Source organism: Mastigoproctus giganteus, chromosome 6 (assembly GCF_048544385.1).
Source record: "Mastigoproctus giganteus isolate SK-2022 chromosome 6, ASM4854438v1, whole genome shotgun sequence".
NCBI classification, from domain to species: Eukaryota; Metazoa; Arthropoda; class Arachnida; order Uropygi; family Thelyphonidae; genus Mastigoproctus; species Mastigoproctus giganteus.
This window is the reverse complement of record NC_143580.1, coordinates 206,181,069-206,385,786: the sequence shown is the minus strand read 5'-3', so window position 1 is coordinate 206,385,786 and position 204,718 is coordinate 206,181,069. Positions and strand designations below refer to the sequence as shown.

The following is a 204,718-nucleotide window of genomic DNA, read 5'->3' as shown; positions in this document are numbered from 1 at the left end:
CGGCCACCTTTCTCTCCTCACCAATCTTGTTGCTTTTCTCTGCAACCATTCCAACAGATCCACATCCTTCCTAAAATGAGGCTACCAGACCTGTATGCTATACTCAAGATGTGGCCTAACCACTGCCTCATACAATGGTATAATCACCTCCTTATCTCTAATATCAAAATATCTGTACATCATTGACAAAACCCCATGAGCTCTCCTGGCACCCTGGTTGCACTCTTCAGAGAACTTCATATCTGATTGCACAATTATTGCCTACATCTTTTTTTCATTCTCCAGTCCTAAGTGTAATATGTTAATCTGGAATTACTGCTACCCATATGCAGTACTTTGCATTTGTCAATATTAAACTTCAATTGCCACTGCTCAGCCCATCTACCTAATTTGACTAGATCTTGTTGCAGTAGCATAAACTGATTACTGTGATTAACTACCCTGCCAACCTTGTCATCTGCAAACATAGACATTAAACCTGATTTGCCTTCAATAAATACAGAAAATAATACTGGGCCCAGCACTAAAACCTGGGGCACTCTGCTAATAACATTAGTCCAAGAAGAGCAGTGCCGACTGATAACCACTCTGTCTTCTCCCACTCAACAATCTCCTTTTCAATAGCAGCAACTTATTCTTAATGCCACACTGCTCCAATCTGTACAGCAGTGTTTTATGTGCAACAATATTAAATGTTTTTCTGAAATCTAAGTATGCAATGACAAAATTATTTTCTGCATCTAGTTCCTTTGTTACTAGTCATAGTATCCAATCAGACTGGCCACACAAGGTTGACCCTTAATAAATCCATTCTGTGACTGCAGTATAACCACATTTCTGTTTAGATGATCCTGTATTACTTCTTTAACCAGTGACTCATTATTTTCCCCTGGAACAAGTCAGGCCAACAGGTCTGTAATTACTCGTCTCCCTTTAAATCCCCTTTGTGAATACATTTGCACATCTCCAGTCCATTGGGCCTTCCCTGAATCCACAAATGCTCTCATAATCATGGTTAAAGGTTTTCTAATCTCTTTTCCTGCTTCCTTTAATATTACTGGATAATTCCTATTCACCCAGGGTGCCTTTTTTATATGTAGTTTCAACAATTTATGTTCTACTTTCCTCTGTTATCACAAAATCATTCAGCTACCTGCCAGAATTTAACTCACTTTTAGTACCCTAATCCCTAAAGCAATTCCTTCTGCAAATGTAGATGCAAAATAACCCTTCAGTTTGTTATTGGCCTGAGCAGGATCATCAACAGTTAATCCATTCAGATCTAGCGGACCAATGTGATTCAATCCCTTACTTCTACTGTTTATTTAAAAAGTCCTTACATTCTTTGATGAGACTGCATGCCATCGGTGGTATCCATGATACTACAAAATACAATAATATTCTTATAAGGTTTATCTAGTAATCTCTTTTGACAATGTGTGAACATTCCAGAGCACAAACAGAAATATTTAAAAGAAGGAAAATTACATTCTCTAATCAGCAGTGGGAGAAGTGGATTGCAAAAAACTGTATGATGTTAAGCAACAAGCTTGGCTAAAATTACAATCTATATAATCTGTAACTGACTTCCTGTATAATAGGCTGGGGTTTCCAGTATTACTCATTCAAGAGCAATATATTGCCCCCAGTAAAAGTGTAAAATTTGCTGGATTGCCTGCCATACATGTACATTAAACTTGACACTTCTACCACAGTGATAAACATTTAAATAAAATTATTCATTCACATTAATATCAAAACTGTTCAACTTTGTCTAACTAATCATTCAAAAATATTTAAGTTGTTTATCACAGAACTATTTGCTAAATAAGCAAGGGCAACTTGAGTTTAATTGAAATTTGTTTTTGAATGTCAGATATAAAACTATTTGAAGATGCTGAGTTAAATACAATTGCAAACTAAAGATAATAGAAAGAAAACTTCCTGCCATCAGGGAAGTTTTCTTTCAGCCAGCCTCAGTATGCTTTAATTCAGCAAAATGTACGGTCTTTTTGGGGAACAGCAACCCCAAAATAACTTATACATTTGGCGGAGTTGAACTAAAGTTAGTAGTGAAAGAAAGGGACTTGGGAGTTACAATATGGTCAGACACTAAGTTCTCTGAGCATTGTAGACAGGTTGCAAGGAAGGTCCATGGTGCCCTATCGATGATTTATCGAACATTTGCTAGTAGAGATAAGGACATCATAATCCCATTATATAAGGCTATATAATACATAGGAGACTGCACCTAAAAAAAAGACACTGAGCGTCTTGAAAATGTCCAGAGATGGGTAACTCGCCTGGTAAGATTGGCAAAAGGGCATCCATATGAGGAAAGGCTTCGTATATGTGGCTTGCACAGCTTGGAAACTAGACACCTTAGAGGAGACTTGATTGATGTGTTTAAGGCTCTGAGAGGCAAAAGTAAAATGAATGAGGACAACTTTTCACGGTTATAAATTATTCTAGAACTAGGGGTCATAAATTCAAGTTATGGAGTGTGGGGGGACAGATGTTTACATCGGATTGCAGGAAGTTTTATTTCAGCCAGCGAGTTATAAATTACTAGAATAAGTTACCTGCATGGGTGGTTGAGGCTGACAGTTTGGGGAAATTGCAAGGTCAGCTGTATAGTTACTTATGGAAGGAGGGAAATGCATAGGTTGTCTATTTCCTTTTCTTTTATTATTTATTTTATTATTTTACTTTTTTTTGGCTGGTGCAGCATAAGCCTTAGGCTTCCTTGCACCATATGGCCATTACTAATACTAATTTCACCCTCATTCATTTTATTTTCACCACAGAGCCTTGTAAACACCAGAATCAAATGTCAAATCAAATCTCCTCCAAGTCTTCACACATTCAACATATTCAAAGTCTTTCAACGTATGGGTGTCCTTTTACTGATCTCACCAGGAGTATTATCCATCTTCAGATGCTTTCAAGAAGACAGATACCTCTTTTGTTTAGGTAGTGTCCATACCTGGATGTGGTATTTAAAGTGTGATCTCAACTGTCTTATACAGCAGTATTATAATCTCCCCATTTCTACAAGCAAATGGTCAGTAAATCATTGATAGGACATCACAGGCTTTCCTTGCTGCCTGTCTACCATGCTCAGATAACTTCACATCCAACTATATTATAACACCCATATCTCTTTCTTCCTCTGTTTTTAGTTCAACCCTCCACCAAGAATGTAACATATTATAGGTTTATAATCCCCAAGTGTAAGACCTTGCATTTTGCTGCATTAAAACTTAATTGCTACTTTACTGACCATCCCTGACATCTATTAAAGTCATTCTGAAGAAGCTGTGCTTGGCACTGATGTTAACTGCTCTATCAATCTTAACATCATTTGCAAATTTTGACATCACACCCCCTATCCCTTCATCAATGTCATTTAATAAATTCAAAAACAAGAGTGGTCCCAACAGTGATCCCTGTGAACCCTCCCACTTATCTACACTAGCCCAATCTGAAAAATAACTATTAATCGCAACCCTCTTCCTCCTGTCTTGCAGCCATTCTGCAGTTCAGCTAAGGATTTTCCATGTGATTCCAATGTTCCGGCTTATACAATACGCTCTCATGCAGAACTGGGTCAAATGCTTTGCTGAAATCTAAGTAAACAATGTTGAAATTATTTCCTACATCCAGCTCACGAATGACTGTCAAGCCAAGTTGGTTAAATGTGATTTTCCCTTTACAAAACCATGCTGTTTCGTTCAGAATTCCATTTCTATCTAAATTATCCTATAAAGCACTATAAATAGTGGGGATAGTGATAAATCACTACCCCCATGATTTTCCCTACCAGTGAAATCAGATTGACCAGTTAGTGGTTACTCGCTTCACTCTTAGAGCCATTATTGGTGACACATGGACACTTCTTCAGTTCAAGGGAAGAACACCTGAGTATCACCATCATCAGTAGTGATGATGTCATAATTAACTTCAATGGTCCAATGCACTCTCTTGCTGCCTCCCACAAAATTACTGGGTATGTGACATCAACTTCAGGAGCCTTACTTGCCTTTTAGGCTTGAAAGTTTTTTACTAAATAATCTTTTGAAATTTAAATATCACTAATTTCATGATTTCCAGCTTCACTCACAGTTTCTCTTCAACACAAAGAGTCTTTCTTCTGTAAACATTGGGTTATCAGTAGGGTTATCTATACCTTTCTCACATCTATTATGCAAGGGTCTGATCTGATTTGCTCTTTCCTTCTTAGTATTCATGTATGAGGAAAAACTCGTCGTCCCAGTTCTTTGCTCTTTTAACCAGCAATTTCTCATAAGCTGCCTTTGCCAGCCTAACCTTTTCTGTGGTATTGTTACAGATCAATTGGTATAAGCTTCAGTACTCAGTACTTTTTATTGCTCTGTAACTTTTCTATGCCATCTTTTTCTGCTCTATTAACCTGACTACTTCATTATGCATCCATCTCAGAATCCTCCTTATGCCATATTTTGTTAAAGTATACGTATGCTTGCAAGCCTTCTATGACTATAGCTTTGAAGCTATATCGTAATTATAATGTATTTGAACTGTTTTAGGTGTCTACCCAACTGATAGAAGCCATGTAGCACCTTCACTTGTCATAAAAGCCCCTTTCATGAAATTGAAAACTCTTCTTTTGCCTTTAACAACTGCTACCCTTCTCCTCAACACTCAACTCAGAAATCCACAATCACTCTCAGCTCAATAATGTTATCTGGTTCACAGGAGATGAAAATGTCTTATAACATTTTATGCCTACTACTTTCCCTAACATGCTGATACAAATAATAATCATTAGTTAAATTCTGTTCCCCAAGGTGGGTTTCCCTCTTACTCCAATCAATTAGAAGCAAATTGAAATCACTCATAATAAGACATCTACACTTGCCCTCCCATTCCATTTGCATGTAGAGGCTCTCATTACTCCACAAGGCTTTCTTTACTCTATCTTCACAAGATTTTCAGCATATAGTCCCTCTTGTCATGCCTAGGCAGAATTGCAGATACATACATATGCTAACCTAACTTGTGGATTTTTTCAACATAGTACTATATTTTCCCAACAAACTGTCAGATCATGTGTGCTTAATATCATTAATCCTCACATGAATAATAGAGATCTCTTCCCCCCCCCATAATATCTGACAAACTGTTAGTAATATTATTAATTGATGCTCCTGGCAGACACACCCTGGTTCGAGTCTACCTATTCTTATTACAAATATTTTTATCCATTTGGTTGACAATGGAATCTCCCATTACATAAGCAGTTAGTACTTGAATGATTATTTTGTACTGGGGATGAATCAGGAACACATAAATCTGCAGATTACCAGAACCTCGAGTTTCTGCTAAGCTCCCAATTACATTTTTCTCCAGGGCAAGCACCTGTTCCTTCACTGCTAAAATTTTTCTAGCAATGCACAAAGTTTTAATTTTAGATTGGTACACCCTTGTAATGGGAACAAAGAAAAGAATGATCAGTTGAGTAATGGTTAGCAACTAGACTGAGCCCTGAATACACACCACAGGCGATGCAGTTGTGACTTGAATTGCCTGTGGCCATTCCTGCCTAAGACGGTCTCTGACAAGTACTCAACATTCATTAAATTTAGAAAACATTGTAGAAAGTAACTTTTATAAAATATCACAGAAAATACCTTTATCAAACTTATATTTGCAATATATTGAAATTAAATAAAAGCAAATTTTAATTTAAATCAAAACTTAATCTAAACCCTTTAATCCACCTCTAGACAGAGCCTACACAGAAGCAACTGCTCTCTCAGCTCATTCTATATTTATTTTCTACATTTTAATAGTTCACTCTATTAAAATGGTCAATTAGCAGTTGGTTAAGACACACAGTTGTAATTATGGTTCTGTCCAGCAAATTGGTGACAAAACATATGCAACATGGCATACAATGTTAGAAAATGAACTTTAGCAGGTTCATTTGATTATACTTGATTATAATAGGAAGAAAAGTGATTTAAGTAATGATTAGGAAAAAAGCTTCAAAAGTTGATGACTCCAGCTGAGACCAAACAAGAATAATGATTATTCCTTATTCCTGAATAAAAAAACTGCAAGATGGGCAATCCTTATGAACCAAAAGAAGAAATGCACAATCAGTGAATAGTGAAAAATGGAAGCAGCTATGATGGAAAGTAAAAATAGTGCCATTCAAGTGCCACAAATGAGCAGTGTGGGGATAAACAGTTTCAACTATATGAACTGCTAAGATTTCATGCAAGCAGTAGCCGAAAAACAAACTTACAGCAAAAAAGTGTATTTGTCAATGCACTTGGTTCAGAAGGCCACAGAACAACAGTGAAATGACATACATATAAGCAATGCATAGTGAAGTACAAGAGTGATCACAAAACACAAACAAACTTGGCAGTATGATGAATTTATCACACAACATAGGTGATTCTGACACAAACTATGGAGGATGCCATCTACAAGTAATAAACTCAGTGTGAAAATATATGTAAAGAAATTCACAAAAAAAAAAAAAAAATTGAGAAGCACAGTTATGGCAGCTAGGGAATAGAGTGACAACCTACTGATGCAAATTAATGTCAGATATTGCAAGGGCATGCCTAACGTAAGATTATTCTGAGATTAACTTTTCTAAAAAGTTTGTTCAGAGCTAAGTGTCCCCAAAATCCCAGAAGTTATTTGGTAATCACTTTATTTTTTTTTGAAACACTTTACACTCTCATAAGCAGCTGTCCTAAGAAACAAGAATTGCCAGATTAGAGTATGCCAAAAGCTGTATCTTTCATGCATATATGGAAAATGTTCCATTTTTCATTCCCAGAGTAGCAGTCTTGGATTGTTACTCAAAGTGTTATACTAGTGCACAAATTAGAAAGTTTGCTGAAGTCTACAACATTTATATTTGTTTTATAATTTTCTTCACTGTTATGTACCAGTCTGAATTTCAACAAAACTTTTCATCCTATGATACCAATTACTGTGTCAGAGACTAAAATAAAATGAATTATGCAAATCAAATAAACCTGATTATAAGTATATTAGAGGTAAAAAAAAAAATGAGAGCTATTAGAATATCCATTATTCCAGTATTGTTTTTATAGTTAAAATTATTGTTTGTGACAGTTTTTAAATTCACCAAGCAATCAAAACAACAGCCTTTATTTGCCACTTGGTAATACACAACACTGAAAACATAAATAAGTCTTACTTTTACAAAATGATAAACTTGCTATTTGTAATAGCCTCTAAAGAATAATTGGTTCAAATTTATCAGATCTCTCCTCCAAAAACTATTACAAATAAGACAAGAAGTTGACTAGAAGCAGAATTAGATTGCTCAAATCTTCACTGCAGTTAGCTATCATTTCCCAAAGCAATAAAGCTAGTTTATCTCCCACAACAAAGCTAATAAAGCTACTATATTGAAACAGTTTTTATTAGAGTGTAACTAATTGTTTTCTAGCCTGATAAATAGTTTTCATAACTAGAAAACCATAAATCTTTGAAACTAATAATTTTACCACTTTATACCATCCACTGCTCGAGATGAGATGCACTCAATAAAGAATGAGAATGTTATTTCTGGCAATACATAACTCATATTTTTTAAACCCCATTAAAGTCTGCCAGAATTTTTCTATGTTACTCATTATAATGAAGACAACTGAATAATATTAGTTTCAATCATTTGTTTTGGTGTTTCTTCAATTTTTGAAGCTTTGTTTAGAGAGTCTCTGCAAAGAGAAAAAAAAAAAAGAGAAAAAAAATCAAAAACAGTGCTAAAATATTATTATTTATAAAGAGTGTGCTTGCTGAAATCGTTTTCCCAGTGCTATGATATTTTAATTTCTATTAATGTGCTGGAGAACACACACACACACACACACACACACACACACACACACACACACACACACACACACACACACACACACACACACACACCAAGAATATATAAAAAATTTCTTTAAAGAAAGCAGTACAGAATTAAATGAAATTTCACAAAATAATTTTAATAAAACTATTAATAATTCAAAATACTTAGAAATACAATAAAACGGTTAATTTGAAGTTTAGTGACCAAAGTAGATCTGTTTTCATTTAAATAAATGTATTTTGGTCCCTTGTGGCAGATCATACAAGGCTTGAAGTATCAGTAAAAGTTCAGTACAGAACACGTCAGTATTAATTAATAAAGATAAATTTTTAGCCAGCTACTCTAACATTGTGCGGAATTTTTTAAAATTTCATTTAAATTAATAACCTTTTAGTTTTGTTGTGGTATTCATTAGTGAATAGGTAGTAATGTGTTATTTTATACATTATGAAAACGATAACTAACAATTGTGCTGTGGAGAAATTCACTTCCTTGCACATATCATAAGATTGCAGTTTCATTTTTGCTGTCATTACTAATCTGACAATTTCATATATACACCTTTATGTTAATACTTTAAAATAAGTGTTATGTTGTTTATTACGTATAACTGTACATGAGAGAGAGAGTATTTATGTCTTAGGATATTATCTGCTGTTTAATACTTGTAATCTATCTATAAAAGATTGACATTTTTTTTGTTTGTATTATCACTCAGAAACTCCATACTAAGTGCAACCAGCTTGATATCACTTTAGACCAACTGAGTGTAGCAGACAGAAAATGCCCAGTATCTGAATATAGCTGAAAATACAGTAAGCTCTGTAAAATATGGCATAAGGGTGATATTTATCTTTTTATAAGATGTCTGCAGTACTATTTTGTTCTGCAAACATCTGGAAAAGCAGCTGCAAAGACTATCTGATTGTCTGATGTGAACCACTATATAGTATACGAAAGCAGAGCTTCATAGTTGTAATATAGCTAAAGCTACCTGTTTTATCTGAGTGTAGTCATCAGCTTTCTAATGAGAGGCCATAGCAGCATCTCATCTTTTAAACAAATAACAATTAATCTCTTGGAAAGGCCATCTATTTGAAGGTAATGCAATACTAGGGCAACTTGTGCAAAGGCAAGTTAATACTGTTGTGAGAATTAAGACAATTGCGTTATCTATGCAGGTTAAAGTTTAGGGGCTTAGAGGGGAACAGGTATCCTGTTCTAAGGGGCTTAGAGGGGAACAGGTATCCTGTGTGTTATCAGACACTCAGCCTAAAACACTGATGGATCCAATATCTCTCTATTACAGAAGATTTAGGAGAAGTCCGGTTGGCCTGCCTCCCTAAAATCCACTCATGCACACCTTCTCGATGGTAAGCCCTGTTACGTCACTTAGGTGGCAACGAACGTGTAGAGTGGTTCTCTTCAAGACGCCTGGTCAGCGTGAAGAGGAAAAGACCAAACCCTCCAGCAATGAGAGCACAACAATACAAATGGCCCTCAGTCCCCAGCAGCTTTCACTCTCCCTCTTACGGCAGCGAGAGGATCAGAGTGGAAGCAGAGGGTGCTAAGAATCTCTGGGTACGACCAGGCTGCCATGCACGGAAATTGAACTTGGCCTGTTATAACGTACGATCACTCATCGGTGAAGACAGGATATTAGAGCTGGAAAAGGAATTAGAAAATGTGAATTGGAATATCATCGGTTTGGCTGAAACAAGAAGAAGAAATGAATCACTTATAAGTTTATCAAGTGGAAATCTGCTGTACACCAATGGAAACAGTGAAAGGAGTGAAGGTGGAGTTGGGTTTCTGGTCCATAAAGATTTTAAAAACAACATTTTGGAATTCAAAAGTACATCACCAAGGGTGTCAAGACTAATACTCAAGATTTCTAAGAGGCACAAGCTAAAGATTATAATGATTTATGCACCAACATCGAGCCATGATGATGAAGAGGTTGAAGAAATGTACACTGAAATTGAGAGCCTTCTAGATGAGCAGAAAACCCACTACACTATTATTATGGGCGACTTCAATGCTAAGGTTGGAAAAAGGCAAAACAGTGCAGAAAGAGGAACTATAGGAAATTTTGGAATTGGTGAAAGAAATAAAAGAGGTGAAAGACTTGTGGAATTTGCAGAATCTCAAGGAATGTCAGTAATGAACACTTTTTTCAAGAAAAGGGTGAACAGAAAGTGGACATGGAAGAGTCCAAATGGATTAACAACTAATGAAATCGACTTCATCCTCACTAACAGAAGATATATTGTGAATGATGTTACCGTCCTGAATAAGGTAAATGTTGGAAGTGATCACAGAATGGTAAGATGTACACTTGATATAGATGTAGGAAAGGAAAGGAAAAAACTGACTCGAGTAAATAATACAAAGGTCTTTGAAATAACAGAGGAGGAGAAAAAGCAGTATGTACTGGAACTTAAGAACAAGTTTGAGCTTCTGCAGACTGCTCAGGACCAAGATATCGACGAGGAATATTACAACTTTCTGGAAGTGATAAAGCCCAAGAAACCTATAGGGAAACAGAAATCCAAAGAAGAAAAAATTAGTCAAGAAACACTTATCATGATGAACCAAAGACGACAAATGAAGAGCAAGAAAAACACTGCCAGGGAGAAAATTGAGTATACTGAGTTATGCAAAGCCATTAGAAAGAGACTCAGAGAGGACATAAGAAGATTTAACACAAGAAAAGTAGAACAAGCATTAAGGGAAAACAAAGGATTTAAATCAGCAGCCATGAGCAGTAATACAGAAAGACAAATGATACTGAAACTGAAGAATAGCGATGGTGTACTTATAAACAGCAGAGAAGGCATAATTCAAATAGCAGAAGACTACTATAGAGAATTATACAAGGAGCGAGGGAATGATACCAGCAGTGAGGAAGATGGATTGCAAAGTAGCAACACACACGACATACCCGATATTCTTCCTGATGAGGTAGAACATGCATTGAAGAAAATGAAGAATCGGAAAGCCCCGGGGGAAGATGAAGTTACTGTAGAGTTGTTAAAATTGGGAGGAAGAGACATAACACAAAAACTGGCAAGGCTCTTCACAAAGTGCATTAGAAAAGGTGTGATGCCTAAGCAGTGGAATAATGCAATCATAGTTCTGCTGCATAAGAAAGGGGATAAATCAGAAATTGGAAATTATAGACCAATTAGCTTGTTATCCCATATCTACAAGTTGTTCACAAGGGTCATTACTAGCAGATTAGAAAGAATACTTGATGAGAATCAACCGAAAGAGCAAGCTGGCTTTAGGACAGGATTCTCAACTATGGATCACCTTCACGTAATATCACAGCTAATGGAGAAAGCAAATGAATATAAAACACCATTATGCCTAGCATTTGTGGATTATGAAAAGGCATTTGACTCCATACAGCATAAGGCAATGTTTCGGGCACTGGAAAGACAAGGCATAGATACTCCATATATTATGATTTTGAAGAAAATATATGAGAGTGCTACATCCTTTGGCACTCACCAAAAGAATGGAAGAGAAGCTAAGAACTACACAGCGAAGAATGGAACGAATTATATTGGGAATCAGACTGTTAGATAAGAAGAGAAACACATGGATTAGGCAGCAAACTCAAGTAAAGGACATTCTTATCAAAACTAAAGAACTAAAATGGTCTTGGGCAGGACACATAGCTCGAAGACATGATGACAGATGGACTAAGAAAATAACAGAATGGTACCAAGAGGAGCTAGAAGAAAACCTGGAAGACAAAGGCGGAGGTGGATAGATGAAATTCATGAGTTTTTGAGTAGTAAATGGATGGCCAGTGCTCAAAACAGAAGGAACTGGAAAGTTGCTGGAGAGGCCTTCATCCTGCAGTGGATTGAAAATGGCTGATGATGATGATGCAGGTTAAATCCTGTTTGCTGTGAAAGCAGATGAAAGGATAATATAGTCCAGCAAACATCTTAATTTCTCTGATGCCAAAGTTATAGCTTTAGTTACACCATTCAATTTCTCTCTTTAGCACCATCTTTTATTCAGTATATTCCTTTACTTAGCACAAATTACTCTTGTAAATTATAATTATGTGGCTGGTCATGCAGTGCTTATATGATCAGCTTGTATGTATGATCTGGTGACCAATGTGTGTGTGTGAGGGGAGGAGGAGGAGAAGAGAGAGAAACAAATGCACAGATGTAATTCCACACAACCAAGGATTTTTCTGCCATTATAAATAGTTACATCCTTACAGCTCATCGGCTGCATCCCTAAAGCAGGATAAAAATAACAGTCGGCTTAAGGTCACTTAGCTCCTATTCTGTAGTAAAGCTATGAAAGAAAAGGCCTAGTTATAATGGCACAAAGATAAAACCTGGCAATCTTTTTTATTAGGTATAGGAAACTGATTGAACTACTCCACAGTACATAATAAAATGAAAATGTTATGTAAATTCACACAGATTGCACATACCTCATTATGTAATTTCTCCAGAAGAACTGACATTCTCTCTCTCTCTCTCTCTCTCTCTGCTAATGTATTAGGCATGCACTTAAAACTGACATTACAGTACATGACAACATTTGTCACTTGTCTGGACTTAACAAATTGAACCGATATTTATAATTTAACCGCTAGTACTATCATTATCATTAAAAATGTCTAATGATGTGAATAAGTTCAATTGTTAGTGCTTAATATTGACTGAAAGTGCTTTTCCAAAACTGCTCAACCACTAGGTACACCTCTTTTAAAATCTGTAAAATTTTAAAATTTAGAATCTCTCAATCCCAGAGGGTGCTATAAAGTCCTGCATGTTTGATTACAGCATTGTGAATTTCATCTTGCTTATATTTGATTAAATTTTTTTTTCATTTCTTTTATGTGCATGCATAAATAAGGAAGAAAAGATTAACTATGGAAGCAACATGAAAGGAAAATATCATGTGCAACTATATACTAAAATAAATAAAGTATAATAAAATAATAATTTTCAAGACATTAAAACTGTTCAGTATGAACATGGAGGTAAAATTTTTAGATTTTTTGGCTTCGCTCAGCAAGTACTGAAAATAAGAGAAAAACTCCCGAAGCAGCTTCCATGGTTAGTCACTTCTGTAAACAGTAGTTTAATTTACAAAAATAGACAAGGTAAAATTTCACAATTGTAATCAAATGTACATTTTTTTTCCCAGCTGTACTCACACACTAATCTACTAATCTCTCAGGTGCTTTAAAGCAGTGTGGTCACTGGTTCATAAAAGCACTATATGACTAGCTTATATAAAGCTGTAATCATTAAGAGCAGTTAGTGCTACATTATAAAGTTTAATGAATGAGTGGTAGTGCTAGACAGAAATGTCATTTTTTTTTTTTTTTTTAATAGACTACAAGCATTAAACAGCAAATGATATCCCAAAATATTCTCTCTCTCATGTATAATTATACATAATAAACAACACATCACTTATTTTAATGTACAGCTCATACACACTGAGTTGAATAAATACTGGGGAAGCAAAAATGAAACCCTGTGATCTTTATTATTGTGTTACATGAAATTGAAACAATTCATGTACCTCATTGTGAATTCTTTAAGAATAAATTTTTTAAAATCTGATACAAAAGTAACTTTTGCTCTTTTCTCTGAAGCACATTCTTGTGGTGACTTGAGATGTGCAGCACTTGCACTGGGAAACCACACATTTAGTACTGTTAGCAACTAACATATTTTTTTCAGCAGCGTAAACAAAATGGATTACATGTACACCTGAAACAATGTCTTACAGTTACATGAATTCTCCATGATGTGTTACAGCTACATGAATTCTCTCTGATTCCATATTCAGTTCTTAGGGAAATTAATAGAAATATAAAATTTAAAAGGTGATGTATATTATAATAATATTACACTGTCCAGTCTAAATATTATGACCACATACCTAATAGTGGTTATGTCTTCTTCTTGCTGCCAGTACCACCATTGCACAGCAAGGAATAGACTCTATAAGGCCTTTGAACATTGCAGAAGTTATGTTATATCATGTCACCAGATTTGTATCTCACAGATCTGCAACAGTCCATGGTGGAGGATCCAAATGCCAGATCTGTAAATTCATGATCATGTGTCGATTCATATCTGATGAATTTGACAGACAAGGTAGCACCTGGACATCACTTTCATGTCTGGGGAACCACTCTTGAACAATACTGGCAGGGTGCATTATCCTGCTGGAACACACCTGTGCCATCCAGGGAGATTCCTCACCACAAAGGGTGTACTTAATCAGCCACAATGGATGGACAGTTTTTAGCACTCAGAATGTGGTCTAGGGGTATGAGGGCTCTGAAAGATTCCCAGGAAAACATCCCCCATACCAAAACTCTGCCTGTTTCTGCTGTACCAGGACATCGGAGTGGTTCCTCTCTACAGTTTGCCATCATACCTTACATCTACGATCCACATGGCTCAGCAGGAAATGTGAATCATTGTGAATGTGAAAAAAGGCAGCTTTTTTCCAGTCATCAATAATCTAATGATGCTGTTCTGATGTAAACTTTAGGCATTGTTGGTGGTGGGTGGTTGTAAGCATGGGTACCTCGACTGGGTGCCTATCTCCAGATCCATATGGAGGAGGGTTGGTTGGATCATGGTTTTGGAAACACCCTGGTTGGTGCTTTCTGGTTAAAATCCATTGGCTTGCACAAGCCGGGACCAGCCTACATTCACTCCAGCCATCACCCCAGGTGTCTGCCACTGGTCTGGCAACTACAGCTTTGTCCATCATCCATCCACCTTGAAACACTTTCAACCAGTACCTCGTTAGCAGCCCACAAGATTCAGTTTCCATAACACTGTCACCTTTTAAACTGGTAAAAGGCACCTGACAATCATCTCCTTTCTAAGTCCATCAGATCACATCCCTCACCTATGTCCATTAAGTACTTCATATGGGCCACGTGCCATGAACCTGCAGCATCATATTTACCAGTTGTCACTGTGACACGTGCTACCAGGCAGGAAGGAACAGCTGATTATTTAAACACAGGGATGGTCATAATCTTTTGATTGGACAGTGTATATGTAGCAAAGTAGGAAATTTTCATTATAGCTCCTTTCAATTTTGTTAAGACATTCACCTGTAGTTGATGCAGTCTTTTTTGATTAGAAAAGCCAGGTTATCCAAAAAACAACTGGGACTGTGAATATTTCGAATAATAGATTTTAAATGTAATTTCTGGTACAAAAGGTAAGCAAGGGTAAAAAAAAAAAGTTACAGTAATTTGCATTTATTATTTACAACACATTTTGTAATTTACATGCTTATAGAGATTTAAAACAACACCAAGTTTTGTGTTTGAAAGATTTTAGTCTTTTTCAACTGAAAATGCTATAGTTATTTCAAAAACATTGATTCACATTTTTCTTTTTATGATTCCACCCATCTAGTAGCAATCTGAAGACCATTAAGGATTTCGGACTAAAGATAAATATGGTAAAAACAAAAGTAACGATGAACAAGTATGCCATGGGAAGGGATATAATCATTGAAGAAGCAGTAATTGAAATGGTGGATTCATATACTTATCTTGGCCAAGTCATTAGTTGTAATAATGATAAATGGCTGGAAGTCAAGAGAAGAATAAATTTTGGATGGATAGTATTCAGGAAATATAGCCACATACTGAGGAGCAATATCCCAATTTGTCTGAAACAAAATAATGAACCACTGCATACTCCCCACCATGAATTACGGAAGTGAAGCTTGGGCACTCACAAAAAGAATGGAAGAGAAGTTGAAAACTACACAGTGAAGAATGGAACAAATTATATTAAGAATCAGACTGTTGGATAAGAAGAGAAACACATGGATTAGGCAGCAAACTCAAGTTATCAAAAAACTAAAATGGACCCGGGCAGGACACATATCTCAACAAAATGATGAAAGATGGACTAAGTAAATAAACAGAATGGTGCCCAGGAGCTAAAATAAAACCTGGAAGACAACAGAGATGGACATATGAAATTCAAGAGTTCGTGAGCAGTAAATGTATGGCCATTACACAAAACAGAAGGAACTGAAAAGTCGCTGGAGAGGCCTTCATCCTGCAGTAGACTGAAAATAGATTATGATGATATTCAGAATAGCTTCCTTCATTTTCAATTTTGTGTTTAATGATGAAACTATTTAGTCATCTGCCAAAATGTGATAACTCGAATTGTCTCGAATTTGTTTAGTCATACAAGCTGACTATTAAATAATTTTTTTTTTTTTATTTGCAGTAATTTATGTAATGTTGATTTTGTAGGGTTTTTTTTTTTTTTGTTTTTGAGAAAACTTTTTATACGTATCACAGCACTGTTGATATTAAATAAGAAATGCTGTGGATGAAATTTACTCTTCTTTGCTTCTTTCATAATGCCTTATGAGTGTAATCATAGTTTTTTTCAAATTAATATGAATTTTGTTTCTTACAGTTAAATATTAAATGTATCAATTTCTTTGAGCGAAATTAGGGGAAAAAATTAAAGCAAAGAAATATTCAATTAATTATGATTTCAGATAACACTACAATGTAATGTTTTAGTGCTTTAACAATACAGGGTTACCAAACCAAAGAAAAAAAATAGGGAAAGTGAAGGAATTAAACATGTTAGTTCGGAAATATAATGTCCACAGAAATATCTGTAGAAAATGTATACAGAAGAAACTTGTATAGATGTGATTTATCCAGGTGATTTATCTTTTTTTTTTTTTTTTTTTCTTAACAGAGTAGCAACCAAATTTTTGAAGTTATGACTTTTGCACTAAGGCAACTAAGAAAATGAGCTACTGCTGTATTGTCTGTAAATTATAAGTATTCTGTAGTAACTTTGCTAAATGATAAACTCAAGTTTCCAAAAGTGAAAAAAAAAAACCCATAAATCTTTCACCAGATACTAACTAAATTGCCAGATACTATAAAAATTGCTTCTATCTAAAAGGGACTTTAATCTTCAGAGCTGCAAGGATGCACTTTTGGAAATACTAAAGCAGATATAATAACAGTATTCTGCAGTAATGTTATATTTTTATAATTGTACATAGAATTGTTAAACTATTTTAAGATAAAAAAAGAAAGCAACATGGTTAGCAGGGAAAAAAATTCTATACAAGTAGAGAAACTCAAGTATTACTGAAGTTTATCAAGTTAGCTTGCATTTATATGTCCCCAATGAAGAATGATTTGGAGATCGGCAGTTAGGGAGCTGATGGTATTGAGTAATTTTGTAGTTACAAGGTTTATCAAACAGGAAGGTGCAGTATAGTATTACTATCAACAGCAGAATGAATGGTCAATAATATATAAAAGAAAAAAGGAAGTGAGAGTATTTAGCGCTCCAACATTTGAGGTTTGAAATAATACACCCATATGCCAAAGGGTGGGATGAATTGGCCACTAGTCGTTATAAGGTAGGAGACACTAATAGCACAGGAGACAGTTTAGAAGGCCATTATATCAAACTCAATTAATGGGCTGTTGGTCATATGACTAATTTTGAATTCCCTCCCCCCTTTTTTTGCTCTAACTTGGACTCAAAAACAATTCTATTCACTGTGGAGTGACTCACTGCTTTTCAAGATAATTTTCGATACAATTTAATAAAAATCAGAGAAGTCACACTGAAAATTTCCATATTGCTTGATGCCCTGATTGAGATGAAATAATCATTTGGGGTTTACACACAACTGGAAGATGATTACTGTTATGTGGATCACTAATTACCGAACTTTCTATGCATGGATATAGAGTGAAGGAACAGATGGAAAGATCTATGGTTGAAGTGGTTCCCATGGTAAAATGCATATAGGTGTAGGAACTGGTATTTAAAAAGGTAAGGTTGTGCTTATCTAATGAAAATTCAATTGTTTGCTCTCTGTTATCCACATGAGAAGATCCCCATAGTGGATGACTGCTATTAAAATCTAATAAGCAGAAAGGAGTCAGCAACTGTAAAGAGAACATCAAGATCTTTAGAATATGTATCAAATTTAGAGAAAGATATATATATTGAGACAAGGGTTATTGAAATTCCTAGTGCAATTCTAACAGCTACAGCGTCCAGGGAGGTCTGCAAGGGGGATATGTCTAGAGGGAACTTTGTTATCTTCCAGAATGGCTGTACCTCCATGAGCAGAGGATGTAGTGTTTCTGTCTCATGTTTGTTTCTCGTAAACAAACGCTGCAGGTTCAAAACAAGTAATTAAGTCATATAATTCATCTTTGATAAATTTTTTAAATGAAGTTTGCTTAAGACAATCTGTTTTGTTTTTAGTTTTCCAGAAAAGGGAATGCCCAGTATCTAAGTCTTCTTCTACACGGATCTTTAGAAGTGGTTCTTCCTGGTTATTTGTGTCATCTGTATCCATATACAATGGTTGTGGTTTCCCAATAGGTTTCAAACCTTTCCGGTTAGTCATGATTTGAGTAGCAAAAGATGTACTAGGAGGAGTGGAAACACGGGGTATTATTAGTTTCATCAGCAATTTTTATTGTGTCACACATGAAAGAAGAGAAAGATCAGATCCATTCAGCTGGATTTAGTAGGATTGAATCACCTGTTTGGGTTGCTATTCAGTGATGTTTTTGAATAGTAATGACATATATGTTCTTTGGTTTTACTGGTATTATTTGTTTTCTAGCTTCTTCATAAGTAACTTCATATTCAAATTTATATTTTTGTATCTTCTAAGTTTCCAGTACTCATAAGTTTTAGAGTAGGCTGGATGATCACCTTTACCATTTGGGAGATTACTGTACAGACTGTTTGTATGTGACCTTTTGACTCGCATTCAGGAAAATTAGTCCCTTTGACTTAGTTTCATATCGGTGAATGACCAAACTTTTGGCACCGCATAGGATTAAGAATAAATGGATAAATATGACAGTTCTTGGCCTGTTATAACGTATGAACTTGGACTTGGCCTGTTATAACGTACGATCACTCATCGGTGAAGACAGGATATTAGAGCTGGAAAAGGAATTAGAAAATGTGAATTGGAATATCATCGGTTTGGCTGAAACAAGAAGAAGAAATGAATCACTTATACGTTTATCAAGTGGAAATCTGCTGTACACCAATGGAAACAGTGAAAGGAGTGAAGGTGGAGTTGGGTTTCTGGTCCATAAAGATTTTAAAAATAACATTTTGGAATTCAAAATGTACATCACCAAGGGTGTCAAGACTAATACTCAAGATTTCTAAGAGGTACAAGCTAAAGATTATAATGATTTATGCACCAACATCGAGCCATGATGATGAAGAGGTTGAAGAAATGTACACTGAAATTGAGAGTCTTCTAGATGAGCAGAAAACCCACTACACTATTATTATGGGGGACTTCAATGCTAAGGTTGGAAAAAGGCAAAACAGTGCAGAAAGAGGAACTATAGGAAATTTTGGAATTGGTGAAAGAAATAAAAGAGGTGAAAGACTTGTGGAATTTGCAGAATCTCAAGGAATGTCAGTAATGAACACTTTTTTCAAGAAAAGGGTGAACAGAAAGTGGACATGGAAGAGTCCAAATGGATTAACAACTAATGAAATTGACTTCATCCTCACTAACAGAAGATATATTGTGAATGATGTTACCGTCCTGAATAAGGTAAATGTTGGAAGTGATCACAGAATGGCAAGATGTACACTTGATATAGATGTAGGAAAGGAAAGGAAAAAACTGACTCGAGTAAATAATACAAAGGTCTTTGAAATAACAGAGGAGGAGAAAAAGCAGTATGTACTGGAAATTAAGAACAAGTTTGAGCTTCTGCAGACTGCTCAGGACCAAGATATCGACGAGGAATATTACAACTTTCTGAAAGTGATAAAGCCCAAGAAACCTATAGGGAAACAGAAATCCAAAGAAGAAAAAATTAGTCAAGAAACACTTGTCATGATGAACCAAAGACGACAAATGAAGAGCAAGAAAAACACTGCCAGGGAGAAAATTGAGTATACTGAGTTATGCAAAGCCATTAGAAAGAGACTCAGAGAGGACATAAGAAGATTTAACACAAGAAAAGTAGAACAAGCATTAAGGGAAAACAAAGGATTTAAATCAGCAGCCATGAGCAGTAATACAGAAAGACAAATGATACTGAAACTGAAGAATAGCGATGGTGTACTTATAAACAGCAGAGAAGGCATAATTCAAATAGCAGAAGACTACTATAGAGAATTATACAAGGAGCGAGGGAATGATACCAGCAGTGGGGAAGATGGATTGCAAAGTAGCAACACATACGACATACCCGATATTCTTCCTGATGAGGTAGAACATGCATTGAAGAAAATAAAGAATCGGAAAGCCCCGAGGGAAGATGAAGTTACTGTAGAGTTGTTAAAATTGGGAGGAAGAGACATAACACAAAAACTGGCAAGGCTCTTCACAAAGTGCATTAGAAAAGGTGTGATGCCTATGCAGTGGAATAATGCAATCATAGTTTTGCTGCATAAGAAAGGAGATAAATCAGAAATTGGAAATTATAGACCAATTAGCTTGTTATCCCATATCTACAAGTTGTTCACAAGGGTCATTACTAACAGATTAGAAAGAATACTTGATGAGAATCAACCGAAAGAGCAAGCTGGCTTTAGGACAGGATTCTCAACTATGGATCACCTTCACGTAATATCACAGCTAATGGAGAAAGCAAATGAATATAAAACACCATTATGCCTGGCATTTGTGGATTATGAAAAGGCATTTGACTCCATACAACATAAGGCAATGTTTCGGACACTGGAAAGACAAGGCATAGATACTCCATATATTATGATTTTGAAGAAAATATATGAGAGTGCTACATCCTTTATTAGACTAGACAAAGACAGTAGCAAATTTAAAATTGAGAAAGGAGTTCGACAAGGAGACACAATATCTCCGAAGTTGTTTACTGCTGCCCTTGAGGAAGCTTTCAGAAGATTAGACTGGTCGCAGAAAGGAGTCAATGTGAACGGAGAGTACCTAAACCATTTACGATTTGCAGATGACATTGTGGTCATAAGCCACGATCCCAAAGAATTAGAGGAAAATCTTAATCAGTTATGCACAGTTAGTAAGGATTTTGGACTAAAGATGAATATGGCTAAAACAAAAGTAATGATGAACAAGTATGCCATGGAAAGGGAAATAATGATTGAAGGAGCAGTAATTGAAAAGGTGGAGTCATATACTTATCTGGGACAAGTTATTAGCTGTAATAATGATAAATGGCTGGAAGTCAAGAGAAGAATAAATTTTGGATGGATAGCATTCAGGAAATATAGTCACATACTGAAGAGCAATATCCCAGTTTGTCTGAAACGTAAAATAATGAATCAATGTATACTCCCCACCATGACTTATGGAAGTGAAACTTGGGCACTCACCAAAAGAATCAAAGAGAAGCTGAGAACTACACAGCGAAGAATGGAACGAATTATATTGGGAATCAGACTGTTAGATAAGAAGAGAAACACATGGATTAGGCAGCAAACTCAAGTAAAGGACATTCTTATCAAAACTAAAGAACTAAAATGGTCTTGGGCAGGACACATAGCTCGAAGACATGATGACAGATGGACTAAGAAAATAACAGAATGGTACCCAAGAGGAGCTAGAAGAAAACCTGGAAGACAAAGGCGGAGATGGATAGATGAAATTCATGAGTTTTTTAGTAGTAAATGGATGGCCAGTGCTCAAAACAGAAGGAACTGGAAAGTTGCTGGAGAGGCCTTCATCCTGCAGTGGATTGAAAATGGCTGATGATGACAGTTCAAATAATCAGTTTTCACAGTACTAGCAAATTTAGGGTGTTGAAGGTAAGTACGACATTCTGAGTTGGGATAAGGTTTCCATCCTTTCAGATCAGTACAGTTGTGCCCCCATATCCGCTGATTCGGTATCTGCAGTTAACCACGGAAAAAAAAAAAAAGCAAAAACTTAACATGTACTACTTGTGTGTCCAATATGATATGATGCTTCCCTTTATTTTTTACAATGCCAGTTTTAAATTGAATAGCTTCCCTTTATTTTTCACAATGTTGTGTATGATTTGGTCACCAACATTATAATGTTTATTTAGATTTTTAATGGATGCACCATTTTCAAACTTTTGAATAATTTCAAGTTTTTGTTTAATTTGAAAGCACAACTCTTGCATTTGCCCATCATTTTCATGATTTCTAAAAAAAGAAAAAAAAAAATCGAAATAATAGGTACACTAATCTCCCAATGGCGAATTATAAGCCAGTTCTTGTCGCTTATTTACGACTTGCAAAATATCTGTTTATACCTATTCTAGTTATTACTTGAATTTTATGATTTCTGGTGTTTTTTTTTTTTTTTTTTTTAAATTTCGAGTCTTGAAGTGTCCCGGTTAATCCAATTCCAGTAAATCGAGTGTATAATTAAATTTTATTATACGTATGTATGTACAAGAAAATCACGTTTTATATATGGGGGTCAGCAAGTGTTCGCTTATATATCCGCGGTTTCAGCCATCCACAGTAGGTCTTGGAATCATCTCCCACGGATATGGGGGGGGGGGGGTCTTTACTGTATTCTTTTGCACATGTGACTTTCTGATCTTTGAGTTTTTATATTATGAACAGTTACATCCATTCTGCTAAGCAATTTTGAGAAGTGCTTAATATAAAGGTGTGGAGTGACTTTTACAAACTTCATCTGTGAGGAGGTTAGCTTTGACAAATAATTTGAATGGCTTGATTGCATGGTTTCCAAGAGTAATCTCTTTACCATTTTAGGAGATTAAGCAGCATTTTGCTTACAGGCTAATTCATCAGAGAATGTATTATAAGACAGGATAGAAAGTTTTGTTGTTTAATATCCTTTCTCATTCTCTTAGTTAGAGTAGTAGTGTCATCATCAGGTTAATGTTCCTCCAAGTGAGACAAGCTTGAGGGCTCTAAAGGAGGAAATTTCAAAGCACATGTTTACTCATTTTGTCCTGAGTGATCAGGAAGTACAAGTTTGTTGGGGAGGGGAGGAACAAAGTAGGCTTTCCTTTCAGGAACTCAGAGATAAGTCAAATCTATTTTTGAGTGAAAATAAAAACTTTTAAAATGAAACAATAATAAAAAAAAAAAAAAAGAAAAAAAAGTCACTCTCTAAATCACACAAAAAGTTGTTTGGCACCCAGGGCCAGACAATGCTTTGTACTGAGTAGTTGTCAATGTCATAGTTGTTTGGAAAGTTCCTGCATTTTAAGGTACAAACAACAGAAACCACATCATATATCATGATGTTCTGTAGCTGTTAGTGAAAGTGTCAATAAAAAGCTTCACAAACAGTTTCAGAATATATGTAGTGAAAAGAACAAACTCAGACTGTATGTACAAGATAAAGTATTAAACTTGTAAAATCCAAATATTGATCCCTGGAATTAACCACTTACATTATCAATATCACTGCTTCTTTCATATGTCATACTATCAAGGGACTCACGAGAACCACGTCGGCTACTATCTTTAGAGGAACACCCACGCCTTTTCTCTTTCGATATAGCTGTCAGTTCTGTACCTAAGTACTGTGTTGCTGATTTTCCCTGTCTCACCCCTTCCAAGACCTATATTTGTGATAAAAGAAAAAAATACAAAATTAAATTTTACATTTAATTCAACTAAATGTCCACTGAATTTAATTTTCACTTGCAAAATGCCACCAAAATTCAGAATATCATGGCAAGGACTGTTTTAATTTAACTTACAAATATTTATCCAAACTCTTTAAAATTTGATATACTTCTGTGCAATGACTTGGCTAAAGGAAAATTTTGGACATTACTGTACAATTATATCTTCTCAATTTAAATTTATGCTCTTTGTATGTCATGTGACTAAGTATAAATAAGCCCTTACTCTACACATTTTTTTTTTTTTAAGGCAAACACCTCAATTATGCCACTCCCCACAAATGCCTGGTTTCCAAACACTAACTTACAGAATGTATGATAAATACCTTTTATGACATTTATCATACAGTCTGTAAGTTAGTATGTATGATAAATACCCCTTTATGGCATTAATGAATAAAGTCACTTTTCTAATCCTCTCCAAGAATGATCACATATTTCCTAAAATAGGGTTTCCAAGCCTGTATGCAGTACCTAAGATGCAGTCTAAACACTGCTTTATACAATGGAATAATTGTCTCTTTCTCTACAGGCAAAATTTACACACAGAACCCCATGAGCTGTTAAAGGAGTAAATTGACACTGTTCAGAGAACTGTATAGTGATTCCAGGATCCTTTTTATACATTATGTAACAAATTTTCAAAAAAAAAAAAAGATTCTCTTTATCTGCATACTTTAGTGTTTTGTTATGAATTTGGATATTCCAATTCAGAATATAACCTAAGTTTTTGAAAACCACCAGTTATTTGCCTGGAAATCAAAGAAAAGTAAATATGTAATAATATTATTAACAATGTTTAACTTCTTCCGTACAGAAAAGAATATTAATTTTTATTACAATTAACAAGCTAAAAAAAATTGAAAAATTAAGAAAGCAAAATTTGAGGTTAATAAAAAAAAAAAAAAAAAAAAACTCTCTTATAAATACACATTTGAATATCTTTTGTGATTGGTCATTGTAATCATCCCACATCCTTGATACAGTTGTCTGTCACAGTTTCATCCCACCTTCTTTGGTACTTTTCAAACAGAATCTCTCCCTATTCTCTTTGCTAGTATTGTCCAGATTTGGTTTGAAATAATCTTGGTGGGAATGGAAGTAATAGAACTGGACTGACATTCTGCATCCCAATTTTTAGCAATTTTTAATAAAATCAACCAGTTCCTTGTAATTTCTCTTAAATGTTACCAAGAAAGCCATTCACTACAAGGCAAAATGATTGCCAAGCATTTTGCTTAGCATCCAATGTATGCTTAACTTGTGAACCAATAAATGTCACTTTTCACTTTTGCATTGGACAATTCTGGAAACATATTGTATATACGAGGTGCTACACAAAAGTTCCTGAAATGTATTTATAAAATGCATTACACTCACTCTGGGTTTTATTTGCCACCTTTGAAGTAGTCTCCTTGAGAGCTTAAACACCGATCCCATGATTTGAATGCGCCCCGAAAGTCCTTCTTTGCCATAGTGTTCAGCACCGGCTGGGATTTGGTTTGGATATCCTCTATGCTGTCAAAATCCTTCAGCTTGATTTTCATTCTTGGGAAGAGAGAAGACGTCACAAGGGACTAAGTCTGACAAGTAAGGGGGGTGGGGATGATTGTCACGTTGTTGGATGCCAAAAACTGCACCACAGCAAGAGGTGTGCAGGCCGGCACGTTGTCATGATGAAGGGCCCCAGTTCTTTGTGTGCCACTTCTCTGGACGTTTCCTCCTGTCAGCTTTCCTTAACTGCATCAGGAAATCGCAGTAGAACTTTGTGTTGACAGGCTGGCCAGGAGGGACGAGTTCCTTATAGATAATCCCATCAATTTCCAAAAAAACTGATCAGCATGGACTTTGCATTGCTCCTCATCTGTCGGGCTTTCTTCGGTTGGGGGTGAAGATGGGCTCTTCCACTGGGATGATTGTTGCTTGGTTTCTTGGTCATACCCATATACCCAACTCTCGTCACCAGTGACAACTGCAGAAAGGAAGTTTTGATCACTCCTGGCCCGCTCTTGAAGATCTCTGCCAACTTCCATGCGATGCCGCTTTTGGTCTTCACTCAGTAACCATGGTACAAACTTGGCCGCAATCCTTCATGTTCAACTCATCTGACAAAGTCTGCTGACACGTGCCGTATGATAGTCCTACACCTACAATGCCACAAATGTCGTGGATGGGTCACCTGTGGCCCTCACGCATCGGCGCTTGAAATTTTGTGACATTTTCCGGGGTGGTGCTCGATGATGGACGCCCAAAGCGATTGTTATCATTGACCGACATTCAACCGTTTTTAAAATGTTTGAACCAATAGTAGGTCTGCGTCTGGCCTAAAGCAATGTCACCAAAAGCTTGTTTCAATTTCTTATGGGTTTCTGGTGCTGTACTGTTAAGGAAATAAACCTTGATGCAAGCACATTGCTCTCTCACATAAGCCATCTCAACAATCACAAACTACGCAAAACACACTGCCAAAAAACTGTGCATAAATATTTTATTTTTTTTATTTTTATTAATAACAAGATACACAACAGGTAACCATTAATGATGTATTTGAGAGCAGAATAATGAACATAGTTGACAATAATAATAAGGAATCCAACGATAAGATAAACATTGATATAGATTCAAACATTCAAATCATATGTATAAAAGAGGTATCATTAAGTTAAGTTACTGGTAAAACAAATAATAAATAAATTAATCAGATAATAGGAAAATAATAAAACAAATAATAATAATAATAATAAACTACAATAATTAGATGAGAACTAGTCACTATGCAGTTCAAGAAGAAGAAAACTTGTGGATGGAGTTCATCAGTGATTGGGAGTTGTCAAAAAAGTTAATGAAAGAGTCATTTGCTGATTCTGTTCAGTGGACCGAACTTCTTAAAGTCAGTGGTAGCAGGGTCAAGGCAAAACAGCATAAGGTTCCTGACTTGTCTACAAGGAGCACTGAAGTTGATCTTACTAAAGATATCATATGCTTCATAAGTTCCAGTGATTACTTTGGATGGATGATTACTTAGAAGGATGATGTCAGCAATAACTCTTCTAGTGCACAGAGGCCTCAGATGAAAGTAATCACACAGTGATTCATAATACACTGAGTGATAAAATAGAGGATTACGGAACGTAAAGTAATGGACAAAGTTTCTTTGGACTGCTTTAATTTTGTTAATTAAAGTCTTTGTGTGAGGATTCCAGATGGGTGAGCTGAATTCAAGGATTGGCAGAACAATAATTTTATAAAGAATAACAATCTGTAGTTTTTGAACTTGTAGGTGTTCCGTTTGATAAATCCCAGTATTTTGAATGCTTTGCTTGCGATTTTAAGGGCATGGGCATCAAATTTAGCACTGCTGAGAAGAGAATTCCTAAGTCGTTAACTCGGTCACATTTTTCAATGATCACAGAGTTAATGGTGTATTCCATATTTATTAGTTGTGGAGATCTGCAGGATGAGAAAGAGGTTACTTTGCACTTCGAGGGGTTAGCAGACAAGCCATTCAGAGATAGCCAGAGAGAGAATTTATTGAGGGCACATTGAAGCTGTTGGGAATTGGTAATCTCCTTCACTGCTGAGTAGATCTTAAGATCATCTGCATAGAGAGCAACTTGAACATTGGAAGTGCTGATGAAAGAAGGAAGATTATTTATGAAAACAATGAAAAGTAGAGGACCTAATGGTTTTTTTTTTTTTTTTTTTTTATGAAAACCCCAAACACGAAAGGTATCAAAACCTATAGTACTTAGTACCGTGCATGGGTTGAAAGAGAAGTATGGGGGGAGGGGGATGCCGGAAACTTTGCTCTAGAGACTAAACATGGGTTTCACCACTTCAAGCCTCCAATAAGCAAAGTGGTGGTATTTCACCGGTTGATGAAAGTCATCTACCACCTTGGGGGGGGGGGAAGTCTTGAAGTACTCCACTTAGTGGTATAAAATGGTCTGAGTTCACTTGATTGATGATAACACTCAAGGAACGATGTGTAATATAGCTCCGTAGCCATGAGAGCAAAGGGTCACGGATACCATATAGCTTAAGTATTCAATGACTCTATCCAGCCCAATGCCACGTGGCACACTGATTCACAAAGGATGCATGCAGTGTTACCCAGTGCCACATGTACATACTAGACGTAGTTCCCACACAACATTCACATTTCGGGAACATTTGGGTAGCACCTCATACTTGAAGGTGTGACCTTGAGGAGAAAATGCTTAAATAAACTGTTTGACTAATCCCAGCTTGATATGTATGTATGTAGGTAGTGGTGGAAACAAGACTTTCTTGGAACTAAGGAAATTTCCAACATTGTGTGCGCCAGGCTGCAACTCAATTCTGGCAGACTATTCCTTCTGTAGTGCTGATTTTCTATACACTGCTATCACAGTGGTAGAAAAAGCAAGGGAATTTAGTGAAACCAACTTGCAAACCAAGAAGGAAACTCCATATTCCTCCCATTTATACTAGTCATACTTTATCTTCCTCTAACATATATGCTTCACATTCTACAGCCTTCTTTAATATGAACAGAATGTGCCACAGGAATTGATGGATGTATCTTCCCATCGTGAATCAACATAGCCTACAAATTTTTACTTGACCTGTCTATGAAAAGATGCCACTCCTCTGGATTGTGACTAATACCGTTTTTTTTTTTTTTTTTTTTTATAAAGACCAATCAAATCAAGAGTAGCACAGATATTCTGCAATGGTGTAAAAGTATAAATGACATGTCTTTTCATTCTGTATGTGGATGTTTTGAAGCTATGATCCAGCAGATTCCCCTCTATTAAATTAAATGTCACGAGCACTGCACTGGATTTAGTTAGACCCAACTCATCTCACTCAAAAAGTCATCCAATTCTTGATTAGAGAAATATGGTGCTTCATCTGATCAGGTTTCTAAGTTGTAATTCCAATTATCCTGTTCACCAGATTCACTACTGTCTGGTGAACATGATAATTCTGAACTCTTTTCTATACAGTGGATTGGCAGATCTTCATGTGGCACCAGAACAGTAGAGGATAGTATGTTCAGATATACTACAGCTTTTCAATCCACAGACTTTTTACAACTTGGTATATCCACCACACAGAAAGTATGCAGATGTCATGATGGGCTCTCCATCTTTGAGGTACAGCAGAAGCCACACACACACATACAACTACCACTGTCACTCTAATGTTGACCTGCAACTGCCATAGCAGACATGAGGTGCCCACAACTGATTTTATGCTTCACCTGCTTCAGATGTATATATCATTTCAAATGGAAGTTCTGAGAGAGGGCTATGCTATAACTGCTCAACTAACAAGTTTTTAATTGCCCAATGATTGAGCAATTACAAACTTGTCCTTTGAGGCAAATTACAAAATTGTCCTTGGAGCAACTGTTGTAAATAGAAGAATCTTTGTATCTCCAATCTATAGGAACTTTGCTTAAATCCATGGATGCTCTTTTATGACAGCTAAAGGCTTGTTTACCTCTTTTGATGCACCTTTCAATATAAGTTGATACACTCCATCAGCTCATGGCAACTAGTTCTCTTTTAATTGTGAATTTCATTCTTACTTCCTTTTCTGTTATCATAAAATCATCCAAATCCCAACTGGTATTATCTAAGCCACAGTTATAGAAATTTTATCATGAATGCTGATGAAAAACAGTTCAACTTCCTGGTAATCAGTTCAGAATAAACTGGCTATTGAACTGCATAAATCTGAAGATGGACCATAAGATGAAAGTTTATTTAGAAGAGGTTTATGCAAAAGATATTCAAAAGAGAGAGAATCTTTTATTGCACCACCTTCAATTGTAACAATTACATGATCGGATAGTGATGCAATGTCCCTTCACTGCCAAAAAGGCCAGGGGGTTGCCTCAGAAATATCAAATATAACTACCCGTGTTCCACTGAACTACTTTTTAATGGAATTTGTGTAATGATGAATAACATAAGCCAAAATATCAGCAGTGAATTGATACTGGCAGAATATATATTGGCTATCTATCATTAATCAGATGGAAAGTTTCAAGAGGGTTGGTAGTTGATAAATTCCCCATTACTTTGGAAAGAGTTGAAATACAGTAGGATGATAATTGGGTTGACTAATAATTCATCACTGCTTTTTTCGACATATGGTACAAAAACTTGGCATTGTGTTGGGGGGAGGGGGTGGCTGTCTGATAAATTGGGATTAGAGAGTAGCATCTTTCTTGTTGACACAAAAGGAACCCATTGCGAAAATTTGTCAGAAATCATAAAATCATTCTTGTAAACTTTATATCATTTCTAACTATATCGAGAAAGTTAAAAATATAGCATAAAATCTCTACATAAAATTCCTAAAATCAAAACTAAACAAGTTATCAGCTAATGCCCATTAAATGAGGCACCCAATATACTAAATCAAAGAGATATATTAAGCAGTTATATCCTATTCTTTTGTTGAATATGTTCTTAAATTTATTTATGTATTGTGTTCATTTATTTATGCTATTCCTTTATTGCTATCTATAGATGGTTAAATTTGTTGTAATTAACTGATCAATAGGAATTAACATCTCTTTTTTGAAAATTTAAATTTTTATTCAGGAAGGAGATTGTGGAAAGTCTCACCTCTTTCCTTGCTCTTAAAGCGCAATCTTCTAATGTCTCAGCAGCTTCATATTTTCCTTGCCTTCTATACAAAGCCCCAAGATTCTTGAGAGTTGTAGCTACTGTTGGACTACATTTAGATACAAATATTAAATAGAATGTAATATTCTTTCAGAAATAAAATTAAAACAAAAATTCTATGCATCTGTTCATTTTTATTTGAGAGACTTAAGTGACAGAAACTAACAATTTAAGATGTGATAGAGAAGTTTCCAGATTGTATTAAGGGAAAAAAAAAAAAAAAAAAAAGTTGCTGTCCAGGTATTGTACAGCCGGGTGGGTAAAGTGCCTGCCTGGCAACCCAAAGGTCGCAGGTTCAAATCCTACCTCGGGCTTGGATCAGAGTAGAAAATGCAAAAACATTGGGAGGTGCAATATAGCCACAGAAGCCAATGCACCAACAACTAACAAAAAAAAAAAAGGCATTTTACACTCTCATGGTATTCCAAAGTAGTTCCCTTGACACTTAATGCAGCAAGTCTCCAGCAATGTTACCATTGCTGTTGTCCCCAATTTTTGATCCCATACACTACTGCCCTATTAACTAAAGGTCATTTTTATGGATTTTTGAAATGTCGTGAAATCTCAGAGCTTTCAATGCCAATTTTTATTTTAAGAACAGGAAATCACAGGGACTAAATCTGAAAAATATGCAGAATGAAGGTTCACAGTTATCTCGCGCTTAGCTAGAAACTGTTTCACAGTTCAGTTTGGCATGTGCAAGCCTACAAGCCAAGAGCAAGTAGATAATGAATTTTGACACAGAAAGGACATAAAATGCTGTTTAATGACATATGTGGACTTTTTTCCCCCACACAGTTTGAGAGAGAGAGAGAGAGAGAAAAGTTATTTGGTCTTTAGGAGCATTAGCAACTAAGGCCATATTGCTCCGGGAATATGCGGTGGTAATTCCCTGACCTTTCCGCATCCTCCGTATTTGGTGGTCATGGGCTCGAACCCCGGTCTAATCAAGAAGAGTGTGCTATGCACTGCTGCTCCTTCCCACCTGGCTATGGAGGCGCCGAGAGAAAAGTAAAGTGTTTCAGGACAAAAAAGACTACGGTTCATATGGAGTTTACTGTAAGGCTAGAAGTTGACTAATTCATGTGAGTAAAGGTATTAGGAACTTATTGCATAAATTAATTCATTAATATTTATGTAATCAAAAAGGTTCCTGAAAATTTTAAACTTATGTGACAATATATGATTCAGTGGAAGAAGGAGAAAAAAAAGATTATCACTTGCCACTTAAAATTTCCAGTAGCATCACCTGCAGAATAATTACACCATCTGGAATACTCATCCAGTGCAGTGCAACATGAGAGAATCAGCTTATAGTGATCATGATTATTATGTAAAAATCATGATCACTATAGAAAACTTTCTTAGAAAACTTGTTTGCACACAACTGAGGAAAGTTTCGCGAATTTGTCCAAGTGGACAGAAGAGTGTTAAATTAATGATGGCACAATTGAATTATTAAAATTGATTTTAATAATCAAAGTAATCAATTATGCAAATAATTTGATTGCAAAATCAAAAACAGCAAAATTTAAACAAAAGAGGAAACGATAGTGGAAGGATCTGAACTGACATTACCAAAGCTAAAGCTTAAGTACTGCAATCTCATGCAGCTGTCAATCTCTGTGTGTGTGAGTGTGTTCCCTTCCCCCATACATCAGATTTCAGATTATGAGTTTCTATTCGATTATCAAAAATCGATAATTTATTATTCAATTATGATCTCTCAATTATGCCCACCACTAGTTCTAATGATCTTCCCACTTAAAAGGAGGTGTCTGGAGCACACTATTATACTATATTATGACATAAAGCAGTACATATTTATAAAGTCTCTTTCCAAAATTCAGCAATGAGTGGATTTTTATTTATTAATTTATTGAAGAATTTCTTTTCTGAAAATTTCATAGCTGTAATAATGATGATTGGTAATGCATTAATATTAGGAAAAGCATTTTATACTACTGAATAAAGTGAGGTGCCACAATGGATAAAGTGGAATACATATCAGTGATTCAGTTCCTCTTTCTGCAAGGAAAACACCCAACTCAACCACAAAGAACAGAACAGAACAGGAGAATGATGCACCAAAAAGGGCCTTGCAGTTATGTAAAATGATTGCATACAATGCTAAATTACTAAATAAGTAGGCGCCTCCGTAGCCAGGTGGGAAGGAGCAGCAGTGCGTAGCACATGCTTCTTGATTAGACTGGGTTCGAGCCCGTCACCACCAAATACGGAGGATGCGGAAAGGTCAGGGAATGACCACCGCATATCCCGGAGCAATATGGTCTTAGTTGCTAATGCTCCTAAAAACCAAATAACAAACAAACAAACAAACTAACTAAATAAGTAATTAAATTATTAATATCAGCTGTGTCCTGGAGAATTTAATGCCCTTGATCTCACAAGCAACACTAATATTTCAAAATAAAATTGTATTATACATGTATGTACAATACAGGTTAAATAATAAATTTTGAAATTATTTCATTCATGTTCATTATAGTTTCAAAAGATAAAGTACTGCAAAGTTTCCGAAGTTGGGTTTTGTAAACTGAATTTGTAGCTTCAAATTCTTGCTCATCAGACAGAATTTCATAAACGGAGTGATTACTATGCCATATATATCAATTGGTCTCACAATAAAAGAACTGGATATTTTGCTCTTTAACCTTACAGTTTTGATAGTACACCTGTGAGATGTAATTCAAAAATAAAGGGCCTGCATTTAATTGTTGGTTGAAAATAAAAATCTGTGATTTCCTGTACCATCCTAAATACAGACAAATTTTTACTTGGTATGGTTTTAGAATTTTTATTTATTGTTTTCCCAGAGTTATAGTGTCAGCACACCCAGCAGATACTGCACCAGAAACTGACTGCTACTGATGATACAAAACTTGGAATGTGTCAGTTTCTAGTTCAAGTTCTTTGTAAAACTTTCAAGTGATCTAACAATTATTAATGGTCCTAAACTTTGCAAACTGTGTATTATTTTCAAGATTTGTTATTATTTTTTTAAATACCAAACACAGAAACATGGAAAGCAATAATTGTTGCTTAGAATAGTTTGCAGCATGCATAATATTCAAATATTGTGAGCTTGAGCCTCAAGGCATGCTTAATTTGAAATAAATTTTGAAAAAATTTGAAAATGAAAGTGAACAATAGCATTTTACATATGTAAAATTTTTAAAAACTATTTATATATATAAATAATAATAAAAAATATATGCACGTGTGCTCATTTTAAATTTTGCACATTTAATGGTTTTCTAAAATGAAAAATGGAAAAGGCTAATAGTTCCAACTCTATATTTTATGCCTATGCTCATAACATTTTTTAAAAAATGCTCAATATAATTTTTTTTTTTTTTTTGAAAATAAAATGTATTAAAAAAACCCAGTATTTTAACTATTTAATCTTTTTTTATTAAAAAATTTAAAAATGCATACAATAAGTATTGCAATTCATTAAGGAATGATGAAATATTGGTATACTCCAAGCAGAATTCAAAAAACCTATAAACTTTTTCCGGAAAGGGAAGGGAAAAAAAAAAAAAAAAAAAAAATTGCCTGGCAGGTAGTGCCACCATGTTTTGTAATGATTATGGAGACCATCAGTAGGATTAAAAGAATATTCTGTGAAATGGCTGGAAAGTTCATGTACAGTTTGATATGTTATAGTTAATATATTTAGATATAGTTCTCCATTTCATAGCACAGCCACTGAGGGTGGTTCTAAAAAGATTTGTACTCACTCAGAAATAGTTGTGATAGAAAGGTGAATTTTTTTTTGTTTGATACCTTAAAATTTCAATAGCAACTACACAAATTTTGGTTTCAATCTGAAAATTTATTCCCCCCCCCCTTTTCATTTTTCTTTGCAGCGGCTGAATGAAGTGAGGTGACGTAATGGATAAAGTGGAATACAGATCAGTGATTCAGTTCCTCTTTCTGTAAGAAAAAACACCCAACTGAATTCACGAAGAAATAGTTGCACATTGCTAATATTGCTTCCTCTGCATCTAAAAAAACTGGAGTTTTCTCTTTCGCTCTGTGCATTACTTTTCTTCTAAACAGCTGTTCACTCTGTACAAATTGCAAATCCACCCTACCATGGGATATTGTTTCCACATCTGGGTCAGTGCCCCCAGAACCTTTCTGACGCTTCTAGATTCCATTCAAAAGAGGGCAATTAGGTTAAATAACAACTCATCTCTAACAGAGTCTCTCCACTCTGTGGCTCATAGACGTTCTGTTTCTGCTGCATGCCTTTTCTATAGATACTTCCATGGGCACTGTTCTTCTGAATTGGCTTCTATAATCCTCCCCCTTTTTCTTCTCTCTCTCTCTCTCTCTCTCTCTCTCTCTCTCTCTCTCTCTCTCTCTCTCTCTCTCTCTCTCTCCCAAAGCAGTTCGAACACTTGCTGCAACCAGTCAACATTCTTTTACTGTCAAGATTCAAACTCACAAAACCAACTTTTCTTCTTCTTCATTTATTCATTTAACTTCCATTTTCTGGAACAGCCTTCCTTCGTATGTATTTAGTGAAAATTATAATCTAGAGAAGTTAAAGTCAACAAGTATCTTCTTTCATCTTCTCAACCTTCAATCCACACATGGCACTAAGTTGTTGTTGTTATTTGGTTTTTAGGAGCATTAGCAACTAAGGCCATATTGCTCCGGGGATATGCGGTGGTCATTCCCTGACCTTTCTGCATCCTCCGTATTTGGTGGTCACGGGCTCGAACCCCGGTCTAATCAAGAAGTGTGTGCTACACACTGCTGCTCCTGTCCGCCTGGCTACGGAGGCGCCCATGGCACTAAGTACTATAGGTTCTAATAGCTCTTGTGCTTGGGGTTTTAATAAAAAAAAAAAAAAAAAACCACCTATTTTTTCATTTCTATTTGTGTGCTGCATAATGTTTTTATTATTATATGTTTGCAAATGTCTGATACAAGTTTCCAGCCACTTCAAATTTAGAAATCACACACATATGTTACACATAGGTTACACAAATCCACCCTACCTTTTTTAAGATTTCAGAATACATGAAAAACCTCGTCTACATCTCCTGAAATTTTACATCCTGTTTATATGGTATCTTACCGAAACACACATTGTTAACAAAAATTAGTAGAAATTTACAAAAGAAAAATCTAATTTTTGATGTAGTTTTATATTTTGTGAAAAGAAAAATATGGGGGGGGAACTGTCTTTGCAAAAAAGATGGGGGGGAAACCTCTGTCACCTGCTATATTACAATGGTGAGATGGGGAAGAGTTAAATTGGATTAAAAAAAAGTCTATTCTCCATCAAAAATCTGGACAGTTATTGGCAGCCATGTAGGTTTAGACAAACCATCAAAATCATTTGCTTATTATTTATCTAAATGAACAGTTGTTGATTTAAGTCTTTTAGTGGCAGAATAATATTTTTTATGCTTATATTCTTTGCATATTTGCTACAATAAATTGATGCTAGTGATCATAAATATTTCTATGCATTCTATGCAGTATGTATAGCTTGTCACTGAATAGTATATCATAACAATACTTTGTGGAAGTGTAACTTCATCATAAATGTAAAACTCTGGCAAAGATCAAACTAATTTACCTTGATATCACTATGTTAGTTATGGCAAAGGAGACAAATATAAGGTTAGTGTGCTGAGGCAGCCAAGCAAAACCATATATGTATGACTGCACCTCTCTAAAGGTCATTTTGATCCTATTCAAAGAGATCTCTCAAATTTTTAGTAGACATATTCTAGAAAAAAATTAAATTGTTAATGTGGCAAATTACACATGAGTGAACAGAAGTATTAAAGATCTAAAAATATGTTGGTCAAAATGACTCTTAAGTGCTTAAAGATGGTTAAAGCAGCTGATAGAATATCAGCTGTTTTTATTTAGAGAGACTGAAAATATAATTTTACAAACCATTTTTATTAGTTATTCTAATACACTGGGGAAAAATACACACATACACACACACACAATGCATCATGTTGAGAAAGAAATTCATTCTGACACTAACAAACTATACAAAATTTTATTGTTCCTGCTGCCCCATCCTTGCTTCCAACAATTTTCTACTCTTCTGACAGTTCAAATGCTAAACTGCTGCAAAGTTAGATTAAAATATATATAGTACTATCTTTTCTCAAACTATACATCGGGGCTGGCTATGATCCACTTGTAAGCACAATCACAAGCAAGGATATTACAGGTAGAGTCAGTGTGCTGTCATAAAAAATGCATGGCCCATTGCGACTGTGGCATTGAAAATCCAGCTGCCATTAATAATTCAGTATATATGTAGTCATAATGAATTTGTGAACTCTTCTGGCCTTGGCCATCTAGAGAATAAACAGAAATTTATTTATTATATATTAGATGTGTTCCTGAAAATCGCCAGGTAAATTAATATCTATCACATAAGAAATAATGGAAAAGACACTGCTACATACTGAGGCCAAGTTGATGTAAGGGCTGAACTTCCAAATGAGATGCAATTATATGTCATGTAGTATCAAAAATTTTTATATATTAAGCATTTTTAAAATGCAAATCAATTACACAAAGAATTAATGTAGATATACAGAACTGCTATACCCTAGCTGGCATGAGTTCTTCTATCTTTTGTTCTTTTCTTTTCCCCATTAAACCTAATGCAAAACCACACTAATAAAACAGTTTTATACAGTGTATTTATTGTTTATTTTAGAATTCAAAATTTATTTAGAATCACTGAACATGATATTAATTCCTGACTGGCCACAAACTAAGTGTTTAAATTTTAGAAGATGAGCTAAAGTTACCATTACTATTATATGAAACTTCATATGACTGCTGAAAGATCAACAACATAACATCAAGATGCACTCCACCAACCAATTTTTATCATTAGCAAAGAAAAAACAGGATGATAGAACATTAGATTTCTCGTATAGATTTTTTATTAATGGATTCAATGTGCATTCAACATCTTTTTCTGCACGAAGAACTTTTATGCATCTCATAACATTCATACATCTGATATTTTGATGTTAGATAATTCATTGGGGATGAATGCTGTCAACTTGGGAGGCTTACTATTAACTGGTCTATATATGTTATGAATGTAACCAATATTTATTTCATTCAGCTGACTGATATTGCTAATCATTAAAATTATTAATTAATATTTACAAGTTTCGAGATATTCTAAACCAAGCCAATTCTCATTAGAAGATATTATAATAAAAGAGTAATCATGTGTTTCGAATACCTGTCAACTTTAGCAGCTTTATGCCACCCTCCATATTCTCCATAAGGGGCATTTTCTTTATGCTTATTTTTATTCTCTTCTCGTTCTTCTGCAACTTGCCAAATTGGTTTGTTTTCATCTAAGATAAAAAAAAAAAAATGATTAGAAAATTATTTTTCATTACAATTTAAAATATTAAGCGGGTAGATTAAAAACACTACATTAAATGGTAATTATTAATTTAGAAATGTGTTACCTCGGTTTTATGTTGTTGTAACTTCTTTGATACTTTATTTAAAGTCAAAATAACTAAATTACACAGTTAAGAATAAGCAAAGCGGCAGGCAATCAAGAGCCCCTGCAGGTAGAAGGCATTTTATTCATTAATCTTAATCGAGCTCCTCTAAGGTGCCCAGTTTTCCATCTGTATTTCCACTTTATCAAAACCAGATGGTTCTACTGCCACTTCACCCAAAGATAAATCTGCCCTGCTAGCATACTACTTTTCTTTCAATTTGTGTATTGATGATCTTGGTAAACCACATCCTACCATTCCCAGTAGACTGCATACATTCCTGTATGCAGTTTGTAGAAAGATCACAGGAGGCATTCCTGTGATCTTCTGTCAAAAGGATATCAGAAGGATTTTGAACAATCTTGATGCTAAGAAAATTTCAGGCGGTGATGGAATTTCTCCACTTGTTCTCAAAATGCTCCTGAACTTACTACTGTTCAGTGTCACCTATTTCACTTTCTTATTCCAAAGATGGTTTCCCTTCTGCTTGGAAATTTGCTCATATCCAGCATGTTCATAAGAAAGTAAAAAAAATATGTGGTGGTCCTAAAGTCTCAAAACTTTATTAGATAGCTGGACAGGCAAGGACATCATCTCCCTTTATGCCAACAATTACTCCCCATGCAAGGATTTAGGACAAAAACTGGCTTTTTCCTTCGTCCTCCTTCCATATAATTGCAATTTCAACACCTGAATTACACCTCTCCCTGATTCAGCTGTCCCTGAAGAAAACCCCAGGTAAGAGTATTCTTCTGCCTTAAAATAAAATATACAATATTCATAAAATTAAATATTCCTTTAAAATTTCCAAAAATAGCCTATACTACCCATTTCAAAAAATCCACAAAGTTTATTTTAAACCCATAATGAGATCGCCGATCCTCTACAAGGAAAAATTACAATAAATTATTAGTATTTGTCCGATTTTACGAAAATTTGTGAGTCTCGACTAATCAAGTTGTCTGTCCAACTGTTCATAAGAAAGGTGACAAATCCATCCCATCCAATTATCATCCCAATGCACTTACTTCTACTCTTATTATTATTATAAGCCATATGGTGCAAGGAAGCCTGAGGCTTATGCTGAACCAGCCAAAAAAATATTCCCGAGTTACCCTGAGTGAGAGAGAGAGAAAGAAAACAAGAGTCAGAAGTAGAGGGGAATCACCAAAAATGAGAAGAATGATGATATCCAGCTCTGGGTGTGCCAAGTCCATACTCACCAGAAGTGAACCCCTGGGGTGACTGTCTAAAGTAATGGAGAAATCAATTAGCTGCCAACTCAAACTATCTGGAAACCTTCCATCAGATCAACGATCACCAGTATGGATGCCATCAGTGTTGAACCACTGGTGATATTCTTGATTATGTTATCCATATAGACAAATTCAATGGAAAAGTTTGGGTTCACATCTGGTGAATGGGTACTGCTTCACCCGTTTTATGGTGATAAAATCTGCGGAATGCTCTTTGAACCATGTTCTAGTCACCACAATTCTGTGGGGAGGTGCATTGTTCTGCTGGAAGAGTCCATTGCCCTGTGGGTGCAAGATGACAATGAAGGGATGCAGATGGTCTGCAAGGATGGACACATAACCTGGACCGATTATAGATGTCTAGATGTATTTCACTGCATTAAAAGGTTTCTGGCCTTGCGATGGGAAGGCAGAAGCAGTACCACTAGAGTGAATGAGCAGTTTAAGATTAGTTTGTTAATGCAAACTAACAAAAAAGCTTTCCTTTCTGGAAAACATGCTTACAGTTTGCAAGTCAAAATCTACTTGTTTAATAAAAACAGGAAAAAAAAAAAAAAAAAAAAAACTTGTAAACTAAATAAAAATGTAACTTTTGTTTTTAAAATTACTTTCAGATAGCACAAAAAGTCACTCTGACAATGGACTTATGTGGTTATGCACAACTATGCTACCACTGCACATCAACCATCAGCTATGGATCAGCCATCCATTGCTCCCTATGGATGATTAATGTAAAACAAACAAATGGCCTGAGTGGCCATTTGTTCACTGAGGCATCACCTACAATTTTCCATCCGTGAATAACATCCTCCACAGTGGATTTTGAATGTAGTTCCTGTATGTGAATATTAAGGTGATAAAAGTTCATCTTTGATAGAATGGCTATGTAGTATTTTGTATATAAAAAAAGGGGAATTAATGCATCTCTAACCACTTGCAAGAAAATGTGATGAAACTGGGTTTTCTGTCTAATATGTCTGGGTGCTCTGGTTAGAATGAATTCAATATTATTGACGTGTTCTTAGTTGTAACCAGTATGAGCAAGTGAATTAAAGGATAAAACAAAAGTTAGTTGTGAATGACAGTTTATATAAATTAGTATTATCAAAGATACCAAGTGTATTTCACAATAAAACCAAGCGATTCTTACTTAATATTGATGTGCATGTGAACACAGCCACAGTGAGTTCAACAATCATGGGCTTGAGTCTCTTCTAGATTGAGGAGGATATAGACTTTTTTTTTTTTGGACTTCTTCTCACTGTGGTGAATTAGTTGGTATCTGGTGAAGTTGCTTGATAAAAAAGATATCCAGTTTCATCCAGCAAATCAGAAAAAAATCATTTTTACAGTCAGATGATTTTTCATCAAGATGGACAAAAATACCCTGATGTATAGATGCATTAAGCAGGCGGTGAACACGTTAAAGAGCAATATATTATTATTAGCTACATGGTGCAAGGAAGCCTGAGGCTTATGCTGCACCAGTGAAAAAAAAAGAGGGAATCACCAAGAAAGAGAAGAATGATGATATCCAGCTCAGGACCCTGGGTGTGCCAAACCCATACTCACCAGATGTGAGCCCCTGGGGTTAAATACCAATCAACAGTTGATACATGTAATATACATTATAATAAACAATTTTTCTCACTATTTCTATATTGCAACATAATACATGTTGTAATAATAATCGTTTATATATAATCATTTATATCATAATCATATATATATTTGCTTTCTTCTTACTATTACTATATTGACCTGAATTCTCTGCTACACTTTAAAAAACACCTTAATCCTGGCTCATCTCACTAATTGTTCTGCTGCTGCACTATTTAAAAAACTGCTTTAATCCTGGCTGGCGTACACTAATCGTGGTTACACTATGAAAAAAAAAAAAAAAAAAAAAAACCTTTAATCCTGGCTGGCTCTGCCAATTGTGGTCGTCCGGCTTCTTTATATTTAATTCTGGCTGCCTATGCCAATATGTTAAATATGCTAGTTCACTGGCAAAGCTATTAGGCTGCCACTATGATCCACAGAACTCTCAACAGATACCAGACAGTGATTGCCACCCACTGGTATTGCACTACTTCTGGTTGGTGCAGGATTTGTGCATTACAGCACTTACAGAGAATAGTGGACCCTGACCTGGCTCCTTGTACCTAGGATGGGGCATTAGGAGCAGCTGCCCTGGTGTTGGCTGCACCCTGGGGGCAAAGTGGCCTGACACTAATATAACATGAAGGTCTGTGAAAATGAAAATAAAAACTGGCTATGTGGAAACAAAACTTACATGAAGATTTGCACAAATAGTAAATCAGGTAAATACAGTAATTAAATAAAGATGGCTGGAAGTTTCAGACAAGAATATTTCCCTTCCTCTGTGGTAAAACTAGACATTAATCCAAAATAACACTTATACAGGTAGTTCTCGACTTTGAGTTAATTCGTTCCTAGCACGTGCTTGTAAAGCGAAAACTCATAAAGCAGATATTTATTACCCATAGAGGATTTGCGCAGAGTAACAAGTTTAGGAAGCTTAATAAAAAAAGGGAATGAAAAGAAGATTCTGAAAATTTATTTATGTTTTTTATACGATTGAAGATTTCAGTAAATGGGGAAACACATTTCGCCATAACGTAAAAAACCGCACAATTGCAGTTATTGGTATTATTGCAAATGCAGTAACAGAAAAGCCCAATAAACCGGAAAGTGCAAATTGTTTTTATTGTTTTATGGTCGTGAATTCCAGAAGTGTGTTTTAGAAAAATATCACAAAGGCGTTTAAAATTGATTCTTATAACGTAACATATGATAATGATGAAAACGTAGTGCATTTTAATGATTTGAATTGGTAACTAATATAATTTACAAACCAAGCTCACAACCTTTTATATGGCCCTAAAGTCATGCTCGTGACCTTAAAAATGACATTTTAGAGAGATAAATAGCTTAGTTATACAGCGAAAATTTCAACTTCCAAGATTTTGAAACAAATTACCAAAAAAACAATGTGTTATTGGGTTCAGATTGTAAAGTGGGGTACACTGTATTGTATAGCTATGCACGTGGTTTGGAATGCGGTATTTATGAATGTTTAACATAAATTTTTTGCAATTAATGTTCATATTTTCGATTTTGTTGATAATTGATACTTGGGAAAAAAAAAAACTTGAAAACCCTGGAACTCGTAAAGCGAGAACTGCCTGTACACCCATTTCCAATTCAAACTAAGCAGGTCACATGCACTTAACTCTTTCCTGAGCATGGTCAGTGTGAAAATACCAAAAAAGGGGTGATGGTCACATTGCTTAGTGATTCCATGTTTGGTTTAAAAATATGATTATAGAAATTTAAAATTATAGAAGTATTATATAGATAATATAATATATAATTATGATATATTATATTATTATATATATAAAAATATATATAAAATATTAAACAAACAAAGGATAGAAGTCAGGGAGAAGCAGACCCAACTGATACAAAGCACAGTAGCCAGATGATCATTTCATTTCAAAAGAAAAGTCAAAGCATGAACTTTATTCATCCTTTATTCATTGTAGGGGAAAAGTTCATATATACAAAATCACGAAGAAGTGAAATTCAGCACAATTTCAGTAATTTTATCATGAAAAGTAGTAGAGAAATAAATACAATTAAGAATGAAATCACCAACAAGCATAAGATGGATGTCAGGACAGACTACAAATGAGTCACTTGAGGCTGTGTTAGACCAGATGCTGATGGCCACAACCACAGCAAAAATGAGTTTAAGCCTAAAATTTGGAACAATTAAATAGGGTAAAAAAAAAAAAAATCCCCGGGCTAATAAAAACTTGGGCCATGTTTGGATATTTGTTCTGAAAATGAACAAGAATTTTTAGAATTAAGAAACACCCACATGGCTGAAAAGCTAAATGTACCAAGGCTCCCAAGGTTAACTGAAATCAGACATTTAATGACTATAGTAAAGATGTTCACAGGAGTGATAAATGCCTCTAACATCTGGGATTTCTGCCAGTGGCACAACCCTCCACCATCCTTGAGGTTGGACACCCCACACCAATCTTCAAATACAACCATCTGAAAATTTGTAATTGTTTCTTACCTGCCCAGGCACTGCTGCGTTTTGGTATTAACCTGCAGAAAATGGCTCCCAATTACAAATACTGTTGCATTCTTCTAAAGTGGATCACATCAGAGATGCCTATCTCTGAGTTCACAGATGCATATAAGATAGTCTGTAACCAAGTCACAAAGGAGGTTAGGCAAGCAAAGGCAGATTATGAGAAATCTTGGGCAAAGGATGCAAAGAAAAACAGTAAAGACTTTTTTACTTATGTAAACTCTAGAAGAAATGGCATTAATCACATTGGTCCACTTGATATCATTGGTTTGATTGTTGATTCTGCTCAGGTAGCTGACAAACTGAACAAGTATTTTGCATCTACATTCACACAAGAGGAATTCTGTTTGGAAGTGGAGGCAAGAAGCTTATCAAACAGGGAGTTAAAAGATTTTGTAATAGCTTAGAGCAAAGTGGAGGAGAAATTGCTAAGTTAAACATAAGAAAGGCACTGGGGTGGATGGGATCTATCTAGTGATATTAAAGGAGGCAGCAAAGGAAGTAAGCAGGCTCTTAGCCATGATTATGAGAGTATCCTTGGACTCAAGGGAGGTCCCCATGGACTTGAGATGTGTAAATATATCCCCAATTCACACAGGGGAATCGAAAGTGACAAGTTTTTTTTTTTTTTTTTTTTTTTTTATGTGAACCCCAAACACGAGAGGTATTAGAACCTATAGTACTTAGTACCGTGCTTCGGTTGGAGGTTGAGAAGACAAAAGAAGATATTTGTTGACATTGGACTTGAACTTCTGTAGATTGTAATTTTCAGGAAATACGTATGAAGGAAGGTGGTTCCAGAAAACGGCAGTTGAATCAATAAACGAGGAAGATGAAAAGTTGGTTCTGTGAGTTTGAAGTTGGACAGTAAATGAATGTTGGCTGGTGGCAGCACGTGTTCCGACTGTTTTGAAAGAGAGAGAGCGGGAATTATAGAAGCCAATTCAGAAGAACAGTGCCCATGGAAGTATCTGTAGAAGAGGCATGCAGCAGAAACAGTGAGTCTATAAGAAAGCGAGTGGAGAGGCTCTGTTAGAGATGAATCATTAATTAACCTAACTGCCCTCTTCTGAATGGAATCAAGAAGCCTGAGAGAGGTTTTGGGGGCACCACCCCAGATGTGGGAACAATATTCCATGGCAGGGCGGATTTGCGATTTATACAGAGTGAGCAGCTGTTTGGAAGAAAAGTAACGCCGAGAGCGAAAGAGAAAACCAAGTTTTTTAGATGCAGAGGAAGCAATATTTGTAATGTGCTTGTGCCAAGAGAGAGATTAGAAGTCAGGGTAATCCCCAAAAGAGATATATCATTTTGCCTAGAAATCGGAGTGTCACTAAAGATAAGCATAGGAGTAGAAGAATCCTTTTTGCGAGGTATAAGACAAGACTGAGTTTTAGAAGGGTTGAAATCAACTAAGTTGTCTTTGCCTCACTGGAGAATTACCTGAAGATCGGCATTTAAGGAATTGGTAGCAGATTTTCGAGACCTTGAAGCTGATTGAGCAAGACAAGGTCTCAAAATGGAAAGTTGAATGCAATCTGCTATCATCGGCAAAACTATGGATAGGATTTCCAGTCAATGGAAGAAGGTCATTGATATACAAGAGGAAAAGAGTGGGGAAAAAAACTGAACCTTGGGGGACACCGGCATTAGTGGAGAGGTTAGAAGACAGAGAGCCATCTACCATCACCCTCAGTGAGCGATCAGAGAGAAAACTGGATAACCAATTACTAAAAACAGTTGGCAAACCATAAGATGGAAGCTTGTTTAGAAGACCTTTATGCCAAACACAATCAAAAGCCTTTGAGATGTCAAGAGCAACTACTTGTGTTTCACCGAACCTTTCCATTGAATTAGTCCATAAATGGGTAACATAAGCCAGAATATCACCAGTGGATCGACACTGACGGAATCTATACTGGCGATCGTTGATCAGATGGAAGGTTTCTAGGTAGTTTAAGTGTTGGCGGTTAATTGATTTCTCCATTACTTTAGAAAGAGTAGAAGTAATTGCAATGGGACGATAATTGGATGGGAGGGATTTGTCACCCTTTTTAGGAACTGGCTGGATATGAGCAAATTTCCAAGCAGAAGCAAAAACACATTTGGAATAAGAAAGTGAAAAAGGGCGGCAAAGAATAGGAGTAAGTTCACGAGCACAGGTTTTGAGAACAAGTGGAGAAATACCATCAGGACCTGGAGCTTTCTTAGCATCAAGATTCATCAAAATCCTTCTGATATCCTTTTGACGGAAGACCACAAGAGGCATTGAATGGAGCGTGTTGGGAATGGTGGGAGGTGTTTTACCAAGATCATTAATACAAATGGGATGGGATGCTAGCAGGTCAGCTTTATCCTTGGCTGTAGTGACAACAGAACCATCTGGTTTGGACAGAGGTGGGAGCAGAGATGGGCAAAAGTTGCGGCCAATAGCTTTGGCAAGAGACCAGAATGCTTGGCTACCATTAGGGCAAGAAGCAAGTTTTCTACTCTTAGCCTGTTCAAACTCTAGTTTGGACTGATTAATAACTGCTTTACAATTGTTGCGAGCTTTGGTGTAGGCAGAAAATGAAACTGAAGAATTAGAAACAAGCCAATTACGATATGCAACATTCTTCTCTTGGACAGCCTTAGCACATTTATTGGAACCACCAAGGTTTAGATAATGGACGAGATTTTAAAGTGGAGTGTGGGATAAAGGATTCCATTCCTGCAAGAATAATTTCACTGACACGATCTGCACAAACGTTGACATCTGAAGTTTTGAAACAGTAATCAGACCAAGGAAAAGAAGAAAAGACTTTCAGGTCATCCCATTTTGCATTCTTGTAATGCCAAACAATACGAGGTTGGGAATAGCCATGAGATAAAGGTTCCATTGGAGAAGAGACAATCACCAAGTTGTGATCTGAAGTGCCTAGATGACTTCTCACTTCGACCTTGTACTTAGAAGGGTTGTTTGTGAGAAAAAGATCAAGCGTATTGGCTGTATGATTAGGACTGGCCGGTATTCTTGTAGGTAAATGAACAATCTGTGCTAGGTCATTAGTAATTGCAAAAGCCTCAGCATCTCGACCAGCTGGGTCGGTGTGACTAGAAAACGGAAGCCAGCTGGAGTTGTGAACATTAAAATCACCAAGGAAAATTACCTCACTGTTGGGAAAGTTCGACTGGAGAAAGTCAAGTTGCAAAGAGAGGAAGTCAAAGAGCTCCAAGTGATCAGCGGAGTTGGGAGGACGGTAGAGACAACAGATGAATTTGACACAATGAGGTAGAGAGATTTTAAGCCAGAGAAGATTAAAGAGAGAAGATTCCAAATTGCCAAGTCTCTGACAGGGAATATCAGAACGGACATATGCACAAGTACCACCTTTGAGGCGAAAGGAATCATACAGCAAATAATTTGGACATCTGAGATGAGCAGTAGTTGAATCAACCGATAACTGAGATTCAGTCAGAAAAAGTACATGGGGTTTGGAAGACTGCAAGTGGAAATGGACATCGTTGAGATTAGAATTGAGACCACGTATATTTGTGAAATGAATTAGGAAGTCCTTGGGAGGTTTAGATCTTTTCGCAGATAAGCTTGCTCTATTATTTTGACAATTCATGGTGTATTCAATAGTAAGAAAAAGTGGGTGGGACATGCTGTATGAAGTAATGAAATTTTTGGATATGGCGTACATGTGGTAAGAATATAGCCAGATCCTTGACATAACGTGGCCTCGACAATGCTCCCCACATACACACTACCAGGACTCCCTCCAGTCACTATCTGGCAGAGTAGAGGTAGCAAGATTATACACTAGCTGATCCGGAAGCCTCCTAGAGAGTTACCAATAGGTTTGGTCCGGTGTACTAACTAGCGGCCGGCTGCGAACACCGTTTTAAGTAATTACAGACGCTTGAAGCTGATATATCAGCTTCAAGGTTTCACGAGAAAAGTCACAAGACAAGTGATCACAAAGAGAACTAATAAAAGTCACAAGAGAAGCGATCACAAAGAGAACTAATAAAAGGCACAACAAACAAGCACATGATAAAAAAAAGCAAAGGATGCAAAAGCAAACAAGAATATACGTAGAGTGACGAAGAGTAAGCACCTCCTCTTAGACAACACAAACAGCAAACCATGTAGTTTCGCATTTAGTCATCAGACTCTGCGCTTTTCAGCATTTTGTCCAAATCAAGTCAGAAGCCTACTACCACAAATTGCAGACCATCAACTGCTGTTCATCTTTTGTTGGATTCTAGCATGTTGCAGATTAGAGAATGAACTAATCAACAAAGCAGCAAAAAATTTAACCAATATTCCCGTTCCGGCTTCAGCCCAATCATTTATACAGGGTGTTTCAAAAGTGATAGTCAATAATTTAAAGTTGAACTGTACAGACCACAATATGCAAAAAAAGCCTAGTAAACATGGGTCCTTAAGTGAATCATTTTCGAGATATTGCATTTTTCTAGTTGGGATCCACCACTGGCAAGGTGAACTGTAACAGAGTTGGGATCCACAGACTTACTTGTTTTTTTAGGTTAGGTTATGCTCATTCTCTCCATTTCTTTTCTCTCAATGCTCTGAGACATACCAGGCATACTAGTACTTGTCAAAGGATAGTCAACATGGAAAGAGGTTACAGCAATGAAGAGTATGCGGACATGCACTTCGTGTATGGTAAAGCCAACGCTAGTGCACTTGAGACTGCATGTTTGTACCAAGAAGCATTTCCCGCCGAAGGCAGTGGCGAAACCCATGTTTAATCTCTAGAGCAAGGTTTCCGGCATCCCCCTCCCCCCATACTTCTCCTTCAACCCATGCACGGTACTATGTACTATAGGTTTTGATACCTTTTGTGTTTGGGGTTTTCATAAAAAAAAAAAAAAAAAACAGGCACACATTCATCAGGGTATATCAACACCTTAGAGAACATGGGTGCTTCGCACATGGAGTATGAGCATATAGTCCCAGAAACATAACACCTGATGTTGAGGAAAGGGTGTTAGAAAGAACATCCTGTAACATGTAACATCTGTAAAATCCTGTGGTGTTGAAACCAAAAATTAAAAATATATTATCTTATGTCGCCATTTATATTATCATTTGGCACCCTTAGCAAAGGATTCACAGCTTTTTGCTAAACTAGTGCTCCCATAGTCAGTGGTGGATCTTAACAGAAAATGTGCATTATCTCGAAAACAGTTCATTTGCTACCTGATGTTCACTGGGACTTTTTCGCTTATTATAGTTTGTACTTGTCACCTTTAAATTATTGACCATCACTTTTGAAACACCCTGTATAGCATGTCCTTGCACAATGTAAAGCAATATGACGCTCACAAATTAATAATATACTCTTTCAGTTTAAACTGGATCTGATAATTTGCCACTTACAGCATCTGCGCATTATGATGAGAAGTAGTCCTTGCCAGGGAAAGAATAGGAAATACCTATCTGGCTCACCTCCATCTACTCACGGGAAACAATCCACCTAGCACATCATTACTGACTGCTCCATTACCAACAATACAAACTCTGCTATCCATGTTAATCTTTGTGAACTGATGATACTGAGGCAAACATTACTAAATTTTTCAACTTTCTGTAACAATACTCCAATTTGTTGGAGTACTGCAACAAATACTCTGCTGAAATATTCCAACAAATTGGAGTATTTCATCAATTCTGATTCAGATTTTGCTAAATTAAAATGGTATTAAGAGAATTTAATAATTCGTTTTCTATCAAAAATGAACAGGCACATTATAGCCAAGCAACTCATGTGCCATTAAATCCCCAAAACACACACACACAAAGTTTTCTATCTCTATTAGTTGTCATCTAACTAAAGTTAAAAAAAAAATAAGTATTATAACATGTCTCCCTCCTAAGTGCAATGAAAGCACACAGTGAGTAACTTAAAACAATATTCCTCTCTGATTCATTACTCTTCAGGCAATGATCATGCAAATTAAATTAGAAGACTTAAGGTCAAGCTGGGATTTCTTCAAATTATGAAAACTTGACAATTTGCTACTTTCACCAGGATTTTTAATACTTACCATCTATCCTCCCAAATTCTCTTTCATGCGCTCTAGTGAGAACTTGTTTATACAGAATCTCTGCCTCTTTATATTTGCCCTGCTTCAAATATGCTGATGCCTTAAATCAAAGTAAACAAAAATTAGTAAAAAAAAAAAAAATTTCATATATTAAATGTTGCTGCTTTAAAAAAACTAATTTTGAATGTAAATTAATTTGCCAAGCTTGTTTTGGATCCAAATATGGTATCCTAATTTTCACAAAACAGTGTTTGGGAAACAAGTTATCTGCTTAGCAAACTGAGCACTTGAGATTTCAGTTAAAATCACAAATAACAAACATCTCTTCCTCTGTACCTTTCTTTGTTCAGAAGCAAATTAATCAGTCAAGACATTAGAACTGTGATTCTGAAATTCTCTTCTAAATCTTGTGTTACCATATAATGCCTACAATATATATACACTGATGAGCCAAAACATTATGATCAGCTAGTCTTTATGTAAATCGAAGCAACTGCAGGTGAACTATGGCACGAGCACGGGTCGGGACATGGTATAAAAAAATCACCTGATACTAAGCTCTTTTAATCAGTGTTACTCTTATTCTTCAGATGGGAAAATCAGCAGACTTAAGTGAGTTTGACAAAGGCCAAATTGTAATGGCCAGCCGACTGGGTCAGAGCATATCCGAAACGGCACAGTTGGTGAGGTGCTTATGGTCAGCTGTGGTTAGTACCTACAGAAAGTGGTCCAAGGAGGGGAAACCCACGAACTGCCAGCAAGGTATTGGATGACCACAGCTCATCGATGCTTGAGGTGAGTGAAGGCTCTCCTGAATAGTAGGTGGCAACAGAAGGGCGACTGTGGCACAACTCACTGGTAATTGGAGCTGGTGATGGGAGTAATGTGTCACAACAGGCACTTTATACTGGCACTTAATAATGCCACCTGGCTGGCAAAATGTTTTGGGGAGAACACTGATATATATTCAATGTGTAGTGAAGAGATAATAGAAGCATTATGTACCAAAAAAAATGATAAATCAATTTCATTGCATACTTTTATTTCTCAACTCGGTATGTCCATTATAAGATTCAAAATTATTTTGTTGATATGTGAGAAAAACATGAATGACTCGGGTACAAGCAGATAACAGTTAATAAGTGAGATACTTCACTGCATTGATATACTGTTTAATTTTGAAGAATCCAAAGTTATAAATATTTCACAAGCTTTGTTCCTCTTCCTAAGTGACTAAAATACAGGCAATTCCTGCTTTATGAGTTTTTTTTTAATGTCCATATTTTCGAACATTAATTCATTAAATTAATGAATTAATTCATTATGAACATATGAACATTAATTGCAAAAAATGTGAATATATGAATATATTCACATTATATGAACATTGTATTCAAAATATGAACATTATGAACATTAATTGCAAAAAATGAATGTTAAACATTCATAAATACCGCATTTCAAACCACATGCGTAGCTATACAATACAAGTGCACCTTGCTTTATGATATTCCGTCCGAGAGACACCATCGTATTGTGAAAATATCGTAATGTGAACCTAATAACACATTGTTTTTTAGTTATTCATGCCAAGACCTCGGAAGTTGAAAATTTTGCTATATAACTAAGCTATTTATCTCTCTAAAAGGTCATATTTATAATGGAAATTGCACTGCTCTTTCATCGTTCTCATATATTCCATTACTGTATAAGAATCAATTTTGAATGCCTTTGTGATATTTTTATAAAGTACGTTTCTGGAGGTCACTACCATAAAACAATAAAAACAATTTGCACTTTCAAGTTTATTGGGCTTTTCTGTTAGTGCAATCAATTATAAATGTGTAGTAAACTCGATCTTATTATATTTGCAAAAATACCAATAGCTGTAATTGTGTGGGTTTTTACGTTATTAGGGTGAAATGTGTTTCCCCTTCACTGCAATCTTCAATCATATAAAAAACAAATAAATTTTCAGAATCCTTCCTTCATTCCTTTTTTTTAAGCTTCATAAACTTGTTACTCCGCGTGAATCATGTTAGTTTCAATCTCATTTGCACGTGTCATTAGTTACAATTTGTGCGTGAAAAATGCTTATGCATGCTATCGTGAAATTTATAAAGAAAAGAGAAGAGATTATCTTGGAAACAAACACCTCTTGAAGCATTTCTGAAGAAGGCGACTCCTTGTGCAACAAACCAATAACGAGTGCCAACCCAGCAATGAGTAATCAATGAGTGTGCATTTAGTCATCAATGATGATGAAGAATAAACATTCTTTAACATTTGTAAGTCATAAATAATTTCTTTATTATTATAATGTGCTTGATTTTACAGGCTGTTTTCATTTCTTTGGATAAATCAATCATTGTTCAAACAAACTAATTAGACTAAAAATGAATAGCAAGTGCTTAAAAAACGGTACTCACCTTGTATAAATCTTCAATAAATTTATTGGTAGATGGTGACTAAATTTAGGTTGGAAGATGCATTAAAAAGAACTAAGGTGGAGAATGGGGTGAAAATATTTTAAACAGATTTTAAAATGAGCACAAGGAAGTAGAAGTGCAGATCTCCAATCCTTGGTTGTCATAAAGAGGTTAAAGGACGCAAATGGGAAAAAAGACCGGTGGTTTAATTTTTTTCATTTGCATCCTTTAACCTCTTTATGACAACCAAGGATTGGAGATCTGCATTTCTACTTCCTTGCGCTCATTTTAAAATCTGTTTAAAATATTTTCACCCCATTCTCCACCTTAGTTCTTTTTAATGCATCTTCCAACCTAAATTTAGTCACCATCTACCAATAAATTTATTGAAGATTTATACAAGGCGAGTACCGTTTTTTAAGCACTTGCTATTCATTTTTTAGTCAGATTTATCACGGTATTATAAGATTACTATAATTTCACTATTGACAAACTAATTAGCTAACTAATTTCACTGTTGAGAACGTAACCAGTTTTTAAAATTATGTCTATGGGAAATAAATTCCCGCTTTACGAGCACACGCTAGGAATGAATTAACTCATAAGTCGGGAACTACCTGTACTATATTTTCAAAATGGGCTCTTGTTATATTCTTTGGACTTGCATACATAAACCTGGAATTGCAAATTACGAATGATGATAACTGTCAAAGTATTCTAAACTATAAGTATCAAATGAATTTGTTACTGACTGTTCAATGATAGCCATATATCAAGAGCTTTACTATTGAACTTATTGAAAGTAGGAAATCACTGCTGATCATGAAATTAAATTGGAGTTTCTTGGCAGCAATCCTTGTGGAACTTATCTTTATGACAAAACATTATTGGTAACACTATGCTGGCCTACTGACAGCAGATATATTAAATGGGAGTTATGGGGATAATCCAGAGTGCACAGTATCATATTCCTAAAGAGAGTTAATCACAGGGGGAGATAAGTCTACTTCTATTAATTCAATGAATATTTCTATCAGTGGTTTAAACAGTGAAAATTAATATCACAATGAGATACAGTCTCATTGCTGTAATGACTGCTGTTCATGGAGCCTTCAACAAAAAAGGAAAAGAAAGTGGAAGGGGGAACATGGGTTCACACATCAAACTCAAATTTTTGAGAATATAATGGCACTGCATTAAATTGAGATTCTCCACAAAAGAACAAGTAGCTGTTTTGTGCATTAATGTACCCTAACATATGAAACCATGGTTCAAAAGGGAAGTGGGGGGGGGGGGCACAAGAATCAGGATAGCAGCATTACTGGCAGTTCTGTTTGTTGTTTGTTATTTGGTTTTTAGGAGCATTAGCAACTAAGGCCATATTGCTCCAGGGATATGTGGTGGTCATTCCCTGACCTTTCTGCATCCTCCATATTTGGTGGTCACGGGCTCGAACCCCGGTCTAATCAAGAAGCGTGTGTTATGCACTGCCGTTCCTGCCCACCTGGCTAAGGAGGTACCCCACATATAAGAAATGTTGTAAATGGTAAAAAATAATGCTAGAGAGGTGCTAACTGCAACCTACACACAAGTATAAAATGTTAAATTAAACTACATAATGGAAGAAAACAAAAAAAAATAATAATATAAAAATACAAGAGTCCGAAAGCAAGAAACAGTACTCACTCAGGAAGAACAGCATGGAACCTGTAAAAAGCACAACTGCTGACCAAAATAATGCACGGAAATTCCTGCACATCATCCATGAATATAAATACCTACTAGAAGGAAAATAACACAAAAGAAAGATGGACTAAGCATGGGCAATCCCCTCTCTCCCCCTCCTGGCAGAAATCTTCACAAGAGCATTTGAAGACAAGGTCTTAGACAACGTCCCTCTAAAACCCATATAGTGGGGTAATTGTGTTGACAATATTCTAACCATTTGGCCACATGGGCTGGCAGTATAGTGCAAGTGTACCACCTTTGGATTTCGAAGTAATACACAATTTTTAATATTTTCATTAATTTATTGAAACATAAGACATTGCATATACAAGTAGTTCCCGACTTTACAAGTTATTTTGTTCCTAGTGCGAGCTCATAATGCAGAAATTTTCCCTCATAGACAATGTTAAAAATGGGGGTTGCATTCTCTTTTTTTTTTTTTTTTTTTTTGTAGTTGTTGGCACATCGGCTTCTGTGGCCATAATGCACCTCCCAAGGTTTTTGCAATATTTTGATCCAAGCCCGAGGCGGGATTTGAACCCGCGACCTTTGGGTTGCCAGGCAGGCACTTTACCCACCCGGCTAGCCTGGTCAGCGTTGCATTCTCAACAATGAAATTTTACCATAGTAATGTTAAGTAAAGGTAAACAAAACAATAGTTTATGCTTAAACAATGATTTATTTATCCAAAGAAATGAAAACATAGCCTTCAAAATCAAGCAAATTATAATAATAAAGAAATTTGTCAGCTCGGCACTTGTTGGTTTGTTGGAAGCAGAAGGGGTTGTTTTCTTCTTCGGAAATGCTTGAAGTGTTTCCAAGCGAGTCTTCTCTATTCTTTAGAAATTTCTTGATAGCATGTGTAAGCATTTTTTAAAATCAGTAGCAACTTTACTATTGTGCTTGAAATTTGAATCTTGTGACTCTAAAATCTCTATTGCTTTTTCTGTGTTGAAAAGCTTCGTCAAGTCGCTTGAGAGTAAAGGAACGAACAGGTGTTTCATCTGTTAAATTTTCTTTTCCTCAGCTTCACATTTTGCCATTTCAAGGAGGTCTTGAGGTGCAAGTTCTCCATTGTGTGTTTGAAGCAGATCAGTGATGTTAGTTGTAGAAACCTCAAGTTGCAATAGGTTAGGTTAGTGACCGCTTCTATTTCATTTTATATGATCTCTGCTGGTTCTTGAAATCCTTCAAAATTACAATAAAATGATGACAGAGTTTCTTCCAAACACTATGTTCTTCTCTGTAATTCTGTCCCAGGCTCGTTTTATTATTTTGATTACATCTAAAATATGGAATTTTTTCCAAAATTCTTTAAGAGTTGAACCTCCCTCTTTATTTCTGCCTGAACAAATAAACGCACACACACACACACAGTAATAATGTACTGTATAGCTATGTGCATGGTTTGAAATACCATATTTATTAATGTTCAGCATTTATTTATTGCGATTAATGTTCATATTTTTGATTCTGTTGATACTTGAAATTTGAAAAAAAGAACTCTTAAAGCGAAAACTCAAACATAAAAGTAGACATTCTTAAAAGTTTTATTCTTAGAGTTTAAAGACTAGTAAAGATTAAGCACTCAATAGAGAAATCAACAGAATTTTCTAAATATTTAGCAAAAATGGGTACCCACAAAAACTCATATTGAAAACAAAACAACAAAAGAGAAATCTCAACCCACAGGCATTTAACAAAGAACAGGAAAAGATAAAAGTAAAGAATACATTATCATCCATTGGTAATGTACTCTTTTACTATGTCCCCCAAATTAGCAAACAGATTAAAAACAGCAAAAATTATCGGCTGTAACCAAGTTTACAAGAACTAACACTATTAAAATATCTTCAAACAGGCCTCTGGGGTTGGAAAAATTCATATTCTCAAAACTTTTTACTGAAATAAATAACATTGCTCAAATAATTACTTTTAATTTACTTTTATACTGTAAAATATACAGGCATACCTCGGTTAACGTTACATCTGATAATGAAGCCTCGATATAACGAAGTCCGCAATTTCAAGCCCCATTTAACATAAAAAAAATATTCCAATTTAAGACCAACGCCCGACAATCATTCGATTGGTGACTGATGGCGACTCGTTACGTATTCCCGAGCTGCGGGCGTGTCTGTTATAACAGTTTTGCGCGTCAATCGCATAATTTAGTTGTTGTTTACATGATTGACGTTGTTTCAGTGTGGCGCATTGCAATAATCGACGTAGGTTCTTTGTAGCATTACATAACGTAGATTTTGTAAATTTTAATAGAAATATTTTTGTTTTAGTTAATTAAAATGTCAGAATCAAAGAAAAGAAAAGCAATTTCTTTGGAAACTAAACTAAATATCGTACGACGTGTTGAAAGCGGCGAAAGAAAATCCGATGTGGCACATTCTTTAGGATTAGCGCAATCAACTTTAACAACCATACTAAGTCAATCAGAAAAAATAAAACAGTCTGCTCAGAATTGTACAGATGTTACAGCGGCAAAATTAACTCGCTTAAGGAATCCAATTTTAGAAAAAATGGAGAAAATGTTAAGTTTGTGGATAGATGATATGTCACAACGTCATATGCCTTTAAGTCAAATGGTGATTCAAGAAAAAGCATTATTTTTGTTTAATCACCTGAAATCTAAACAAACTGAAGAAATTACGGAAACCTTTAGGGCTTCTCGTGGTTGGTTCGAGAAATTTAAAAAAACGGGCCAGGATTCATAGTGTAAAATTAACAGGAGAAGCTGCAAATAAGTTTCCAGAAAAACTAAAGGAAATAATTGAACGTGAAAAATTTCCACCAAATTTGGTGTTCAATGTTGACGAAAGCGGTTTGTTCTGGAAACGGCTACCAACAAAAAGCTTCATTTCTATTGAAGAAAAATCAGCTGCTGGGTTCAAAGCAGCCAAAGACCGTTTAACGTTACTCTTTGGATCAAATGCCTCTGGCGATTATAAATTAAAATTGTTATTAGTTTACCATTCAGAAAATCCGAGGGCGTTAAAAGGTAACATAAAAATGAATTTACCTGTAATATGGAAAGCAAATAGAAAAGCTTGGGTTACCAAGAGTTATTTACTGATTGGTTTGTTAACCACTTTTGTCCTGAAGTAAAACGGTATTGTCAAAAAAACAACTTTGAAGAAAAAGCTCTTTTGTTGTTAGACAATGCTCCGGGACATCCTACTGATCTTAACACGTTGGACACATGCATTCCTGTCAAAGTTGCGTTTCTTCCAGCAAACACAACTTTCCTGATTCAACCACTGGATCAGGGAGTAATAGCATCATTTAAAGCTTATTATCTGCGTCGAATTTTAAGCAATTTACCTGAACTAGAGGATAAAGAGGAAATGACAGTTAAAACTTTTTGGAAAAAGTACACCATTAAAAACGCAATTGAAAACATTGATAGTTCTTGGAAAGAAGTCACTAAGAAATGCTTACATGCAGTTTGGCGCAAAATATGGCCAGAAGTTGTACTAGAAGAAGAAAATAACATCCAAGAAATTAGAAATGAAGTTATCCAGATGGCTCAATCAATAGGTTTCGAAAATGTCGATGAAGAGGATGTTAGAAATTTATTGAATGCAGAAGATGATGGTTTTTCAGTGGAAGATTTAGAAAACCTTGTTAGCAACGAAGACAAAGATAATGAAGGCGAAGTTAAAGAAGTTCCTGCCGAAAAAGTGTTAACAACCAAAGATTTAAAAAGGTGCTTAAATGACATTGAAAACGTTTTAAATTTTTTTAGTGAAAATGATCCTGATTTAGGAAGAAGTGTTATAGTTAAGCGATCAGTGTTAAATGCAATAACTCCGTATAGGCAATTGTTAAATGAAAGAGAAAAAAAGCAGAAACAATCAACTTTAACCTCATATTTTAAAATGTGATTTCACTTTGTATGTAAGTTGACTGTTTATTTAATAAAACTTTTCTTTGTTCGAAAAAAAGCTTTTCATTTTCTTTACGTAGGAACGTATCCCTATTCTGGCCATAGTATTTTTACCTCTGAAAACGAAGTTTCGCTTAACGAAGTAATTTCGTGGAACGCATCCTATTCGTTAATCGAGGTATGCCTGTATATATAAAACTAATGAAATAACAAAACTTTTCTTTAAATTAATGTAGAATAAAAAATCTATTTACAATAAATTTAGCATATATATAAAATATATAACAATTTTATGAGAAAATAAAAGCGATAAAATAATTTTTTTTTTTTTTTTATGTGAACCCCAAACACGAGAGGTATTAGAACCTATAGTACTTAGTACCGTGCTTGGGTTGGAGGTTGAGAAGACGAAAGAAGATATTTGTTGACATTGGACTTGAACTTCTGTAGATTGTAATTTTCAGGAAATACATATGAAGGAAGGTTGTTCCAGAAAACGGCAGTTGAATGAATAAATAAGGAAGATGAAAAGTTGGTTCTGTGGGTTTGAAGTTGGACAGTAAATGGATGTTGGCTGGTGGCGGCACGTGTTCGGACTGTTTTGAAAGAGAGAGCAGGAATTATAGAAGCCAATTCAGAAGAACAGTGCCCATGGAAGTATCTGTAGAAGAGGCATGCAGCAGAAACAGTACGTCTATGAGAAAGCGAGTGGAGAGACTCTGTTAGAGATGAATCATTAATTAACCTAACTGCCCTCTTCTGAATGGAATCAAGAAGCTTGAGAGAGGTTTTGGGGGCACTACCCCAGATGTGGGAACAATATTCCATGGCAGAGCGGATTTGCGATTTTTACAGAGTGAGCAGCTGTTTGGAAGAAAAGTAACGCCGAGAGCGAAAGAGAAAACCAAGTTTTTTAGATGCAGAGGAAGCAATGTTTGTAATGTGCTTGTGCCAAGAGAGATTAGAAGTCAGGGTAATCCCCAAAAGAGATATATCATTTTGCCTAGAAATCGGAGTGTCACTAAAGATAAGCATAGGAGCAGAAGAATCCTTTTTGCGAGATATAAGACAAGACTGAGTTTTAGAAGGGTTGAAATCATCTAAGTTGTCTTTGCCCCACTGGAGAATTACCTGAAGATCGGCATTTAAGGAATTGGTAGCAGATTTTCGAGAAGTTGAAGCTTATTGAGCAGGACAAGGTTTCTCAAAATGGAAAGTGGAATGCAATGTGCTATCATCGGCAAAACTATGGATAGGATTTCCAGTCAATGGAAGAAGGTCATTAATATACAAGAGGAAAAGAGTGGGGGAAAGAACTGAACCTTGGGGGACACTGGCATTAGTGGAGAAGTTAGAAGACAGAGAGCCATCTACCATCACCCTCAGTGAGCGATCAGAGAGAAAAGTGGATAACCAATTACTAAAAACAGTTGGCAAACCATAAGATGGAAGCTTGTTTAGAAGACCTTTATGCCAAACACGATCAAAAGCCTTTGAGATGTCAAGAGCAACTACCTGTGTTTCAACGAACCTTCCCATTGAATTAGTCCATAAATGGGTAACATAAGCCAGAATATCACCAGTGGATCGACACTGACGGAATCCATACTGGCGATCGTTGATCAGACGGAAGGTTTCTAGGTAGTTTAAGAGTTGGCGGTTAATTGATTTCTCCATTATTTTAGAAAGAGTAGAAGTAATTGCAATGGGAAGATAACTGGATGGGAGGGATTTGTCACCCTTTTTAGGAACTGCTGGATATGAGCAAATTTCCAAGCAGAAGGAAAGAAAGTGAAAAAAGGCAGCAAAGAATAGGAGTAAGTTCAGGAGCACAGGTTTTGAGAACAAGTGGAGAAATACCATCAGGACCTGGAGCTTTCTTAGCATCAAGATTCATCAAAATCCTTCTGATATCCTTTTGACGGAAGACCACAAGAGGCATTGAATGGAGCGTGTTGGGAATGGTGGGAGGTGTTTTACCAAGATCATTAATACAAATGGGATAGGATGCTAGCAGGTCAGCTTTATCCTTGGCTGAAGTGACAACAGAACCATCTGGTTTGGACAGAGGTGGGAGCAGAGATGGGCAAAAGTTGCAGCCAATAGCTTTGGCAAGAGACCAGAATGCTCGGCTACCATTAGGGCAAGAAGCAAGTTTTCTACTCTTAGCCTGTTCAAACTCTAGTTTGGACTGATTAATAACTGCTTTGCAATTATTGCGAGCTTTGGTGTAGCAGAAAATGAAACTGAAGAATTAGAAACAAGCCAATTATGATATGCAACATTCTTCTCTTGAACAGCCTTAGCACATTTATTGGAAAACCAAGGTTTAGATAAAGGACGAGATTTTAAAGTGGAGTGTGGGATAAAGGATTCCATTCCTGCAAGAATAATTTCACTGACACAATCTGAACAATGATAAAATAATGAAAATAAAACCACTAAAATACCGATAAAACAATGAAACTAAAACCGCTAAAATCCCGAAGCTTTCAGAGCCATCCGCCTCCTTTCTCAACAGTAAGATTTTTATGGTACAACACATCCTTAAATAACAGCAGGCTCACGGCTCTCAGCACGTGGTTCCACAGGAGCACGGGCAGTATTCTCTTTATGCGCACTGGAACTGGAAATGGCTTGGGAGCGTGCCAGGCGGAACCGATCATCCTGTCCAAGAATCACCGCCTCAAACAGGGGATGAATATGAATTCCCCTGTCTCTGTTAATGGTATTGTTCTCAGAAGATCAAATCCGCACGCTCTCACTTGCGGATTTGGGACCGCAAGTATTAGCCACTTGCGGTCCCAAAACCTATGTGCACGGTCGATGATGACAGATTCGTCCGGGGAGATCTGATGATGCTTCTCTCAAAAATGTTCCGCTACGGAGGACTTCCCATAATGCGCAGATTTTATAGCTTATTCCACATGGATTTCGCATCAAGATGCCACTTGAAGACCATCGTTTGTTAAAGACTACTAAATAGTATCAGAAGAAGATGTTGACAATTTGGATTGGCAAATTACATGATAACTTGAGACATATTGGGCGACAAAAAGGTTTGTTTTTGAGAAATATAGTTAGCAATTTGAACTCGGTAAATTTTCCACTTATAATGAGAGTAGTGTTGGACAAAGCAACTAGAATTTCAGATACCTATAGGCAAAGACAAATATGCAAGTTCAACAGGCTAATGGAGGAAGCTGAACGCAATAGTGATAATGGTGCTACTAACTTTGTACACAACTTGAGTAGTAAAAAATTAACCAAGGAACAGGAAGGGGGTATTAAATTTAGGTACTAAATTTGCTATGATTCCTCCCAAACCACCAATTGCTGAAGTTGCCATGGGTATTGAAAGAGCAATTAGTAAATTACCTGGAACCCTGGCCAATGAAATACGTGCAAGAACCTGAGTTGTTCTTAGTCAGGTTAAGACTGCCCCCACTAACCTTAGTATTAGCCAGAAGAAAGCATTAAAAGAACTTAGACAGGATGACAGTATCGTAGTCTTGCCGGCAGATAAAGGCAGATCAACTGTAACATTAGATAAAGATGAATATTATAAAAAAGCCGTGGAACTTTTAAATGATAGTGCCACATACAAGGTTACCCGTAGAAATCCAATGGTGGGTTTAGAACGACAAGTCAACAAGATTTTACAACTTTGGCTGAAGGCAGGAAAGATTTCTAAGGAGGTGTTTTGGACATTACATGCAACGGGATGCCAATTACCCTGATTTTATGGCCTTTCAAAGACCCATAAGGCGGGGGTGCCGCTCAGACCTATTATGTCTTTTATAGGTAGTCCTATGCATGCTCTTTCCAGGTTTTTAGCCAAGTTGATCTCACCCAAAGTTGGATGTTCCACTTTCGCCATTAGGAACAGTAGGGAATTTGTGAGATTCGTAAGGGATCAAAACATAGAGGAAGGTGAGACTATGATATCTTTTGATGTGCTGTCCCTGTTCATGTGCATTCCCATTGAACATGGGGTACGATGTGCACGTATGGCTTTGGAAAAGGATAACACGTTAAGTAATAGGACTCCTTTAAGTGTAGGGGATATTTGTAAGGGAGCTGAGTTTTGTCTTTCAAGCACCACTATGGTGTACCAAGATACAATGTACAAGCAGGTTCATGGTGCGGCAATGGGGGTGGGGGGTCTCCAATCAGTGCCATCATAGCAAATTTAGCTATGGAGGAGCCGGAAACCAGGGTTTTTGATAGATTAAATTCTCCCATGCTCATGTGGAAAAGATATGTTGATGATACGTTCACAATTATTCGGAGAGGGAGAGATGAGGTTCTTATTTTTTTAAATAGCTTCTCCCTGTTCATTCAATTTACCTCAGAGGTGGAAGCAGGGGGTACCCTCCCTTTCCTTGATGTGTTTGTTTATAGGGAAGGTCTCAGGCTAAAAACTAGAGTACACAGGAAGCCCACATGCCGAGGCCAATATACACACTATAACACGGCCCAAACCAACCATCATAAGAACAGTGTCGTTAAGGCATTGTTGGATAGGGTTGGGTCCCAACAGTAAGATTCGAACCCCGGTTTAATCAAGAAGCGTGTGCTACGCACTGCTGCTCATTCCCAATTGGCTACAGAGGCACCGGCAGCAGACCTCAAGAAATATGGTTACCCCAGAGGATCTTGGACAAATTTATTAGAGGAGTGGAGTTTGAGTAAAGAGAGCCGTTCACACCTGTTGTCACTGCATACATTCCTTATAATTCAGGCCTAACGGAACGTATAGCACGTGCACTACGTGACTGTCAGACACGCTGTGTGCAGCTTCCGGGACGGAAGTTGCACACAGTTGTGTCTCAGGTTAAGGCTCCCATACCAAGGGATGTTAGTAGTGGGGTTGTTTATGAGATTAGATGCCTGGATTGTGGGGAGTGTTATGTTGGTGAAACGAGGCGGCGGTTTAAAGATTGTCTGGGGGAACACATGAATGCTATAAAATCTGAGATTATGGGAAGTCCGCCATAGCAGAACATTTTTGGGAGAAGCATCATCAGATCTCCCTGGACGAAGCTGTCATCGTCGACCATGCACATAGGTTTTGGGACTGCAAGTGGCTTGAGAGCGTGTGGATTTGTTCTTCTGAGAACAATACCATTAACAAAGACATCTCCTAGAAGCAAACATATCCTCTTTTAATCATTGGGAGAGCCCAGAAACCTCGATGCTTTAAAGGTTTGAAGACATTACCGACTATGTATTGATCAGTAACCACCTGTCCATCTTTGTATCATTAGCAAACTTACACATTAAACTTGAAATACATCAATATTATTATTTTTAGAAAGAGTAAAGGGGCACCGATCCTGAATAACCTAACTCACAGCATTAATTCATGAAGAGCAGTAGCCATTTTTAAGAAATGACTCCCCTACTACTTAGCCATCATTTCATCATTAGTAGCAAGTTGCATATAGTGCCACACTGCTCTTATTCATATAACCTTCAGGTGGGACTGTATCGAAATTAATTGAAATAAAGTAAACGAAAATTATTCTTTGCATCCAATGCTTCAACTTTACTGGATTACGATTATCACCAATTCTAAGCTTTAGGAGGATATCAAATTTATAAGGCTACTAAGATGTTCCAGTTTTTATATGCTGTGTGGTGTACACCAGGTTTACAAGAACTAAGACATTATTAGTATTAGCAAATGATGCAAGAAAGCAAGCTTATAGGGTATCAACCAAAAAAACACAACATACTTCACCAATTCATGCCCTCAAAGAATTTGTCTAGTTCTTCCTTGAATTTATTCAAACCCCCACAACAACAGTGGAAGTTTGTACCAACAATCAACCACTCACTGACTAAAGGCAAACTTCTGCATATCTATCCTGCAACCATCCATCCTCAACTTGAATTTATGTTCCCTTGTGCGTGTAGTTTCAGAAAGAGGAAAAATGCCATCAACATTTAGCTTACTTGATGCCTTAAACACTTCAATTAGATCACCCAACAGGTGCCTAGTCTCCAGATGCTGCAATTTGCAGAATTAAAACCTTTCTTGATGAGAGCATCCCTTTGTTCTCCCAACCAATCTTCTTACTCTTTGCTGTACTAATTGCAGATCTAAATCCTTCCAAAAATGAGGCCTCCAGACCTGTATACAGTACTCAAGGTGTGACCTAACTATGGCCTGTACAAGGAGATAATCACTACCTTATACCTGCTAGCAAAGTACTGTGCAAAGGTACTCGGGGTCCCCCAATCGAGGGAGCCATCAAAGTCTCAACATAAATAAAAGAGGCTCCTTAATCCTTTTGCATCTGGGGGCCCCGAGTACCTTTGCACAGTACTTGGGGTCCATTGCTACTCATATTGTCATACCCTGCATTTGTCAATGTTAAAATTCAACTGTCATTTCTCAGCCCATTGACCCAATTTTCCTAATTTTGTTACAGTAGCTCATTCTGATTGCTGTCACTAACCACCCTCCAACCTTTGTATCATCTGCAAACTTACACAATAAGCCCGATATACCTTCATCAATAGCACTGGTGTCCCTTACCCTTGACAATAGTTGTCTTTAATTAAATCTGACATCAGTATACTGTGATTACTACCACCCAGTCTGTCTTTTGTCTGCAGAATCTTAATGCACAATGAATTGCTGCTGATAATCAGATCAAGAGTATTGCTTCCTCTTTTTGCCTCTCGAACATGCTGCTGTGGAAAACAGTCAACTAATAAATCTGTAAGTCTTGCTAGTGTGTGAGTGACCAACCCATAAATTCCAGTCAACATCTAATTTCTTGATTCAGGTTATTTATCACAGTGAAACACACACAAGCAAGTATCACAAATTGGCCCTAGGGGCTCACGTCTGGTATGGGCTTGGCACACCCAGGGTCCTGAGTTGGATATCATCATTCTTCTCTTTCTTGGTGATTCTCTTTTATTTTTGACTCTCCCCTGAAAAATATGTGATTGACTGAGATAATGAATAATGGCTGCCTTTAAATAAAGTTATTGCCTCCAGAGAGTCATGAATTCTTTCCTTTTCTTTTCTTTTATTTTTTTTTTAAAAGAAGTTTTAAATTATCAATTACTTTAATAAAAATGACTAATATTTGCCTAGCTTATCTTAGGCTTGCATGAAGTAGGCTAGCCATGAGGTTTGAATGATTTTTTTTTTTTTGTGGGTTTTTTTCTTCTAAAACCTCCAAAAGGAACATTAGAATTGATGTTGAACTTGGGTGTTCTGAATATAGATTTAGCAAACCAAGAAGAAATGTTTTAAGATTTGCCTAAATGTCTCGTTAAACCAAAAAATTCATACTTATATTTATGTTATATTTAAGTTGTATGTTATATTTAAATTCATGTTATATTTAAGTTGTTATAGCCAAGTTAAGTTTTAAAATTTAATGTACTATTTTTTTTTTAACAGAATGTTTTATTGTGTCAAGTTATTTTTTTCAATGACTGAATGGTTTCATAGGTCATCAAATTAGAACATCAAAAAAAAAAAAAAAAAAAAAAAAGAGAAAGTTAACAGCCAGTGTGTGTTGGGAGTCAGTACAAGTTGACCTAACTTTCCCCAAGCAACACTAAGTAACTAGTCAAAACTACCCAATATTCCCCCCCATCCTCCCTCCCTCCCCCTCTCTCTCTCTCTCTCTCTCTCTCTCTCTCTCTCTCTCTCTCTCTCTCTCTCTCTCTCTCTCTCTCTCTCTCTCTCTCTCATGTTATGGATAAAATGACAGGTGCAAAAACATTACCTGTCATTTTATTGATAACAAAAATTACATCTTTTTGCCCATCTGAAGCAGTACTCTGAAAAACATAATTGACTGAGATAATGAAGAATGTTAATACTAAATAATATCACATGATTGCTAACTTACCAGGTTGTTCTTTGTTTTAGCAACATTGGGATCATCTGGTCCAAGGGTTTTTTCATAAATTTCTAAAGCACGTTGATAATACTGTTCAACTTCTTCATACTTTCCCTGATTCTGACACAACAGAGCTAAATTGTTGAGCTGTTTGGCTACATCTGGATGGTTCTTTCCAAGTACCTACAGCAATTATTTTATCATATACAACAAAAGATGACACATAATATAAAATAATGCAATAAATGAAAATTCAGAATGAATGTATGAATAATTCACCCATTCAGATTTTAAATACAATTTACTTTAAATAGTGATTTAAAGCATGAAAAGTTCTTGCTGTGTACAATAAATTTTTACCATACATAAGTTAGTTGTTCTGGGAATGAAGAAGAACCACCAATTTTCCCAGGAAACATAAAAAGACTTCAGCTATACTGGTGAAAGAAGAACATCTATATCTGAATGAGAACTAATATTCATCAATTTGATATATTCAGATATACAGGATGTCCAGCAACCAAAGCAGCAAAATGCAAGGTCTTACACTTGGGGAACAGCAAACCAAAAATAATTTAAAAACTTGGTGGGGTTGAACTAAAAACAGTACAGGAAGAAAGAGATTTGGAAATAACAGTATGGTCGGGGAAGGTCTCCAAGCAGCATAGACAGGCAACAAGGAGGGCCCATGGTGCCCTATCTATGATTTATCAAATTTTAAACAAATAGAAAGTTTGATAAATATATGGTTGTCTTATATCACTGTATAAGGCAACTGTGAGACCACACTTGAAATACTGCATCCATGTATGAAGACTGCACCTAAAAAAAAAGACTAAGCTTCTTAAAAGGATCCAAAGACAGGCAATACACCTGATGCAATCAGCAAAAGGACAACCACATAAGGAAAGACTTCAAATGTGTGTGCTGCAGAGGAGGAAATTGAGGTGTATAAGTCTCTGAGAGGAAAGTAAAATTAATAAGGAAAAGATTTTCACTGTTATGGTTCCAAAACTAAGAGGTCATAAATTCAAATTAGGAGGGAGGGGGCACTGTTGGATAGATACTTAGAGTGAGAACAGAGTCAAATATGTGGTTTATTGTTATTTTTTTTTTTGGTCACAGCAGCAGAGGCCCAGGACTTTCTTGCATCACATGGCTAATACTAATAATAAAACTAACTCTGTATATTCATTTTAACTACAAAAGTAGAGCATATACAGAAAGAGTTTGTGCATTGGTTTGTAGAATATTTAATGAAATTACGTTCACAATGTTTTTCTATTTCCATTGCATCCATAACAGATACATAATCCAGATTTTTGCATAAAGATAGCCGAAATGTTTTCCAAAACAGTTTGATTTTTTTTCTTCCAGTACAAGTACTTGGAGAGATTTTGTAAACCGTTTCTTTGGCACAACCCCATATGAAAAAGCTACAAAGTGTTAAATATGGGCTCTTGGCACAGCCCATTCATTGATTCACAATATCATAGCTACCTTCAAACAAAAAAAAATTGTAGAGCTAAGCACTAATGATCAGTGCAAAATGTGGAGGAGCACCATCCTGCATTAATAGTTTACCATTGTGAAACTGTTCACTACATCACCTTCAAGCACATGCAAGTAGAATCCACTGTTTACAGTGTCTTGTAACGATAAAGGCCAACAAAATGTTGCAGCAGTCATTGCAAAGCAAACACAGAATGCAGCAGAGATTTTCTCTGGAAGAAAAATAGTACTGGCCTTTGTGGTATCTTCATTTATGATCTTTTGTAATGGCTCTAAATCTTGTAGACTGCTCTTGTTTAGGTTTCTTCTTCCAATAGATGATTGCTTTTGAGGACTTTCTTCATACATATTTTTTTTAATGAATTTAACTTAAAAACTTCAAAATGGAAAATATTTCTTTCCTTTAGAACCTTTCCCAGATCAATTTTTTTTTTTCTATCCTTATTTTCCTTTTAAAAGAGTGAGAGGAACTTTGCCACTCATTATGTGAATATATTGGATTCCTGTGATTACGTGTGAATATTTAGATCAATATTTATCTGATTATATGGATCAAAGTAATACTGCACTCACCTCATGAATTCTTGTTTGTTTCCACAACAGCCAATGAAGATAAGTTGTTCTGAGGGTAGCAAATGAGAGGGAAGATATAGCTGGAATACAAACCTAAATAACTTCAAGGGGCATGTCGGTAGTAAACTATAGAAGATTACTTAGTCTCAACTGTGTCTACAGTAATGTCAGGAGTATTACCAATAATATGGCTGAATTTGAACTCCTGGTTAAGACAACAATTGCTAATATAATAGGGCTAATATTGCTAATATTGTTTTATTGTTTTTCTAACCTTTGAGCATAAAGGCAAGTAAGACTCCCAGAGTTGATGGCATATACCTTGTAGTTTTGAGGGAGAGTGCAATGGAGTGTACTGAACCATTGATGTTAATTATGAAGGCATCTTTATACTCAGGGGAAGTTCCTTTGGATTGGAGAAGTGCCAATGTATTGTCAATACATCGGCACTTCTCCAATTTTATGTCAATACATAAAAGCAGTTTTAGGAGCGAAGTTGTTAACTAAAGACCAGTTAGTCTGACTTCAGCAGTAGGAAAAATCTTAGAGGTAATGATTAAGAGTGAAATCTAGGGCCATTTAGATAGATATAGCATTCTGAAGGACACATACAATGTGGCTTTGTTAAGGTAAAGCATGCTTAACTAACTTATTAAGCTGCTTTGACACAGTTATTCATGAGCTGGATTTAGGGGTAATTTCAATATAGTTTATTTGGATTTTAGAAAATCATCTGACTCAGTTCCTCATAAAAGGTTACTGCATAAGTTCGAACAGGTTAGGATTACTATTAAGATTCTAAGATGGATTACTGGGTGGCTGCAAAGCAGAAGGCAGAGGGTTGTGATTAATGGATATTCTGCAGATTGGTGTAATATCGGGAGTGAAGTCCCTCAAGGATTGGTTCTTGGACCACTGTTGTTTCTCATTTTCATAAATTACATCGACAAAGGGATGGAAGAAGTGATGTCAAAATTTGCAGATGACATAAAAACTGGCAGAGTTGTTAATGATCAGTGCCAAGCAGCACTCCTTCAGGATGACTTGAGCAGACTTCAAGTCTGTTCAAGATGGTCAGAGAAGTGGCATCTATGTTTTAATGCTGCTAAATGGGTCTTACACTTGGGGAATAGCAACCCACAAATAAATTATACACTTGGTGGGATTGAATTAAAAACAGTGGAGGAAGAAAGGGATGGGATCGGGGAGTTAAAATATGGGCAGATATGAAGTTTTCTGAGCAGTGTAAAGAGGTAGTCAGGAAAGCCCATGGTGTTCTATTAATGATTTATCGAATGCTATCCTGTAGAGATAGGGAGGTCATAATCTTGAATACAGTATTTCAAATGTGGTCAAAATTGTAAGACCACATTTGGAATACTGTATTCAAGTATGGAGACCTCATCTGAAAAAACAAGACTGACACAATTCTCAACAATATCATATCCAAGGACAGGTAACTTGAATGGCGAGATCAGCAGAAGGACAACCATATGAGGAAAGACTCCATATTATGTGGGCTATAGAGCTTGCAACTAGGCACCTCAGAGATGATCTGATTGAGGTTTATAAGGCTCTGAGGGGGATTAGAAAAATGAATGGAAGTGGAATTCTTACTGTTCTAAAGAATTCCAGAACAAGGGGTCATAAACAAATTACGGGGATTGAGGTTTAGACTAGATTGTAGAAAGTTTTCTTTTAGCCAGCAAGTCGTTGATAGCTGGAACAAGTTGCCCTCGTAGGTAGTCAAGGCTGACAGTTTGAATAAATTGAAAGGTCAACTGGATACTTATCTGTGTGAGGAGAGAAGAGCATATAATGTGTTTTCTTATCTACTTAGTTGGATGTTTTTTTTTTTTTTTTTTTTTTTTTGCTAGTGCAGCAAAAGCATGTGACTTCCTTGCACTATATGGCAAATACTATTACTTTTCACATTGCTCATCCTCAAGGATGGTTCCAGGTCTTCATTTGGTGCTCTTTTTGACATCCTAGGCTAAATATTGTGTACCTTGCTGGTGTAAGACTGACTTTTTTAAATCTTGAAAGTTTCTCTTCAAAATAGTTTCTCAACAATATCATATCCAAATTAATGGTACATGAGCCATTCTACAAAACTGATAACTATAACTATGGCAAACCAAATCTATGGTTTGCCACAATGGCACAAATAAGGAAAGAACCAATGGCACAAACAAGGAAAATAGCTGGCACACAGCTATCATAAATAAATTTATCCAGAAATAAGAAAAAATTTTTATTTTATGAAAACTTCATTTTATGGCCTGTCAGCCACAACTAGCAGAGGAAACCATAAGCTGAACTGTGAGGAAAATTATGCAAAGTTTCATTTCGGACTTTATAATGCCAATAAAGACAAGCAGAAATTTTTAATCTATCTTGTCTAGTAGTGAGTGAAATCCCTTCTGTCCTGTCTGTTCTTTCTCTACACATTGTACCCCTCCCCAATATTCAAATTCCGAATCCCTTATATCTGAGTAACACCATGTCTTCAATATCCTCACAATGTTTGCATTTGATAACTTGGCCAATACTTCAATTCCAAATTTATTTACGATGCTCCTAGCATTGGTGCGAATGTGTTTTCACTCTTAGTTACTCTAACACAGCCCATGTATTTGCTTATTCCATGAAGACCCCCAGCAGGCCTCGAAATCCACGGCACCTTGCTTTCCAGGCTGCTGCACATTCCAATAGAAACAGTGCAAGAATAACCTGCATCTCTGCCTACAGCTACTGTTAATCTATTAGTGAGTGTGTCCCCCCACTAGCAGTTTCTGATCCACCTAACACTGCCCTGATAAATCAGCAAATATTCTTGCACTTCTATTTAAGTGTATTCTACCGCTATAAAAAGTCTCTCCTGTTAACAAGCACAGACTACGCTGAGAAAAATTCTACCCCATGAGCTTTGCGCAGTCACTTAAGGGCCAAATTAATTGACGAGGCTCTCATCATAATGTACCTGTCATGTCCGAAGAGAATTGCAGACACTTCCAATTTCAATCCTAACTGACAACTTTTTTTAACACTGCACTGCATTTGTTAATTAAATCTTCAGATCCCATACTCTTAATATCATTAGTACCAATTTGCACAAGAATATCACCTTTTCTGCCCTTAAAAGATGATAGCTGCTCTACAACATCATCAAACTTAGCCCCCACCCCTCCAGTAGACATATTGTGGTCCTATTCCATCTGTCCTTTTTTTGGTGCAATATATTTCCCCATTTCCCTGGCGATCAAATCAGAAACTCTAGTTACTTTTCTGCTGTGGAGGATGTCACTGTCTCGTGCTGAAGATGTATAAACCCATAATGCTGATTTTGTACTTTACTTCCTCATGATCTTTGCAATGAATACACAAAGGTATTCCCTATGGCTGTATCACATCCTGCTAAAGGTAGCTACACAAAGAGAGCACATAATATAATCCTGATTCATAGAACTGCCCTTTTTTATCAAAATCCAATGAGTTGCTAAATGACATTGTGATAACTGAAATCAAAGTGGAGGAGAAATTGTTGAGGATGGACATAAAAAAAGGCAACTGGGGCAGATGGAATCTATCCAATTATATTAAGGGAGGCAGCAACGGAGGTAAGCAAAGCCTTAGACATACTTATGAGGGCATTCTTGAATTCAGGAGAGGTCCCTATGGACTGTAGAAGTACAAAAAGGTAAAGGTAAACTGCAGCCATCATCAACCCACTGCAGGATGGAAGCCTCCTCAACAATTCGTGTTGAGGGAATTGAACCCTAATCTGCCATGCTGGTCCAGCACGGGTTGGCAGATTGACCGTGTTTAGCAGTCAGGGGCTTAAACCCTGGTCAAAGAGCATGTGCTACTACACTCAACTTCTGACCACTTGGCTACAGAGAAGTGCAAATATATCCCCAGTTCATAGAGGGGGGATCAAAAGGCGACATGAGTAATTACAGACTTGTTAGCTTAACATCTGTTCCAGGGAAAATAATGGAATCACTGGTTATTGAAATAATGCAGGACCATTTGGACATGCATGCAATTATACCACAATCACACAGTGGATTTGTCAAGAGGCGGTCTTGTCTAACCAATCTGATAGGTTACTATGATGTAGTGACCAAGGAACTGGATGCAAAAAATAATTTTGACATCATATACTTAGATTTCAGGAAGGCTTTTGATACAGTTGCACATAAAAGACTGCTGTACAAACTAGAGCAATGTGGCATCAAGGGCAAGTTACTGCTATGGATAAAGTAATGGTTATCAATGGGCACTGCTCTTCATGGACTAATGTTCTTAGTGGAGTTCCCCAGAGCTCAATGCTGGGTCCATTGTTGTTTTCATTATTTATCAATGATATTGATGAAGTTTTTTGGGATTAATGTCTAAGTTTGCAGATGACACAAAGGTTGGAAGGGTGGTTAATGACAGTCATCAGGGTGACCTATTGCAACAAGATCAAGGAAAACTGGGTTGATGGGCTGAGAAATGGTGGTCGAAGTTTAATATTTAGAAATTCAGAGTACTGCCATGGCTAGCAGTAACCCCCAGAGTAACTTATCAACTGTGTTTTACTACACTTAGAGTCTGGGGGTAATTGTGCAGTCAGACAGGAAATTCTCGGAGCAGTGCAGACATGCTGCTAGGACAGCTCATGGAGTTTTGTCAATGATATACAGAAACTTTGCTAGCAGGGATAAGGAGGTGATTATCCCTTTGTATAAGGCCATGGTTAGGATGCACCTTGAGTACTGTATACAGGTCTGGAGGCCTCATTTTAGGAAGGATGTAGATCTGCTGGAATGGATGCAAAGAAGGGCAACCAGATTGGTGAAGGGGAAAAGAGGGTGCTCTTAACTAGAAAGAATTCAATTTTGCAAATTAGGCACCACGAGACCAGGCACCTGTAAGGGTAAGGGGGGGGGATCTGACTGAGGTGTTTAAAGCCTTGATTGGATCGGGTAAGCTGAATGTTAATGGCATTCTTCCACTTGCTGAGACTACACACGAAGGGGCATAAATTCATGTTGAGGAAGGATAGTTGCAGGACAGATGTGTGGAAGTTTGCCTTCAGCCAGCAGGTGGTTGATTGTTGGAAATGGGCTTCCATCTGTTGTGGAAATGGATGGGTTGAATAACCCATCCATTAATGTGCATGGGTTGAAGGAGATGGGTGAACTGGTTCACACATCTGTACCCTACAATTTATATTATTTATATAATAATAGATAAAGGAAGGTTTTAAATAATCATCTTAAGCCAGTATTTACCAATAAAAGCAAACAAACACATTGGCTTAGATAGTTGAGATGATGGAAGGTGGTAATAGAGATTTTACACAGTGGGTGTAGTGCTGGAGTGACATCTGCAGGGTTGATATCAGGGCAGGTAACATGGGAGTTGTCCTCATCAAATAGCTCTAGTGGTGGCAGGACATGGCTGGAGGTCCAAGAGAGAGACAGAGAGAGAGGTAGTGCATGGAGAGTCTAAGAGAGGCAGTTGAAATGGGAACAGAGGAGGAAAGCATTAGGAACTGCATCTAATTGTTGTCTTGCTTTTCACTAATTTTAAGCACACAAATCTCCTTGTGGGCTGCAAAAAATTGTCTGATCCAAGATGAAACTGCAGGCTTCTGTCCAAACTTATGTTCATGTCCATTGCTTCCTATGCAAGTTTTCCAGCAGTAGAAAAAAAAAAAAAAAAAAAAAAGTTGCCATCCTCTTCATTGACCTACCTTTGATTTCTTGGGCAATTTCCTATTTGTACAACCCACTGTTGCTGAAAATGGAGCCTCCCTTAAAGTTTCAAGCAATATTTTCACAAGAATTTTCAAGTACACTTCATGGCAGACAACCATCCCATGCTGCCACAATGTTAATAGTATCTTTGTGTAATGGTTCCACCACTCATGAATGGATGGTTGGTTTGAGCACCTGCCATGATGGCCAACAATTCAGACGTCACAAAATAGGCATGTGCAAAAATGCATCCCCAAAGTTAAGGTTCCCCTGTCAATCAATAAGTGTTATGTGACAGATAAGCTTTCAAGTGACAACTTATGTATACCAAACCACCACTAAATTCCACCAATTATTCAAGTGACAACTATATGGCCATAAATAGCAGACTAAAGTTAATTATAAACTTGAGTTAAACTGAAATAATCTTGACAGCAGTTCCTAGTCCTTGTGCAAAACAGCTTGTCTCAGATTTGATTTTTCCCTAAGGAATACTCTTATTGTAAAAATTAATGAGGAAAGATTAAAGTCTGATTTGTGCTGCTAGCTCACCTTATAAATGGAAAGTTCATGCAATTTTATTGTTTTCATGGGAATTTGTGTAAAGCTACTTATGCTGAATGTTAATGAACTGCTGTTAATGGTACAATGAGATGAGAATGTAGCCTTCTTCCTGTTTCTGAATTTGTAGTCTTAATAGATGACATGAAGAATGCTGAGATAACTGCAGGTAGTTTCTTCTTCTTTTTTATTTTTTTTATGAAAACCCCAAACACAAAAGGTATCAAAACCTACAGTACACATGCACGAGTTGAGGGAGATAGGGAAAGGGAAACTTTGCTATGGACACAAAACATGAGTTTCACCACTTCAGGTCTCCAATAAGCAAAGTGATGGCATTACAAGGTTGATGAGACTCAGCTACCACCCAGTTGTTAGTATTTGTAAATATTAGTATTATATTATTATTATTATTATATGATAGTATTATATTATAGTGTTATATGACAGTATTATATGATATTAGTAGTAATGTGCATGGGTTGAAGGAGATGGGGTGGAGAAAGTGGATGCCGGAAACTTTGCTCTGACGGCTAAACACTAATTTCGTGTTTAGTCTCCAGAGCAAAGCCTCTAATAAGTGAAGTGGTGGTATTGTGCTGGTTAATGAGAGTCATCTACCACCTAGTGTTAGTACTAGTACTAATATCAGCTTATTTTAAACTATGTAGCTGAGACTTGAATAAGAATCAAAGTGATCAAAATTAGAATTTTCATAAGCAGAAATATATGCACCTGTGTAATTTTGAAATTTAGTTCTTAAGAATTTTGTCAACTTGAAAACAGAAATAACAAATAATTAATGTTTATACTTTATATTTAGAGTTTTTTTTTTTTAAATTTTCAGTAGAATTAATAAAAGCGTCTGCATATTTCTGCTTCTATATGCAAGACAGAAGTAGAAATGTGGGTGTGAAATTTAATTTCTCAATTCCATACCCTTATAAATTTTATACTGGAAAATGAAAATAACTAATACCCTCATGCTTATATTTTAGGTTTGTGAGGTTTTATCATCTGATTTTGAGAACTAACAAACAATTTAAATGAAAATGACATCGGTCAAAAAATAATATTTATAAATTTAAAATTTTAAATTAAAAGTAAAAAGTTAACAATGCACTCAAAATAATAACCAATACATTCAAAATATGTCAAATATTGGTATACTGCAACTAGAATTTTAAAAAATCAAAATGATTTTCGAGAATAAGACCTAGTTGGAGGCCTGTCAGGTGCCACGTGCCATTTTATGTTACTATTCAGAGTGAACCTGCTGCCTAATTAATGATTAAAATCTTAAACATTTTCTACCTTCCTAAATGTACACACACTTCTACTTAAATGTGTTTTTGAAGTAAAGTGTACAGTATTTTTTTTTTTTTTTTTTTTTTTATCAAAACCCCAAACACGAGGGGTATTAGAACCTATATTACTTAGTACCGTGCTTGGGTTGGAGGTTGAGAAGACGAAAGATATTTGTTGACATTAGACTTGAACTTCTGTAGACTAATTTTCAGGAAATACGTATGAAGGAAGGTTGTTCCAGAAAACAGCAGTTTAATGAATAAACAAGGAAGATGAAAAGTTGGTTCTGTGAATTTGAAGTTGGAAGTTAGTAAATGGATGTTGGCTGGTGGCAGCACGTGTTCGGACTGTTTTGAAAGAGAGATGGGAATTATAAAAGCCAATTCCCATGGAACAGTGCCCATGGAAGTATCTGCAGAAAAGGCATGCAGCAGAAACAGTACATCTATGAGACAGCGAGTGCAGAGACAGCGAGTGCAGAGACAGCGAGTGCAGAGTGCAGAGTCTCTGCACTCGCTGTCTCACAGTACATCTATGAGACAGCAAGTGCAGAGACTCTGTTAGATGGGAGTCATTAATTAACCTAACCCTCTTCCGAATGGAATCTAGAAGCCCGAGAGAGGTTTTGGAAGCACTGCCCCAGATGTGGGAACAATATTCCTTGGTAGAGCAGATTTGTGATTTGTACAGAGTGAACAGTTGTTTGGAAGAAAAGTAAGGCCGAGAGCGAAAGAGAAAACCAAGTTTTTTACATGCAGAGGAAGCAATATTTGTAATGTGCATGTGCCAAGAGAGATTAGAAGTCAAGGTAATCCCCAAAAAAGATATCATTTTGCCTAGAGATAGGAGTGTCACCAAAGTTAAGTATAGGTGCAGAAGAATCCTTTTTGCAAGATATAAGACAAGACTGAATTTTAGGAGGACTGAAATCAACTAAATTGTTTTTGCCCCACTGGAGAATTACCTGGAGATCGACATTTAAGGAATTGGTAGTGGATATTCGAGAAATTCAAAATGACTGAGCAGGGCAAGGTTTCTCAAAATGGAAAGTGGAATGCAATGTGCTATCATCGGCAAAAATATGAATAGGATTTCCAGTCAATGGAAGAAGGTCATTAATATACAAGAGGAAAAGAGTGGGGGAAAGAACTGAACCGTAGGGGACACCAGCATTAGTGGAGAAGTTAGAAGACAGGGAGATCTACCATCACCCTCTGTGAGCGATCCGAGAGAAAACTGGATAACCAATTACAAAAAACAGTTGGCAAACCATAAGATGGAAGCTTGTTTAGAAGACCTTTATGCCAAACACGATCAAAAGCCTTTGAGATGTCAAGAGCAACTGCTTGTATTTCATCGAACTTTTCCATTGAATTTGTCCATAAATGGGTAACATAAGCCAGAATATCACCAGTGGAACGATACCGACGGAATCCATACTACCTAGAAACCTTCTGTCTGATCAACGATCAGACAGAAGGTTTCTGGGTAGTTTAAGTGTTGACGGTTAATTGATTTCTCCATTACTTTAGATAGAGTAGAAGTAATTGCAATGGGATGATAATTGGACGGGAGGGATTTGTCATCCTTTTTAGGAACTCGCTGGATATGAGCAAATTTTCAAGCAGAAGGAAAAACACCTTTGGAATAAGAATGTAAAAAAAAGGCGGCAAAGAACAGAAGTAAGTTCAGGAGCACAGGTTTTGAGAACAAGTGGAAAAATACCATCAGGACCTGGAGCTTTCTTAGCATCAAGATTGGTCAAAATTCTTCTGACATCCTTTTGACGGAAGACCACAGGAGGCATTGAATGGAGTGTGTTGGGAATGGTGGAGGTGTTTTACCAAGATCATTAATACACGAGTTGGAAGGAAAATGGGATGCTAGCAGGTCAGCTTTATCCTTGGCTGAAGTGACAACAGAACCATCTGGTTTTGACAGAGGTGGGAGCAGAGATGGGCAAGAGTTGCGGCCAATAGCTTTGGCAAGAGACCAGAATGCTTGGCTACCACTTGGGCAAGAAGCAAGTTTTCTACTCTTAGCCTGTTCAAAATCTAGTTTGGACTGATTAATAACTGCTTTACTGTTGTAAGCTTTGGTGTAGGCAGAAAATGATACTGAAGAATTGGAAACAAGCCAATTACGATATGCAACATTCTTCTCTTGAACAGCCTTAGCACATTTATTTGAAAACTAAGGTTTAGATAAAGGACGAGATTTTAAAGTGGAGTGTGGGATAAAGGATTCTATTCCTATTGGAAACTACAGAATCTATTGAAAGAAATGAAAAAAATTTAAATTTCAGTTCTTGATACCATCCAACTTCATGAGCGAAGCATGGGATAAGGTCACATCATAGACCATCAAAAACTGTTTTAATAAGGCAGGACCAAAGCCCATGGAAGTCGACGAAGACAGTGAAGAAAATGATGATAGCATTCTTTTAATTCTTACGGTTGAAGGAACATAACTTGGATACTGGGTCGGCATGTATGGACATTTACAAGATGAGACCATGAACAACAACCTCATGATTGCCAAAACGGCGACAGATGAGGACATTCTCAAAGCTGTTAGAGTAAAAGAGGCTTTCAAAGACAACAGGGAAGAAGATGGTTTTGAGTGTCCAGCTAATGTAGTGTTGAGCGCAAAAGTACAAACTGCTTTAAAAACTCTTTGTTCGTTTCATGAAACCAATGACATCGATCCCAAATTTTGGGATCAATGTCAATAAAATGAAAGACATTGCTCATAAATTTCATCTTAAAAGAAATTTGAAACAATGACACTGAAAGACTTTTTAATAATGAAATTATTTTCTTATGGATTATTTATATAGTGCATAAATATATCAAATAAATTGTTAATAATGTAATCACAAGAGCTATGGTTATTCATTGTTGTTTTTATCCCTTTTTCATAAGTACAATATATATATATATCTGTGCACATGTGTGATAAATGTAGTGAGTAAGAGCATCGTACAGCTCCAACAAGTAATATATGATATGGGATATAACAAGTAATGGTAATAATGAGCAATATTCTTCAGTCCTTTGAATCTCTTTATAACTGAGTTTGAATGTACTTTACTGCATATGTGCATACAGCCATTGTCTATTAATGAGCAGTACCATTTGATAAATAATGCTTCCATGAATGTTTTTTCTGTAAAATGGGAGTTAGTGAATAGTATAATAACTTTAAGAGTACCACACGTGAAATGTTTTCCCTTAATAACCTTACCATAAAATGACAACAGACCTTTTCTTAAGCATATCTTAAGGTGTAAACTTCTATTCAGTATCCATTCAGTTCTATATCTATTAGACACTTTTCACAAATTCAAAATGAAAGAATTATGAATTTTCATTCACTGTTTTGCCACTATTACTTTGAGGTACCAAACAATATGACCATACTATGTCTGCAATTTGCTTAATTTTATACCCCGTGTACAGTGTATATAAAAAAAAAAAAAAAAAAAAAAAAAAAAAAAAAAAAATTCCCTTCATAAATTTTTTTTTTTTTTTTAAATTATACATATATAATTAAAAGAACGTCAAAGTTCACTTGAGTAAATTTAAATAGTATCAAAGAACAAAGATTCATTTGGAAATGTCACTCACTTTTTCTCTTATTTCTAAAGCTCTTTTGCAAAGAGGTTCTGCTTCCTTATATTTTCCTCTTTTACCATAAAGCACCGCCAAATTATTCAAAGTGGCTGCCACCTAAAGGAAGTGTAATAAAGCTATAATAGAGAACTTACATAAAATAACAATCTTTCATTTAAACAAAATATTCATCTGAATTTTTTATTTGAACATTATAAATTCCTTAAATGCCAAGCTTACAACACAGTCAGCCTCACATACCAGGCATGTGAGGCTGAAGGTATCACAAGGACAGCATTACAGGAGTTCACTGAAGTGGCACAGGAAGTACCACAAAACATCTGAGAAAATCTATAATTATTTAAGAAATTAAAGGCAGATTACACTCCACACAGGCTTAAGTGCTCACTATTTCACCAATTTCCTAGTTCTTGATATACCTGCACACGTGCCACTAAAAGAATATTTACATATTTTTAAAATAAATATACAATGGTTAAAGGGCGAACTATTAAGCAAGCATTCTTATTTTAATGATAATTTTACGATATAACAGCACTAACATTCAATTCTTACGGAATATTTCTACAGAAATTTGAATAAAGCAATGGTGCAAGCATTTTCTACTCCTTAAGGATACATGTTTTCTGTCTGTTTTGCATCTCAACAAGTTGGAAAGATGAATTATTTTCTCTTGACCTGCACACTTCAAAATTAAGATCTAAAATTACAAGTGCTGGGCTATCTATGAATACTGATTGTATTATGCCAGATTTAAGTGCACTCTCAAATAAGTTTTACTTAAAATGATTTGCCATAAGTTGTTTACTAGCGACAATAAATGTATTTTAACTTAAGCCGGTAGCTATCATTCTTTTGTTTATTTCACCTACTAAAATTTAATGCTGATTGCTATGTATAATGTGTAACTTTTTATTATGTACAAATTTTATTTCTGAGAAAATATACCAACTATTTTTTCTTTTCTAAGCATTTGTGTTTATTTCTATGAAACAAGCAACATTTAATAAAAAGTCAAACAAGAGATTAACTTAGGTATCTTAGCCTCTTTGGTAAAATAAGGGAACCCAAACTGGCCATATACAAGCTAGAAAAATAAATATATTTTACATTTTCTTTATCAAAAGTTGAAAGGTTTGTTGCTACAATTGTGAAGTGCATTGTTTAGTTCTTGGTATTTTTTTAAATTAAAAAAAATTTTTTTTTGACTGAAAATAAAAATGGACTGCTTAGGACTTTTCTTTGATAAGCAAAACCAGAACACACTAAAAAAAAAAACCAGTGCACTTAAAATTTTGAAATTGTCAATTCTTATAACAATCCCATGATTCTGAATACCTGTCTATGATTGAATTCTGTCAGTGATGTACTGTGAAGCTGTAGATGCAATGGCTATTGACCAGATGGACCCAAGGCACAGTGATGAACAGGAGACTTGTGCACAAGTCAAAAGCAGAGGAGCAAACAAAAGTGACAAGCAGGTAACCACGAGGCCATACTCTTCAGAGACAACTCCCTCTGATAAACTGGTGTGTATGTCTTTGTGACAAAGAAGTATATACTCCTGATGCTCTTGGAATATGGAATCCTGTGATCATTCCACAACTACAAGATGCAAGTGTATGAACATCACAAGATAAAACCAGCTTCCATAACAATATGAAAAAACACCTTAACTGTGTAACTTTCTGAAACTCATAGTGTGTCAGTATTGATTGCTTTGTGGAAACAACTGGGAAACAACTGATACAATGAGATACTCTTGAAAGTGAATATGAAGCCACTGCAGATATTTATCAGCCATCTGACAAAAAAAAGAATATGGCCAATCAACAAGCATGAATTCCCAGTCAGACTACCTAAGCAAATTCTAAGTGGGAAGCATTCAAGGAACTAATCGTGGAAGCTACTAGGCTTTTCATAGATTAAGAAATATTGTTCAAGGTTTAGGCCTAAATGGATGTCAGATGAACTAATGAGACTCGTGGCAGAGAAGAAAAATGCATGGGATGCATATAAATTATCAGGTGACACAAAAGCCTATTGCAGATATAAGCTAGTTTGTAATCAAGTCACAAAGGAGATTAGGCAAGCAAATGCAGATTACGAGAAATCGTTGGCAAAGAATGCTAAGAAAAACAGAAAGGACTTCTTTACTTATATAAACTCTAGAAGGAAGGGGATGAATCAGATTGGTCCACTTGATATCGATGGTTCGACTGTTGATGATCCTGCTCAGATAGCTGATAATCTGAATGAGTATTTTGCATCTGCATCTACATTCACACATGAGGAGTTATTAAGGGAGGAAAATGCCAGAAGTTTATCAAACTAAAAGATTTTGTAATAACTGAGAGCAAAGTGGAGATGAAATTGTTGAAGTTAAACATAAGAAAGACACATGGGGTGGATGGGATCTATTCAGTTATATTAAAGGAGGCAGCAAATGAAGAATGCAAACCTTAGCCATAATTATGAGATCATCCTTGGACTCAGGGGAAGTCCCCACAGACTGGAGATGTGCAAATGTATCTCCAATTCACAAAGGGGGAATCTAAGGGTGATACGAGTAATTACAGACCAGTTAGTTTAACTTCTGTTCCAAGGAAAATAATGGAGTCACTGGTTAAAGATGCATTGCAGGATCATCTAGACAAGACCGCAGTAATAATTCAGACACAGCATGGGTTTGTTAAAGAAAAGTCTTATCTGGTAAATTTGATTGGATACTATGATGTGGTTACAAAGGAACTGGATGCAAAAAATAATTTTGATATCAGATACTTGGATTTCAGGAAAGCTTTTGACACGGTTACACATGGAAGATTACTGTACAAATTTGAGCAGTATGGTATTAAGGGTAAGTTGCTACAATGGATAAAAGAGTGGTGGAGTGGGAGAAGACAAACGGTGGTAATCAGTGGACGCTGCTCTTCGTGGACTAATGTTACTAGTAGTCCTCCAGTATTCGGTGTCGGGCCCACTGTTGTTTTGTATATTTATCAACGATATTGATGAAGGTATATCAGGCTTAATGTCGAAGTTTGCAGATGATACAAAGATTGACAGGGTTGTTAATGACAGTAATAGCAGTGTAATACTGCAACAGGATCTACAAAATTTGGGCAGATGGGCTGAGAAGTGACAACTGAAGTTTAACATTGACAAATGCAAAATACTGCATTTGTCAATGTTAAACCGCTAGATGTAACCGCAGAGAAACGTATCAACTGTGTGGTACTACACTTAGGGTGGTAGAAAATGAAAAAGATCTGGGAGTAATTGTGCAGTCAAATATGAAGTATTCTGAGCAATGCAGCCAGGCTGCCAGAGCAGGTCATGGGCTATTGTCAATAATATACAGGAATTTTGCTAGAAGGGAAAAGGAGGTGATTATTCCTTTGTATAAGACAATGGTCAGGCACATGCCTTGAGTAATGCGTACAGGTCTGGAGGCCTCATTTTAGGAAGGATGTAGAGTTGCTTGAGAGTGTACAGAGAAGGGCAACAAGAGTAGGGCGGGGAACGAACGGGTCCTCTTACCAAGAAATGTTTAAGTTCTGCAAATTGCAGCAGCTGGAGACTAGGTACCTGCAAGGTGATCTGATTGAGATGTATAATGCCTTGAATGGGTTGAGCACGCTGAATTCTGAATTTTGATGGAAATTTGCCTTTAGCCAGCGGGTGGTTAATTGCTGGAACAAACTTCCATCTGTTGTTGCGGAAGTTGATAGCTTAAATAAATTCAAGGAGGAACTGGACAAACTCTTAGAGGGAATGGTTGTTTGAAATTTTTTTTTTTTGTTTTTTTGGCTGGTGCTGCATAAGCTCATATACTTGCTTTCTTGCATCACTTGCCTCCATTACTACTACTACCTGCCAAGAAAAGGTCTAAAAGATCTGTTTCCTGTTTCATTTGAGAGCTGTACAATTCTGGTGGAACAAAGGACACAAGTGTTAAGAGTTTGTCCATGAAGAAAGAAAGACCCCCCTCACTTTAAATCATAATGTGGCTGATTCAAAGATCTAAGAATGTACGAGTCCCCCCCCAACTCCTTGGGTTTCTCCATACTAGCTGTCTGAAAGGGTATCGCACTCATTATAGTGGAGAAAAAAATCTCCACTATAATGACTATAAAAAAATCTGACATCACATCATAAATGTGATGTCAGATATGGAGTTCTCGGATCAGTGCAGACAGGCTGCCAGGGAAGCTCATGGGATTTTGTCAATAATATACAGGAATTTTGCCAGCAGGAATAAGGAAATGATTATTCCGCTGCAAAAAGAAATGGTTAGGCCATATCTTGAATACTGCATACAGGTCTGGAAGCTTCATTTTAGAAAGGGTGTGGATCTGTTGGAATGAGTGCAGAAAAGAGAAATGAGATTAATCAGGGGAACAAGGTGGTCTTACATAGAAAGAAAATTTCAGTCTGGAGACCAGACATCTGTGAGGAGATCGGATTGAAGTCCTGAGCAGGATATAAACATTCTTCTCTTTTTTTGGTGATTCCCTCCTACTTTTTCTTTCTCTCTCTCTCTCTCTCTCTCTCTCTCTCTCTCTCTCTCTCTCTCTCTTTCTCTCTCTCTCAGGGTACTCAAAGTTTTTTTGGCTGGTGCCACATAAGCCTCAGGTTTCCTTGCACCATATGGCTAATAATAATAATAATAAGCTGAATGCTGATGGAATCCTTTCTCTTGCTCAGACTACATATGAGGAGGCATAAATTTAAATTGAGGAAGGATGGTTGTAAGATAGCAGTGTGGAAATTTGCCTTCAGCCAGCAGGAAGTTGATTGTTAATAAAAACTTCCATCACATGTTGTGGAAGTGGCTAGTTTGAATAGATTCAAAGAAGAACTAAACAAACTGTTGGAGGGGATGGATGGTAATATGGGAGGTGGTTTCCCGCTCCCCCCTTTTGATGCACCACCACCACCACCACCACCAGCAGAAATTCAAAAATCTTGCCTCCCCCAGAACAATTGCAGTTGTCACTGGCAGTGAAAATTTTTCATTGAAGTATTTCTTGACACGATCTGGAAATATGAAAAATTTCATGTGTTTCAATGCTTATGGCTTCCTTGTTAGTAAATTTCAAAAAGACAAAATGTTAACTCTATACTGGTTTCCATCAGCTTGCCAATCTGTGAGCTGATGAAAACAAATGTAGAGCCATGAATTACATTTTTTTTTTTTTAACGAGGAAAGAACTCTTTAGCCGATTTTAATATCCAATAATTACATGTTGCACGTGTTCAGAATTACACACAGTTCTCTCAAATCTACACTGCGAGTTCAAAATCTGGTATGTAAGTTAGAATTCAATTGGAAGATAAAATTATATAGTAGCATCAGCCTTTCCTAATGCTACTATATCAACCTATGTATATCAGTTTCGCCATGTAGCTCCACAATGAAATTAGCACAAAGATTTAGTCCATGCTCCTGATTCTTCCAAAAGTGTAATTTTAATTGACTCTAAGTGCAATTAATGCATGAAAATGAATTCTGTAGTAAGCATTCTATCCTGAATCAAGATTCCAGGAACAAATTCAAGAAAGCCAGTCTATAATTTTTTGTCGATGATTATTCACTGAATAATCATTGTTCTGGGATTGCTCTGAGATTTTCAGGAAATAAACATGCTGATCAGGTTGCTATAAACCTAAGAAATACTGACTTGATATCTTTCATTTCCACTCACTAGCTGCAGATCCTCCATACGAAGAACAAATATGATAAAATCATACAAAAAACAAACTCATAACAGATAAAACATGACTTGCATTTTTAGGACTCTAGCTCCCACTCAAAGATGGGAGCTAGAGTTCACACAGAAGGCAAAGAAGGCCCATGGTGTCCTTTCAATGATCTATCGAACATTTGCTAGTAAAGATAAGGACATCATAATCCCATTATATAAGACTATTGTTAGACCATGCTTGGAATACTGTGTTCAAGTATGGAGATGGCACCTAAAGAAAGACATTGTGCTTCTTGAAATGGTCCAAAGATGGGTAACTCGCCTGGTGAGTTCCGCAAAAGGGCGTCCATATGAGGAAAGACTTTGAATATGTGGGTTGCACAGCTTGGAAACTAGGCACCTTAGAGGATACTTCATTGAGGTGTTTAAGGCTCTGAGAGGCAAAAGTAAAATGAAGAGGACAAACTTTTCATGGTTATAAATGATTCTAGAACTAGGGGCCATAAATTCAAGTTACGGGGGGGGGGAGATGTTTAGACTGGATTGCAGGAAGTTTTATTTCAGCCAGCGAGTTATCAATTACTAGAATAAGTTACCTGCATGGGTGGCTGAGGCATACAGTTTGGGGAAATTCAAAGGTCAGCTGGATAGTTACTTATGGGAGGAGGGAAATGCATAGGTTGTCTATTTCCTTTTCTTTTATTATTTATTGATTATTTATTTTATTTAATTACTAATACTCACTGGAAATTACCCTCTCAATGTACTTACAGTTAAAACAGTACTTACTGACTCTCAGTAAGACAGAAGCTTAACCTGCTTATTTCTTTCAAATTTTATAGGAATTGATGAAAAGTCAGCAAAACATTGAATTCTGTCCTTATCTAAAAAAGTATCTATCAATTCACTCATTTCTGACATTCTATCAAACTCATTAAAAAATCCAATCTGACAGGTAACTGGGATCTAAAATAATGATTACACAGGCTGTTATGACCACACAAGTGTAATATGATCATAGTCCTTGTGCCACTAAACCTCCATAATGAAAACAAAATAAAATAATAAACATTAAATAGAGATATGACTGGAGCCAAAATTTATTCAACAAACAAAATTTTTTTCTTTTCACAGTATAATTTCAGAATTTTAATCTAAATCAGTGTCAAGTAGGTTTTTGGGTAGCAAGATCTGCTTTAATTTTTGTCAGAATATCAAGGGGTCCAATTATTTCCACTTAATTTGTGTATTGTACTGCCAATCTCAAAACTGCTATCAACAGATTATTTGATTAACTTGGTACTTATGTGAAATATCATTAATGTTTCTGTATGGTGACTACATGTAACTAATAAACAGGTGAAACAAATAAGACAGATTTCGCTGTGTTAAATTGACAAAATATGATTAAGTGCACTGTGTAAACAAAAGTATTCGGACACCCACAGATAGGTGCAAAAATGGGCTTTTAATTCAAAATCCTAATGAAGGACCTTTAGCCTGCATGACAGCCAACCCCTACCCTCCAATAATTTCTCTCAACTTCTGAAAAGTTGTTGGCAGGGAATGAGCCTCCATTCCTCCTGCAGGCAGCTCCCAGAGGTAGTTTGGAAGAGGGCTGTTTTGGCCACAGCCTAGTCTGATGCACCAGATTCATTCCACAAGTGTTCGGTACAGTTGAGTACTACGCAGTATAACTTTTCAAAATCACTATCCACAATCCAGTGCTCTATGAAGCTTGCAGAAGCTACCATTGTCATACTGATACTCACAGGGTCCATTTCTGTAGTATTGCCATAGTGTACATAAGGAAAATTCAAGAAAGGTAGGTCAATCCAAAACATCCAGTAGGCTGTGAACTTAATGAAATTGGGTACTAAACTAACAAAGTTTGAAACAATCCAATACATTACACGCTGTCAAAGCAAAACTCCATTGGTCGAGATGATACACTCCACCAGGAAGCATTCTCCATATGCGGACATGCCTATCAGAACAAAACATCATGTAGCAAGATTTGTTGCTCCATAGCACATTCTGCTATCTAAAGGTGCCTGCCTCCAAGCTGACAATGCTCCTGTTCATAAGGCTACTCTCAGTATTTTAGAGACCAAGGAACAACAACTTCAAGTGTGATTTTTCATCGGTGATAGTAATATTGAGCTTATACATAGTATTAATAATGGCCATATTAGCATTAGCATTAGTAGAGGCATTTGATGCAAGAAAGCAAGCTTATGCAGCATCAGCCAAAAAAAAAAAAAAAAAAAACCCACTTCCACTTCACCCCTCTGTTCGTTCAAAATACCTGTCCAGCTGAGCCTTAAACTTATTTAGGCTATCAACTTCCACGACAAGGGATGGAAGTCTGTTCCACCAACCAACCACCTGCTGGCTACAGGCAAATTTCCGCACGTCTATCCTACATCTGTTTTTCCTCAATTTGAATTTATGCCCTCTCAGGTGATTATTCTGAGCGAGAGGAAGAATCCCATCAGCATTGAGCATGCTCAAACCATTCAAGGCTTTATACACCTCTATCAGATCACCTCGCTGGTGCCTAGTCTCCAGACACTGTAATTTGTAAAACTTAAGCCTTTCTTCGTAAGAGCACCCCTTTGTTCCATTCACTAATCTTGTTGCCCTTCTCTGTACTCGTTCCAGCAGATCTACATCCTTCTTGAAATGAGGCTTCCAGACCTGTATACAGTACTCTAGGTGTGGCCTGACCATTGCCTTATACAAGGGAATAATCACCTCCTTATCCCTGCTGGAAAAATTCCTGTATATCATTGACAATACTTCATGAGCTACTCTTGCAGCCCGTCTGCACTGCTCAGAGAACTTCATATCTGCCTGCACAACCACCCCCAAGTCCCTTTCATTCTCTACCACTGTCAGTGTAGTACCACAGAGTTGATACGTTGCTCTGGGGTTGCTGTTTCCCATGTGTAGTACTTTACATTTGTCAATGTTAAACTTCATTTGCCACCTCTCAGCCCATCTGCTCAACCTTTCCAGATCCTGTTGTAGCAGCATAGTGTCAGTAGTGTCCTTGACAACCCTGGCAACCTTTGTATCATCTGCAAACTTGGACATTAAGCTTGATATACCATCATCAATATCATTTATAAATACAGAAAACAATAATGGACCCAACACTGAGCCCTGAGGGACTCCACTAATAACATTAGTCCACGATGAGCAGTGTCCATTGATTACCACTCTCTGTCTTCTCCCCCTCAACCACCCCTTTATCCATAGCAGCAATTTCCCTCCAATGTCACACTGCTCCAATTTGTGCAGCAGTCTTCCATGTGCAAGAGTATCAAAAGCCTTTCTAAGATCCAAGTATATAATATCAAAGTTATTCCCTGCATCCAGTTCCTTTGTGACTGCATCATAGTATCCAATCAAATTGGTCAGGCAAGACTTCCCCTTAACAAACCATGCTGTGTCTGAGCTTTAACTGAAGTCTTGTCTAAATGATCCTGCAGTCCTTCTTTAACTAGTGCCTCCATTAATTTTCCTGGAACAGAAGTTAAACTCAGGTCTATAATTACTTGTGTCAGCCTTTGATCCTCCTTTGTGAATTGGGGTCACATTTGCACATCTCCCGTCTGTGGGTACCTCCCCTGAGTCCAAGGAAGCTCTCATAATTATGGCTAAGGGTTTGCTTACTTCCTTTGCTGCCTCCTTTAATACACCTGGATAGATCCCGTCCACCCCAGGGTGCCTTTCTTGTGTTTATCTTCAACAATTTCTCCTCCACTTTACTCTCAGTTATTACAAGATTCTCTAGCTTACTGCTAGAGTTGAATACACCTCTGGCTTTCCCCTCGCTAAATAACTCCTCATGTGTGAATGTCGATGCAAAATATTCATTTAGTTTGTTAGCTACCTCAGCAGGATCATCAACAGTTGACCCATCGATATCAAGTGGACCAATCTGATTCATATCCTTCCTTCTAGAGTTTACATAAGTAAAGAACTCTTTGCTGTTTTTCTTTGCATCCCTTGCCAAATATTTCTCGTAATCTGCCTTCGCCTGCCTAACCTCCTTTGTAACTTGGTGCAAGGAAGCCTAAGTCTTCTGCTGCACCAGCAAAAAATAAAAAATAAATAAAATAAAATAAATAATTAATAAATGAAACGGAAATAGTTGTCATAAGGAAACAGTTGTACAATAGTTGGGCAGAAATTTTCTTTTAGCCAGTGGGTAGTTGATTGCTGGAACAAACTTCCATCTGTTGTTGTGGAAGTTGATAGCTTAAATAAATTCAAGGAGGAACCGAACTAACTTTTAGAAGGAATGGATGTGTGAAATGTTTTTTTTTTTTTTTTTGGTTGATATTAGATAAGCTTGCTTCCTTGCATCACATGCCTATTCTACTACTACTACTATATCACTGAACCTAAGGTTATGCAGTTCCCTTGGACCTAATTCATGTTTTCCCACATATCTGTGAGGCAAGAACTACCTCTTTAAAAGGGACAGTCAATAAATATTTACTCTTACCTAGAAATATTTGAGTTAAGGATGTGATATTGTGTACCCAAAGGTGTCTGTCTCCTAGCTGAAAATGCTCCTGTGCACAAGGCTGCTCTCACACAATATTTGAGTTAAGGATCTGATATTGTGTGCGCGTGCATGTGCATGCACACTCTACTAAGTCTCAAAGTTTTTCTAGATCACTAGTCAATACAGCTTCTCCAACATGCTGGAGTAGGCTGAGGCCTGAATAATAAAATTTCTTCATTTGCAAGGCAAAGCAGCATAACAAATCTGTGAGGAGATGAAAGCTGTATATAGGGAGGAGCACCCATCACATGAGACTGAAAAAGACAGTTCAGATGTAGGTAGAGCAGTACGCATGATGATCGAAGAGAAGGAAGACTTATCTCAGCCACAGATCCTTCCATTGTGGCTAAAGTGGAAATTTTATAGAAAATGACGTACAGAGTTAAGAAACTCAAGCATTATGTTTGCACCATGATGCAAGAGTTCCTCCCTACATATGTCTAAAATGGCAGCTTGAGGCTTCTGAGAGATTATTGACACCTCTTCAAAAAGCTTCACAGGAAAGAGTGTTTTATACAATTGTTCGAGTTTTGTAGAGAGAGAGAGAGAGAGAGAGAGAGAATGTTGATGATTTTGACTGAATTATGACAACAGATAAATATCTGGTCATCACTATGACAGAGACTATCAGGTTGAAGAGATGCAGGAAGCTATCCAAAGGTGTCTACCACCTAGCTGATAATGTTCCTGCTCACACAGTGAATTTTGCAATCATGCTAAAAATCTGTAGCATCCATCTTAAAATAATGGAGTCACTGGTTAAAGAAGCATTGCAGAATCATCTAGACAAGACTGTAGAAATAATTCAGACACAGAATGGGTTTGTTAAGAGGAAGTCTTGTCTGACCAATTTGATTGGATACTATGATGTGGTCACAAATGAACTGGATGCAAAAAATAATTTTGATATCATATACTTGGATGGCAGAGTTGTTAATAACAGTATGCTGCAACAGGATCTGCCCAGACACAATAGTTGGAAAAGTTGGGTAGATGGGCTGAGAAGTGGCAACTCAAGTTTAACATTGACAAATGCAAAGTACTGCATATGGGTAATACTAACCCCAGAGAAATGTACCAACTGGGCTGGGTGGTGTTACACTCAGGGTAGTGGAGAATGAAAGATACCTGGGGGTAATTGTGCAGTCAGATATGAAGTTTTCTGAGCAGTGCAGACAGGCTGCCAGAGTAGGTCATGGGGTCTTATCAATGATATTATGGAATTTTGCTAGCAGGTATAAGGTAGTAATTATCCCATTGTACAAGATATTGGTCAGGCCACACCTTGGGTACTGTGTATAGGTGTGGAAGCCTCATTTTAGGAAGGATATAGAGTTGCTAGAATGAGTACAGAGAAATGGGAACAAGACTGGTTAGGGGAACAAAGGCTGAAGTTCTGGAGACTATGCACCTGCAATCTGGTTGACGTGTATAAGGGCTTGAATGGATTGAGCAGGCTCAATACTGATGGGATTCTTCCTCTCACCGAGATTACAAAACCTGAGGGGACATAAACTGAAATTGAAGAAAGACTGTTGTCGAACAGATGTGAAATTTGCCTCTAGCTAGTGGGTAGTTGATTGCTGAAACAAACTTCCATCTGTCGCTGTGGAAGTTGATAGCTTAAATAAATTCAATGAAGAAGTGGGCAAACTTTTGGAGCAAATGGATGTGTGAAATGGGAAGGGTTTTTTTTTGGCTAATGCTGTATAAACTTGCTTTCTTGCATCATATGCCTTCACTAATGCTAATGGTAATCACATAACTCAAGGGATACCTTTGGGGGGGGGGTAATGTAATCACAGGGAGAAGTGCACCTCTACTATTATGTAAAAAATAGTGGACAAATGAGCACCACTTGCACAATGGCCTCAATAAAAATCTATGCTATATGCCTTTGTTACCTTAATTTTTATCACAGAAATACAAATAAACAACAAAACAGAAAACATCCTAAACTAATTTAAATTAATATTCTCATTCTGAGAATCAATATCACATACAGCTATTAATTTAATTAATTAATCATAAGTTAATTAATGTATCATAAAATAAATTAATCATCATTTATCCAAATTTAAATTTATTGTAATTTCTCTTAACTATAATATTTATTGAATTTTTCTTTTACTTTACTCAATTTTTCTAAGGTGATTAAATCACTCCTAAAACAAATTCAGTAAAACACTTAGTTGCAATTTGATTTTGTCTAATTCACTTTTTTTAAACTTACAGCAGGATGATATTCTCCTAGTGTATTTTCCCTGATGGCCAAGGCATCATTCAAGAGATTTGCAGCTTCTTTATATTTATTCTGATCCCTAAAAACATGACAAAACACAAAAAAACCTATTTAAAACAAAGATTCCCACCAAAAGATATTTTGAAACTTATCCTGAAATATTAATTAGCTAGAAATTTCAATTAGCTGTAAAATTCAAATTTTTAATCACTAATACATAACAAAGCAAAATTTAAACTTTTTTTTTAATAAATGCTTTTTTCACAATTCAACTTTAAATAAGGAATTTTTACAATCTAGAAAAAAAGAAAAGAGTAATAATATAAATGAAATTATTAAATTTTATCACAATGAGCATTGTGTATAATAATAAAAAATAAGAATGTATAATTATTATGCCTGTTAAAGGAAATATAAAAAACTTATAAAAGAAAGAATACTGATGTGAAATAAATATTAATCATCATTTATCCAAACTTTATTGGGCATACTGTTGACAATATGTTGGTAATTTGGGTCCTTATTATTCCTAAAAATTTATTAAGTTCACAAATCTTAAATTTGTTATATTTAATAATTGCAGTAGTTATTTTTCAAAAAATACATTTATTTGATTTCACACTTTTCTTTTTTTTGATTTGAAGCTGGTTTTAGTAATTTTATAATGGAGCCTCTAATGAAAAATTTTGCTTGAAATATTGTTATTAAGTCAAATATATATAAAAGAAAGATTTCGTAACAATACAACTTAAAAAAAAAAAAAACCCATTATGAGTAATGTTTTTTTTTTTTTGTAAACTTGTTTTCTTCTTTGCACAGAAGGCAGGATTGACTGCAAAGTATTTTCAACACCAGTTTTCAAAGGTTTATAAAATAGCTATTGATAAAAATATTTTCTTAAAATTTTGTTAGAAGATACATCCAGGAAAAGCACTGTACTGACATGATATCCTTTCTAAAAACAATAATAATAACAACCTTTTTTTTTTGTTTATCCAATGCACCAAGGGTGTTCCTATTATTCAAGGGTGAAAGGGGGATGCACTCTGCTCATATATTGTGTTTTGGGGGGGAAAAATTATATTTTCTTCCTTCAGTGTATATTCTATCTACTAACAAAAATTTAAGGTAATTTATCTACTAGAAACTGCAGTATAAATTTCAAATGCTAGTGTTTGAAATTCCTTGAATGCAAATAAGCACAGCCCTTTTTAACTGACCAAATGTTCTATCCTTGCACAGATGTTTTATTCTGGAAAGTTCCTCGCAAATAGAATATAACTCTTTCTGCAATCCCAAACAAAAAATGCAGACCCACAATCGTAGCAACATTTGGCACTTGGTTGTGAATTTTTCTGGCTCGTGTGATAATTAATAAAGAACTTCTCACTGAAATTTTGTGATTCCATAAAATTCATATAAAGGAAATACTGAAATACAAAGAAAGACTGAAGTGAAGTTTGGCACCAGTTTTCAAAAGTTTATAATATAGCTACCACCAGAGCTATTTTCTTAAAATTTTGTAAGAAGATCAAATATACATCCAGAAAAAATATACATCCAAATATACATCCAAAAAAAATTATTATGATGCTTACTTCTTTTTTATCGCATATGCAATGTGGTATTATCAATTTGATACCAGTTCTTCCAGTTTCCAGTGTAGTTTCCAACAGATGAATTTCCTAATTTTTGTTAGCATGCAATACAACATTAAAGGAAAAAAATAAAATAAAATATAGTCATTTTATCCCCCCCCCAAATACAGTAGCTCTTTCATCAGCAAGGGCATTTTATCCTTTAGGAATAGTTAAAAAGGGTTTATTAGCATTTCATAGTTGATCCTACATTTTTGCCATTTGTGTCATAATTAACGGAGAATGCTGAAATTTTAAATGGGAAAAATCAAAGAAAACACTTCTTGTTTATATTCCGGCATGACCATCAGGTCAGAGGATTTTATAATAAATCAATCAATACAAATGTTAATCGTATTTAGCAGTCACGGGCTTGAACCCCGGTGCACTCAAAGAGTGTGCTACTCCACTCGGGCTCCTGACCACACGGCTATGTCAGGCTGTTGACAGAGCAGAAATCACAGAGTGTTTGAAATTTGCTCTGGGTCAACTAGTAACCCCTCCTACCATCCTTAATGACATCCACAACTTTAATATTATTTATTTTGATTGTTATTATTTTTTGTCATTCACAAAGGCAAATTATACGAAAAATTATTCTAATTTATATTGGGGTTACTGAAAATTAGATTTTGGGAAAGCTTCCTGTTATGTAAAATTAAACTTTCTGTTTATAATCTGGGATGATCACATGGTCAGGTCAAGTTATAGAGAATACAAGAAACAGCATCATACTTATTTATTATGTATTTCAGATAGTTGTAATAATATTGTTTGTTTTTGTAAATTGCCATTACTCCTGTATATTACTTTTATTTGTTTTATAAAAATATAAAATATAAAATAATAATAAAATAATATATAAATATTATTTTATTATTATTTTATAAAATATATAAAAAATAATAATAACTTGGAGAGCACTTACATGGAACTCCAGAAAGCAGCAATACTGAACACCTGCAGGACAGTGAGAAAGTTCCTCGACCAACAATAATAACGTCAACCAGGCACAATCAACTATCCCATGCAATTGGTATCAGTACCCATCATGGGGCAGAAAAAAATCCCATAAAGGAGAAAAAGTTTATAATGATAATAACCTATTTAAAGTCAATTTCCTTATCTAAGGACTCATAAAAATGAAGCTGTCTCAAAGAGCACAGAATTCACAATATAAATATTTGAAAATTTGTCTAAGGTTTTTATGAACTGCATCATCAAGTCATGTTTTATATGAAGTGGAAATAACAGGACTTTTCTAGTGTAAGTTCAAATAAACTTTCACATTCAAAGTTTTTGGTGCTTACCATCACCAGGTTCTCTCTCTCCCTCTCTCTCTCTCTCTCTCTCTCTCTCTGCATGACCACTGCTTAGTCCAACATTCACCTTGTGTACTGCTGTCCCATTTGTACAAAAAAACATGGGAACTATGATGGGAACTCTGGATTGTTGGCACAGAAAAATCAGATACCTTGTGCAGTGGATTTATGACAAGGAATTTAAGGTCAAGATGTCTTTAAATTTGTTTAACTATTTAAGGATTGGAACTGTAAGTTAACCATAACAGATCATCAAGATATACACTATTCACACATACATTTTGTACACCACTATAAATAATTTTAATAAACAAGCACTACTTTACAAACCCTTTCTTGTTTACATGCTTAATGAGTCAGAACAAGTATTATAAATCGGTCTTTCTTTAACTGCTGACATCATATTATATGAGCAGTCTCTAATCCAGCCTCTTGTTTCCTGGCACCTCCCCGCCATGCTTCATTAGTCCCTATTTAATTTAATTGTTGAAAAGGCCATTCCACAATACCCCTATATTTCTTTCTTTGTTTCTATTTAAAGGAAGGTACAGAAGATAAAGGACGGTGAGAAAGATGTAGTAATGGTGAATTTGCACTAAACAATATCATAATATCTATGACCTTACAAACCTTTCACATAACTGATATTACAATCCTTATGTTTTTGAATAAATTGTATCGGAAAAAAAAAAATTCATAAACAACCATATAAATATGTTAAAGAATACCTGAATATGAACAATAAAATGATTGTGTGTGTGTGTGTGTGTGTGTTGCTTTTCAATAATGATTAAAAAATGTTATTCGCATTCAAAACACTGTATCACCTAATGCTGCATAAGCCAGAACATGTCACAAGGCACTTTGAACATCACATACTACAACATGACTTCACTCATGTTTATAGTGTAGCCAAGTTTCCATTGTTGTACATAAAACATTGCCAAGCATGATACACAGAAATATGTATTTCTATTTAGCTTCTATATAATGGTATTCATTCCAGTTTGGAATGTCATTTGGCATATACTTCTAGTTATAAAAGGGAGAGGAGAGGGATAATTCCTCAGTTTGAAGAAGTATCACAGAATAAACCATATGTAATTCTTTATCACCGAGCAGTTAGTAACACTACGGTAACAAATACAACTGTTCTCACTGAATCTTTTTTTTTATTTAGTTAAACAAATTAGGTCAAAATGTATGTCTGCAATTCTTAAATATTCTTTTAGCAGTGAATTTGCACTAAACAATATCATAATATCAAGAACTGAAAACGGGTGAAATAATGAGTACTTCAACCTGCATGGAGTGGGTATATATATATATATATTACACTAAAAAAAAAAAAAAAAATATATATATATATATATTTTTTTTTATGAAAACCCCAAACATGAGAAGTATTAGAACCTATAGTACATGATACCTTGCATTTCCTGGAGGTTGAGATAAACAAAAGAAGATATTTGTTGACATTAGATTTATACTTCTGTAGACTGAAATTTTCAGGAAATACACATGAAGGAAGGTTGTTCCAGAAAACAGCAGTTCAATAATTAAATGAGGAAGATGAAAAGTTGGTTCTGTGAGTTTGAAGATGGTTAGCAAACGGATATTGGCTGGTGGTGGCACACGTTCAGACTGTTTTGAAAGAGAGAGCGGGAATTATAGAAGCTAATTCAGAAGAACAGTGCCCATGGAAGTATCTATAGAAAAGGCATGCAGCAGAAACAGTACATCTTTGAGACAGCGAGTGGAGAGACTCTGTTAGACGGGAGTCATTAATTAACCTAACTGCCCTCTTCTGAATGGAATCTAGAAACCTGAGAGAAGTGTAGGAGCACCATATGTGTAGGAGCACCGTCCCATATATGGGAACAATATTCCTGGTAGGGCGGATTTGTGATTTGTACAGAATAAACAGCTATCTGAAAGAAAAGTAACACTGAGAGCGAAAGAGAAAACCAATTTTTTAGATGCAGAGGAAGCAATATTTGTAATATGCTTGTGCCAAGAGAGAGAGATTAGAAGTCAGGGTAATCCCCAAAAGAGATATATCATCTTGCCTATAAATCGGAGTGTCACCAAAGATAAGCATAGGAGCAGAAGAATCCTTTTTGAGAAATATAAGACAGGACTGAGTTTAGAAGGATTGAAATCAACCAAGTTGCCTTTGCCCCACTGGACAATTACCTGGAGATTGACATTTAAGGAATTGGTAGCGGATATACGAGACGTTAAAGCTGATTGACCGGGGCAAGGTTTCTCAAAATGGAAAGTGGAATGCAATGTGCTATCATCGGCAAACTATGGTTAGGATTTCCAGTCAGTGTAAGAGGTCATTAATATACAAGAGGAAAAGAGTGGGAGAAAGAAGTGAACCTTGGGGGACACCAGCAATAGTGGAGAAGTTAGAAGACAGAGAGCCATATACCATTACCCTCAGTGAGCAGTCAGAGAGAAAACTGGATAACCAATCACAAAAAACAGCTGGCAACCCATAAGATGGAAGCTTGTTTAGAAGACCTTTATGTCAAACACGATGAAAGCCTTTGAGATGTCTAGAGCAACTGCTTGTGTTTCATCAAACTTCTCCATTGATTTTGTCCATAAATGGGTAACATAAGCCAGAATATCACCAGTGGATCGACACTGATGGAATCCATACTGGTGATCATTGATCAGACAGAAGGTTTCTAGATAGTTTAAAAGTTGCAGTTAATTGATTTCTCCATTACTTTAGAAAGAGTAGAAGTAATTGCAAGTGGGACGATAATTGGATGGGAGGGATTTGTCACCCTCTTTAGGAATTGACTGGATATGAGCAAATTTCCAAGCAGAAGGAAAAACCTTTGGAATAAGAAAGTGAAAAAAGGCGGCAAAGAACAGGAGTAAGTTCAGGAGTGCAGGTTTTGAGAACAAGTGGAGAAATACCATCAGGACCTGGAACTTTCTTAGCATCAAGATTTGTCAAAATCCTTCTGACAACCTTTTGACAGAAGACCATGGGAGACATTGAATGGGGTAATCATGCTGGTAATAGTGGGAGGTGTTTTATCAAGATCATTAATACATTAATACCAAGAGCATCCCATTTTTATTCCATGAGTTGGAATAAAAATGGGATGCTAGCAGGTCAGTGTTATCCTTGGCTGAAGTGACAATAGAGCCACCTGGTTTTGATAGAGGTGAGAGCAGAGATGGGCAAAAGTTGCGAGCAAATAGCTTTGGCAAGAGACCAGAATTTTTGGCTACCATTAGAGCAAGAAGAAGTTTTCTACTCTTAGCCTGTTCAAAATCTAGTTTGGACTGATTAATAACTGTTTTACAATTGTTGCGAGCTTTGGTGTAGACAAAAAGTGAAACTGAAGAATTGGAAACAAGCCAATTACAATATGCAAAATTTTTCTCTTGAACAGCCTTAGCACATTTATTGGAAAACCAAGGTTTAGATTTACACCGAAATTGAGAGTCTTCTAGATGAACAGAAAACTCACTACACTATCATTATGGGGGACTTCAATGCTAAGGTTGGAAAGGGACAAAACAGAGCAGAAAGGGGAACTATAGGAAATTTTGGAATTGGTGAAAGAAATGAAAGAGGTGAAAGACTTGTGGAATTTGAAGAATCTCAAGGAATGTCAGTAATGAACACTTTTTTCAAGAAAAGGGTGAACAGAAAGTGGACATGGAAGAGCCCAAATGGATTAACAACTAATGAAATCGACTTCATTCTCACTAACAGAAGTTATATTGTGAATGATGTTACTGTCCTGAACAAGGTAATTGTTGGAAGTGATCACAGAATGGCAAGATGCACACTTGATATAGAATGTAAGAAAAGAAAGGAAAAAACTGACTCGAGTAAATAATACGAAGGTCTTTGAGATAACAGAAGAGGAGAAAAAGCAGTATGTACTGGAACTTAAGAACAAGTTTGAGCTTCTGCAGACTGTTCAGGACCAAGATATCGACGAGGAATATTACAACTTTCTGAAAGTGATAAAGCCCAAGAAACCTATAGGTAAAAAGAAATCTAAAGAAGGAAAAAATCAGTCAAGAAACACTTCTCATGATGAACCAAATACAACAATTGAAGAGCAAGAAAAACACTGACAGGGAGAAAATTTGAGTATACTGAGTTATGCAAAGCCATTAGAAAGAGACTCAGAGAGGACATAAGAAGATTTAACACAAGAAAAGTAGAACAAGCATTAAGGGAAAACAAAGGATTTAAATCAGCAGCCATGAGCAGTAACACAGAAAGACAAAGGATACTGAAACTGAAGAATAGCGATGGTGTACTTGTGAATAGCAAGAGAAGGAATAATTCAAATAGTAGAAGACTACTATAAAGAGTTATACAAGGAGCGAGGGAATGATGCCAGCAGTGGGGAAGATGGATCGCAAATTAGTAACACACAACATACCTGATATCCTTCCTGATGAGGTAGAACACACATTGAATAAAATGAAGAATCAGAAAGCTCTGGGGGATGAAGTTACTGTAGACTTGTTAAAATGATGAAAGATGAAGTTACTGTAGACTTGTTAAAATTGGGAGGAAGAGACATGACACAAAAACTGGCAAGACTTCACAAAATACATTAGAAAAGGTGTGGAATAATGCAATCATAGTTTTGCTACATAAGAAAGGAGATAAATCAGAAACTGGAAATTATAGAACAATTAGCTTGTTATCCCACATCTACAAGTTGTTCACAAGGGTCATTACTAACAGATTAGAAAGAAAGAGGTAGAGAGATTTTAAGCCAGAGTAGATCGAAAAGAGGAGATTCCAAATTACCAAGTCTCTGACAGGGAATATCAGAATGGACATATGCACAAGTACAACCTTTGAGGCGAAAGGAATCGTACAGCGAATAATTTGGGCAACTGAGATGAGCAGTGGTTGAATCAATCGATAACTGAGATTCTGTCAGAAAAAGTATATGGGGTTTGGCAGAGACTGTAAGTGGAAATGGACATCACAGATTAGAACTGAGACCACGTATATTTGTGAAATGAACTAGGAAGTGTTTGGAAGGTTTAGATCTTTTCGCAGATAAGTTTGCTCTATTAGTTTGACAATTCGTGGTGTATTCAATAGTAAGAAAAGGTGGGGGGGGGCATGCTGTATGAAGTAATGAAATTTTTGCACATGGTAAGAATCTACCCAGATCTTTGATGTGGGTAGATTCTTATAATGTGCAAAAATACAAGGCCAAACATGGCCTCGACAATGCTCCACGCATACACACTACTCAGACTCCCTCCAGTCACTATCTGGCAAAATAGAAGCAGCAATATGATACAGTAGCTTATATGGAAGCCTCCTAAAGAGTTACCAATAGGTTCGGTCCAGTGTACTAACTAGCGGCCAGCCTGCAAACACCATTTTAGAGCTGCACCCTTGAAATGTAAGGAAGTTTGGACCTCACCATGGTGTTCATCATAACCTCAAAAGACATCAATCATACTGCATAATGGAAGATATGGGTGAGGGTTGACCAGAACTTAGGTCTGGAGACTAAACATGAGTTCCACCACCTCAAGCTTCCAATAAGCAAAGTGGTGGTATTGCACTGGTTGATGAGAGTCATCTACCATCTGGTATTACCTGGTAACACAGAGGGGAACATTCCTCCATGTGGTGTGGGTGCCACACCTCGACCCCTGCTTACATTTGTTCACACCTGGGTGGTCACCTATGTCTTTTATTTCTTAAAGTAACCATCATATTCTTTAATTTCTTAAAAATCTGCAGTTCTTTAAGAAATTAAAGATAAATTACACTCCATGCAAGTTAAATGCTCATTATTTCACTAATTTCCAGTCTGCAATTTGGCCCAGGCACAACAGAAGGGACTAAATACTGAAAGCTATGTGGATTAATTCAAGACAATATAAAGTTGCTGTTGGGGGGAGGATACATGTGTTTATCTGATGTTATGGGTCAAAGTTACACTTGTGCACATTAAGAATTCTTGTATGAGGCCTCAAAAGCCAAAGAGAGGACAAATACAAAGAACTACAGAAAATCTTTAAAGTGGTCACAGAAGTCCCAAATGTATATATTTGGAAAATGTGCAAAGGGCAACGATGTTATAAATGAACAGGATGTTAATATGGGGGAAATAAACATACATAATTTCAAAGGATATGTCACAGTAGTAAACAACATAAGACCACTTGTGTACAGAAACATTAGGAGTATTGTCAATAAAACGGGCAAGTTTGAACCCCTAGTTTGGTTAAATAACACTGACATAACAGGGCTAATAGAAACTTGGTGTAACCCAGAAAGAGAACAATAACTTTCACTATGGCATGTATAACATATTTAGCAAAGAAAGGCAAATAGGAAGGTTAGATGGTAGTAGTGGTGAGGGAGGATATTGTGCTTCTTATCAAAACAGCTTGGGTGCAACAAAAGAATTCCAGGCTCTGAACTTAGGCACATTAACATAGTCTATATGGTGTCAGATAAACTGGAAGAAAAGGGAAAAGAGTATGGATATGATATAAAATTAGAATTTTGAAAAGGTATTACAAGAGCCTCCATATGCAGACAAAATGGGTAAACATGTGAGTGGCTTCTTATGGGAGATTACCAGTATCTATAAAGATCATTTATTTATTTCAATTTGCCCCTCACTGATTAGAGCAAGTGGGAGGGGAACTCACGATGGAGGACAATTTTTAAATAATTTACACAACTGTTAATTTATATCAAGATTTTGAGGAAAGAACTAGAGAAAGAAAAATCTAGATCTAGTAATCACACATTATCTGCACAGCATCACAGGACTGGAGAACAGGAGCCCTTAAATGGGTGATGAAGAAAGACAATGCAGTTGTTAAAGGTAAAGAAACAGGTTTTGATTTCAGGAAAAGGGACAATGATAGTAGGACAAATAAAGGGAATTGTGGAATACCTTTAAAGAAGTACTTGGAGAAGTCACAAATGCACAGTAAGAAAATATAGCAAAAGGAGGATCCCTATGTGGTTGAATATGGAAATGGCCAATTTAATAGAACAGATAAAGATGGCCCAGATGAATTATAGGGAAATGAAAATTACTGATAACTGTATAATAGCTATAAGTTAATCTGTAACAGTACTGCAAAAAGGGTTATGCTAGCAAAGACTAATTATGAGAAATCACTGGAGAGTAAAAAACAGGGATAAGGTGTTTCATGCATATGAATACAAAGAAAAAAAGAACAAATCAGATTGGACCACAATGTAATGGATAAAGAAAAATCATAAATAACTCAGCTGATGTTACTGATGAATTTAACAGGTAATTTGCATCAATCTTTACAGATGAAGGAATCTTTGCAAAGAAGAGAATCTGTACAAAGAGATAAAAAACTTTTGAAATCTAAAAGTAAGTAAGGTTCCCAGTGTTGATGGAAATATATCCCATAATTTTAACAGAGATGACATCATATTATTAAGATTAATTATGATGGCAACACTAGATTCAGGGGTAAGTACCTTTGGATTGAAGAAGTGCAAATGATTAACCAATCCATAAAGGCAGTTCTAAGAGCAAAGCTGGTAACTATGGACAAGTCAGTTTAATTCCAGCAGTATGAAAAATCATGGAAACAATGATTAAAAATGCAATACACTGGAATATAGATAGATGTGGTATTCTGAAGGAAAACAGAATAGTTCTGTAAAGAGAAAATCTTGTTTAACTAATATGATTAGCTATTTTGAAAGAGCCACTCATGAGTTGAACACAGGAAGTAGTTTTGACACTGTTTTTTTGGACTTTAGCAAAGCATTTAATTATTATTTATTATTTGGGGTTTTTTTAGGAGCTTTTTTATTTTTTTAGAGCCAAGTCTTGTTTCTATATTTTATTTAAAAAGTGAACTTAATGAATGAAAAATAAAAAATGAATAAAAAGTCACTTCAGCGTAAGCTAACATATGTTGTTGTTTTGGTTTTTAGGAGCATTAGCAACTAAGGCCATATTGCTCCGGGGATATGCGATGGTCATTCCCCATCCTTTCCACATCCGCCGTATTTTGTGGTCACGGGCTCAAACCCCGGTCTAATCAAGAAGCGTGTGCTATGCACTGCTGCTCCTGCCCACCTGGCTACAGAGGCACCAAGCATTTAATTGTCCCACAGGAGACAATTTTTACTGCTGTCTAATAACCAACAATGTTACTGTATCAACTGTAACATTATTGGTTATTAGAAAGATATCAAGGGAAAGAACCTTGGAAGATTCAAAGGACAGGTGAAGAACAGGAGGCAGAGGATTGCAATTAATGGTAACTCTTCAGGTGGAGCTAGTGTTAAAGGTGAAGTCCTTCAAGTGTCAGTGCTGGGACTGTTGTTATCTCTGATTTTCTTAATGATATTGATGTGAATACATATAACACTGGAGGGATGTCAAAATTTGAAGACAAGATCAAGAGAGTGGTTAATGACCAGCAAATCCTTCAGAATGACTTGGATAGGTTTTAAGAATGGTCACAAAAGTGGCAGTTATACTTTAATGCTGCCAAAATGCAAGGTTTTTAGACTTTGGAAAAAAAATATTTCATTAGGAGTTGAGCTAGAGAGAGAGAGAGAGAGAGTAAATGAGGAGAGATATCAGGGAGTAGTGATCCATGCAGAAAAGCAGCTCTCCATGCAGAAGACAGGTGGCAAGCAGGACCCATGTTATTCTTTTGAAGATTTATTAAAAATTTATCAGTCATGGAGAGAGGGAATTTCACTGTACAAGACAATTGTAAGACCACACTTGGAATATTATGCCCAAGTAAAAAAATAAAATAAAAAACATCAAGCTTCTTGAAAAGGTTAAAACACAGGCATCATGCTTGGTGAAATCAGCAAGGGATGCCAATAATTGGAAAGACTTTGCATATGCAGGCTACACAGCTTGGAAACTGTATAAGACAATCTCTTTTGAACACTCACACACACACACACACACACTCTCTCTCTCTCTCTCTCTCTCTCTCTCTCTCTCTCTCTCTCTCTCTCTCTCTCTCTCTCTCTCTCCACCAAGAAGGTGATTATAATTATCCATCCAAAGAGGATTTATATGGCAAATGGGAGGATCAGGATATTCTGAACAAGCATCAAGCACACAAGAAACAGCAGCACCAGCAAATAAATCAGAACAGCACCAGCAAATAAATCAGAACAGCACCAGCAAATAAATCAGGAGGAGCTGACCAAACAGAGCACTGCTGTTAACGGTAAAGAAGGTGCTGGAGAAGGAGAAACAGAAGAGGCAAAAGAAAAAAAAAGAAAGGACCTAACATGTGCAAGCGTCAGCTTTTCATTTCTGATGATAATGTTATGGTTGCCTTGCTGGAAGTTTAATGTAGCAGTATATATACCCTGTATTTTCACCTTCATTCAATTTACTCTCCCGTCTCAGAGCCTCTTCCAAGGTGGCTCTGAGATGGGAAAGTAAACTGAATGAGGGTGGAAATTTCAGTTATAAATGATACCAGAACTGGGGAACAAATTAAAATTATGGGAAAAGAAGTGCAGGGAGTTTTATTTTAGCCAGCAAGCTGTATTGGAATAAATTAGCCCCACTGTTAGTTAAGGCTGACAAGTTGGAAAAATTCAAAGCTCAGCTGGATCTGCACCCATATGGAGTGAAAAATGCTCCCTTGCACCTAATTTTCTTTTTTGGCTGATACAAAAGCCCAAGGCTTCCTTGAATTGTATAACATGGGTAAGGAACTTGACCTGATGAACTTCAAAAAAAGGGATGATTATCAGGTACCAGTTGAAGAGTGGCAGTATTACAGACACTGTGAATCTTGTGGATTGTACACAGAATATTGTAGTTAAGGTGTTCCAAGAGTGACATACAGTAGATTGAGCAGAAGCAGTCATTGGCCTAACAGCAAAAGCCTATGCAAGGCAACAAATGGAAAACAGTGGACAGCAGACCATGGACCTTAGCCAGACAGGGTTGCATTAAGGTTTTCATAGGCCCTGGGCACTCTTGTATTCAACTCCCCACCTTGGCCCAATGTACCACTAGGACAGACAGGCAGATATTTCAAAAACTGTCCTATTGACCTCTATGGACCTCAAAACGTGCATATCCATTAAAAACCGAAAGTCAAACATTTCCGATTCCTTAGTTCTTACGCGTCTTTTCCTCCTCATATTTTAATATGGGAAGTGGTAAGATGGGGAATAACGCAAAACAAAAAAAGAATAATTAGCATTAGTAAAGGCATAGGATGCAAGAAAGCAAGATTAAGCAGCATCAGCCAAAAAAAAAAAAAAAAAAACCTCCACTTCACCCCTCCGTTCATTCGAAATACCTGTCCACCTGAGCCTTAAATATATTTAGGCTATCAACTTCCACAAAAAGGGATGGAAGTTTGTTCCACCAACCAACTATCCGCTGGCTAAAGGCAAATTTCTGCACATCTATCCTATATCTGTCTTTCTTCAATTTGAATTTATGCCCTCTCAGGTGATTATTCTGAGCAAGAGGAAGAATCCCATCAGCATTGAGCATGCTCAAACCATTCAAGGCTTTACACCTCTATCAGATCACCTCGCCAATGCCTAGTCTCCAGACACTGTTATTTACAAAACTTAAGCCTTTCTTCGTAAGAGCAACCCTTTGTTCCATTCACTAATCTTGTTGCCCTTCTCTGTACTAATTCCAGCAGCTCTACATCCTTCTTGAAATGAGGCCTCCAGACCTGTATACAGTACTCAAGGTGTGGCCTGACCATTGCCTTTTACAAGGGAATAATCACCTCCTTATCCCTGCTAGAAAAATTCCTGTATATTATTGACAAGACACCATGAGCTACTCTTGCAGCCCGTCTACACTGCTCAGAGAACTTCATATCTGCCTGCACAATTACCCCCAGGTCCTTTTCATTCTCTACCACTGTCAGTGCAGTACATTGATACATTGCTCTGGGATTGCTGTTTCCCATATGTAGTACTTTACATTTGTCAATGTTAAACTTCATTTGCCACCTCTCAGCCCATTGGCTCAACCTTTCCAGATCCTGTTGCAGCAGCATAGCATCAGTAGTGTCCTTAACAACCCTGCCAACCTTTGTATCGTCTGCCAACTAGGACATTAAACTTGATATACCATCATCAATATTATTTATAAATACAGAAAACAATAATGGACCCAACACTTAACCCTGAGGGACTCCACTAATAACATTAGTCCACGATGAGCAGTGTTTATTGATTACCACTATCTGTCTTCTACCCCTCAACCACCCCTTTATCCATAGCAGCATTTTTGCCTCCAATGCCACACTGCTCCAATTTGTGCAGCAGTCTTCCATGTGCAACAGTATCAAAAGCCTTTCTAAGATCCAAGTATACAATATCAAAGTTATTCCCTGCATCCAGTTCTTTTGTGACTGCATCATAGTATCCAATCAAATTGGTCAGGCAAGACTTCACCTTAACAAAACCATGCTGTGTCCGAGCTATAACTGAAGTCTTGTCTAGATGATCCCGCAGTGCTTCTTTAACCAGTGCCTCCATTAAAGAAGCACTACAGGATCATCTAGACAAGACTTCAGTGCTTCTTTAACCAGTGCCTCCATTAATTTTCCTGGAATAGAAGTTAAACTCACAGGTCTACAATTACTTGTGTCAGCCTTTGATCCTCCTTTGTGAATTGGGGTCACATTTGCACATCTCCAGTCTATGGGTACCTCCCCTGAGTCCAAGGAAGCTCTCATAATTATGGCTAAGGATATGCTTACTTCCTTTGCTGCCTCCTTTAATACACCTGGATAGATCCCGTCCACCACCGGGTGCCTTTCTTGTGTTTATCTTCAACAATCTCTCCTCCACTTTACTCTCAGTTATTACAAGATTATCTAGCTTACTGCCAGAGTTGAATACACCTCTGGCATTCCCCTCGCTGAATAATTCCTCATGTATGAATGTCGATGCAAAATATTCATTTTGTTTGTTAGCTACCTGAGCAGGATCATCAACAGTTGAACCATCGATATCAAGTGGACCAATCTGATTCATCCCCTTCCTTCTAGAGTTCACATAAGTAAAGAATTCTTTGCTGTTTTTCTTTGCATCCCTTGCCAATGATTTCTCGTAATCTGCCTTCATCTGCCTAACCTCCTGTGTAACTTGGTTACAGATCAACTTATATCTATCATAGGCTTCTGTGTCACGTGTTAATTTATGTATCCTATGCATTTTTCATCTCTGCCATATGTCTGATTAGTTCATCAGACATCCATTTAGGCCTAAACCTTGAACAATATTTCTTAGTTGGTATGTAAAACCTAGTAGCTTCCAAGATAAGTTCTTTGAATGTTTACCATTTTGAATTTGCTGTTGTAACATCATCAGTTGGTCCCACTGTATAGAGTTTAAATACTGTCTCAGACCATCATAGTCGCCTTTACGAAAGCAATAACCTTTCCCTTTACCCCTGATGGTAGTTACCTCTTTGAGTAAATCCCACTTCAACATACTGTGATCACTGCCACCTAATGGTTCCTGTATCTGCAGATTCTTAATACATGAAGAATCACTACTGATAATCAAATCCAGAGTATTACTCTCTCTAGTTGCCTCCTGAACATGCTGATGTAGAAAACAATCATCCAATACATCCACAAAAGCCTTGCTAGTGTGCGAGTGACCAACCCACAATTCCAGTCAATATCTGGGAAATTAAAATTTCCCCATTATAAGACTCTCTGATTTACTGGTCCACTCTATTTTCCTGTACAGTTTCTTATTATACTCATCAGAGTCATTAGGCCTAGAGCGCACTCCTACTCTCAATTTTGATCTCCCAATGCTTATGTCACACCAAACTGACTCGACACTGCACTGTCCAGCGATGTCGACTGGCTTCACTTCCTTGGGTTTTATGTGTTTCTTAACTAATAGCATAACCCCTCCTCCCTTCCTATCCTGTCTATCTTTTCTGTAGATGTTGTACTCCCCAAATTCCAGTTCTGCATTCCTTATATCTGTGTGACACCACGTCTCTGATATCCAAACAATATCCGCCTTTGATGCTTTGAACAATACCTCAAATTCATCAAATTTATTTACCAAACTCCTAGCATTGGTGTACACGCAAGTATACATGCACCTGTTTCTATTCTTAGCTACCCAAACACAACCCATGAATAATGTGTTGTAGATGAGAAAATTGCACGATTTAAAAAAATTCATGCTTGAAATTATTAATGTAATTTAATTATGTATGCTGGTGATTTTTGAATTTTTGAAAAATTGGCGAGCACACCACGCCGATCTGAATTGGCACGGACCTGAACCGATTGGATCATCCGACCGCTTCGGGTCGGATGTACTGTGTGGCGCATTATGGCATTGGCTGTGTTCTGGGATTATAATCAAAGGGATCAACTGTAGCCGGACAACAATTAAAAGTCAATCACATTATTATACGTTACCAAAACTTGATAAAATATGTTGTTGTTATTTGGTTTTTAGGAGCATTAGCAACTAAGGCCATATTGCTCCGGGGATATGCGGTAGTCATTCCCTGACCTTTCTGCATCCTCCGTATTTGGTGGTCACGGGCTTGAACCCTGGTCTAATCAAGAAGCGTGTGCTACGCACTGCAGCCTGATAAAAAAGGTAAGTAACTAAGTAAAGTAGTAACGCTGAATGCAGTAGTACAATAACTTATTTTATATATTAATATAAATGCCATTAAATTGGAATAATGAATATACTTGCCAGTTATGGTTTACCTCTTCTTTTATTATCACAGAATCTTTAGTATACAGCACAAGTCTAATCAAATGTCAAAGAAAAATACTGTGTGTATAGAGCTACTCATCCTTAACATGAATCTGCTTGTAGTTTTCCATTTTCAAGAAGTGAATTATTAAATATTTATATGACCATTACAAACTGTTGGCAATTGTTCATAACGGTGCGATCAGTAGTAGGCCTCCGTAGCCGAGTGGTCAGAGCGGGAGTAGCACCTGGCACCCGGTCTACTCAAAGAGCATGTGCTACTGCACATGCTCTTTGAGTAGACCGGGGTTCAAGCCCCTGACTGCTGAATATGGTCGATCTGCCAACCCGCACTGGACCAACGTGGCAGATTATGGTCCATTTCCCTCAGCATGAATTGTTGAGGTGTCCATCCTGCAGTGGGTTGATAATGGCTGCAGTTTACCTTTTTTTACCTTCATCAATATCATTAACAAATACAGAAAGCAACAATGGTCCAAGCACTGAAGCCTTGGGGACTCTAATAATAGCATTAGTCCAAGAAGGGCAGTGTCCATTAATAACCACTCTCTGGCTTATCCCACTGAACTATCCCTTTATCCAGATCAGTAGCTTGCCCTTAATGTCATATTGCTCTTAATATCAAACATGATTCCTTGTACAGATCTCTAAAATATGAATTTGTAGCTACAACACTGAGGATAAGATAGTGGACGAATGCACACATTCAAGAACATTTTTGAGAATGTACATATGATTAAAAAAATAAAATTTTTTTTAATATTTTTGTAGTCCTAGGAGCGTAGAGTCGGTGAAGCAGTATTCACTGCTTATTTTGATCATTGTCTTGTTTATACAGAGCCAAGGATGTCTACGGAAAGTTGAACAGATCCACTGCAGATATAATAACAGTCTGCTAATGTAAGATGGATCTTAGTATATAGAAAGATGGATCTTAGTATATAGAAAGCTGTCTATTTACTTCTGGATGAATCCCTAATAATGCTGATTCTAAGCAATTCATAATTCAAGCTGTATCAAAAAACAGTATCACAAATTCAAATCAACTTTATAATCAACTGATCCACTGCAGATATAATAACAGTCTGCTAATGTAAGATGGATCTTAGTATACAGAAAGCTGTCTATTTACTTCTGGATGAATCCCTAATAATGCTGATTCTAAGCAATTCATAATTCAAGCTGTATCAAAAAACAGTATCACAAATTCAAATCAACTTTATAATCAACTGATCCACTGCAGATATAATAACAGTCTGCTAATGTAAGATGGATCTTAGTATACAGAAAGCTGTCTATTTACTTCTGGATGAATCCCTAATAATGCTGATTCTAAGCAATTCATAATTCAAGCTGTATCAAAAAACAGTATCACAAATTCAAATCAACTTTATAATCAATTAAAATAAATTAAAACAGACAATCTGCTTGCTTAAGTTACACAACAAATAACAAAATTACAGTAAACATAAATTTAGTAAACCTACCTATAAACAAGAGCCAAGATGTTCAACATAGTTGCAACATCAGGATGATCACGACCACTGGTTTTCTCTAAGTCCTCCAGCGCTTGCTTACACAATGGAACTGCTACTTCATATCTCCCTTGTGATGCATACTGAATTACTAAGTTATGCAAAGTTCTTAATCTAGCAGGAATTTCATAACCAGCATTTGCTGCTGCTGCCATTTGTCCTGGTGGGGTTGGGGAAAAAGCTGTAAAGAATTTTTTTTTTTCTTTTTTTTTTACATAAAGGACATTTGTAAGCCAATCACTTTACTATCACTGCCATTTAATAATAAAATATCATAACATTTATCTTTCTAAGTATCAAACTAATTTTGAACAGCTGAAAGCAACTTTTGAAAATGCAAAATGTTTAAACCGATGCCAGTATTGTTTCATTATTATTATTTTATTTTTTTTTTTAAATAGAGGCATGGTAAATAATACAGAAATTTTTATTTTATTTAACAAAATATACAGGCACTTTAAATTAATTTTAAATTTACTATTTCAAATTCAGACAAAACATGGAACAATTCTTTATACTTGTTTTGTCTGTGTGTTGTCACTAGAGACCACTGCTATCTGATGAGGGAACAGTTAGTTCTGAAACAGGCTGTCACAGCAGTCTCATTTTTTAAACAAATAGCTGATTAATCTTTGGGGAGGCAATCTCTTTGAAAGTAGTGCAATACCAGGGAAACTTGTTACAAAAGCAAGCTTGTTCTGCTGTAAGAATTAAGATCATTGTGTTATCTATGCAGTTTAAATCCTACTGATCACAAACACAGATTAAAGGATAAGACAGTCCTGCAAGCATCTTGTAAAGACAGAAGTGTCACCTTTTTTTTGCATGGATTCTTAAAAATAAATGTGATCAGTGATATGAGTGCTGGCTTTCTTTCTTAACACTTCCAGATTGCAACATGTGCCAGATTTTAAAGAGTTTACTGTAAGAGGATGTTATTTGCACTCCATTACAGTTTTCAATGTCTAACTGTAATGCAATGGCAACAGCACTACATTAGCACTTTATTTCTTGATTGATTTGACTGCTAAATTTAATGAATACAGAAGGATGTTATTAGCAATATATGTTAATTTTTATGTTATGTTAATCTGCATTTTTAAACTAGAGAAAAAAGGTTAGTCCATCTCATATTTCTGTCCAATATTTAGGCAATATCAGCCAAAACCCTGTACTCTTGTTTCCAATAAATTGGAGAGAATTTTCTTTAGTCACTGGCCGTTTTTATGAAATTGCAATCTTGCTTCCAATTTTAAAGATTAATAAACAACTGCATGTTGTGCACTTGCTTGCCTCATAATGAAAGTGGCAGATTATTTATTAAAAAAATCAACAATAAAAATGCCAATTCTTACACTTAATGGTGAATAACAAAATTCAAGTTTACTTTCTTTTTTATGACTGAAATTTTGACTAATTACTTCACCTTTATATGAAGAACTTTTCACTTTCTTTAATAAGAAAGTGAAAAACTATGTTTTATATAAAATAATATAATATAGAATTCTTCATATTCTCTATATGAAATTTTTTATATAATATTGGTGTGTAGATACACCATAGACAACTCTTAAGAAACTACAAAGTAGTTGTTGTAGGCATCATTTGCTCTTTCTCATATTGTGCTCTGCCTTCACGACGAGTTGCCATGATATTGCACTACCTCGAATAAGTAACGCTTCACTAATAGAGAAGACTATTGTTACTTATTCTCAGTGAGTACCACCACCCAGACATATTTCAAGGCTATTGGCCTATCATCAGTGGGTGGGCGGGTACCCTGGTATTGCAGACATGACGACCCAGTTGTGAAGATAATCACACAATATGAGGGATGCCAAAAGGTGTATATGACAATATTTAAAATAACTAAATGCACAAGGCATAATACATTAAGAGTTTAATATCTATATAATATCGGTGTGTAGATACACCATAGACAACTCTTAAGAAACTACAAAGTAGTTGTTGTAGGCATCATTTGCTATTTTGCATATTGTGCTCTGCCTTCACGACGAGTTGCCATGATATTGCACTACCTCGAATAAGTAATGCTTCACTAATAGAGAAGACTATTGTTACTTATTCTCAGTGAGTACCACCACCACCCAGACATGTTTCAAGGCTATTGGCCTACTGATGATAGGCCAATAGCCTTGAAACATGTATGCTTTGACCCAGTCCGCCTCTGTGTATCGATATTGCTTTTCTTTTTCTCTCTGAATCTGTAGTGTCCTCACCAGGACACTTCCTTTTCACACCTTAAGTATTTTACTCATTTTTAGGGAATAAAGCACAATTACAAAATGAGGAGGCACGCTTGATACACAAACAAAGCTGCACGCGTGTAGCAACTGAATAAACAACTGTAAATGCAGAGATACACTATGAACACCTCACTAGCTCACATTTTACTAAAGCACATTTCTGGGGGTTGCTAGCATAAAACAAAAACAATTTCCAGTTGCGTTCCTGCTAGTGGAATCTGTTATAAACTGGTAGTAAACGCGATCTAATTGCATTTGCGATAATACCGATAGCTGGAATTGTGTGGGTTTTTACGTTATTATGGTGAAATGTGTTTCCCCTTCACTGATATAAAAAACATAAATACATTTTCAGAATCTTCTCTTCATTCCTATCGTGTTGTGTTCAGTTGGGGTGATTCCGCGTTCGACTGCCATTTCTTGTAAACACAAAGGCAAATCGTGCATAAGCGAATTCAGTTCGTGTTATATACGATATTGTTCCCCTTTTTATAAATCGTGTATGATCGAATTCATGTAGTGTAAACACGTGTTATACGAGGACTGACTGTATTACGCTATCAAGTTTACATTATACGTATTACGCTATCAAGTTTACATTATGTGCATTACATTTTACAGTCAGTTCTGCTATAATATGCATTTTAGTAATGCAAATTTGCTCCAGCACAACTGATATATTAGGGAACAATGTGAGTATAATACGATTTTCACGTGGGCTCATGTGCGATTTCATCTGCAAATAACACCAAGATGAACACAAAACCCAGCACCAAGCTGAATTTAGGAACCCGCACAGCAATACATACAAGTTTACGGAGCATAAAAAATGTCAAATGTGTGAGAGCTATATTTCCCATTTACTGTAGTTGTACTGGTTGGAGACACACTGTTGTCATTTGCTGTATTCACAAGATAACAGATGATATTGTAGGCTGACTCATGTTTTCAGGAGATAACATTTTTCTGTTTGAAGAGAAATTTCATGAGGTGTGATAGCATGAGCAGAGGAGCACATTCCTGGAGGTCACTACCATAAAATAATAAAAACAATTTGCAGTTCCCAGTTTATTGGGTTTTTTTCTGTTATGCAATCTATCATCAACTAGCTGTTTTTGTTGTTTTGGTTTTTAGGAGCATTAGCAACTAAGGCCATATTGCTGCGGGAATATGCGGTGGTCATTCCCTGACCTTTCCGCATCCTCCGTATTTGGTGGTGACGGGCTCGAACCCCGGTCTAATCAAGAAGCGTGTGCTATGCACTGTTGCTCCTTCCCACCTGGCTACGGAGGCACCTCAACAGGCAGCAAACACGATCTTATCGCATTTGCGATAATACAGATAGCTGGAATTCTGTGGGTTTTTACGTTATTATGGTGAAATGTGTTTCCCCTTCCATGAAATCTTCAATCATATAAAAAAACTTAAATAAATTTTCAGAATCTTCTCTTTCATTCCTATTTTTTAAGCTTCGTAAACTTGTTACTCTATGTCTCACTTGTGCAATTTGTGCGTGCCATATTCATCGTTATTGATTGCTTATCTTTTTTACTGTTTTAAATTTTATAATAAAAAAAAATAATAAAAAAAAAGTCAGCGAACAGAAATATCAATTAGTATGCATATATTACAGTATTAATTAAGCCATGTATGTAAATGTACATAGTCTCCGACCAATACAAGGTACCATGTCAAGGTAAAGTGCTATATTTACTGCAATATTGATTAATTTATTAGAAATTTAAGATGTTTAAACCTGTGTTAGCAATTTTAGCACTCTGCCCCATCCCTATTTTTTCCATAAGCCCTGTTGTTTTTAATGATGTGCGAAATACCATAACGCAGAGATTTTTAGGAACACTCGTACCATGTTATAGCAGAACTGATTGTACCATTATGTTTGTAAAGCTATAAGTTAATTATAATAGATAATAAAATTATCCAACTAATGCCAACCTATGTGATTCGAACTTTTAAATCACGTATTTACCACAGTTAGCACAATTAAAACAATTAAAAACACCAGAATTTCCTACTGCACTAAGTATAAAGTTACGAGATACGATATTCACACCAAATCACCAATACAAAGTTCTATGTGTATTAAGTCGTAACTTACAAAATCTCCAGCTAAATTTAAAAATAAGCTAACAAATGTGACTAAGACTATTAAACTATTTATATTGCAGACAATTTAATGTAAGTCAAAAAGATGACAATATTTTCCAAAAAGCTTATTCCCAGGAGCACAAAATTCTTTGTATGCACAGTTCGTAACCTTGAATCAGACTCTATAAAAGCTGACTTAAAATGACATTGCAAGAGGACCATATGCGTGGAGTAAAATGCCATCCATCATTATGTGAAAAATTCTTACAACATGCTTATTTTCCTGACAGAATGTACTTGAATGCAGTGGCTTCCATGTTAGCAATGCTAACTGCTGGTTTTTTTTTTCTTTTGCCAAACAGCATTCCAACAAAGAATGAAAATAAACTGTTATGTTATATCTACCTTACCATATAGTAAACCATCATCGTTTTTTTATATCTGCAGATTTTACTAATAATTTGGTTCTCTGCCAGCTTGAAAATGACTATAAAAATTTTTATAGAATGGACAAACACAACAACTTTAAATGAATAATACCAATTTACACAGGAACAGGTGCACAACATAATTTTTACACAAGCACGACTGAAAAGAAATTAATTCTTTATGGCACCACGATTTTTTAATTCTTTAGTTAGAAATTAATTAGTGATGATGTGCGGAAGGTTATTCTAAAGTATTCCAACGGTATGGTTATTCACTTCTGAACAACTACACCTAAGGAATATTAAAATTCACACTAATATAATTCTAATGAGAATGATAGTTTTAAATTATCATTCAGTTAACCATCTAGACACCCTGGTGTATCCCGGACATCAGGTTGCCAGGTGCAAAATTAATTGAAAATGATAATTTTAGACAATGATAGAAATAATAATCACTACCTTCATGATGAGAACTATCGTCGTCTTCATCTGGGAAGCCAAGATCAAGTGGCTGTTCAGATTCTGGTTTCTTTTCAACAACTGGTTCCTCTACTGCCTAAAAATAGTTGTTTAAAAAAAACAAAATAATTCAATGGATTTTCAATGGTTTTACAGATCAAGTATACTAGAAAATACCATATAAAAATATCAAATAATTGAAACTGTTTTTTTTTTTTTTTTAGCCCAAAACTGTTATAGGCATAGGAACACCTTATAATGAATTTAATATGATTAAAAAAAAAAAAAAAAAAAAACTGTTTCTAATAATTAAAAAAAAAAATCATCTAACTTTAAGCAAAAGGGAAAAAAATTTCTTTTCTCATCTCCAATATCTATGGATTCTTCAACCTGAAGTTTACCTAGTATTTGAGATTGTGAAAATCATTCATAAACATGCCACTGACCTGCAGCTCTCTCTCTCAGAAACAGACTGGAAAAATTCATACTTGAATATTTTAAGAGGAAATGAAAAAAATTCAAACTCTCAAGTAGCAACCAAATATCTCATTATTTTAATACCAGTTTAGTGTTCTTCAACTTTTACCAAAAATAAATATACACATAGTTTCCAACTTTGAGTTAATTTGTTCCTAGCATGCGCTCGTAAAGCGGGAATATTTTCCCATATTACGTCTATATACTATAAACATAGAAGTAATATTAAAAACAGGGGTTATGTTCTCAACAATGAAATATGACCACAGTAATGTTAAATAAAGGTCAACAAAACAATTGTTTATGCTTAAACAATGATTTAATTATCCAAAGAAATGAAAACATAGCCTTTAAAATCAAGAAAGTATAATAATAAAGAAATTTATGTCACATAAACGTTAAAGAATGTTTATTCTTCATCATCATTTACTAAATGCACACTCGTAGATGGTACTTCACTTATTGTTGGCTCAGCACTTGTTGGTTTGTTGGAAGCACAAGGTGTCGTCGTCTTCTTTGTAAATGCTTCAAGAGTCATTTGTTTTTAAGACAGTTTTCTCTTTTCTTTATAAATTTCATATAATATCATGCATAAGCATTTTTTAAAATCTGTAGCAACTTTTCTAGTACGCTTGAAATTTGAATCTTGTGACTCAAAATTCTCAGTTGCTTTTTCTGTGTTGAAAAGCTTCTTCAAGCCCCTTGAAAGTGAAGGAACAAACAAGAGTTTCGCTGTTAAATCTTCTTCTTCCTCAGCTTCTTCACATTTTGCAATTTCAAGGTCTTCATTTGTGAGCTCTCCATTGTATGTTTGAAGCAGATCAGTGGCATCAGTTGTAGAAACCTCAAGCTGTAATTAGTTAGCAATATTAATGATCGCTTCTGTTTCATTTTGTACAATCTCTGCTGGTTGTTGAAATCATTCAAAATTATCAATAAACTGATGACATGGTTTATTCCAAACACCCTTCATGTTCTCTATAATTCTGTCCCAGGCTCATTTTATTATTTTGATTGCATCTAAAATATGGAATTCTTTCCAAAATTCTTTAAGAGTTGGATCTCCCTCCTTATCTCTGCCTGAAAAAACAAATGTATGCACAGTAATAATTTACTGTACAGCTACGAGCGTGGTTTGAAATACTGTATTTATTGCAATTAATGTTCATATTTTTGATTCTGTTGACACTTGATATTTGAAAAAAAGAACACTTAAATCCAAGAACTTGTAAAGAAGAATTGCCTGTGTGTGTGTGTGTGTGTATATATATATATATATACACACAGGGTGATTCACTACCAGTGCAACAACTTGCAGGAGCACAAAGATGAATCGGAATCAAATAGCATTGCAGGGTCCGAAATGCCTTCATCATGCGGTAGAGGACGTTGAATGGGAGGTCGCGTGAACAGCAATCCCACTGGAAGTCAGCATTTGCGAATCGGTTCCTGAGGCAGTAGGATGGACAAGTATTCAAACATTGAACTGGCCGACATGCACCTTGCGTATAGAACTGCGGACTGTAGCGGACAGGCCGCTCTGCGCTTGTACCAGGAACGTTTCCCGTACAGGCGTGCTCCTCATCATACAATTTTCGCACGTGCACACAAAAGGTTACGTGAGACTGATTGTTTCACGAGAGGTACCATGAATCGAGAGCGAACAACGAGGACGCCGGACAATGAGGAGAATGTCCTACATCTTGCAGAAGGCAATCCAAGTACGAGTACTCGAGCGATAGGCCAACGATTGGGTATTTCCCAATCCACTGTATGGAGGATACTGAAAACAAACCAACTGAGTTCATACCATCTGCAACGCGTCCAATCATTTGAGCCCGTGGATTATCCACTCCGGAGGACTTTTGTTACTTGGCTTCTTCAACAGAAACGGTTCGCAAATGCTGACTTCCAGCGGGATCGCTGTTCACGCGACCTCCCATTCAACGTCCTCTACCGCATGATGAAGGCATTTCGGAACTTGCAATGCTATGTGATTATGATTCGTCTTTGTGCCCCCTATACCTCCTGCAAGTTTGTCGCACTGGTAGTGAATCACCCTGTGTGTGTGTGTGCAATGTGGTTATTACGTTTAGATGTGTATTCTTTTAGATTTGCGAGTTCTTCTGTGCTGCGTTAATGCCATTGTATTTTTGCCATAGGCCAATTGTACATTATATGCGCCAGTATATATTCATTTAATTGTAGATTGTTACCGATTATTGGTGTTTTTCATATAAGTATTAGTGTTCATACAAATTTGTAATCAAGTTAACCTAGTTTGGTTATCTTCATTCCATATGGCCTATTCATTTTGAGTTAAGATAAAAAGTATAATGCTAAATGATAATGATTTTTCATAACATTTTACTAATGAAAACATTTTATCTGTAGCAAGATAATTATTAAATCTTAATTTCTGTATAAATTTATATAATAATACTAAATCTTAAAGACTGTACAAATTTATATAATAATATTGCATTACACAAACACATTAACAAATAGAAGGCGGGAAAAACCCCCCCTTTTTACTCAACGGCCTCCACTGGAGTACAACACTATGTAAGTAGTAGTATTACAATTAACCCCAGGGGCTCACATCTGGTGAGTATGGGCTTGGCACACCCAGGGTCCTGAGCTGGATATTATCATTCTTCTCTTTCTTGGTGATTCCCTCTCTCTCTCTCTCTCTCTCTCTCTCTCTCTCTCTCTCTCTCTCTCTCTCTCTCTCTCTCTCTCTCTCTCTCTCTCTCTCGGGGTGGTTCAGAAAATTTTTTTTGGCTGGTGCAGCATAAGCCTCAGGCTTCCTTGTACCATATGGCTAATAATAATAATAATATAGAATACTTACTCGTTGGGCTTTGTGTACCCTATCACAGTTTGCTGAAGAGATCGATAAAAAATAAACTAATAATATTTAAATAAATAAAAATTAAGTATTAATTAAAAAATTTAAGAAAATTAACCTAAAAATAGAAGAAATTAGGAAAATAAATAATATTTAATTTTAAAAAAAAAAATTAAGAAAATGAACCTGAAAATATAAACTAAAATAGCAAAACTGGTATAGGTACAGACAGAAATGAGTAAGTATGAGGCATTACGTCGAAAAGGGCTGTCAATCCACTCAAAGCCCCCCATTGAAGTAGGGGATTGACGGCCACGTGGTGTAATGCAATACGTTATATTATTATATAAATTTGTACAGTCTTTAAGATTTAATATTATTATATAAATTTATACAGAAATTAAGATTTAATAATTATCTTGCTACAGATAAAATGTTTTCATTAGTAAAATTTTATGAAAAATCATTATCATTTAGCATTATACTTTTTATCTTAACTCAAAATGTATAGACCATATGGAATGAAGATAACCAAACTAGGTTAACTTGATTACAAATTTGTATGAACACTAATACTTATATGAAAAACACCAATAATCGGTAACAAGCTACAATTAAATGAATGTATATATATATATATATATATATATATATATATACACAGTAATATATAACAGTTAAGAAGCAAAATAAGCACATTATTTATAAACCACACGTTATTTATATATACAGGCATACCTCGGTTAACGTTACCTCTGATAACGAAGCCTCGATATAACGAAGTCGGCAATTTCAAGCCCCATTTAACATAAAAAAATATTCCAATTTAAGACCAACGCCCGACAATCATTCGATTGGTGACTGACGGCGACTCGTTACGTATTCCCGAGCTGCGGGCGTGTCTGTTATAACAGTTTTGCGCGTCAATCGCATAATTTAGTTGTTGTTTACATGATTTGACGTTGTTTCAGTGTGGCGCATTGCAATAATCGACGTAGGTTCTTTGTAGCATTACATAACGTAGATTTTGTAAATTTTAATAGAAATATTTTTGTTTTTGTTTTTCGAAATATTTCGAAATGTCAGAATCAAAGAAAAGAAAAGCAATTTCTTTGGAAACTAAACTAAATATCGTACGACGTGTTGAAAGCGGCGAAAGAAAATCCGATGTGGCACATTCTTTAGGATTAGCGCAATCAACTTTAATAACCATACTAAGTCAATCAGAAAAAATAAAACAGTCTGCTCAGAATTGTACAGATGTTACAGCGGCAAAATTAACTCGCTTAAGGAATCCAATTTTAGAAAAAACGAGAAAATGTTAAGTTTGTGGATAGATAATATGTCACATAAATCACAACGTCATATGCCTTTAAATCAAATCACAACGTCATATGCCTTTAAATCAAATGGTGATTCAAGAAAAAGCATTATTTTTGTTTAATCACCTGAAATCTAAACAAACTGAAGAAATTACGGAAACCTTTAGGGCTTCTCGTGGTTGGTTCGAGAAATTTAAAAAAACAGGCCAGAAAAATTTATAGTGTAAAATTATAGTGTAATATTCATAGTGTAAAATTAACAGGAGAAGCTGCAAATAAGTTTCCAGAAAAACTAAAGGAAATAATTGAACGTGAAAATATTCCACCAAATTTGGTGTTCAATGTTGACGAAAGCGGTTTGTTCTGGAAACGGCTACCAACAAAAAGCTTCATTTCTATTGAAGAAAAATCAGCTGCTGGGTTCAAAGCAGCCAAAGACCGTTTAACGTTACTCTTTGGATCAAATGCCTCTGGCGATTATAAATTAAAATTATTATTAGTTTACCATTCATAAAATCCGAGGGCGTTAAAAGGTAACATAAAAATGAATTTACCTGTAATATGGAAAGCAAATAGAAAAGCGTGGGTTACCAAGGAGTTATTTACTGATTGGTTTGTTAACCACTTTTGTCCTGGAGTAAAACGGTATTGTCAAAAAAAAACAACTTTGAAGAAAAAGCTCTTTTGTTGTTAGACAATGCTCCGGGACATCCTACTGATCTTAACACGTTGGACACATGCATTCCTGTCAAAGTTGTGTTTCTTCCAGCAAACACAACTTTCCTGATTCAACCATTGGATCAGGGAGTAATAGCATCATTTAAAGCTTATTATCTGCGTTGAATTTTAAGCAATTTACCTGAACTAGAGGATAAAGAGGAAATGACAGTTAAAACTTTTTGGAAAAACTACACCATTAAAAACGCAATTGAAAACATTGATAGTTCTTGGAAAGAAGTCACTAAGAAATGTTTAAATGGAGTTTGGCGCAAAATATGGCCAGAAGTTGTACTAGAAGAAGAAAATAACATCCAAGAAATTAGAAATGAAGTTATCCAGATGGCTCAATCAATAGGTTTCGAAAATGTCGATGAAGAGGATGTTAGAAATTTATTGAATGCAGAAGATGATGGTTTTTCAGTGGAAGATTTAGAAAACCTTGTTAGCAACGAAGACAAAGATAATGAAGGCGAAGTTAAAGAAGTTCCTGCCGAAAAAGTGTTAACAACCAAAGATTTAAAAAGGTGCTTAAATGACATTGAAAACGTTTTAAATTTGTTTAGTGAAAATGATCCTGATTTAGGAAGAAGTGTTATAGTTAAGCGATCAGTGTTAAATGCAATAACTCCGTATAGGCAATTGTTAAATGAAAGAGAAAAAAAGCATAAACAATCAACTTTAACCTCATATTTTAAAATGTGATTTCACTTTGTATGTAAGTTGACTGTTTATTTAATAAAACTTTTCTTTGTTCGAAAAAAAGCTTTTCATTTTCTTTAAGTAGGAACGTATCCCTATTCTGGCCATAGTATTTTTACCTCTGAAAACGAAGTTTCGCTTAACGAAGTAATTTCGTGGAACGCATCCTATTCGTTAATCGAGGTATGCCTGTATATAGACAAATGTTTATATCCAGTGTATAGGGAAGAGATGCTGACCTATCAACTGTAATTACCATGGAAAAATTGAGAAGGCCTGTAAGGTGAAGGAGATAACTTGAAATAAATTGATTAACATAAAAATAATAAAAAATAATAACGATGTTACCTAAAGTAGTGGGTCCTAGGGCTTTAACTACTCCCTCAAAGGATCAGCAGCCAAAACTGTAGGAGCCACCACAATAAGCAGGTCTCTGTTTCTGTTATGATGTATACGATCAAAATGTATAAATCACAGCCGACCCGACAGAGACCAAAAAGAAAGGAATAAAATTTAAACTTTGAAAATAAATAAAAAAATAATAATAATGCCAATAAAACTTTATTCAAGCAAAAACAAGAAAAAGAATAAAATGTTTTTGAAAATTTTTATTCTTTTTTTGCTTTAATTTTATTTTTATTATTTTTATGTTAATTTATTTCAGGTTATCTCCTTCACCTTACAGGTCTTCTCAATTTTTCCATGGTAATTACAATTGATAGGTCATATAACTAGTAGTAACCAGGATCCATGACACAGTTTAATAATTTTGTTTTAATACTTTGCTTGCTTGCTTTCTTGTTTTGTCATTCAATAACCTGATTATTTTTATCAATATTATATATATATATATATATATATATAGTGTTTATTTAATATTTAAAGTTTATAATGATAGAATTGTATGGTATGGTTTTTGTCATGTGTGCAACGTTAGTGCTATTGCACATAGGGCAATTAGACATTATATGTGCATGATTTAATACAGGTCGATTAGTTCAATTAAGTGGTATTTTTATACATGCATAATTTAGACATTATAGGTATTAGTGTGTATATGGATCAGGTAATCAGGCTAGCATATATAGCATTAGCATTAGTAGAGGCATTTGATGCAAGAAAGCAAGCTTATGCAGCATCAGCCAAAAAAAAAAAATAAATTTAAAAAAATAACCACTTCCACTTCACCCCTCTGTTCGTTCGAAATACCTGTCCAGCTGAGCCTTAAACTTATTTAGGCTATCAACTTCCACGACAGATGGAAGTCTGTTCCACCAACCAACCACCCGCTGGCTAAAGGCAAATTTCCTCACGTCTATCCTACATCTGTCCTTCCTCAATTTGAATTTATGCCCTCTCAGGTGATTAGCATTAGCATTAGCATTAGTAGAGGCATTTGATGCAAGAAAGCATATATATATATATTCTGATTATTCTGAGCAAGAGGAAGAATCCCATCAGCATTGAGCATGCTCAAACCATTCAAGGCTTTATACACCTCTATCAGATCACCTCGCTGGTGTCTAGTCTCCAGACAGTGTCTGGAGACTAGGATGGCTTACTCCCCCCATCCACCCCATTGAAAAGTTCAATACATAATTTGTTAAGCAGACCATCAAGGGTTATTATACGATGAGATATTTTTCAATTCAAATGGGAAAAAAATAAAAAATACTCTTACTACTTCATTACTGTCATATTTCTTGAGGGTATTCATGAATTCTAAGTGTTTTTTTTCCTCCTCCAGTTGAGCAACCATTTGTTCAGAGGCTTGCAGCTTTTGTTGGGTATTAGCTAATTCATCTCTTAACCATGCATTTTCTTGGCAAAGTCTTCTGACTTGAGCTCTTAATTTCTGCTTCTCTGCTTCAACCATTTGTAGGTGACCAGCAAGGGCCATCATTACCTGTAAAGTATAGGCATTCAATTAGAGTATATATACATATTACTAAGCCCACAATGTTTAAATATTTTTAAACAATTTTTAAGCAATAAATCATGAAACTATTTAACATAACTTGCTAACAATATTCAATTGGCCATTTTGTTCTGTTTCCTTAAAGAGAGGAGAGGGGAGAGAATTAAATAAAAGACGAACAATATTGCTTTCATCACATGAACCACAGGGAATGCACGTTTAAATTACACAAATTTAAAATAACGCGTGACAACCATATTTACGGAAAGTATCACAAGATGGGGAGTACAGATCCAAACAGATATTCAACCTTGACGAAACAGGTTTATATTAGAAAAAATGCCTGATTGCACTTATATTTCATTTGCTGAAAAGACTGCGCCTAGCTTTAAGGTGGAGAAAACTCAGCTATGAATAGTCACCACTACTATTCATAGCTGTCATGAATGATGTGCAATGTAGAGTGGTGGAACAACTTGGACAGGACCAGATGAAAGTCATGCTCTTCGCAGATGACATCTGCATATGTGAAGAGAGCAGGGAACAAGTGCAACGGCAAGTTGATATATGGGCTAGTATGGCCAATGAATTTGGACTGGTTTTCAGTCAGGAGAAGAGTGAAGTAATGGTTCTAAAGAGGAGTGGCAAGCTTGACGGATACATTACAGTGGAAGGGAAAGAGCTAAAAATGGTTAACAACTTCAACTATCTAGAAAGCATCATTACAGAGACTGGAGTGATAGATGAAGAAATAAGTAGAAGGATACAAGCCAGCGGGAACTTCTATAGGTCTGATCTGGAACAGGAACAAACCACTGAAGTGTAAGAAGGCTATATATCAGGCCTATTACCTAACAATTCTGACATATGCATCTGAAACTTGGACTATGAGGAAAAGATGAGAGCAAAATTCAGGAGGCAGAAATGAGATTTGTGAGGAGCATAGGTGAAAAGACAAGACAAAATCAGGAATGATGTGATTAGGGAGAGAATTCAGATTGAAAAACTCCAGAATAGGGTTGAAAGATCCCATTTGAAATGATTTGGACATGTCAAGAGGATGAACAAGAGGCATTTGCCAAGAAGAATGTTTGATTTACAATTAAGGGAAAAAGACCAAAGGGGAGACCAAGAATGAGATGGCAAGGCATGATAAAGACCGATGTCATTAAGAGAGGAGGAAATTGGAATGAAGTCAACGATGGAGAGAAGTACACAGACAAGGCATGATGGCGAAGCTTCATACGTCGACCCATGGAATAGCAGAACGATGACAGATGATAATTCAATATAAAGGTATAATCTTATGAGGACCAGTATGAAAGTAATGCCTCCTAATTTTCTGCTTTCAAATGTGGCACCATAGATCATTTTGCATGTCACTGAGTGGTCACAGGAGGTCTGTACTTTCACCAAACTGAGTGGTGCTGTGATTGGTCTTGTGAGTGCAGCACAGAGATAGTTCAAAATGGTGGATGTTACAGATATACATATTAAGCCAAGAGTGGAGTTGGAATTTCTTACCAAGGAAGTAGTTATGCCTATCGAAATCCATATGAGTCTGAAAAATGTTTATGGTGACAATACTGTAGATGTGAGTACAATTTGACATCGGGTAAGACACTTTTAAGAATGGAGAAAGTGACAATGTGGACATGTTTTTGTAATGGAATGTCAGTTCATCTCTGCCTCATATCTCTGTGAAGAACAGTACCACTGTAAAAGGGCCAGAAATTAGTAGTGTAGATTTGTGTACATTATGTGAGGGTTCTATTGTTATGTTCTGGCCTTTGGCTACCCAAAAGCGTCAGTGACGTGGACAGATAATTCTGGGTAGGTAGGCCAGTCCCAATGGGGCTTGCACTGTCGCAATTCAAGACTCTGACCCATCTGATGTTGCAAAAGATGGGCCAGGTTCCTCTAGGGATCCACTCCAGAGGAGGAAGGGGAAAAAAAAGTGAAAATTGTTGACATGCCTCGAAGTGGCCGACCAGTAACGTCAATGACAACAGACAACAAAAGCCAGATCAACACACTGATCAAAGAGGACTGCCGCATCACAACATGCGAACTGTGCAATTCACTAGGTACAGGGAAACCTGCTGTGATAATCATCATAAAGGAACCAGGCTACAACAGGTTTTCACCTGGTGGGTCTTGAAAATGCTGACACAAGCACAAAGAAGCCTGAACATCATCTGAACATGTAAAGGAGAATTTTAAAGTTTTCTTACAACATGATGACGGATACTTAGATAAAATAAATCCAAGCCATTACTTCCACCCAACAATAGAACATGTTCTGCCATTGGCCAGACCCAACAGGCATATAGCAGCCAGGGTGCACCAGACACCAAGCCTAGCGCCCCCTAACCCCCATCCCTAGCTGTGTGGAGGCATTCCAGGTTCAACTATCGATGACTCTTTGCTGGGATCCCAGTCCCAAGTAATAAGTGAAAGGAGTTGGTGATAGTGGGAGAAGTATGGAATGTTTGGGTGGGGGGGTAAGAGGATAGTAAGTTGGAAATGGGAGAAGGCATTCCCTAGAAAACTAAATGATGAGAGTAGTAAAAGTAGTAAAAGAATACAGATTGTGGTGATAGACAGTGAGTAAATCCCACCCCGGAAAGGGGTTAGCAAGTCCACCTAGTGGTGGGTCCCCTGAGGGGTTGATATCCAACCCTCTGAGGGTTAGCGAGTGGTTCTCTGGTAAGGACTACTAGGCCGAGGCCTGTTCCCCCACTCAGTTTCCCACTTAGCTGTCATGGTCTGGGTGTCTTACAAGTTTGGTAGTCATTGTCAGTAGGTTCCTCTTGTTGGGAATTTTGCTAGGATATGGTGGAACTCACAGGCTGGTCATGTCTGGGCAGGATCCTAGTGCCCAGACAGGATCCTAGTGCCAATGCTGCAAAGTTTTCCTTTGTTTGTATGAGTAGAGGTGCCTGTTCTGGTGCATATGTCTCCATGAGAGTTTGAAGAGGCATTCAGCAGGTCTTGGTAAATCGGACAGGTGAAGGTAATGTAATGTGGTGGGCTGTCTCTGGCATTCCACAGGTGCAGGCAGGGTTTTGTACCAGGTCCAATGTATGAAGTTTTGCATTGCGGCTTCCATGTCCAGTTAGTAGAAAAGTCGTGTGTAAGCTTGGTATGAACTATTTGGGGTGCTCCTGCACTGTTGGCATGTAATTATGGGTGGTTCTTCCAAGTGGGTTGGTGGCACAGGAATTATGCCAGATGGCAGGAATTAGATGTTCACATCTAATTCCTGCCAGAGGCAGTTCACATCTAATTCTTTTCTTCTCTTCTTGGATGGTGTTGTTCAGATCCAATACAATGTTGTTGCTGCTGCATGGGAGTTTCTGCCTCTTATGGTATATTAGATAATTATACCACCTCGAGATGAAGAGTTAACTTGCCGGATAGGACCTGCAGCGCAGGAGTAGAAACTGGTCTGCAGGCCCTAGATGTCATCAGGAGGATGGTGCGATGTGCTTGGTCTATCCGGCATTTAAAAAAAAAAAAATGCAAAAAGCAAATGTACATTATAAGCATTTCTGTTACAAATTTCACTTTGCAAGGCTAGATTAAAAAAATAACACAACTGCTTTTTATCAGCATTAGCATTAGTTGAGGCATATGATGCAAGAAAGCAAACTTATAGAGCAAGCATCAGCCAAAAAAATAATAATAAAAGTAAAAAAAAAAAAAAAAAAAACTTTCCCTTTTCACCCATCCGGTCACTCCAAATGTTTGTCTAGTTCAGCCTTAAATTTATTTAAGCTATCAACTTCCACAACAACAGATGGAAGTCTGTTCCATCAATCAACTACCTGCTGGCTAAAGGCCACACAACTACCTGCTGGCTAAAGGCCACACATCCACACATCTATTCTACAACTGTCTTTTCTCAGTTTGAATCTATGCCCCCCCCCCAGGTTTGTAATCTGAGCAAGTTGAAGTATCCCATCAGCATTGAGCCTGCTCAAACCATTCAAGGCCTTTTACACCTCAATCAGATCATCCAGCAGGTGCCAAATCTCCAGATGCCGCAACTTACAGAATTTAAGCCTCTTCTGGGAAGAGAACCCCTTTGTTGCCCTTCTCTATACTCGTTCTAACAAATCTACTTCCTTCCTAAAATGAGGCCCCCAGTCCTGCACATACCTCAAGGTGTGGCCTGACCATTGCCTTATGCAGAGGTATAATCACCTCCTTGTCTCTACTAGAAAAATTACTATATATCACTGACAAAACTCTATGACCTGCTCTGGCAGCCTGTCTGAACTATTCACAGAACTTCATATCTGACTGCATATTTACCCCCCAGTCTTTTTCACTTCTCTGAGTGTAGTACCACTCAGTCAGTACATTTGTCTGAGGTTACTGCTACCCATATGTAGTACTTTGCATTTGTCAATATTAAACTTCAGTTTCCACTCCTCAGCCCATCTACCTAAATCTTCTAGATCCTGTTGCAGTAGCATACTGTTTTTACCATCATTAACAACCCTGCCAACCTTTGTATTATCTGCAAACTTGGACATTAAGCCTGATGTACCTTCATCGATATCATTAATAAATACACAAAACAGTGGGCCCAGCACCAAACCCTGGAGGACTCCACTAATAACATTAGTCCACATAGAACAGTGTCCATTTAATACCACTCTCTGTAGCCTCCCACACAACCATCCCTTTATGCACTGCAGCAACTAGCCCTTAATGCCTTACCACTCCAATTTGTACAGCAGTCTTCCATGTGCAACAGTATCAAAAGCTTTCCTGAAATCCAAATATATGATATCAATCAAAATTATTTTTTGCATCCAGTTCATTTGTGACCACATCATATTAACCAATCAAATTGGTCAGACAAGACTTCCCCTTAACAAAACCATGCTGTGTCCGAGCTATAACTGAAGTCTTGTCTAAATGATCCTGCAGTGCTTCTTTAACTAGTGCCTCCATTAATTTTCCTCAGAACAAAAGTTAAACTAACAGGTCTATAAGTATTTGTGTCACCCTTTGAACCACCTTTGTGAATTGGGGATACATTTGCACATCTCCAGTCCATGGGGACCTCTCTTTAATCCAAGGATACTCTCATAATTATGGCTAAGGGTTTGCTTACTTCTCTCACTTCCTCCTTCAGTATAACTGGATAGATTCCATCCAGTTGATGTGCAAATGTATCCATGATGTGCAAATGTATCCATGTGCCTTTTTTATATTTCATTTCAACAATTTCTCCTCCGCTTTGCTCTGTGTTATTACAAAATCATTTAGCTCCTTGATAGAGTTTAGTAAACTTCTGTTCTCCCCTTCCCTACAGAATTCCTCATGTGTGAATGTAGATGCAAAATACTCATTCAGTTTGTGAGTTATCTGTGCAGGATCATCAACAGTCGAACCACCAACATCAAGTGGACCAATCTGATTCATCCCCTTCCTTCAGTTTACATAAGTAAAGAAGTCTTTGTTGTTTTTCTTTGCATCCTTTGCCAAGGATTTCTCGTAATCAGCCTTCGCTTGCCTAACCTCCTTTGTTAATTCACCTGCTAATTTATATGTATCACCTGCTAATTTATATGTATTCATGCATTTTTATTCTCTGCCACGAGCCTCGTTAGTTTATCTGACATCCATTTAGGCCTAAATTTTGAACAGTATTTCTTAGTTGGTATGAAAAGCCTAGTAGCTTCCAAGATGAATTCTTTGAAAGCTTCCCATTTAGAATTCACTGTTCTTAACATCATCAGTTGATCCCACTGTATAAAATTTAAAAACTGCCTGAGACCATTGTAGTCACTTTTACGAAAGCAAAAGTGACTTTTCCATGTAAAAAATTCCCTTTACCCTTGATAGTAGTTACATCTTTAAGTAAATCCCATGTCAGTACCCTGTTCTGACATGGGATTTACTTACGCATTTATTACAGTTAAATATAGTGTTATATATGAAGTTATAGCAACAGAAGTACATACAAATTGAAATTTATAATAATTTAGATTTTCAGTTTATAAAATCCATCTTTGAGTGAGGATGAATTTAATTTATGCTGCAAAAACTGGTGTATAAATACAATGGTGATGATATTCATGTAAAATGATTTTTTAAAGATTGTTTTTCATTTATTTAATTTGCCAAGGAAATAAATGCCACAGGCTTGATAGTTATGAATAAAACTGTAATAGCCTGCAATTTACTGTTCCAAACATTGAGATGATTTTAAATACATTTTTGCCTTTTCCAGTGATAATGAAGCGGGGGAGGGGAGAAAAAGAGAGAGAGAGATCACATCACAGGCACATTTAACTTGTTTTTCAACTTTATTTATTGAAAATGCAGTTCAGCTACTAGATATTTTGAAAATATAACTTCACCATGTTAAAGGCTATAAAAATAAACATTTAAATATCTTTTCCTTAATTTTATTCTATTTTATACAGCTGTTCTTTCTAAAGCCAGAGCTAATGTGATTTATAACTGCATTACTGTCATTCTGTCAAAAGGCAAAACCAATGTACAATTTATAATTTTTACTTCTATAGTATATATTTGTCATTTTATTTATTCATTATTGATTTTAAAGTCAATGTTTAAGTAAAATGAACCACACATTGATACTTTTTACATTACATTATTACTAGATTATTACACTGGCATTCATGGCAAGCAGACATGATCATTGCAGCTCTTCATGGTGAGAGCCAAGAAGTATAGATCAGAGGGGATTAGAGCATGATTAGTGAAGAAGAGTAGGGTTTCAAAGGCTATTTAATATATTGTAAAATTTACTTTCATAGGTTTTTTTTTCCTGCAATAGTCTGATTTTTTTAATATTATAAATATAACTTTTTCAGTTTCTTCTATTAATAATTAGTAAATTTTATAATGGTTATTACAAGATCCACCTTGAACACTTCATCAGAGGATATCATGATTCATACAGAAATAGTCGACTGTGATTCACAGGCAAGTCATGATTTTATTCTTTGCAGAGCTTGTGGCATGTATTCCAAGGTCGACCTAGTGGATAATCCTACCTCACTTGGAGATTCTATTCTTTGTCACCATTTTAAGGAGTGCACTGATCTTAAGTTTAAATCTGGTGCATTGCTAAAACAATTTGAGTCACTGAAAAATGGGTGCTTGCCCTTGAGAATAATGTATCTGGAATCTTGTCAGGGCTCAAGACTGTAGTAACTCACCAAGTGATGACCTCCCAATTCTGGCCCCAGAATAGAATAACCTAGTGCAAACTACTCTGGTTCAAAAGGACTGAGTTTTATTAGGAGACTCCATTATCAGGGAAACGGGAAATATTTTTTGTAATAAGTAGAGGTGGACTAGAACCAGGATGTCTGCCAGGAGCAACTATTAATGATGTCACCAACAGACTGTCAGATTTTAAAGGGGGATAAAGAGAATATTATTATTTATGGGGGACTAATGACATTAAGCATACATATGATGATTTAGACAAATATAGGGCCATGCTGAAGAAATGCTGTGAGTTAGGTCACAATGTCTGTGTCTGAAATTTTGCCCAGGCACGACAGGAGAGATTATAAGATGAAAGCCTTATGGATTAACTCAAGACTTGAAAGACTCTGCAAGACTTTGGGGGGGGGGATTTCTATCACACTTGTAGGTAGAAGGAATCTGTTTTGTAGAGGCGGGATACATTTAAACAAAGAGTTTTTGCCAGTATTATTGAGGATATCTTAAATGTTCAGAGGAACTGCTAGTTTGGGGGGGGGGTAATATAGATACGCGTTTATCTGATAATATTGGTCAAAGTAACACTTGAGCATACCTCAAGAGTTCTTGTTTCTTACCGGAACAGAACATAGCAGCAAGATGTTCTGAAGGCAGAAACGTTACAAATGAGCAGACAGCTAATGCCAGGGAAGTGAGCTTAAATAACTTTAAGGGGTGTGTCTGGGTTATAATTACTATACAAAAACACTAAATCTTAATTGTTTATACAGTAATGTCAGAACTGTCATCAATAAAATGAGTGAATTCAAACTGCTGGTTAGGACAAGTAATGCTGACATAATAAGACTTACAGAAACATGGTGCCACCCAGAGATAGGGGATGATGAGTTTCAGTGCAGTATGAACAATGTATTTAGGAAGGACAGGGAAGATAGAAGAAGAGGTGGTGGGGTCAGGCTTCTTATCAAAAGCAGCCTGAGCATGATGAAAGCTTTCCCGGATTCAGACATTTCGCATGCTACTACAGAATCTGTATGGTATGAAATTGTTGGAAGCAAAGGAATAATGAGAATGAGAGTAATCTACAGGCCAAGTGATTGTGAAGATTATGATGAGAGCCCCTACATGTAAATGGAATGGGCAAGTAAGCATGAATGTCTTATTATGGGTGATTTTAATTTGCCTCTAACTGATTGGAGTAAATGGGAAGGAAACTCTAGATGGGGGGGCAAAATTTTTAAATCAACATGTCAGGGAAAGTACTAGAGAAATCATCACTCATGAACTAGATCACATAATAGGGCTGACAGTACAGGAACCAGTAGCAGGAAGTGATCGCGGAGTTCTACAGTGGACGATGAAGAGAGAGAGAGAGAGAGAGAGAGGTAGCAGTAGTTAAAGGCAAAGGAATGGGTTATAATTTCAGGAAAGGAAATTACGACGGTTTAAGATGATACATTAGCATTAGCTGAGGCATTTGATGCAAGAAAGCAAGCTTATGCAGCATCAGCCAAAAAAAAAAAAAAAAAAAAACCACTTCCACTTCACCCCTCTGTTCGTTCAAAATACCTGTCCAGCTGAGCCTTAAACTTATTTAGGCTATCAACCTCCACCACAAGGGATGGGAGTCTGTTCCACCAACCAACCACCCGCTGGCTAAAGGCAAATTTCCGCACGTCTATCCTACATCTGTCTTTCCTCAATTTGAATTTATGCCCTCTCAGGTGATTTTTCTGAGCTAGAGAAAGAATCCCATCAGCATTGAGCATGCTTAAACCATTCAAGGCTTTATACACCTCTATCAGATCACCTCGCTGGTGCCTAGTCTCCAGACACTGTAATTTGCAAAACTTAAGCCTTTCTTCATAAGAGCGCCCCTTTGTTCCATTCACTAATCTTGTTGCCCTTCTCTGTACTCGTTCCAGCAGCTCTACATGGCCTCTATTAACTGGGTAGATATCTCAGAGAGCAAATACAATTGAATTATGGTATATCTTTAAAACATTAATCACAGAAGACTTGAATGCTTATATACCATTAAAAAGTACTCCACAAGGAGGATTCCAAGTTGGATGAATAATGAAGTTGCCAGATTACTTGAGCAAAAAAAAGACTGCATGGAACAGTTACAGAGCAATAAAAAGTATTGAGGTCTATAATAGCTACATATTGATCTGCAATAGTGCTGCAGAAAAGGTTAAGCTGGCAAAGACAGATTATGAGAAATTGCTGGCAAAGAGAACAAAGAAGGGGGATAAGGAATTCTTCACATATATAAATGCAAAGAAGAGAAGGACAAACCAGATTGGACCCTTATGTAATGGATGTGAGATAGTATACCCCAGCTGAAGTTGCAGATGAACTCAAAAGTTACTTTTCATCGATAAATACAGAAGACAAACCCGTTATGTCAATGAGAAATCATGGCAGTGAAGTTGAAAAAAATGTAATTAATGATGTTGAAATTTCACATGTTTATTCAATGAAAATAACTTGAGCCTATAGGCCAGTAAGGCTACTATGGTTGATGGCATATATCCTATAATCTTAAGGTAGGTGGCAAGTGAGTGCACTGAACCACTGAGGCTAATTATGAGAGCATCACTGGATTCGGGAGTGATTCCGTTGGATTGGAAAAGCGCCAACGTATCTCCAATACATAAGGGCAGTTCTAAGAGTGAAGTGGAAAATTACTGGCTTAACTTCAGTAGTAGGAAAATCATGGAGACAATGATCAAGGGTGGAATTCAGGATCGTTTTGATAGAAATTGAATTCTGAAGAATACACAGCATGGTTTTTTAAACTGAAAATCATGTTTAACAAATCTAGTTAGCTATTTTGACAGGGTCACTAAAATATCTGGACTTATGGAATAATTTTGACATTGTTTACTTGGATTTCATCAAAGCATTTGACTCACTCCCACACGAGCAGTTACTTTATAAGCTAGAACAGGTTGGAATCACAGGGAAAATCCTTAGATGGATGGCTTCAGGGCAGGAGGCAGAGGGTTGTGATAAATGGTTATTCCTCAGATTGTGATGACGTAAGAAGTGGGGTTCCCCAAGGATCAGTATTAGGACCACTGTTGTTTTTGATTTTCATAAGTGACATAGATGAAGGGGTAGAGTGCGTGAGGTCTAAATTTGCAGATGATGTAAAGATTGGTAGAGTAGTTAATGATCACTGCCAAGCAGAGCTTCTTCAGAGTGACCTAGACAGACATCAGGAATGGTCAGAAAAATGGCAGCTATACTTTAATCCAGTAAAGTGTAAAGCATTGCACCTGGGGAACAGTAACCCAAAATAACTTATACACCTGGCAGAGATGAACTAAAGCCGGCAATGAAGGAAAGGGACTTGAGGATTAAGATACAGCCAGACATGAAGTTATCCAAGCATTGTAAACTGGTTGCAAGGAAGGCCCACAGTGTCCTATCGATGATTTATCGAACAATTGTGGGTAGAGATAAGGACATCAAATCCCATTATATAAGGCTATTGTTAGACCACACTTGGAATACTGTGTTCAAGTAAGAAGACCGCACCTAAAGAAAGACATTCTGCTTCTTGAAAGGGTCCAAAGACGGGTAACTCGCCTGGTGAGATTGGCAAAAGTGCATCCATATGAGGAAAGACTTCGAATATGTGGGTTGCAGAACTTGGAAAATAGCCACCTTAGAGGAGACTTGATTGAGGTGTTTAAGGCTCTGAGAGGAATAAGCAAAATGAATGCGGACAAAATTTTTACAGTTATAAATGATTCTAGAACAAAGGGCCATAAATTCAAGTTACAGGGGGGAGATGCTTAGACTGGATTGCAGGAAGATTTATTTTAGCCAACAAGTTATAAATTACTGGAATAAGTTACGTACATGGATAGTAGAGGCTGACAGTTTGGGGAAATTCAAAGGTATGATGGATAATTACCTACGGGAGGAGAGAAATGCATAGATTGTCTATTTCCTTTTCTCTTATTATTTTTTTTAATTCATTTTTTGTTATTTTATTTTATTTTTTATTATTATTTTTTTGGCTGGTGCAGCATAAGCCATGGGCTTCCTTGCATCATGTGGCCATTGCTAATACTAAATACTTTTATATATGGTACTGGACCCTTTAACCAGAAAGCTTGGAACCAAGGTATTCTAGCTTCTGAGAGGTTCTAGATTTTGGGTCCTTTACAAGAGAAATTAGAATGCATGCAAAACAAATAATATATTTATTTGTTTTTCAAATAATTCTGAAAATATTAAAAACAAATTTTAATGTTTTCTGGTGCTTTTCAACATGCAATATAATTTTTTATTATAAAGGTCTGAACATAAGTGATTACATTTTGCTTTAGGTTGAACAATGACAGCCAAAATTATTACTTTCGTCAGAAGGGACCATAATTTTTTTTCAAACATGGCACGTAAAGTTAATTGTTTCATGTATTTAGGCTTATATTTTTAAAAACCTTATATTTTATATAAACACAATACGTTGTTCAGTTTTCGAAACTTTTGTTTACAGCCCCTAAAGTTCTTCTGTTTTTAAGTAATGTATTAGTCAACTGAAATTTATTTTTCTTCATTTGTCCCTTCATCAATATCAACTATTACAATGTGTAAAAAAATTTCCAAGCAATATGTGAGTTTTAATTTCAATTAGAACTGTTTCACATGTGAAAGTCAGGAGTATTTCATCTTAGTATTGGTTGTATTTAATCATAATTTATTTCAGGGAGGGGGAAAAGATAGATGCTATAACATTTTCTTGACATATTTGTAAATCAAAAATACATTAACAAAATTACATAAAGGTAAAACCTATTACATTCATTTAAATACCATATACAAATTAGATTAAAAATAGACCAAAATATTAGATCCTCAATAATGAAAATAATAAAATTAAATTATAATAATAATGATGATGTATTGACCTTTTTATATTTTTCCCATATTTTAAGTGGATTTAATACTTAACTTAGACATTACCTGTGCTTCCCCTAGACCAAGTTCTAATGATTCTATGCTTTTTTTAATAATTGATGTTTTGTCTTCCATGAGATTGTTAGTATCTCCTTTCTCCTGCTGAAGAGCTCGTAGAGATGAGAGCAATCCAGAAAGAATAGAGTTGTGTTCATTTTTCAATGCTTCAAGACCCTGAATTACTGTTTTTGTGCTATTAATGATTTCTTCCTGAGTCATCTGTGTCATTTTGCTTTTATTTACTAAAAAAATACAAAAGAAAATTCTTTTACTAAAAATACTTGATATCTAAGAATTTTAAAGTACAAAAGTTCAAAATTAAAACTTTCTAGCGCAACTAACAAAACCCATTTTAGAATAATAAAGAACATATAATTCAATGTAAAATCTCTTGGCTATTGGTCACAAAGTGGTATTATTGCAATGCAAAAGATTTATTTAAAGTATGGCACTGTATAAAAGAAGGGTAATCCTTTTCCTTCATTCACAAATAAATATGAGTTCTGTATATTTTAAGTTATATCCTTACTATATAAGATAGACTAAATTAAGATGTACTCTGAGGTTTAATCAGTGGTACTGTCATAATTTATCATTTCAAATCCATACATATTTGATAATATATATACAAAGAGACAGTGTATTGCAATAAGATCCTGTTATATCACAGATCTAATCAAGTTTACATTCTATACACAGATTAAAGGGGGCTTCCAAAGGAAGTTCTCTTATGAATCAGGGCTTCATTACATTATGTAACATTCACTGTGTATGCGTGTGATATGCAGACTTGACTGTAGCTAGACATAATGCCACAGGAGATGGTTTTATATGTTCTAGGTAAAGGGAGTGTGAGGAAATTTAACAGAAATTCAGCATCTAGTTGGATGAATGTGAGTGATTGAAGAAAAGGGTCATTGCCCTTGATGGAATTAAATCAGGCAATTCATCAAGTACTCAACTTCCCACCTTAATTTAGAGCCCATCTTTCATATATCAAACTGCATGGTGGGATAACTACAAGCAGGCCCATACCTGGATTCTTATAATTTGATATGTAACTTGCACTTGACCACTGGAAGTATTTTATACTCCAACCTCTTACTCCCAGATGCTGGTTCCTATTTCTGAGAAAGATCCTACTGTTCTTTCATACCTATTATTTTTTTTTTCAGATAATGAATTATAATGTGAAAAGAAATTATGACATTCAAGATGGCCTAATACATTCCAGTTTAAAAAATTAACTCAAAAGTCTGGGAACTGTATCGATATAAATAACATGAAACTGACAGGGACCTTTTTTCCTTTTCTTTTCTTTCTTTTTTTTACGTTAACTTTTGGATGTTTTTGAACTGTTCATGGGTTATACCAGTATTTCAGGTCTTTTTTAAAGAACTACGATATTTATTGTATGTACCTTTTTAATTTTTAATAAAAAATAATTTTTAAAAATATATTATCAAAATATATTAATTCTGAAAATTTAAAAAAAAATTCAGTCAATAACATTAGACTATTCTCTTATTCTGATCCTTTTCCAGTTGAAAAGACTTATTTGTTAATAAGTTAATAATAAGTATATTAGGTTATCATATATGTACATATTAGATATAATTCTACGTTTCAATTTTCATATATTTTAAAAACTATTTTAAATCTGGCATGCTTAACAATGCATGATGTCTCCTTATCTTGCGTCCTGACAAGTAGCGTCCATACTGAATGAAAGTTGTGTTGCATTTCTGCATCTTTACTACATGAAAACAATGTAGATTCTTTCAAAAACAACTCCTTTATGACTATAAATGTTTGGTTAACTTGTGGGAGTGGACAGACAGTTAATCTTGGATATTAAATAAACACAGCCTTCTAAACTTCACAGCAGAGTCAGTTCCCATGGTACTGTTCACACAAATGAAAAAAGTGCTACAAAAGCAGTAGGCTTGGCATCTGATAGGTGCTTGCATTTAATTACTTTGTTAAAACTGCAAGAAAAATTCAGGAACTACTGCAGTAAAAGGTTGACTATGTTTAGGAAGCTAGATCTATTTTCAGATTTCTAATAATTAAAGAGTACTGTGGGAGCATTATTTTTGAAAGGCACCTGACAGGTGCTGCTACCCTGTTTCTGGGTTAAATAAAATATATATAATATTAGGAGAAACTTTTATCCCAATTTTCCTGGAAGAAACAAATGCTGTTTTCAAAACTGGGATAGAAGAGGAAATACTATTAACTAAAAACATATCTAACAAATTAATATTATAATTCAGGTTATACTTGAAAAGGTGCATGATACTGCCACCTCAGTATCAAGATGCCGCAGTGTTCAAAATAAAGTAAAATAAAATCATAAAATAAGAAAAAAACAAAACTCTCCCTCAGCAATGCAAATACACAACTTCCCTGCAAAGGAGGTGTGCACCACTCACATCCCCAAATACAAGTGCCACTTTCACAATAAATAAATAGACTTAAATAAAGACGGAACCCAACAGCACATTTTCAAAGGAGTATCAGCACTTGTGAACTCTATGAAGGGTCTTATTTCAGTCACTGACCTCTGCCCAGCAAGAAGAGAATAATGTCCCAATATAATCTGAACACAAAAAAAAATAACAAATAACGGAACTCAAATCATAAAGTATGCCACCATGGCCACTGGCCTCCATAGATAAGCAAATGTTTATCTATGTTATATTTACAAATGTAAATATAACAAAGAAAGTGTAGAAAAGATAAATAAGCAAATGTAACAAAGAAAGTCTGAGTAGTGTGTATGCGGGGAGAATTCTCGAGGCCACGTTATGTCAAGGTTTTGGATATATTCTTACCATGTGTACGCCATATCCAAAAATTTCATTACTTCATACAGCATGTCCCACCCACTTTTTCTTACTACTGAATACACCATGAATTGTCAAACTAATAGAGCAAGCTTATCTGCAAAAAGATCTAAACCTCCCAAGCACTTCCTAATTCATTTCACAAATATACATGGTCTCAATTCTAATCTCAACGATGTCCATTTCCACTTGCAGTCTGCCAAACCCCACGTACTTTTTCTGACAGAATCTCAGTTATCGGTTGATTCAACTACTGCTCATCTCAGATGCCCAAATTATTCGCTGTATGATTCCTTTCGCCTCAAAGGTGGTACTTGTGCATATGTCCGTTCTGATATTCCCTGTCAAAGACTTTGTAATTTGGAATCTCCTCTTTTCGATCTTCTTTGGCTTAAAATCTCTCTACCTCATTGTGTCAAATTCATCTGTTGTCTCTACCGTCCTCCCAACTCCACTAATCACTTGGTGCTCTTTGACTTTCTCCAGTCCAACTTTCCTAACAGCGAGGTAATTTTAATTTTCTCAACTCCAGCTGGCTTCCATTTTCTAGTCACACCGACCCAGCTGGTCAAGATGCTGAGGCTTTTGCAATTACTAATGATCCTGCAAAGATTGTTCATTTACCTACAAGAATACCGGATAATCCTAATCATACAGCCAAAACGCTTGATCTTTTTCCCACAAACAACCCTTCTAAGTATACGGTTGAAGTGAGACGTTCTTTAGGAACTTCAGATCACAACTTGGTGATTGTCTCTTCTCCAATGGAGCTTTTATCTCATGGCTATTCCCAACCTCTTGTTGTTTGGCATTACAAGAATGCAAAATGGGATGACCTGCGAGACTTCTTTTCCTTGGTCGGATTTCTGTTTCAAAACTTCTGATGTCAACGTTTGCTCAGATCATGTCAGCGAAATTATTTTTGCAGGAATGGAATCCTTTATTCCACACTCCACTCTAAAATCTCGTCCTTGGTTTCCAATAAATGTGCTAAAGCTGTTCAAGAGAAGAATGTTGCATATCATAATTTGCTTGTTTCTAATTCTCCAGTTTCATTTTCTGCCTACACCAAAGCTCGCAACAATTGTAAAGCAGTTATTAATCCGTCGAAACTAGAGTTTAAACAGGCTAAGAGTAGAAAACTTGCTTCTTGCCCTAATAGTAGCTACGCATTCTGGTCTCTTACCAAAGCTATTGGCCACAACTTTTGTCCATCTCTGCTCCCACCTCTGTCCAAACCAGATGGTTCTGTTGTCACTTCAGCCAAGAATAAAGCTGACCTTCTAGCATCTCATTTTTCTTCCAACTCATGTATTAATGATCTTGGTAAAGCACCTCCCACCATTCCCAACACATTCCATTCAATGCCTCCTGTGGTCTTCCGTCAAAAGGATGTCAGAAGGATTTTGATGAATCTTGATGCTAAGAAAGATCCAGGTCAAGACGGTATTTCTCCACTTGTTCTCAAAACCTGTGCTCCTGAACTTACTCCTATTCTTTGCCGCCTTTCACTTTCTTATTCCAAAGGTGTTTTTCCTTCTGCTTGGAAATTTGCTCATATCCAGCCAGTTCTTAAAAAGGGTGACAAATCCCTCTCATCCAATTATCATCCCATCGCAATTACTTCTACTCTTTCTAAAGTAATGGAGAAATCAATTAACCGCCAATTCTTTAACTACCTAGAAACCTTCTGTCTGATTAACGATCGCCAGTATGGATTCCATCAGTGTCGATCCACTGGTGATATTCTGGCTTGTGTTACCCATTTATGGACTAATTCAATGGAAAGGTTCGGTGAAACACATGTAGTTGCCCTTGACATCTCAAAGGCTTTCGATCGCGTTTGGCATAAAGGTCTTCTAAACAAGCTTCCATCTTATGGTTTGCCAACTGTTTTTAGTAATTGGTTATCCAGTTTTCTCTCTGATCGCTCACTGAGGGTGATGGTAGATGGCTCTCTGTCTAACTTCGCCACTAATGCCGGTGTCCACCAAGGTTCAGTTCTTTCCCCCACTCTTTTCCTCTTGTATATTAATGACCTTCTTCCATTGATTGGAAATCCTATCCATAGTTTTGCCGATGATGGCACATTGCATTCCACTTTCCATTTTGAGAAATCTTGTCCTGCTCAATCAGCTTCAACTTCTCGAAAATCTGCTAACAATTCCTTAAATGCCGATCTTCAGGTAATTCTCCAGTGGGGCAAAGACAACGTTGATTTCAACCCTTCTAAAACTCAGTCTTGTCTTATATCTCGCAAAAAGGATTCTTGTGCTCCTATGCTTATCTTTAGTGACACTCTGATTTCTAGGCAAAATGATATATCTCTTTTGGGGATTACCCTGACTTCTAATCTCTCTCTTGGCACAAGCACATTATAAATACTGCTTCCTCTGCATCTAAAAAACTTGGTTTTCTCTTTCGCTCTCAGCGTTACTTTTCTTCCAAACAGCTGCTCACTCTGTATAAATCGCAAATCCGCCCTGCCATGGAATATTGTTCCCACATCTGGGGTGGTGCTCCCAAAACCTCTCTCAGACTTCTTGATTCCATTCAGAAGAGGGCAGTCTAATAGACGTACTGTTTCTGCTGCATGCCTCTTCTACAGATACTTCCATGGGAAGTGTTCTTCTGAATTGGCTTCTATAATTCTCGCACTCTCTTCCAAAACAGTCCGAACACGCGCCGTCACCAGCCAACATCCATTTACTGTCCAACTTCAAACTCACAGAACCAACTTTTCATCATCCTCGTTTATTCATTCAACTGCCGTTTTCTGGAACAACCTTCCTTCATACGTATTTCCTGAAAATTATAGTCTGCAGAAGTTCAAGTCGAATGTCAACAAATATCTTCTTTCGTCTTCTCAACCTCCAACCCAAGCACAGTACTAAGTACAGTAATACCCCGACTTACGCTACCCCGACTTACACGAACTCGGAGTTACGCGGTTCTTGATTTTTTTCGTTTGGCAACGCTGCCGCCCACTATCTTCAAGGTTGTTTTTCATATGTTATCGATATACGGTGCGACGGCGGAGAATGAGAGCGAAAGATGAACAAAATTCAACTTTGCTGCTTTTATGTTTTTTATATCAGTGAAGGGGAAACACATTTCACCATAATAACGTAAAAACCAACACAATTCCAGCTATCGGTATAATCGCAAATGCAATTAGATCGAGTTTACTACCAGTTTATAACAGATTTCACTAGCAGAAACGCAACTGGATTTTTATTGTTTTATGGTAGTAACCCCTAGAAATGTGAGGTGTTAATTGTGTATCTCTGCCTTTATGGTGTTGTTTATTCAGTTGCTACATGCGCGCAGCTTTGTTTATGCGTATCAAGCGTGCCTCCTCGTTTTGTAATTGTGCTTTATTCCCTAAAAATGAGTAAAATACTTAATTAAAAGGTGTGAAAAGGAAGCGTCCTGGTGAAGACACTGCAGATTCAGAGAGAAAAAGAAAAGCAATTATCGATAAACAGAGGCGGACTGGGTCAAAAATTCTTACCCGGGAAAATTTATAGTGGCCTCATACTATGGTTTATGGCCAAAATCACACAGGCCCACCGGGGTTTCCCTGGTAAGGCTTATGGCCAGTCCACCTCTGTCGATAGAGAAAAAATATGAAATTGTGGAACGCTTTGAGCGAAATGAAAGACCATGTGATATTGCACGTGCTACAGGCCTAAATGAAGCAACGGCGAAAAGCACATGACAATTGCAAACTTGACAGGTTGAAAATTGAAAAGGGCTCAATTTACTGTAAAGGGCTTAAAAATTTTAGAAAACATAGACTCCAACGAAGAACGCGTTATAGCTACAAAGCAAGGAATAAAAAAATTATTAGCTTGCTACGAAGGAATTCTGCGTGAAAAAAAGAACGCGCTGTGTCGTCAGACGAATTTGTTAGATTTTATGAAGCCATCGACATCGAAATAACTTTTTTACGTAAGTCATTTGTTTTTTTTAATACATATTTTGTATTAATATGTATAAAGAACTGCAATTTTATTAATATTTTTCTTCTAAACTAGTGTTTTTGTTAGTCCTTGGTCCCAATTAAGCAAAATTTATATGTATTTATATACAAAGTTTTACCCCGACTTACGCGAATTCGACTTACGCGCTTTTCGTCGGACCCACCTATCGCGTAACTTCGGGGTATTACTGTACTATAGTTTCTAATACCGCTCGTGTTTGGGGTTTACATAAAAAAAAAAAAAAAATAACTGTATAAACAATTAAGACTTACTGTTCTTGTATATTTAACAACCCTAACACAACCCTTGAAGATTTTTAGGCTCTCTTTCCTGGCATTAGTTACCCACTCACTTGAAACGTTTCTGTCCCCAGAACATCTAGATAATATGTCCAGTTGGGGTAACAGATAAGAACTCTTGAGGTATGCAAGAGTTACTTTTACCAATATTATCAGATAAATGTGTGTCACTATTACCCACATCCCCCCCTAACTAGCAGTTTCCCTGAACCTTTAAGGTATCCTCAATAATACTGGCAAAAATTTTTGCACCACCCTTGTTTAAGTGTATCCCGTCTCTACAAAACAAATTCTTTCTACCTTCAAGTTTGGGCCAAGCTGATAGAAATTTGGCCCCTAAAGCCTTGCAGAGTCCTTCAAGTCTTGGGTTATCTGCATGGACTCAAAAAATGCATTATGGTTCAGTAGATCTACTGATGAATGGAACGATTGTTGGAGTAGTTAAATTACCGTCACTCTGAACATAGCACATTTTGCACAGTAAACAGAGATTGCAATATCGATGTGACACTGCCAACTATTCAGACATCTGATTTAATCACTAATTGAGCTGTTGAACCAGATTCACCAAGTAATCAAATTCCAGTTGAGAATGACAACCCATTGTGAACTGAATCAAATGACATCTACGCAATACACAGGGCATACTGCATAGATATGCAGTATGCCCTGTATATTCGCTAAAATCAGCAAACTGGGATACTTTTGATGAGCAGCTGCGTTTCAAAACTGGGGCGGTAACACTGGATGAGATCGGTGCACTACCTGGAACTATGGTTGCCAAATTATTACAAGATTGGTTACAGGAGGTGTCTGCGAAGGATATGAGACACACCCAGATAAGAGATAAGACATGCTCTGGTCAAGTGGTGGACACCAGAAATGTAAGAAAACTGTATCAGAGGTGTAAGTGTAGGAGAGGAAATGAAACAAGCTCTCGTGATGAATACAGCAAGCAAGATGAATGATCGACGAATTAGAGAAAAATATAATGCATGAAGAGCCTGGTACAAACATGTGGAAACAACAATCCCTGGAGACTGGTATATAAACTGTGTAGTAACAAATTACAGCAGCCTGCTGGAGATGTGCATTCAATTCAGGCTGTAGTAAAGATGACTAGTACTTGGGAGGAAACAATAAAACTAATACTGGACCATCTGGTAGGAGATTTCAACCGTCACAATGAGAATGAAACTAATAATTCAGCATAAGAAGATATGATGTTGCTTAATGAGAACTACTTGGGAAACAGGCATGGGAAATAAGTTCTAATTTCAAACAGAGGAGTTGAAGATGGTAATTCATAAAATAACAAATAACAGATGTCCCAGTATGGATCTGGTTGAGGGAAGGTAATTAAAAGAAGTTTGTGTAATGGCAGAATATCTTCTGCCATTACACAAACATTTTTCTCGAAGATATTCAAGAAAATGATATATACGAGGGGTTCCTGAAAAGTAAGGTAACGCATTTTTTTTCTCGATGATGTTTAATAATACGAAGTTGAAATTACACACCAAGAAATAAGTGAACATGCACTACTTCTCCACAAAGTCTCCAGTTTTATTGATGCACTTGTCCCAAATTATGGATCAGTTTATCAATACCAGTACTGAAGAAATCCATGCCCTCATCCGTGTTGGTGAAATGCTTTCCTGAAAGGTGTTTTTTCAGAAAGCCGAACAAATGGAAGTCCGAAGGCGCTAAGTCTGGGCTGTAGGGAGGATGTGACAGAGTTTCCCAAACCACTCACGAGTGGTGTGGACAGTATGTGGAGATGCATTGTCATGAAACAAAATCACACCGCTTGTCAGGAGTCCTGGTCATTTGCGTCGAATGTTGGCTTTCAGTTTTTTAAACGTTGCACAGTAAAGTTGTTATTTGGTTTTTAGGAGCATTAGCAACTAAGGCCATACTGCTCCAGGATATGCGATGGTAATTCCCTGACCTTACCGCATCCTCCGTATTTGGTGGTGACGGGTTCGAACCCCGGTCTAATCAAGAAGCATGTGCTACGCACTGCTGCTCCTTCCCACCTGGCTACAGAGGCGCCTTGCACAGTAAAGCTGTGCATTGATTGTTCCTCCTTTCAGCAAGAAATCCACCAACAGAACACCTTGGCGATCCTAGAACACTGTGGCCATGACTTTTCGGACAATGAGAACAGTTTTGAATTTTTTGCGCACAGGAGATTGTGGATGTTTGCAGGTCATGGAGTCTTGTTTGCTTTCCGGGGTAAAGTGATGAACACGTGTTTCATCTGCTGTGACTATGCGAGGGAGAAAATCCTCTCCTTTGTCACTGTATCATAACAGGTTCTCCAAACACATCCCCATGCATTTTGTTTTGTTATCCTCTGACAACCGTTGGGGCACCCAACGGCAGCATCTTTCGAAAGTCAAAAACATCGTGAACAGTCGACTTACATTCGCTATTTGTGCAATTTCACACAGTTTCACTCGCCTATTTTTAAGAACGATGCCATTAATGTGCGAAATGTTGTCTTCTGTCTTGCTCGATGAAGGCCTGCCCGCCTGATGTCAATCTTCAATGTCAACACGGCCCACTTTAAATTCATTGCACCAAAAACTCACCTGCTTCTTTGTCATCACCTTTTTGCCATACACAGCAACCAATTCATGGTGAATGTCACTTGGTGAAGACCCTTTTGCTTGCAAAAAGTGAATAACTTCACGAACACCTATTTTGGACTAGACTCGCATGGTAGCTCCCCAGTGGCAGTGTGCCCATATCACCAGTGCTGTAGGACAGTTTTACATTATTTCACTATATTCCAGACCAGGTGAAAATATAAATCCAACTATTGAATACCTACAAGTAGTCACAGACTTGCTACCTACTGCAAATATCATAGTGTGTGTGCTGATGTCAACTGCTGGTCAGCCTTATGGCATAGCCGTACAGAAGACAGAGCAGGCACACACCGTTGTGTGTGCGTGCTCTGTCTATATAGTCTGTATATAGACTATATAGTCTGCCAGATACTTTCAGACTATATAGCCACCTCACCCTTTCAAGTGTTAAACCAACCAAATAAATTCCAAGCTTTTAGCAGTACCATGTGGGAGAGTGGCATTGATGTTACTCTTGCCACCAATTCAATAGCTTATAAAATTACAGACTGGTGTGTCCAGCCAGTCTGGAACAATCAGATCATAGAGCCATTTCCTTCAAACTAAACAGGCAATTACAAACAACCCAGTACTTCTTGTTGGATATTTAGCATTAGCATTAGTAGAGGCATATGATGCAAGAAAGTAAGCTTATGCAGCATCAGCCAAAAAAAAAAAAAAAAAAACCTTCCACTTCACCCCTCCATTCGTTTGAGATACCTGTCCAGCTGAGCCTTAAATTTATTTAGGCTATCAACTTCCACAACAAGGGATGGAAATCTGTTCCACCAACCAACTACCCGCTGGCTAAAGGCAAATTTCCACAAATCTATCCTACATCTGTCTTTCCTCAATTTGAATTTATGCCCTCTCAGGTGATTATTCTGAGCAAGAGCCAGTAATCCCATCAGCATTGAGCATGCTCGAGCCATTCAAGGCTTTGTACACCTCCAGACACTTTAATTTGCAAAACTTAAGCATTTCTTCATAAGAGCAACCCTTCGTTCTGTTCACTAACCTTGTTGCCCTTCTCTTACTCGTTCCAGTAGCTCTACATCCTTCTTGAAATGAGGCCTAAAGACCTGTATACAGTACTCAAGGTGCAGCCTGACCATTGCTTTTACAAGGGAATAATCACCTCCTTATCCCTGCTAGAAAAATTCCTGTATATCATTGATAAGACACCATGAGCTACTCTTGCAGTCCGTATGCACTGTCAGAGAACTTCATATCTGCCTGCACAATTACCCCCAGGTCCTTTTCATTCTCTACTACTGTCAGTGTAGTACCAGAGTTGATACGTTGCTCTGGGGTTGCTGTTTCCCATATGTAGTACTTTACATTTGTCAATGTTAAACTTCATTTGCCACCTCTTAGCCCATCTGCTCAACCTTTCCAGATCCTGTTGCAGCAGCATAGCGTCAGTAGTGTTCTTAACAACCCTGCCAACCTTTGTATCATCTACAAATTTGGACATTAAGCTTGATATACCTTCATCAATATTATTTATAAATACAGAAAACAATAATGGACCCAACACTGAACCCTGAGGGACTCCACTAATAACATTAGTCCACGATGAGCAGTGTCCATTGATTACCACTCTCTGTCTTCTGCCACTCAACCATCCCTCTTATCCATAGCAACAATTTGCCACCAATGCCACACTGCTCCAATTTGTGCAGCAGTCTTCCATGTGCAACAGTATCAAAAGCCTTTCTAAGATCCAAATATATAATATCAAAGTTATTCCCTGCATCCAATTCTTTTGTGACTACATCATAGTATCCAATCAAATTGGTCAGGCAAGACCTTCCCTTAACAAAACCATGCTGTGTCTGAGCTATAACTGAATTCTTGTCAAGATGACCCTGCAGTTCTTCTTTAACCAGTGCCTCCATTAATTTTCCTGGAACAGAAGTTAAACTCACAGGTCTATAATTACTTGTGTCAGCCTTTGATCCTCCTTTGTGAATTGGGGTTACATTTGCACATCTCCAGTCTGTGGGTACCTCCCTTGAGTCCAAGGAAGCTCTCATAATTAAGGCTAACAGATTGCTTACTTCCTTTGCCGCCTCCTTTAATACAACTGGATAGATCCCATCCACCCCAGGTGCCTTTCTGGTATTTGTCTTCAACAATTTCTCCTCCACTTTACTCTCAATTATTACAAGATCATCTAACTCACTGCCAGTGTTTACTTCATCTATAGCATTCCCCTTCCTGAATAACTCCTCATGTGTGAATGTAGATGCAAAATATTGATTTAGTTTGTCAGCTACTTGAGCAGGATCATGAACAGTTGACAAATTGATATCAAGTGGACCAATTTGATTCATCCCCTTCCTTCTAGAGTTTATATAAGTAAAGAACTCCTTGCTGTTTTTCTTTGCATCCCTTGCCAAAAATTTCTCGTAATCTGCCTTCACCTGCCTAACCTCCTTTGTAACTTGGTTATAGATCAACTTATATCTATCATAGGCTTCTGTGTCACGTGTTAATTTGTATGTATCCCATGCATTTTTCTTCTCTGCCATATGTCTCATTAGTTCATCTGACATCCATTTAGGCCTGAACCTTGAACAATATTTCTTAGTTGGTATGTAAAGCCTAGTAGCTTCCAAGATAAGTTCTTTGAATGCTTCCCATTCTGAGTTTGCTGTTGGTAACATCATCAGTTGGTCCCACTGTATAGAATTTAAATACTGTCTCAGACCATCGTAGTCGCCTTTACAAATGCAATAACCCTTCCCTTTACCCCTGATGGCAGTTACCTCTGTGAGTAAATCCACTTCAGCACACTGTGATCACTGCCACCTAGTGGTTCCTGTATCTGCAGATTCTTAATGCATGAAGAATCACTACTGATAATCAAATCAAGAGTATTGCTCCCTCTAGTTGCCTCCCGAACATGCTGATGCAGAAAACAATCATCCAATAAATCCACAAAAGCCTTGCTAGTGTGTGAGTGACCAACCCACAAATTCCAGTCAATATCTGGGAAATTAAAATCCCCCATTATAAGACTCTCTGATTTACTGGCCCACTCTATTTCCCTGTACAGTTTCTTATTATACTCATCAGAGTCATTAGGCCTATAGCACACTCCTACTCTCAATTTTGATCTCCCAATGCTTACGTCACACCAAACTGACTCAACACTGCACTGTCCAGCGATGTCGACTGGCTTCACTTCCTTGGATTTTATGTGTTTCTTAACTAATAGCATAACCCCTCCTCCCTTCCTATCCTGTCTATCCTTTCTGTAGACGTTGTACTCCCCAAATTCCAGTTCTGCATTACTTATATCTGTGTGACACCACGTCTCTGATATTAGCATTAGCATTAGTAGAGGCATATGATGCAAGAAAGCAAGCTTATTCAGCATCAGCCAAAAAAAAAAAAAAAAAAAAAACAACCACTACTCCCATTTCACCCCTCAATTCGTTCGAAATACCTGTCCAGCTGAGCCTTAAATTTGTTTAGGCTATCAACTTCAACAACAAGCGATGGAAGTCTATTCCACAAACCAACTGCCCGCTGGCTAAAGGCGAATTTCCGCACATCTATCCGACATCCGTCCTTCCTCAATTTGAATTTATGCCCTCTCAGGTGATTATTCTGAGCAAGAGGAAGAATTCCATCGGCATTGAGCATGCTCAAGCCATTCAAAGCCTTGTACACCTCTATCAGATCACCTCGGCGATGCCTAGTCTCCAGGCTCTGTAATTTGCAAAACTTAAGCCTTTCTTCGTAAGAGCAACCCTTTGTTCCATTCACTAATCTTCTTGCCCTTCTCTGTACTCGTTCCAGCAGCTCTACATCCTTCTTGAAATGAGGCCTCCAGACCTGTATACAGTACTCAAGGTGTGGCCTGACCAATGCCTTATACAAGGGAATAATCACATCCCTCTCCCTGCTAGAAAAATTCCTGTATATCATTGACAAGACACCATGAGCTACTCTTGCAGCTCGTCTGCACTGCTCAGAGAACTTCATATCTGCCTGCACAATTACCCCCAGGTCCTTTTCATTCTCTACCACTGTCAGCGTAGTACCACAGAGTTGATACGTTGATCTGGGGTTACTGTTTCCCATATGTAGTACTTTACATTTGTCAATGTTAAACTTCATTTGCCACCTCTCAGCCCATCTGCTCAACCTTTCCAGATCCTGTTGCAGCAGCATAGTATCAGTAGTGTCCTTAACAACCCTGCCAACCTTTGTATCGTCTGCAAACTTGGACATTAAGCCTGATACACCATCATCAATATCATTTATAAATACAGAAAACAACAATGGACCCAACACTGAACCCTGAGGAACTCCACTAATAACATTAGTCCACGTTGAGCAGTGTCCATTGATTACCACTCTCTGTCTTCTGCCACTCAACCATCCCTTTATCCATAGCAGCAATTTGCCTCGAATTCCACACTTCTCCAATTTGTGCAGCAGTCTTCCATGCGCAACAGTATCAAAAGCCTTTCTAAGATCCAAATATATAATATCAAAGTTATTCCCTGCATCCAGTTCTTTTGTGACTACATCATAGTATCCAATCAAATTGGTCAGACAAGACCTGCCCTTAACAAACCCATGCTGTGTCTGAGCTATAACTGAATTCTTGTCCAGATGATCCTGCAGTGCTTCTTTAACCAGTGCCTCCATTAATTTTCCCGGAACCGAAGTTAAACTAACAGGTCTATAATTACTTGTGTCAGCCTTTGATCCTCCTTTGTGAATTGGGGTTACATTTGCACATCTCCAGTCCATGGGTACCTCCCCTGAGTCCAAAGAAGCTCTCATAATTATGGCTAGGGGTTTGCTTACTTCCTTTGCTGCCTCCTTTAATATAACTGGATAGATCCCATCCACCCCGGGTGCCTTTTTTATGTTTATCCTCAACAATTTCTCCTCCACTTTCCTCTCAGTTATTAGAAAATCATCTAGCTCACTGCCAATGTTTACTTCACCTACGACATTCCCCTTCCTGAATAACTCCTCATGTGTGAATGTAGATGCAAAATACTCGTTTAGATTGTTAGCCACCTGAGCTGGATCCTCAACTGTTGAACCATCAACATCCAGTGGACCAATCTGATTCATCCCTTTCCTTCTTGAGTTTAAATAGGTAAAGAACTCTTTTCTGTTTTTCTTTGCATCCTTTGCCAAGGATTTCTCATAATCTGCCTTTGCCTGCCTAATCTCCTTTGTGACTTGGTTACAGACCAACTTATATCTATCATAGGCTTCCACGTCACCCATTAATTTGTATGTATATCCCAACAATATCTGCCTTTGATGCTTTGAACAATACCTCAAATTCATCAAATTTATTTACCAAACTCCTAGCATTGGTGTACACGCAAGTATACATGCACCTGTTCTTTTTCTTAGCTACCCTAACACAACCCATGTGTTTACTTGTACCCCAATGATTCTCAGCAGTCTCTGAAATATCCTGCATCTTATTTTCCAGGATGCTGCTCATTCCAATAGAAGCAGTGCAAGAATCACTTTCACCTCTACCAGTGGCTACTGTTAATCTATTAGTCCTTGTTTCCCCCCCCCAATCTAGCAGTTTTCCGACCCACCTAACACTGCCTTGATAGCATCAGCAAACATTCTTGCACCCTTTCTATTTAAGGGTGTCCCATCCCTGTAGAAGCAGTCTCTCCTGTTAACAAGTACAGACCAGGCTGAAAAAAATTCTACCCCCTGAGCCTTGCACAATCTTTCCAGGGCCGAATTGATCGACAGGGCTCTCATCATATACTCCCTCCTATCGTGTCTGGGCAGAATTGCAGACACTTTCAGATTCAACCCTAATTCACGGCTTTTTTTCAACAGTGATCTGTACTTGTTAAGTAATTCTGCCGGTCTCCTACTCTTAATATCATTAGTGCCAACGTGTACAACTATATCACCTTTTGTGCCCTTAAAAGATGATATCCGCTCTACAAATCATCAACCTTTGCCCCCGTTAGACATACCCTGGTCCTGTTCCACCTATCCTTTTTACAAAGCATGTTTCCCGTTTCCCTGACAATAGAGTCACCAACAACTACTAATTTCTTTGTGAACAGCGCATTCTGCCTTGAGGGTTGCTGCTGTGTTGCGTGATGACCAAGTGCAAGCTCTGGCATTGGTGTGGGCAGCTGAGAGCTTGATGGGCCCCTCACTTGTAATCCTTCGAGGGCATCCACCCTGTCCTTCAAGCTCTCATATAGGCCCATAATAACGCTGAGTTGTCGCCTCATTTCCTTACACTCCTTGCATCGCGCACACACAAAGACATCCCCATGGCAGTATCATGTCCCGTACCCGACTGCTCCTCAAACATCAAGCAAGTAGTGCATTTTAAAAGGCTGTGCTTCAGAGGGCAACTGCTCGCCTCAGTTCTCCCCTGAGCCACAGCACTTCCATTAGCTTGAGCCTTTTGCTTTGCTGCTCTGGTCTGTCATGATTTCGATTTAATTTCAATAAAATTTCAATTTCAGTACAAAATTAAAACCTTAAACTTGTATCCCAACACAGCTGTAATGCTATATTTATGTTTAAGTATCGAGTGTTATCTACGAAATCCCTTTATATAACTTCCGTATCACGTTAAGTATTAATTATTTATTTTTGCTAATTATTTATGTTACGTAATCTAAGTCATTATATGTATATAGTTAAAAGTATAATTTAATTGACAATGAAGTTCAACAAGATTAATAGATTTGCTGATTAACTGACAATATTATGTACTATACTATACTAAGCTTATGCTATCTAGTTGGAGATATTTTGTATCGCGTAACAATGGCAGCAATTTATGAACGGTAAATCTACGGACACTTAAGTATTGAGGGAGCAATACTCTTGATCTGATTATCAGTAGTGATTCTTCATGCATTAAGAACCTGCAGATAAATGAACCACTAGGTGGCAGTGATCACAGTGTGTTGAAGTGGGATTTACTCAAGGAGGTAACTACCATCAGAGGTAAAGGGAAGGGTTTTTGTTTTCGTAAAGGCGACTACGATGGTCTGAGACAGTATTTAAATTCTATACAGTGGGACCAACTGATGATGTTACCAACAGCAAACTCAAAATGGGAAGCATTCAAGGAACTAATCTTGGAGGCTACCAGGCTTTACATACCAACTAAGAAATATTGTTCGAGGTTTAGGCCTAAATGGTTGTCAGATGAACTAATGAGACATGTGGCAGAGAAGAAAAATGCATGGGATACTTACAAATTAATGGGTGACATGGAAGCCTATGATAGATATAAGTTGGTCTGTAACCAAGTCACAAAGGAGATTAGGCAGGCAAAGGCAGACTATGAAAAATCCTTGGCAAAGGATGCAAAGAAAAACAGAAAAGAGTTTTTTACATACTTGAACTCGAAAAGGAAAGGGATGAATCAGATTGGTCCACTGGATATTGATGGTTCAACAGTTGAGGATCCTGCTCAGGTGGCTAACAATCTAAACGAGTATTTTGCATCTACATTCACGCATGAGGAGTTATTCAGGAAGGAGAATGATGTAGGTAAAGTAAACATTGGCAGTGAGCTGGATGATTTTGTAATAACTGAGAGGAAAGTGGAGGAGAGATTGTTGAGGATAAACATAAAAAAGGCACCTGGGGTGGATGGGATCTATCCAGTTATATTAAAGGAGGCAGCAAAGGAAGTATGCAAACCCCTAGCCATAATTATGAGAGCTTCTTTGGACTCAGGGGAGGTGCCCATAGACTGGAGATGTGCAAATGTAACCCCAATTCACAAAGGAGGATCAAAGGCTGACACAAGTAATTATAGACCTGTTAGTTTAACTTCTGTTCCAGGTAAATTAATGGAGGCACTGGTTAAAGAAGCACTGCAGGATCATCTAGACAAGAATTCAGTTATAGCTCAGACGCAGCATGGTTTTGTTAAGGGCAGGTCTTGCCTGACCAATTTGATTGGATACTATGATGTAGTCACAAAAGAACTGGATGCAGGGAATAACTTTGATATTATATATTTGGATCTTAGAAAGGCTTTTGATACTGTTGCACATGGAAGACTGCTGCACAAATTGGAGCAGTGTGGCATTGGAGGCAAATTGCTGCTATGGATAAGGGGATGGTTGAGTGGCAGAAGACAGAGAGTGGTAATCAATGGACACTGCTCAACGTGGACTAATGTTATTAGTGGAGTTCCTCAAGGTTCAGTGTTGGGTCCGTTGTTGTTTTCGGTGTTTATGAATGATATTGATGATGGGATATCAAGTTTAATGTCCAAGTTTGCAGATGATACAAAGGTTGGCAGGGTCGTTAAGGACAATACTGACGCTATGCTGCTGCAACAGGATCTGGAAAGGTTGAACAGATGGGCTGAGAGGTGGCAAATGAGGTTTAACATCGACAAATGTAAAGTGCTGCATATGGGAAACAGTAACCCCAGAGCAACGTATCAACTCTGCGGTACTACACTGACAGTGGTGGAGAATGAAAAGGACCTGGGGGTAATTGTGCAGGCAGATATGAAGTTCTCTGAGCAGTGCAGACGAGCTGCAAGAGTAGCGCATGGTGTCTTGTCAATGATATACAGGAATTTTTCTAGCAGGGATAAGGAGGTGATTATTCCCTTGTATAAGGCAATGGTAAGGCCACATCTTGAGTACTGTATACAGGTCTGGAGGCCTCATTTCAAGAAGGATGTAGAGCTGCTGGAACGGGTACAGAGAAGGGCAACAAGATTAGTAAATGGAACAAAGGGTTGCTCTTACGAAGAAAGGCTTAAGTTTTGCAAATTACAGAGTCTGGAGACTAGGCACCGGCGAGGTGATCTGATAGAGGTGTATAAGGCTTTGAATGGTTTGAGCATGCTCAATGCCAATGGGATTCTTCATCTTTCTCAGAATAATCACCTCAGAGGGCATAAATTCAAATTGAGGAAGGACGGATGTCGGATAGATGTGCGGAAATTTGCCTTTGGCCAGCGGGTGGTTGGTTGGTGGAACCGACTTCCATCACTTGTTGTTGAAGTTGATAGCCTAAACAAATTTAAAGCTCAACTGGACAGGTATTTCGAACGAACGGAGGGGTGAAATGGGAGTGGTGTGTTTTTTTTTTTTTTTTTTTTTGGCTGATGCTGAATAAGCTTGCTTTCTTGCATCATATGCCTCTGCTAATGCTAATGCTAATGCTAATGATTAACTTCCAAATCTCGCTGTCTCAATTCAGAATAAACTAAGGATCCCGACTGGCTACTTATAGAAAATAATTTGATATAACAATTGGTTAATAAATCTGCTAAATATGTTAAAAAACCTCTCGTTCAACGCAGCTGCAACTTGTAACACATAGATTTGATACCCTTACCGATACTAAGTAATACCTACAAAATCTCTATCTAAGTTACTTTAAACTAAGTATCGTAAATAGGAATATAAAGCTACTCTAGAAAATACGTTAATATGCCAATTTAAGCTAATAAAACAGAATATAAATCAGAAAAAACTTCTCTGTTCCAGGAGTGGCAATAAGCTACGTCCGCACAGGCTACTCTCATTCTCAAACTCCAAATCAAAAGGTATAATCCTAAAAAGGCAAACTGGCAGATTTTTGCAGAACATGCAGCAGCTGAGCTGCAAAAACAGGAAAATGAGTGGTCTAGATCAGGCAACTGTAGCCCAGACAAGCAAGCACTGACTATGACAAACATTTTAACAAAAACAGCAAACCTGTCTATCCCACGGAAAAAACTGAGGAAGCAGGCAGTTCCCTGGTGGTGCCATGAACTGACTATACTCAGGAGAGGGTACACCAGGCGAGAAGACATTTTCAAACAGCCAGAACATCTTGGCCATAAAATGTGGTGGATGCACTGAGAGATTCTTACAGAACTCTCAGGAATCGGTATACAGCCCTCATAAGAGACAAGAAAAAGGAATGCTGGAGGCACTTGGTGGGAACTACTGGAAACAATAACCCTTGGGGAGTTGTCTACAGAATAGTGACCAACAAGCTGCCAAGAGGAGATGTCTTAGAAACTACTGTCAAATCAAATGGAACCCCAACCTTATGTTGGGTGGATTCTGTAAATAACATCCTAGACTATCATTCAGACTGAAACTGGGAATCATTCCCCCACCCAGTTAGACAGTATAAAAGAAAACACTGAATATGACAATGCCAATAATGAACTTCTGCTTACTGTACAAGACTAAGAAATAGCACTATCTAAAACCAAAAACAATAAATGCCCAGGTTTTTATCTCTTAGAGATTGAGATTATCAAAAAATTAGCAGAAATAGCACCAGACAAATTAATAGCACTATATAATAACTGTATGACAGAAGGTATATTCCCAAAAAATATGGAAAAAAGCAGCATTAAGATTAATTCTCAAAAACCCTGAAAAACCCCCTTCTGATCCCAAATCATATAAACCAATAGCCCTACTCCCTGTACTAAAGAAAATATATGAAAGACTAATATATAACAGATTAGCTCAATATTACACAGAAGTAGGTTTACATTCCAACAATCAGTATGGTTTTAAGCAGGTCAACTCTACGGAGGATGCCATGCACCACCTACTGAGAATAGTTAAAAACTCAGAGGAGAAATATATGTTGGCAATCTCCATTGACTTTGATGGGGCATTTGACTCATTCTGGTGGCCTAGTGTCCTTAGGAGACATCGCCAGGCAAATGCCCCACAAAACCTCTATAAAGTAATAAACAGCTACCTCACAGACAAAAGTGTCTCAGTACGCACAAGGTTCCAGGAATTGGCAAGCCCTGTGAATAAAGGCTGCCCACAGGGTTCAATCCTTGGCCCTTTCTTCTGGACAAATTTCTGGCCTTGGACCTGGGCCCTGTGGAAAGCCTGGCCTTTGCAGATGACATGATTTTCCTTGTAAAAGGTAACACATCAGTGGTTGTAGAGCAAAGATCAAATGCCGCCCTCTTGCAGCTGCAGGAGTGGGCACAAATGCACATGCTCAAAATATCGCCTGAAAAAACCAAACAAATACTTCAAAGGCAATTTGGATATAAGAAGACGTCCACAAATCTAAATTAACACAACTACTATAAAAATGATAACAGAACTAAAATATCTTGGAGTTGATTCAATAACTTTTTACCCCCATTTGATCTACTTGACAAAGAAAGTGAGAAATTATGCAGGTATGATTGCCAGGATCAGTCGAGCAGACTAGAGGCTCAAAAGAAAGACCCTGGCAATCATATACCATGCAATGTTCCTACCTGTTATCACAGCACCTCCGTAGCCAGGTGGGCAGGAGCAGCAGTGCGTAGCACACGCTTCTTGATTAGACTGGGGTTCGAGCCTGGGCCCACCAAATATGGAGGATGCAGAAAGGTCAGGGAATGACCACCACATATCCCCGGAGCAATATGGCCATAGTTGCTAATGATCTTAAAAACCAAATAACAAACAAACCTGTTATCACCTATGGGGCCAGTGTGTGGTTCACCCGGTCGGCCATAGTAAGAAATAAGAATAAATTAGAATTGATACAAAGGACAATACTACTCACTATTACCAGAGCATGTCACACAGTAAGCACACCTGCACTACAGTTGCTGGCTGGAGCTCTCCCACTTTACCTGGAAGTAGCCAAAAGAGGCCTATATTATAGATTTAAAAAGGGCATACCCACAGAATTTCTGGGGATAGCCCTTGATACAACCAACACCTTCAATGCTGAAAGAAAAAGAATAACCACAAAGCTCCATGAGCTATGTCAAACAAAATGGGAGCTGGACTTTTTGCAACACTTATATTGACTGGTCATGGCTCCCTAAAGGCAAAACTAACCTCCTTAGGCCTGAATGATGACCCAAACTGCACCTGTGGCGAGAGTGAAGACTGGGCACACATTCTATATGAATGTATAATTTATGACATCCCCAGAACAGAGCTAATAGCACAGATTGGCCCCCTTCCTAGGGGAGAAGAACATTTGTTCATCATAGAAGAGGAAAATTATAAAGCCTTTTCACACAGAAAGTATTTGAAATGCACAGAACTATCCAAAGAATGGCAATTCAGCCCTCAGCAATTAAACAATAATCAATAGTTAAAATTGTCCACGTTTCCCACCAGATGATGACTTAAAAGCTGTCAGGATAGCAGTATTCTGCACCCTGACAGAAACCTCACATGACAAAACTCCCCAGGACTACCCTGCGGTATGTAGGAACCTGGGGCCCACACCAAATAAGTAACCATGTAGGGGGGGGGAGATGTACAGGCAGGAAAGCAGATTAGCTGAAAAATATCAGTAAGCTAGTAGCAAGGGGATGCAATGTAGAATGAAAAAAGAATGAATGAATGAGAGTGAAATACAGAATGAATAAGCTGGGCACTGTGTGAACTAGGAATTATGGTAAAAGGGAATAAATGGCAGTTCTGATGAAAGAAAAAGTGACCTAGCATGACGGAAAGAGAGAGTGAATGGGAATGAGTGGAAGAGCAAATGTAATTGGCCGAAAGAATACACAGTTAAAAATAACTTGCATTACTTTTTATATACTAACAAACATTTACTAACAACACAAACACGATCACTGCATTCTCCCCTGGCCTGCAAAAAACTTGCAGCTAGGCCTGCAACTGAAGAATAACAGTAAGCTGAGGTGCCCAGAGAGTGCAGTGCAGAAAGCAAGAATTGAATAAATGAAATGAAAGCCAGAAGAATGAATGAAAGTGTAAGTGTGTGAGAAAAAGAACATAAACCATAAATGCTACAGTTAAGTACACACTAACCCTAGTTTTAATTAGTATTTAAATTTACACTACACATCATTGCATCTCCCCCGGATGTGTGAGAAAAAGATGAGAGAGGGTGAGTGAAAAAAAAAAAATATATATATATATATATATACAGTAGACTCTCGATTTTCCGGGATAGAGGGTAAAAAACAAATCCCGGATAATCGATTTCCCGGTTAATCGAAAAATATAAAGTCCTCGACATTCGTAAGACGTAACGTCTAACGAATTCAGCGCAATACTTGTTAATCTTTGAGCATTTTCATACATTCTTATTAGTTTTTTCTGATCCAAATCGATCGCTTTTCTTGGTAGATTTACTTTTTTTTTTTTTTTTTTTTTTTGGTTGTTGTTGGTGCATAGGCTTCTGTGGCCATAATGCACCTCCCAAGGTTTTTGCGGTACATTGATCCAAGCCCGAGGCGGGAATCGAACCCACAACCTTTGGGTTGCCATGCAGGCACTTTACCCACCCGGCTAGCCCGGTCAGCCAGGTAGATTTACTAGTACCACTGTCACTCTTAGTCAGCACCATGATAACTGTCAAGAACTTCACAGGGTTAAGGTGAAAAACTCATTATTATCACCCCGTGTGAGCTCACATTTTACTAAAGCACATTTCTGGAGGTCACTATCATAAAACAATTTGCACTTTCCGTGTTATTGGGCTTTTCTGTTCGTGCAGCTAATTATAAACGGGTAGTAAACTCGATCTTATTGCATTTTCAAAAATAGCAATAGCTGGAATTCTGTGGATTTTTATGTTATTATGGTGAAATGTGTTCCCCTTCACTGAAATCTTCAGTCATATATAAAAAAAAAAAACCCATAAATGAATTGTAAAAATCTCTTCTTTCCTATTTTTTTGCTTGTTACTCCATATCTCACTTGTGCAATTTGTGTGTGCCTTGATCATCATTATTGATTGCTTATTATTATTTATTTTTTTTGTTTTAAATTTACAATCCTAAAAAAAAAAAATATAGTGAAAAAAAGTTACATAGCTCCGTAGTTGCATAAGTCAGAAACTTACTGTATCGAAATATGTTCGGCAACCTACGTAAAAAAAATGGCGATAGATAAAAAACGAAAAAACTTACCACGTACTACTCACGTGTTCAATACAATGCTTCCCTTTATTTTTTGCGATATCGATTTTAAATCTAATAGCTACCTTTTACCAAGCTAGCAAATGTAACTACCTTTAGCCTAGAAGGCCTATAAAAGTTATATGAATGTAATAGTATTAAAAATAATTTTGCTAAATGATGAAAGTAACGATAAAAATAACAATATAAATGCAAATAAACAAAAAATGCAAATGAACAAAATAAACTGCAATAACATTCCCTCACTTGGACATCAATCTGCTACTTCATCAGAACTACTACTAGCCAGACTAAAAGAATGTCTCATACCTACCCGTTTCATTCTGCTCAAAGCCCCCGATGAAGTAGCAGATTGATGGCCAAGTGAGGGAATGTTATTGCAATTTATTTTGTTCATTTGCATTTTTTGTTTATTTGCATTTATATTGTTATTTTTATCGTTACTTTCATCATTTAGCATCATATTATTTTTAACACCATTACATTCATATAACGTTTATAGGCCTCCCAGGCTAAAGTTAGTTTACATTTGCTAGCTTGGTAACCTGATCCATATACACCTAATTGCCTACAGATTAATAACATTTAATTAAACAAAATCGATCAATATAATTTCATGCACGTATAATGTCTAATTGCCCTTTGTACAATAGCATTAACATTGTACAACTGACAAACTCCTAACACTGTAAAATTGACTAGATATCATTATCATAACCATCATTAAAAACACTATATATATATTTCCATTAATATAATTTTATATAGGCCTTCCAGGCTAAAGCTAGGTACTTTTACTAACCTGTTAGTTTGGTCCTTATACACCTAATTCCCTACAGATAGATATTATTATTATTATTATTATTAGCCATATGGTGCAAGGAAGCCTGAGGCTTATGCTGCACCAGCCAAAAAAAAATCTGAATTACCCTGAGAGCGAAAGAGAGAAAACAGTCAGAAGTAAAAAGAAATCACCAAGAAAGAGAAGAATGATGATATTCAGCTCAGGACCCTGGGTGTGCCAAGCACCTGGGGTTGTATTGTAGGGGTTCATTTGTACTGGTTGATTAAAGCCAACTTCTTCTTATAACAATTTACACAAGCGCTGCCGTGTAATGTCTGCTGTCCTATTTTATTTTAAATCTGTTGGGGCCTCTGACTGCAAATAAAACTCCGTGTCCTTTCAGAATACAGAGTAGAGTGAAGACAAATTTACTCCCGACAACCGTTAATATCAAAGAACGATTTAATATACATGTAATAATATTTTTAGGTCTTAATCATACATTTCACTTTATAAGACACAATTCTCATAGTTAACACACACATTTAAAATACAGTCTTCCTGGTTAACATGAATATTTCTAAACTCCACTTTGCAGGAGGGGTCTTCACAGTTATTAGAATTTACTTGTATACTCCAAATACAAAAACACCTACAAACTCAATATTAAACTCCGCTCTCTAAAGAGTTAATATAATATTTACCCTTAACAATTGTCTTATGAAATATATATTATTTCTCAGGAACACTGAATGCCTTCAGGGAGTTCCAGTTAGTACTAAATCTTTCTAGTGTGAATAATTTTAGAGCGGGAGACATTATAAAGGAAAATTGGCAACTTACTTTCCTGATCAACTTGCTAACTATTAATCAGTCGAATTAATCTGTCCTGGATATCTAAAGGCCCCCCGCTCGCCTCTGATGTTATAGGATCCTATTTTCTTGTTCTTTTTCCTCGAAAACCTTTTCTCCAGCAAACTTCGGCTTTATTTCCCAACTAGCAGGTTTCCCTTCCTCACATTTTATGCCATTACTCCACAAAAACTTCCACATGCACAATCCTATACAGAACTTCTCTACACACTTCCCGACATCTCTACACAACGAAAAGAGCAAAAGACACCTCAAATTCGCACCCTTCTCCTTCTATATCTCTATGCCTATATTCAGGAATAATATCCAATATTTTATAAGATAAGTATAATCGGAATTCTCCCCCCTCTTTTTTTTTTTTTTTTTATTTCTGGTAAGCCAGAGCTTACAGTATATTCTGGAATGAAGTAATTTAAGAAAATTACTGCTATGTCTTTTCATATTTACATTACAGATAAAAGATTTATGTTCCTTTAACAAACTAGTAAAAGTCTAAACCAATATACCTTTGCTGATTAAAGCTAATGTCAAAAAATAGTAATCAGTTTACATGACATTTTTTTTATCATTAAATAAAATTGACTAATAAAATTTCGTGCATGTATAATGCCTAAATTGCCCTAAGTGCAATAGCATTAACACTGCACACCTGACAGATACCTATTACAGTAAACTTTACCAAATATCATTTTTATAGTCTTCAATAAGAACACAATATAATTGACTCTGCTAGTACCCAGCCTTGCTCATCAGCTTCTGGGACTACAGTGATAATAATTATAATTATTATTATTCACCTATTATAAATTTAATCAAAATTATATAAGAAACTTTAAAAATTTCATCACTAAAGGTAGTAAGGGGTATTAACATGGAACCTAGCCTTATATTTTCGTATATCATCATAACTTCTTATAACTTTATAATTTTTACCAAGCTAGCAATAATACTAATAATACTACATATAGGAACAACATGCTGTATGGGTATCACAGCATAAATTGCACCCTGGGTATAGACATGACCACACAGGACCCGACAATTCCTGAAAACGGTCATATAGCATGCAATGTCGCCACACCACAAGTGAATAAATCGAAACTCAATGGACCTAAAGTTTTTAATTTCTTCCCACACATCAAAGACTACATAGATAGTCTACGCCACCAGAGTCAACTAAAATTTATAAAATGTAACAGTAAACTATGCAAAACTATGCCATACATGCATAACCAGCACCAACAAACCTCTGATAATACACCATATTTTTACCATACAAAAAATGTTATATACCTAATTACATGTAAAATATGTGGAATTCAATATATAGGGCAAACCAGTACAGAGCTGAACATAAGATTAAATCTTCACCGTTCAAAAATAAAGAAATATGGTGAAAATCCCACCAAAGACAGCAGCTCTAACGCTACAGACAAATACACCAATGTAATAGAACTCAGACACTTCCAAAAACACAATTTCACCAATATATCGATAGCCATCCTAGCAATAATGGAAAACACCACCAAAAGGGAAATTATGGAAGACCTGTTTATACTACAATATAAATCCCTCTACCCATACAGACTAAACAATAGATTCAATGGCAGAAATTTCAGTTACACTAGCCCCAAACAATGTACATATATATATTTTTTTATTTATTTATTTATTTATTTTATTATTATTTTTTTTTGGCTGATGCTGCATAAGCTTGCTTTCTTGCATCAAATGCCTCTACTAATGCTAATGCTATCTTTCAACTAACTAAAAACTTGCACGTTAATGGGATAAAAAAATGGTAAAATTAAGCAAGAACGCAGCAACTACAACAGGAATGGGCCACAAAACCTTAACGACTTTGATAAACTTCCCACAGAATGGGATAAGGATCCTATTAACGTGAAAACTATACACAACACCCTATTTGCTCTTAAAATTAGTAAACTAAAAGCATTAAGCAAGATTTACCAAAAACTCAATATCCAGAAAAATACATCTCATCCATACTTTAGAAGATATATTTAAATTCAGAATCGGAATTGATTACCCAGATAGAATTCCTTAATCGTTCATTTGACTATGTCAACATCAGAGATATCATAAATAAAAAATATCAACATAGAAATCAGAAACAGATACAACAAGCCAATAGGGATGGCCATATGTAACTATAAAAATACCATTGCTAATATGAACACCACAGATCAACCCTGTTACTGCCAGGAAAACAAATATAAAAAATACATAGAACCCCGTTACAATCATATCATTACAGGTGACCTTAACATTATAGAGGACCATACCCTAAGAGAGATTATGAAAAATGGAACTAAATTCAGACCCAACACCCAAGCCAACCTAAAAAACCCACCCAAATCTATTTACATGGATCTTCTACAATTTGCCCTCAAAACCTACAAATTCAACACACCAGTAGAAGCCTTTCAAAGTTGGATAAATACTTCCACCGAACTTATCCTGGCTAGATTCAAAGAAATCACATACCACACCAAAATTACATTAAACAATACAACCTTAAAAGAATTAATTATAAAACTAAAGAACTACAAAATAAATTCGTCATTACAAATATAGTTAAGTCCAATAACAACTTCAGCGTTATATGCAAAAAAATTCTACATAGACATGCTTAAAGAGGAGATGGACCTCAGCAATACATATAAACTCGTGAACTCCACACTTAGCTGCATTACCAAAAAACTTATAGCTATTCACAAAATCAAATTAAAAATAGATAACACAAGGTACCCTTTCATATATTGGATCCCCAAATTCCATGAAGTCCCGATTGGAAAAAGGTTCATCACCTCCAGCAGAAACAGCTACATAAAACCATCCAGTAATTTAATGGAGGACAAATTAAATATTATAGCTAGCCAACTCACTAATACTAAATTTATCTCCAATAACATTTAATAAAATAATAAAATATTTAGACTACATCAAAAACAATAGAATCAGAAGTCTATACACTTACGATTTTAAAAACCTTTTCATCAGTATATCACACGATAATTTAAAAAAAGTTCTTTAACACTACTACAAAACTTATCAGAATATAATGGGATGTAATAAACAGTACTGGGACAACCTTATTAATCTCAGTGTCAAAAACAATTACGTACTTATGGGAGACAGCATTTATGTGCAGAGTAGGGAAGTGGCTATGGGGGCTAGCAGTTCTTGCTCCATAGCCAACCTTTACCTGCATTATTTCGAAAACAATATCAAAGAAGAAATTATATTCTACAGATACATTGATGATGTCCTGGTTATCAATTTCGATATCATAGCCCAGGCAATTTATCCCGCAGATTTTATCATAGAATGAATCAACCCGGATAGCAACCTACAAGCGTGCTATCTCGACAGGCAAATCACTATCACCAATGACAATGTTTACACTAGACATTATGAAGAGAGACCATTTTAGCTTCCCAGCTATAAAACTTACCAACTGGGAGGGCAATCTGGCTAAATATATCCATGGCAACACTATTAGAAATCAGACAAACAGGTTAATACGCATCTGCAATAATCTAGATAACATGATGGAAGCAATAAAAAAACTGACAGATATTCTCATCAAGAATAATATACCTGCCAATTACAGCAGACATCATATTAAAGTGGCCATACTTGCGAACCTCAACCTACACCACACCAACGCCAATTGAAAATACAATGAACCAGTTTAGAACTATAACACCAATAAATGGCCCATAGCCCATCTTTGCCTGGTTGTCTAAAAACCAGTGTCCTTCATCAAACTAAGGTAAAGGTTATTGCCCTGAGAAATGACTTCCCAATTTTGATTCCCGGGTTTATTGCGCTCAGAAGAGGCTCGTCGTCTGACCGCACTGTAACCCAGCTAACCAAAAATCCCCCACCCAAAAAACAGAGAATCTAATAATTGGTAATTTATGAACTTGTATCAACTCCCAACAACAGAATAATCGTGCCTAAGGTATTATTTTAAGCACATAATAACGACGTTCATATCCCTTCATTTAATTACAAACACAGTATAAAACCTAGAGACACGGGCTGAAAATTCACATTGAAGGAGGCTGTAAATATGTATATAGCTATCCCCTCGGACATACACGGGTCATTATGCCTTAGAAAAGCTATACCGGCCCTTGTCCAGGGGATAGCATTTCTTATATACTTACATTAACACGCTTTTTCATTAACATACTTCTTGTATTTAATCATACTAACACTTATTGTACTTGTATAAACACATCTTTTCATTTATATAGGTTCCTTCCGCCATCAAAGGCAACCCCCCCCCCCCACTAACTCAAATAAAAACCCTCTCAAGGCTATCAGAACATTTGCATTGACATAGGACATATTGCCTATAGCAATTTCACCATGACGCCATAGTCCAGTGGTGCCACGTAATTTGGGTTTAAGTTACATAAACTTATTATTATTTTTTAATTTATATATTTATTTCATTATAAAAAGGTGTACAGTATCTTTTTAATTTTGTGGTGATCTATAATCAATGTTTACTTAGTACCTCTATATATGAAAAATAAAATTATATACTGTATATATATAATTTGTATTATGAAATGTACTTTTTATAATTATATTATTAAAATAAATATCATATAACATATATTTTTTAATATTATATATATATATACACACACACACACACACAGAATTGGATCTAACAGGCAGAAAATTGAGTAGGGGTGCCACAAAATAAAATAAATTACTTAGGGGTGCCGTTATTATAAAAAGGCTGAAAACCACTGCCATAGTCAATGAAAAGTGCGGCTGCGCAGTATCATTTAAACAGCACACATAAAGAAGGCGGGAACTGATCCCTTTTCAATCTAACCACCACAGTACAAGAAGGAAGTAAGAACCCATTCTCATTTAATCTGATACATACCCGTTGGGCTTTGTGTCACCTATCCCAGTTTGCTGATTCTGACACTATTTTTACAAAATTTTAATTTAACACATTATCTTTTCTCATTTATTAGCACTTCCATTTAATTTCTATTAATTTCTATACAATCACCTAAAAATTAAAATCAGGCAAAACTGGAATGGGGACAACAGAAACAGGTAGGTATGAGACATTCTTTTAGTCTGGCTATCGGTCTGCTCAAAGCCCCTGAAGAAGTAGCAGACCGACAACCAACTGGAAGAATGTTATTTACAATTTTATTTTCATTGTTTATTATCATTTTTTTATTGTTATTATCATTTTTTATTGTTATTTTCATTGTTCATCATCATTTTTTATTTTTATTTCCATTTTCATTAATATAATTTTATATAGGCCTTCCAGGCTAAAGCTAGTTTACTTTTACTAACTTGTTAGTTTGGTCCTTATACACCTAATTCCCTACAGACAGATACCATTAAATAAAATTGACTAATATATATATATATATATATATATATATATATATATATATATATATATATTGTTAAGTACCCTTACTGTAAACAATGAATGAAAAAGATGACAATGTTTCAATAAAACACGTGGAAACAGAAATCATTAAATACTGAAATAAAAAAAATGGCGGTTTTAAAGTTTTGGCAAAAATAGTTTCTGACATGGATAGGGACATCAAAAGCAGCTGATACTCAAAATAATATTGGTTATCTGATGAACAGTTACAGATTTATTTAAGAAGGAGCAAGGAACTTATGCAGCTGATTCAATTTGCATTCATTCTTTTAAAAAACCAGTCCAATAAATACACATTGGGAAGATAATAAGTAAAAAGTAAATACATATGATGGAGACAAAAGACATTTTCGACAGAGATATAACATGCCTATTGTCTTTTCCATGTCTGTCAGTCCTTTAAAATTTGATATAATCTACTGTGCATTATACTGTTTCCTTTGAATCTGTAAAAAATTATAAAGACCCTTGTTTAATTTTTTGGGACAATTTTATGTTCCTAAATGTTTCTAATTAGAATTTTTTTCCCTTTTCATTTTGTGATAATCAGTGCTGTAGTCATAAAATTAGCAGCAGGTATACTCTGTAACTGTTACATATGCAGAGAGTATACTGTGCTTATTAATCGAATTCCAGAGGGTATGCAGCATATACCTGTATATATATATCCAGAAGATATACGCCATTCACCTAAAAAAATCCAGAGGGATTATGGCGTATACCCCACACTACAGCCCTGGTGATAACTGATATTTCAATTTTTGTTTTGTAAAGGAAATACAGTAAAGCAGTCTACTATATCAGAATCTGCTAATATATCTTATTGAAAATGAAAACTGCATATATTAGATTTTTTTTTTTTTTAAATATGTTCATAACAAGGTAGGTTTTTTTTTTATCATTTCATATAAATGATAAAATTGACATATTATAAATCTGTGTGGTCATGTAACAGTATATCTTTCTTTTTTTTCCTTGTTTAACAGTTCTTCCACACTCACTTTAAATTTTCATATTCATAGTATCAACAGTTAAGGCTAACAAGACTATAAATATGACAGTCTCAATAGTTACAGTTATATAAAAAAAGAACACTTAAAAAAAGTTTATAATATAAATGACCAATGTCATTTTTATATCTGCAATATTTAATAATTCAGTGGTATATGAATTCTTTGCATTCTTGATAAAAAAACTATTGCTGATACAAAATGATATTTTTATCAGCAACAGTTTTTTTTATTTTTAAAATAAGGGCATGTGCAGGCTGATTTTTGCACATCAAAATGTAAAGCCTATAACTTGGTCACGTATTATTTCTCAATGATATTTTTTCTTTCTGGAACTCAACTCTACTGAATATATTAATTTTATTCATAATTATATCAGTTTAATTTTTAAAAATTAACTAAGTTATTTAATTAAATTAAAAATATGTTCTAATTTATCATAACAAATATAAAATATGCTCTAATTTATCGTAAGAATATAAGATAGGTTCTAATTTAGTAATTTACAACACGGGGATCAACAGAGACATTTTATAATTTTTTTTTCCTTGTTAATACTACTACCATAAACATTATAAAACTAATGCTAGATGCACAAAAGTCATGGATGCTTCACTACAAAAAAAATTCATGCGTGGACATATGTCATTGAGATTCACCACAGAGGCATTTCAATTTTGTTATCTTTGTAAGCAGCAAACTTTAAATAGATTTTTGTTGTTGTTGTTATTTGGTTTTTAGAAGCATTAGCAACTAAGGCCATATTGCTCCGGGGATATGCAGTAGTTATTCCCTGACCTTTCTGCATCCTCCGTATTTGGTGGTTACGGGCTCGAACCCCGGTCTAATCAAGAAGCGTGTGCTATGCATTGCTGTTCCTGCCCACCTGGCTATGGAAGTGCTAGATTTTTGTGCTATTGATTTTATTCATTAGTTGGAAAGGTGAAGAAAGGTACTTTAAGGCTGCAACAGAATCTAATTATTTTTTTGCAAACTATTTTTAAACAAAATTCACCCCACATGCCTACTTAATTAAGTTTTAAATAAGTGTTAGTTTACCATCAAAATAAGTTCAAAAGTAATTTTACTTGACATTTGTTTTGTTTTTTTTGTATATTTATCAATGATACTGATGAAGGTATATCAAGTTTAAAGTCCAAATTTGCAGATGATACAAAGGTTGGCAGGTGTCTTAACGACAGTAAAGACAGTATGCTACTCGAACTGGATCCAGATAAGTTAGGCAAATGGGCTGAAAAGTGGAAACTGAAGTTTAACATTGACAAATGCAAAGTACTTGGGTAACAATAGCCGAAGAGAAATGTACCAACTGTGTGGTACTACACTCAGGGAAGTGGAAAGTGAAAAAGACCTGGGGTTAATTGTGCAGTCAAATGTGAAGTTCATTGAGCAGTGTAGAAGGGCTGCCAGGGCAGGTCATGGAGTCTTGTCAATGATATACAAGAATTTTGCTAGCAGGGACGGGGAGATGATTATTATCCCGTTATACAAACCAATGGTCAGGTCACACCTAGAGTACTGTGTACAGGTCTGGAGGCCTCATTTTAGGAAGAATATAGAGTTGTTAGAACGAGTACAAAGAAGGGCAACAAGATTGTTTGAGGGGGAACAAAGGGTGCTCTTACTAAGAAAGGCTTAAGTTCTGCAAATTGCAGCACCTGGACAGTAAGCATCTGCAAGGAGATCTGATTGAGGTGTATAAGGCCTTGAATGAGTTGAGCAAGCTGAATGCTGATGGGATTCTTCCTCTTGCTCATATTAAGAACCTGAGCGGGGCACAGTTTCAAATTGATGAAAGACAGCTGTAGAATAGAAGTGCGGAAATTTGCCTTTAGCCAGCGGATAGTTGATCGGTGGAACAGACTTCCATCTTTTGTTGTGGAAGTTGATAGCCCTTAATAAATTTAAGGCTGTGCTGGACAGGCATTTGGAACAAATGGAAGGGTGAAATGGGAGGGGTTTTTTTTTTTTTTTTCTGGCTGATGCTGCATAAGTTTGCTTTCTTGCATCGTATGCCTCACTAATGCTAATGCTAATTGATCATTTGCTAATGTAAGGATTGTTGATTGAAATTTTATGGTATTAATCACGACATCTGCTTCAATGAAGAGTTAAAAGTGATATTTAATGTGCATGTGCATGTGCTTGACATTGCCAAGTGGTCAGGAGTGCAAGTGCAGTAGCACTCTGAGTGGACCAGGGTTCAACACAGTGACTGCTAAATAAGATTAACATTTGTATTGATGATTTATTGTAAATGCCACTGACCTGGTGGTTGTGCCAAAGTAATAAATAAGAACACACACACACACACTGGTGTTTAAAGAAAGTGAATCACCCTTTAAAATTGCAATTGTCGTCCAAATAACATTAGCATTGGCATTAGTAGAGGCATTTGATGCAAGAAAGCAAGCTTATGGAGCATCAGGCAAAAAAAAAAAATAAATAAATAAATAAATAAAAAAATAACCACTTCCACTTCACCCCTCTGTTCGTTCGAAATACCTGTCCAGCTGAGCCTTAAACTTATTTAGGCTATCAACTTCCATGACAAGGGATGGAAGTCTATTCCAGCAACCAACCACACCCACTGGCTAAAGGCAAATTTCCTCATGTCTATCCTACATCTGTCTTTCCTCAATTTGAATTTATGCCCTCTCAGGTGATTATTCTGAGCAAGAAGAAGAATTACATCAGCATTGAGCATGCTCAAACCATTCAAAGCTTTATACACCTCTATCAGATCACCTCGCTGGTGCCTAGTCTCCACACACTGTAATTTGCAAAACTTAAGCCTTTCTTCGTAAGAGCACCTCTTTTTGTTCCATTCACTAATCTTGTTGCCCTTCTCTGTACTCATTCCAGCAGCTCTACATCCTTCTTGAAATGAGGCCTCCAGACCTGTACAGTACTCTAGGTGCGGTTTGACAATTGCCTTATACAAGGGAATAATCACCTCCTTATCCCTGCTAGAAAAATTCCTATTTATCATCGACAATACACCATGAGCTACTCTTGCAGCCCGTCTGCACTGCTCAGAAAACTTCATATCCGCCTGCACAACCACCCCCCCAGGTCCCTTTCATACTCTACCACTGTCGGTGTAGTACCACAGAGTTGATACGTTGCTCTGGGGTTGCTGTTTCCCATATGTAGTACTTTACATTTGTCAATGTTAAACTTCATTTGCCACCTCTCAGCCCATCTGCTCAACCTTTCCAGATCCTGTTGCAGTAGCATAGTGTCAGTAGTGTCCTTGACAACCCTGCCAACTTTCGTATCGTCTGCAAACTTGGACATTAAGCTTGATATACCATCATCAATATCATTTATAAATACAGAAAACAATAATGGACCCAATACTGAACCCCGAGGGACTCCACTAATAACATTAGTCCACGATGAGCAGTGTCCATTGATTACCACTCTCTGTCTTCTCCCCCTCAACCATCCCTTTATCCATAGCAGTAATTTGCCTCCAATGCCACACTGCTCCAATTTGTGCAGCAGTCTTCCGTGTGCAACAGTATCAAAAGCCTTTCTAAGATCCAAGTATATAATATCAAAGTTATTCCCTGCATCCAATTCTTTTTGACTGCATCATAGTATCCAATCAAATTGGTCAGGCAAGACTTCCCCTTAACAAAACCATGCTGTGTCTGAACTATAACTGAAATCTTGTCTAGATGATCCTGCAGTGCTTCTTTAACCAGTGTCTCCATTAATTTTCCAGGAACAGAAGTTAACTAACAGGTCTATAATTACTTGTGTCGCCCTTTGATCCTCCTTTGTGAATTGGGGGTCACATTTGCACATCTCCAGTCCATGGGTACTTCCCCTGAGTCCAAGGAAGCTCTCATAATTATGGCTAAGGGTTTGCTTACTTCCTTTAATATAACTGGATAGATCCCATCTACCCCAGGTGCATTTCTTGTATTTATCTTCAACAATTTCTCCTCCACTTTATTCTCATTATTACAAGGTTCTCTAGCTTACTGCCAGAGTTGAATACACCTCTGATATTCCCCTCGCTGAATAACTCCTCATGTGTGAATGTCGATGCAAAATATTCATTCAGTTTGTTAGCTACCTGAGCAGGATCATCAACAGTTGACAAATCGAATATCAAGTGGCCCAATCTGATTCATCCCCTTCCTTCTAGAGTTTACATAAGTAAAGAACTCTTTGCTGTTTTTCTTTGCATCCCTTGCCAAAGATTTCTCGTAATCTGCCTTCGCCTGCCTAACCTCCTTTGTAACTTGGTTACAGATCAACTTGTATCTATCATAAGCTTCTGCGTCACGTGTTAATCTGTATGTATCCCATGCATTTTTCTTCTCTGCCATATGTCTCATTAGTTCATCTGACATCCACTTAGGCCTAAACCTTGAACAATATTTCTTAGTTGGTATGTAAAGCCTAGTAGCTTCCAAGATAAGTTCTTTGAATGCTTCCCATTTTGAATTTGCTGTTGGTAACATCATCAGTTGGTTCCACAGTATAGAATTTAAATACTGTCTCAGTTCATCGTAGTCGCCTTTACGAAAGCAATAACCCTTCCCTTTTTTCCCCCTAATGGTAGTTACCTCTTTGAGTAAATCCCACTTCAGCACACTGTGATCACTGCCACCTAGTGGTTCATTTATCTGCAGATTCTTAATGCATGAAGAATCACTACTGATAATCAAATCAAGAGTATTACTCCCTCTAGTTGCCTCCTGAATATGCTGATGTAGAAAACAATCATCCAATAAATTCTCAAAAGCCTTGCTAGTGTGTGAGTGACCAGCCCCCAAATTCCAGTCAATATCTGGGAAATTAGAATCCCCCATTATAAGACTCTCTGATTTACTGGCCCACTCTATTTCCCCGTACAGTTTCTTATTATACTCATCAGAGTCATTAGGCCTATAGCACACTCCTACTATCAATTTTGATCTCCCAATGCTTGTCACACCAAACTGACTCGACACTGCACTGTCGAGCAATGTTGACTGGCTTCACTTCCTTGGATTTTATGTATTTCTTAACTAATAGCATAACCCTCCTCCCTTCCTATCCTGTCTATCCTTTCTGTAGACATTATACTCCCCAAATTCCAGTTCTGCATTCCTTATATCTGTGTGACACCACGTCTTTGAAATCCCCACAATATCTGCCTTTGATGTTTTGAGCAATACCTCAAATGCATCAAATTTATTTACTAAACTCCTAGCATTGGTGTACACGCAAGTATACATGCACCTGTTCTTTTTCTTACCTACCCTAAAACAACCTATGTGTTTATTTGTACCCCAATGATTCCCAGCAGTCTCTGAAATATCCTGCATCTTATTTTCCAGGCTGCGGCTCATTCCAATAGAAGCAGTGCAAGAATCACTTTCACCTCTGCCAGTGGCTACTGTTAATCTATTAGTCCTTGTATCTCCCCAATCTAGCAGTTTTTTAAGTATATGGCGATATTTCTTACAGATTGCATCAGAGAAGATTGACATGCATAGGTTGTGACTTAATATTGCATCAGCTGTTACTTTGAACTATACAGGGTGTCTCAAAAATATTGGTACAAACGTTTAGGGTAGGCAGGTAACATCTAAAGTAATACGAATTGCATAGGAACCCATAACCGGAAACATCACCGTAAGTCGGTACACGGCACTGTTCATCAGTTCGCGAGAGGGAAAATTTCTGGTTTACTCATTCAAGCAGTAGTCGCCGCACGAAGAGCATGCATCGATATACGAACTGTGAGCTGGCAGACATGCACCTAGTGTATGGATTAGCAGAGGGCAACGGACAAGCCGCTCAATGAATTTATGGAGAAGGCTTCCCAGACAGACATGGACCACTGTTTGTTTGTGCGTGTGTGCATCAAAATTTGCACGATTATGGGTCATTTAGAGGTAACAGGAGTAGTGCGGGCAGACCACGTTCGACGCGAACTCCTGCCACGGAACAAAGTGTGTTGAATGCCGTCCAGAATAATCCTACTACCAGCACACATGCAGGTGCCTCTACCTTAGGAGTGTCTCGTTACAGTGTACAGCGTGTGTCTGGCATGACAAATCCTTTTACACAGCTTTCATCTCCAAAGGGTTCAGTTACTGCCCCCCCAAGATCATCCTGCACATGTGGCTTTTGCACAGTGGTTTCTCCATGAAAGTGTTCAAGACTTGAATTTTCCAGCCTATGTTTTGTTCACGGATGATGCTTATTTCACTCGGGAAGGCTTATTCAATCAGCACAGTGCTCGTGTGTGGGCTCACAAACAACCCACACGGTGTGTGCCCCCATGCAGCACAACATCGCTTCCCAATAAATGTGTGGGCAGGTATGGTCGGTGACTGCTTAGTCAACACATACCTGTTACCATCCCGCATGAACTCCGCTAAATATCGGATCTTTCTTGAACAAGTTCTACCAGGGTTACTTGACGATGTTCCAGCAAATGTGAGACACAACATTTGGTTTCAACATGACGGGGTGCCTGCCCATTATGGAAGGTGTGTTCGTGACCATTTGAACAGGCGTTTTGGGCATCGATGGATTGGCCGGAGTGGACCCGTTGCCTGGCCCCAGGCTCACCTGATTTATCGAGCCTTGATTTCTTTCTGTGGGGGGGGGGCCTCAAATCTATCGAGTATGAATTGCCTGTGGAGACGGAAATGGATCTCGTGGCGAGACTCGGCTGCGCTGCTGCTACTGTTTAAGAAACTCCAGGTGTGTTCGACCGTGTCCACCAATTCATGCTGTGTCGGTGTCACGCATGCATGGCGTCTCATGGTGGAACCTTCAAGCATCTGTTATAACATCATGAAATGCAGCCATCTCGTACTGGTCAAATAAATGTTTGCCACTAATTACTGTCTTGTGTCATTTCTGCTTCTTGTGCCTCTGCTACTACTTTCCCGTGACGTTTCCGGTTATGGATTCCTATGCGATTCACATTCCTTTAGATGTTACCTACCTCCCCTAAAGGTTTCCAAAATATGCCGATTAGGTTATACTTATTGAAGAAAAATAGAAACTAAGTTGCTAAAAAAGCAACTTAGTCAGTGGCACATTATACCTTCATGGGGCCCAAGGCAAAATGTAATTTGAGGGCCCCATCTAAAGAAAAAACTAATAAAGAACATTTTCAAACGTTTGTACCAATATTTTTGAGACACCCTGTATAAGCATACTCTGCAAAAGTTGCATCATTCCTTGCTTGTGTCAGGATGGTGAGTTACATGCAGTTGATGCATGGAGAAAGAGTGCTATTGTTGCTTTACATGGGGAAGGATGTTCTTCCCGTCATATTGCTTATAGAGTGTCTTGTAATCAGTCGACAGCGAGTAGATTTCTTTCCAAACTGAAAAACACTGGTTCTGTTGATGGGAAAAAAGGAACCTGATGCAAACGAGTCTACATCAAAACAGGCCCACTTTTTGAAGTGCTTATGCCTTAAAAACCATAAAGCTTCTTTGTCTGACTGAAAAGAGAATGGGAAGAACATACAGGAGTGATAGCAAGTGCAGTAATGGTGAGAAGACACCTCTTCAAAATTAGACTTCTAGCCTGTCATCCTAAGGAGCCCCTCCTCAAACAAAAAATGAAAAAGGCCCGATTAATTCGGTGTAAGAAGCATGTCAAATGGACCCCTGAGTAGTGGAAGTCAGTTATTTTCTCGGATGAGAAGAAATTCAACCTGCATGGCTCTGATGGGAGACAAACAATTCACCATAGATGTGGTGAAGAATACCATCCAGACTGTATGGTGTCTACAGTGAAATTCCATACAAGCCAAATGATATGGGGGGGGTGCATTTCGTATCGTGGAGTAGGTCACCTGCAGTTTATAAAAGGTTCAGTAAATGCCAATGGATACCTGGCTATAGCCCCAGGGGTCACATCTGGTGAGTATGGGTTTGGCACACCCAGGTCCTGAGCTGGATATCATCATTCTTTTCTTTCTTGGTGACTCCTTTCTACTTCTGACACCTCCCTCTCTCTCTCTCTCTCTCTCTCAGGGTACTCAGAATTTTTTTTTTGGCTGGTGCAGCATAAGCCTTAGGCTTCCTTGCACCGTATGGTTAATAATAATAATAATAATATATTGGAAGGCAAATTGCTGCCAACCATTAGAGACCATTTCAACCTGCCAAGTAACTGCATCTTTCAGGACTCTGCTCCTTGTCATCAGGCAAAAAAAGTGTAAGTAGGCACTTCTCTAGTTACTTTAGCTTCAATTCTACATTAGAGGTTTGACAGTAACGTGTTTACATTTGTTACAGGTGAAAAAATGGTTGGAAGAACAGTCTATTACAACTCTTAGCTGTAAGGCCAGGGAAACAGCCCGGACCTGAATCCTATAGAGAACTGTTGGCATTGTGTGGAATCTGCAGTTTCCAGAAAGAAAACAAAGACCCTTTGTGAACTTCAGGAAGCCATAATTCGTGTTTGGAACTACGAACCATCAGTTGATTATCATCAGAAATTGATCTTGTCAATGCCTCGACAGTGTGCTGCTGTCATCAGGGCCACAGGCAGTTCAACTAAATATTAGTTTGCACGTAGTGAACTTTTCATTTTGTTTTCCATTTAAAATGATAAACTGAAGCAAACTGAGAGCTTCTGATAACATTTCAGCAATAATTGTTGTGATTACCAAAACTTTTATATAAAGGTTGCAAATGCTCATTTTGGAATATTTTGAGAGCACCTGTCAAATATTACTTCGCTTTGCCTTAACTATTAATAAATATCTTTTGTTTATATTTCTATTTGTGATGCTAGTCATTAATGTAACATACCATCTCAAAAAAGGGTTAGAAATGTGAAATTCCTAGGTGATGTACTTTCTTTGTACACCAGTGTATGTTCTGGATATGTCTACTTTTTTTTTTTTTTTTTTTTTTTGCCTTAAAAATTCATGCTCAAATAAGTAAACTGAAAAGTAAGCAATAATTATATAGTACTTCTTCATGCAGGTCATGAAACTAAAACCAACAGGCATAGATGACAGACTGACATCTTTTATTAATGCTATGTGTACATGTGAGGCTTTATGTCCCTAAGCCATTCCTTGTTGCCTGTTTCGTACTGTACTGAAATTTAGTTTCTCTATAAACAATGCTTCAAAATGAAAGTGCATTTGTTATTAGAAATTTGAAAAATCTCAGAAACATTTACTTTTAGTAAGTTGTATTCTGTTTAAAGCCAATGATTATTTTCAAAGGCAAAGGATGCTGAAAATAGCTTCTAGTAGAGATTTTCATTCACATTTATGAGAAAGACGAATGAAAGAATCAATGTTATTCAACTTATTAATGCTTGAATGGTCAACTTATATGTTGAAATATGGTACTTATCATTTGCTAATAAAACAAACTGGTCCTCTTCTAAGGCAACACATGATCATGTAAAGCATCTTCTCACAAAAGGATAAAAGTTGATTCACCAAAAATTCAACTTTTTTTTTTTTTTTTGATGAAGCAGCACATTTTCTTTTGCATATTGGCAGCTACAAGTGTTGCAGTGGCTCTATGGGCAGCTGAGTATTTGAGTCATGGATTTAATTCCTTTGAAGTCAATGACCCTTTTATAAAAAGCATTGAATTCACAACCCATCAAATCACTTAATTTCCACTTACTCCTTCAGCACATAACACACAAAAAGCATCTCCTACAGCATTATGTCCAGCTACAAATTCAGAATTGAAATTATTAATTTAATGGTAATGGAGCTTGCACTCATACTTGTATATATTTTGACTAATATCATCCAATTTAAAAGTTCATTTCTGCATTTGCAAAAATGAATATTTAAGTTTTGAATTTTTAAAATTTCTAAGAGAAAAAGCACTATCTTAAATAACTCCCCCAGGGGCTCACATCTGGTGAGTATGGGCTTGGCACACCAAGGGTCCTGAGCTGGATATCATCATTCTTCTCTTTCTTGGTGATTCCTTTCTACTTCTCTCTCTTTCTATCAGGGTAACACGGGATTTTTTTTTTTTTTTTTTGGCTGGTGCAGCATAAGCCTCAGGCTTCCTTGCACCATATGGCTAATAATAATAATAACTGACTCATCTGATGCTCAATATGATAGAAGAGATGTTAGTATTTCTGAACAAGAAATAAAGATGTTGGTTTCCAAAATATGCCTATTAGGTTATACATTTTGACGAAAAATAGAAACTAAGTTGCTAAAAGAGCAACTTAGTTAGTGGCACATTATACCTTCATGGGGCCCAAGGCAAAATGTAATTTGAGGTGCCCCATCTAAAGAAAAAACTAATAAAGAACATTTTCAATTTCATTTTATCATTACAACAAAACAAACAAATTATATGACATACATAACTGACCGTAGAAATGTTGAAAGCAATTCTACAAGTTAAGTGCAATTTTGCTAATTCTTGTGAAGAATTTTACGAAGAAATAGCAAATAATGAAGAATTTTTAAGAAAAATTCACTCAGTGGGAAAATATATTTAATTTCTTTTGTTTTTATTGTTAAAAGAAGTATGTATTTTTATTATTTCACAGAAAAAATACCTAACCTTTTTTCACTAAACAAAAATGAAAATTGATTAAAAACATGACCCCTCCAATAAGTGGATTTTTTTCCTTCTAATTACAACTATTTTTCTCAGTTCACGTCCTTCACGCAACCTTCTGTTTGTTACGTAGCAAACTACCAGGGGTACCGTATACTGAATTTCAGCCTTTTTTTAAAAACAAAACAAAACAGGCTATATTTGTTTTTTTTAAGAAGTGTGATATTTTATTTTATAAGTTTAGTTCAAAGAAGTATATGAATTTAATTTATATTTTGTATGTGAATATTTTTTATATACAAAAATTTAAAAAATATATAAGTATATTTTTTTTTTGTGTGTGAAAATAGCCCCCCCCCCCAGATGTCCCGCATTGGAATACTAAGGATCTGGTCACTTTACATACGAACTAAATATAAAATTTCATCATAATCGGTAAAACCATTTTGGAAAAAAAAAAAAAAAAGGAATTTTAAAATCAATCTTCAAGTAAAGTTCATTATTGACCTTGGTAGGTAAAAAGTTCAGTTTCAGATAAAAATCACTTAAAAAATATTAGTAAAACACAGCAATGAATTTTTGAAACAGTGATTTTGGGGCTCCCCTCTGATCGGGACCCTAGGCAGATGTCTTTTTTGCCTATAGGATAATGTGCCACCGAACTTAGTTACTGTTTGCAGTGCTCAGGTAAATTGAAAAAAAAATTGTGAAAATCTAAGCACTTCAGCTTAAGTAGAGTATTTGTCTAATTTCTTAAAGAACAGATAGTTCTAAGTTTGTGGCACTTCCTTACCAATTCTTCAGTGTATCAATTGCCTTTATAAACATCTGGGAATTATCTGTACTTCTAGAAATTAAAGACCAGATTTCACTCTACAGAGCTAAGTGCTTAGATTTTCACTGTTCTTCAAAATACTAACTATGCAACAGTTTATTATAGTAAAAATACTGGAATAGTATCTGTAAGTCAAATAGAAAAAATGCTAATTTTTGTTCAAGTGCTACATTACAAAATACTATTAATATTTCAGACCATATTCAGAACAGTAAAGATTTAGGGGGGAAAAGTAACCATTCAATGATACGGGGAATCTTTAAACAATGTTATGCATCAGTGAGGATATAATGATTCAGTCATGACCGTTCATACAGTTTAGAAACAAATCATTAGCATGAGTAGGGGAAAATTCACTAAAAATCTTTTACTAGTGTTATCTGGTGTATCAGAATCGCAATATCCAACACGAGTGTCACCATCTCCAGATTCATGTGACCAGATTCTTTAGTTCCAGGAATGTCAATGTCATGGGCCACAGGGCAAACAGCCTCACTAAGCTAGTCTTGATCCTCCAGTTTCCTTTTTCTATGCCTCTATTTAGCTCACAATCTGTACACTCTTTAATCCACTTTAACAGTTGTATTTCAATTCCAGACCTAAAATTCATTTTCATATATACTAGTTCTTGGCAATGCAATATGGCAACATCTATTTACACATAAATAAAATAACTGGATGATTACACAGCAGAAAGGAAAGTTGAATTCTAGAATTTAAACTGATACCAAAATAATAATGACACTGGAAAAAAAAAAAAAAAAAAAACTGTATGATTACATAGTGAAAAAGAATGCTGCTCTCTCAAATCAAAACTGGAATCATGAAGAGAGTGATCATATGGATGACTAGCTTCATTCAATTCCACCCAAAATTATGTAGATTACTGACTCACAAACCGTGAATAAAGGTAAGTCATGAAGGCTGATAACTTCATTACTACAGATGAAAATAACAATCGCAGACAACTGTTTTAAATATGATGGACAAACATTTTCATCCAAGCAATGACTGAAGTATTCATTAATAAATCCTGAACTTCAATCTGTTATGTTTAAATGTAAACAAAACCAGAAATGTTTACAAACAGAAATGCTTATCCTGGTGGAATTATTCAACAGTGTGCAAACTAAGACTGAGTGAATACAGTCTGTCTCCATCATATTGAATCAACAATTTTTGCCTAATCTCGGGGTTTAAGTGAATTGTTTAAGTAGTCAACATTTTTGTTGACTACTTAAACAATTCACTTTTGTTGAAACATTCGTTTCAACAAAATGAATTCGTTTGTAACCAAATTTTTGAAAAAATTGAAGTTCCTCTGAAAAAATTAAAACATCGGCCGTGGAAATCGGATTTTACTTTAAAAAAATAAATAAATAATAAATACACTGTGGATGGACTAAAGCTGAAGCCATCATGAAAAACGTACTCCAACCCAAGTTATTATTATTATTTTAATTGTTTTAATTATTTAATTTAATTATTTTAATTATTATTAAGTTGATTGAAATGGAGTTAGATGAACTCAAAATTGACACTGGGAGGATCTACGGCTTAATTAAATTTTTAAGCAACTCTAGTCTTTTAATTAATTAAGGTTGTCGATACACATTTTGTGTACCTTGTGTTTTTTTTTTTTTTTTTTTGTCTTAATGACTGGAGCTCTGAGGCTAACACTTATTTTTCAAGACGCACGCTGTCACAATTTGTGGCTCAATAACTACCAGAGAGGTAAGAAAATTTCGTACGTTTTATATTTACTCAATTTTTATATCTTATCATTCTGATTATACTGTCTTCAAAGTTTAAACCCAGTTAATCATCTTTTTATTTGCAATATAAGAAATCATACAGAAGTTTTTACCAACAGTGAAGACGTGTGAAAAACGAATGCGCACATATACACAAAGGTTTTATTTATTTTTTTTTTAATTGTAAACTATTATTTCTTAGACCAGCTGAATCAAAAACAAAGATTTATTTCAACAAAAATTCATACTTCCGAAATAAGTTATCTGGAATACACGTTACTAGTAAACTCACTGTTAACATACCTGCTCTACTGAGTGGCCCAAATGTTATAACTTGACATTACCTGACTCGCATACACTTCATCAGAACTTACCTGCCAGAATTTACTAGGGTAAATCACTTTTTTGCTATCTTCTTGAAATGTTTTGGTTTAAGCGTAACGTTCCAGTTTGTGGTCATAAACGGTTGAATCATTTTACGTCCACGTCACAGAAAACTAACCCAAGCCATCAGTATAAACTACCCGGAAACTTTACTTTTCTATTTTAGCACGTCAGTAATTCTTGCTTCGACAAAATTAATCACTTTCAAGCATTTCAAAAACTAGATCGAGTTTGTTTCTTTATTCTTTTTTTTTTTTTTTTTTTTTTTTGGTAATAGTGAAATACCTTGTGACTATGCTGACCTCGACGTCAACGAGTAATTGTCAAAAAATGTACACACCTTGCATACTACACACACCACTGCACAATAAAACAAACTACCTCGTCTCCCACCACATTTCAACGTTAGAGTTTCATTAAAACACCAATATTCAATTTCATGACACCTAGTGGACAGTGACAGTATTTCACAAAATTAATGCTACTTACTTCAAAATTTACTTGCTTCTTACTAAAATGCACTACAAATTAAGAAATTCAATAATATTACAATATAGGTTGTTTCTACGTGTAGAAAAGTTGACAGATGCGCTGAGAAGTGGCAACCAGTTTAACACTGGCAAATGTAAAGTACTGCATATGGGTAGAAGTAACCCCCCCAGAGAAGCATACCAACTGCGTGGTACTACACTTAGGGTGGTAGAAAATGAAAAAGACCTTGGAGTAATTATTCAGTCAGATATGAAGTTTTCCGAGCAGTGTAGCCAGAGCAGGTCATGGGGTATTGTCAATGATATACAGGAACTTTGCTACCAGCGAAAAGGAGGTGACTATCCCTTTTTATAACACAATTGTCAAGCCAAACTTGAGTACTGCGTATAGGTCTGGAGACCTCATTTTAGGAAGGATGTGGAGTTGCTTCAGCGAGTACAGAGAAGGGCAACAAGATTGGTGAGGGGAACCAAGGGATCCTCTTACCAAAAAAGGCTTAAGTTCTCAAATTGAACCGTCTGGAGACTAGGGGTTTGTGAGGTGATCTGATTGAGGTGTATAAGGCCTTGATTGAGCAGGCTCAGTTCTAATGAGATTCTTCCTCTTGCTCAGATTACGAACATGAGGGGGTATAAATTCAAATTAAGGAAACATAGTTGTAGAATACATGTGCGGAAATTTGCCTTTAGCCAGCGGGGAGTTAATTGCTGGAACAAACTTTCATCTGTCGTTGTGAAATTTGATAGCTTAAATAAATTCAAGGAGGAACGGGACAAACTTTAAGAGGAAATGGACGTGTGAAATGTTTTTTTTTTCTTGCTGATGCTAAATAAGCTTTCTTCCTTGCATCACATGCCTCTATTACTACGTTGCAACACCATAAGTTTTTTTCTGTTTTCAGACATGGAGTAGCACCTTTTGTCACAGAAAATCTGTTTATAGGCAGAGAAAGATCCATTGATATCAAAAATGTGATCGAACAAATGCACACAACAAGGTCCACTGAAACCTTATCAGCAATTCCAGACCATATGATGGACAGGAGGAATTTTTATAGACTTTTTTCCCCATTGTGACAGAGTCAGGGTTGAATGCTGAACAGTGTTTATAACTAAAGAAATATTTAAAAAAGAACTACATGTCTCACGAAATTTAATATTGTTGGATAAACAGGAAAAATAACACAAATAATGGATAAGGCAAACATTACAAATTGATACAGAATTATCAATTCTGTATCAATTGACAAGAACACAAATAATGGATAAGGCAAACATTACAAATTGATACAGAATTCTAAGTATCTGCAGTATAAACAGCATCAGTCTCATCAAAGTAAAAAAAACTATTTCCGTGAATAATCAAAGTGTTGATGATGAAACTAAACATCTTAAATTCAAATTCATTTTATGGAGAAGCTTCCATTAGGAATGATCAGCTGGCCACGTAAGAGCCGTTTTCCATCAAGGTGGTGCAAAGGGTTGAGGGTGAATTGTTACAGCACACCCAAGTCCTAAACAGCATCAGTCTCATCAAAGTAAAAAAAACTAATTCCGTGAATAATCAAAGTGTTGATGATGAAACTAAACATCTTAAATTCAAATTCATTTTATGGAGAAGCTTCCATTAGGAATGATCAGCTGGCCACGTAAGAGCCGTTTTCCATCAAGGTGGTGCAAAGGGTTGAGGGTGAATTGTTACAGCACACCCAAGTCCTAGACACAAGGTGAGCCACAAGCGACATTGAAAAAAAAAAAAAATCCTCTGTTGAAAATTCAAAAACACGAAAAATTGAATATTGCAGAATAGCCACTTTCTGTGCAAACGGCCCTCCCGGGTAGCATAGTTGTTATAATCACCATCGTCCCCACACCAGGTGTAAAATGCCTCCGTTCGAATCCGGTCAATGACGCCAGGAATTTTTCTGTTGACTTTTTTTCACAACGGTGGCTGAATTAGCGTGTCTCAGGAGAAGGTGGCATTGCTTTTTCTCCCGGAAAATTGAGTTTTTCGTCCAGCAAAGAGAAAATCGACCACAATAATGCCCACAGTTTATAGACACATTATTTGTAAAAGAATAAGACAAGTATACCTCAATAAGATACGTATGACAGAAACTCTGGGTGCGAGGTTAGTCGCGTCTGGGTGCGAGTTTAGCCTGTGCGGTCGCAGCTCCTTGAAGCTCTTGGAACAGAGCAGTTTTTCCTGATTTATTAGCTTAAATTGTCATATTCACTTATTTTCTAGAGTAGCTTTATATTCCTAGTTACGATACTTAGTTTAAAGTTTAACTTAGACAGAGATTTTGTAGGTATTACTTAGTATCGGTAACGGTATCAAATCCACGTGTTACAAATTGAACGAGAGGTCTTTTTTTTAACCAAATTTAGTCGATTTATTTAACCAATTGTTATATCAAATTATCTTCTATAAGTAGATTATAGACCTAGTCAGGATCCTTAGTTTATTCTAAATTGAGATAGCGAGATTTGGAAGCTAACGGTACTTCTACGGACTTACGAGTCCGTAGAAGTACCGTTCGAGAATTCCCGCCATTTTTACACGCTAGCATAAGCTTAGTGTAGTATAGTGCATAATATAATATTGTCAATTAATCAGTAAATCTATTAATCTTGATAAACTTTATTGTCAATTAAATTGTATTTTTAACTCTATATATATATATAAAACGACTTAATCGTAACAAATAATTAATACATAACTATAGTGGTACACGTGATACGGAAGTTGTATAAAGGGAACTCGTAGAAAACACTAGATACCGAAAAAAAAATATATAACATAACTGTTTTGGGATATAACTTAAACATTTAATTTTTGTTTTGAAATTTTATTGAATTAAATCGGAATCATGACTCTGACCAGAGCAGCAAAGCAAAAGGCTCAAGCTAATGGGAGTGCTGTGGTTCAGGGGAGAACTGAGGGGGGAAGTTGCCCTCTGAATCACAGTCTTTTAAAATGCACTGTTTGCTTGATGTTTGCGGAGCAGTCGGGTCTTTGTGTGTGCACGATGTAAGGAGTGCAAGGAAATCAGGCGACAACTCAGCGTTGTTATGGGCCTTTATGAGAGCTTGAAGGACAGGGTGGATGCCCTCGAAGGAAATAAATTGAGGGGCCCATCAAGCTCTCAGCTGCCCACATCAACGCCAGAGCTTGCACTTGGTCATCAGGCAACACAGAGGCAGCCCCCTAGGCAGAATGCGCTGGTCCCACAGGAACTAGAAGTTGTTGGTGACTCTATTGTCAGGGAAACGGGGAACATGCTTTGTAAAAAGGATAGGTGGAATAGGACCAGGGTATGTCTGCCAGGGGCAAAGGTTGATGACGTTGTAGAGCGGATATCATCTTTTAAGGGCACAAAAGGTGATATAGTTGTACACGTTGGCACTAATGATATTAAGAGTAGGAGACCGGCGGAATTACTTAGCAAGTACAGGTCACTGTTGAAAAAAAGCCGTGAATTAGGGTTGAATTTGAAAGTGTCTGCAATTCTGCCCAGACACGATAGGAGGGAGTATATGATGAGAGCCTTGTCGATCAATTCCTTGCACAATCCCTGGAGGGATTGTGCAAGGCTCAAGGGGTAGAATTTTTTTCAGCCTGGACTGTACTTGTTAACAGGAGAGATTGCTTCTGCAGGGATGGGATACACTTAAATAGAAAGGGTGCAAGAATTTTTGCTGATGCTGTCGAGGCAGTGTTAGGTGGGTCGGAAAACTGCTAGTTGGGGGGGGATACAAGGACTAATAGATTAACAGTAGCCACTGGCAGAGGTGGAAGTGATTCTTGCACTGCTTCTATTGAAATGAGCAGAAGCCTGAAAAACAAGATGCAGGATATTTCAGAGACTGCTGGGAGTCACTGCGGTACAAGTAAACACATGGGTTGTGTTACGGTAGCTAAGAATAGAAACAGGTGCATGTATACCTGCGTGTACACCAATGTTAGGAGTTTGGTAAATAAATTTGATGAATTTGAAGTATTGCTCAAAACATCAAAGGCAGATATTGTTGGGATATCAGAGACGTGGTGTCACACAGATATAAGTAATGCGGAACTGGAATTTGGGGAATACAATGTGTATAGAAAGGATAGACAGGACAGGAGGGGGGGAGGAGGGGTTATGCTATTAATTAAGAAACACATAAAGTCCAAGGAAGTGAAGCCAGTCGACATCGATGGACGGGGCAGTGTCCAGCCAGTTCGGTGTGACATAAGCATAGGGAAATCAAAATTGAGAGTAGGAGTGTGCTATAGGCCTAATGACTCTGATGAGTATAATAAGATATTGTACAGGGAAGTAGAGTGGGCCAGTAAATCAGAGAGTCTTATAATGGGGGATTTTAATTTCCCAGATATTGACTGGAATTTGTGGTTGGTCACTCGCACACTAGCAAGGCTTTTGTGGATTTATTGGATGATTGTTTTCTACATCGGCATGTTCGTGAGGCAACAAGAGGGAGCAATACTCTTGATCTGATTATCAGAGTGATTCTTCATGCATTAAGAATCTGCAGATAAATGAACCACTAGGTGGCAGTGATCACAGTGTGCTGAAGTGGGATTTACTCAAGGAGGTAACTACCATCAGAGGTAAAGGGAAGGTTTTTGTTTTCGTAAAGGCGACTACGATGGTCTGAGACAGTATTTAAATTCTATACAGGGGGACCAACTGATGATGTTACCAACAGCAAACTCAAAATGGGAAGCATTCAAGGAACTAATCTTGGAGGCTACCAGGCTTTACATACCAACTAAGAAATATTGTTCAAGGTTTAGGCCTAAATGGTTGTCAGATGAACTAATGAGACATATGACAGAAAAGAAAAATGCATGGGATACATACAAATTAATGGGTGACATGGAAGCCTATGATAGATATAAGTTAGTCTGTAACCAAGTCACAAAGGAGATTAGGCAGGCAAAGGCAGACTACGAAAAATCCTTGGCAAAGGATGCAAAGAAAAACAGAAAAGAGTTCTTTACATATTTAAACTCAAGAAGGAAAGGGATGAATCACATTGGTCCACTGGACATTGATGGTTCCACAGTTGAGGATCCTGCTCAGGTGGCTAACAATCTAAACGAGTATTTTGCATCTACATTCACGCGTGAGGAGTTATTCAGGAAGGAGAATGATGTAGGTAAAGTAAACATAGGCAGTGAGCTGGATGATATTGTAATAACTGAGAGGAAAGTGGAGGAGAGATTGTTGAGGATAAACATAAAAAAGGCACCTGGGGTGGATGGGATCTATCCAGTTATATTAAAGGAGGCAGCAAAGGAAGTAAGCAAACCCCTAGCCATAATTATGAGAGCTTCTTTGGACTCAGTGGAGGTACCCATGGACTGGAGATGTGCAAATGTGACCCAATTCACAAGGGAGGATCAAAGGCTGACACAAGTAATTATAGACCTGTTAGTTTAACTTCTGTTCCAGGTAAATTAATGGAGGCACTGGTTAAAGAAGCACTGCAGGATCATCTAGACAAGAATTCAGTTATAGCTCAGATGCAGCATGGTTTTGTTAAGGGCAGGTCTTTCCTGACCAATTTGATTGGATACTATGATGTAGTCACAAAAGAACTGGATGCAGGGAATAACTTTGATATTATTATATTTGGACCTTAGAAAGGCTTTTGATACTGTTGCACATGAAAGACTGCTGCACAAATTGGAGCAGTGTGGCATTGGAGGCAAATTGCTGCTATGGATAAAGGGATGGTTGAGTGGCAGAAGACAGAGAGTGGTAATCAATGGACACTGCTCAACGTGGACTAATGTTATTAGTGGAGTTCCTCAGGGTTCAGTGTTGGGTACGTTGTTGTTTTCGGTGTTTATGAATGATATTGATGATGGGATATCAAGTTTAATGTCCAAGTTTGCAGATGATACAAAGGTTGGCAGGGTTGTTAAGGACACTACTGACGCTATGTTGCTGCAACAGGATCTGGAAAGGTTGAACAGATGGGCTGAGAGGTGGCAAATGAAGTTTAACATTGACAAATGTAAAGTACTACATATGGGAAACAGTAACCCCAGAGCAACGTATCAACTGTGCGGTACTACACTGACAGTGGTGGAGAATGAAAAGGACCTGGGGGTAATTGTGCAGGCAGATATGAAGTTCTCTGAGCAGTGCAGACGAGCTGCAAGAGTAGCTCATGGTGTTTTGTCAATGATATACAGGAATTTTTCTAGCAGGGATAAGGAGGTGATTATTCCCTTGTATAAGGCAATGGTCAGGCCACACCTAGAGTACTGTATACAGGTCTGGATGCCTCATTTCAAGAAGGATATAGAGCTGCTGGAACGGGTACAGAGAAGGGCAACAAGATTAGTGAATGGAACAAAGGGTTGCTCTTACGAAGAAAGGCTTAAGTTTTCCAAATTACAGAGTCTGGAGACTAGGCACCGGCGAGGTGATCTGATAGAGGTGTATAAGGCTTTGAATGGTTTGAGCATGCTCAATGCCAATGGGATTCTTCATGTTGCTCAGAATAATCACCTCAGAGGGCATAAATTCAAATTGAGGAAGGACGGATGTCGGATAGATGTGCGGAAATTTGCCTTTGGCCAGCGGGTGGTTGGTTGGTGGAACCGACTTCCATCACTTGTTGTTGAAGTTGATAGCCTAAACAAATTTAAAGCTCAACTGGACAGGTATTTCGAACGAACGGAGGGGTGAAATGGGAGTGGGTTTTTTTTTTTTTTTTTTTGGCTGATGCTGAATAAGCTTGCTTTCTTGCATCATATGCCTCTACTAATGCTAATGCTAACTCTCCAGAAATTAAAATGAATAAAACGTAAACTCAAAATAATTAACATAAATTGAAAACAATTGAAAAAATAATTTAACACAATTAAAAAATAATTAAGAATTAATTACAAAAAAAGTTCAACGTTAATATGAAAAACTATTTTCCTTCCTCAAGCTGTCAATGCTTTTCTTTTCGCAGTATGTGGTGATCATAGGAATGAAAATTATGCATATCTGTGAGCATGCATCTTAAATAGAGATTATTAGTCTTCACACATGAGCGTAAAAGACCACGAATCCGAGATTAGATATGGTTGGCGAACGTTAGTAGAATTCATATGTAATTTAATTTCGACGGTTTCCAAAATTAATAGTTTTGTATAATTTCATTGGACCTAGTATTTTGTGCAAGTTGAATAAATATGTACGTTTTCCATTAATTTCGTTTTTCATGAAAGGTGAATTCTGACGCTATTGAACGAGAAGTACGAACTGAGAACGCGTGCTCTTTAACCCGAAAATGCAAAGGAAACCGTGTAAATCCTTGGTAAGATAAGTCATAATCACAGCAAGATGTGTTGTATACCAGGTCATTTATTTGTGTTGAGAAAAAGGAAAGAATGAACGATTGTTCAGTATAATTCCTGAGGAATTATACGGAACAAGGAATTATTCGTGGAATATTTCTCAATATTAAGAAATATTGTTCAAGGTTTAGGCCTAAATGGTTGTCAAATGAAGAAATGAGCGTAGCAGAGATGGTTGGTTGGTTGGTTGGTTGGTTGTTGGATTTTATTGGCGCATTAGCAACTAAGGCTATAATGCGCCATGTAGCAAAGAAGAAAAATGCATGGGATGCATATAAATTATCAGGCGACACAGAAGCCTACGGCAGATATAAGCTGGTCTATAATCAAGTCACAAAGGAGATTAGGCAGCGAAGGCAGATTACGAGAAATCTTTGGCAAAGAATGCTAAGAAAAACAGCAAGGATTCCTTTAAAAAAAGGAAGGGGATGAATCAGATTGATACATTTCATAGTGATGGGTCTTCTGTTGATGATCCTTTTCAGATAACAAACAAACTGAATAAGTATTTTGCATCTACATTCACACATAAGGAATTATTAAGGAAGGAAAATGCCAGAAGGTAATCAAATTGAAACAGGTTGCATAATTATTTTGGAATAACTGGGAGCAAAGTGGAGGAGAAATTGTTGAAGTTAATCATAAGAAAGGCACCTGGGGTGGATGGGATCTATCCAGTTATATTAAAGGACAGCAAAGGAACTAAGCAAACCCTTAGCAAAAATTATGAGTCCAAGGACTCAGGGGAGGTCCCCAAGGACTGGAGATGTGCAAATGTATCCCCAATTCACAAAGGGGGATCGAAAGGAGACACGAATAATTACAGACCAGGTAGCCTAACTTCTGTTCCAAGTAAAATGATGGAGTCACTGTTTAAAGATGCATTGCAGGATCATCTAGACAAGACTGCAGCAATAATTCAGACACAGCCTAGGTTTGTTAAGGGGAAGTTTTGTGTGACCAATTTGATTGATACTATGACGTGGTCACCAAGGAATTCGATGCAAAAAAATAATTTTTATATCATATATTTGGACTTCAGGAGAGCTTTTGACACTGTTGCACGAGGAAGACTGCTGTACATTTGGAACAGTATGGCATTAAGGGTAAGTTGGTCCACTAATGTTATTAGTGGAGTTTCACAGAGTTTGGTGTTGGGCTCACTGTTGTTTTGTATATTTATCAATGATATTGACGAAAGTATATGAGGCTTAGTGTCGAAGTTTGCAGATGATACTAAGATTGCCAGGGTTGTTAATGACATTAATGTCAGTGTACTACTGCAACAGGATCTACAAAATTTGGGCAGATGGGCTGGGAAGTGGTAACTGAAGTTTAACATTGACAAATGCAAAGTACTGTATAAGGGTTGAAGTAACCCCAGAGGAATGTATCAACTGTGTGATACTACACTTAAGGTGGTAGGAAATGAAAAAGACCTGGGAGTAATTGTGCAGTCAGATATGAAGTTTTCTGAGCAATGCAGACAGGTTGCAAGAGCAGGTCATGGGGTTTTGTCAATGATATACGGGAATTTTGCTAGCAGGGAAAAGGAGGTGATTATCAATCCGTATACGGCAACGGTCAGGTCATGCCTTGAGTACTGCGTGCAGGTCTGGAGGCTTCATTTTAGGAAGGATGTAAATTTGCTTGAGCGTGTACAGAGAAGGACAAAAAGATTGATGTGGGGAGTGAAGGGATCCTGTTACCTAGAGAGGCTTAAATTCTGCAAATTGCAGCTGCTGGAAACTAGGCACCTGTGAGGTGATTTGATTGAGGATGCTGAATTCTGATGGAATTTTTCCACTTGCTCAGATTACGAACCTAAGGCGGTATAAATTCAAATTGAAGAAAGACAGTTGTAGAAAAGATGTGCTGAAACTTGCCTTTAGCCACGTGGTGGTTAATTGCTGGAACACGCTTCCATCTGTCGTTGTGGAAGTTGATAGCTTAAATAAATTCCAGGAGTAACTGGACAAATATTTAGAGTGAATGGTTGTGTGAATTTTTTTTTTTTTGGATGATGCTACATAAGCTCAAACGCTTGCTTTCTTGCACCACATGCCTGGTTACTATTACTATAGTGTGTAATTGCCGTATTAGTCTTGCCACAATCCTAAATTTGGTATCTTTAAAGAATGAATTAAGCTGTTTGTGCCAGTATTCAACGTATGGGACAGGAATCGCTCAGTTCTTTCCTCTTTCGCAACACAAAGAAATGACCTGGTATACAATGTTTATTGCAATGATTATGACTCGTCTTACCAAGGATCCATGGTGTTATCTTTGAGTTTTCGGGATAAACAGCACTCATCCTCAGTTTGTACTTCTCGTTCAGCAGCGTCAGAATTAGCCTTTCATGCCATTAATGAAAAACATACATTTTTATTCAAGGAGGCCAATATACTAAAAAAAAAAAAAAAAAAAACTATTATATTTAGGCCACCCGAACAATTAAATTCATCTGCTGTGCTGTGTCTTATTTCTGTTAATTACGTGTGTTCTATGGTCGATTTGTCTGTTTGCTGGACGAAAAATCCCAGTTTTTGGGGAAAAAATCTTGCTATCTACGCCTGAGACCGACTAACTCAACCACGAAGTGAAAAAAGTCCATTAAAGTTCCTTGCGTCATCGACAGGATTGGATAGCGGGCCTTTTCCACCCGGTGTGGGGAGGACGGTGACGATACCACTGTGCTACCGCGCAGACGAGGCCAAAATACTTAGTGTTCAACTTAATTATACAAATTAAACCATTAATATCAGAAACCGTCTAAATTAAATTACATAAGAATTAGCATTAGTAGAGGCATTTGATGCAAGAAAGCAAGCTTATGCAGCATCAGCCAAAAAAAAAAAAAAAAACCCACTTGCACTTCACCCCTCTGTTCGTTCAAAATACCTGTCCAGCTGAGCCTTAAACTTATTTAGGCTATCAACTTCCACGATAAGGGATGGAAGTCTGTTCCACCAACCAACCACCCGCTGGCTAAAGGCAATTTCCGCACGTCTATCCTACATCTGTCTTTCCTCAATTTGAATTTATGCCCTCTCAGGTGATTATTCTGAGCAAGAGGAAGAATCCCATCAGCATTGAGCATGCTCAAACCATTCAAGGCTTTATACACCTATATCAGATAACCTCGCTGGTGCCTAGTCTCCAGACACTGTAATTTGCAAAACTTAAGCCTTTCTTCGTAAGAGCACCCCTTTGTTCCATTCACTAATTCTATTAACGTTCGGCTGGTTAATTCTATTAACCAGCCATATCCAATCTCCGATTTGTGGTCTTTTACTCGCATGCGCGAAGACTGATAATCTCGATTTAAGATGCGTGCTCACCCATACGCGATAATTTTCATTCCTGTGATCACGACATATGTCGAAAAGCCTTGGCAGCTCCAGGAAAGAAAATCGTTTTCATATTTACGTTAAACTTTTTGTTAATATTCAATTATTTTTTAATTGTGGTCAATTGATTTTTTAATTGTTTTCGATTTATTTTAATTATTTTGCTTTAATGTTTTTCCGTTTTAATTTCTGGAGAATGTCATACGGAAGTTTTTCTACGTATCATATTGAGGTATGCTTCTCTTATTCTTTTACAAATATTGAAATCAATGTAGAACGAATTGAGCATCGTAGCTCTGGTTTATACTATCAAATAGACATACGGATATTCCCTTTTCAACACAACCGTCATATTCTCAACCCAACAACGTATTTCAATGTCCTGCCCCCAACAACAGGTATAACTCTAACAAGAATAAAAAAAATCAAAAAAATCATGATTTACATTACATTACTCAAAGTGGCTAGTTTAGAGTGCTGGGTGAGCACGTGTGCTAACATCATTCTGTTTCTTCCATTTCATCACAAGGTTTCCTCGGTCGCAGTCTGCCTTCTCAATTAACTCAGCGCTCCAGAGCATGACCCTCTGTGGCATGACCGTTCTCTGTGCTCTTCTCTGCCACTTTGTCAGATCTTCCAGTGTCCTACCATATCCCACTCACTCTGGTTTTGTGGGGGTTCACTGGCACCGCTCAGAGATACATGCTGTGTCCACTATGTCCCATTCTGGTAGCTCTACATAACACTTGATCACGGAATACTCTATTTCAGAAAAAAAAGGGTTTTCCTCTATGCTTCCCTTCCTTTCTCTCCTATGGCATCTCCCTTCAAATCTCTTCTTTCCCTTCCTCTTTCCAGCGTATAACTTTTCTTCACTATTTGCTATATTTTTCTCAACACGCGTATTCTTCAACTGTTTTCCTTTCTCTTTTTTTTTGTTCTTTGTAGCTCTCTACTATATACTCACTGCTACACCAATGGTTCTTAATACTATAATACTCGAAATCCCTGCACTCTGCTATTACATTGCGGACACCCTTTCACACTAATTTCATTACAACTCCCTTTAACTCTCCATCTTCTCTGTCCAAAACTTTCCACACCGTCTTCCATTTTTTCTCCAACTCCTCTCGCCCCACCTACAGCTACAATTCATATTATAAATTTTCGATATCTCTTATTCGTTTCCATAATATTATCCATTTATTTTAATTTACTACTTTCCCCGTCCTTTCTCAATTATTTCTTACGGAAATAGCACGAAGTGTTTTTGCCACCTGCTGTGTTGACAAAACAACAATAGTGTTCTATCTGCCACTAACTACGGTTACAACACTCTTTCTTTGATGTCCGATCCTCCTTTAGTTTCACGCCCGTCTCCGTTTTTGCCCATATTGCGCAGTCAGCTTCTAACACCTGCTGTATGTGTAATTTTCATCTCTACTCCACACTATCAGGAGTAAACATGTTTATGAATTATGTGACTGCTTGTGGCTCTCTAGCTTGTTCCCAGGATATAAAACCATCTTATATAAGCCTATCTATAGAGAATTGTTTCTGGCCCTAATATTTTCCCTTTATGTTTATAGCCTATGGAAGTACAGACACAGAATTTAAAAAAATTCATTGCGTGTGCGTGCCGAGTATGCATAGTGTCTTTTGAAACCGCGCCCCGTCGCTCGTGCCTGGTACAGAGTGGTACAGTGTGTGTGTGTGGGGGGGGAGATGAATCATTTCGTGTCGCATATTTGTGGCGATTTTTGTGAATCCACGGCTGCAAGTTACTCCCATGTGGAAACTGTCTGGGGTGCGCCTAAAGTAGTTTCACTTCAATTAAAATAAAAGTTTATAATATAAATTTAAACGTAAGATCTGCATCTTACAGCATGCTCATCAATTCTCCAACTCAAGAAATCACCTATCTAAAGGTGAAGGATAAAGCCCCTACAAACCCGGCGAATTCAGACTGATCACGTGTCAACCAACCATTATAACAGAATCCTGAACAGCTGCACAGTCAAGAAAATAATAGACCTTAACTTCATCGCCGATTAGCAGAAGGGAGTGTATGCAGATAGAATGGGATGGAAGAAGCAATTGACCATTGAAAATGCAGTTATGGAACAAGCCTACAAGAAGCACCGCAACCTGTACACAGCATACATCGACTACCGCAAGGCTTTCCAATCCTTATCCCATATCTGGCTGTTAGAGATACTGAAGATCTATAAAGTGAACTCGACACTGAAGCACTTCCTGCAAGCAACCATTGCAAAGTGGAGAACCACTATCAAGATTAAGGACCTCACGATCAGCCCAATCCCCCAATAGTACAGGAATCCTCCAGGGAGATGCTTTTAGTCCATTATGGTTCTGTCTAGCTGTTCACCATGCTCAAAAATAGCAAGTATGAATATACCCTAGCAGAAAGAAAGAATGAAGAACCTGTACACCCTTTTTCTTACTTACCTTATATACATCGATGACACCAAACTCTATGCAGCAACCAGAAAACAACTTCACAGCTACTCATAATCACCAAAGAGTTCAGGAATGACATTAGACTGCAATTTGGCCTACACAGACGCAATACCCGTGGACTGAGGCAGGAAATGAGGTCGGCCGAAACTAGCAGCTGAAGAACAGTGAAGAGATTAAAGACATGGCAAAGTAAGAGACCAACGAATCATAAGAGACGATGACAACAGCACTGTGCTACCCGCGCAGACGGTTTATCATGAGCTGGAATGAATAGTTACTGAAGATGGTGGAGTTTGACACACTATGTATGCTGAACAATTAGAAAACAAGGAAATCTAGGCCCACCTGACTGAGAAATACTATCAGAGACTGAGGAGACAGTCAAAAAACACAGCTGAATAGCGGAAACATGGTTAGAGCGTAAAAATCTGTGCATTCCCGGGCTAACATAATCCTTTTGATCATACGAGGGCTGTTCAATAAAGAATGATCATAATTTTTTTTGAATAACCGTACTGTTTGCTATTTGTAGCTGAGCTCTGGAATTAAAGACCAGACAAGCAGTATCCCATACCAACTGTTTACTTGATTCGTTAAAGAGAGTCAGAGGGCGCTGACTCTCTTTAAACATTACAGCTGTCAGTTGCAGGCTCCGAAAAAAATTTACAGACATTTTTTTTTTTTGGCTGATGCTGCATAAGCTCATATACTTGCTTTCTTGCATCAAATGCCACTGCTGCTACTACTACTACATGACCTTGGCAGTCGGTCAAGTTCATGCCTGTTCAGTTTCATCTACGTAAAAAGAACATGACACACAAGAAACAACATGCTGCTCTCAAGTTTTGTTTCCATCTCAGGAAAACATCAGCTTAAACGTATGAAGCGCTAAACGAGGTTTATGGTGAATCTACGCTACCATATCGCACAGCTCGTAGGTGGATTAGAATGATTAAAAATGGATGTGATTCAATCAAAAATTCAGCAGTCCTGGAGTTCCAACCACTGCTCTCACCATAAAAATCATAAACACTGCTTCTATAATCGTAAGAGAAGATCGTCGTATAACAGTAAGGCAACTGGCAGTGATGTTGAGAATATTAGTAGGAAGCATGCACGGTATTCTCCGTGACACACTTGCATTTGACACGTGTTTGTGCGGGTTACTCATGCCTGAGCAAGAGCAAGCATGGGGTTTATCACGCACTCAAATTAAAATTATAATATTAGAGTTACCCGTAATTGATTACACAAACCCGTATTCGTGTCTGTAAATTGCGTATGTTCTCTGGTCAATTTCCCTGTTTTGCTGAACGGTAAAACCCCAGTTTCTAAGGAAAAACCTTGCTATCTACGCCCGAAACCGACTAACTCAGTCACGGTGTGAAAAAGCCCATTAAAGTTCCTCGCGTCATCGATGGGATTCGAACCTGGGCATTTTCCACCCGGTGTGGGGGAGGACGATGACAACAGCACTGTGCTACCCGCGCAGACGGTTTATTATGAGCTGGAATGAATGGTTACTGAAGATGGTGGAGTTTGACACACTATTTATTTTCAAGCGTCATCGGGGATTCACTCCGCGGAGATAATGCACAAAACTATTATACTAAGGTCATCTGGAAATACACTTTCAACTATCCATGTGTATTGTGTCTGTAAATTGCAGCTGTTCTCTTGTTGATTTGCCTGTTTTGCTGGACGATAAACCTAAGTTTCCAGGAGAAATCTTGCTATATATGCCTGAGACCGACTAACTCAGCCAAGGAGTGAAAAAAGCCCATAAATGTTCCTCACGTCATCGACAGGATTCGAACCCGAGGCCTTATCCACCCAGTGTGGGGAGTACGGTGCAGCAATAATGCGCCGGAGCTTCAAAAAATATATAGACGAGCTTGTGGATGAACGAGGTGAAGATTTAACAACACTTAGCCCAGTTGAGGAATCGCAGCAACCACGAAGCAAGTGCAGTAAGGGCCAAACCCTTACTGCACTTGTGGGAGTGCTGAAACTTGGTCACATGTTTTATTCGACTGCCCACAGTATCTTCAAGCACGTCTAGAGTTGTTTAGCAGAGTACTGGATCTGATAGATGATAAATTCCTTGGTTGAAAGTAGTAGGGATTGTAATGCTTTACAGACATTTTCAGTGACTGTTTTTAAAAGATTAGAAATAAGATCCCTTCACCCTCGAGTAAATTAGGTGTAGGATGTACAGGTAAATTATTAATCAAAGATATACTAAGAATATTTGATTAGTTTCTCAGCTAGTTGGAAGTCGCAGATCGAATGCTTGGATAGAACTCAAACGGAAGGATATACAGGGACCCTCAGGTATTAACAGGATCCTCTAAAGAATGGTGATTGGTTCTGGGGTGTGATACCTGACATTAAAAACTAAGGAACTGGATGAAAACATAGTTTATAAGCATAACTTCTTCTGAAACTTATAGTTATATCTAGTGCCCTTGTGTGGTCTTAAGTGACATCCAGATTTGTGACAATATAGATATGAACTGCAACATACACTGAGTGATCACTGAATTATAACCACCTACCTAATACTTCGTAGATCCTCCTTTTGCCCTCAGTGCAGCAGCTATCCGACGTGGCATTGATTTGACAAGATGTCGGAAGCGTTCGGGAAGTATGGCCAACCAAGCTGTGTGTAATGCGGTCAGCAATGTAGGTAATTGGTGTATCCAGACGCCTGATATGCCTTTCCATAGTGTCCCACAACTGCTCTATGGGATTGATATCGGCGGAGTTCGGAGGCCAATCTATATGCTGGAAGTCAGAACTGTGTTCCTCAAACCATTTCTGCACAAGTGCCCAATTACTCGGCGCATTGTCATCTTAGAAGACACCATCGGCATTCGAGAAAAAGTGTGACATAGCGGGATGTACACAGTCAGCAAGCAGCTTGACGATAGCGGAAACCATTGATACATTGTTCCACATGCATCATGGGTCCAAGTTCCTGCCAGTGAAACATGCCCCACACCATACAACCGCCTCCACCAACCTGCACTTTTGATACCATGCACGATGGATCAAGGGCCTCATGTTGTTGAAGCCGAATCCGTACACGACCATCTACAGTGTGGAGTAAACAACGTGACTCATCCGACCAGAACACCATTTCTAGTCTTCTAATGTCCAACTTGCATGCTTTTTGCACCAGGCGAGTCTTTTACACCAATGAACCTTGGTTAGGAGAGGATGCCGTAGGGGTCGTCTGCTGGTATGCGTGTGATGCGTGGTCATGCCAGATATTGTTCCGGGTTGGCCCATATTGTATTGGATAGTCAACTCTTTAACAGTGCTGCGCCTGTTCGCCTGTGCGAGTCGTCTGACCCGGCGCTCACATGTAATGTGAACCTTTCATTGACCTTTGCATTTTTGCTGTTGGGTCGTTGTTTAACTATTTTGACGCCAGTCCTAGTAGTTTAATAACGGCGGCTGTCGAACACTCCACCAATTAAGCCGTTTGGGAAATTGAACACCCACAATCTGTCCTATAAATCCTTCCTTTTATCAATCACGCTCGGAATTTTACTACCTATTGAACCACAGTAGGTAGTACGGAATTTTACTACCTACTGAGCTACGTAGGTCGACTAACTTTGCCCTGTCATACCTCACGCGGTCAACCGGCAGTATTCAGTTTTTATAGGGTGGTCATAATTCAGTGTTCACTCAGTGTATATACACTTGAAAACTACATGAATTTAATGAAACGAGTTTTTCATAACGTGAACTTTTGAAAGTGAAAATACTCCATTTGCTTACCTATGGACTGTCGTTGAATTCCAAATCATACACAAGATCTAGTTAAGGATTCTCTGGAAAAAGAGAATAACTAGAAGTCTTCAACAACTAGAAGAGAACCACCGGAAGGTTTTTAAAACTTATGCTGGCACAGAATGGAGAATTCTACTGGGACTGACTTCTTTCTTGAATGAAATAAAACTGGACAAAATTACCTTGAGACTTCATTTGAAAATAAGAAAATGTACTGAGAATAGAATAGGGCCTTAGGAAATCATGTATGTTAATATAATTGTTACAATTGTTTTGCCAGTACATCCTCCTAGTATTGGAGTGGTTGGTCCTGGTGACTTGGACGAAAATCACATATCTCCTAAGAACAGGACATGTGGACATGTGTTTTGTAAAGGGCGGCTCCTAGAACGTCTGTTCAACTCCGCCTCGCATCTCTGTAAAGAGCAGTATCACTACAAATGGGCCAGAATGTGAATGACGTAGGTTTGTGTGTGTTATGTGTGTGTTCTGTTCTGGCCTCTTGGCTACCCAGAAGCATCAATCACCTGGACAGATGATTCTGGGTACTCGTCCACACACGGGAAGGTGGGCCAGTCCCAATAAAGCACATACCGTCTCAAAAGAAACTCTGACCCACCTGATGTTGTCAAAAGGTGGACCAGGTTCCTCTGGGGGGGGGGCCATTCCAGAGGAAGTGAAAAAAAAAATAATAAAAAAATAAATAAAATAAAAAAAAAATAATAATATAAAAAAATCCGTGTGTAATTAAAAAGAGAGAGAGAGAGAGAAGCTACACTAGTGGGGAGAGGAATGAAGGGGGAAAAAGTACGTTATCAAGAAGAAAAAATAAAATAAAATAAATTAAAATAAAATTTTTATAAGCTGCTGTCTGGGGATCCCCATTAGTAGCCTGCGTTATTCGGTAGGAGGCTTTCCTGCGTGTGAATACTTGTGTCGAGAAGTTCTGGAAGGCAGCAAGGTTCTGTGGTGTCTGTAACAGAATGTCCAGTTGGTTTTCAGTGAGAGGGATGGTATTTGCCAGGTCTTGCCTCAGGTCCTCATAAAAACAGGAGTGTTTGGTCGAGAAACTCAGACCATAAATATATGTGGACATGTGTATATGTATAAGGTGGCACCTAGAATGTCTGTTCAACTCTGCCTCGTGTCTCTGTGAAGACAGTATTACTACAAATGAGCCAGATGTGTGTGACGTAGGTTTATGTGTATTATGTGTGTGTTCTGTTATGTTCTAGCCACTTGGCTACTCAGAAGCATCTGTCACCTGGACAGATGATTCTGGGTACTCGTCCACACCATGGAAAGGTGGGCCAGTAGAGAACGAAATGTCTCAAAAGAGACTGTGGCCCACCTGATGTTGACAAACGGTGGGCCAGATTCCTCCAGGAGCCCATTCCAGAGGAAACAAAAGGAGCAAGATGGGGAAAAAAATAATAATAAAAATAAAAGGAATAATAATAAACAAATAGAAAAAAAAAAGAAAAAGAAAAGATTCTGGTGCTGCTAAAAAAAAATAAAAATAAAAAACAGACTAGTGCTGGTTGACAAAAAAAAGTAGTCTTCAATAAGTACTTTGTATTGAGGATAATTCAGATATGGAACTGGGGACCTTTAGGATCAGTGCAGTGACAATTCTTGCCTACATGAACCATAGAAGAAAATATATCGAATTTTGTTGCAATTATGCTGAATTCATGAGCAGACCAGCCCTGCGCAGAAATTTCTGAGTGTTCCCTGAAGTATGTTTTGTCATCCAGGATAGCAGAGAAGCAAACTATTGTCCCGCTTACACAGGTGTTTGGTGGATTGTTTTGGTTCGGGCGTTGATTCTCTTTCTGCTAGCAAATATCTCCGAGGAAAGGTTCTGAGGAGCTGAGATGGTTCTTATTCTGCAGAAGCATTTCCTCCAGCCCTGGAGAGAGATCCGGAACGTCAGTTTGGAGTTTCACCCTAAGATCGTGAAGCGTTCGGGAGGGGACAATGTGCTCTCTGTGACTAAGACCTACTAACTCAGACAAGGAGTAAAAATTGTAGATTGCACAGTTAAAGAGCAGGTGACTCCAATTTTCTGTATTCCCGCAGCTGCAGAGATCGACGTGATGCAAGTGAAACTGATAGAGTTTTTGATTGAGAGAGCCATGTCCCGTTACCAGAAAGGAAGCTTACATAGTTCAGGAGCACCAGGTTTAACCGATTTAGAGAGTAAGAAGATCACATCAGGCAGGAATTTTCTTGTCACTCCAAGTGCGGTGGTGTCCCATCTGGTCTGCCAGATGCTAATTAGCTCAACCAGCCAGTCTTGAAGCACAATGTTCCAGATAAGGGGCCCCAGAACTGAACCTTGGGGGCACCCTCGAAAAACCTTCTTAGAGACTTGGAGGAATTAAATGTATATAACCAGTAGGGTTTTTTTGCTGCTCCCAGGTACGTGCAACCTGGGAGGTGATTGCAGGCACCCGCCGGTATTGCACTACCACTGGCGGGTGCGAGAAATTTGCGGTGGTAATTACACCAGTACAAGATTACAGTTGACCAGGAGCTGGGAATGGGCACCAGGCAGCAGATACCCTGGCGGCAAAGTGGCCTGACACAAAAAATACAACACACATACCCTTACACTTTTTCAAGCCCATTATGCAGTTTCTACAGAGTACAAAAGTGGAGATAGGCTAACGCCTAGGAGCCACCCCGATACAAAGAACACACACAAACAGAAAACGTCTACAACACTCTGTGATTAATGCGCCTTATTAATGCTTTAGGTTCGTTTTAAGTTACCTTCAATTCAACACCTGAAGTGTGTAGACTTTGATTCATTGTTTGTGGTTTAGACCAATTTTCTTAAATATGTACACTTTGGTATTTATTCCCTTAGTAGCCCCATAAAGTCTTCAATGCGTAATACATGTCAGTTTTTACAGTAAAATAACATGAGTTTTTTTTTACTTTTATGTGCCACTCCGGCTACTTCACCACTGTCCACAGATAAAGTTTTAAATTGTTATGATATATATAACCATTTTTTTTCCATTCTTCTGAGGACATTACGTGGCTTTTGTAATTTTGGCATATCAGGGATATAGTAGCAATATTTTATTAGTCATTCTTGAGTTACATAAAGCTCGACTTACGTAAGGAGTTCTGGAACGTATCTCATACGTATATCGAGGACGGATTATAGTAACCGGACAAAACGAGCCACTCCATGCACTTGGTGCAATGAGGCAATTCATGCCGAGTTTCCGTGGGGATGTGTTCCTGTGACTAAGACCCACTAACTCAGCCAAGCAGTAAAAGAAACTCTCCCTGCGTGATGGATGGAATTCAAACCCTCGTATTTTCCACTGGTGTGTAGAGAACGGTGATTGTAATTGCTGTACTACCCTTAAAGATTTAATTGCAGTATAGAGTTGACTTTACTTATGCATGCCAATGTATTCTATCCTTGACTTCTTTTGCCCTTCATGCTGCTACAATTAGAGCATGTACAGTATTTTCGAGTCTACCGGTTTTTACAACTTCTGTAGTACGAACTGCTTAATGATCATGAACCACTGATGATGTAACCTATTCGGACTGTTCCAGTGATGAGGCGACGACTGCTGGGACAGGCCTCTATTTTTTCCCCTGTAATTTTCTTACCTCTTCCTTTTTTTCCCTTACTCTGTCAGGATCCAGAATTCTAATCTCCACTGATGTAAACTGTCACTCCGCCTCTGGCACAGTGCCACCCCAGAGCACAGAGGATCCAGGAATGGACAAAAAATGGAGGAATTCTTGGCAAACAGTGGCATTGTTGTACTAAATTGTCCTTCCAATTTTTGCCTCTTCACTCCGGGAGCAACTCTGGATGTTACCCTATCAACATCTCTAGCCCATTATATAACGGACTGGAGGGTTGGACCACATCCGACCACTGTGCCATCACTTTCAACATGCACAGAACAATACATCGAGCCCATCACCAGCTATAAGCTCCAGAGGTACGCTGTGGAAAAGGCAGAGTGGAATGTGTTTGAGAAAGCGATCATTACAAACACAGACTGTCGACTAAGCACTACCAGACCCAAATCCCTGAACTCTATCAACCAACGCAATTGTAGACGCAGCAAACCAGGCCATTAAAAGAAAATCCCCACAACCAGGGGCCATTCCTTGGTGGTCTAGGGAACTGGATGCCCTTTGTAGAGAACTCAACCAAAAGAGACGAGCATTCCAAAGAGCCAGGCGTTCCTGCCCCCAGAGGTGTAGACCCACAGGCAACAATACCGGGAAACCAGGAATGCCTACACTGCAATGATCAGGCAGCAGAAAAAGCTGTCATGGGAGCACCTGGTCTCCACGGAGAGAACCTCAGACCCCTGGAGGGTTGGACCACATCCCTCCAGGGGTCTGATGTTGGGGCATAGTCTATAAAATCACAATGAATCACAAACTGCCCAGAGGTGAGACCCTTTACCAGGACGACCTAAGGAAGCATGCTGAAAAATTGGAATGAACTGGTTAACATCGCAAACACCATATTCAAAACCCTGGACAGCCAAACCTCTCCTGAGTAAGAGCACATCTGCTGGGAGAAAATCTGACAAGATCTGACACATATCGCACCATCCTCACAGAGGACCCTTCACGCAGCTGGACCCTAATATCCGCAGTCGGCAAACTAAGAAATCTCCAGGAATGGCTATGATAGAACCTGAAATAGTCAAAAAGGTGGCAGAGCTTGCCCCAAATCTTCTTCTGGACCTATACAACCACTGTCTCCAACACATTCCTGATTCATAGAGCCCAATCGCTTTCTCTGTACTAAGCAGTCTTTGAGCAGCTATGTCAAAGGATAGAACCCTACTACAACTCAGCACAGAACCAATTTGGATTTAGGAGACCGATCCACCACTGACGCACTTGAAAGAATCATCACTGCAGCTGAAAACTGCCAGAGAAAATACCTCGTAATCTCAGTCGATTTTGCGGGGGCGTTCGACACCCTCTGGTGGCCGAGCATCCTTGCGTGACTGCGGTGCTCAAACCTTCCCAAGAACCTGTACAACTGTCTGCAGAGTTATCTTACCGAGAGAAGAGTGGTGATCTAGGCCCTTACTCTAGAGTTGAAAGACAGATCTACAGAGGATGCCCGCAAGGCTCAGTGCTTGGACCGCTCCTTTGGAACTATGCATTGGATGAATTCCTCTCAATGGACCTTGGGGGCGTCCGGGCGCTGGCTATTGCGGGCGACCTAACCCTGATCTTGGTTTGTTATGTTATTTGATTTTTAGGAGTATTAGCAACTAAGGCCATATTGCTCCGGGATCTGCGGTGGTCATTCCTTGACCTTTCTGCATCCTCGGTATTTGGTGGTGACAGGCTCGAACCCCAGTCTAATCAAGAAGCGTGTGCTATGCACTGCCGCTCCTTCCCACCTGGCTACGGAGGCGCCACCCTGATCTTGGAAGCTGATTCAAGGGCTCAGATGGAAACAACAACAAATGGAACCCTATCCATCCTTCAGGAATGGATCAGAAAGCACCACTTGCAAATATCTCCAACCAAGACTCAATCCATTCTTTTCAAAGGATATGATAGAACCTAACACCCACAAGATCTGCACAAATTAAAATTAACAAAACCATAAAACTGGTCATGGAACTAAAGCACCTGGGAATCATCCTCGACAGTAAACTTTCTTTCCTACCACAGCTTAACTACATCCAAACAAAGATGAAATACGCAGAAATGGTGGCAAGGATCGTCCACTGAGACTGTGGCCTAAAGAGGTGCACTTACCCACCTCTACAAGTCTTCATTCCAGCAGCTACATACGCCTCGGTTGTGTGGTTTAACAAGGCTACAAAAGCGGCAAATAGCAGGAAATTCAATATTCACCAACCAGTTCTTACCATGACACGTGCCTGAACAGTCTCCACCCACGCCCTGCAGGTGATCACGGGGACCTTGCCTCTTGTCCTGGAGGTGATATGCACAGGCATGTGCTGTACCAGCTTGGATGAGGAAAGAGCACAACATACAGGGACCACATTGATCTGCAGAAAAGAAACGACTACAAAACTACCTCCAATTCGTATGACAAAAACATTGGAGGAGTCCACAAAAGGGGGGATAACTCGCAAGTTCATTTCAGACGTACAAACGTATCCAAAATCGCCTTCGTCGTGGTTTTCCCCCGGGACCATTGCACTTACTTATTAACAGGACACGGTGCTATACGCAGTAAGCTAACACTGGGAATAGTCAACAATCCATTCTGCCCATGTGGATCAGAGGAGACCTGGCCCACGTGATGTATGACTGCCAACTCCATGAGGACCTCCGGGGGTCTATTCCTCACTGAGCTACAATTTATCCCTAAAGACAGAGAGCACCACATCCTAGAGTGACATCACCTACACAGCATTCTCCAAATATGCCCAAAGTTCACAAGAAGGCCGACCCTGTTGCAACAATCAAACCCACTTGACTAGACAGCAACCCGCTACCATGAAAACTACAGTGCAACAAAGCCAAGCAGCAATGACTTGTTGCTTGAACAGAGGCACCTGACCACAATAGGATAGGATGATGCCCTCACAAAAATCAAATCAGAGCAAACCAGATTAAGGCATACCCATCCCCGGATGTGATTCAAATTAGGAGGCGACTGACCACAGAACGCAAAGAAGCCTGGAGAGATCTCCACTTCCCCCTCGCCAAGTCATCATGAAATGTGACTAACTGAAACACGACTATTGAATGACCAACAGATCCGGCCAGTAAACTACACTTCCCGGACAAGAGTAATGAAAACGCGACAAGCACTGGACTTGACTACCACTTGCAAAGATTACAATCAAGACAGAATGGACGGGACCTGAATCTTATGAATGACAAGCACTGTGAAGTCCAGCTATGCTGCAAAGAGCTTTATCAGCGATCTAAATCAAGCTCCCTGTTTCTATTTATTTTATACCCTCCTCCCCGGCAAGGGGGAGACGGTTCTCCGTCTCCTCCTTTCCCTGCCATCCCTCCATGGCAGGCCCCACTGACCACTGGGGTCATCTTTTCTATCGTTCACATTCTTGTCTCC

The 204,718-nt window shown here is 37.1% G+C and overlaps 1 protein-coding gene across 2 annotated transcripts; it reads right to left on the bottom strand.

Moving 5' to 3' along the window:
- Window positions 1–7,611: 7,611 nt before the first annotated feature.
- Window positions 7,612–180,527, bottom strand: LOC150084902 (kinesin light chain-like). 2 transcript variants are annotated; one of them, XM_090376696.1, is made up of 13 exons: window positions 180,133–180,527; window positions 134,801–135,036; window positions 122,354–122,578; window positions 114,604–114,700; window positions 109,290–109,518; window positions 91,061–91,148; window positions 78,529–78,630; window positions 65,205–65,378; window positions 49,261–49,360; window positions 37,536–37,653; window positions 30,197–30,305; window positions 23,334–23,504; window positions 7,612–7,754 (listed from the first exon to the last, which is right to left on the bottom strand). In XM_090376696.1, the coding sequence occupies exons 2-13, from the start codon at window positions 135,020–135,022 to the stop codon at window positions 7,725–7,727; spliced, it is 1,665 nt and encodes a 554-aa protein (XP_090232822.1). In that variant the 5' UTR covers window positions 135,023–135,036; window positions 180,133–180,527; the 3' UTR covers window positions 7,612–7,724. The 2 variants fall into 2 exon arrangements, with proteins under 2 accessions (XP_090232822.1, XP_090232823.1); XM_090376697.1 differs by lacking the exons at window positions 7,612–7,754; window positions 23,334–23,504; window positions 30,197–30,305 and adding an exon at window positions 36,298–36,624.
- Between the last annotated feature and the right edge of the window lie 24,191 nt (window positions 180,528–204,718).

Bases quoted from the DNA above. Each gene is read 5' to 3' on its own strand.
- LOC150084902 (XM_090376696.1), bottom strand. From the start codon at position 135,022: ATGACACAGATGACTCAGGAAGAAATCATTAATAGCACAAAAACAGTA. The intron at 37,654-49,260 runs GTAAGTATTAAA...TTTTTATCTTAG, and splicing joins AGAATTTGGGAGGATAGATG to ATGAAAACAAACCAATTTGG. The intron at 30,306-37,535 runs GTATTCGAAACA...ATCTAAATGTAG, and splicing joins AAAGCTGCTAAAGTTGACAG to TCCAACAGTAGCTACAACTC.